The sequence below is a fragment of the Phyllobates terribilis genome, unplaced genomic scaffold (assembly GCF_046119375.1).
Source record: "Phyllobates terribilis strain yellow unplaced genomic scaffold, ASM4611937v1 Scaffold_4__5_contigs__length_816908805, whole genome shotgun sequence".
NCBI lineage: Eukaryota > Metazoa > Chordata > Amphibia > Anura > Dendrobatidae > Phyllobates > Phyllobates terribilis.
In genome coordinates, this window is record NW_027362764.1 from 492,702,297 (window position 1) to 492,990,654 (window position 288,358).

The 288,358-nt window shown below is 45.9% G+C and overlaps 1 protein-coding gene across 1 annotated transcript; it reads right to left on the reverse strand.

Annotated features, from left to right (window-relative positions):
* Nucleotides 1-25,810: 25,810 nt before the first annotated feature.
* ADTRP (androgen dependent TFPI regulating protein) lies at nucleotides 25,811-211,697 on the reverse strand. Its single transcript, XM_073676684.1, has 6 exons — nucleotides 211,545-211,697; nucleotides 101,068-101,202; nucleotides 83,391-83,492; nucleotides 71,496-71,611; nucleotides 30,559-30,710; nucleotides 25,811-26,123 (listed from the first exon to the last, which is right to left on the reverse strand). Exons 1-6 carry the CDS (start codon nucleotides 211,695-211,697, stop codon nucleotides 26,092-26,094), a joined length of 690 nt encoding a protein of 229 aa, XP_073532785.1. The 3' UTR covers nucleotides 25,811-26,091.
* Nucleotides 211,698-288,358: the final 76,661 nt, after the last annotated feature.

Genomic DNA, 288,358 nt, shown 5'->3' on the forward strand with positions numbered 1-288,358 from the left:
GGAGACTCTTTGAGCAAGGGCTGGTTTCAAGGAGGGCAGCAAAGAAGCCACTTCTCTCCAGAAAAAACATCAGGGACCGACTGATATTCTGCAAAAGGTACAGGGAGTGGACTGCTGAGGGCTGGGGCAAAGTAATTTTCTCTGATGAATCCCCTTTTCGATTGTTTGGGACATCTGGAAAACAGCTTATTCGGAGAAGAAGAGGTGAGCGCTACCACCAGTCTTGTCTCATGCCAACTGTAAAGCATCCTGAAACCATTCATGTGTGGGGTTGCTTCTCAGCCAAGGGAATCGGCTCACTCACAGTCTTGCCTAAAAACACAGCCATGAATAAAGAATGGTACCAGAATGTCCTCCAAGAGCAACTTCTCCCAACCGTCCAAGAGCAGTTTGGCGCCCAAAAATACCTTTTCCAGCATGATGGAGCACCTTGCCATAAAGCAAAGGTGATAACAAAATGGCTCATAGAACAAAACATAGAGATTTTGGGTCCATGGCCTGGAAACTCCCCAGATCGTAATCCCATTGAGAACTTGTGGTCAATCATCAAGAGACGGGTGGACAAACAAAAACCAACAAATTCTGGCAAAATGCAAGCATTGATTATGCAAGAATGGACTGCTATCAGTCAGGATTTGGTCCAAAAGTTGATTGAGAGCATGCCAGGGAGAATTACAGAGGTCTTGAAGAAGAAGGGGCAACACTGCAAATATTGACTTGCTGCATTAACTCATTCTAACTGTCAATATAACCTATTGGTACTCATAATATGATTGCAATTATATTTCTGTATGTGATATAAACATCAGACAAACACTAATAAAAACCAGAGGCCAGCAGATCATGTGAAAATATAATTTTGGTGTCATTCTCAAAACTTTTGGCCATGACTGTACACTATTAGTATTTTGTGGTCCAGGGGAATGTACAAACTGCACAGTGACATCATAAGAAATGTAACATGACAATTTTCCACCAGATTGCTACTTCTCCCAACAACAAGACCTCTTGTCGCTAGCTTATATTAAGAGAAGCCACAATTTTACAACTTTTTACTGGGACAGTTCGATAATTTATCACATTGTTTCATGTCAGGGGCAAATCACTGATATATTTTCATTTGTAACATATAACATGAACATTTTGCATCAGATTTCAGCTGATATCACTCCTAGCAACAAGACCTCTTGTAGTTAGCGTACGGGAAGAGAAGACACAATTTTACAACTTTTTACTGGTACAGTTTTGTAATTTGTCGCATTGTCTCATATCAGTTGCTGATATATTTCCATTTGGCCAATGCATCTGGTATAGTCAACACATTTCTGAAGGAAGAGTTTCTGCACCCACAAATTTTGTTTTAAAGTTTTACAAATAATCAGTAAAAAAAACAAATATTAGAAAATTACATGATTAATTGTGTCTATCACTATCCACTTAACTGTAAATGAATTGTTCTATTCTTCCATTCCATTATAGAGAATTATTTCTGGTCTCATTGACAATCCATTCAAGCTTCACTTACCCAAATGATTGCCTAGATTGTATCCATAACCTGTTTTCCTTAACACCTGCATATTATCAAACAAGATCTAATGTTGTTAATCTTCTTTTTCTATTGCATTATATACTTTTCACAAGAAGAAAAGATAATTATAAGTTACCTGCCTGCTGGGCTTTTAGTTAGAATATGTTCCTATTCCTTTTGCTACGTGCATTAATTAATCTATGCAACCAGTTTCCCATCCAGAAGCTTGCTGTCTGTGGGTGGGAAATTCATTCAGAAATTAATTCTATTTTATGCAACATGTTCGACTCATCGCTAAAAATACCCACTGTACATGCTTGTAAAAAAAATCAATGACATTAAAAGTTCAAAATAGGCACATGGTTTCTTGTTAGATACGCTGTAATGGAATTTTTATGCTTATATTATTGACGAAAAAGTATGAACTGTATGAACTAAGACATTTCAAGCCACGGTGTCTTCTTCTCTATATTAATAGTGTTAATGGAACACTCTTAAGAAATGTGTCATCAAGACAACACAGTAATTAGAGTGATGTTTGAAAAAATCACCAGGAAAGAAAAATGTCAATAGGAAATATAGGTAATAATGTGTGCAGACAGCCATTTCATTCCTGGACCAAACTTAGGCAATTACGAGATTTGTATGAAGAACAAAGTCAATGGTCATTACATTTCAGCCAGTTTCAAAGCAGTATCTCCCTTTGTAGGGGTCAGGAGATGTCAATGCTCATTAGACATAATTTGGCAAACTGAAGTCATTACATAGGTAGCTGCTTTAGAAATCAAAGCTTGATTTCTTCATTTTACTTCATCCAGTAGAAATGTTCAAATATCAAGTTATTTAGAAGTTATCATTTATTTTCATAAATATGCTAATTATAACTTTACAATATCACATAACATTATGATCATTATTGATGGTGTTTCAACCTCTAAGAAACCCATGCATCCAAAGAATGAATGGCCAGAAGTTTGTTTTCTTTCCTCCACAGTGGCGCTCCGTCCACTCGGCCCACTGAGCAGGAAACTGCAACACAGCTTTAGACTATTTAGATTGGACAGTTGATAGATTGCAACCCGCATAATAAGTCATGTGGGTAAGGGGTCTACAGAAGTATTAGAACCCCCATCACCACAAAGCCTACTCAAAACCAAATATATGCAAATAGGAGAAGAGCTGAGTAGAATGGCATAAGAAACTTTATTACATAAATAATTCATTAAAAGTAAGTACATCACATCATAGTAACATAGTAACATAGTTTTTAAAGCCGAATAAAGACTTGCGTCCATCAAGTTTGACCTATTAGTTCAGTAATTGCTAAAGTTGATCCAGAGGAGGGCAAAAACCCCAAATGATTTAGCCAATCTTCACTTGAGGAAAAATTCCCTCCCGACTCTGAAACCAGCAGTCAGAATAAATCCCTGTATGAACCTACTATTTTATTTTATTTTTAAGTATACGCTGAAATCTGCCTGGTATCTAGAAATGCATCCAGTCCCCGCTTGAACTGGTTTAGTGAATCCGACATTACCGTCTCCTCACTCAGTGAATTCCATATTCTCACTGCTCTTACCGTAAAGAACTCCTTCTTATGCTGGTGCTGAAACCTTTTCTCTTCCAGTCTTAGTGAATGCCCTCTTGTTACCGTAATATCCCTCCTTTTGAACAAATCCCGGGCAAGATCTCTATACTGTCCCCTAACATATTTGTACACATTTATTATGTCTCCCCTCAACCTTCTCTTTTCCAGGCTGAATAGTCCTAGTTTTGCCAACCTCTCTGGGTATTGCAGTCCCTCCATTCCCTTTATTAATTTTGTTGCCCTCCTTTGTACCTTTTCAAGCTCATTTATATCCTTTCTATATATTGGGGCCCATAACTGAGCACAGTAATCCAAGTGTGGTCTGACCAGTGCTTTGTACAGTGGAAGAACAATGTTCTCATCCTTTGCAGCTATACCTCTTCTGATTCATCCCATTACCCTGTTTGCCCTTACAGCAGCGGCCTGACTTTGGGCACTCCAATTTAGTTTGCTATCAATCAAGATGCCCAAGTCCTTCTCCATCTCTGAATTCCCCAATGATTTCCCATTCAGTGAGTACTGGCGACTTCCATTTTTCCTTCCCATATGTATGACCTTACATTTCTCCTCATTAAACCTCATTTGCCATTTAATGCTCCACCTACCCAGCTTATCCAAATCCCTCTGTAGGTCTGCACTGTCCTCTTTTGTATTAATTGTTTTACATAACTTTGTGTCATCTGCAAATATTGATATTTTACTATTTATCCCGTTGACTATGTCGTTAATAAAGATATTAAATAACATTGGGCCTAGTACAGACCCCTGTGGTACCCCACTAGTGACGCTTACCCAATCTGAGTATATTCCATTTATAACCACCTTCTGCCTTCTATCCTTTAGCCAGTTAGCTACCCACTTGCAGACATTTTCCCCCAGCCCCATCATTCTCATTTTGTATACCAACCTATTATGTGGCACGCTATCGAACGCTTTTGAGAAGTCGAGATACACGACATCCACTGGTTCCCCCTGATCTACTCGAGAGCTAACCTCCTCGTAGAAGTCAATCAGGTTAGTTTGGCAGGAGCGATTCCTCATGAATCCATGTTGGTTCGGGGTTAAAAGATTATTAGCATCAAGGTGCTGCGTAATCGCCTCTTTAATGAAGCTTTCAAAAATTTTGCCCACAACGGACGTCAGACTCACCGGCCGATAGTTTCCGGCGTCACTTTTTGCTCCCTTTTTGAATATTGGCACAACATTCGCCTGTCGCCAATCAACAATTTACCACATAAATACAGACTGAGACATGCGGACATGTTGTCCCCCGTATTTAGTTAGTAAGGGCCTCTACAGACAGTTTCTCCCAGGGATCATAGGAAGGGCTCATGCTGGAAACAGAGGAATGGACACATGGTCAGACCAATAAAAAATCACTAGTGTTTAGGAGATAAGGTCCATTCAATCACTAAACCACATTGCACCTCACTTACCCAATAATAGGAGGGCCCAGAACTATGGGGGACCGCACAGGGACAGGACACAGGTTAAGGAAAGCCTCAACGTGCGTTTTGCCGGTGGTAATGACTCGCCCCCTGGGCGGTGGGGTACCCGGAACCGGGCTTCTGTATGATGCTGGGGGTAGTAGTGGCGACCCGATCCCGTGGCTCAGGGTGGTCAGACCAAATTGTGGCAGTCTATTTATCAGTGTTTTGAATGTCCGACTACGCCACCTGTGGATTGCGGTCAGGGACAACTGCCGCTGCAAGGCAGACCGCTGAGGCTGGTGTTGGTGTGCAGCACAGGGGTAGGCTAACTCCCCACGGGAAGAGTGTAGCCTCAGGGCAGTGTAGGTGGACGCTGGGGGTGATAGTGCAGGCCGCAATAGTAAGAGTTCAGAGTCCGCTTCAAACTGTCCAGGGTCTTTATTGTAGGTATTATTAATGACCCAACAGTGGTACCGGTTATGAATGGGCCTGGGTGTCTGAGAGCATTCGGGCAAGCCCCACTGTTCAGGGTGAGTGTGTAGGCCTACCGTTCACTTGATGCTCTTTCTGACTATCCCCCTCTTCGTGGTGTAATAGCTCACGTCCCTGAGCTGGCCGTGTACTTCTCGCCCGTATGGCTTGCGACTCGGGCCTTGGGTACCTTTTGCTTTCTCCTCACTGTACTGATCCCTCTGTGGGGCGGAGCCTCCTGGCTTCTTAGGCCAAGGGACCTGAAATCCCTCGCGGGTTGGTTCTCTGCTGCTGGGCTTATAACCCTGACAGCCTCGGACCCCAATGTCCGGTTAGATTGGTTCTCTGCCAGGACCGGCTCTCGTCGCCTCTGTCCCTGGCTTGCAGTTTCTCCTCTGCCTCACGGACTCCTCAGCTGCTGCTGACCTGTCCCCCTTCTCTGAGAACCCTTCTGGTCACTTCAGAAGTGGGTTCTGGTCTCCCTAACCCTGCCCCAGTTCCAGCTTTTATAGGGCAGCCAGCTCCCCCTACTGGCCTGGGACAGGAGGTGCTGCATGCTAATGGTCCCTAACCAGGGAACCTCCCTCCTGCTCTCAGACACAGCCTTTAATATTTGTGGCATCCAGGCCTGGGGTGACACAGTAACACTTGGCTTTTTCAAGAGGCGTGTAGAGTGGTACTAACAAGACCTTTAAATACTCCCCAACGGATCACTTGACTTGTCATGTGATACTCCAATGTGGCCGCCGAGCGGTAGATGGCGGGCGGAGCATGCGCCACGGCTGTCACAAACCCTGTGCACGGGCCCAAGCCGTTGTGACGTCGGCGCGCGACCCGAGAGGCAGATGAATGCAATTCGCGGCCGAGGACACAGTGACAGCCGAGCGCGAACCAGCGTAGGACACACTGGGTGCATGCGCACTGCATCTGTGCGCAAACAAGTCAAAAGCAGGTGATAATATAGTGTCGTGGTCGGCAAACTTTTTTGCACCAGGGACCGGCTTTAAGCAAGACCAGTTTTCAATGGCCCGGTGGGGGTGGGGGCGGGGCTTTGGTCATATGTGGGTGGGGTTATGGAGGGGTGGAGCTTAGTGCATACTTATCATATAATTATGACATTTATAATGAGAATGTGATTCAACTTACCATAGGTTCAGAATGAGTGGGAGCACCAGGCTTGTTTCCCTGCATCAGTGGGAGCACTGGGCTTGTTTTCCTGCAACAAGACGGTCCCATCTAGGTCCCATCTGATGATGATGACCACTACTGCTGCTACTGGACACAGCCACTACTGCTATGAATTTTCACTGTTATTTGCTTTTTTCACTTTAACCAGAAAATCTGCTGCTGGGCCGCACGACACCAGAACACAGCTACAGGAGTCATAAGGGTGGGACACCTGACGTCATATCTAGCTTCCCATTAGCATCCAGAGCCCCTCCCCCTCCAACTCGCAGCTAGCAGGAGGGGAAGGAGCGCTGGACACACATGACCTGCTTGTCCCTGCTCCTGCCTGAGCACATTCTGCGAGTAGGGCCGCATGGCTAATTATCTATTCACTGCCAGTCCCTCCTCCTCTTTTCTTATAGGCTACTGATCACATGCTGGCTTTCTCCCTGCTGATCCTCTACAACTGTCAGCGGCGCCGCGGACCGGCTGAAAAACCCCAACGGCCCGGTCCTGGTCCGTGGACCGGCGGTTGGGGACCTCTGATATAGTGGACAGAGCCTATCAACGTGAGCCACTTCTCCACAAATCAAAAATGATGATATCCAATCAGCGAGACCAGCACCTTATACTAATATTCATACATCTGGACATAATATCATAAATACAATTGTAACGGGTCTGGGAGGCGGAACCTCTGAGCAACTATACAAGGGGGCGGTCCTTGTAAGGAAGCGGGTGGCTCCCAGGGAAGACTGGCAGGTAGTCACGGCAAGTGACAGGGACAGTCTCTGGGTAGAAGGGCAGGTAGTCGCGGCAAGTGACAGGGACAGTCTCTGGGTAGAAGGGCAGGTAGTCGCGGCAAGTGACAGGGACAGTCTCTGGGTAGAAGGGCAGGTAGTCGCGGAAAGTGACAGGGACAGTCTCTGGGTAGAAGGGCAGGTAGTCACGGCAAGTGACAGGGACAGTCTCTGGGTAGAAGGACAGCAGGCAGGTGGCTGGTGAGCGCTCCCAGGTGAGCGGGCGAGAGTCTTTGGACAGGCAGGTGGTAACGGCAAGTGACGGCAGAGCCTCCAGGTAGGCTAGCAGGCAGGTAGCAGGTGAGTGCTCCCAGGTGAGCAGGCAAGAGTCTCTGGACAGGCAGGTGGTCACGGCAAGTGACGGCGGAGCCTCCAGGTAGGCTAGCAGGCAGGTAGCAGGTGAGTGCTCCCAGGTGAGCAGGCAAAAGTCTCTGGACAGGCAGGTGGTCACGGCAAGTGACGGCGGAGCCTCCAGGTAGGCTAGCAGGCAGGTAGCAGGTAAGCGCTCCCAGGTGAGCGGGCAGGCTGGTCCATAGACAGACTAACAGGTGTCGGAAGGCAGGCCGTCGGACCGCAGGCTTGCAAGCAGGTAAACGGATATCAGGCAGGAATCAAGCAGGAATCTGACAGGTGACTGGCAGGTAACTGGTAACGGGACCTGAGGGCTGAAGCAGAGTGAAGGCTTTGCAACAACATTGCTCGGGCACCTCCATTTTGGAGGAGGTGCCTTATATATGGTGAAGTCCTCCGGCCATTGGCCAGGGACTCCTTAGGACGGCGTGCGCGGCCCCTTTAAGAGAGGGGGAGCGCGCGCGCGCGCGCCCTAAGCACCGTGGCCGGGAAGCAGCGCGCGCTGCCAGCAGAGCGGGAGGAAGACGCCGGGCTCAGAGCGGAGAGGTGAGAGGAACAGCGTCCCCGCCTAGCAGGAGGCAGGGACGCCGACGCTACAGTACCTCCCCTTTAGGCCCCCCCTTTTTTAGGCCAGAGAGAAATTTATCAAGGATGAGAGGGGCATGGATGTTCTCCCGGGGCTCCCACGTTCTCTCCTCAGGACCAAACCCCTTCCAATCTACCAGAAAAAAGTTTTTTCCTCTTACCCTTTTGGTGGCCAGAATGTTCTCTACCTCAAACTCGTTCTCAGTGGAAACCGGAGCAGGAGGCGTACCTGTAGACTTGGAAAAAGAGTTAAGTACCACGGGTTTGAGGAGAGATACATGGAAGGAGTTAGGGATCCGCAAGTTGGCCGGGAGTTTTAATTTATAGGCCACCGGGTTGATCTGTTTGATAACTTCCAGTGGGCCGATGAACCGAGGCCCTAACTTGTAGGAGGGAATCTTGAGCCGGACATATTTGGACGAGAGCCAGACTTTATCTCCAGGACGGAATTGTGGAGGATCCAGGCGTTTCTTGTCAGCGTGTTTTTTCATCCGTTCGGATGACTGAAGGAGTGCGGATCGGGTACTCTCCCAAATGGAGGAGAATTCGCGAACGAGAGATTCCGCAGCCGGATTGTCCACCGAGGTGGAGACGGGAAATGGGATCCGAGGATGCTGACCGAAGACTACAAAAAACGGGGATTTGGAGGAAGATTCGCTCTCGTGATTATTGTAAGAGAACTCGGCCCATGGTAGGAGATCCACCCAGTCCGAATGGTGGGCATTAACGAAGTGCCGGAGGTAACTGGTCAGGTTCTGATTGATCCGCTCCACTTGACCATTGGACTGTGGATGGTAAGCGGAGGAGAAGTCCAGAGTGACGTCAAGCAACTTACATGTGGCTCTCCAGAAGCGTGAGGTGAACTGAACCCCATGATCTGACACGATGTGGAGGGGCAGGCCATGGAGACGGAAGATGTGGCAGATAAAGTCTTTAGCCAGTTCGGGTGCAGACGGGAGACCCGGCAGTGGAATGAAGTGCGCCATCTTGGAGAAGCGATCAACGACCACCCAAATGACAGTACAACCGGCAGAGACAGGAAGATCCGTTATAAAGTCCATAGCAATATGCTGCCACGGGGCAGCAGGTACTGGAAGAGGAAGAAGGCGACCGGCTGGCAGGTGTCTCGGAACTTTGTGGCGGGCGCAGGACACACAGGCAGAAACAAAGTCTATTACATCCTTGTGCAGGGTAGGCCACCAGTAATGCCGGGTAATGAGCTGGAGGGTCTTTTTCTGACCGGCGTGGCCAGCTAGCTTAGACGAATGACCCCAGTGTAGGACCTTCTTCCGATCAGGTACAGTTACAAACGTCTTACCGGGAGGGAGACGATTTAGATTCACAGGAGCCACTTGCATTACTCTGGCGGGATCAATGATGTGCTTAGGTTCCTCCTCTAGATCAGATACCAGGAAGGATCGGGACAAGGCGTCAGCTTTGATGTTTTTGTCTGCCGGGCGAAAATGAAGAACAAAATCAAAGCGGGCAAAAAACAAGGACCACCGGGCTTGGCGCGGGTTAAGTCTCTGGGCGCTCTGAAGGTAAGCCAAGTTCTTGTGGTCCGTGTAAATTATTACCGGGTGAAGAGCCCCCTCGAGCAGGTAACGCCACTCCTCCAGTTCCAGCTTAATGGCTAACAATTCACGGTCTCCAATAGAATAGTTGCGCTCAGAAGAGGAGAAGAGTTTGGAGAAAAAAACGCAGGTTACCATTCTTCCGGAAGATGACTTTTGGGTAAGTACCGCCCCGGCTCCGGAGGAGGAAGCGTCAACTTCTAGGAAGAATTGTTTGTTGCCGTCCGGACGATGCAGCACCGGGGCGGAGGAGAAGGCCTGTTTTAAGGAAAGAAAGGCCTCCTCAGCTTCGGGCGGCCATCTTCTGGGATTAGTACCCTTACGGGTGAGCGTAGAGATAGGGGCAGTCCGGGAAGAGAAGTGCGGTATGAAGAGGCGGTAATAGTTGGCAAAGCCCAGGAACCGCTGAATAGCCTTCAACCCCTCTGGTCGGGGCCACTTCTGGATGGCAGACAGTTTCTCACGATCCATTTGTAGGCCGGTCTGAGAGATTATGTAGCCCAGAAATGGAAGAGAGGTCTGCTCAAAGATGCACTTCTCATATTTAGCGTAGAGGTGGTTCTGCCTGAGCCTGAGCAGGACCTGACGAACATCCCTCCGGTGAGTAGGAAGGTCCGGAGAGAAGACCAAGATGTCGTCCAGGTACACCACCACGCAGGAGTAGAGAAGGTCACGGAAGATGTCATTGACCAACTCTTGAAAGACGGCAGGAGCGTTACAGAGACCGAAGGGCATTACAAGGTACTCATAGTGGCCGTCCCGGGTGTTGAATGCCGTCTTCCACTCATCCCCCTGACGGATACGGACCAGGTTATACGCCCCACGGAGATCCAGTTTGGTGAAGATTCTAGCCCCCCTCAGGCGGTCAAATAATTCAGGAATGAGCGGGAGGGGATATTTATTCTTCACTGTAATCTGGTTAAGGCCTCTATAATCTATACATGGACGGAGTGAGCCGTCCTTCTTTTTGACGAAGAAGAAGCCTGCTCCCGCCGGGGAGGTAGATTTCCAGATAAATCCCCGGGCCAGATTCTCCTCAATATATTCTGACATGGACCGGGTCTCCGCTGCGGACAAAGGGTAGATACGCCCACGGGGAGGAGTAGAGCCGGGTATCAGGTCGATTGGACAATCGTATGGTCTATGAGGGGGTAATGTCTCTGCTTCTTTTTTATTGAAGACATCCGCATAAGACCAATAGGGAACCGGTAGACCGGGTAGACTGACTGGGGTAGGAGAAGGACGAGCAGGATGAACGGGAACTAGACAAGTCCTATGGCAGTCCTGTCCCCAGCGAAGGACTTCTCCGGTCTGCCAGTCAAGCACGGGTGCATGTTTCTGGAGCCAAGGTAGGCCTAACAAGAGTGCGTGAGAGAGTCCAGGCAGAACATGAAAGGAGATGCTCTCAGAATGCAGCATTCCCACCTGCAGAGTTATGGATTCTGTGATGAGTTGGATGGGATGTGGTAAGAGGCCCCCATCCACGGCGGCGACAGATAAAGGTACGGCCAGAGGTTTGGTGGGAATGCGGTATTTCTCTACCAGAGACTGAGAAATGAGATTTCCAGCAGCTCCTGAGTCAAGTTGAGCCAGTTCGAAATAGCGGTTCTCTCCGCAGGTGATAGAGACTGACAGCATCAGAGATGGAGAGGGTTTACTTTTGTCTAGGGCGACCTCTCTGAGCGATCCTAGACACAGGCGTTTCCCGACCTCTCTGGGCAGGAACGGATCCGGTGCTCCTTACTGCCACAGTAGAAGCAGCTCCCCTCGGCACGGCGTAAGTCTTGAAGGGTTTTGACCATCTTGGTCTGGTCGACCTGCATAGGCTCAGGTGAGTGTGCCTGGGGAGTAACGGAGGGAGTGACGGATTTCTGGAAGGTGGGGGCTAGACGTGGTAACCTCCTCTCACGGGTGACCTCTTTGGCGCGCTCCTGGAATCGGATGTCAATCCGGGTGGCAAGTGTTATTAAGTCGTCGAGAGTGGTAGGAATGTCCCGACCGGCGAGTTCATCTTTAATACGGCCGGACAGACCCTCCCAGAAGACAGACACCAGAGCGTCGTTATCCCAGGCCAGCTCCGAAGCAAGGGTACGGAACCGTATGGCATATTGGCCCACGGTGAGATCTCCTTGACGCAGGCGTAGCAGAGACGATGCGGATGAGGTCTTCCGTCCGGGTTCGTCGAAGACTTTCCGGAAAGCCGTGAGAAAGGCTGGCAGGTCGGACACCAGGGGATCTCCTCTCTCCCATAGAGGATTTAGCCAAGCCAGTGCCTCCCCCGTGAGATGGGACATGATGAAGGCTACTTTGGCCCGGTCGGAGATAAACTGGTGGGACAGGAGTTCAAAGTGCAGGGTGCACTGGTTTATGAAGCCCCGAGCTTGAGCGGGGTCGCCTCCGAAGCGAGGAGGTGCAGAAAGCCGGGGTCCGGGGCAGGATGCCATGGCATTGGTGGGCAGCGGCGCTGCCAGGCTGCGAGTCATGACACTAGCGGTGGTTGCTGGTGGAGCAGTCAGAGTGTCCAGGCGAGAGTTGACATTCCGTAGATGACTCAGGATGGACTCCTGTTGGGACCTCTGACGGGACAGTTCATGACATAGGTCCGAGAGCGAGGGAGCTTGGGTGCCACCGGGTTCCATGGCCCAAGCAAACTGTAACGGGTCTGGGAGGTGGAACCTCTGAGCAACTATACAAGGGGGCGGTCCTTGTAAGGAAGCGGGTGGCTCCCAGGGAAGACGGGCAGGTAGTCACGGCAAGTGACAGGGACAGTCTCTGGGTAGAAGGGCAGGTAGTCGCGGCAAGTGACAGGGACAGTCTCTGGGTAGAAGGGCAGGTAGTCACGGCAAGTGACAGGGACAGTCTCTGGGTAGAAGGACGGGTACTCACGGCAAGTGACAGGGACAGTCTCTGGGTAGAAGGACAGCAGGCAGGTGGCTGGTGAGCGCTCCCAGGTGAGCGGGCGAGAGTCTTTGGACAGGCAGGTGGTCACGGCAAGTGACGGCAGAGCCTCCAGGTAGGCTAGCAGGCAGGTAGCAGGTGAGTGCTCCCAGGTGAGCAGGCAAGAGTCTCTGGACAGGCAGGTGGTCACGGCAAGTGACGGCGGAGCCTTCAGGTTGGCTAGCAGGCAGGTAGCAGGTGAGTGCTCCCAGGTGAGCAGGCAAAAGTCTCTGGACAGGCAGGTGGTCACGGCAAGTGATGGCGGAGCCTCCAGGTAGGCTAGCAGGCAGGTAGCAGGTGAGTGCTCCCAGGTGAGCACGCAAAAGTCTCTGGACAGGCAGGTGGTCACGGCAAGTGACGGCGGAGCCTCCAGGTAGGCTAGCAGGCAGGTAGCAGGTGAGCGCTCCCAGGTGAGCAGGCAAGAGTCTCTGGACAGGCAGGTGGTCACGGCAAGTGACGGCGGAGCCTCCAGGTAGGCTAGCAGGCAGGTAGCAGGTGAGCGCTCCCAGGTGAGCGGGCAGGCTGGTCCATAGACAGACTGACAGGTGTCGGAAGGCAGACCGTCGGACCGCAGGCTTGCAAGCAGGTAAACGGATATCAGGCAGGAATCAAGCAGGAATCTGACAGGTGACTGGCAGGTAACTGGTAACGGGACCTGAGGGCTGAAGCAGAGTGAAGGCTTTGCATCAACATTGCTCGGGCACCTCCATTTTGGAGGAAGTGCCTTATATATGGTGAAGTCCTCCGGCCATTGGCCGGGGACTCCTTAGGATGGCGCGCGCGGCCCCTTTAAGAGAGGGGGAGCGCGCGCGCGCCCTGAGCACCGTGGCCGGGAAGCAGCGCGCGCTGCCAGCAGAGCGGGAGGAAGACGCCGGGCTCAGAGCGGAGAGGTGAGGGGAACAGCGTCCCTGCCTAGCAGGAGGCAGAGACGCCGACGCTACAACAATATAGGTGGTGGTATCTACTACCGATCATTGAAGTATACACAAACATCAAAAAGCAGAGAAAGGTAATACATTATACCAGAGTCTTTATATGTATATATTTTACTCGGCATATGTCCAATCTATTCCAATTCTCAAGATAGAAAAAAATCACAGATGAGATACGTCACGATGAGTAATTTAGAGTAGAGAGATCTTACAGCGTCATCATTTCAACAAAGACAAGTATGTCATATTCTTCATTACTCTAATATAGATGTCACAAGGGAGGTCATCTTAACAGATGGTGTCAAGAGGACGAATCCTGAGGTGCAGTCACTGTGTGGAAAAGGTGAATACAAAGCAATAAAAAGATTAAAAATGTGAAATACGAAGAAAATATCGGCCACATCGGAGTATCACATGACAAGTCATGTGATCCGTTGGAGCGTATTTAAAGGTCCTGTTAGTACCACTCTACACGCCTCTTGAAAAAGCCAAGTGTTACCACCGGAAAAACGCGCGTCGAGGCTTTCCTTAACCTGTGTCCTGTCCCTGTGCGGTCTCCCGTAGTTCTAGGCCCTCCTATTATTGGGTAAGTGAGGTGCAATGTGGTTTAGTGATTGAATGGACCTTATCTCCTAAACACTAGTGATTTTTTATTGGTCTGACCATGTGTCCATTCCTCTGTTTCCAGCATGAGCCCTTCCTATGATCCCTGGGAGAAACTCTTTGTAGAGGCCCTTACTAACTAAATACGAGGGACAACAAGTCCGCATGTCTCAATCTGTATTTATGTGGTAAATTGTTGATGTGATGTACTTACTTTTAATGAATTATTTATGTAATAAAGTTTCTTATGCCTTTCTACTCAGCTCTTCTCCTATTTGCATAGCTTAGATTGGACTGTGCAGCAGTTCTCTGCTCAGTGGATAGATAGATTGGATCTCTGCTACTTTGCAGGGAAAAACTAAACTAATTTTGTAGGCCCTTCATTCTGAGGATTTGGGGATCTTGCCAACTGGATTCTTACCAATTAACAAATAATGGTGTATCTTACTGTTATCTCGGTGGCATCCTAGTGATAGCTGGAATAGTGGGAAAACCAGTAGTCCACTTGTGGACACAGACAGAAAAGGACCCCTGGTTAAGAACAATATATGGATCCTTTGCAGTCCAAGAGTCATCATAATGCACAATTCTACCTGCTTCAGAAGTAGAAGAGGGGATCTTTGCACCAATTGTATGTCTGCTCCTGCAGTAGCCCAATACTGAGCCTCACACTGAGAATTCTGCCTTTTTAAGGCACTAATCTCTGCCCTCCAATTTATTCTATATAAAATTATAGTATTATTTAGTATGAGGTATAGAGTGAATTCCGGGACAGGTAGAGCAGGATATCTGTGAGTTGCCGTTTAGCCAATAAAGCAGAGCAAGAAAGTATATCAGTGATTAGGTAATTGTTTTGGCAACTTCTTTTGTATAGTCCAGGAACATGCAGCATTTAATTGTCACGGGTGTGTCAGAGGTGACAGACGCCTTGCAATTGATTGCAGGAGATCTCTACGTTTGGCATTACAGACATCTTCTTAGAGGCTGGCTGTCTCTAGGACCCAGCGGCTACCTCCCTCTGGCTAATTAGCTCTCTGGCCTGGTTGTATAAATACCTGGTGTGTCTTAGAGGGTGGTGTCAGTGATATTAATTACTACTTGTGAGGCTTTAGCAAGAGCAGTACTTTGTCCTCTCTGGAGCTTGAGGCGGTATGCGCATTTGTCTGGAGTTGTCTAAAGCTAAGCAATTCCTCCCTGTTTGTCTACCCTTCTTGTTTATAGAGTTTAATGGAGATTGACTATTGTTCATCTCCTTCCTTCCCTAACCTTAGCCATACGCCAGGGAAAGTCAGGGCGAGGCACACGTGCGGCGATTGGTGAAGAACCAATATAGGGATGGTAGTTGAGACAAGGTGACACTAGACCAGACTAGGAGGTCTCCACTTCCCCCCTTTCCCTAGTGTCTTGGCTCCCTTTCCCTTTTCCCTCTGTGTTGCACTAAGTGTTTCCCACACCTGGCGTGACATTAATTTTCCAAGAGTATGTTTGTTGCCCCACAGGTCTTGGAAAGAGGGCAGTATGGAAAACTTCTCCTTTTCCTTTGTGTTAACTACTGCATAGCTCCCAGCCACTCTAGACTCAACCGAATAGTTTCAGATCTTAGGTGTTGTTTCTGCTGCTCCAAGAGGTCTACATTATGTTCCACTACCACTGCTATGTGTAGCGTCGGCGTCCCTGCCTCCTGCTAGGCAGGGACGCTGTTCCCCTCACCTCTCCACTCCGTGCCCGACGTCCTCCTCCCGCTCTGCTGGCAGCGCGCGCTGCTTCCCGGCCACTGTGCTTAGGGCGCGCGCGCGCACGCTCCCCCTCTCTTAAAGGGGCCGCACGCGCCGTCCTAAGGAGTCCCCGGCCAATGGCCGGAGGACCTCACCATATATAAGGCACCTCCTCCAAAATGGAGGTGCACGAGCAATGTTGTTGCAAAGCCTTCACTCTGCTTCAGCCCTCAGGTCCCGTTACCAGTTACCTGCCAGTCACCTGTCAGATTCCTGCTTGATACCTGCCTGATATCCGTTTACCTGCTTGCAAGCCTGCGGTCCGATGGTCTGCCTTTCGACACCTGTCAGTCTGTCTATGGACCAGCCTGCCCGCTCACCTGGGAGCGCTCATCTGCTACCTGCCTGCTAGCCTACCTGGAGGCTCCGCCGTCACTTGCCGTGACCACCTGCCTGTCCAGAGACTCTTGCCTGCTCACCTGGGAGCGCTCACCTGCTACCTGCCTGCTAGCCTACCTGGAGGCTCCGCCGTCACTTGCCGTGACCACCTGCCTGTCCAGAGACTCTTGCCTGCTCACCAGGGAGCGCTCATCTGCTACCTGCCTGCTAGCCTACCTGGAGGCTCCGCCGTCACTTGCCGTGACCACCTGCCTGTCCAGAGACTCTTGCCTGCTCACCTGGGAGCTCTCACCTGCTACCTGCCTGCTAGCCTACCTGGAGGCTCCGCCGTCACTTGCCGTGACCACCTGCCTGTCCAGAGACTCTTGCCTGCTCACCTGGGAGCACTCACCTGCTACCTGCCTGCTAGTCTACCTGGAGGCTCTGCCGTCACTTGCCGTGACCACCTGCCCGTCCAAAGACTCTCGCCCGCTCACCTGGGAGCGCTCACCAGCCACCTGCCTGCTGTCCTTCTACCCAGAGACTGTCCCTGTCACTTGCCGTGAGTACCCGTCCTTCTACCCAGAGACTGTCCCTGTCGCTTGCCGTGACTACCTGCCCTTCTACCCAGAGACTGTCCCTGTCACTTGCCGCGACTACCTGCCCTTCTACCCAGAGACTGTCCCTGTCACTTGCCGTGACTACCTGCCAGTCTTCCCTGGGAGCCACCCGCTGCCTTACAAGGACTGCCCCCTTGTATAATTGCTCAGAGGTTCCGCCTCCCAGACCCGTTACACTATGCCTCCCTCATTGTGCATGAGTATATCCCATGACTAGCATTATTCTTGGCTGCTCCAGTAATACATCCTGCCTGCACCGGCCCTACATTTGTGTGTCCATGGTGGCAGGAAGCTATATCAAACATCTACCGTTGGTGGTAAGCAACATGAAACATCTTGAGGATGTGTTTCCAGCCTATCTGATTCCAGGCTTCTTCTTCTCTAACTATAACAAGTAATGCAGACATTTTCTTGGGAAAACCTTAGCAGGCTATGATTTGGGAGCTGGCTAATGCACAAATACCTGGACACACCTATAACTTCATACATCTGAACCATTCCTGATGGACAGTCATTCAGTAAGGACTGCTTGGCACCACTGGAGTGTAAAAGTCAGAGGGGCAGGTTTTATGCTTGGATTGGGCAGGGTTCAAAATAACAATAATAAAACGCATATCTGCTATGTACCTCTTTTCATTGAATAAAATCTCTCAGTATTTGAATTTTGTACTAATCTCGGGGTGTTGATTTGTGCACTGGGAATTGTAGTTTTTGCATCAAACACGAAACGTAAATAAAACTAACTCTCTTGCAGTATTGTCCAAGCTCTCAACCAAGCAGTTAGTAGTCATAGTTGCCAACTGTAAAAGATTTCCCGAAACTCCTTGGTCAAACATGGACAAGATTCATGTAAACCCTGCCCAAAAGTGTTATTGTTGTAGAGGGACATTCCCCTGAGTGAGGTTTGGGTGTGACTTACGCATCCCCAGAAATGTTGGCAACTATGTAGTTGTGTGTCGGATAACAAGCTGGTTGACTGTTTTCAAAGAAAGTCAAGAGATGTATGAAAACAGGTTGTAACTATGTATATATGAGCTGCATAATGGCCTCTGATTATCCTGTGCTCTAAATTCAGTGGTCAATGTCTAACTTATATGGTATACTTTACAAATGTGCTCATATGCTTGTGACATGAAATTAACTATTCTCTACTATTTTCTACTATTCTCTAAATTAATGAGAGTGCTTTTTAATTTCAGTGCTAAGAGTCAAGTCAGTTAGCTCTTGCTTCAACTGATCAATTTGGTGTCATTTTATAAAAAATGATGGCTAAAGCACCTCATAGGTTTTATATATAGTGTATACATGGTTAGTGATTTACATATGACTAGTGTTGAGTAGTGTTGAGCGATACCTTCCGATATCAGGAAATATCGTATCGGATTGGATCGGGCCGATACCCAAAAAGTATCGGATATCGCCGATTCCGATACCGGAAACCAATGCAAGTCAATGGGACACAAATATCGGAATGAAAATAAACCCTTTCTTTCCTTGTAGGTTAATTCTACATGAAGGAAAACAACTAAGAATAATGTAGAATGACATGAAAAGCCGGCAATTCAGCAGCGGCATTCACCGGTACCCGACAATTTACAACAGAAAGAATAGAGCATCACACATAGATTAGATAGATAGAAACATGTCAGTCACATATATATGAAGTACAGTGACAGTGCTGCTTACTGTACTTGTCATTTAGTGTAAAGGATTTATTAAAAAAAATATTAGTGTTTTCGTGCACCGTCTCTTTAAAAAAGCCGGCCGGCAATTCAGCAGCGGTACCCGACAATTTATAACAGACAGAATAGAGCTTCACACATAGATTAGATAGATAGAAACATGTCAGCCACATATATAAGAAGTACAGTGACAGTGTTGCTTACTGTACTTGTCATTTAGTGTAAAGGATTTATTTAAAAAAATAATAGTGTTTTCATGCACCGTCTCTTTAAGAAAGCCGGCCGGCAATTCAGCATCTGTACCCGACAATTTAGAATAGAAAGAATAGAGAATCACACATAGATTAGATAGATAGAAACATGTCAGTCACATATATATGAAGTACAGTGATAGTGTTGATTACTGTACTTGTCATTTAGTGTTAAAATAAAGGATTTATTTAAAAAAAAATTGGCGTGGGGTTCCCCTTAATTTTAGGCTCTAGCGGAGGTTAAGCAGACAGCTGGGGCAAATGTTTGAAGCCTGGGAAGGGGGTAATACCCACGGAGCTTCCCAGGCTACTAATATCAGCCCCCAGCTGAATACCTAGCCTTTACTAGCTATTAAAATGGGGGAACCCCCCAAAAAAAATAACGTGGGGTCCCCCCTAATTTAATAGCTAGCACAGGCTAGGCAGACAGCTGGGGGCTGATATTAATAGCCCAGGAAGGGTGCCATGAATATTGGCCCCCTCCCAGGCTAGAAACACCAGCCGTCAGCCGCCCCAGAAATGGCGCATCCATAGGATGCGCCAATTCTGGCACTTAGCCTCGCTCTTCCACGCTGCCCTGGTGCGGTGGCAGGGGGTAATAGGGTTGGGGTTGATGTCAGCTTATAATGCCAGCTGACATCAAGCCCAGGTTAGTAATGGAGAGGCGTCTATAAGACACCCCCATTACTAACCCCATAGTCAAAGTTAAAGAAAAACACAAACACCCAGAATAAAGTCCTTTAATTGAAATAAAGACACAATCCTTTATTGTTCTAAATTAAACCATACTTACCATCACGCCCATTCCAGCTGAAGCCAACGATCTCCTGCAATAAAAGTAAAATAATAAAGCAACCTCATCCTTACCTTTCCATGGTTCCCACGACAGCTTCAGCTCTGCTACATCGAGATGACAGGCTGGACCGCAGCAGAACGCTGCCATCCAGCCTGTCATCCCACAGACACTGAGAAGCGCAGGCATGCTTGCTCTCCTCAGTGTCTCTCTGTGACGTCATCCAGATGAGCCGAGTTCATGTCCAATGAACTCAGCTCACCTCATGCACGTCACTGACAGCGTGGGAAAATTCTCACGCTGAAGTGCTGAGTGCAGGAGAATTTTCCCACGCTGTCAGTGACGTACATGAGGTGAGCTGAGTTCATTGGACATGACCTCGGCTCATCTGGATGCCGTCACAGCCAGACACTGAGGAGTGGAAGTATGCCTGCGCTTCTCAGTGTCTGCGGGATGACAGGATGGATGGCAGCGTTCTGCTGCGGTCCAGCCTGTCATCTCGATGTAGCAGAGCTGAAGCTGTCGTGGGAGCCATGGAAAGGTAAGGATGATGTTGCTTTATTATTTTACTTTTATTGCAGGAGATCGTTGGCTTCAGCTGGAATGGGCGTGATGGTAAGTATGGTTTAATTTAGAACAATAAAGAATTGTGTGTTTATTTCAATTAAAGGACTTTTTTCTGGGTGTTGTGTTTTTTTAAATACTTTACTAGAAATTCATGGTGGTCATGTCTAATATTGGCGTGACCCCATGAATTTCGGGCTTAGGGCCAGCTGATAATGCCAAGCTGGCCTTAACCCCTTTATTACCCAGTGAGCCACCGCACCAGGGCCCTGGATGAGTTGGGTACAGCGCCAGAAGATGGCGCTTCTATGAACGCGCCATTTTCTGGGGCGGCTGCGGACTGCAATTTGCAGCGGGGGTGGCCCAGAAAGCTTGGGCCTCCCTGCGCTGCGGATTCCAGCCCCCAGCTGCCTAGTTGTATCTGGCTGGGCACAAAAATAGGGCAAAGCCCCACGCATTTTTTTTTTAAATTATTTCATGAAATTCATGGAATAATTAAGAAAAAAAGGGCTTCCCTATATTGTTGTGTCCAACCAGGTACAAATAGGCAGCTGGTGGTTGGGGGCAGCCCATTCCTGCCTGCTGTACCTGGCTGGACACAAATATAGTGCGAAGCCCCACGTCAATTTTTTTTTAATTATTTCATGAAATAATTTTTTTAAAAAAGGGCTTCCCTATATTGTTGTGTCCGGCCAGGTACAAATAGGCAGCTGGTGGTTGGGGGCAGCCTGTTCCTGCCTGCTGTACCTGGCTGGACACAAATATAGGGCGAATCCCCACGTCAATTTTTTTTAAAATAAATCCTTTATTTTAACACTAAATGACATTTGAGGAGTTAATAAAGATGCAGTCCCTAAATTATTATTTATTTTTTAATTAATTTTTCCCAAAACTTTTGACGTGGGCTTCGCCATATTTTTGTATGCCAGCCAGGTACAGCATCCAGCTTCTATGAACGCGCCATTTTCCGGGGTGGCTGCGGACTGCAATTTTCAGCAGGGGGGGGGGGGGGGCAGAAAGCTTGGGCCTCCCTGCGCTGCAGATTCCATCCCCCAGCTGCCTAGTTGTACCTGGCTGGACACAAAAATAGGGAGAAGCTTCAAGTATTTTTTTTTTTTAATTATTTCATGAAATTCATGAAATAATTAAGAAAAAAAGGGCTTCCCTATATTGTTGTGTCCAACCAGGTACAAATAGGCAGCTGGTGGTTGGGGGCAGCCCGTTCCTGCCTGCTGTACCTGGCTGGACACAAATATAGTGCGAAGCCCCACGTCAATTTTTTTTAAATCATTTCAGGAAATTCATGAAATAATTAAAAAAAATTGATGTGGGGCTTCGCCCTATATTTGTGTCCAGTCAGGTACAGCAGGCAGGAACGGGCTGCCCCCAACCACCAGCTGCCTATTTGTACCTAGCCGGACACAACAATATAGGGAAGCCCTTTTTTTCTTAATTATTCCATGAATTTCATGAATTTAAAAAAAAAAACGTGGAGCTTCGCCCTATTTTTGTGTCCAGCCAGGTACAACTAGGCAGCTGGGGGCTGGAATCTGCAGCGCAGGGAGGCCCAAGCTTTCTGGGCCCCACCCGCTGCAAATTGCAGTCCGCTGCCGCCCCGGAAAATGGCGCGTTCATAGAAGCGCCATCTTCTGGCGCTGTACCCAACTCATCCAGGGCCCTGGTGCGGTGGCTCACTGGGTAATAAAGGGGTTAAGGCCAGCTTGGCATTATCAGCTGGCCCTAAGCCCGAAATTCATGGGGTCACGCCAATATTAGACATGACCACCATGAATTTCTAGTAAAGTATTTAAAAAAAACACAAACACCCAGAAAAAAGTCCTTTAATTGAAATAAACACACAATTCTTTATTGTTCTAAATTAAACCATACTTACCATCACGCCCATTCCAGCTGAAGCCAACGATCTCCTGCAATAAAAGAAAAATAATAAACCAACCTCATCCTTACCTTTCCATGGCTCCCACGACGGCTCCAGCTCTGCTACATCGAGATGACAGGCTGGACCGCAGCAGAACGCTGCCATCCAGCCTGTCATCCCGCAGACACTGAGAAGCGCAGGCATACTTCCACTCCTCAGTGTCTGGCTGTGACGGCATCCAGATGAGCCGACAATGAACTCGGCTCACCTCATGTACGTCACTGACAGCGTGGGAGAATTCTCCTGCACTCAGCGCTTCAGCGTGAGAATTTTCCCACGCTGTCAGTGACGTGCATGAGGTGAGGTCATGTCCAATGAACTCGGCGCACCTCATGCACGTCACTGACAGCGTGGGAAAATTCTCACGCTGAAGCGCTGAGTGCAGGAGAATTTTCCCACGCTGTCAGTGACGTGCATGAGGTGAGCTGAGTTCATTGGACATGACCTCCGCTCATCTGGATGCCGTCACAGCGAGACACTGAGGAGCGCAAGCATGCCTGCGCTTCTCAGTGTCTGCGGGATGACAGGCTGGATGGCAGCGTTCTGCTGCGGTCCAGCCTATCATCTCGATGTAGCAGAGCTGAAGCTGTCCTGGGAACCATGGAAAGGTAAGGATGAGGTTGCTTTATTATTTTACTTTTATTGCAGGAGATCGTTGGCTTCAGCTGGAATGGGCGTGACTGTAAGTATGGTTTAATTTAGAACAATAAAGAATTGTGTCTTTATTTCAATTAAAGGACTTTTTTCTGGGTGTTTGTGTTTTTTTTAAATACTTTACTAGAAATTCATGGTGGTCATGTCTAATATTGGCGTGACCCCATGAATTTTGGGCTTAGGGCCAGCTGATAATGCCAAGCTGGCCTTAACCCCTTTATTACCCAGTGAGCCACCGCACCAGGGCCCTGGATGAGTTGGGTACAGCGCCAGAAGATGGCGCTTCTATGAACGCGCCATTTTCCGGGGCGGCTGCGGACTGCAATTTGCAGCGGGTGGGGCCCAGAAAGCTTGGGCCTCCCTGCGCTGCGGATTCCAGCCCCCAGCTGCCTTGTTGTACCTGGCTGGACACAAAAATAGGGCGAAGCCCCACGTATTTTTTTTTTATAATTATTTCATGAAATTCATGGAATAATTAAGAAAAAAAGGGCTTCCCTATATTGTTGTGTCCGGCTAGGTACAAATAGGCAGCTGGTGGTTGGGGGCAGCCCGTTCCTGCCTGCTGTACCTGACTGGACACAAATATAGGGCGAAGCCCCACATAATTTTTTTTGAATTATTTCATGAATTTCCTGAAATAATTAAAAAAAAATTGACGTGGGGCTTTGCACTATATTTGGGTCCAGCCAGTTACAGCAGGCAGGAACGGGCTGCCCCCAACCACCAGCTGCCTATTTGTACCTGGTTGGACACAACAATATAGGGAAGCCCTTTTTTTCTTAATTATTCCATGAATTTCATGAAATAATTTAAAAAAAAAAAACGTGGAGCTTCTCCCTATTTTTGTGTCCAGCCAGGTACAACTAGGCAGCTGGGGGATGGAATCTGCAGCGCAGGGAGGCCCAAGCTTTCTGCCCCCCGCTGAAAATTGCAGTCCGCAGCCGCCCCGGAAAATGGCGCGTTCATAGAAGCTGGATGCTGTACCTGGCTAGCATACAAAAATATGGCGAAGCCCACGTCAAAAGTTTTGGGAAAAATTAATTAAAAAATAAATAATAATTTAGGGACTGCATCTTTATTAACTCCTCAAATGTCATTTAGTGTTAAAATAATGGATTTATTTAAAAAAAAAATGGCGTGGGATCCCCCATAATTTTAGTCTCTAGCGGAGGTTAAGCAGACGGCTGGGGCAGATGTTTGAAGCCTGGGAAGGGGGTAAAACCCACGGAGCTTCCCAGGCTACTAATATCAGCCCCCAGCTGAATACCTAGCCTTTACTAGCTATTAAAATGGGGGACCCCCCCAAAAAAAATGATGTGGGGTCCCCCCTATTTTAATAGCTAGCAAAGGCTAGGCAGACAGCTGGGGGCTGATATTAATAGCCCAGGAAGGGTGCCATGAATATTGGCCCCCTCCCAGGCTAGAAACACCAGTCGTCAGCCGCCCCAGAATTGGCGCATCCATAGGATGCGCCAACTCTGGCACTTAGCCTCGCTCTTCCACGCTGCCCTGGTGCGGTGGCAGGGGGTAATAGTGGTGGGGTTCATGTCAGCGCCAGCTGCCATGAAGCCCAGGTTAGTAATGATGGGCGTCTATAAGACACCCCCATTACTAACCTACAAAGTGTTAAAAAGAAAAAACACACACTACACCCAGAAAAAAATAATTTATTTGAAATAAAACACACAATTTTATTTAATTCTTAGTTTACTAAAAATAATAGTTACCTGTCCACGTTCCTGCGCTGATCTCCCATGCACAGCTGTCACATCTGGAGATGGTGACAGCTGTGCATGGCTGCTGTAAGCTCACGCTGCCGGGAACACGTCCGCTCCCGGCAGCGGGAGCCACTGACTGAGGTCACCGGAGTGCATTCAGTCAGCGCAGCTCCGGAGACCTCCTTTACGGCACTGCTGTACCGTGGGAATTTCTCACTATACAGCAGGGCCGTAAAGCAGCTAACCGGAGCAGCGCTGCCTGAACTCCGGTGAACCCGCTTATGCTGTCATTCTAGCGGCGGCAGCGGTTCAGAGCGGTCACATTCTATGTGGCTGCTCTGAACTGGAGATCTTCGTGGGACACTCGTGGACTACTACGGAGGGGTAAGGATAAGGTTGTGGTTTATTATTTTATATTTTATTACAGGAGATCGATGGCTTCGGGGAATTAGGTGTCTTGGTGAGTATAGGTGTAGTTTTTTATTTTTTACTTTATTTTAGGTGGCGATCGGCGGGGACAGGTAATGTATGAACTAATTTCTTTTAGGTAACCACTGGCCACCAATGACATGTATTTAACATTTATTGGGGACACAGTAGGGCAATTTAAATAGCAGGATCAGTCTGATGGGAACTACTGCTCCCATCGAGCTGATCCTGCTGGCAGGAGTGGACGGGGGACAGACATAGGCCGATGGGAGTAGTAGTGTCACATCGGCCTATGTCTGCCTGCACGCACACACACCGCACACACCCGCACACATCGCACACACACCCCGCACACACACCCCGCACACATCGCACAGACACCGCGCACACCCGCACAAACATCGCGCACACACCCCGCACACACACCCCGCACACACACTAATCATGACGGGTCTGGGAGGTGAGGCTGACCTGTGCGGCCGTGGGAAAGTTCATGTGAGTTCATGCAGTCAAGCATGAACTCACATGAACCCTCTGAGGGCAACGCGGCGACTTCAAATGAACAGCTGATCGGCATCACCTGATACCTCAGCTGTTCATTTGAAATAACCGGCGGGAAAGCGCAGCACAGAACGGGAAAGCCGGCGGTGAAGTCTTTTCACTGCCGGCTTCCCCGCCCGGGTCCTTCGCTCCCCGCTCCTTGGAGCTGCGCTCCCCGCCCGGTCCTAATTAACGATCGGGATGGGAGGTGGCGAGGGGAGCGGAGGATCGGGGTGGGAGGCTGCGGGGAAGCAGTATGGGGCTGTGTGACTGTTTAAAAGCCGGCGGCTTTATACCGCCCGCCGGCTTTTAAACAATCAGGAGAATTCTCCCCCGCTGGGATGGCATTCTGATGACAGGCTGGATCGCGCTGCCATCCAACTTGTCATCCTTCACAGACACTACAGAGCGCAGGCATTATGGGAACTTCCGATTCCGGTATCCGATATTGTAAAAGTATCGGAATTAAGTATCGGAATTCCGATACCGCGAATATCGGCCGATACCCGATATTACAGTATCGGAATGCTCAACACTACATATGACTCTTTATCTTAAGGTAATAGATGCTTGGACAAGTGACTAGAGTCACATAACATTGTCTTCGCAGTTAAGAACATTTGAAAATGAGAATAATGAGTTCACGAAGCACAAATTATAGCTTTTTTCATGGATTTGAAGGACTGGGCTTATGCTTTGACTGTTTCTTTTTTCTTTAACGGGCCAATTTCACATGCTGTCAGTTATGACTGATTGCTACTGAACTGAGCATTACAGAAAAGGGATATGTTAACACGTCCTGTTTCTTCTCTCCCTTGGAGGCTTTGACTTGTATGGAAGGGTCAGATTTTCATTTTCTTGTTTTGTACTTCACCTGCTTAGATGAAAAGAGAAAAAAAAAAAGTTTTGTTAATATAAATCTGTAGTATAAATTTACTGCCCCTCCCACTCCATTCTAATTAAATGATGGAGTGTCAGGGTAAGCATAACCCGTTACTACTATTATTTGTAAGAAATGGGCACAGATGTAATATGGTTGATGCATGGCAGAAATATTATGTCTCATACTGTGATATATACTGATATTAGAGGTCTTCAAGGAACACAGTACTCTATAAAATATTAGAGGTACGGAAATCACTCATTTTTTTCTGTTCTCAAATATCCTTGTTAGGCAGTTTTCTTTGGATGACCGACCTTAAATGGGAAATGAATTAAAGGGATTTTCAACCTTCAACTTCTTTAAATCACCATGCAACCGACTCTAAAATATAAAATCATACTCACCTTCCCAAAGCCACTATTCCTCTTCCAAAAGGGCCCGGGTCCCCTGCAAGTCTCTGCGCAGGAATGAGCATATAACTGCTGCAGTCAATCACTGGCTGCAGTGATGATCAGAATAAGGCCACGACCCCACTATCAGTATTTGGTCAGTATTCGGTCAGTATTTTTTCTCAGGAGTGGGAGTCAAAACCAGGTGAGGAACAATCATAGAAACGGTATAATAGAAACAAGTCACCAATTCTACATTTATCACCCACTCCTGGTTTTGGCTCCCACTCCTGAGAAAAAATACTGACCGAATACTGACCAAATACTGATAGTGGGGCCGTGGCCTTAGAGGAAAAGAAGCACGTATTGGTAAGTATGATTTCTTTTTTTTTCTCTGTTCTTATTGCAAACATTATGAAGAAAAAGAAGTATGCAAATGCATTCGGATCACCATATAAAAAAATCTTTATTACAAATCACATAAAGGAGAAATAAAAGACACCCAAAAATATAAAAAAAACAAAAAAAACAATGGGCTATACGTGTACAAATTAGGTGTGTCCAAGAGAAGACTGCACCTATCCTCATTGCAATGCAATACATGTAGATTTCTGCAAACTTCACAAGTTTGAGCATTTAAAACTGGCTATCTTATGGAGTAGTGGCTGCAAAGATGAGAAAATGTACTTTCTATCTTTTAATTCCTTCTCTCTGTTGAGGAGATATTAGTTTATACATTTTAGGCTCTAATTTATGTAAAGTTGAACTGGGTGTTACCAGAGATTTGTCTTTGAAGGCGTGCACTTCTTTTGCATGAGGTTGACTAATCATAAGGCAGCATCATGCAGGGGAGAAAAAAATAAGCCATCCTCTCTTCACTAAACTCTGCAGCCACTGTGTAGTGATACAGCAGAGCTAAATGATGTACCATTACACATACTTAGAGATCTCATCTCAAGGCAGTCAGTGTGGGGGGAGGGTGAGAGCTGACATCAAGGGTTTGTAATGATACAGCACTCCTGTATCTTTACACAGTAGCTAATCAGTTATGAGTCATTACAAACACTTCCAGACCTCATTTCATAGTGCTGTCAGCTTTCACCCTCCCCCCCACCCACACTGACTGCCATGAGATGAGGTCTGGAAGTGTTTCCAATGACACATAACTCAGCTCTGCTGTATTTATACACAGTAACAGGAGAGATTAGTGAGGTGAGAAGTGCATGTTCTTTTCTCCTCACATGATGCTGCCTGCTTATGATTGGTCAACTTCATACAGGAGAAAAAGTACCAACTATCCAAAATTCCACAATGTTTATCAGATACTGTATATACTTCTTTTCTCCCTCTTCTCCTTTCTAAAGCTAAACAATTAAAAATATTTATTTTTTTACCATCTCACTCACCAAACCCCTCCACAAGTTCTGTCAACCATTTCCTATTTTTTCCAGTCTCATAAGTCTATTACCCCTCATAACTTTTGACTCTACCCCATGTTTCAAAGTGTAGATTAAACATGTTAACCACTTGCAATCCTCCAGCGTCATTGCACTTGTTTAGGTGAGTGCTGCAGGTGAGTGCTGATTCATGTATAATATTACACAAGATGGGCATTCCAGGATTGAGATTCTGTTTTCAGTTCTTCATTGGCATACAGTACTCTAAAAAGTCACATTAGCTTGTATACAATCTTCTAACACCTTTTGAGCATCTTGTGCTCTTACTCATAGCATGTATATGCAGATGACATTATCTTTCAAACCACATTTTCAGATATTTACTATTTCCTGTCACCTTGATTTAAAAAATATTTCTTGAATTTGCTCTTACCTCAGTTTTGAACCAAGAAGTAATTTCCTGACTAGACTATTGCAACTTCCTTCTCTGTGTCCTACTATTTAACAGTCTTGCAGCCCTCAAATCAACTCTGCTGCCTGATTAATCAGCCTCAACTTACAGTGGGGAAAAAAGTATTTGGTATTTGAAAAAAATTTCTTTGCAAATCAGACAATGTGATTTTCAGGATTTGTTTTCTCATTTTGTCTCTCATAGTTGAGGTCTACCTATGATGTCAATTACAGGCTGCTATCATCTTTTTAAGTGGGAGAACTTGCACAATTGGTGGCTGACTAAATACTTTTTTCCCCTTTGTATCTGCCAATCCCTTATCTTGCTGCTCATTGCCCAGAGAATTCAGCACAAAATTCTACCCTAGCATATATCCCTGATCTAATCTTCCATTATCTCCCCACGTCTATTTGCAGGTGCTCAGATCTTTGCTCTCCTCTTTTCTGCTCCTCACATAGTTGGTGCCACCCTGCATCCCCATGCTCTTGAACTCACTAAACTTACTGAACACACTTTTTCCCACCTCCAAAACCAACTTAAAACCCACCTCTTCATAAAATCCTACAATCCTTCACTTATTGTCTTTTCCTGCTTTCCCTGTAGACTGTAAGGCCCTCTTGGGCAGGGTCCCCTCTCACTATGAACCAGTCATATTTATTGTACTTGTTTTCTATATTATGTTATATACTACAGTATGATAGAAATCATATTCTATGTATGTTTTGTAATATAGACAATTTGGAATTTTTTCTACAGCACCATGCAGTTAAGGGAGCATTAATATAATAAGAGTAATATGGCATATAGTGCTTAAACACAGGCATTAACTTTTAGTAAGAAGACATAAACCACACTCCATATTGTCATATGGAGTTAAATATGATTATACTATTTAGCTATTTTGAATAAAACAAGACTGACTTCACCAATTACAAATAACCTACTAGTTAAAGGGGTTGTCCACTACTTTGACATTGATGCCCTGTATGATCGGCCAGGGTCCCACACACTGAACTGAATGGGAGGCAGATGTGCAGTTACAAGCAGCAGCCACTTCAACTTGATGGCCAAGCACCACAGATAAGGACTTCCGGCCGGCAGCTGCTACCTCCAGCACCGATAACAGCTGATCGGCGGGGGTGCCGCGTGCGGGACCCAGGCTGATCATACATTGATGCCCTATCCTACGGACAGGGCATCAATGTCAAAGTGTTACGGATCCGGGTGGTGAAACCTCTGTGCTGTGATACAAGCAGGGACCAGAGGGGCATAACTAAGTGCCTACCCGGACCGACCCTGGCTACATGGCGGCTTAGTCGACTCCGTGAACCAAGGAGGGACCGGGAAGGTGAACCAGGTGCCACTCTGGGACCGACCTTGTGTGAGAGCAGGTGACTCCCACGGGACTGATGGCCGAGGCACAGCAGATGAGCATGGCTGGTAGACAGGCAGGTGATGCGGGTAGACAGGCACGGCCGATAGGCAAGCAGGCGGGCACGGCTGATAGACAAGCTGGTGGGCACTGGAACCTGAGAACTGAGGAAAGTATTAGCACACAAACAACAATCTTGCACAGGCACCTCCATTTTGGAGGAGGTTCCTTATATAAGGGAAGTCCTCCGACCATTGGCCGGGGACTCTTTAGGACGGCGCGCGCAAGCGCCCTAAGCACAGTGTCCGGGGAACTGCGCGCGGTGCGCGCACCCCGGGCGGACGCAGGGGGGAAGCCAGAGGACGCCGGACCGGGACCCCGGCGGTGAGGGGATCGGCGTCTCTGCCCAGCAGGAGGTAGAGACGCCGATGCTACACAAAGTAGTGGACAACTTCTTTAAGTTTGTTAAAAGGTAATGTGTGTGATACCCCAACTGTGATAGTTTATCTCAGACCACACATGCTTTTTTTCTTTTTGGAGTAAAGCAGTTCATAAGAATTGTTAATGAATACACTTTTCTAGACTTCAAATAGCTAGACTTCCAAAAAGAAATCAAAGTTGCCATGAATAAAAGTCATGCTCGACCTAACAACTCCTTTGGGCAAACCATAAGAATGCTTGTTGCAGTTGATTTTTGCAAGTTTACAGTTTGATATAAAGCAATGGTGAATAATTTGGCACACTTGGTCAACATGTTTATTGAAATGATATTAATATTGATTATGACTCTTTTCAAAATAAAGAAAAAAAAACTTACCCCACACTACATAATTCAGTGCTTCCCCAAGAATATAGACAAAAGCAGCCAATATGTGACTGCTTAATAAAAATATCAGAAATCCAAAGGGGGAAAGTAATCCAAGAAAAGGATAAACCCAGTTTCCATCTACGAAGAAAATCCATATTATCCTAAAAGATATAAAATAAAAATAAAATTAACTATATGAAGAAATTAAAATGTAAAAGCTGTTCAAATGTAACACTAAAATAAGACATCTGCAGTGGCATGTAAAAGTTTGGGCACCCCTGAACAAAATTACTGTTATTACAGTTAAGCGAGTTGAAGATGAAATGATCTCTAAAAGACCTACATTTAAAGATGACATATTTCCTTTGTATTTTAGGCAAAAAAATATATTGTGATTTTTTACATAATAAAAATTACAAAAAGGAAAATGGGTATATGCAAAAGTTTGGGCACCCTTGGAGATTTGTGTGCTCAGATAACTTTGACCAAGGTTTCAGGCCTTAATTAGTCTCTTAGGGTTATGGCTTGCTCACTATCATCGTTAGGAAAGGCCAGGTGATACAAATTTACCAGCTTTATAAAAACCCAGCATCCTCTAACCTTGTGCCAAAAAACAGCAGCCATGGGTTCTTTTAAGCAGCTGCCTAGCACTCTGAAAATGAAAATGGTGAAGACTCACAAAACAAGAGAAGACTATAAGAAGATAGCAAAGAGTTTTCAAGTTGCCCTTTCCTCAGTTTGAAATGTAATTAAGAAATGGCAGTTAACAGGAACAGTGGAGGTCAAGATAAGGTCTGGAAGACCAAGCAAAATTCAGTGAGAGCTGCTCGTAGGATTGCTAGAGAGGCAAATCAGAACCTCCGCATGACTGCAAAATACCTTCAGAAAGATTTAGCAGACTCTTCAGTTGTCTTACATTATTTTAATGTTCAGAGACACCTGCACAAATATGGCCTTTATGGAAGAGTCATCAGAAGAAAACCTCTCCTGCATCCTCACCATAAAATTCAGTGTGAGAAGTATTCAAAAGAACATCTAAACGAGCCTGATGTATTTTGGAAACAAGTCCTGTGGACCGATGAGGTTAAAATAGAACTCTTTGGTCACAATGATCAAAGGTATGTTGGAGAAAAAGTGCACAGAATTTCAGGAAAAGAACATCTCGTAGACCATTAAGAATGAGGGTGGATCAATCATGCTTTGGGGTTGTGTTGCAGCCAATGGCACGGGGAACATTTTCACGGGTAGAGGGAGGAATGGATTCAATGAAATTTCAACAAATTCTTGATTTTGGTGCAAACATACCATCTGTAAAAAAGCTGAAGTTGAAAAGAGAATGGCTTCTTCAAATGGTTAATGATCCTAAACCCACGTCAAAATCCACAATAGACTCCTCAAAAGGCACAAGCTAAAGGTTTAACATTGGCCCTCAAAGTCAACTGATCGGAACATCATTGAAAATCTGTGGCAAGACCTCAAAATATTAGTGCATGCAAGGCAACCCGGGAATCTCACAGAACTGGAATATTTTTCCAAGGAAGAAGGGATCTGGCTACAAAAAGCGTTTACAAGCTGTGAAACTTTCAAAAGGGGGTGCTATTGGTGCTAACCATGCAGGATGCCCAACCTTTTGCATTGGTCCATTTTCCTTTTTGTAATTTTAAAAATGTAAAAGGTGAAAACATTTTTTTTTTGCTTAAAATATAATGTAAATGTATCATCTTTAACTATAGGCCTTTTATACGTAGATCACTTCATCTTCAACTTGCTTAACTATTCACAATATCAGTAATTTTCACCAGGGGTGCCCAAACGTTTACATGCCACTGTATGTATATACCCACCTCGGATCCAATGCTGCTTGAAGGGGTTGTTCAAAATAATTAAAAGCTTCACACAGGAGCAATACATTCAAAGTAAGTACATATTCTCCTCAACATTGAAACTACAATACTAAGAAGGAAAAGTGATGAAATAATGGAAATCCCAGGATGGAATGATGTTAATGATATCCAAATGATGAAAAAATGGAAACAATTTTTAAAACATCTCGATTTCTTTAGTATCGAGTGTGAGCGCCACATGAAGAAATACACTCACTTATACGCCTCGGCTGCTATCAATGAGGTTAGTAATGGTTGTCTGTAGAATGGGATATGGGAAAGAAAAAAGACCTCTCAGCCGCCAAAAAGCGTCAAATAGTGCAAAGCTTTAGGTATGAAAACATTAGATATTTCACGAAATTTAAGCATGATTATTGTACTGTAAAGAGATTTCTGGCTGACAGACGAGTTTGTGCAGATAAAGGCATAATGAGGAAGGTTTCTGCCAGACAAATTCATCAGATTAATAGAACAGTTGATAAAATACCATTACAAAGCAGCAAACAGTTATTTGAAGCTGCTGATGCCTCTGGAGTCCTGCAAACCTCAAGGTGCAGGATCCTGCAGAGACTTGCAGTTGTTCATAATATTACTATTTGGCCATCCCTAAACAGAAACTGTTACAGTGAGCCCAGACATACATGAAGACTAATATTAAAGCAGTCTTGTTCACTGATGAGTGCCATGCAATCGTGAATGGCTACCATGTTCCAACGAGGCAGCTGTAGGGGTGTGACAGGGGCTGTCATATGCCTCTCCCTCTTGAGACAGTGTTTGTATAAAGTGTGTGATTTTATTCCATTTTTGTGATTGTAATGTAAAATGTGAAACTCCATTAAATCTTATAGGCACCAATGTGCACAGTTAATGTAACGTATTGTGATTAATGTGTAATGTTTTTATGTGTGACATATAGGGAAAGTCTAGAGTTAAATATAGGACATAGGTATAGCATTGTTATGAACTGACCTGGGTTGGAGTAGTGGTATTGCAACCACTAGGGGCAACACTGTCAGGGAGCGTAGTCGGGAATCAGCCAGAGGTCGGTACACGGGAGCAGCAGTATAGTTTGAAGGATAAAAGCAGGTTGTGTAGTGTATTGAGGAATCAGTCACAGGTCAGTACAGGGGAGCAGAGTTCTAGACGAAACAGCAGGTGAAAGGAGAGGTTGACTAAAGGCTGGGAGCTCAATAATCTCGCAAAGAAGGACGTGCAATGCCAGGTTTAAGTAGGGTGTTCAATAAGGAGATTATAGGGTGGAGGCAATCAGGAACAACACATGTACTAATATCTGGTTTAGCAAGGAACTGTCTAGCGAACTGAATAGCTAAAAGGGAAGAGCTGCCACCTGGTGCACAAGAGCTGCTGGGTTTGAGTCCTGACAAGCATAGGACTTAGAGATTAAGTTAGAAAGGGAAAGATTCACTTGGGGGCATACTAGTTGTATGAAGTAAATTGCACAGGCTAGGACACAGTTATATGTTTGGGATCGGCCCCATCATGGGAGGAGGCAGAGTTAGTTAAAAAGGGGAGCACTTCCTGGTTTTAGTCAGATAGAGAGATAGAATTGGAGATTATATGGAGGAATAGCTTTAGCAAGAGTTCAAGGCCAGAGGGCTGGAGGGCACAACAAGTACAAACTGTTCGGGCAGCATGAGAACATCGGCCACTGTTTTCTGGGGACATCCCTGCAATGTTCGGGGCCTACAGTCAGAACTAGACATGGGGAAGTGTGTCTTATTCAATTCCCATAAGGGGAAGCTGGACAGAGAGATGTAGGAGCTGCGGGTCCAGATAGAGTATCCCATGGGTCACGGGTAGTGTTGAGCCACCCCCGTAGTGTTCGAGTTCGGTTCGGTTCGTCGAACACCCGTGTGTTCGCCGAACTGTTCGTCGAACACCTTCGAACACCGTTAAAACCAATGGCAGGCAAACAAAAACACATAGAAACACATAGAAAACACCTTCAAAGGTGTCCAAAAGCTGACAAACTGCTCAGAAGACACAACTAACACATGGAAAAGTGACAAGTACATATAGTCATGCGAAAATAAAAGAGGTGGAGGAGTAAAAGGAGGGGGAGACACAGATATAGGCATGTCATGCCCTTCTAGAATCCAAAAAGTGAGAAGCCGACACGGCCAGTCCGCTCCTGCCCGTGCCACCTCCGTGTCGCCGGGTTTGTGCCAGAGCCGCGGTGAACCCTGATGGCCAGCCCCCCTCTCCCAATACTGGTGCCTGTCCGCTGGTGGGTCGAGCGAGCCCCCCTGTGGTGGAGGCAGCTCTAAGCTTTTTAATTTAAATTGTCTCTCTAATTTGAATGAATACACTTTAAATCCATTTCCAAGGATCTATTGGAGGGCAAGTCTCATGCCAGCAGCCGCGTAATTCCAGCTCCAGTAGCGTCCACTAAAGCTGCTGCAGTTAAAAAGCTTTTATAAGGATCGAGCTCGGCTGTCCACCGCAAGGCATCCTACTGCCAGTCCCAGCCCCTATGCCTTGGGGTGCCTCCTGATGCTCTTCACTGAGTATCCCATGGTCCCGAAGCATTTCCTTTGAAAAAATTAAGTGTCTAAACTACAGGTGGTGTAGCTTGCTTAACAGCCGGGATAATCCGCTGACTAGCAGACACTGCTACTAGGCACAAAGTATTTCCTGGGCTAGATGCAGTTAAAAATTTGTAATTAGATACTCTCGTTGGATGCTGAGAAAGCATTCCATAGAGTCTCCTGGCACGCCATATATGATTCTCTTAAAAAGCTTGGGGTAGGGGTCTAGGGGACCCTTTTATAGCCAAAATCACGGCCCTGTATCGCAATACGTCACCTAGGCTGAAGATAAATGGAACTGTAGCACCCTGAGGGCTCGGTTGCTACAGACGTAATGCACCTCACCCAGAGGTGTGATATCTCACTCTCAGGTAAGGATGGAGTGTGGATCAGGACCCGACACCTGCATGCATTACACCACATTGCCGTGGGGCAGGGCGACCAATATGCCCCTGAGATGGGCACGACAGTCCCTGTCCCTGGCTGGAGTGGGGGGAGGGAACACTGAGGAAGGGGAACCCTGTAGTGCAGGAGCAGGGAGGAAGCAGTTCCTGGGTGCATTGAGAAGGGAGTATAAAAGGTGGGCACCATCTTAGTTCAGTGCAGAGAAGTCTGAGCAGAAGTGGCAGGGAGCAGGGGCTCTGCATGAGCTCTGCTCCGGAGGCGGGCCTAGTAACAGAGGCCCAGGCCTGGAAGAGGGAGAAGGAAGGAAGAGGAGCGGAGAAGGCTCCAGGAACGAGGAATGAAGGGATCCCAGGGGTGCGGACGGGCGAGTCGCCACCGCACGCCCGAATCCACCTGCGTGGAGGGGTCAGGCCAAAGGGGGAGACCGGTCCCCGAACTAGTGGAGGCAGGAAACGACCCTCAGCTAGAAACCGGAGGCTCTGACATTTTATGTGGCGCAGCCCCTCGCTACACCCGCTAGGAAGGCACCACATAGGGTCAGGGAAACTGGCGCCAAGTTTACCAAGAGGAGGCCCGAGGCAGCCGGACAGAAGTGTTGGTAAGAAAGGCCAGACAAAGAACACACAAAGGGGGTCCTGTGAAGTGCTCCAAAGTTATCTGGGAGTTGTCTGAGCCCCTCACCTGGTGAGCACAGTACGACGTGGGCAGCCGTTACCTGCAGACGTGGTCTGGATAATAAGAACTGTGAGTAAAGGCCCTGGACTGCATCACTGACTCCGTGTCGTTACTGCTGCTGCCCTGCACCATCACCCCCATCCTCCGCATACACTGCCCTGAGGCTATACTCCTCCCGTGGGGAGTTATGCTACGCTCTGCTGCACCCACAACACCAGCCTCAGCGGTCTGCCCTGTAGCGGCGGTTCACTCTGACCGCAATCCACGGGTGGCGTAGTCGGACATTTAAACATCAAAACCACATAAATAGTTCCGCCACTGGTTTGACCGCCCTGAGCCACGGAACCGGGTCGCCGCCACGAAGACTACAACCACCAGCATCCACCAAAAAGGGTCCGGCTCCGGGTGTCCCAAGGCCCAGGGGGTGCGTCAGAACATTTTCATCACCTTTCACAATCACCAATGGGACAAGGCAGGGATGTCCTCTGTCCCCTCTCTTATACATCCTAGTGACGGAGCACCTGCTCTCATCAATTCGCCATAACCCCAATATTAGGTGGATTGAGGTGGGAGGCACCGAGTACAAGTGCTCTCTATTTGCTGATGATGTCCTAGTATATATCACTCAATCACATATATCCATCCATGCTGTTATGGCTGAAATAGATCACTTTGTTACATGGTAAAATTTTAAAATCAATGCAGCGAAGTCTGAGGCCCTCGATGTCTCCCTCCCCAAATCCATATAGGATTCCATCCAGTCCAACTTTCCCTTTGCCTGGCCCTCACAGGGTATCAAATACTTAGGAATTCCTATTCATAGAGACCTCTCCCATCTATGTTATCTTAATTTTGGGCCCTTTATTGAACAATTCCATACAGACCACGGTTGGCAAGTTAGAACTGTAAGATTCACTACGTGAACCGCTGGTGTTTTGTGGAAAAGCACATGTACACCGCGTTCCAAATTATTATGCAAAAAGTGTTTAGGAGTGATAAGGGAAGAATTTGTTTGTTTGTCAGTTAAACTCATTGATGGTGATGTGTGTCAGGGCTCTTTATATCACTGTAAGCAATTGCAGACACCTGTGCTAATTAGTTTGGCAGGTGTGTCCAATGAAAGGCAAGACTACTTAAGAAGGCTCTCTCACATTATTAAGCAGCCTACATTTTCTGCCAAAATGGGAAAGAAAAAGGATGTGTCGGCTGCTGAGAAGCAACAAATTGTGGAGTGTTTAGGTCAAGGCATGACTACAATCAACATTGTGCGATGATCAGGATGAAGTGTCTTGGCAATCAAGAAGTATGTAGCTGATTCACAGTACACACGTGTGCGTGCTGATAAGGGCAAATTGAGGACTCTTTCCTACAGGCAATTACGTCAGGTTGAAAGAGCAGCGGCAAAAAAGCCTTGTCATAGCAGCAGACAAGTTTTTGAAGCTGCTTGTGCCTCCAACGTCCCCCGAACAACAAGATGCAGGGTCCTTCAGAGGTTTGCAGCTGTGCATACGCCATCCTGTCGACCTCCTCTATCCACTTCACACAAGCAGAAACGGCTCCAGTGGGCCAAACATTACATGAAGACTGATTTCAAAACTGTTTTGTTCACGGATGAGTGCCGTGCAGCGCTCGATGGTCCAGATGGATGGAGTGGAGGATGGCTGGTTGATGGACACCCCACGCAAACACGGCTACAGCGCCAACAAGGAGGAGGTGGAGTAATGTTTTGGGCTGGAATCATGGGGAGAGAGATTGTCGGCCCCTTTAGGATCCCTGAAGGCGCTAAAGATGAACTCCATAATGTATGTGGATTTTCTCAAACAGCACTTCCTGCCATGGTTCAAGAAGAAGAACCGTGTATTTCACAGCAAGATCATTTTTCTGCATGATAATGCACCATCTCATGCTGCACATAAAACATCTGCATCTCTGGCTGATATGGGCATAAAAGGGGACAAACTTATGGTGTGACCCCCATGCTCCCCTGACCTCTACCCCATTCAGAACCTTTGGAGCATCATTAAAAGGAGTGTCTAAGATGGCGGGAGGCAGTTCACATCTAAGCAACAGCTCTGGGAGGGTATTCTGTCCTCATGCAAAACAATTGAAGCAGAAACCATCCAAAACCTGACAAATTCAATGGACGAGAGAGTTCAGAAGCTCCTTTCGAACAAGGGGTCCTATGTGAAAATGTAACATCACCTAGAATAAAGTTTTGAGTTGAAAACTGTTTGATTTCAGTTTCTAACAACCTGCTAATGCTTATAATTTCAAAAATGACCATTTTTTTGGTCTTCATTAAAATTAAAAGGTTGATCGAAAAGTTTGGGGGATCTAAGAGTGTGGCAACCCAGTAGTCATGATTACTTCGAATTCTGACAATATGAGGGTCATGCTGCAGGTAGTGCAGCAAGAAGGCACTTATGCGTCTTGCGCATCTCGGAGCCCCAAAATTATTTTCCGGGCTAGATGCAGCTAACAATTATTTTTAATTTTAAATCTGGTGGAGCTTATTATAGATGGCCTAATAGGATCAGTGCTGCACACTGCTACAAAGCCCAAATTATTTTCCAGTCAAGATACAGATAAACATGATTAGTAATTTGAAAGCTTAAAACGTTTGGTAGGGTGATTTTAACCAATCATCAAGCTTTTACTCTCCCCAGGATGACACAGGGGTAGAAAAGTCGTTTCGGATCCATGATTTGTTCATCTTTATGAACGTGAGTCTGTCTACATTATCAGTGGAGAGCCGCGTGCGCTTATCTGTCAGCACACCACCAGCAGCGCTGAACACACGTTCAGACAGAACGCTGGCTGCGGGGCATGACAAGATCTCCAAGGCGTAAGTGGCTAGCTCCGGCCATTTATCCAGATTGGAAGCCCAAAAAGAGCAAGGGTCCAGTGACACAGTCGTGGCTTCAATGTTTACTTGGAGATACTCCTGTACCATCGTCTCTAGGCGTTGACTATGTGTCAGACTTCTTGTCTCCTGTGGCCTTGCAAAGGATGGGCTAAAAAAGTGGTGAAATGATTCCGCAAAATTGATGTTACCAGCAGATACTGTGGTTCTGTTACGGTTTGAGTGCTGAACACTTGACGGTCCCACGGTTGGCAAGTTGGAACTGTGAGATTCACTACGTGCACCACTGGTATTTTGTGGAAAAGCACATGTAAGATTCTGCAACAGTCTCTGCTGATACTCCTGCATGCGTGCATCCCTTTCTATGGCAGGAATAATTTCTGCAAATTTACTTTTGTACCGGGGATCTAACAGTGTGGCAACCCAGTAGTCAGGATTATTTCTAATTCTCACAATTCGAGGGTCATGTTGCAGGTAGTACAGCAAGAAGGCACTCATGTGTGTTGCGCATCCAGGAGCACCAAGTCCCTGTTGTGTTGGTGGCGAGGTAACAATCATGCTTCCTTCCTCTGTCCTCTCCCCCCAACCTCGCACAACAGAAATGTGATCAAGGTCTCCCTCATCTGATGAGTCTTCCATCAGTTCGTCCTCCACTTCTTCCTGGGCTCCTGCACCTTCCTCACTAGTTTGGCTGCTACCATGCGCCCTGGTAAAACCATCTCCCCCACCCTCACATGCCTGCCGCCTTGGTGCTGCCGACCTTCTGGACCTTGCAGATGTTAGCCCTTCCGCATACAACTCCTCCTCCTCTACTTCCTCCACCTCCTCTTGTGCCACCACCTGACTCCGAATTCTGTTTAACATGTGCTCCAGCATGTAAATCACCGGAATAGTCATGCTGATAATGGCATCGTCAGCACTAAACATCTTCGTCGCCATTTCAAAACTGTGCAGAAGGGTGCATAGGTCCCTGATCTGAGACCACTCCTCCAGCGTGATTTGCCCCACCTCTGAATCTCGTTGGCCCAGGCTATACGTCAGAACGTATTGCACCAGGGCTTGTCGGTGCTGCCACAGTCGCTGCAACATGTGCAGAGTTGAATTCCACCGGGTAGGCACATCGCATTTTAGCCGGTGAAGTGGCAGGCCCAACGACTTCTGTAGAAATGTAAGTCGCTGAGCTGCGGGATGCGAACGGCGGAAGTGAGCACACAGCGACCGTGCCCTCTGCAGAAGGCCATCTAGTCTGGGATAGTGGGCTAAAAATTGCTGGACAACCAGGTTCAACACGTGAGCCATACAAGGCACGTGTGTGACATTGCCCCGGCGAAGGGCCGCACCCAGGTTTGCAGCATTGTCGCACACGGCCTTCCCTGGTTTCAGGTCCAGTGGAGACAACCATTCATGAAATTGGTTCTCCAGAGCTGACCACAACTCCTCAGCTGTGTGACTCACATTTCCCAAACATTTCAATGTAAAAACCGCCTGATGACGTTGAGCCCTACTGCTAGCATAGTAAGGAGGTGTGCAGGATCCCTTCTGCGCAGTTAGAAAGCTTGTGGCATGACCAGACAGGCTTTGGGTGCAGGTGGAAGACCGAGAGGAGGTTGAGGAGGCAGAAGCAGTGGAGGAACTTTGACATAAAGAGGATTGACGCACAACTCGTGGGGACGGCAAGACTTGGACAGCAGCCCCTTGTCCTGCTGTCACCATAGTTACCTAGTGCCCAGTCAGCGACATGTAACGCCCCTGTCCATGCCTACTCGTCCAAGTGTCTGTGGTGAAATGCACCCTGTCACACACAGAGTTTCTCAAAGAAGCGGTGATGTTGTGTGCGACATGCTGGTGGAGCGCAGGCACACCTTTCTTTGAGAAGTAGTGCCGACTGGGCACCTGGTACTGGGGCACTGCGACGGACATAAGGTCTCGAAAATCCTCTGTGTCCACCAGGCGGAAAGGCAGCATTTCTGTAGCCAAGAGCTTGCAGATGGTGAAATTCAACCTCTTAGCTTTCTCATGGCTAGGAGGAAATGGTCTTTTACTTGTCCACATCTGAGGGACCGAGGGCTGGCTATTGTGCTTAGACGGGGTTGATAAGGGTGTCCCCGGCAAACTGCCGGTCTGTGAGGAAGATGCAGGCAGACATGTTAGGTTGCCTTCATCCAAAGGTGGTGCTATCGATGTCGGACAGCGCTCAACACCAGCTGGTGTTACCACCTCCAAAGAAAATGATGACCTGCCAATCACGCTGGCTGTTGCGGGTAAAGAGGTGGCAGGTCTGCGCCCCAAAACAGGTGTGACTGCTGTCCCCCCAGTCACAGAGGATGAAGAGGCCGCGGATGCACAAGATATGGCAGACGGTGGTTGGCCCGGCCGGCTAGGCCGCATTGTAGCACACTGAGCTTCCCACTGCAACTTATGCTTCATGTCCATGTGCCGGTTCATGCATGAAGTACTCAAACTATGTATTTTTTGGCCTCTACTTAGCTTTTGCTGACAAATGTTACAGATAACACGAGTTGGGTCATCTTTATCGATCTGAAAAAATGCCCAGGCTATGCAAGGCTTAGCACCCATGCGACCTGAAGAGCCACCACGACTTGTGGTGAGAGGCAGAGTTGTGTTTGAGGATGCAGTTGTTGACGTGCTTCCAGTACTACGTCTCTGTCCAGGAAGGCGCAACCTGACCTCGTCGTCACTAGCATCTTCCTCCACCTCCTCTGCTGACCTCATCTCTTGGCTGACTGTGGGTTGACAGTAAGTGGGATCTCCGACCTCATCATCATCACCCTGTGCGTTATCACACCCGTCGTCCTCAGAGCCAACCTGTTCCTGCCCTGACAAAAAACTAAAGTTGTCGCTCCAATCAGGTATTTGAGTCTTATCATCGTCTTCCTCATTGTCTCCACCAACAGGAGTTACAGTTTGGGAATGAGGGTCTACATTATGGTCAGAACCTTCTGCGTCTGGTCCTGGATCCGACTCATAAAGATTCTGGGCATCAGTGCAGATCATTTCCTCGTCTGGATTCACAGAAGCGCTGGAGTCGACCTCTGATTCCCAGGCTATAGTATGAGTAAACAGCTCTGCAGACTCAACCATCTGTTCTACCTCATACTCAGACGGGCAGCTCGAGATTTGGGAGCTGTGAGGAAGCAACTGCGATTTGGGTGACACCTTTGAGGGCTGGAGTATTTGTGATGTTGAAGTTGATGTGGAGGAGAGCCCACTTAAAGGAGCACTTGATATCCGTTGAAGCACCTGCTGTTTTTGTGCCTCATCTGGAATTTGTAGCGATTGGCGTGGCCGTAAGAAAGGGATCTTATCACATTGTCCGCTAAAAGAAGTAGACATTTTAGTTTGGCTGGAAGATGGTCTTTCTTCTGCAGATGTTACTGTTGCTTTAACACCTACCCCACGGACACAACCTTTTTTCCCCTTCCCAACACGCCTATTCCCCTTTCCACCAGCAGCAGGCCTTTTTCCACTCATTTTGGTGGTTAACTAATTCACAACTCTGGAGTTGTTTGCACAAAAAAACAATGGATGGTAACCGAGCAGAGCTGAGTGGCCAAACTGTGGTATTAGGCCAAAACTATTGGCTGGGTTAGATGTAGAAAAAAATTATTTTGAATTTGCAACCTGATGGAGGTCAGTATAGATGGACTAATAGAGAAAGTCCGACACACTACTAGAAGGCCAAATATTTTTTCAGAGCTAGATGCAGAAAAAAATTATATTCAGTTTGCAACCTGATGGAGGTCAGTATAGATGGACTAATAGAACAAGACCCACACACAGCTAGAAGCCCAATATTTTTTCAGAGGTAGATGCAGAAAAAAATATATTCAGTTTGCAACCTGATGGAGGTCAGTATAGATGGACTAATAGAACAAGTCCCACACACTGCTAGAAGCCCAAATATTTTTTCAGAGGTACTGTAGATGCAGATAAAAATTAGTTTTAATTTGCAACCTGATGGAGGTCAGTATAGATGGACTAATAGAGAAAGTCCGACACACTACTAGAAGGCCAAATATTTTTTCAGAGCTAGATGCAGAAAAAAATTATATTCAGTTTGCAACCTGATGGAGGTCAGTATAGATGGACTAATAGAGAAAGTCCGACACACTACTAGAAGGCCAAATATTTTTTCAGAGGTAGATGCAGAAAAAAATATATTCAGTTTGCAACCTGATGGAGGTCAGTATAGATGGATTAATAGAACAAGACCCACACACAGCTAGAAGCCCAATATTTTTTCAGAGGTAGATGCAGAAAAAACTATATTCAGTTTGCAACCTGATGGAGGTCAGTATAGATGGACTAATAGAACAAGTCCCACACACTGCTAGAAGCCCAAATATTTTTTCAGAGGTACTGTAGATGCAGATAAAAATTAGTTTTAATTTGCAACCTGATGGAGGTCAGTATAGATGGACTAATAGAGAAAGTCCGACACACTACTAGAAGGCCAAATATTTTTTCAGAGGTAGATGCAGAAAAAAATATATTTAGTTTGCAACCTGATGGAGGTCAGTATAGATGGATTAATAGAACAAGACCCACACACAGCTAGAAGCCCAATATTTTTTCAGAGGTAGATGCAGAAAAAAATATATTCAGTTTGCAACCTGATGGAGGTCAGTATAGATGGACTAATAGAACAAGTCCCACACACTGCTAGAAGCCCAAATATTTTTTCAGAGGTACTGTAGATGCAGATAAAAATTAGTTTTAATTTGCAACCTGATGGAGGTCAGTATAGATGGACTAATAGAATGATGCTATGCCCAAAAGATTTTACTTCACTAGGTGCAGTAAAAAAATTGGTATTCTATACACAGGTGGTATATCTTGCAACACAGATAGGCTACTCCACTGACTAACACACTCTGCAATAGGCCAAAAAGGATTAGCTTTGCTAGATTCAGCCAAATGCTGTGAAAAAAACTTGCACAGCACTGGCACAGACCTGCCTGGCAAAAACTGATAGGAACTCATGTAACCTAGTCCTGAAAAGGACTGCAATTACAATTAGTCTTTACTCCCACGACCGATCTATTTAAGAGCACAGACCTCCCTGATAAAAGTCGTAGGAAATGCTGTAACCTAGTCCTTAAAAGGACTGCAATCACAACTATTCCCTACTCCCAAGCTATCTGTATATTTGTGCGAAAATTGGCTTGAAATTAACAAGGTATAGCGCACACAGCAACAGCGGTGCCGTCTAACACGCAGCTGCAGCAGTGAGAAAATGGTGGCGACGGGGAAAATGGCTTGGTCTTATAGGGCAAGGACATGTGACATACACTGCCAATGACACATGCCCTTGCTTGTGTGAAAAAAAGCACTTCGCTCCGTGTGTGCGCTGCTGATAGGCTGACAGATTGCACCTCCCCACTGTAAATGCGGGAAAGAGAAAAAAAAATGGAGATCTTCATTGTTCCTGCAGAGATCCATCCCCTGCCCCTCCCCCCACCCCGCTGTACACTCAAACTGCGTATTAACATTAATTTTCATCATTACTGAGAAAAAATCCAGTTATGATTTTGGTGCATGAACAGTTATCGAACATAACCTCGAACAGCCAAATTTTTCTCAAATTGTTCGTGTTCGCCGAACGGCTCGAACACCGCCCAAAACAGCTCGAATTTGAGATTGGCGAACAGTTCGAGTAGAACAACGCTCATCTCTAGTCACGGGAGCCATCAAGCGAAGGAATAGCTCAGACTGGACAAAGGAGAATGTGGAAACATAGTGTGCTGTAACTGCAATTGAACTCAAGATGCTAAGAAAAAGTTGAACTGTTGGTTAAGAAGCGAGTGTCCCCTGATTTATGTGCTGATATTCCTGGATTCGGGAGCCTGGATACAACGCAGACTTGCAGCCAAAACGTGAGTGTTCTGCACCACAGCACAGCCCATGGGAAACGGGACACTGTTTATCTGTGGGGTGCCAGAGTGTGGGAATAGAGCAGCCTCTTGCCCATGACTACCGCTCTGCACCCCTTACACAATGTTAGCATGGAGATGGCAGAATCATGTTTTGGGCCCGAATCCTGGGAATAAAGCGGGTGGGCCCCTTTAGGGTCCCTGAAGGTATGAAAATGTCCTTGGCAAAGTATATAGAGTTTCTGACTGACCACTTTCTTCCATGTTACAAAATGAAAAACCATGCCAACCATACCAAAATCATCTCACAATGCACTATTTCATGCAACAAAGAATACTCTGAGTCATTGGCTGCTATTGGCAAAAAATATTTATGAGGGTGGGAGGCAGTTCACATCAAAACAGCAGCTCTGAGAGGCTATTCTGACATCCTGCAAAGAAATTCAAGCAGAAACTATCCCAAAACTCACAAGTTCAATGGATGCAAGAATTGTGAAGGTGATCTGAAAGAAGGGGTCCTATGTTAACATGTAAATTGGCCTGTTAGGATGTGTTTGATTGAAAAAACTTTTGATTTCCGTAGATGTGAACTCTTAATGCTGCAAATTCAACAAATTACCATTTTCAGTTCTTTATAACCGATAAAATGTTTGGAAACTCTGTTTTGCTTAATAATTTTGAGTTTTTTTACTTTGCAATAACATTTCATTTATACTCTCAGGCTGCGTGCCCACTATGCATTTTTCAAACGTTTTTACCACGGAATTTCCGCAGCGAAAACGCTTAAAAAACGCTTGGTAATACACGCCCCATGGTCCCCAATGATAATCTACATGTGCTGTGCACATGCTGCGGAAATTTCCACTGCGGATTATCATTGCGGAAAAATCCGCAGCATGTCCATTATTTTTGCGTAAACGTGGCGTAATTGCCGCCATTGACTTGCATTGAATTGCTTAATATCCGCATGACTACATGTGCACATGCGGATATTAAGAGATTCAATGTGCGGATGGTACCCAGGTCTGGAGAAGAGGAGACTCTCATCCAGACCCGGGTACCATAGTACCTGTTAAAAAAAAAGAATTTAAAATAAAAAATAAATATTATACTCACCTTCTGATGGCCCGCGGTCTTCTGATGGACCTCTCCGGTGCGTCCTGGCTCTCCGGTGGCTCGCGATGGTGTAAAAGGACCTTTCATGACATTATTTAGTCATGTGACAGGTCACGCGACCGCTGACGTCGGCGGCCGCGTGACCTGTCACATGACTAAATGACGTCATGGAAGGTCCTTTTACACCACTGCGAGCCACCGGGGAGCCAGGACGCATCGCTGAGGAGACCGGTGGCCATCAGAAGGTGAGTATAATGTGTTTTTTTTTTATTTTTTAGCACTTTTATTCTTTTTTTAACTATGAACTTGGTCACACTATATAAATCCATGCTGGTTTCATGGATTTATATAGTGTGACCAAGCTGTCAAGCACTTTTCCAAGTGATGCTAAATCGCTTGGAAAAGCGCTTGATAACCCGCATGCAAAAACGCTTGACCAATGCTTCTACATGGCGGGAAAAACGCATGTAAAATCCGCATGAGATTTTCCTGCCAGGGAGGTGCAGAAAATTCAGCAGCATTTCTGCATCGTGGGCACATAGCCTCAAGGTTGATGATTTTAACATTATATTGACTCATTTGCATCGAAATCTGAAAAAAATAGCATTTGCAGTGGAATGCAGTGTATATTTCAAACTTCTGGCTTGGTAAATATACACTGACGAGCAAAAGGGTAACAATTTTTTAACTTTTGACTTTCAGGCTCCATATCTCACCATCCACTACTGCTTTGAATGTCTGCATAACTAATAATATGCAAAATAGTTGCAAGTCAAATTTATGTATGAGATACCCAAGATGATTGTCTATAAAATGTCTCATGTTCTAAGTAGTAGTGGATGGTGAGATATGAAGCCTGAAAGTCAAAAGTTCAAAACATCGTTATAATTTTGCTCATCTGTTTAAAGGGAACCTGTCACATCCTAGTTACCCTCTACATTGCCCCCATAGCGTTGATAGTGATGCAATGTGCATCATTAACAAGCTTTTTTCATTAAAATTGGTGCAGCTATAATGATTTTATAACCTTTACTATACTTAGATCCTACCTGCTCGTTCAGTCATAGGAGTGTGATTCTGCTATTCAGTCATGGGCAGCACCGCATTCAGTCACTGCTGGCGCCGCACATGTATTTGAATATTGCTTCCGGCATTTCTCCATGTCAGGCCGCTGGTCCCGCACCTGTACAGTGAGGCTGTGTGATTACCAGCTTCACTGCGCATGCACTATGTTCCCGTGCGTGCGCAGTGAGGGTGTGTAGTTTGCAGCTTCACTGCGCACACACGGGGAATGTAGCGCGTGCGCAGTGAAGTTGGTAATCACACAGCCTCACTGTGCATGCGCGGAAAATAGAGCGTCATAGCGCGTGCGCAGTGAAGCTGGTAACTGTTGTAAAATAAAATTTAAAAAAAGGAGGGGAATCTAAATTAATGACAACATTTTTTTGAAAATCCCTGGTGCAGTTTTAGGATCACTGCATTACAGTACAAATGTAAAAGTGCCATAGAAGGTCTGCCTCCGGTAAAAATTAGACTTTCTTCCCCGAAGCTTTCTGGGGTACATTTCCTTTACACAAAGGACATCTCCAAACATCTGCAAAACAATGGTCCTGGTTCTGGAGACTGCGCTAAAATTTTGCAACTTTTTTTGCATTTTCACGCCCAAAGTGGGCAAAGCTTGTGTGGCAACCTCTGCTTGTTCAATTCATGACGAATGGTGGAGTTGCTTAAGACACAAATCTTACTCCAGTCCCTGACTGGAGTAAGATTTGTGGTAAGGCGCAAATCACTTTTTCCGTTGTGCCTCTTAACGAATTAGAAACATCTGACTACAGTACATCCCCTCTTGATGAAGCGGGGCCAATGGATCTAACTTTATTTATTGCCGACAGGTTCTCATGTTAAAGAAATCTGTGTTTCTTTATGCGGGATACCTCTATAATAAAATGAGTTGTCACTTATGCTTTGCAATACAACTAAAAATAAAGGTATACACCCCTTGAGACATATTTCAGCATCTTTGAAGATACTTGCTAAATCTGTCACTTTGCTTTTGTATTTCTGAAATATATAATAAAAAGAAGAAAAAGCATGAAATGTTAGTTCTGAATATGTTCATTTAACCTTTTTTAATTAAAAATGTAATTAAATTGATTTTCTTGTAGTTCTTTTTGAAAGCAAATGTTGGATGATTAGACGATAGATTATTGTAAATTGGATTACAAGAAATTTCAGCGTTTATTGTGTCCTTATAAAACCACATGTTTATTTGATCATGGATATATGGTGAACAGTTTTGACTCTGCATTGCTGTTGTCAAGTATTTAGAAGATTTCAGTAAGTTTTTAGAACTACATATAAAAAGCTGAGGAATAGCCTCAATACTAATATCAAAATAGGAAACTTCAGTCACTTTAGAACACAAAATTACTGTTATCATGTGTACTAGGAAATTGATCTGACACAGAGAACTGATAGCAAAATAATGGCTTTGTATTATCGGTTAAGGTACCATAAGTACCAAATAGCACCTGCTGTACTTCATATTGCAAGATACCCTTTAAGGCATTTCGTTTTTAGAACTATATATCTACATATATACTGTATATTAACATATATATATATATATATATATATATATATACACACATATTATAATATATATATATATATATATATACACACATATTATAATATATATATATATATATATATATATATATATATATACACACATATTATAATATGTATATATATATATATATATATACACACATACAGTACAGACCAAAAGTTTGGACACACCTTCTCATTTAAAGAAATTTCTGTATTTTCATGACTTTGAAAATTGTACATTCACACTGAAGGCATCAAAACTATGAATTAACACATGTGGAATTATATACTTAACAAAAAAGTGTGAAACAACTGAAAATATTTCTTATACTCTAGGTTCTTCAAAGTAGCCACCTTTTGCTTTGATGACTGCTTTGCACACTCTTGGCATTCTCTTGATGAGCTTCAAGAGGTAGTCACCGGAAATGGTCTTCACTTCACAGGTGTGCCCTGTCAGGTTTAATAAGTGGGATTTCTTGCCTTATAAATGGGGTTGGGACCATCAGTTGTGTTGTGCAGAAGTCAGGTGGATACACAGCTGATAGTCCTACTGAATAGACTGTTAGAATTTGTATTATGGCAAGAAAAAAGCAGCTAAGTAAAGAAAAACGAGTGGCCATCATTACTTTAAGAAATGAAGGTCAGTTGACGCGCCCCCTGGGCCATGTTGTTAGGGATACCCGGAGCCGGATCAGATGGGGGTTGTAGTCTCCGAGTGGCTGTGACCCGGTCCGTGCCCAGGGTGTCAAACTCAGTGTGCGGCAGTCCTTGCAGATGTTATTAGTTGTTCTTAGTGTCGACTACGCCACCCGTTGATTTGCGGTCAAAAGGCCGCCGCTGCAGCAGGGTCCGCTGAGGCTGGTGGTATATGTGCAGCTGTGGTAGTATAACCCCCAACGGGAGGGGTATAGCCTCAGGGGGTCAGGTGTAGAGGATGGTGGTAGTGGTGGTGCAGTGTGGATGGTAAGAAGACTCAGAGTCAGGCTGTGCAGTTCAGGGTTTTTACTTACTGCTGTTCTGGTGGTCACTCTGGCCTTGAGTGACCGCCCGAGCCGTGCTGCGTCCACCAGGTCCTGGACTCGGCCAACCCCCAAGCAATTCTGGAGCGTGGTCCTGAGCTCCCTTTCTGACTGTCCTCTCTACTGGCCGTTCCCACCAGGGGTCCACTTATGTCCGGCTCCCTCGGGTCTCCTGTTGGGTGAACCTTCTTTGGCTTCCCTGACCCTATGCTCGGTGTGCCTTCTTAGTGGACTTGGTGAGGGGCTGCTCCACATGTAATGTCGCAGCCTCCGGTTCTTAGTTGAGGGTAGTTTCTCTCCTCCACTAATTTGGGATCCGGTTCCCTTGTGTGCCAACCCTTCACCCTTCTGGTTGTATACTGGGTTCTTGGGGTTCCTTCTTCTCCCCCTCTGGGTCCTTCTCTTCTCCTCTCTGTCTTCTCTCTGCAGGCGCTCCTGGACCTCTCTCAGGACTGACTGACCCTCTACAGAAGACTGACCCTGATCTAAGATGGTGCCCACCTTATATACTCCCTCTATGTGTGAGCTCAGGTGACCAGCACCCAATGAGCTCCTAGCCTTACCCAGACTGCTCCCCCTATCTGCCCCTACACTACTGGGATGTTCCACCCCCCTCCCACTCCAGCCAGGGACAGACACTGTCGTACCTGCACATATACTGGTGGGAGTACCGTCGGTCTGTCCCCCGGAAATGGGATGTATGTAGTGTATGCAGCTTTCTGAGCTCAGTCCCACACTCCATCCTTACCCGGGAGTGGAATACCACACCTCTGGCTTGAGGTGTAATACCCCTGTAGCAGCCGAGTCCTCAGGGTGCTACACAGTCATTCCGAAAAATTGGGAAAACTTTGAAAGGTGTCCCCAAGTGCAGTTGCAAAACCCATCAAGCGCTACAAACAAAACTGGCTCACATGAGGACCGCCCCAGGAAAGGAAGACTAAGAGTCACCTCTGCTTCTGAGGATAAGTTTATCCGAGTCACCAGCCTCAGAAATCGCAGGGTAACAGCAGCTCAGATTAGAGACCAGGTCAATGCCACACAGAGTTCTAGCAGCAGACACATCTCTACAACAACTGTTAAGAGGAGACTTTGTGCAGCAGGCCTTCATGGTAAAATAGCTGCTAGGAAACCACTGCTAAGGACAAGCAACAAGCAGAAGAGACCTGTTTGGGCTAAAGAACACGAGGAATGGACATTAGACCAGTGGAAATCTGTGCTTTGGTCTGATGAGTCCAAATTTGAGATCTCTGGTTCCAACCACCGTGTCTTTGTGCGACGCAGAAAAGGTGAACGGATGGACTATACATGCCTGGTTCCCACCGTGAAGCATGGAGGAGGAGGTGTGATGGTGTGGGGGTGCTTTGCTGGTGACACTGTTGGGGATTTATTCAAAATTGAAGGCATACTGAACCAGCATGGCTACCACAGCATCTTGCAGCGGCATGCTACTCCATCCGGTTTGCGTTTAATTGGACCATCATTTATTTTTCAACAGGACAATGACCCCAAACCCACCTCCAGGCTGTGTAAGGGCTATTTGACCAAGAAGGAGAGTGATGGGGTGCTACGCCAGATGACCTGGCCTCCACAGTCACCAGACCTGAACCCAATTGAGATGGTTTGGGGTGAGCTGGACCGCAGACTGAAGGCAAAAGGGCCAACAAGTGCTAAGCATCTCTGGGAACTCCTTCAAGATTGTTGGAAGACCATTTTCGGTGACTACCTCTTGAAGCTCATCAAGAGAATGCCAAGAGTGTGCAAAGCAGTCATCAAAGCAAAAGGTGGCTACTTTGAAGAACCTAGAATATAAGACATATTTTCAGTTGTTTCACACTTTTTTGTTAAGTATATAATTCCACATGTGTTAATTCATAGTTTTGATGCCTTCAGTGTGAATGTACAATATTCATAGTCATGAAAATACAGAAAAATCTATAAATGAGAAGGTGAGTCCAAACTTTTGGTCTGTACTGTATATAAATATATATATATATATATATATGTATATATATATATATATATATATATATATAGTGGTAAAGCGGCTTGCTCGGCTGTGCATGGAGGTAGACACGGAACACTGTTTCTTTAAGTTTTCGGGTTGGTTTATTAAAACGTCATAAACCAACCTAGAGTTCATAAAGTAAATACAGCCCATTCGGTATAACAGCAAAAACAAAATACAAAGATGCAGCACAGTGCATGTATCGGCCGGGGTCCTGCCACTCTGGGTTAACCACACATGGTTCTGAACAATACATGCAAGCTCTTCTCTGGAGCAAGTCTCTCCAGATACTGCCCAACACCTGAGTCAAAAGGCTGGCTATTTATAGTCCAGACCACACCCTGACGCGGAGATATCTAGAACAACCTCCCACCCGTTCTATGGTTGTTCTCATAAAACACGCCCTTTTAAACATGGCTGATTAACCGTCTCTGCACATATCATGCAGGAGAAAACATCCATGTGGTTTCACATCACTGAAGCTAATAGCCTCAGTGAAACATATCGACCCTCAAGTATTCTGCCAGTGACTTTGTCACTATATACTGGGTGGGCCATTTGTATGGATACATCTAAATTAAATGGGAATGGTTGGTGATATCAACTTCCTGTTTGTGGCACATTAGTATATGGGAGAGGGAAAACTTTTCCCTATGGGTGGTGACCATGGCGGCCATTTTAAAGTCAGCCATTTTGGATCCAACTTTATTTTTTTCAATGGGAAGAGGGTCATGTGACACATCAAGCTTATTGAGAATTTCATAAGAAAAACAATGGTGTGCTTAGTTTTAATGTAACTTTATTCTTTCACTAGTTTTTTACAAGTTTATGATCACTTATAAAATGTGCTCAAAGTGCTGCCCATTGTGTTGGATTGTCAATGCAACCCTCTTCTCCCACTCTTGACACACTGATAGCAACACCGCAGAAGAAATGCTAGCACAGGCTTCCAGTATCCGTTGTTTCAGATGCTGCACATCTCATATCTTCACAGCATAAACAATTGCCTTCAGATGACTCCAAAGATAAAAGTCTAAGGGGGTCAGATCGGGAGACCTTGGTGGCCATTCAACTGGCCCACGACGACCAATCCACTTTCCAGGAAACTGTTCGTGTAGGAATGCTTGGACCCGACACCCATAATGTGGTGGTGCACCATCTTGTTAGAAAAACTCAGGGAACGTGCCATCTTCAGTGAATAAAGAGGGCAACACATCATCATGTAGCAATTTCAGATATCCAGTTGCATTGAGGTTTCCATTGATGAAGAATGGCCCCACTATCTTTGTACCCTATATACCACACCATACCATCAAGATACGAGATATACAGTACAAACCAAAAGTTTGGACACACCTTCTCATTTAAAGATTTTTCTGTATTTTCATGACTATGAAAATTGTACATTCACACTGAAGGCATCAAAACTATGAATTAACACATGTGGAATTATATACTTAACAAAAAAGTGTGAACCAACTGAAAATATGTCTTATATTCTAGGTTCTTCAAAGTTTGCTTTGATGACTGCTTTGCACACTCTTGGCATTCTCTTGATGAGCTTCAAGAGGTAGTCACCGGAAATGGTCTTCCAACAATCTTGAAGGAGTTCCCAGAGATGCTTAGCACTTGTTGGCCTTTTGCCTTCACTCTGCGGTCCAGCTCACCCCAAACCATCTCGATAGGGTTCAGGTCTGGTGACTGTGGAGGCCAGGTCATCTGGCGTAGCACCCCATCACTCTCCTTCTTGGTCAAATAGCCCTTACACAGCCTGAAGGTGTGTTTGGGGTCACTGTCCTGTTGAAAAATAAATGATGGTCCAACTAAACGCAAACCGGATGGAATAGCATGCCGCTGCAAGATGCTGTGGTAGCCATGCTGGTTCAGTATGCCTTCAATTTTGAATAAATCCGCAACAGTGTCACCAGCAAAGCACCCCCACACCATCACACCTCCTCCTCCATGCTTCACGGTGGGAACCAGGCATGTAGAGTCCATCCGTTCACCTTTTCTGCGTCGCACAAAGACACGGAGGTTGGAACCAAAGATCTCAAATTTGAACTCATCAGACCAAAGCACAGATTTCCACTGGTCTAATGTCCATTCCTTGTGTTCTTTAGCCCAAACAAGTCTCTTCTGCTTGTTGCCTGTCATTAGCAGTGGTTTCCTAGCAGCTATTTTACCATGAAGGCCTGCTGCACAAAGTCTCCTCTTAACAGTTGTTATAGAGATGTGTCTGCTGCTAGAACTCTGTGTGGCATTGACCTGGTCTCTAATCTGAGCTGCTGTTAACCTGCGATTTCTGAGGCTGGTGACTCGGATAAACTTATCCTCAGAAGCAGAGGTGACTCTTGGTCTTCCTTTCCTGGGGCGGTCCTCATGTGAGCCAGTTTCTTTGTACAGCTTGATGGTTTTTGCAACTGCACTTGGGGACACTTTCAAAGTTTTCCCAATTTTTCGGACTGACTGACCTTCATTTCTTAAAGTAATGATGGCCACTTGTTTTTCTTTACTTAGAATTTGTATTATGGCAAGAAAAAAGCAGCTAAGTAAAGAAAAACGAGTGGCAATGATGTAATGTCCTTAAAACAAGTCAAAATGAGGCTCAGTATTGTGTGTGGCCTCCATGTGGCTGTATGACCTCCCTACAATGCCTGGGCATGCTCCTGATGAGGTTGCGGATGGTCTCCTGTGGGATCTCCTCCCAGACCTGGAATAAAGCATCTGCCAACTCCTGGACAGTCTGTGGTGCAACGTAACGTTGGTGGATGGAGCGAGACATGAAGTCCCAGATGTGCTCAATCGGATTCAGGTCTGGGAAACGGGCGGGCCAGTCCATAGCTTCAATGCCTTCATCTTGCAGGAACTGCTGACACACTCCAGCCACATGAGGTCTGGCATTAGGAGGAACCCAGGGCCAACCGCACCAGCATATGGTCTCACAAGGGGTTTGAGGATCTCATCTGTGTGCCTAATGGCAGTCAGGCTACCTCTGGCGAGCACATGGAGGGCTGTGCGGCCCTCCAAAGAAATGCCACACCACTACTGACCCACTGCCAAACCGGTCATGCTGAAGGATGTTGCAGGCAGCAGATCGCTCTCCATGGCGTCTCCAGACTCTGTCACGTCTGTCACTTGTGCTCAATGTGAACCTGCTTTCATCTGTGAAGAGCACAGGGCGCCAGTGGCGACTTTGCCAATCCTGGTGTTCTGTGGCAAATGGCAAGCGTCCTGCACGGTGTTGGGCTGTGAGCACAAGCCCCATCTGTGGACATCGGGCCCTCATACCACCCTCATGGAGTCGGTTTCTAGCCATTTGTGCAGACACATGCACATTTGTGTCCGGCTGGAGGTCATTTTGCAGGGCTCTGGCACTGCTCCTCCTGTTCCTCCTTGAAAAAAGGCGGAGGTAGAGGTCCTGCTGCTGGGTTGTTGCCCTCCTACGGCCCCCTCCACGTCTCCTGGTGTACTGGCCTGTCTCCTGGTAGGGCCTCCAGCCTCTGGACACTACGCTGACAGACACAGCAAACCTTCTTGCCACAGCTCGCATTGATGTGCCATCCTAAATGAGCTGCACTTAATGAGCAACTTCTGTGGGTTGTAGAGTCCGTCTCATGCTACCACGAGTGTGAAAGCACAACCAACATTCAAAAGTGACCAAAACATCAGCCAGAAAGCATTGGTACTGAGATGTGGTCTGTGGTCCCCACCTGCAGAACCACTCCTTTATTGAGGGTGTCTTGATAATTGCCAATAATTTCCATCTATTGTCTATTCCATTTGCACAACAGCATGTGAAATTGATTGTCAATCAGTGTTGCTTCCTAAGTGGACAGTTTGATTTCACAGAAGTTTGATATACTTGGAGTTATATTCTGTTGTTTAAGTGTTCCCTTTATTTTTTTGATCAGTATATATATATATATATATATATATATATATATATATATATATATATTCTAAATATACTGATCTAAAGGTTTAGGCGGACTTGTGGAAAAAATTCTCCAAAAAATAAATGTTTTCAAAGATAGAAATGTTAATAGTTTATTTTTTTTGCAGCAGGACAATGATCCCAAACATACAGCTAATGTCATTATAGGGCTTGTTCAAATGTTAAATAAATTTAAATCTAAATCACTATCTATTGAGTGCTGTAATGTAAGTTAATTTCTAATGTACTTGCATTAAAAATTCCCTACTGTTCCCTAACTTCACTATCTAGAAAAAAATGCAATAGCTGATAGTGTACTTGTGGAACAGTAGGGAATTTTTGGCCACACCACAGCCCTGATCTTAACTTTATTGCTTCTGTCTGAGATGACATGAAGTACCAGATGGATCTGTATAAGTCTATATATAGAAGATCTGAGGTTAGTTCTCCCAAGATGTTTGAAAGTACTCCTCTGCTGAGTTCCTTCAAAAACTGTGCAAGTTTATCAAAAAAAATTATGCTATTTTGAGGCCAACATGTGGTCACACCAAATACTGATTTGATTTAGATTTCTCTTTTGTTCATTCAGTTTTCAGTTTGTTAATTGATAAAAATAAACTAGTAACATTTCTAGTTTTGAAAGCGTTCTTACTATACAGCATTTTTCCACACCTGCCTAAGACTTTTGCCCAGTACTGCATGTACTATTAAACTAAATAACAAAAAAAGCATAACAAGTTTTCCCACTTTAGAAAGTAGCATATTTGTGATTATTCCCTAATGGATGGGGAAACCACTACCAGGGCTCCCACACGCAACGGAAAAAAAGCTCAGTACACCAATATGGATGTTGTTGAAATGTTGCCAATTTACTGCTGATTGCGCCCCTTTGCATTCCTCTGTATTAATATAATACACACGGCATCTGACAATTTTATTAACCCCTTTACTGCCCAACGTGGTTTGCACGTTAATGACCAGGCCAATTTTTACAATTCTGACCACTGTCACTTTATGAGGTAATTACTCTGGAACGCTTCAACGGATCCCACTGGTTCTGAGATTGTGTTTTCGTGACATATTGTTCTTCATGATTGTGGTAAAATTTCTTTGATACCACTTGCGTTTATTTGTGAAAAAAAGGGAAATTTGGCAAAAATTTTGAAAATTTTGAAATTTTCAAAATTTTTATTTTTATGCCCTTAAATCAGAGAGATACAGTACAAAAAGTTTGGACACACCTTCTCATTTAAAGATTTTTCTGTATTTTCATGACTTTAAAAATTGTACATTCACACTGAAGGCATCAAAACTATGAATTAACACATGTGGAATTATATACTTAACAAAAAAAGTGTGAAACAACTGAAAATATGTCTTATGTTCTAGGTTCTTCAAAGTAGCCACCTTTTGCTGTGATGACTGCTTTGCACACTCTTGGCATTCTCTTGATGAGCTTCAAGAGGTAGTCACCGGAAATGGTTTTCACTTCACAGGTGTGCCCTGTCAGGTTTAATAAGTGGGATTTCTTGCCTTATAAATGGAGTTGGGACCATCAATTGTGTTGTGCAGAATTCTGGTGGATAACAGCTGATAGTCCTACTGAAATGACTGTTAGAATTTGTATTATGGCAAGAAAAAAGCAGCAAAGTAAAGAAAAACAAGTGGCCATCATTACTTTAAGAAATGAAGGTCAGTCAGTCTGAAAAATTGGCCAAACTTTGAATGTGTCCCCAAGTGCAGTTGCAAAAGCCATCAAGCGCTACAAAGAAACTGGCTTACATGAGGACCGCCCCAGAAATAGAAGACGAAGAGTCACTGTCACGGGTGTGTCGCCACGAAGATCGTCGCGATTACACAGCCTGACTTCTCGCAGCTGAGTTTTTGGTGCTTGGTGTTTTTCGGCAGGGAGGGAGTTAATTCTCTCTCTCTGTGCTAGACGAGGCCCAGCCTCGCCCAGCTGCAGTTAATTCTGCAGTATTGGGACTCCTTCAAATACCTGCCGTTCTGATAGGGTAGTTGTCGGTGAAAGCTTTTCATGCAGACTATCAGAGTGATACGTGGTATTGTGGAGTTAGGAGCGAAGTGTACTCGGTGTGTTTTTTTCCCTTCCTCGCTTTATTCTTTATCCCCTTACCCATTGGTGTTCCCTCCGTTGTAGTGGTGTAAGTTTTTTGTATGCGAGGTGGTTTTTGGTTCGCCCCTTGTTCTGTCTCGTTCGTCTTGTACTGTGTTTGGCTTATACGGTCCTGTCCCCAATTGTTGTGATCGGGGTCCTTCTCAGGACTAGATTACTGAGGTTCAGGGATTCTCAGGAGGTAGGTTTACGCTGGCGGCCTGGACCTCTGTACCATCAACAGTACCTCCAGGTAGAGGGATTAGGCAGGGCCCCAGTGTAGGGTCAGCATAGGCTCCTGACCTCCTGAACGCCGAGACAGCGTGACATTTTCACTGACCCACTAAAAGATTCTCTCCAGCCACCATGGATCCAGTAGCCAATATAGCTCGGCAGTTGCAGAGTTTGTCCTTGGAGCTGGCGGACGTTAAGTCCAAGGTTTTGTATCCCCTGGAGCAAGCCGGATCAGAACCCAAAGTAGCTCTCCCTGACAGGTTCACGGGGGGGCGGGACAAGTTTTTTGTTTTCCGGGAGGCAAGTAAGTTGTACTTTTGGCTGCGGCCTCGGTCATCGGGGAGTGAAGAACAAAGGGTGGGAATAGTCATCTCGCTCCTTCAAGGGGACCCCCAATCTTGGGCGTTCTCTCTTCCCCCGGGCTCTCCGGCTCTCCGGACAGTGGATGGGTTTTTCTCTGCTCTGGGTCTTGTATATGATGACCCGGATCAGATCTCCCTTGCTGAATCTAAGTTACGTAGTATCCAGCAGGGAGATTGTCCTGCGGAGGAATTCTGTTCAGAGTTCCGTAGGTGGGCCACGGACACCCAGTGGAATGACCCGGCTCTTCGGAGCCAGTTTTGTCAAGGTTTATCTGACAAATTAAAGGATATGTTGGCACAGTATGACTCTCCCGCGTCGCTGGAAGCCGCTATGGCCCTTGCTATTCGCATTGACAGACGGCTTCGGGAGAGGTGCGGGATAACTCCACCCCCTGTGATGACTCCACCTTCTACAAGGGTCCCTTATATGGAGGTTCCCCTGGTCAGTCCAGAGGAGCCTATGCAGTTGGGAGGGACATCCTTTCGGGGGAGGGGACCGGCGGTGCGCCACAAGACAGGAAGGTGTTTCTTCTGCGGGAGAAAGGGACATTTTATTGGGGGGTGTCCTTCCCGTCCTTCGCAGAGCAAAGAGTCGTCGGAAAACTATTGATCCCAGGTTGTGTGGTGGACGGCAATCTGGGAGTAGGTATTTCGTCCCTAGGTTCGACTCAGTTTCTTGTACCGGCGGAGGTGGTGGTGGGTACAAGAACTGAGAGGTTATCTGTTCTTCTGGATAGTGGGGCCGGGGCTAATCTGGTGGACGCTCGGTTTGCTCGGGTTCAAGGTATGCGATTGAGTGTGTTGGCTAAACCCATCCCCATATTCTCGATCAACGCCAGGCCTCTCGGTCAGGGAAGTTTTTCGCAAGCGGTGCATAACATAAATCTTCAGGTGGGGGCGATACATAAAGAACTGTTGTCTTGTTACGTGTTGGAGGGTCTTCCCACTCCTATTGCGTTGGGCCTTCCTTGGTTAACTAAGCATAACCCGGTTATTAATTGGCAATCTAGAGAGATAAGCCAATGGAGTGAATTCTGTAAAAAAAACTGCATGAATACGGTCATCGGTACGGTCGCTCCTAGGGTCTTACCCCCATTTCTGGCTGACTTTGAGGATGTGTTCTTGGAAAGAGGGTGTCAGGGGCTACCTCCTCATCGCGTGTATGACTGTTCGGTAAAACTGCTTCCTGGGGTCAAGTTACCTAAATCTAGGTTGTATAATTTGTCTGGTCCGGAGAGGCAGGCCATGAAGGATTAAATTTCAGAGAGTTTGGCTAAGGGGCATATTAGACCTTCATCTTCCCCGGTGGCCGCGGGGTTCTTCTTTGTGAAGAAGAAAGATGGTGGCCTACGCCCTTGCCTGGATTTCCGTGAACTTAATCGGATTACGGTCCGAGATCCGTATCCGCTCCCACTTATCCCCGATCTCTTCAATCAGATCGTGGGCGCCAAATGGTTCTCTAAATTGGATCTCAGGGGGGCGTACAATCTGATTAGGATGAAGGAGGGGGATTAGTGGAAGATGGCTTTTAACACTCCGGAGGGACATTATGAGAACCTTGTCATGCCATTTGGTCTGACTAATGCCCCGGCGGTGTTGCAACACTTTGTTAATGACATTTTTCGCTGCCTGGTGGGTCAGTTTGTTGTTATTTATCTGGATGACATCTTAATTTACTCGCCTGATCTTGTGTCTCATCAGGAGCATGTTAGGCAGGTGTTACAGATCTTGCGGGATAATAAACTGTACGCCAAGTGGGAAAAGTGTGTGTTCGCCGTTCAGGAACTCCAGTTTCTAGGCTTCCTGGTGTCAGCATCTGGTTTTCGTATGGACCCTGGGAAAGTGCGGGCAGTTCTTGAGTGGGATCTGCCAGAGAATCTTAAGGCACTACAACGTTTTCTGGGGTTTGCTAATTATTGCCGGAAATTAATTCGTAATTTCTCGTCCATGGTTAAACCTCTCACAGACATGACAAAAAAAGGGACGGATTTTTCTAGGTGGTCTGACAAGGCTTGTCAAGCTTTCTCCTCCTTGAAAAAATGTTTCGCCTCGGCACCCATACTCATTCAACCTGATGCGTCACAGCCATTCATTGTAGAGGTAGACGCTTCTGAGGTAGGGGTAGGGGCAGTATTATCACAAGGTTCGTCTCCTGGTAAATGGCGTCCATGCCCTTTTTTCTCTAAAAAATTGTCGTCCGCTGAGTGGAATTACGATGTCGGCAATAGGGAACTCTTGGCCATTAAGTTAGCTTTTGAGGAGTGGCGCCATCTTTTGGAGGGGGCTATCCATCCGGCCACCGTCATCACCGATCACAAGAACCTGCTATATCTGGAGTCCGCAAAACGTCTGAATTCCAGACAAGCTAGGTGGTCATTGTTTTTTACCAGGTTTAATTTTGTCGTCACATATCGTCCTGGATCAAAAAATGTAAAGGCGGATGCCTTATCTCGTAGTTTCCCTGGGGCTGGGAATACGGATGACCCGGTTCCTATCCTTCAGGAGGGGGTGGTGGTGTCGGCAGTATTCTCTGAGCTTGAGGAGGAAGTATTGGAGGCTCAGGTGGATGCCCCTGTTGGACCTCCTGGGAGACTGTTTGTTCCAGATCAGTTGCGACAAAAGGTGATCGAGGCACACCATAACTCAGCTTTGGCAGGACACCAAGGGAGTAAAGCAACTGTGGATCTTCTTTCGCGTCGGTTTTGGTGGCCTAATTTACATAGGGAGGTGGGAACTTTTGTTGCGTCCTGTGGGGTTTGTGCGCGCTCTAAGACCCCATGTACCCATCCGTCTGGGGCTCTCTTACCTTTGAAGATCCCGGAGCGTCCTTGGACTCATCTGTCTATGGACTTTATTACGGATTTCCCGCCATCTTCGGGTAAAACGGTCATACTCGTTGTAGTGGACAGGTTCAGCAAGATGGCACATTTTATTGCTCTTCCTGCTCTTCCTAATGCTAAAACTCTTGCGCAGGTGTTCATTGGGGAGATTGTAAGGCTTCACGGTGTACCCTCTGATGTGGTGTCTGATCGGGGGTCTCAGTTTGTGTCCAAATTCTGGAGGGCATTTTGTACTCGGCGGGGGATGCATTTATCGTTTTCTTCGGCTTTTCATCCTCAGACCAATGGTCAGACGGAACATCTGAACCAGAGTTTGGAAACATATCTCCGGTGTTTTGTGTCAGAGAACCAGGAGGACTGGGCTTCTTTCTTACCTCTGGCGGAGTTTGCTCTTAATAATAGGCGGAGTGAGTCCACTGGTAAGTCCCCGTTTTTTGGGGCATATGGTTTTCACCCCCAGTTTTGTACTTTCAGTAGGGGGGGCTCTTCGGGGGTTCCTGAGGAGGAACGATTTTCGTCATCACTCGCTTTGATATGGAAAGGGTTGCTGTATAAGCTAAGTTCTATGGGGAACCGATACAAACGTATGGCTGATAGGAAGAGAGTGTCTGGTCCGGACCTAAGTGTGAACGATCGGGTATGGTTGTCTACCAAGAATATAAAACTTAAGGTTCCCTCCTGGAAACTGGGTCCCAGGTTCATCGGGCCGTATAGGATCTGCTTTATAATTAATCCGGTGGCATTTCGTCTTGACCTCCCCTCTAATTTTAAAATTCACAACGTGTTCCACAGATCTTTGCTTAAAAGGTATGTGGCGCCGGTGATACCGTCACCTTTACCTCCTCCTCCTGTGGTGGTCAATGGTAACTTGGAGTTTCAGGTATCGAAAGTCATCGATTCACGTTTTAATCGCTGGTCCCTTCAGTACCTGGTTCATTGGAAGGGGTATGGTCCTGAGGAGAGGATGTGGGTTCCTGCGTCGGATATTAACGCAGACCGATTAATTCGGGCCTTCCACACGACTCACCCGGATAAACCTGGCCCTGAGGGTCCGGAGGCCCCTCGTAGAAGGGGGGGTACTGTCATGGGTGTGTCGCCACGAAGATTGTCGCGATTACACAGCCTGACTTCTCGCAGCTGAGTTTTTGGTGCTTGGTGTTTTTCGGCAGGGAGGGAGTTAATTCTCTCTCTCTGTGCTAGACAAGGCCCAGCCTCGCCCAGCTGCAGTTAATTCTGCAGTATTGAGACTCCTTCAAATACCTGCCGTTCTGATAGGGTAGTTGTCAGTGAAAGCTTCTCATGCAGACTATCAGAGTGATACGTGGTATTGTGGAGTTAGGAGCGAAGTGTACTCGGTGTGGTTTTTTCCCTTCCTCGCTTTATTCTTTATCCCCTTACCCGTTGGTGTTCCCTCCATTGTAGTGGTGTAAGTTTTTTGTATGCGAGGTGGTTTTTGGTTCGCCCCTTGTTCTGTCTCGTTCGTCTTGTACTGTGTTTGGCATATACAGTCCTGTCCCCAATTGTTGTGATCGGGGTCCTTCTCAGGAATAGATTACTGAGGTTCAGGGATTCTCAGGAGGTAGGTTTACGCTGGTGGCCTGGACCTCTGTACCATCAACAGTACCTCCAGGTAGAGGGATTAGGCAGGGCCCCAGTGTAGGGTCAGCATAGGCTCCTGACCTCCTGAACGCCGAGACAGCGTGACAGTCACCCCTACTTCTGGGGATAAGTTTATCCGAGTCACCAGCCTCAGAAATCGCAGGTTAACAGCAGCTCAGATTAGAGACCAGGTCAATGCCACACAGAGTTCTAGCAGCAGACACATCTCTACAACAACTGTTAAGAGGAGACTTTGTGCAGCAGGCCTTCATGGTAAAATAGCTGCTAGGAAACCACTGCTAAGGACAGGCAACAAGCAGAAGAGACTTGTTTGGGCTAAAGAACACAAGGAATAGACATTAGACCAGTGGAAATCTGTGCTTTGGTCTGATGAGTCCAAATTTGAGATCTTTGGTTCCAACCACCGTGTCTTTGTCCGACACAGAAAAGGTCAACGGATAGGCTCTACATGCCTGGTTCCCACCGTGAAGCATGGAGGAGGAGGTGTGATGGTGTGGGGGTGCTTTGCTGGTGACACTGTTGGGGATTTATTCAAAACTGAAGGCATACTGAACCAGCATGGCTACCACAGCATCTTGCAGCGGCATGCTATTCCATCCGGTTTGCATTTAGTTGGACCATCATTATTTTTCAACAGGACAATGACCACAAACACACCTCCAGGCTGTGTAAGGGCTATTTGACCAAGAAGGAGAGTGATGGGGTGCTACGCCAGATGACCTGGCCTCCACAGTCACCAGACCTGAACCCAATCAAGATGGTTTGGGGTGAGCTGGACCGCAGAGTGAAGGCAAAAGGGCCAACAAGTGCTAAGCATCTCTGGGAACTCCTTCAAGATTGTTGGAAGACCATTTCCAATGACTACCTCTTGAAGCTCATCAAGAGAATGCCAAGAGTGTGCAAAGCAGTCATCAAAGCAAAAGGTGGCTACTTTGAAGAACCTAGAATATAAGACATATTTTTAGTTGTTTCATAATTTTTTGTTAAGTATATAATTCCACATGTGTTAATTCATAGTTTTTATGCCTTCAGTGTGAATGTACAATTTTCATAGTCATGAAAATACAGAAAAATCTTTAAATGAGAAGGTGTGTCCAAACTTTTGGTCTGTACTGTATGTCACACAAAATAGTTAATAAATAACGTTTCCCACATGTCTACTTTACATCAGCACAATTTTGGAACCAAATTATTATTTTTTTTTATTAGGGAGCTATAAGGGTTAAAAGTTGACCAGCGATTTCTCATTTTTGCAACAAAATTTACAAAACCATTTTTTTAGGGACCACATCACATTTGAAGTCACTTTGAGGGGTCTTTATGACAGAAAATACCCAAAAGTGACACCATTCTAAAAACTGCACCCCTCAAGGTGCTCAAAACCACATTCAAGAAGTTTATTAACCCTTCAGGTGCTTCACAGGAATTTTTTGAATGTGGAAGAAAAAATTAACATTTAACTTTTTTCACAAAAATGTTAATTTAGACCCAATTTTTTTTATTTTTGCAGGGGTAACAGGAAAAAATGGACCCCAAAATTTGTTGTGCGATTTCCCCTGAGCACGCAGATACCCCATATGTTGGGAAAAAACACTGTTTGGGCGCACGGCAGGGTTCAAAAGGGAAGGAGCGCCATTTGACTTTTTAAATGTAAAATTTGCTTGAATAATTAGCGGACGCCATGTTACGTTTGGGGAGCCCCTACGGTGCCTAAACAGTGTAAACCCCCCACAAGCGACACCATTTTTGAAAATAGACCCCTCAGGGAACTTATCTAGATTTGTGATGAGCACCTTGAACCCCCAGGTGCTTCACAGAAGTTTATAATATTGAGCCGTAAAAATACAATTTTCACATTTTTCCCACAAAAGCATTTTTTTCAGCCCCCAATTTTGCATTTTCATAAGGGTAACAGGAGAAATTGCACCATGCAGTTTGTTGTGCAATTTCTCCTGAGTAAGCAGATACCCCATATGTGGGGGAAAACCACTGTTTGGGCACACAGCAGGGTTCGGAAGGGAAGGAGCACCATTTGACTTTTTAAATGTAAAATTTGCTTGAATAATTAGCGGACGCCATGCTGTGTTTGAGGAGCACCTGATGTGCCTAAACAGTGGAAATCCCCCAAAAGTTACACCATTTTGGAAACTAGGCCCCTCAGGGAACTTATCTAGATGTGTGGTGAGCACCCTGAACCCCCAAGTGCTTTAAAGAAGTTTATAACATGGAGCTGTGAAAATAAAAAATCTAACTTTTTCCACACAAATGATGTTTTAGCCCCATTTTTTTATTTTCACAAGGTAAGAGGAGAAAATGGACTCCAAAAACTTTTGTGAAATTTCTCCTGAGTACGCCAATAGTTCATATGTGGGGAAAATACAGTGTTTGGACGCACGGCAGAGTTCAGAAGGGAAGGAGCACTGTGTGACTTTTTGAACGCAAAATTGGCTGGTATTGAGAGCGGACGCCATGTCACGTTTGGAGAGCCCCTGATGTGCTTAAATAGTGGAAACCCCCCACCAGTGACTCCATTTTGGAAACTACACCCCTCAAGGATTTTATCAAGTGATATACACTGTGTGCAGAATTATTAGGCAAGTTGTATTTTAGAGGATTATTTTTATTATTGATCAACATCTATGTTCTCAATCAACCCAAAAGACTCATAAATATCCAAGCTTAATATTTTTGGAAGTTGGAGTGGACTTTTTTTCGATTTGGCTGTCTTAGGAGGATATCTGTTTGTGCAGGTAACTATTACTGTGCAGAATTATTAGGCAACTTAATAAAAACCAAATATAATCCCATCTCACGTGTTTATTTTCACCAGGTAAACCAATATCAGTGCACAACATTTAGAAATAAACATTTCTGACATGCAAAAACAAAAACAAAAAAAATTAGTGATCAATATAGCCACCTTTCTTTATGATGACACTCAACGGCCTTCCATCCATAGATTCTGTCAGTTGCTTGATCTGTTTTCAATCAACATTGCGTGCAGCAGCCACCACAGCCTCCCAGACACTGTTCCGAGAGGTGTACTGTTTTCTCTCCCTGTAGATCACACATTTTATGATGGACCACAGGTTCTCTATGGGGTTCAGTTCAGGTGAACAAGGGGGCCATGTCATTATTTTTTCTTCTTTTAGACATTTACTGGCCAGCCACGCTGTGGAGTAGTTGGATGCATGTGATGGAGCATTGCCCTGCATGAAAATCATGTTTTTCGTTCATTATTTTTTCTTCTTTTAGACATTTACTGGCCAGCCACGCTGTGGAGTAGTTGGATGCATGTGATGGAGCATTGCCCTGCATGAAAATCATGTTTTTCTTGAACGATACTGACTTCTTCCTGTACCATTGCTTGAAGAAATTGTTTTCCAGAAACTGGCAGTAAGTCTGGGAGTTGAGCTTCACTCCATCCTCAACCCGAAAAGGTCCCACAAGTTCATCTTTGATGATACCAGCACATACCAGTACCCCACCTCCACCTAGCTGGCGTCTGAGTCAGAGTGGAGCTCTCTGCCCTTTACTGATCCAGCCTGTGGCCCATCCATCTGGCCCATCAAGAGTCAATCTCATTTCATCAGTCCATAAAACCTTCGAAAAATCAGTCTTAAGATATTTCTTGTCCCATTCTTGACGTTTTATCTTATGTTTCTTGTTGAAAGGTGGTCCTACTCCAAGCTGCATAGGCTTGAGAGCCAACTACCAATTAAGTAAATCTGGTGATGTGCATCTCTGTAATGAGGAGGGGTGTTGACTAATGACATCAACACCCTATATAAGGTGTGCTTAATTATTAGGCAACTTCCTTTCCTTTGGCAAAATGAGTCAGAAGAGAGATTTGACGGGCTCTGAAAAGTCCAAAATTGTGAAATGTCTTGCAGAGGGATGCAGCACTCTTGAAATTTCCAAACTTTTGAAGCGTGATCACCGAACAATCAAGCATTTCATGGCAAATAGCCAACAGGGTCGCAAGAAGCGTGTTGGCCAAAAGAGGCGCAAAATAACTGCCCATGAATTGAGGAAAATCAATCGTGAAGCTGCCAAGATGCCATTCGCCACCAGTTTTGCCATATTTCAGAGCTGCAACGTTACTGGAGTATCAAAAAGCACAAGGTGTGCGATACTCAGGGACATGGCCAAGGTAAGGAAGGCTGAAAAACGACCACCTTTGAACAAGAAACATAAGATAAAACGTCAAGAATGGGACAAGAAATATCTTAAGACTGATTTTTCGAAGGTTTTATGGACTGATGAAATGAGAGTGACTCTTGATGGGCCAGATGGATGGGCCAGAGGCTGGATCAGTAAAGGGCAGGGAGCTCCACTCCGACTCAGACGCCAGCAAGGTGGAGGTGGGGTACTGGTATGGGCTGGTATCATCAAAGATGAACTTGTGGGACCTTTTCGGGTTGAGGATGGAGTGAAGCTCAACTCCCAGACCTACCGCCAGTTTCTGAAAGACAACTTCTTCAATGGTACAGGAAGAAATCGGCATCGTTCAAGAAAAACATGATTTTCATGCAGGACAATGCTCCATCACATTCATCCAACTACTCCACTGCGTGGCTGGCCAGTAAAGGTCTAAAAGAAGAAAAAATAATGACATGGCCCCCTTGGTCACTTGAACTGAACCCCATAGAGAACCTGTGGTCCATCATAAAATGTGAGATCTACAGGGAAGGAAAACAGTACACCTCTCGGAACAGTGTCTGGGATGCTGTGGTGGCTGCTGCACGCAATGCTGATCGAAAACAGATCAAGCAACTGACAGAATCTATGGATGGAAGGCTGTTGAGTGTCATCATAAAGAAAGGTGGCTATATTGATCACTAATTTTTTTTGTTTTTGTATGTCAGAAATGTTTATTTCTAAATGTTGTGCACTGATATTGGTTTACCTGGTGAAAATAAACATGTGAGATGGGATTATATTTGGTTTTTATTAAGTTGCCTAATAATTCTGCACAGTAATAGTTACCTGCACAAACAGATATCCTCCTAAGATAGCCAAATCGAAAATAAGGCCACTCCAACTTCCAAAAATATTAAACTTGGATATTTATGAGTCTTTTGAGTTGATTGAGAACATAGATGTTGATCAATAATAAAAATAATCCTCTAAAATACAACTGGCCTAATAATTCTGCACACAGTGTATAGGTCACTGTGACACACATGGATCGTGGACTCACTGTGCCATGATCCGGGCTTACCTAGGAGGGGTGTAGCTAAGCGACTACCTGTTTTTTGCTAGAGCGTCTGATGGTGGAGTTAGAATTGAGCTGAAAAAAGAAAGGAAAAAATCAGCTCACCCACCTAGAAGATCAACAGCACGAAGCCAGGAGTGCTACCAGAAGAACAATAAGGAACCAGCAAGATCCAGCTGAACAATCTTCTAAAATCCATATTTTATTGGGTCATGCAAAAAATATTTTAAAAGTCCACCTTGGAGAAGAACAGCAAGTGCGTTTCGAACTAGAAGTTCTTAATCATTGCATAGCAAAAAAACAGCAAGGAAGTGGTATTTATATGTCACGTCCTGCTATGCACCTGTTCAGAGCTAGGTTAATCAAAAATGTAAACACACATACCATATTAAAATCGTATAGCATAGAAACAATGCATATAAATGTGAATAATCCAAAAGAAAAAAAAAATAGGGGAACATAAACATAATAATAATCCATAAATAATCACTCATAATGATACATCAAATCATGTCTGATATTTAAACCTGCTGGTACACGTGTATTTAAAGTATAAATCCACCAACTTTCTCTATTAAGGAGTTTTCTCCTATGATCACCCCCTCTATGAGGTTTCAACACTTTTTCTATGCCCGTTACTAGAAATGTTGAAGTATCTCCATTATGGCATAACGAAAAATGTCTTGATGCTGCAGAACACCTGATACTTAAATTTATTATGTGCATCTGATAAATGCCGTCTGATGCGTCTTTTCAAGGGAGTACACGTACATCCCACGTATTGGAGACAGCACGCACTACATGAAATAATATATATGGCATAAGTAGTGTTACAATTAATAAAAAAATGTATGTTATATTTTATATTGGTAGAAAAAGATGTAAAAGTTGCTGCATTTTTAACATGGCTGCAGCAAGTGCAAATGGAGTGACCACATTTATAAAAACCGGTTGTGTGTAGCCAGGTACTAGAATTAGAAGGATCTTGTTTGAGAAAAAGACTAGGGGATAAAAGATCACCCAAAGTGGGTGCCTTATGAGCTGTTAACCTAACTGGTGTTAGTATTTCTCTCAATTTGGGATCTGTAGAAAGCATAGGAAGATATTTGTTGATAATATTTTTGATCATGGAAAATTGGGGGCTATACTGAGAGACAAAGGTGACCTGGTTGGATCCATTCACACCATCTGAAGGGTAATTGCTGAATTTGGGCCCGATCATATCACTCCTGTTTTTAGAGCTAACTATGTTGTATGCTCTTTTTAAAGTCCATTTGGGGTAATGTCTAGCTGATAGTCTATCTACGACTTTTTTTGCTTCAATCTCATATTGTCGTGGGTTACTAGTGTTCCTTTTTGTTCATATTAATTCTCCTACTGGTATATTAATTATAGTCTTTTTATTATGACAAGAAGAAGCCAGTAAGGTAGAATTTCTAGATAAACTTTTTCTATAGGGTGTGATAGTTACAGTGTGATCAGTCAGAGTCAAAGTAATATCTAAAAAATCAATCGAATTAGATTGTATATTATGGGTGAATTTAAGATTCATAGAATTGTCAGAAATGAATTTAAAAATTTAATTTGCCTCTGACCTTGTCCTGTCCCATATCAAGAGCAGGTCGTCTATGTAGCGACCATACCACCTGATATGGGAGGAGAAAGGACCAGAGTCAGAAAAAATGTACTGTTTTTCCCAAAAGGCCATAAAAATGTTGGCTATAGAGGGAGAGAAACTCGCCCCCATTGAAGCTCCGCATGTCTGTAGAAAAAATTGTTTGTTGAAGGAAAAATTGTTGTGGCCGAGTAAATATTCAACTGAAAGCACCAAAAACGTTGTAAATCTTCACTATAAGTGCTATAAGTATGGAGATGGTATGATAATATGGAGATCATTAATGTGTGTGGTATACACGGATAAAGACCTACAACATCACATGACAGCCAAAGGGATGAATTCCCCCATTTAGTATTATCAAGAGATGCTATAAGATGTTTAGTATCTTTAATGTAACCAGGTAATTGTTTGACTAGAGGTTGTAAAAATATATCGATCCACATGCTGAGTTTTTCATTTAAGCTACCAATACCTGCCACTATTGGGCGGAAAGGTGGGGGAAAATAATACCCAATAAAATATGGATTTTAGAAGATTTGTTCAGCTGGATCTTCCTGGTTCCTCATTGTTCGTCTGGTAGCACTCCTGGCTCCGTGCTTTTTTTTTTTTTGGCAAAAAAGTCAGTTTTTTGGAATCAGATTCATCCTGGGATAATTCAGAAGCCACCACCTCAGATGACCTTTCAGCTAGACATTACCCCAAATGGACTTTAAAAAAGAGCATACAGTATAGTTAGCTCTAAAAACAGGAGTGATATGATCGGACCCAAATTCAGCAATTACCCTTCAGATGGTGTGAATGGATCCAACCAGGTCACCTTTGTCTCTCAGTATAGCCCCCAATTTTCCATGATCAAAAATATTATCAACAAATATCTTCCTATGCTTTCTACAGATCCCAAATTGAGAGAAGTACTACTAACACCAGTCAGGTTCACAGCTCATAAGGCACCCACTTTGGGTGATCTTTTATCCCCTAGTCTTTTTCTCAAACAAGATCCTTCCAATTCTAGTACCTGGTTACACACAACTGGTTTTTATAAATGTGGTCACTCCATTTGCACTTGCTGCAGCCATGTTAAAAATGCAGCAACTTTTACATCTTTTTCTACCAATATAAAATATAACATAAAATTTTTCATTAATTGTAACACTACTTATGTTATATATATTATTTCATGCAGAGCTGGATTTGGATATTGTAACATGCTCTGACAGTATGGACTCTGGAAGGCTAACCAGAGGAGACACTGGTGCTGGTTCAAGTACCGTCGGAACGGTTTCAGGTTCGGGTACCATGGGTGCGGCTTCAGGGTTTAGGCACCACGGGTGCAGTTTAAGATTATAGTTCAGATAACTCAGGATACAGGGTCACGGTTAGACTAAACAGGTTTACAGTAACACGAACAAACTACACAGGATACTAGGACGGGAGACCTGGCAACATACAGTTGCACTCACACTCAATGTAGGGAACTACAGCTATTGGCTGGGGGCATTTTCAAAGTGCATGCTGCCTCTTCAAGAACAGGGGAGCGCATGTGCTCGCGCACTAGGCCGGGAAGCCTATGCGACATGTACAGACCAGGGAGAAGGGAGTCATGATGGGGACTACGCCACGTGGATGAAGCAGTGAGTATGTCGGGGTCCCTGCATGGAGGATAATCGGGGACCATGCAGGGGCGCTGGCATTACTCTTACAGTCACTTAGTTGGAAATTAGCTCAATGATATCAGTTAAAATATACAAAGTTAAATTTACATTATGAGTTATGGAGGCTATTATGTGGCAAATGTGTGGTTTGATTCTACAATAGATGGATGATATGGAAAACTTACACACTAGAACAAATTCATTCCTATGTCATAGCTTACTGCAAAGTGAAGATTTTGGTGTAAAACCTATATACACACAACATCATATATTTTTATTGTTATAGCCATTTATTGTTATTCCCACAAGCCGTTCCTGTTTACTTACCAGCTTATATAGGATATTGAACAAATCCCCAAGAGGAGGAGTCCCTTTCTCCTTGGAGGATAGTGATGTGGAGATGTTACAATTTCTAAGACTGCAATAGGAAACACAGCTGAGTGCTGAAAAACAAACAAGCTCATATTTATTTTCCATCAGAAGAATTGATACTTTGTTACCTTCATGTTATTGTATTGTTGTTGTTTTTTTTGTTTTTTGCTCTGTTAAAGGCCAGATGATTTTTCATAATAAGCTGTTATGTACAGTATGTACATGAGAAATAACTATTTATGGCCAGAATATGACTTCTATCTTGTATTTTTCACCAGTTTTTTATCAGCATGCTCTAAATCTAATTTTCAGTTGTCTCTGAGCTAGTGGGTGGAGACAAGCGGCTATGACATCTTCCATGCAATGCACACAAAGATATAAAGGATTCCTAGTCTCCTGTTTCTCTGTAGTACATGTTCAGAAGCAGCAGCATCGTGGAAGACATTATACAGCAGTACTGAGCAGTGTTGCTGTGAATTCAGCACTGGGTTGAGATAAACACTGACTAGAAATCAGGAGTTTGGATCTCTGTGTATCTCTATTTTTTACATCCTAGAAAAAATAGCCACATCCACTACTATGAAACATCAAAATGCATTTTATTTTGCATATTTAATAAAAACTATTAAAAAAATGGAAAGGGAACACTCTAAACAAGATAATCTTAAAGGGTAAGTGGTTCATATATACAATTTTATGTATCGGTATGCACAAATCAATCACACAATATAAGTAGTTTCATAAGTTCATTGATTCAGTTAAATCCCCATTTTAATAATATAAATTGTATAGTGCAAGATAAGTAAAAAATGGGAAATATATACTGAAAATAGATAATTTTTACAAACAATAGTTAAAGGGAACCTGTCAGCTGATACATGCTGCCCAAACCATGGGCCAGCCACTGACTGTAGTATCCCAAACACGTATGCTTTTCTCTGAAACGCTGCAACGTTTCAGAGAAAAACCTACTTTTAATGGCCGACAGAGACCAAGCTGCGAGGGTGACTAGTGATATAGATGGGTCTCCACCCACTGACAGTGGGACCCTCCTGTACAACTAGTCATTCGTGCGGCTTGGTATCCGGCGGCTATTAAAAGTTTGTGTTTCTCTGAAATGCTGCAGCAGAGACAAACATACATGGCTGGGATCATACAACCAATGGCTAACGGCTCACGGTTTGGGCCGCATGTATCAGCTGACAGATTTTAATACATACATTAGGTACCTCTGTTAAATATAAAGTGCCATCAGGCCATAAGTGCTTAACTAATTATTTTGCGAGACATTGTGGGATTAGTTCTCATAAATAATAGTACTTTAGACCATATTAACCCCTTAACGACCGTCGATATGCCTTTTCACGGCGGTCCATAAGGGTACTTATTCTTCAGCACGACTCTTTCACGGCACTGAGGAATAAGTGAATAGCACCGCCAGTCAGAGCCAGTTCCTGTGGGTGTCAGCTGTATGTGACAGCTGACACCCTGCATTATAAGCCCCTGCCGGTTTTGAAGCCGATTGGGGCCGATTAACTCCTTAAATACCAATGTCAATCGTGACAGTGGTATTTAAGTTGTTTCAAGGGGGTCGCAATACCCCCTTAGTAACCATCTAACCCCAGTGATGAGAATCCCGATAGTTACCATGGTACCCTGAGGTCATGTGATGACATCAGAGTACGGTGGCCTGTGAGATCCAGCTGTAAGATGTGTCTCACAAGCTGGGTTAGTGACTCACTGACTACTCTCATGCACTGCAGTATATGAAAACTGCAGAGTATGAGATCAGTGATCAGAACACCGTAAAAAAAAATAATAACACGCCAAAAATAACGCTTTTTCATCATACTGACTCACAAAAAAGTTAATAAAAAGTGATTAAAAAGTCATATGTAAAAAAAAATTGCATAAATGAAGACTCCAAACAGTCTCGCAAAAAACAAGCCCTAATATGGCTCATTTGGCAACAAAATAAAAAAAGTTATAGCTCTTAGAATATGACGATGCAAAAACAAATTAATTTTTTGCTAAATATTGTTTTTAGTCTGTAAAAATAGCAAAACATAAAAAAACAATATAAATTGCTGTAATTGTACTGACCCGATGAACAAATTGGTCTCATTACTTTTACCATATGGTGAATGGCGCAAAAAATAAAAATTAAAAACAATAACTGAATTCCTGGTTTTTGTTCATTCTGTGTCTGAAAACTCTGAATAAAAAGCGATCAAAAATTACTAGGTGCCCCAAAATGGTATAAAAAAATCAGCAACTCGTACGGCAAACAATAAGCCGTCATACAGCTCTGTTTGCCAAAAAATAAAAAAGTAACAGTGCTCAGAATATGGCAACAAAAAAACTTTTTTGAGCCAATGAGCAAAAACGCATTTTTACTGTGTGATAGCAGCAAAGCTTAAAAAAAAACTATGTAAATCTGATATCGCTGTAATCGCACCAACCCAAAGAATAAATCCGCCTTATCACTTATACTGCACAGTGAACCACGCAAAAATAAAAATAAGAACTATTCTTGTACTGCTGTTTATTTGTTCATTCTACCTCCCAAAAATCAAAATAAGGCTCGGCTCACATTTATCCTGCGCTCTCTGATGATTGCTCACATCGGGATTTCCATGTAAATTCCCCAAAATTGCGATTCAGACAAAACCCCAGACAGAGCCACTCACTTATGATGCAGCTGGAGTCATTTTGGACTAGTCTGTGTTCCGGCAGTGTCCCATCATTTTAGGAGTTTTTTTAGCGCACAAGTGTGGGCGACCACAGATCTGTGCATGCCTAAAAAGATGGAGACCACCGGAGCAGACATCAAACGGAGCCCAAAGTGTCTCCATCTGCCTCATTATGGTGGATGGTTCCGTAGGGGTTTTGTCTGAATCGCATTTTTGTGGGATTTAAACGGAAATCCTGACGTAAGTGCTCAGCATAGAATACAAGAATGTGATCCCAGCCTTATTCTGGAAGCGATCGAAAAATGTTATGTACCCCAAAATGTTACCAATAAATCCCTAATTTATCCCACACAAAACCAGCCCCCATTCAGGTCTGTCATCTGTCTCTGGAAATATAGGGGGTTCCACGTCACTGGTAGACCAAAGACTCTGGAAAAGTGTCACGGCTCCTACTTCCTCAAATAAAATTCAGTGAATTCTGTGCTCCCAAATACAAATCCTTCTGAGACCCACTGTGCCTAAACGACAGTAAGTTGCCATGTGTTTGGCATTATTGTAGTGTGGAGAGAGCACTTGACAATTTAAGGGGTGCGTATCGCCAGAAGCACAAACTGGGCACAATGTATGAGGGTGAAAAAAGAAAAGAATATGCAACACAAAGGGGATTCCTATGAAAGATTAAATAGGTAACTTTATTGATACATGAAAGACCAGAACAACAATTTTAAAAACATTTAAAAACCGAAAGGTGATATACACTCATTATATAGCTTATAATAAAGCTATAACACCCCAATCCACACAATAGAGCACAGTTAATAAATTAAGGCAACCTCTAATTGTAAAGCATCCTAGTAACCCGATGCATACACGCCGATAACCCAATTCCAGCACCTCTGGTTGTGCATATATGAACCTAGGTGCAGCACATACCAAAAAGGGGGCAAGTGACTCACTTGTCAAGTCATTAGCTTGTTTTTATGCAAAGAGTTGATTCCCATTTATTAGGTGGTGCCAGCCTTTAAAGCATTTCTACAATGTATGGAGGTGCTACAATATATTGGGGCACAATGTAAACTGGCATATTTGCAATTCTCCAGAAAAAAGCCTGGCGTGGGTGTTACAAAATAGTCACTGCAGCCGTAGATGAATTCAATGAGAGGTGTAATTTCTACAATGAGGTCACCTTTAGGGTTTTTCTGCTGTTCTGGCACCTTTGGGGCTCCGCAAATATCGCTTGCAAACTATTCTACCAAAATCTGTGCTCCAAAAGCCAAATAGCGCTTCTTCACAGCCCTGATGTGTGGCCTAACAGTAATTTCTGACGACATAAGGGGCATTATCGTGTTCGGGAGAAATTCCAAACTAAATTATGGTGTCCAGTTTCACCTATTAACTCTTATGTACATGACAAATTTGCAGCAAATACAAAAATTACATTTTTTACCACAAAAATGTCATATTTCCAAGTCTCAATGTTATAAAATTCTGTGAGGCACCTATGGGTTCAAAATACTTAATACACCCTTAGATGAATTCCTTAAGCAGTGAAGTTTTCAATATGGTGTCCCTTGGGGGATGGGGTTCTGCTGTTCTGAAACTCAGGGACTCAGTTAATGGAGCCCACAATCTATTAAAACAAAATCTGAGTTCTAAAAGCCAAGTAGCACTCCTTCCCATCCAACCCCTGCTGTGTGCACAAACAGTAGAAATTGCACAACATATTTTGGGGTCTATTTTCTCCTGTTACCCTTGTGAAAATAAAAATTTTGTGGATAAAAGTACATTTTTTATTCTCACGGCTCTACGTTATAAAATTCTATGAAGCACCTGGGGGTTCAAGGTGCTCACCACACATCTAGATACATTCCTTGAGGGGTCTAGTTTCCAAAATGGGGTCACTTGTGGGAGGTTTCCACTGTTTAGGCACATCATGGGGTCTCAAAACACGACATGGCGTCCGCTCTTGATTCCAGCCAGCACTGCATTCAAAAAGTCAAACGATGCTCCTTCCCTTCCGAGCACAAACAGTAGTTTTATCCCACATATGGGGTATCGGCGTACTCAGGAGAAATTGCACAACAGATTTTGGGGTCCATTTTCTCCTGTTACCCTTGTGAAAGTAATTTTTTTTAGTGAAAAAAAGTAAAATGTGCATTTTTTCCTTCCACATTGCTTTAGTGCCTGTGATGCACCTGAAGGGTTAATAAACTTCTTGAATGTGATTTTGAAGACTTTTAGGGGTGAAGTTTTTAGAATGTTGTCACTTTTGGGTATTTTCTGTCATATAGGTCCCCCAAAGTCACTTCAAATGAGATGTGGTCCCTAAAAAAATGGTTTTGTAAATTTTGTTGTAAAAATGAGAAATCGCAGGTCAACTTTTAACCCTTACAACTTCATAACAAAAAAAAATTGTTTCAAAAATTGTGCTGATGTAAGTTAGACACGTGGGAAACGTTATTTATGAACTATTTTGTGTGACATATCTCTCTGATTGAAGGGCATAAGATTTCAAAGCTTGAAAACTGCTAAATTTTCGCCAAATTTCCATTTTTTTCACAAATAAAAATGCAAGTGATATCGAAGAAATTTTACCACTATCATGAAGTACAATATGTCACAAAAAAACAATCTCAGAATTAGTGGGATCCGTTGAAGCGTTCCAGAGTTATTACCACATAAAGAGACACTGGTCAGAATTGTAAAATTTGGCTTGGTCATTAAGGACATAATTGGTTCAGTCACTAAGGAGTTAAAAATAAGGTGAATCAAGTTAAAGAATATTCTAAGATACTTTGTGTTTTAAAGAATGTGTCTGCATTACAGATGAGCGGATCAGGCACAGTTCAAATTTGACTGGTTGCGTGGTACCTCAGGACTCAGAAACCCCACTCAGTAACTTTATATGGTCTGCCTCTTCATGGCTGAGTTGCTGAGGTTCCTATATGTTTCCAAAGATGATAGTGTAAAATTTAGGAGGAAAGAAATTTCATGAACTGACTTGTTACAATGGTGGGATCCTATCACAGGACCACAATCGAATTCAATGAGCTCTTTACAAACATTTCTAAAGGCAGAATTCATAGTTAAGAGCTTTTTTGTGTCTAAGGGACTGAATGAAAAACATGATTTCATTTATTAAAACATGCTTCCCAATTCTTTTATCCAAATAGTGTATCTGATCTGATACTGATTTACAGTCTGGACTATATAGTGACATGCAAAAGTTTGTGAACCCCTGGTCAAACTTACTGTTATTGTGAACTGTTAAGCAAGTTGAAGATGAAATTTGACACACTTCCTTTGTATTTGAGGCAAACAAATAAGTATATATTTATATATATTTTTTTTTTCATCTTTTACATTTTAAAAATTACAAAAAGGAAAATAGGCTGATGCAAAAGTTTGGGCACCCTGCATGGTTAGTATCTAGTACTACTCCCTTTTGCAAGTATCACAGCTTGTAAACGCTTTTTGTAGCCAATCAAGAGTCTTTCAATTCTTGTTTGAGGGGTTTTCATCCATTCTTCCTTGGAAAATTCTTCCAGTTCTGTGAGATTCCTGGGTCGTCTTGCCTGCACTGCTATTTTGAGCCACAGATTTTCAATGATGTTCAGATCAGGGGACCGTGAGGGTCATTGTAAAACTTTCAGCTTGCGCCTTTTGAGGTAGTCTGTTGTGGACTTTGACGTGTGTTTAGGATCATTTGACATTTGTAGAAGCCATCCTCTTTTCAACTTCAGCTTTTTTACAGATGGTGTTTTGTTTGCATCAAGAGTTTTTGTAAATTTCATTGAATCCATTCTTCCCTCTGCCCGTGAAATAGTTCCCATGCCATTGACAGCAATACAACCTTAAAGCACGATTGATCCCCCCCCCTTGCTTAATGGTTGGAGAAATGTTCTTTTCCTGAAATTCTGTGCCCTTTTTATCCACACATACCTTTGGTTATTGTGGCCAAAGAGTTCTATTTTAACCTCATCAGTCCACATGGACTTGTTTCCAAAATGCATCAGACTTGTTTAGATGTTCGTTTGCATGCCTCTCAAGCTGAATTTTATGGTGAGGACGCAGGAGAGGTCTTTTTCTGATGACTCTTCCATGAAGGCCATATTTGTGCAGGTGTCTCTGAACAGTAGAACAATGTACCACAACTCCAGAGTCTGCTACATTTTTCTGAAGGTCTTTTGCAGTCAACTGGGGATTCTGATTTGCGCCTCTAGAAATCCTATGGGTAGTTCTCACTGAAGTTTTGCTTGGTCTTCCAGACTTTATCTTGACCTCCACTGTTCCTGTTAACTGCCATTTCTTAATTACATTTCGAACTGAGGAAAGGGCAACTTAAAGACGCTTTGCTATCTTCTTGTAACCTTCTCCTGCTTTGTAGGCTTCCACCATTTTCATTTTCAGAGTGCTAGGCCCATTGCTGCAGTTTTTTGGCACAAGGTTAAAGAAGGCTGGGTTTTTATAAAGCTGGGAAATTTGCATCACCTGGCGTTTCTTAATCAGGATAGTGAACAAGCCATAACCCTTTCAGACTCATTAAGGTCTGAAACCTTGGTCAAAGTTACCTGAGCACACAAATGTAAAAGTTTTGGCACCTGAGGACATCGGCCCATTTTCCTTTTTGTAATTCTTAAAAAGTAAAAAATTACAATATTTTCTTTTTTTTGCCTAAAATACAAAGGAAGTGTGTAATCTTTAACTTTAGCCCTTTTAGAGATGGTTTCATCTTCAAGTTGCTTAACTGTTCACAATAACAGTAATTTTGATCAGGGTTGCCCAAACTTTTACATGCCACTGTAGTCCAAACTTGCATTCTCAATTTTGCTGGCCTTTGGTCACTGTCGACAAATTTAACAATTATTAGCTTATCTGAGTTTGCTTTTTCTAGATTGCTGTATAGTGATGGGCGAACCAGTCACTGTTCGGGTTCAGCTAATATAGCCGAACACCCAACAGTTTTTTAAAAGCTCTGGTACCAGAACAGTACCCAAACATGGACCGAATGGGGGGACCCAAATTCACCCAAATTCACCTTTGCGTGACAGCGCAGGAAACACAGGCTCTGATCGGCGGTAATTGCATTACCGTGATCAGAGCGCTGTGGAATCATGCTGACAGGTGTCAGCACGATGCCACAGCTGTGACACTGACCCGCGGTAAAAAGCTTACCACGGGTCATAGGCGCCGGCTGATAGTACTACTACCATAATTAGCCGGCGTCTCCTGCCATTGGAAACAGCGAGCACAGGCACCGCTGGATGGGAGCAGTAGTCTCCCGTCCGCTGGCGCCTGTGCTGTGCTTAATGTTAAAAAAAAAGTTAAAATTAATAAAAAAAAATTAAATAAAACACATTATACTCACCTACAACTTGTCCCCGATGTTTGCTGCCCCTGCAAAAAATAACAAATAAAAAAACACCATATACTCACCTTATACCTAATCCCCAAAGCCCACAATCATCTGTAATAAAAGCAAAATAATAAACCAACCTCATCCATACCTTTTCGACGCAGTCCAAATAATGAGTGTCCCAGGAAGGTTCCATGAACAGAGCGGCAACATTGTATGTGACCGCTTTGTTCACTTGCCGGCAATACACTGACTCAGTTAGATCGTTGGCTTCAGCCGGAATGGGCGTGACAGTAAGTATGACTTAATTTAGAATATTAAAGGAATCCTGTCTTTATTTCAAATAAAATATTTTATTCTGGGTGTGGGTGTTTTTATTTTACATTTTACTTACACTATGGGGATAGTAATGGGGGCGTCTTATAGACGCCTCTCCATTACTAACCCGGGCATGATGTCAGCTGGCATTATAAGCTGACATCAACCCCAGCCCTATTACCCCACTGCCACCGCTACAGGGCAGTGGGTAGAGCAAGGCTAATTGCCAGAATTGGCGCATCCTTTGGATGCGCCATTTCTGGTGCGGCTTAGGGCTCCTGTTTCTAGTCTCGGAGGGGGCAAATATTCACCCGAATCACCAGAGCCCGAACAGTAACACAGACTTCCATAGGAAGTCCGTGTTCGGGGTCCAGGACCGAACAGTAGATGTTTGGTATGGATGCCGAATTTTACTGTTCAGGTTGGCCCAACACTATTGCTGCACAGTACTTAATGTAACTGCAGTGCATTAGGAAAGCAGGTTTGTGAATTAAACTCTAAAATATACTACAGGTTATGATTCAAGCGCAAAACAAACACAAAGAAAACCTCTAGGTCTCACTCATGGAACCTGTAAGGTGGCAAGGGTATCACTATATACAGTTCTGTGTGCACTGTATGTTCTGAGGTATGAATTTGCTACTTTAGAAGTAATTCTTTTATTGGAGAATATCTCTATAATACACGATCTGATAGAAAATCAGTTTGCCTCCCCAGGCACAAGAAGGTACAGAAGGTCTATCTCCGCCATATTATGGCTCTGTAAAACTAGGAGGTTGTAACGATTAGTAAATCAGTCATGTTCATTCATTCTTTCTTGTAAGAGTAGTAATTGGGTAGACCTCTAACAACCTCACTAAAAGTATTCATATCAAATTGGTTATTTTGGCGGCAGGTAGGGCTGTGATGGAGATTTATATATTGCACATTATCATCTCTTTCAGTTATTTCTCTTATATAGATGAATTTTCATATACAAAATCCCAATGATCTTGTTTATATCACTAGCTGAATATTCACAGCCTTCGAAAGCAGTCCTTCATCTGCCATTTGCGTAGTAGTAAAAAGATTTTCTCCAAATGTCACAATATGGAGATATAGCTGCAGACAATACGCACTCATTTGTCTTGGTAAAAGATATCTATTGAAAAGATAGACACAAGCAATCTCCATTAAATCTGAAAATCCTGGATTTGTGATAGCGTTTATCTAGTGCGGAGAAATTAAAAAGATTGAAGCTAAAATTGCACGTGCTTTCAGATGTAACAGTTTTAGTTCACTGCTTTTTCCATCCTTATAAAGCAGGGTTCCCCAACTCCAGTCCTCAAGGCCCACCAACAGGTCATGTTTTCAGGATTTCCTTAGTATTGCACAGGCAGTAATTCCATCACCTGCACAGGCAATAATTCCATCACCTGTGCAATACTAAGGAAATCCTGAAAACATGACCTGTTGGTGGGCCTTGAGGACTGGAGTTGGGGAACCCTGTTATAAAGAACTGACATTTTTCACAACGCACCTGACAAAATCTGCACTTTTGTCAAATTATGAGTCACAAAATCTGTACACTCTCAATGCTTCTGTCTTCCGAAGGCACTTCAGGCTGCACACCCTTTTCATGGTTTTTGGAAATAAGCCCACAAACGATTTCTGAATCTCATTCAGCAGGTTGATGGATAAACAAGACAAGTGTGAAGAGTAAAAGCTTATATGAGGGGGTGAAAACAAGATAAAGCCATAAACTTAAGAAAAATGTAGATGAGATCTGTCCTAATTCATTTAAATCATTAATAACCCATGTCTCCATAATTTTAAATGCTAATATATTTTGTTCATTCACTTTGCCCTTTGTTATTTGATAAAAATAAACTTTCATCACTTCTATTTAAAAATGCATTCTTACTTTGCAACATTTTTTTCATACCTGCCTAAAACATTATTAAATCATTATCTATAATATAATCGGCTAAGCGGTCTCTGTCTGAAGCCTTTATAGATTGCGCATGCGTGACGCGCAGTCTGGCTCCAGACAGAAGAACGCATGGTAAGAGGAGTGTATGGCGCCGGAGATCGCGGTATGCGAAGACACTGAATGCATACCGCGATCTCCGGTGCCATACTTACATACTTACCTGACCGGGAGGAGCATTGCCGTGGAGCCTCTCTCTTCGCCGGAGACCGGGTCAGGAGTGAGGCGTCGGATTGGCGCATGCGCATAGTGCTATCCAGCGCCATTTTACTGAAGACACATTTGCAGTGTGTCTTCAGCAAAATGACACCGGACAGCGCAGTGCTCCAGCGCCGCACTCCTCCCCCGGCCTACGGAAGAACAGGACACAGAAGCGCTGGAGTACAGAGAAGAAAGGTGAGTATAACTGTTTCTTTTTTTGTATGTGTGTACAGCGTGAAAGGGATGAGGGGTACCATACATACCAGGATTTTGGGGTGAGGGGACCATGCATAACAGGATTGTGGGGTGAGGGGACCACGCATACCAGGATTGGGGGGTGAGGGGACTACACATACCAGGATTGCGGGGTGAGGGGGATCATGCATACAGGATAGGGATGAGGAGTGCCATGCATACTAGGATGGGGGTGAGGGGTGCCATGCATACCAGGATGTGGGTGAGGGGCCCATGCATACCAGGATGAGTGATACCATGCATACCAGGATTGGGGGTGAGGAGTGCCATGCATACCAGGATTGGGGATGAGGGGTGTCATGCCTTCAAGAATTGGGGATGAGGGGTGCCATGCCTTCCAGGATTGGGGGTGAGGGGTGCCATGCATACCAGGATTGGGGGTGAGGGGTGCCATGCATACCAGGATAGGGTTGAAGGGTCCCATGCATACCAGGATGGGGATGAGGGGTGCCATGCATACCAGGATAGGATGGTGAGGACAGGAGGGGGGCAGCACATACCAGCATGGGAGACCATATAACAATAAAAATGCTTGCCACCCGGGCGTAGAACGGGTTCAATAGCTAGTTAAATATAAAGGGGCTATCCAGAATTTGTTCCAGAACCAACAACACCTAGACACATTCTTTGTGTGGAATTGCAGCTCAACCACACTCACTTGGTTGGGGACTAGCTGTAATACCAGGCACAATCCATGGACAAGAATGTTGCTGTTACAAGAAAAAGAAGGATTTTGTTTATAATCCTTGGCAGTCACTTCATTGGTCAGCTTTACGGCAGTCTCCCGTCTAGGGTAAGACCACTTGTATTAGTCTGTTATGGTTACAGGTGATCATATCTTCTGCTACTTTCTAATTCTTCCAGGTACAGAAGATCACTATACAGTTTTAGAAGTTAGGATAGATTTCTTGCAAAATTTTAATGTACGTTAGTAGGGTTAGGTGAGCACCAAAACCAACCGACCCCAGTCATGTTAGTCTACATATGACTCCATATGAATTACATTTTCGATTTTACTTGATGGGAATGGTAAAAAAAATGTAGAATTGTTTACTTACCACAGCATGATTAAGCCATTGTGGAATGACTTTATCCAGACCCTCAGGGTAAACCAACTGTCTGTCATAGGAATATAAAGCCCAAAAGGACAGAAACACAAACTGTAATGTAAGAGAAATAGTGAATGAGGTCTTTTTTACAGAAAAATGTATTTCTAAGTCAGTATATACTTCACTTACCATAAAGCAGTGGTCTCCAGCCTATGGCTTTCTAGCTGCTTTCCCACAGAAGTCCCCACAGAATCTAAAGGTTGTCGTTTTTCAACAACTGGAGAGGTACAATGTGGAGACCACTGCTTTGTATTATTATTTTACATCATGTCTTGGTCGGTTGTAGATGTCAAAAATAACAACTGTTCATTGTCAACTCACACCAATATAGACCCACTGACGCCTAATGTCAGAGTGTTATGTGCGATCAATCAAATTTCTGGTCAGCACTCATAGCTAGAAGACAGTGGTTCTCTATAATAAACGACGTCCCTCCAAACAATAGTGCATAATACAACAGCACTCACTTAACTCCTTAATGACCAGGCCATTTTCCGCTTTTGCGTTTTCATTTTTTGTTCCTCTTCTTCCTCAGAGCCATAACATTTTTATTTTTCAGTCAATATGGCCATGTGAGGTCTTGTTTTTTGTGGGACAAGTTGTACTTTTGAAAGACATCACTGGTTTTACTATTTTGTGTACTGGAAAAAGGGAAAAAATTCCAAGTGCTGTGAAATTGCAAAAAAGTGCAATTCCACAGTTGTTTTTTAGGTTTTGTTTTTACCATGTTCACTGAATGCTAAAACTGACCTGCCTTATTCTCCAGGTCATTCCGAGTTCGCAGATACCAAACATGTATAGGTTCTTTTTTATTTAAGTGGTGAAAAAAAATCCAGAGTTTGCTAAAAAAAAATAAAATGGTGCTCCTTCTCTTCTGAGCCCTGCCATAACCCCAACAAAAATAATATGACCAGATATAAGGTATTACTGCATTTAGAATAAATTGCTTCATAAATATTGGAGTCTATGTCCGCCTATTATTCTTTGTGAAAATTAAAAATTTGGGGCTAAAACAACATTTTTGTGTAAACAAAGTAATTTTTCATTTTCACATCCCAATGTTCCAAAATTCTGTGAAGCACCTGTGGGTTCAATATACTCACCACACCCCTAGATGAATTCATGTAGGGGTGTCGTTTTCAAAATTGGGTAATTTGTGTGGGGGATACTGCTTTTCTGGCAGTACAAGGGCTCTACAAATGAAGCATGGTGCCCGGAACCATACGAGCAAAATCTGTTTCTCAAAACGGCACTCCTTTTTTTTGGAGTTCACCTGTGTGCCCAAACTGTAGTTTTCCCCAACATACTCAAAAGAAATTGCACAACAAATTAAGTTATCCATTTTTCCTGTTACCATTGTGAAAATGAAAAATTTGGGGCTGAAGCAACATTTTTGGGGAAAAAATGTAATGTTTAATTTTCACAGATTCAAAATGCTCTAGATAAATTCCTTATAAATAGAGTCACTTGTGGGGCTTTCCACTGTTTAGGCACATCAACGGCTCTTCAAATGCAACATGGCATCCGCAGTCTATTCCTGCCAAATCTGCACCCCAAAAGTCAAATGGCTCTCCTTCCCTTCCGAACCCCATCATGCTCACAAACAGTAGTTTTTCACCACATATTGGGTATTGGCGTACTTAGGAGAAATGGTGCAACAGATTTTGGGGTCCAACTTCTCCTATTACCTTTGTAAAAATGAAAAATTTAGGGCTAAAGTAACACTTTTGTGGGAAAATTAAAATTTTAATTTTTTTCTTCCACATTGTTTTAATTACTGTGATGCACATAGGGGTTAATAAACTTCTTGAATGTGGTTTTGAGTACTTTGAGGGGTACATTTTTTTTTAAATGGTGTCACTTTTGGGTATTTTCTGTCACATAGGCCCGTCAAAGTCACTTCAAATGTGATCTGGTCCCTAAAAAAAATTGGTTTTGTAAATTTTGTTGGAAAAAATGAAAAATTTCTCATAAAATTTTAACAATTCTAACTTCCTAACAAAAAAATATGTTTAAAAAATGATGCTTATGTAAAGTAGACATGTGTCAAGTGTTATTTATTAACAATTTTGTGTGGCATAACTATTTGGTTTAACCACTTTGCGCCAGAGCCTGTTTTTGTCTTCGTGACCAGGCCAATTTTTTCAATTCTGACCACTGTCACTTTATGAAGTAATTACTCTGGAACGCTTCAACGGATTCCCCTGATTCTGAGACTGTTTTTTCGTGACATATTGTACTTCATGATAGTGGTAAAATTTATTCGATATCACTTGCGTTTATTTGTGAAAAAATCAGAAATTTGGCGAAAATTTAGAAAATTTTGCAATTTTCAAACTTTGAATCTTCATGCCCTTAAATCAGAGAGATGTGTCACACAAAATAGTTAATAAATAACATTTCCCACATGTCTACTTTACATCAGCACAATTTTGGAACCAACATTTTTTTTTGTTAGGAAGCTATAAGGGTTAAAAGTTGACCAGCGATTTCTAATTTTTCCAACAAAATTTACAAAAACATTTTTTTAGGGACCACATCTTATTTGAAGTGACTTTGAAGGGCCGTTATGACAGAAAATACCCAAAAGTGACACCATTCTAAAAACTGCACCCCTCAAGGTGCTCAAAACCACATTCAAGAAGTTTATTAACCCTTCAGGTGTTTCACGGGAATTTTTGGAATGTGGAAGAAAACAATGAACATTTAACTTTTTTTCACAAAAATGTTACTTTAGACCCAATTTTTTCATTTTCACAAGGGTAACAGGAAAAAATGGAATACACAATTTGTAGTGCAATTTCTCATTAGCGCGTTGATACCCCATATATGAGGGAAAACCACTGTTTGGGCACACTGCAGGGTTCGGAAGGGAAGGAGCGCCATTAGACTTTTTGAATGTAAAATTTGTTTGAATAATTAGCAGACGCCATGTTGCGTTTGGAGAGCTCCTGATGTGCCTAAACAGTGGAAACCCCCCACAAGTGACACCATTTTGGAATTTAGACCCCTTTATAATATTGAGCTGTAAAAATAAAATTTTCACATTTTTCCCACAACAAAAGTTTTTCATCCCTTAATTTTGCATTATCATAAGGGTAATAGGATAAATTGCACCATGAACTTTGTTGTTCAATTTCTCCTGAACATGCCGATACCCCATATGTAGAGGAAAACTACTGTTTGGGCGCACGGCAGGGTTAGGAAGGGAAGGAGCGCCATTTGACTTTTTGAATGTAAAATTTGTTTGAATAATTAGCGGACGCCATGTCGCATGTGGGGAGCCCCTAATGTGCACAAAAAGTGGAAACCCCCCACAAGTGACACCATTTTGGAATTTAGACCCCTTAGGGAACTTATATAGATGTGTGGTGAGCACCTTGCACCCCCAGGTGCTTCACAGAAGTTTATAATATTAAGCCATAAAAATAAAATTTTCACATTTTTCCCACAAAAAATGTTTTTCATCCCCTAATTTTGCATTATCATAAGGGTAACAGGATAAATTGCACCATGAAATTTGTTGTGCAATTTCTCCTGAGTACGCCGATACCCCATATGTGGGGGAAAACCACTGCTTTGGTGTACAGCAGGGTTCGGAAGAAAAAGGAGCGCTATGTTGGCTGGGATAGGTTGCAGACACCATGTCACATTTGAAGAGTCGCTGACATGCCGAAATAGCAGAAACACCCACAAGTGACCCCATATTTTAAACTACACCTCTCAAGGAATTCATCTAGGGAAGTAGTGAGTATTTTTTCATTTTTAAATTTATACCATTGGGCAGTGAAGGAAACATAATTGTATTTTTACCACAAAAAAATGTTTTACCCTCAGATTTTACATTTTCACACAGGGCAATGGGTAAAAATGGTGCCGAAATGTGTCACACAATTTCTTCTAAAAGTGGCAATACCCCATATGTGGCAGTATCGTACCGCTTAGCCATACGGCGAGATCTGGGAGGGACGGAGCGCTATTTGACAATTGGAGAACAAATTATTGTAGAATAGGCATTTGGATTTGGGAGCACAACATTTCAGAATTTCTTTTGGAGGGAAGGGCCATTTCGCTTTCCAGAGCCTTTCTGCTACCAGTAACTTGGAAGTCCCTTATATTTTTAACAGATAACGGACCTGAATGGGGACTAGCTTTTTTTGAGGACTGAGTTGAAGCTTTTATTGGGAACATTTTACGTAACATTTATCCGGCGCTCTAGGTTGAGCACTTACATTGGGGGTTTCCATCTAAATTTCCAAGTGATGTAATTCAGATGAAACCCCTGCAGGATCCATTCACTATAATGAGGCAGCAGAGTTACTCTGGACTCCGTCTGGCCTCTGTTTAGCGGTGTCCTTTTTTTCAGAAGTGCACAAAACTGTGGCCAACCGCACTTTTATGCACATCTAAAAAAACTGACAACGTGGGATCACAGGCCAGATGGCATCTACAGTGGCCTATATCTGCCTCATTACAGGGAATCTTCCGTCATGCATTCCGTCTGAATCACGTATTTCAGAGATTTACATGGAAACTCTGGTGTAAGTGCTCAGCGCAGAGCGCAGGATAAATGTGAGCAGAGCCTTACTGCGATCTTTGGACGACATAATAAACAAATCAGTAGCAGGTGAAGAATTGGTTTTATTTATTTTTTACGCCGTTCCTCGTGCGGTATAAGTGATGAGATTACTTTATTCTTCGAGTCGGTGCGATTACAGAGATACCAGATTTATATCGGGTTTTTATGACTGACAGCTGTCACACACTAAAAGACGCTTTTTTTTGCAAAATCTAGTTTTTGCATCGCCATATTTTGAGAGCTATAATTTTTCCATATTTCGGCCGACAGAGTCATGTGACAGCTTGTTTTTTGCGGGACGAGTTGACATTTTTATTGGTACCATTTTTGGGTACTTGACATTTTTTGATCGCTTTCTAATCCGTTTTTTGGGAGGTAAAATTAACAAAAACCAAACAATTCAGGAATTGTTTTTTGAGGGTTTTTTTATGCCGTTTTGCGTGTGGTAAAAGTGATAAGGCAGCGTTATTCTTCGGGTCAGTACGTTTACAGCGATACTACACTTACTGTATATTTTTTTATGTTTTGGTGCTTTTACACAATAAAACAATTTTATAGAAAAAATATTTTTTTTGCATCGCTTTATTCTGAGAGCTATAACTTTTTTATTTTTCGGCTGATGGAGCTGTATGGCGGCTTTTTTTTTGCAGAACAAGATGACGTTTTCAGCTGTACCATTTTTATTTCCATTTTGCTTTTTGATCGCATTTTCTTCCACTTTTTGTTTGGCGATATGATGAAAAAGCATAGTTTTTTGCTCCGTTTTTTATTTATTTTTATTACGGTGTGCACAGAAGGAGTTAATTAGTGTGACAGTTTTATAGATCGGGTTGTTTTGGACGCGGCGATACCAAATATGTGTACTTTTTTTGTTTTTGAATAAATATACGGATTTCTTGGTTTAATATTTTATTTATTTATTTTGTGATTTTTTTTAACAATATGGGACATTAATTTTTATTTTTCTAGTCACTGTTCTCATGCAATGTAATAGACATTGCATGAGAACTTTGCTAACAGTTTCACACTGTCTGTCTCCTGCTGGACTCAGCTGCAGGCTGAGCTCAGCAGGACACCATATATGGCAGATCTGGAGGCGGTCATGTGACCTCCAGCTGCCATAACAACGGCAGGTCCTGGAAGACATCAGGGGGCCGTCGGAGAGGTAAGTGGACGACCCCCTCTCCTCTCACTATCTTCTATATGCCGCGATCACTATAGATCGCGGCATATAGAAGATAGCAAAGGGTTAACATCATTGGGACCTGATCCAATCAGGTCCCGATGATGTCCCCTGTCAGAGCTGTCGCTCTGAACTGCAACCGCAGCACTTGCAGGACCCTGGGGGTCCTGAGGGCTGCGGGACCACCGACCGTTCATAAACGTCGGCGCTGCACAGAGCCCAGGCAGCGCCGACGTTTACGTACAGTGGGCGGTCGGGAAGCGGTTAAGGGCATAAAAATTTTAAATTTTAAAATTGCAAAATCTAATTTCTTCACAAATTTTCAATATTTTTACAAAAAAATGCAAATCAGATAGATGAAATCATTACTAACATGCAGCCCAATATGTCATGAAAAATACATATTCAGAGTCACTCAGATATGTTGAAGTAATCCAAAGTTATTACCACATAAAGTGACACTCATAATGTAATGTAATGTTTGTATCTTTTTATCGAGATACATGAACTTTCATTTGTATGTCATTGTCGGGAAACGACTCCGGACAGCGGGAAACTTCTGGAAATGGCGGGAGACTTCTTTTTAAGGTACATGTGCAGTTTTCTTCAGGCACGCAATACCCGCTTGTGGCGGGTTGGTAATGATCCTGCCGACTACGCCAAAGTTGACGCGCCCCCTGGGCCTGTGTTGTGCAGGGGAACCCGGAACCGGATCGCTGAGATGCTGGGGGTTGTAGTTCTCCGTGGCGGTGACCCGGTCCGTGCCCAGGGTGGTCAAACCAGTGGCAGTCTATTTGTATTGGAATAAGTGTCCGACTCCGCCACCCGTGGATTGCGGTCAGTGGGGACCGCCGCTGCGCTGCAGACCGCTGAGGCTGATGTTGTTTGCGCAGCCGAGTATGGGATAACTCCCCACGGGAGGAGTATGGCCTCAGGGCAGCTGATGTGGATGATGGTGGTAGTGATGGTGTGAGTGTCCCAGTACTGATGGTGCTGGTGCGGCGATGAAACACAGAGACTTGTAATTGCAGTTTCCAAAGCTTTACTCACGGTTGTTATTCAGGTCAATGCTGCAGGCGATGACTGCCCAAGCCGTGCTGCGTCCACCAGGTGAGGGACTCGGTCAACTCCCAGGCAATTCCAGAGCGTGGTTCAGAGCTCCCCTCTCTTCCTTTCTACTGGCCGTCCCCACCAGTGACCCACCTTTGTCCAGCTTCCTCGGGCCTTCTGTTGGCGAAACCTCTCCCGGTTTCCCTGACCCTATGCGGTATGCCTTTCTGGTGGATGTAGTGAGGGGTCGCACCAAGATGTGGTCACAACTTCCGGTTTTGGCTGAGGATTAGTCGCCTCCACCAATTTGGGTTCCGGTACCCTATTCTGCCAACCCTTCACCCAGTATCTCCTCTGGGCATATGGGGTTCCTTCTGCCTTCGTGTCTCTGGGCCTTTCTCTGTGTTCTTTGCTTCCTTTCTCCTCTGTTCCAGTTCCTTTCTTATCTTCCTTTCTGTTCCTCCTCCTCTCTCTCTCTGCTGCTTCTGGCCTCCACTCCAGGCCTGCCTCTGGAGCTGGGCCCAGACTGAGCCACAGCTCCCTGTCAGCCCTCTCTGGCTGAGCTCCTCTCCTCTTCTCCTCCTGCCTGAACTGAACACTGATCTAAGATGGTGCCCACCTTTTATACCTTCTTCTGACACCCGAGCCCAGGTGACTAGCAACCAATGGGCTCCTACCTATGCCCAGAGACCCACCCCTATCTGCTCCTACACCACTGGGTTTTCCACCCCCCTCCCCACTCCAGCCAGGAACAGAAGCTGTCGTGCCTGCACTCTGTCTAGTGGGAGCACCGTTGGTCTGTTCCTCGGAAATGGGGTGTGTGTGGTGCATGCAGCTTACTGAGTCCTGGTCCACACTCCATCCTTACCCGGGAGTGGAATATCACACCTCTGGTTTGAGGTGCAATACCCCTGTAGCAGCCGAGCCCTCGGGGTGCTACACATACATAATGCTTGTTCAATGCAACAGTTATCTAAAAGGATGAGGCAGTAATAAACTATCCCTGTCTTCTCTATTGGGAATTCAGCTGTGTCTGAAAATTGCATGCAGCTTCTTTACTTTGTAGTGACGTGTAAGAACTTCACTGCAGAGGAAAACACCAAGAAATTTAAAGTATAGGAATGGTCCCAAAGTAGTTTAAATAATGGGAGTTAGCTGTCAAAATAGTGGCAAAAAAACAAATAGTCTCTAGAAAGAGATCTACTGACAGCTGGAGAATAATTTTTTTTAAAATGTGTAATTAATATGTACCGTATTTTGCGGATTATAAGACACACCGGATTATAAAACGCACCCCAAATTTTGGGGTGCAAAATAGGAAAAAATGTTTCGTTTTTTTTTTTAAATAAAATGGTGCGCCTTATAATCCTTTTCACTTGGGGGGCAGCGGTGGTGGAGCGGAGGTCACACATACCAGAGATTGGCGGCGGAGGCAGGAGCCAGGCGATGCTGCGGGTCCCGTCCTCAGACGTCGGCGATGAGCCGAGGTTGGTGTTGGCTGCGGCGGTGGCGGGGAGATGCTGCAGGCCCCGATAGTGGTCGGGCGATGCTGCGGCCCCGTCCTCAGAAGCTGGCGGTGAGCGGAGGTAGTCTCCCGAGATCTCGATCTGCGCATGCTCCGACGGCCATGTTTCCGAGGCACAGCGCTATGTATGGGATAGGGAACCTTTTCTCTGCTCACGGCCGGCTTCTGAGGACGGGGCTGCAGCATCACCCCACCACCATCGGGGCCCGCAGCAAAGCCCCGCTACCGTCACAGCCGCCACCAACTTCTGGGACCCCGAACCGTTGCCGCACCCCCCAGGTAAAACCGTAAGTTCGCATTATAAGACACACGCCCTTTTTCTTCCCAAATTTTGGGGGAAAAAAGTGCATCTTATAATCCGCAAAATACGGTAATTTTCAGATTATAAGTGCTCTCTAACCCCTTGTACCCTGCACCATAAATGTACCAATGGATTGGACTTAAAGCAAAGAGCCATACATTTGGGAGCGAGGAAGTGCAGTCAAAACCAGGGGAGGAGTCCTGAGGAGATAATTTGCATATTCCCACTGCATTTTGGGGTAAGTGAAGAGTCTCCGCGAGCTCAAAGAACACTGGATTTTGGCTGTTGGAGCTGAAAAGAGGACATCGGTAAACCAGGGGAGGAGTCCTGAGGAGATAATTTGCATATTCCCACTGCATTTTGGGGTAAGTGAAGAGTCTCCGCGAGCTCAAAGAACACTGGATTTTGGCTGTTGGAGCTGAAAAGAGGACATCGGTAAACCAGGGGAGGAGTCCTGAGGAGATAATTTGCATATTCCCACTGCATTTTGGGGTAAGTGAAGAGTCTCCGCGAGCTCAAAGAACACTGGATTTTGGCTGTTGGAGCTGAAAAGAGGACATCGGTAAACCAGGGGAGGAGTCCTGAGGAGATAATTTGCATATTCCCACTGCATTTTGGGGTAAGTGAAGAGTCTCCGCGAGCTCAAAGAACACTGGATTTTGGCTGTTGGAGCTGAAAAGAGGACATCGGTAAACCGCGCGCCGGTTGAAGCTTTTTTTTTAAGCTTTTTTCACTGTTTTCAGAACATTAACAATAAGAACATGGAAGAGTCCAGGAGCCATTTGGTGAGCTGCATATCCTGCTACATGTTCACAGACTTGCCAGTGGAAAAGCCAAACTTCACATGCCAGAAATGCAAGCTTGTGTCCCTGTTGGAGGAAAAGTTGCGAAATCTAGAAGAGAGGTTAACTACCTTGAAAATCATTAAGGAAGGTGAAGAGTTCTTAGACAGAGCAGAATTATCTCTTCATGATTCAGAAAGAGAAGAAATTCGAACTGCACCTGACGAAACAGAGGAATGGAAGCATGTGACCCAGAGAAGCAGGAGGATCGAGAGGCAGTCAGCACCCATACTGCTCAGGAACCAGTACCAGGCTCTCACGCAGGAGAACCATGAAGAAATACAGCAAAATAAGACTTTGCCAGCAATGAATAACCTTGTAAGCCCTCAGAATCCTCCTGGATGGAGAAAGAAGAATGTTGTGAAGAAAAAACGGAGAGTGGTGGTCATGGGGGATTCCCTGTTAAGAGGAACAGAGGCCGCTATCTGCAGACCAGACATAACCTCAAGAGAAATGTGCTGTCTTCCAGGAGCAAAAATTAAAGATGTGTCTGACAGGATATCAAGACTCTTCAGACCTACAGATCACTACCCATTCCTGCTAATACATGTGGGGACAAATGACACCGCAAGAAAGGACCTGGAAACCATCTGCAGTGACTTTGAAGACTTAGGCAAGAAAGTGAAAGAATTGGGAGCGCAGGTGGTCTTCTCATCCATCCTCCCAGTGGATGGCCATGGAACAATGAGGTGGAATAAGATTCTACAGGTGAACAACTGGCTACGTCGATGGTGCCGTCAACAAGGATTTGGATTTCTGGATCACGGAATGAATTACCTATACGATGGACTACTTGCTAGAGATGGGGTGCACCTTACGAAGACTGGAAAACATGTATTTGGAAGTCGCCTTGCTACACTCATCAGAAGAGCTTTAAACTAGAACAATGTGGGAAGGGAAGCAAAAGGCCAGAAAAAGCCATACAGCTGACAAATACTATTGAGATCTCTGCTACTGGAAGTGGAAAAGAAGAACAAAGACAAAACAATTTAAATAATAAAAATATGGGAGGAAGAGAAACCAATCACAAACTAAAATGTTTTTATACAAATGCACAAAGCATGGGCAACAAACAAGGAGAATTGGAACTACTAATGCAGGAAAAGGAATATGATGTCATTGGAATCACTGAAACTTGGTGGGACGATACACATGATTGGAATAAAAGGCTAAAAGGATACAACTTATTTGCAAGAAACAGACTTGATAAACGAGGAGGAGGTGTTGCATTGTATGTTAGAAAAGCGTATATCTGCACAGAGATTGAAGCTTCAGAGACTGGGAGTTCTGTGGAAACTGTTTGGGTAAGAATACAAGGAGAGAACAACGGAAAGGACACCATTGTAGGCATTTACTACAGGCCACCTGGGCAAGCTGAAGATATGGATGAACTCTTTATGTATCAAATGACCAAGTTCTCCAAAAAATATGACGTAGTGGTCATGGGAGATTTCAACTATCCAGACATTTGTTGGGAATCTCTCTCAAGTAAAACTAACAGGTCAAGCAAATTCTTATCCTCTCTTGCTGACAACTTTATCTTCCAAAAGGTAGGGGAGAAAACAAGGGGATCTGCTACTTTGGATCTAATCCTTATAAACAGGGAGGAAATGGTTGAGGAGGTAAAGGTAGCTGGGACCCTAGGAGGCAGCGATCATGCTATTATAGAATTTTGGATAACTAGAGGAGAAAGACATGTGAAGACTCAAACTTCAAGGTTAGATTTTAGAAAGGCAGATTTTAAGAGACTCAGAAAGAGAATTGGAGGGATCCAATGGCTGGATGTCCTTAAGGACAAAAATGTCCAGGAAGGATGGGAAATTTTTAAAAATGAGATTCTCAAAGCACAATCGTTAACAATCCCGAAAAGTAGGAAGAATGGGAAGCATTTAAGGAAACCAGGATGGATGAACACAGAACTTAAACACATGCTAAAAAGAAAGAAAGAAATGTTTATTAAATGGAAAGAGGGAGGCATATCTAAAGAAGATTATAATGCAGTCTGCAGATCCTGTAGGGCACGTATCAGGTTAGCTAAAGCTGACAATGAATTAAGGCTTGCAAGAGATGTCAAAAGCAATAAAAAAGGATTTTGGGGGTATGTCAAAAGTAAAAGAAAAGTCAAAGATGCTATAGGATTTTTATAGGATGAAAATGGAGAAATGGTAAGAGAGGATGTTGAGAAGGCTGAACTTTTTAATTCCTATTTTGCATCAGTTTTCTCTCAGAAAGAAAATGTAACATCAACTGATCTTCACTGTCCTTTTAAAGGAATAGAGGAATCCAAGTTATCTGTAAACAGAAAGATTGTGAGGGAATATTTAGCTAACATAAATGAGTTCAAGTCTCCAGGTCCAGATGAATTACACCCCAGAGTACTGAAGGAGATCGTAGAAGAAATTTTAGAACCACTCTCCATAATCTTTAAAAATTCTTGGAGAACAGGAGAAGTCCCAGAAGACTGGAGAAGAGCAAATGTTGTTCCTATCTTCAAAAAGGGGAAGAAGGTGGACCCAGGGAACTATAGGCCGGTGAGTCTGACTTCTATACCAGGAAAGATCTTTGAACAAATTATTAAACAACATGTATGTAAGTACATGGATAAGAATGAAGTGATTAACCAGAGTCAGCATGGGTTTGTAACTAACAAGTCATGTCAGACTAACTTAATTTCCTTCTATGACAGAATCACTGACTGGGTGGATCAGGGAAATGCTGTAGATATAGTATATCTTGACTTCAGCAAAGCATTTGACAAAGTATCTCACACCATCCTTATTGAAAAAATGACCAAGTATGCAATGGACCAGGCAATGTTAGGTGGATTCATAACTGGCTTAGTGATCGGACTCAAAGGGTGGTTGTAAATGGCTTCACATCCAGCTGGATGAATGTCTCAAGTGGGGTACCACAGGGCTCCGTCCTGGGACCTGTATTGTTCAACTTCTTTATCAATGATTTAGATGAAGGAATTGAGGGTAAACTGATTAAATTTGCTGATGACACAAAGCTAGGAGGGATAGCTAATACTAGAGAAGAGAGAGAGAGGATTCAAAAAGACCTAAATAAACTGGAGCAGTGGGCAGCAACCAACAGAATGGTTTTTAACAGGGAAAAATGCAAAGTACTACATCTGGGCAATAAAAATGAAAAAAGCATATACAGAATGGGAGGAATAGAGCTAAGCAACAGTACATGTGAAAAAGACTTAGGTATACTAATAGATCATAGACTGAATATGAGTCAACAGTGTGATGCAGCAGCAAAAAAGGCAAATACAATTCTGGGATGTATTAACAGAAGCATACAGTCTAGATCACGTGAAGTCATTATCGGTCTTTACTCCTCTTTGGTCAGACCACATCTGGAATACTGTGTACAGTTTTGGGCACCACATTTTAAAAAAGACATAGACAAACTTGAGCAAGTTCAGAGAAGAGCGACCAGAATGGTGACTGGTCTGCAAACCATGTTCTATGAGGAACGGTTGCAGGATTTGGGAATGTTTAGCTTGCAAAAAAGAAGACTGAGAGGAGACTTAATAGCTGTCTACAAATATGTCAAGGGCTGTCACATTGTAGAAGGATCATCTTTATTCTCATTTGCACAAGGAAAGACTAGAAGCAATGGGATGAAACTAAATGGGAGGAGACACAGATTAGATATTAGAAAAAACTTTTTGACAGTTAGGGTGATTAATGAGTGGAACAGGCTGCCACGAGAGGTGGTGAGTTCCCCTTCAATGGACGTCTTCAAACAGAGGCTGGACAGACATCTGTCTGAGATGATAAAGTGAATCCTGCTTGGAGCAGGGGGTTGGACCAGATGACCCAGGAGGTCCCTTCCAACTCTACCATTCTATGATTCTATGATTCTCAGCAGACACCTTGCTGCAAAGGTCAGTATCAGAGCTAGCTCACGTCAACATTTATACAATGTAGTGAATGCCACAAAATAAAAATAATAATATTTTTTATTTTTATAGCACCAACATATTCAGCAACACTTTACATTTTAAAGGGGAATTGTACAGACAATAAAAGACATTACAGAATAACAAAAGTCACATAAATTGACAGATACCAGAAGGAGTGAGGGCCCTGCTCACAAGCTTACAATCTATGAGGAAATAGGGGAGACACGAAAGGTGGATGGTAAAAATTGCTTGTATAGTATGGTCAACCATCAATGTAATAAATAGGGTAATCACATAATGCTGAATGAACCAACCAGTATGTGAACAAGTACACTCATAAAGGTCTATTAAGTACATGGGAGTGTATGAACAGATGATACGAGGGTCCTGATTTGGATGGACATTTTGTATGGAAAAAACAGGTTTAGTTAGACAAGTGTGGTGAGGCGATAGGGCAATCTAAAGAAATGCGTTTTTAGGGCACGCTTAAAACTGGGAGTATTGGGCATTAAATGAAGCGACCTGGATAGTGCATTCCAAAGAATTGGCGTAGCACGCGAGAAGTCTTGGATACGGGAGTGGGAGGTTCAGACGATTGAGGATGTTAATCTTAGGTCATTAGCTGAATGGATAGGTTGGTGGAATGAGATGAAAGAGGAGATGTAGGGTGGTGCTGAAGCATGGAGCACTTTGAGGGTGATGAGTTTATATTGAACTCTGTAGCGGATGGGTAACCGGTGCAATGACTGGCACAGGGTGGAGGCATCGGTGTAGCGGTTGGCAAGGAATATGATCCCCAAAAGAAAAGCCCCAAAACAGTTACTATCCCCCTTATCACCCCACCCTCCGAAAAAAAGTTATATGTTAAAGGTATCCAATTTATAGTGTACAAAATAAGCAATCACACACATGCCTGTGCATGTGCAGATGAAAATACTTTGTTTAGTCGTGTTTAATCAGTTTTGCAATGTGAAATGTGTGATATCTTTAATCATGTATCCCTTTAAAAACCTGCAACAGAAATGTCGACATATATAAGGTCCTAAACAGCTATTTGTTTCAATGCACTATGTTTGTTGGTGCTAGGACATGTTTGTTTTACAGTTTTCTCTATCTATATTTCATGGGAGGATCCCAGATAACCAGATAATGTGAGATCAACATTGGAATATTGGACACACAGGTGAATCCCTGTTATATCTTCAGTTTTGCACGGAGATTTTCCTACCAAAAGTGTCCGGGTTTTCCACTTGGTTGTTGGGTAGTTTGTTTTAAGGTAGTGACAGCAGGTGATTGAGTCTCTGTTTGGACATTTAAAGCTTATTTTGCAGCGGGCTGCATCTGCCTTGATAACAGTAGGTCACTGAGTTAAGTAAATCACATGTAATGTACTGATACCGTATTAAAAGAGGAGTATTAGGGATAGGAGTTTATTAGCTTACCTGTCCTGAAGAACGGATCTATGTCTCCCATCCCTCCGTACTTTATAATTATTAGTTAATCTGATGGTTTGGGCCTTTGGCTCAACCTTTTGAACTTTGGAAACTACATTTTGGTGAAATATCTTATGAAGGTATTTAATCATTAAAATTGTGGTTTTGATAAAAAAAACTTTAATAAAGATTGTCATGGCCATCTTTATCTAGTATGAAGTGTTATCAGAAGGTTTGGGGTGTGATATGCTATATACCTCCATGCAGCATGCGTCCTCTTTACACAAGCATGCTGGCCACTGGCTTGTCACATTAATCATATTCCAGAATTAAACTAAATTATTTGATTTCCTTTCAGTCAATAATAATTAACTGGAGACCCTTTAAAGTTGGGTTTTCTAGAGGTTGCCTTCAAATAAAGAAGTCAGTTGTGGGCCAAATAAATTCAGATAATTTAACTTTACTAAACAAAACAGCAAACACAGTAGAGCACCATGCGTATCGATTACTGCCACTCTAGTAGGCACAATATGTGTAATGGTTTCAGTGCTCAAACGAGGGATTATCCTTGAATGTTCCAAAACAAACAAAACTGAGTATACGCAGAACAATAAATGTGCTTCTCTGGCTTTGATCTCTATTTCTTTCATGGAGGCCACACCAACATTGTGCTGTTTCATATAGTCTCACTCCATGCTTCCAGTTCCTGCCAATTTCAGGAGTCAGTCATTCACACAAACCCTTTGCTTAGTGCTCTGTCTCTTCAACCCTAACCTCTCCATGTGTCACTGTATCTACATTTCCAAGAGTTTTGTTTCAACTTCACAGTTCTCTGTGTTATGTTTCATCTCTTTGTCATCATTCTCTTTCTCAAGGATTTAATCTCCAAGATCTCGGTCTACCACACATTCCAACACAGTTACATCCAATAGACAATCACTCCACAAGATGCTCAGACAATTTTCCTTCATTTGTAGCCACATACACTCTGTACTACTAGGCTACATCTCAAGCGTACATGGCAATCAGACCTTACTGTAGTCTTTATCAACCCAAAGGGAATTTCTTAACTCCCCTACATGATGAGACTACGGTGGCTCAGTGGTTAGTACTGTTGCTTTGCACCACTGGGCTTTCTGGTTCCTATCCCAGCAAGGACAACATCTGCAAGGAGTTTTTTATGTTCTCCTCATATTTACCTGTGTCTCCTCGGAGTCCTCCTGTTTCCTCCCACACTCCAAAGCCATACTGATAGGGAATTTAAATTATGAGCCACAATGGGACAGTGATGATGGAGCTTTTATAGTGCTGTGTAATGGTGTTATATAAGTGAGTAAAATAAATAAAAAGAATAAAACCTTAATTCTGATTTGAGTACAGCCCTCTTACCCCCTTCCGGTTGCCTTACAAGCTGAGCAATTCCCACAGCCCTATGTCAGCTGATGACGCATTTCAGACCTCATCAGTCAAGGAGCAGCACACAGAACACTCACAGGCCCACCTCCTACACAACAATGCTCTATCAAGCCCAGGTCACTTGCTAGGTCACCATGTAGTACACTAACCAGGCCTTACTTGGCAAAACAACTGTATTGCTTTTTAAGGCCCACTCACTTTTTGGCAATTGACTTCTCTACACAGAATATCACAAGCCTCCCAGTCATGTTTCTAAAAAAAACAGTGAAACAACATCACAAATCATAAGCTAGCTGCTAGTTATATAGTTGCAGTAGAATATGTGCACTGATGTATGCATGTTTGTAATAGTGCAGTAATTCTTATCTTTATTAGGGAATCTATTAGTAGGATAAACCCTCCTAAGCCGTCTATATAGGTATGTAGGTCTCAGGAAGTTTAATATAATGACACTTTGATATCTGCGATCCGATATCTTATTACAGAGAAATCCACGTTTTTCTTTATGTGAAAATGAGCTGTTAAGATCCGAGACAGTCTCCCTCCAGAGATTATGTTCATTGAAAGGGGGGGATACCAGTGTGAGACATGTAATGACTGACAGTCTGCTCTCCTGATCTAGGTGTTACTGGTAATGCCACCTTTCATTTAAAATAAGCTTTGCCGGCAAGTTATCAGGGAGATTTATGTCTGGCCCATAGATCTTAACAGCTTATTTGCATATTTGAAAAAATGTGGATTTCTCTGGAATAAAATATCGGATCACAGATATCACGTATAATTTTATTCAACTTTCTATGACCTGCGTGCTCATATAGATGGATTAGGAGGACTGATCTTACTGATAGATTCCCTTTAAATGTTAACTATAATTTGATAAAAGTTTATATATACTATAAGCACTGCGTAGTGTTACTGAGCGGTGGGGATCCAGGGACCTAAGGCCCTCACTGATCGGTAAAAACACCATTCTGAAGTCCGTAGCTCCTTCATGAACTGTGTGCACAGAGAAGTGTACAGGGTAATTAGTAAGTCAATGGATGCATATACAGCTCTGTGAGAGTGAGTGTGCGGACCCATAGACTTACTATTGAGCCAATAGAACACTCTGTGCACACAGCTCATACAAATGCTGCGGACTTCACAGTGATGTTTTGACCGATCAGTGGGGGTCTTAGTACTTGGAGAAACTATGCAGCTTCTTTAATATATAAAAACTTTTATAAAACGACAGTTACCCTATAAGTTTGAGGCCTTGAACAAGAGACTCTCAACGGCACATCAATGTATCAATAAAGAAGTACTGCTGGCTACATTATGATTGACACTGATGCTAATCCCAAGAGAGGATCACTATACATTTTATATGATTGAAACTTACAGTTGCTGCCGGAAAAGCCAGGACCGAGAAGAGAAGGTCTCGGCAATAGGTAATACACTTCACTAACTTAATCCCTCTTACTGGAAAGAGCAGATCCGTCAGAAAGGTCACAGCATAGAATAAAGTCTGCAGAACCTAGAAAAAAAATGATGAACTTTTACAGAAATGTTTATAAAATTGTATCTATTTGAATTTCCTTGTAGAAATTCACATGATTTTATGTAAAAAAAAAATATTAGACAGTTATCTATTTAACAAATGAGTGGGACTGAGCTGCAGGACATTGTAAATGAGCCAGTGTGTCTGTGTTCACATTTGGTTAAGATTTGGTTGATGAGCAGAGGACCAAGAGGTTGGATCTCAAAGAATCAAATATTGATGGCCTATTCTCAGCAGCTCCTATAAGATTTCTGTTTTAAAATTTTAATACAGATTGTGATATGGAAAAATAACATTGCTGAAAATAAAAAAAAATGTGGAAAACAATGGGTCTGATGATAGATTACTTTTTAATAACTAAATGCAGCTCTTGTATGTGTGGCTGTTTCTAGTACTGCAGCACTTTCAATCCCATTTAAAAGTGAATCATGTCAAATTTTATTAGACTGAAATTATGGCCACAGTTACCTGTCATACAGACAAAAGAACTATTCCATGCATTCATCTTATGGTTTAATGATAGAAATCCCCAAAATACAATTGTAGCCACAGTGCATTAACCCTAGCGCTATACTGTGCTTTTACTCCGAGCTGCTTACTTCTATATATCATATTCTGTGGGCAACCTGATTGTCTGACGAAGGTCCCATTGGGACCCAAACATTACAAGACTTGTATTTTTCTATTGCTACAAATAAACCACAAATTGAAACATCACTGTGACATCCAGGTTCAGAAATGCACTTTATTAGGCTACTGCTATTAACATCACCACTGATTTTTCTTTTCAATTACTCTTAAAGAGTAACTAAACTTTCTTTTTTATATACTTTTGTCCAGCATGGAAAGTTATGAAACTTTGCAAATCCCTTTAGCAGGAGATTTGTCTTCATTCCTATAAAACTAAATATACGTGGCTTCCAAACCTCTACTTTTCCCCAGTCTATTTGGCTGCCTTTGGTTGCATTGACATCAGTACAAATGATGAAAGGCTCAGCACCTGCCTCCTTCTCTGAATGTTGTGCTTATCAGCATGATATCCTGCAGTAGGTTTATCCATAGAGTTAGCGAGACACAGTGCACTGCTAAGCTGACAATTTCACTTACAGCATCTGTACTCCAAATGAGTATGTTCTGATATCAATGCATTTAAAGGCAGGCAAACAGAGTGGGAAAAGCAGAGGTTTGGAAGCTGCTCATGTGTACATTTTTTTTACAGGAATTAAAACAATACCCTGAAAAAGGATATGCAAAGGTTCATAACTTTGTATGCAGGACAAAATTATAACAAAAAAAAAATTAATAAAAGTTTAGTTACTCTAAAAAATGTAAAAAAAAAAATAAAAATACATACATAAATGTATCCTGTTCTTTTAAAGTGTACACAACCAGTAGCTCATGTCTATCTGCTCAAGTGAGTGCGAATGGCTCCTGACGTCAGACACACTCACGCTGAAGAAACTGGTCATGGGGAAGCAACCTCAAGAGGCGGAGATTTGGCAAGTGCTCTGCCACACCCAGAGCACTCAATGCTTCATTTGCATATGAATTAAAAAACGATTTCTCACGAATGCAGAAATAGACACAAGATATAAAGGTGTCGATGGATTTTGCTTTTACACAACTTCATGACTATATATGAGGTTTGGCCGGTGGATCTTACTGACTCATTCCCTTTAAGCTTGCTTAAAAATCATGATTTTTGGCAAAAAATGATCCTGTGTAAATATGACGTGATACCAATAACATGATGTTGTATGGAAACAGAAAAATTGTATTAGCAATCACTCTGTGCGAATAGAAGTGCGGTCTGCTAGTCTAAACAGGCTACTAAATGACCCCTGAATGACTTAAATGTAGCCAATCAGCGGTCATATAACATTCATGATCGGGCTGTCTAAATGCAGCCTTTTGTTACAGAATAGGAATTAAAATGTGCAGGGGGTGTTGGGGGCTCCAGATGATTTGGCAATATGGGGCCCTGAAATTCCTGATGGCGGCTCTGGTCACAGTGATTGATTGTAAATCAATACTCACGTCACCTCTGAATGTATGTCTATGTAATGAACATTTATTGTACAATATGTGTGTGATGTGTACATGTATATAATGTATGAGAAAAAGGAGAAGATATGAGTATCATGGCAAAAAGTTAGATTTGCATTAAGTTATATTAAAATACATAGATCAAATAAATAACAATATATATATATATATATATATATATATATATATATATATATAAAACAAAACAGTGGATATATATATACCACTGTATATACTACACCACACAGGAGAGCCGACAGATTCTCTGTATATTGCACCACACAGGAGAGCTGACAGATCCTCTATATACTACACCACACAGGAGAGCCGACAGATCCTCTATATACTACACCACACAGGAGAGGTGACAGATCCTCTATATACTACACCACACAGGAGAGCTGACAGATCCTCTATATACTACACCACACAGGAGAGCTGACAGATCCTCTATATACTACACCACACAGGAGAGCTGACAGAGCCTCTATATACTACACCACACAGGAGAGCTGACAGATCCTCTATATACTACACCACACAGGAGAGCTGACAGATCCTCTATATACTACACCACACAGGAGAGCTGAAGAGATCCTCTATATACTACACCACACAGGAGAGGTGACAGATCCTCTATATACTACACCACACAGGAGAGCCGACAGATCCTCTATATACTACACCACACAAGAGAGCTGACAGATCCTCTATATACTACACCACACAGGAGAGCTGACAAATCCTCTATATACTACACCACACAGGAGAGCTGACAGATCCTCTATATACTACACCACACAAGAGAGCCGACAGATCCTCTATATACTACACCACACAGGAGAGCCGACAGATCCTCTATATACTACACCACACAGGAGAGCTGACAGATCCTCTATATACTACACCACACAGGAGAACTGACAGATCCTGTATATACTACACCACACAGGAGAGCTGACAGATCCTCTATATACTACACCACACAGGAGAGCTGACAGATCCTCTATATACTACACCACACAGGAGAGGTGACAGATCCTCTATATACTACACCACACAGGAGAGCTGACATATCCTCTATATACTACACCACACAGGAGAGGTGACAGATCCTCTATATACTACACCACACAGGAGAGGTGACAGATCCTCTATATACTACACCACACAGGAGAGCTGACAGATCCTCTATATACTACACCACACAGGAGAGCTGACAGATCCTCTATATACTACACCACACAGCAGAGCCGACAGATCCTCTATATACTACACTACACAGGAGAGCTGACAGATACTCTATATACTACACCACACAGGAGAGCTGACAGATCCTCTATATACTACACCACACAGGAGAGCTGACAGATCCTCTATATACTACACCACACAGGAGAGGTGACAGATCCTCTATATACTACACCACACAGGAGAGGTGACAGATCCTCTATATACTACACCACACAGGAGAGCTGACAGATCCTCTATATACTACACCACACAGGAGAGCTGACAGATCCTCTATATACTACACCACACAGGAGAGCTGACAGATCCTCTATATACTACACCACACAGGAGAGCTGACAGATCCTCTATATACTACACCACACAGGAGAGCTGACAGATCCTCTATATACTACACCACACAGGAGAGCCGACAGATCCTCTATATACTACACCACACAGGAGAGCTGACACATCCTTTATATACTACACCACACAGGAGAGCCGACCGATCCTCTATATACTACACTACACAGGAGAGGTGACAGATCCTCTATATACTACACCACACAGGAGAGGTGACAGATCCTCTATATACTACACCACACAGGAGAGCTGACAGATCCTCTATATACTACACCACACAGGAGAGGTGACAGATCCTCTATATACTACACCACACAGGAGAGGTGACAGATCCTCTATATACTACACCACACAGCAGAGCCGACACATCCTCTATATACTACACCACACAGGAGAGGTGACAGATCCTCTATATACTACACCACACAGGAGAGGTGACAGATCCTCTATATACTACACCACACAGCAGAGCCGACACATCCTCTATATACTACACCACACAGGAGAGCCGACCGATCCTCTATATACTACACCACACAGGAGAGCCGACCGATCCTCTATATACTACACCACACAAGAGAGCTGACAGATCCTCTATATACTACACCACACAGGAGAGCCGACCGATCCTCTATATACTATACCACACAGGAGAGCCGACCGATCCTCTATATACTACACCACACAAGAGAGCTGACAGATCCTCTATATACTACACCACACAGGAGAGCTGACAAATCCTCTATATACTACACCACACAGGAGAGCTGACAGATCCTCTATATACTACACCACACAAGAGAGCCGACAGATCCTCTATATACTACACCACACAGGAGAGCCGACAGATCCTCTATATACTACACTACACAGGAGAGCTGACAGATACTCTATATACTACACCACACAGGAGAGCTGACAGATCCTCTGTATACTACACCACACAGGAGAGGTGACAGATCCTCTATATACTACACCACACAGGAGAGCTGACAGATCCTCTATATACTACACCACACAGGAGAGCTGACAGATCCTCTATATACTACACCACACAAGAGAGCCGACCGATCCTCTATATACTACACCACACAGGAGAGCCGACCGATCCTCTATATACTACACCACACAAGAGAGCTGACAGATCCTCTATATACTACACCACACAGGAGAGCTGACAGATCCTCTATATACTACACCACACAGGAGAGCTGACACATCCTCTATATACTACACCACACAAGAGAGCCGACAGATCCTCTATATACTACACCACACAGGAGAGCTGACACATCCTCTATATACTACACCACACAAGAGAGCCGACAGATCCTCTATATACTACACCACACAGGAGAGCCGACAGATCCTCTATATACTACACTACACAGGAGAGCTGACAGATACTCTATATACTACACCACACAGGAGAGCTGACAGATCCTCTATATACTACACCACACAGGAGAGCCGACAGATCCTCTATATACTACACTACACAGGAGAGCTGACAGATACTCTATATACTACACCACACAAGAGAGCTGACAGATCCTCTATATACTACACCACACAGGAGAGCTGACACATCCTCTATATACTACACCACACAAGAGAGCCGACAGATCCTCTATATACTACACCACACAGGAGAGCCGACAGATCCTCTATATACTACACTACACAGGAGAGCTGACAGATACTCTATATACTACACCACACAGGAGAGCTGACAGATCCTCTATATACTACACCACACAGGAGAGGTGACAGATCCTCTATATACTACACCATACAGGAGAGCTGACAGATCCTCTATATACTACACCACACAGGAGAGCTGACAGATCCTCTATATACTACACCACACAAGAGAGCCGACCGATCCTCTATATACTACACCACACAGGAGAGCCGACCGATCCTCTATATACTACACCACACAAGAGAGCTGACAGATCCTCTATATACTACACCACACAGGAGAGCCGACCGATCCTCTATATACAACACCACACTCGAGAGCCGACCGATCCTCTATATACTACACCACACAAGAGAGCTGACAGATCCTCTATATACTACACCACACAGGAGAGCTGACAAATCCTCTATATACTACACCACACAGGAGAGCTGACAGATCCTCTATATACTACACCACACAAGAGAGCCGACAGATCCTCTATATACTACACCACACAGGAGAGCCGACAGATCCTCTATATACTACACTACACAGGAGAGCTGACAGATACTCTATATACTACACCACACAGGAGAGCTGACAGATCCTCTATATACTACACCACACAGGAGAGGTGACAGATCCTCTATATACTACACCACACAGGAGAGCTGACAGATCCTCTATATACTACACCACACAGGAGAGCTGACAGATCCTCTATATACTACACCACACAAGAGAGCAAATAGATCCTCTATATACTACACCACACAGCAGAGCCGACACATCCTCTATATACTACACCACACAAGAGAGCTGACAGATCCTCTATATACTACACCACACAAGAGAGCTGACAGATCCTGTATATATACTACACCACGCAATAGAGCTGACAGATCCTCTATATACTACACCACACAGGAGAGCCGACAAATCCTCTATATACTACACCACAGGAGAGCTGACAGATCCTCTATATACTACACCACACAGGAGAGGTGACAGATCCTCTATATACTACACCACACAGGAGAGGTGACAGATCCTCTATATACTACACCACACAGGAGAGCCGACAGATCCTCTATATACTACACCACACAGGAGAGCTGACAGATCCTCTATATACTACACCACACAGGAGAGCTGACAGATCCTCTATATACTACACTACACAGGAGAGCTGACAGATCCTCTATATACTACACCACACAGCAGAGCTGACAGATCCTCTATATACTACATCACACAGGAGAGCTGACAGATCCTCTATATACTACACCACACAGGAGAGGTGACAGATCCTCTATATACTACACCACACAGGAGAACTGACAGATCCTGTATATATACTACACCACGCAATGGAGCTGACAGATCCTCTATATACTACACCACACAGGAGAGCCGACAGATCCTCTATATACTACACCACACAGGAGAGCCGACAGATCCTCTATATACTACACCACACAGGAGAGCCGACCGATCCTCTATATACTACACCACACAGGAGAGCTGACAAATCCTCTATATACTACACCACACAGGAGAGCCGACAGATCCTCTATATACTACACCACACAGGAGAGCTGACAGATCCTCTATATACTACACCACACAAGAGAGCCGACAGATCCTCTATATACTACACTACACAGCAGAGCCGACACATCCTCTATATACTACACCACACAGGAGAGGTGACAGATCCTCTATATACTACACCACACAGGAGAGCTGACAAATCCTCTATATACTACACCACACAGGAGAGCTGACAGATCCTCTATATACTACACCACACAAGAGAGCCGACAGATCCTCTATATACTACACCACACAGGAGAGCCGACAGATCCTCTATATACTACACCACACAGGAGAGCTGACAGATCCTCTATATACTACACCACACAGGAGAACTGACAGATCCTGTATATACTACACCACACAGGAGAGCTGACAGATCCTCTATATACTACACCACACAGGAGAGCTGACAGATCCTCTATATACTACACCACACAGGAGAGGTGACAGATCCTCTATATACTACACCACACAGGAGAGCTGACATATCCTCTATATACTACACCACACAGGAGAGGTGACAGATCCTCTATATACTACACCACACAGGAGAGGTGACAGATCCTCTATATACTACACCACACAGGAGAGCTGACAGATCCTCTATATACTACACCACACAGGAGAGCTGACAGATCCTCTATATACTACACCACACAGCAGAGCCGACAGATCCTCTATATACTACACTACACAGGAGAGCTGACAGATACTCTATATACTACACCACACAGGAGAGCTGACAGATCCTCTATATACTACACCACACAGGAGAGCTGACAGATCCTCTATATACTACACCACACAGGAGAGGTGACAGATCCTCTATATACTACACCACACAGGAGAGGTGACAGATCCTCTATATACTACACCACACAGGAGAGCTGACAGATCCTCTATATACTACACCACACAGGAGAGCTGACAGATCCTCTATATACTACACCACACAGGAGAGCTGACAGATCCTCTATATACTACACCACACAGGAGAGCTGACAGATCCTCTATATACTACACCACACAGGAGAGCTGACAGATCCTCTATATACTACACCACACAGGAGAGCCGACAGATCCTCTATATACTACACCACACAGGAGAGCTGACACATCCTTTATATACTACTCCACACAGGAGAGCCGACCGATCCTCTATATACTACACTACACAGGAGAGGTGACAGATCCTCTATATACTACACCACACAGGAGAGGTGACAGATCCTCTATATACTACACCACACAGGAGAGCTGACAGATCCTCTATATACTACACCACACAGGAGAGGTGACAGATCCTCTATATACTACACCACACAGGAGAGGTGACAGATCCTCTATATACTACACCACACAGCAGAGCCGACACATCCTCTATATACTACACCACACAGGAGAGGTGACAGATCCTCTATATACTACACCACACAGGAGAGGTGACAGATCCTCTATATACTACACCACACAGCAGAGCCGACACATCCTCTATATACTACACCACACAGGAGAGCCGACCGATCCTCTATATACTACACCACACAGGAGAGCCGACCGATCCTCTATATACTACACCACACAAGAGAGCTGACAGATCCTCTATATACTACACCACACAGGAGAGCCGACCGATCCTCTATATACTATACCACACAGGAGAGCCGACCGATCCTCTATATACTACACCACACAAGAGAGCTGACAGATCCTCTATATACTACACCACACAGGAGAGCTGACAAATCCTCTATATACTACACCACACAGGAGAGCTGACAGATCCTCTATATACTACACCACACAAGAGAGCCGACAGATCCTCTATATACTACACCACACAGGAGAGCCGACAGATCCTCTATATACTACACTACACAGGAGAGCTGACAGATACTCTATATACTACACCACACAGGAGAGCTGACAGATCCTCTGTATACTACACCACACAGGAGAGGTGACAGATCCTCTATATACTACACCACACAGGAGAGCTGACAGATCCTCTATATACTACACCACACAGGAGAGCTGACAGATCCTCTATATACTACACCACACAAGAGAGCCGACCGATCCTCTATATACTACACCACACAGGAGAGCCGACCGATCCTCTATATACTACACCACACAAGAGAGCTGACAGATCCTCTATATACTACACCACACAGGAGAGCTGACAGATCCTCTATATACTACACCACACAGGAGAGCTGACACATCCTCTATATACTACACCACACAAGAGAGCCGACAGATCCTCTATATACTACACCACACAGGAGAGCTGACACATCCTCTATATACTACACCACACAAGAGAGCCGACAGATCCTCTATATACTACACCACACAGGAGAGCCGACAGATCCTCTATATACTACACTACACAGGAGAGCTGACAGATACTCTATATACTACACCACACAGGAGAGCTGACAGATCCTCTATATACTACACCACACAGGAGAGCCGACAGATCCTCTATATACTACACTACACAGGAGAGCTGACAGATACTCTATATACTACACCACACAAGAGAGCTGACAGATCCTCTATATACTACACCACACAGGAGAGCTGACACATCCTCTATATACTACACCACACAAGAGAGCCGACAGATCCTCTATATACTACACCACACAGGAGAGCCGACAGATCCTCTATATACTACACTACACAGGAGAGCTGACAGATACTCTATATACTACACCACACAGGAGAGCTGACAGATCCTCTATATACTACACCACACAGGAGAGGTGACAGATCCTCTATATACTACACCATACAGGAGAGCTGACAGATCCTCTATATACTACACCACACAGGAGAGCTGACAGATCCTCTATATACTACACCACACAAGAGAGCCGACCGATCCTCTATATACTACACCACACAGGAGAGCCGACCGATCCTCTATATACTACACCACACAAGAGAGCTGACAGATCCTCTATATACTACACCACACAGGAGAGCCGACCGATCCTCTATATACTACACCACACTCGAGAGCCGACCGATCCTCTATATACTACACCACACAAGAGAGCTGACAGATCCTCTATATACTACACCACACAGGAGAGCTGACAAATCCTCTATATACTACACCACACAGGAGAGCTGACAGATCCTCTATATACTACACCACACAAGAGAGCCGACAGATCCTCTATATACTACACCACACAGGAGAGCCGACAGATCCTCTATATACTACACTACACAGGAGAGCTGACAGATACTCTATATACTACACCACACAGGAGAGCTGACAGATCCTCTATATACTACACCACACAGGAGAGGTGACAGATCCTCTATATACTACACCACACAGGAGAGCTGACAGATCCTCTATATACTACACCACACAGGAGAGCTGACAGATCCTCTATATACTACACCACACAAGAGAGCAAATAGATCCTCTATATACTACACCACACAGCAGAGCCGACACATCCTCTATATACTACACCACACAAGAGAGCTGACAGATCCTCTATATACTACACCACACAAGAGAGCTGACAGATCCTGTATATATACTACACCACGCAATAGAGCTGACAGATCCTCTATATACTACACCACACAGGAGAGCCGACAAATCCTCTATATACTACACCACAGGAGAGCTGACAGATCCTCTATATACTACACCACACAGGAGAGGTGACAGATCCTCTATATACTACACCACACAGGAGAGGTGACAGATCCTCTATATACTACACCACACAGGAGAGCCGACAGATCCTCTATATACTACACCACACAGGAGAGCTGACAGATCCTCTATATACTACACCACACAGGAGAGCTGACAGATCCTCTATATACTACACTACACAGGAGAGCTGACAGATCCTCTATATACTACACCACACAGCAGAGCTGACAGATCCTCTATATACTACATCACACAGGAGAGCTGACAGATCCTCTATATACTACACCACACAGGAGAGGTGACAGATCCTCTATATACTACACCACACAGGAGAACTGACAGATCCTGTATATATACTACACCACGCAATGGAGCTGACAGATCCTCTATATACTACACCACACAGGAGAGCCGACAGATCCTCTATATACTACACCACACAGGAGAGCCGACAGATCCTCTATATACTACACCACACAGGAGAGCCGACCGATCCTCTATATACTACACCACACAGGAGAGCTGACAAATCCTCTATATACTACACCACACAGGAGAGCCGACAGATCCTCTATATACTACACCACACAGGAGAGCTGACAGATCCTCTATATACTACACCACACAAGAGAGCCGACAGATCCTCTATATACTACACTACACAGCAGAGCCGACACATCCTCTATATACTACACCACACAGGAGAGGTGACAGATCCTCTATATACTACACCACACAAGAGAGCCAACAGATCCTCTATATACTACACCACACAGGAGAGCCGACAGATACACTATATACTACACCACATAGGAAAGCTGACAGATCCTCAATATACTACACCACACAGGAGAGCTGACAGATCCTCAATATACTACACCACACAGGAGAGCCGACAGATCCTCTATATACTACACCACGCAATAGAGCTGACAGATCCTCTATATACTACACCACACAGGAGAGCTGACAGATCCTCTATATACTACACCACACAGGAGAGCTGACAGATCCTCTATATACTACACCACACAGGAGAGCTGACAGATCCTCTATATACTACACCACACAAGAGAGCTGATAGATCCTCTATATACTACACCACACAGCAGAGCCGACACATTCTCTATATACTACACCACACAGGAGAGGTGACAGATCCTCTATATACTACACCACACAGGAGAGGTGACAGATCCTCTATATACTACACCACATAGGAAAGCTGACAGATCCTCAATATACTACACCACACAGGAGAGCCGACAGATCCTCTATATACTACACCACACAGGAGAGGTGACAGATCCTCTATATACTACACCACACAGGAGAACTGACAGATTCTATATATATACTACACCACGCAATAGAGCTGACAGATCCTCTATATACTACACCACACAGGAGAGCCGACAGATCCTCTATATACTACACCACACAGGAGAGCTGACAGATCCTCTATATACTACACCACACAGGAGAGCCGACCGATCCTCTACATACTACACCACACAGGAGAGCTGACAAATCCTCTATATACTACACCACACAGGAGAGCTGACAGATCCTCTATATACTACACTACACAGGAGAGCTGACAGATCCTCTATATACTACACCACACAGGAGAGCTGACAGATCCTCTATATACTACACTACACAGGAGAGCTGACAGATCCTCTATATACTACACCATACAGGAGAGATGACAGATCCTCTATATACTACACCACACAGGAGACCTGACAGATCCTCTATATAATACACCACACAGGAGAGCTGACAGATCCCCTATATACTACACCACACAAGAGAGCTGACAGATCCTCTATATACTACACCACACAAGAGAGCTGACAGATCCTGTATATATACTACACCACGCAATAGAGCTGACAGATCCTCTATATACTACACCACACAGGAGAGCCGACAGATCCTCTATATACTACACCACACAGGAGAGCCGACAGATCCTCTATATACTACACCACACAGGAGAGCTGACAGATCCTCTATATACTACACCACACAGGAGAGGTGACAGATCCTCTATATACTACACCACACAGGAGAGCTGACAGATCCTCTATATACTACACCACACAAGAGAGCTGATAGATCCTCTATATACTACACCACACAGCAGAGCCGACACATCCTCTATATAATACACCACACAGGAGAGGTGACAGATCCTCTATATACTACACCACACAGGAGGGGTGACAGATCCTCTATATACTACACCACACAGGAGAGCCGACAGATCCTCTATATACTACACCACACAGGAGAGGTGACAGATCCTCTATATACTACACCACACAGGAGAGGTGACAGATCCTCTATATACTACACCACACAGGAGAGCTGACAGATCCTCTATATACTACACCACACAGGAGAGCTGACAGATCCTCTATATACTACACCACACAGCAGAGCCGACACATCCTCTATATACTACACCACACAAGAGAGCCGACAAATCCTCTATATACTACACCACACAGGAGAGCTGACAGATCCTCTATATACTACACCACACAAGAGAGCCGACAGATCCTCTATATACTACACCACACGGGAGAGCTGATAGATCCTCTATATGCTACACCACACAAGAGAGCTGATAGATCCTCTATATACTACACCACACAGGAGAGCTGACAGATCCTCTATATACTACACCACACAGGAGAGCCGACAGATCCTCTATATACTACACCACACAGGAGAGGTGACAGATCCTCTATATACTACACCACACAGGAGAGCCGACAAATCCTCTATATACTACACCACACAGGAGAGCTGACAGATCCTCTAAATACTACACCACACAGGAGAGCTGACAGATCCTCTATATACTACACCACACAGGAGAGCTGAAGAGATCCTCTATATACTGCACCACACAGGAGAGGTGACAGATCCTCTATATACTACACCACACAGGAGAGGTGACAGATCCTCTATATACTACACCACACAGGAGAGCTGACAGATCCTCTATATACTACACCACACAGGAGGGGTGACAGATCCTCTATATACTACACCACACAGGAGAGGTGACAGATCCTCTATATACTACACCACACAGCAGAGCCGACACATCCTCTATATACTACACCACACAGGAGAGCCGACCGATCCTCTATATACTACACCACACAGGAGAGCCGACCGATCCTCTATATACTACACCACACAAGAGAGCTGACAGATCCTCTATATACTACACCACACAGGAGAGCCGACCGATCCTCTATATACTATACCACACAGGAGAGCCGACCGATCCTCTATATACTACACCACACAAGAGAGCTGACAGATCCTCTATATACTACACCACACAGGAGAGCTGACAGATCCTCTATATACTACACCACACAGGAGAGCTGACAGATCCTCTATATACTACACCACACAGGAGAGGTGACAGATCCTCTATATACTACACCACACAGGAGAGGTGACAGATCCTCTATATACTACACCACACAGGAGAGCTGACAGATCCTCTATATACTACACCACACAGGAGAGCCGACAGATCCTCTATATACTACACCACACAGGAGAGGTGACAGATCCTCTATATACTACACCACACAGGAGAGGTGACAGATCCTCTATATACTACACCACACAGGAGAGCTGACAGATCCTCTATATACTACACCACACAGGAGAGCTGACAGATCCTCTATATACTACACCACACAGCAGAGCCGACACATCCTCTATATACTACACCACACAAGAGAGCCGACAAATCCTCTATATACTACACCACACAGGAGAGCTGACAGATCCTCTATATACTACACCACACAAGAGAGCCGACAGATCCTCTATATACTACACCACACGGGAGAGCTGATAGATCCTCTATATGCTACACCACACAAGAGAGCTGATAGATCCTCTATATACTACACCACACAGGAGAGCTGACAGATCCTCTATATACTACACCACACAGGAGAGCCGACAGATCCTCTATATACTACACCACACAGGAGAGGTGACAGATCCTCTATATACTACACCACACAGGAGAGCCGACAAATCCTCTATATACTACACCACACAGGAGAGCTGACAGATCCTCTAAATACTACACCACACAGGAGAGCTGACAGATCCTCTATATACTACACCACACAGGAGAGCTGAAGAGATCCTCTATATACTACACCACACAGGAGAGGTGACAGATCCTCTATATACTACACCACACAGGAGAGGTGACAGATCCTCTATATACTACACCACACAGGAGAGCTGACAGATCCTCTATATACTACACCACACAGGAGAGGTGACAGATCCTCTATATACTACACCACACAGGAGAGGTGACAGATCCTCTATATACTACACCACACAGCAGAGCCGACACATCCTCTATATACTACACCACACAGGAGAGCCGACCGATCCTCTATATACTACACCACACAGGAGAGCCGACCGATCCTCTATATACTACACCACACAAGAGAGCTGACAGATCCTCTATATACTACACCACACAGGAGAGCCGACCGATCCTCTATATACTATACCACACAGGAGAGCCGACCGATCCTCTATATACTACACCACACAAGAGAGCTGACAGATCCTCTATATACTACACCACACAGGAGAGCTGACAGATCCTCTATATACTACACCACACAGGAGAGCTGACAGATCCTCTATATACTACACCACACAGGAGAGGTGACAGATCCTCTATATACTACACCACACAGGAGAGGTGACAGATCCTCTATATACTACACCACACAGGAGAGCTGACAGATCCTCTATATACTACACCACACAGGAGAGCTGACAGATCCTCTATATACTACACCACACAGGAGAGCTGACAGATCCTCTATATACTACACCACACAGGAGAGCTGACAGATCCTCTATATACTACACCACACAGGAGAGGTGACAGATCCTCTATATACTACACCACACAGGAGAGGTGACAGATCCTCTATATACTACACCACACAGGAGAGCTGACAGATCCTCTATATACTACACCACACAGGAGAGGTGACAGATCCTCTATATACTACACCACACAGCAGAGCCGACACATCCTCTATATACTACACCACACAGGAGAGCCGACCGATCCTCTATATACTACACCACACAGGAGAGCCGACCGATCCTCTATATACTACACCACACAAGAGAGCTGACAGATCCTCTATATACTACACCACACAGGAGAGCCGACCGATCCTCTATATACTATACCACACAGGAGAGCCGACCGATCCTCTATATACTACACCACACAAGAGAGCTGACAGATCCTCTATATACTACACCACACAGGAGAGCTGACAGATCCTCTATATACTACACCACACAGGAGAGCTGACAGATCCTCTATATACTACACCACACAGGAGAGGTGACAGATCCTCTATATACTACACCACACAGCAGAGCCGACACATCCTCTATATACTACACCACACAAGAGAGCCGACAAATCCTCTATATACTACACCACACAGGAGAGCTGACAGATCCTCTATATACTACACCACACAAGAGAGCCGACAGATCCTCTATATACTACACCACACGGGAGAGCTGATAGATCCTCTATATGCTACACCACACAAGAGAGCTGATAGATCCTCTATATACTACACCACACAGGAGAGCTGACAGATCCTCTATATACTACACCACACAGGAGAGCCGACAGATCCTCTATATACTACACCACACAGGAGAGGTGACAGATCCTCTATATACTACACCACACAGGAGAGCCGACAAATCCTCTATATACTACACCACACAGGAGAGCTGACAGATCCTCTAAATACTACACCACACAGGAGAGCTGACAGATCCTCTATATACTACACCACACAGGAGAGCTGAAGAGATCCTCTATATACTACACCACACAGGAGAGGTGACAGATCCTCTATATACTACACCACACAGGAGAGGTGACAGATCCTCTATATACTACACCACACAGGAGAGCTGACAGATCCTCTATATACTACACCACACAGGAGAGGTGACAGATCCTCTATATACTACACCACACAGGAGAGCTGACAGATCCTCTATATACTACACCACACAAGAGAGCTGATAGATCCTCTATATACTACACCACACAGCAGAGCCGACCGATCCTCTATATACTACACCACACAGGAGAGCCCACCGATCCTCTATATACTACACCACACAAGAGAGCTGACAGATCCTCTATATACTACACCACACAGGAGAGCCGACCGATCCTCTATATACTATACCACACAGGAGAGCCGACCGATCCTCTATATACTACACCACACAAGAGAGCTGACAGATCCTCTATATACTACACCACACAGGAGAGCTGACAAATCCTCTATATACTACACCACACAGGAGAGCTGACAGATCCTCTATATACTACACCACACAAGAGAGCCGACAGATCCTCTATATACTACACCACACAGGAGAGCCGACAGATCCTCTATATACTACACTACACAGGAGAGCTGACAGATACTCTATATACTACACCACACAGGAGAGCTGACAGATCCTCTATATACTACACCACACAGGAGAGGTGACAGATCCTCTATATACTACACCACACAGGAGAGCTGACAGATCCTCTATATACTACACCACACAGGAGAGCTGACAGATCCTCTATATACTACACCACACAAGAGAGCCGACCGATCCTCTATATACTACACCACACAGGAGAGCCGACCGATCCTCTATATACTACACCACACAAGAGAGCTGACAGATCCTCTATATACTACACCACACAGGAGAGCTGACAGATCCTCTATATACTACACCACACAGGAGAGCTGACACATCCTCTATATACTACACCACACAAGAGAGCCGACAGATCCTCTATATACTACACCACACAGGAGAGCTGACACATCCTCTATATACTACACCACACAAGAGAGCCGACAGATCCTCTATATACTACACCACACAGGAGAGCCGACAGATCCTCTATATACTACACTACACAGGAGAGCTGACAGATACTCTATATACTACACCACACAGGAGAGCTGACAGATCCTCTATATACTACACCACACAGGAGAGCCGACAGATCCTCTATATACTACACTACACAGGAGAGCTGACAGATACTCTATATACTACACCACACAAGAGAGCTGACAGATCCTCTATATACTACACCACACAGGAGAGCTGACACATCCTCTATATACTACACCACACAAGAGAGCCGACAGATCCTCTATATACTACACCACACAGGAGAGCCGACAGATCCTCTATATACTACACTACACAGGAGAGCTGACAGATACTCTATATACTACACCACACAGGAGAGCTGACAGATCCTCTATATACTACACCACACAGGAGAGGTGACAGATCCTCTATATACTACACCACACAGGAGAGCTGACAGATCCTCTATATACTACACCACACAGGAGAGCTGACAGATCCTCTATATACTACACCACACAAGAGAGCCGACCGATCCTCTATATACTACACCACACAGGAGAGCCGACCGATCCTCTATATACTACACCACACAAGAGAGCTGACAGATCCTCTATATACTACACCACACAGGAGAGCCGACCGATCCTCTATATACTACACCACACTCGAGAGCCGACCGATCCTCTATATACTACACCACACAAGAGAGCTGACAGATCCTCTATATACTACACCACACAGGAGAGCTGACAAATCCTCTATATACTACACCACACAGGAGAGCTGACAGATCCTCTATATACTACACCACACAAGAGAGCCGACAGATCCTCTATATACTACACCACACAGGAGAGCCGACAGATCCTCTATATACTACACTACACAGGAGAGCTGACAGATACTCTATATACTACACCACACAGGAGAGCTGACAGATCCTCTATATACTACACCACACAGGAGAGCTGACAGATCCTCTATATACTACACCACACAGGAGAGGTGACAGATCCTCTATATACTACACCACACAGGAGAGGTGACAGATCCTCTATATACTACACCACACAGGAGAGCTGACAGATCCTCTATATACTACACCACACAGGAGAGCTGACAGATCCTCTATATACTACACCACACAGGAGAGCTGACAGATCCTCTATATACTACACCACACAGGAGAGCTGACAGATCCTCTATATACTACACCACACAGGAGAGGTGACAGATCCTCTATATACTACACCACACAGGAGAGGTGACAGATCCTCTATATACTACACCACACAGGAGAGCTGACAGATCCTCTATATACTACACCACACAGGAGAGGTGACAGATCCTCTATATACTACACCACACAGGAGAGGTGACAGATCCTCTATATACTACACCACACAGCAGAGCCGACACATCCTCTATATACTACACCACACAGGAGAGCCGACCGATCCTCTATATACTACACCACACAGGAGAGCCGACCGATCCTCTATATACTACACCACACAAGAGAGCTGACAGATCCTCTATATACTACACCACACAGGAGAGCCGACCGATCCTCTATATACTATACCACACAGGAGAGCCGACCGATCCTCTATATACTACACCACACAAGAGAGCTGACAGATCCTCTATATACTACACCACACAGGAGAGCTGACAAATCCTCTATATACTACACCACACAGGAGAGCTGACAGATCCTCTATATACTACACCACACAAGAGAGCCGACAGATCCTCTATATACTACACCACACAGGAGAGCCGACAGATCCTCTATATACTACACTACACAGGAGAGCTGACAGATACTCTATATACTACACCACACAGGAGAGCTGACAGATCCTCTATATACTACACCACACAGGAGAGGTGACAGATCCTCTATATACTACACCACACAGGAGAGCTGACAGATCCTCTATATACTACACCACACAGGAGAGCTGACAGATCCTCTATATACTACACCACACAAGAGAGCCGACCGATCCTCTATATACTACACCACACAGGAGAGCCGACCGATCCTCTATATACTACACCACACAAGAGAGCTGACAGATCCTCTATATACTACACCACACAGGAGAGCTGACAGATCCTCTATATACTACACCACACAGGAGAGCTGACACATCCTCTATATACTACACCACACAAGAGAGCCGACAGATCCTCTATATACTACACCACACAGGAGAGCTGACACATCCTCTATATACTACACCACACAAGAGAGCCGACAGATCCTCTATATACTACACCACACAGGAGAGCCGACAGATCCTCTATATACTACACTACACAGGAGAGCTGACAGATACTCTATATACTACACCACACAGGAGAGCTGACAGATCCTCTATATACTACACCACACAGGAGAGCCGACAGATCCTCTATATACTACACTACACAGGAGAGCTGACAGATACTCTATATACTACACCACACAAGAGAGCTGACAGATCCTCTATATACTACACCACACAGGAGAGCTGACACATCCTCTATATACTACACCACACAAGAGAGCCGACAGATCCTCTATATACTACACCACACAGGAGAGCCGACAGATCCTCTATATACTACACTACACAGGAGAGCTGACAGATACTCTATATACTACACCACACAGGAGAGCTGACAGATCCTGTATATACTACACCACACAGGAGAGGTGACAGATCCTCTATATACTACACCACACAGGAGAGCTGACAGATCCTCTATATACTACACCACACAGGAGAGCTGACAGATCCTCTATATACTACACCACACAAGAGAGCCGACCGATCCTCTATATACTACACCACACAGGAGAGCCGACCGATCCTCTATATACTACACCACACAAGAGAGCTGACAGATCCTCTATATACTACACCACACAGGAGAGCCGACCGATCCTCTATATACTACACCACACTCGAGAGCCGACCGATCCTCTATATACTACACCACACAAGAGAGCTGACAGATCCTCTATATACTACACCACACAGGAGAGCTGACAAATCCTCTATATACTACACCACACAGGAGAGCTGACAGATCCTCTATATACTACACCACACAGGAGAGCTGACAGATCCTCTATATACTACACCACACAAGAGAGCCGACAGATCCTCTATATACTACACCACACAGGAGAGCCGACAGATCCTCTATATACTACACTACACAGGAGAGCTGACAGATACTCTATATACTACACCACACAGGAGAGCTGACAGATCCTCTATATACTACACCACACAGGAGAGGTGACAGATCCTCTATATACTACACCACACAGGAGAGCTGACAGATCCTCTATATACTACACCACACAGGAGAGCTGACAGATCCTCTATATACTACACCACACAAGAGAGCTGATAGATCCTCTATATACTACACCACACAGCAGAGCCGACACATCCTCTATATACTACACCACACAGGAGAGCCGACCGATCCTCTATATACTACACCACACAGGAGAGCCGACCGATCCTCTATATACTACACCACACAAGAGAGCTGACAGATCCTCTATATACTACACCACACAGGAGAGCTGACAGATCCTCTATATACAACACCACACAGGAGAGCTGACAAATCCTCTATATACTACACCACACAGGAGAGCTGACAGATCCTCTATATACTACACCACACAGGAGAGCTGACAGATCCTCTATATACTACACCACACAAGAGAGCCGACAGATCCTCTATATACTACACCACACAGGAGAGCCGACAGATCCTCTATATACTACACTACACAGGAGAGCTGACAGATACTCTATATACTACACCACACAGGAGAGCTGACAGATCCTCTATATACTACACCACACAGGAGAGGTGACAGATCCTCTATATACTACACCACACAGGAGAGCTGACAGATCCTCTATATACTACACCACACAGGAGAGCTGACAGATCCTCTATATACTACACCACACAAGAGAGCAAATAGATCCTCTATATACTACACCACACAGCAGAGCCGACACATCCTCTATATACTACACCACACAAGAGAGCTGACAGATCCTCTATATACTACACCACACAAGAGAGCTGACAGATCCTGTATATATACTACACCACGCAATAGAGCTGACAGATCCTCTATATACTACACCACACAGGAGAGCCGACAAATCCTCTATATACTACACCACAGGAGAGCTGACAGATCCTCTATATACTACACCACACAGGAGAGGTGACAGATCCTCTATATACTACACCACACAGGAGAGGTGACAGATCCTCTATATACTACACCACACAGGAGAGCCGACAGATCCTCTATATACTACACCACACAGCAGAGCTGACAGATCCTCTATATACTACATCACACAGGAGAGCTGACAGATCCTCTATATACTACACCACACAGGAGAGGTGACAGATCCTCTATATACTACACCACACAGGAGAACTGACAGATCCTGTATATATACTACACCACGCAATGGAGCTGACAGATCCTCTATATACTACACCACACAGGAGAGCCGACAGATCCTCTATATACTACACCACACAGGAGAGCCGGCAGATCCTCTATATACTACACCACACAGGAGAGCCGACCGATCCTCTATATACTACACCACACAGGAGAGCTGACAAATCCTCTATATACTACACCACACAGGAGAGCCGACAGATCCTCTATATACTACACCACACAGGAGAGCTGACAGATCCTCTATATACTACACCACACAAGAGAGCCGACAGATCCTCTATATACTACACTACACAGCAGAGCCGACACATCCTCTATATACTACACCACACAGGAGAGGTGACAGATCCTCTATATACTACACCACACAAGAGAGCCAACAGATCCTCTATATACTACACCACACAGGAGAGCCGACAGATACACTATATACTACACCACATAGGAAAGCTGACAGATCCTCAATATACTACACCACACAGGAGAGCCGACAGATCCTCTATATACTACACCACACAGGAGAGGTGACAGATCCTCAATATACTACACCACACAGGAGAGCCGACAGATCCTCTATATACTACACCACGCAATAGAGCTGACAGATCCTCTATATACTACACCACACAGGAGAGCTGACAGATCCTCTATATACTACACCACACAGGAGAGCTGACAGATCCTCTATATACTACACCACACAGGAGAGCTGACAGATCCCCTATATACTACACCACACAAGAGAGCTGATAGATCCTCTATATACTGCACCACACAGCAGAGCCGACACATTCTCTATATACTACACCACACAGGAGAGGTGACAGATCCTCTATATACTACACCACACAGGAGAGGTGACAGATCCTCTATATACTACACCACATAGGAAAGCTGACAGATCCTCAATATACTACACCACACAGGAGAGCCGACAGATCCTCTATATACTACACCACACAGGAGAGGTGACAGATCCTCTATATACTACACCACACAGGAGAACTGACAGATTCTATATATATACTACACCACGCAATAGAGCTGACAGATCCTCTATATACTACACCACACAGGAGAGCCGACAGATCCTCTATATACTACACCACACAGGAGAGCTGACAGATCCTCTATATACTACACCACACAGGAGAGCCGACCGATCCTCTACATACTACACCACACAGGAGAGCTGACAAATCCTCTATATACTACACCACACAGGAGAGCTGACAGATCCTCTATATACTACACTACACAGGAGAGCTGACAGATCCTCTATATACTACACCACACAGGAGAGCTGACAGATCCTCTATATACTACACTACACAGGAGAGCTGACAGATCCTCTATATACTACACCATACAGGAGAGATGACAGATCCTCTATATACTACACCACACAGGAGACCTGACAGATCCTCTATATAATACACCACACAGGAGAGCTGTCAGATCCCCTATATACTACACCACACAAGAGAGCTGACAGATCCTCTATATACTACATCACACAAGAGAGCTGACAGATCCTGTATATATACTACACCACGCAATAGAGCTGACAGATCCTCTATATACTACACCACACAGGAGAGCCGACAGATCCTCTATATACTACACCACACAGGAGAGCCGACAGATCCTCTATATACTACACCACACAGGAGAGCTGACAGATCCTCTATATACTACACCACACAGGAGAGGTGACAGATCCTCTATATACTACACCACACAGGAGAGCTGACAGATCCTCTATATACTACACCACACAAGAGAGCTGATAGATCCTCTATATACTACACCACACAGCAGAGCCGACACATCCTCTATATAATACACCACACAGGAGAGGTGACAGATCCTCTATATACTACACCACACAGGAGGGGTGACAGATCCTCTATATACTACACCACACAGGAGAGCCGACAGATCCTCTATATACTACACCACACAGGAGAGGTGACAGATCCTCTATATACTACACCACACAGGAGAGGTGACAGATCCTCTATATACTACACCACACAGGAGAGCTGACAGATCCTCTATATACTACACCACACAGGAGAGCTGACAGATCCTCTATATACTACACCACACAGCAGAGCCGACACATCCTCTATATACTACACCACACAAGAGAGCCGACAAATCCTCTATATACTACACCACACAGGAGAGCTGACAGATCCTCTATATACTACACCACACAAGAGAGCCGACAGATCCTCTATATACTACACCACACGGGAGAGCTGATAGATCCTCTACATGCTACACCACACAAGAGAGCTGATAGATCCTCTATATACTACACCACACAGGAGAGCTGACAGATCCTCTATATACTGCACCACACAGGAGAGCCGACAGATCCTCTATATACTACACCACACAGGAGAGGTGACAGATCCTCTATATACTACACCACACAGGAGAGCCGACAAATCCTCTATATACTACACCACACAGGAGAGCTGACAGATCCTCTATATACTACACCACACAGGAGAGCTGACAGATCCTCTATATACTACACCACACAAGAGAGCTGATAGATCCTCTATATACTACACCACACAGCAGAGCCGACACATCCTCTATATACTACACCACACAAGAGAGCTGACAGATCCTCTATATACTACACCACACAAGAGAGCTGACAGATCCTGTATATATACTACACCACGCAATAGAGCTGACAGATCCTCTATATACTACACCACACAGGAGAGGTGACAGATCCTCTATATACTACAAAACACAGGAGAACTGACAGATCCTGTATATATACTGCACCACGCAATAGAGCTGACAGATCCTCTATATACTACACCACACAGGAGAGCCGACAGATCCTCTATATACTACACCACACAGGAGAGCTGACAGATCCTCTATATACTACACCACACAGGAGAGCCGACCGATCCTCTATATACTACACCACACAGGAGAGCTGACAAATCCTCTATATACTACACCACACAGGAGAGCTGACAGATCCTCTATATACTACACTACACAGGAGAGCTGACAGATCCTCTATATACTACACCACACAGGAGAGCTGACAGATCCTCTATATGCTACACTACACAGGAGAGCTGACAGATCCTCTATATACTACACCATACAGGAGAGATGACAGATCCTCTATATAATACACCACACAGGAGAGCTGACAGATCCCCTATATACTACACCACACAAGAGAGCTGACAGATCCTCTATATACTACACCACACAAGAGAGCTGACAGATCCTGTATATATACTACACCACGCAATAGAGCTGACAGATCCTCTATATACTACACCACACAGGAGAGCCGACAGATCCTCTATATACTACACCACACAGGAGAGCCGACAGATCCTCTATATACTACACCACACAGGAGAGGTGACAGATCCTCTATATACTACACCACACAGGAGGGGTGACAGATCTTCTATATACTACACCACACAGGAGAGCCGACAGATCCTCTATATACTACACCACACAGGAGAGGTGACAGATCCTCTATATACTACACCACACAGGAGAGGTGACAGATCCTCTATATACTACACCACACAGGAGAGCTGACAGATCCTCTATATACTACACCACACAGGAGAGCTGACAGATCCTCTATATACTACACCACACAGCAGAGCCGACACATCCTCTATATACTACACCACACAAGAGAGCCGACAAATCCTCTATATACTACACCACACAGGAGAGCTGACAGATCCTCTATATACTACACCACACAAGAGAGCCGACAGATCCTCTATATACTACACCACACGGGAGAGCTGATAGATCCTCTATATGCTACACCACACAAGAGAGCTGATAGATCCTCTATATACTACACCACACAGGAGAGCTGACAGATCCTCTATATACTATACCACACAGGAGAGCTGACAGATCCTCTATATACTACAACACACAGGAGAGGTGACAGATCCTCTATATACTACACCACACAGGAGAGCTGACAGATCCTCTATATACTACACCACACAAGAGAGCTGATAGATCCTCTATATACTACACCACACAGCAGAGCCGACACATCCTCTATATACTACACCACACAGGAGAGGTGACAGATCCTCTATATACTACACCACACAGGAGGGGTGACAGATCCTCTATATACTACACCACACAGGAGAGCTGACAGATCCTCTATATACTACACCACACAAGAGAGCTGACAGATCCTCTATATACTACACCACACAGCAGAGCCGACACATCCTCTATATACTACACCACACAAGAGAGCCGACAAATCCTCTATATACTACACCACACAGGAGAGCTGACAGATCCTCTATATACTACACCACACAAGAGAGCCGACAGATCCTCTATATACTACACCACACGGGAGAGCTGATAGATCCTCTATATGTTACACCACACAAGAGAGCTGATAGATCCTCTATATACTACACCACACAGGAGAGCTGACAGATCCTCTATATACTACACCACATAGGAGAGCCGACAGATCCTCTATATACTACACCACACAGGAGAGGTGACAGATCCTCTATATACTACACCACACAGGAGAGCCGACAAATCCTCTATATACTACACCACACAGGAGAGCTGACAGATCCTCTATATACTACACCACACAGGAGAGCTGACAGATCCTCTATATACTACACCACACAAGAGAGCTGATAGATCCTCTATATACTACACCACACAGCAGAGCCGACACATCCTCTATATACTACACCACACAGGAGAGGTGACAGATCCTCTATATACTACACCACACAGGAGGGGTGACAGATCCTCTATATACTACACCACACAGGAGAGCTGACATATCCTCTATATACTACACCACACAGGAGAGCTGACAGATCCTCTATATACTACACCACACAGCAGAGCCGACACATCCTCTATATACTACACCACACAAGAGAGCCGACAAATCCTCTATATACTACACCACACAGGAGAGCTGACAGATCCTCTATATACTACACCACACAAGAGAGCCGACAGATCCTCTATATACTACACCACACGGGAGAGCTGATAGATCCTCTATATGCTACACCACACAAGAGAGCTGATAGATCCTCTATATACTACACCACACAGGAGAGCTGACAGATCCTCTATATACTACACCACATAGGAGAGCCGACAGATCCTCTATATACTACACCACACAGGAGAGGTGACAGATCCTCTATATACTACACCACACAGGAGAGCCGACAAATCCTCTATATACTACACCACACAGGAGAGCTGACAGATCCTCTATATACTACACCACACAGGAGAGCTGACAGATCCTCTATATACTACACCACACAAGAGAGCTGATAGATCCTCTATATACTACACCACACAGCAGAGCCGACACATCCTCTATATACTACACCACACAAGAGAGCTGACAGATCCTCTATATACTACACCACACAAGAGAGCTGACAGATCCTGTATATATACTACACCACGCAATAGAGCTGACAGATCCTCTATATACTACACCACACAGTAGAGCCGACAAATCCTCTATATACTACACCACAGGAGAGCTGACAGATCCTCTATATACTACACCACACAGGAGAGGTGACAGATCCTCTATATACTACACCACACAGGAGAGGTGACAGATCCTCTATATACTACACCACACAGGAGAGATCCTCTATATACTACACCACACAGGAGAGGTGACAGATCCTCTATATACTACACCACACAGGAGAACTGACAGATCCTGTATATATACTACACCACGCAATAGAGCTGACAGATCCTCTATATACTACACCACACAGGAGAGCCGACAGATCCTCTATATACTACACCATACAGGAGAGCCGACAGATCCTCTATATACAACACCACACAGGAGAGCCGACCGATCCTCTATATACTACACCACACAGGAGAGCTGACAAATCCTCTATATACTACACCACACAGGAGAGCCGACAGATCCTCTATATACTACACCACACAGGAGAGCTGACAGATCCTCTATATACTACACCACACAAGAGAGCCGACAGATCCTCTATATACTACACCACACAGGAGAGGTGACAGATCCTCTATATACTACACCACACAGGAGAGCTGACAGATCCTCTATATACTACACCACACAACAGAGCTGATAGATCCTCTATATACTACACCACACAGTAGAGCCGACACATCCTCTATATACTACACCACACAGGAGAGGTGACAGATCCTCTATATACTACACCACACAGGAGAGGTGACAGATCCTCTATATACTACACCACATAGGAAAGCTGACAGATCCTCAATATACTACACCACACAGGAGAGCCGACAGATCCTCTATATACTACACCACACAGGAGAGGTGACAGATCCTCTATATACTACACCACACAGGAGAACTGACAGATCCTGTATATATACTACACCACGCAATAGAGCTGACAGATCCTCTATATACTACACCACACAGGAGAGCCGACAGATCCTCTATATACTACACCACACAGGAGAGCTGACAGATCCTCTATATACTACACCACACAGGAGAGCCGACCGATCCTCTATATACTACACCACACAGGAGAGCTGACAAATCCTCTATATACTACACCACACAGGAGAGCTGACAGATCCTCTATATACTACACTACACAGGAGAGCTGACAGATCCTCTATATACTACACCACACAGGAGAGGTGACAGATCCTCTATATACTACACCACACAGGAGAGCTGACAGATCCTCTATATACTACACTACACAGGAGAGCTGACAGATCCTCTATATACTACACCATACAGGAGAGATGACAGATCCTCTATATACTACACCACACAGGAGACCTGACAGATCCTCTATATAATACACCACACAGGAGAGCTGACAGATCCCCTATATACTACACCACACAAGAGAGCTGACAGATCCTCTATATACTACACCACACAAGAGAGCTGACAGATCCTGTATATATACTACACCACGCAATAGAGCTGACAGATCCTCTATATACTACACCACACAGGAGAGCCGACAGATCCTCTATATACTACACCACACAGGAGAGCCGACAGATCCTCTATATACTACACCACACAGGAGAGCTGACAGATCCTCTATATACTACACCACACAGGAGAGGTGACAGATCCTCTATATACTACACCACACAGGAGAGGTGACAGATCCTCTATATACTACACCACACAGCAGAGCCGACACATCCTCTATATACTACACCACACAGGAGAAGTGACAGATCCTCTATATACTACACCACACAGGAGGGGTGACAGATCCTCTATATACTACACCACACAGGAGAGCCGACAGATCCTCTATATACTACACCACACAGGAGAGGTGACAGATCCTCTATATACTACACCACACAGGAGAGGTGACAGATCCTCTATATATACACCACACAGGAGAGCTGACAGATCCTTTATATACTACACCACACAGGAGAGCTGACAGATCCTCTATATACTACACCACACAGGAGAGCCGACACATCCTCTATATACTACACGACACAGGAGAGCTGACAGATCCTCTATATACTACACCACACAAGAGAGCCGACAAATCCTCTATATACTACACCACACAGGAGAGCTGACAGATCCTCTATATACTACACCACACAAGAGAGCCGACAGATCCTCTATATACTACACCACACGGGAGAGCTGATAGATCCTCTATATGCTACACCACACAAGAGAGCTGATAGATCCTCTATATACTACACCACACAGGAGAGCTGACAGATCCTCTATATACTACACCACACAGGAGAGCCGACAGATCCTCTATATACTACACCACACAGGAGAGGTGACAGATCCTCTATATACTACACCACACAGGAGAGCCGACAAATCCTCTATATACTACACCACACAGGAGAGCTGACAGATCCTCTATATACTACACCACACAGGAGAGCTGACAGATCCTCTATATACTACACCACACAAGAGAGCTGATAGATCCTCTATATACTACACCACACAGCAGAGCCGACACATCCTCTATATACTGCACCACACAAGAGAGCTGACAGATCCTCTATATACTACACCACACAAGAGAGCTGACAGATCCTGTATATATACTACACCACGCAATAGAGCTGACAGATCCTCTATATACTACACCACACAGGAGAGCCGACAAATCCTCTATATACTACACCACAGGAGAGATGACAGATCCTCTATATACTACACCACACAGGAGAGGTGACAGATCCTCTATATACTACACCACACAGGAGAGGTGACAGATCCTCTATATACTACACCACACAGGAGAGCCGACAGATCCTCTATATATTACACCACACAGGAGAGGTGACAGATCCTCTATATACTACACCACACAGGAGAACTGACAGATCCTGTATATATACTACACCACGCAATAGAGCTGACAGATCCTCTATATACTACACCACACAGGAGAGCCGACAGATCCTCTATATACTACACCACACAGGAGAGCCGACAGATCCTCTATATACTACACCACACAGGAGAGCCGACCGATCCTCTATATACTACACCACACAGGAGAGCTGACAAATCCTCTATATACTACACCACACAGGAGAGCCGACAGATCCTCTATATACTACACCACACAGGAGAGCTGACAGATCCTCTATATACTACATCACACAGCAGAGCCGACACATCCTCTATATACTACACCACACAGGAGAGGTGACAGATCCTCTATATACTACACCACACAGGAGAGGTGACAGATCCTCTATATACTACACCACATAGGAAAGCTGACAGATCCTCAATATACTACACCACACAGGAGAGCCGACAGATCCTCTATATACTACACCACACAGGAGAGGTGACAGATCCTCTATATACTACACCACACAGGAGAACTGACAGATCCTGTATATATACTACACCACGCAATAGAGCTGACAGATCCTCTATATACTACACCACACAGGAGAGCCGACAGATCCTCTATATACTACACCACACAGGAGAGCTGACAGATCCTCTATATACTACACCACACAGGAGAGCCGACCGATCCTCTATATACTACACCACACAGGAGAGCTGACAAATCCTCTATATACTACACCACACAGGAGAGCTGACAGATCCTCTATATACTACACTACACAGGAGAGCTGACAGATCCTCTATATACTACACCACACAGGAGAGCTGACAGATCCTCTATATACTACACTACACAGGAGAGCTGACAGATCCTCTATATACTACACCATACAGGAGAGATGACAGATCCTCTATATACTACACCACACAGGAGACCTGACAGATCCTCTATATAATACACCACACAGGAGAGCTGACAGATCCCCTATATACTACACCACACAAGAGAGCTGACAGATCCTCTATATACTACACCACACAAGAGAGCTGACAGATCCTGTATATATACTACACCACGCAATAGAGCTGACAGATCCTCTATATACTACACCACACAGCAGAGCCGACACATCCTCTATATACTGCACCACACAAGAGAGCTGACAGATCCTCTATATACTACACCACACAAGAGAGCTGACAGATCCTGTATATATACTACACCACGCAATAGAGCTGACAGATCCTCTATATACTACACCACACAGGAGAGCCGACAAATCCTCTATATACTACACCACAGGAGAGATGACAGATCCTCTATATACTACACCACACAGGAGAGGTGACAGATCCTCTATATACTACACCACACAGGAGAGGTGACAGATCCTCTATATACTACACCACACAGGAGAGCCGACAGATCCTCTATATATTACACCACACAGGAGAGGTGACAGATCCTCTATATACTACACCACACAGGAGAACTGACAGATCCTGTATATATACTACACCACGCAATAGAGCTGACAGATCCTCTATATACTACACCACACAGGAGAGCCGACAGATCCTCTATATACTACACCACACAGGAGAGCCGACAGATCCTCTATATACTACACCACACAGGAGAGCCGACCGATCCTCTATATACTACACCACACAGGAGAGCTGACAAATCCTCTATATACTACACCACACAGGAGAGCCGACAGATCCTCTATATACTACACCACACAGGAGAGCTGACAGATCCTCTATATACTACATCACACAGCAGAGCCGACACATCCTCTATATACTACACCACACAGGAGAGGTGACAGATCCTCTATATACTACACCACACAGGAGAGGTGACAGATCCTCTATATACTACACCACATAGGAAAGCTGACAGATCCTCAATATACTACACCACACAGGAGAGCCGACAGATCCTCTATATACTACACCACACAGGAGAGGTGACAGATCCTCTATATACTACACCACACAGGAGAACTGACAGATCCTGTATATATACTACACCACGCAATAGAGCTGACAGATCCTCTATATACTACACCACACAGGAGAGCCGACAGATCCTCTATATACTACACCACACAGGAGAGCTGACAGATCCTCTATATACTACACCACACAGGAGAGCCGACCGATCCTCTATATACTACACCACACAGGAGAGCTGACAAATCCTCTATATACTACACCACACAGGAGAGCTGACAGATCCTCTATATACTACACTACACAGGAGAGCTGACAGATCCTCTATATACTACACCACACAGGAGAGCTGACAGATCCTCTATATACTACACTACACAGGAGAGCTGACAGATCCTCTATATACTACACCATACAGGAGAGATGACAGATCCTCTATATACTACACCACACAGGAGACCTGACAGATCCTCTATATAATACACCACACAGGAGAGCTGACAGATCCCCTATATACTACACCACACAAGAGAGCTGACAGATCCTCTATATACTACACCACACAAGAGAGCTGACAGATCCTGTATATATACTACACCACGCAATAGAGCTGACAGATCCTCTATATACTACACCACACAGGAGAGCCGACAGATCCTCTATATACTACACCACACAGGAGAGCCGACAGATCCTCTATATACTACACCACACAGGAGAGCTGACAGATCCTCTATATACTACACCACACAGGAGAGGTGACAGATCCTCTATATACTACACCACACAGGAGAGCTGACAGATCCTCTATATACTACACCACACAAGAGAGCCGACAGATCCTCTATATACTACACCACACAGCAGAGCCGACACATCCTCTATATACTACACCACACAGGAGAGGTGACAGATCCTCTATATACTACACCACACAGGAGGGGTGACAGATCCTCTATATACTACACCACACAGGAGAGCCGACAGATCCTCTATATACTACACCACACAGGAGAGCTGACAGATCCTCTATATACTACACTACACAGGAGAGCTGACAGATCCTCTATATACTACACCACACAGGAGAGCTGACAGATCCTCTATATACTACACTACACAGGAGAGCTGACAGATCCTCTATATACTACACCATACAGGAGAGATGACAGATCCTCTATATACTACACCACACAGGAGACCTGACAGATCCTCTATATAATACACCACACAGGAGAGGTGACAGATCCTCTATATACTACACCACACAGGAGGGGTGACAGATCCTCTATATACTACACCACACAGGAGAGCCGACAGATCCTCTATATACTACACCACACAGGAGAGGTGACAGATCCTCTATATACTACACCACACAGGAGAGGTGACAGATCCTCTATATACTACACCACACAGGAGAGCTGACAGATCCTCTATATACTACACCACACAGGAGAGCTGACAGATCCTCTATATACTACACCACACAGCAGAGCCGACACATCCTCTATATACTACACCACACAAGAGAGCTGACAAATCCTCTCTATACTACACCACACAGGAGAGCTGACAGATCCTCTATATACTACACCACACAAGAGAGCCGACAGATCCTCTATATACTACACCACACGGGAGAGCTGATAGATCCTCTATATGCTATACCACACAAGAGAGCTGATAGATCCTCTATATACTACACCACACAGGAGAGCTGACAGATCCTCTATATACTACACCACACAGGAGAGCCGACAGATCCTCTATATACTACACCACACAGGAGAGGTGACAGATCCTCTATATACTACACCACACAGGATAGCCGACAAATCCTCTATATACTACACCACACAGGAGAGCTGACAGATCTTCTATATACTACACCACACAGGAGAGCTGACAGATCCTCTATATACTACACCACACAAGAGAGCTGATAGGTCCTCTATATACTACACCACACAGCAGAGCCGACACATCCTCTATATACTACACCACACAAGAGAGCTGACAGATCCTCTATATACTACACCACACAAGAGAGCTGACAGATCCTGTATATATACTACACCACGCAATAGAGCTGACAGATCCTCTATATACTACACCACACAGGAGAGCCGACAGATCATCTATATACTACACCACACAGGAGAGCCGACAAATCCTCTATATACTACACCACAGGAGAGCTGAGAGATCTTCTATATACTACACCACACAGGAGAGGTAACAGATCCTCTATATACTACACCACACAGGAGAGGTGACAGATCCTCTATATACTACACCACACAGGAGAGCCGACAGATCCTCTATATACTACACCACACAGGAGAGGTGACAGATCCTCTATATACTACACCACACAGGAGAACTGACAGATCCTGTATATATACTACACCACGCAATAGAGCTGACAGATCCTCTATATACTACACCACACAGGAGAGCCGACTGATCCTCTATATACTACACCACACAGGAGAGCCGACAGATCCTCTATATACTACACCACACAGGAGAGCCGAACGATCCTCTATATACTACACCACACAGGAGAGCTGACAAATCCTCTATATACTACACCACACAGGAGAGCCGACTGATCCTCTATATACTACACCACACAGGAGAGCTGACAGATCCTCTATATACTACACCACACAGGAGAGCTGACAGATCCTCTATATACTACACCACACAGGAGAGCTGACAAATCCTCTATATACTACACCACACAGGAGAGCCGACTGATCCTCTATATACTACACCACACAAGAGAGCCGACAGATCCTCTATATACTACACCACACAGGAGAGCCGACCGATCCTCTATATACTACACCACACAGGAGAGGTGACAGATCCTCTATATACTACACCACACAGGAGAACTGACAGATCCTGTATATATACTACACCACGCAATAGAGCTGACAGATCCTCTATATACTACACCACACAGGAGAGCCGACAGATCCTCTATATACTACACCACATAGGAGAGCCGACAGATCCTCTATATACTACACCACACAGGAGAGCCGACCGATCCTCTATATACTACACCACACAGGAGAGCCGACAGATCCTCTATATACTACACCACACAGGAGAGGTGACAGATCCTCTATATACTACACCACACAAGAGAGCTGACAGATCCTCTATATACTACACCACACAGGAGAGCTGACAGATACTCTATATACTACACCACACAGGAGAGCTGACAGATCCTCTATATACTACACCACACAAGAGAGCCGACAGATCCTCTATATACTACACCACACAGGAGAGGTGACAGATCCTCTATATACTACACCACACAGGAGAGCTGACAGATCCTCTATATACTACACCACACAGGAGAGCTGACAGATACTCTATATACTACACCACACAGGAGAGCTGACAGATCCTCTATATACTACACCACACAAGAGAGCCGACAGATCCTCTATATACTACACCACACAGTAGAGGTGACAGATCCACTATATACTACACCACACAGGAGAGCTGACAGATCCTCTATATACTACACCACACAAGAGAGCTGATAGATCCTCTATATACTACACCACACAGCAGAGCCGACACATCCTCTATATACTACAGCACACAGGAGAGGTGACAGATCCTCTATATACTACACCACACAGGAGAGGTGACATATCCTCTATATACTACACCACACAGGAGAGCTGACAGATCCTCTATATACTACACCACACAGGAGAGCTGACAGATCCTCTATATACTACACCACACAGCAGAGCCGACACATCCTCTATATACTACACCACACAAGAGAGCCGACAAATCCTCTATATACTACACCACACAGGAGAGCTGACAGATCCTCTATATACTACACCACACAAGAGAGCCGACAGATCCTCTATATACTACACCACACGGGAGAGCTGATAGATCCTCTATATGCTACACCACACAAGAGAGCTGATAGATCCTCTATATACTACACCACACAGGAGAGCTGACAGATCCTCTATATACTACACCACACAGGAGAGCCGACAGATCCTCTATATACTACACCACACAGGAGAGGTGACAGATCCTCTATATACTACACCACACAGGAGAGCCGACAAATCCTCTATATACTACACCACACAGGAGAGCTGACAGATCCTCTATATACTACACCACACAGGAGAGCTGACAGATCCTCTATATACTACACCACACAAGAGAGCTGACAGATCCTCTATATACTACACCACACAAGAGAGCTGACAGATCCTGTATATATACTACACCACGCAATAGAGCTGACAGATCCTCTATATACTACACCACACAGGAGAGCCGACAAATCCTCTATATACTACACCACAGGAGAGCTGACAGATCCTCTATATACTACACCACACAGGAGAGGTGACAGATCCTCTATATACTACACCACACAGGAGAGGTGACAGATCCTCTATATACTACACCACACAGGAGAGCCGACAGATCCTCTATATACTACACCACACAGGAGAGGTGACAGATCCTCTATATACTACACCACACAGGAGAACTGACAGATCCTGTATATATACTACACCACGCAATAGAGCTGACAGATCCTCTATATACTACACCACACAGGAGAGCCGACAGATCCTCTATATACTACACCACACAGGAGAGCCGACAGATCCTCTATATACTACACCACACAGGAGAGCCGACCGATCCTCTATATACTACACCACACAGGAGAGCTGACAAATCCTCTATATACTACACCACACAGGAGAGCCGACAGATCCTCTATATACTACACCACACAGGAGAGCTGACAGATCCTCTATATACTACACCACACAAGAGAGCCGACAGATCCTCTATATACTACACCACACAGGAGAGGTGACAGATCCTCTATATACTACACCACACAGGAGAGCTGACAGATCCTCTATATACTACACCACACAAGAGAGCTGATAGATCCTCTATATACTACATCACACAGCAGAGCCGACACATCCTCTATATACTACACCACACAGGAGAGGTGACAGATCCTCTATATACTACACCACACAGGAGAGGTGACAGATCCTCTATATACTACACCACATAGAAAAGCTGACAGATCCTCAATATACTACACCACACAGGAGAGCCGACAGATCCTCTATATACTACACCACACAGGAGAGGTGACAGATCCTCTATATACTACACCACACAGGAGAACTGACAGATCCTGTATATATACTACACCACGCAATAGAGCTGACAGATCCTCTATATACTACACCACACAGGAGAGCCGACAGATCCTCTATATACTACACCACACAGGAGAGGTGACAGATCCTCTATATACTACACCACACAGGAGAGCTGACAGATCCTCTATATACTAAACCACACAGGAGAGCCGACCGATCCTCTATATACTACACCACACAGGAGAGCCGACAGATCCTCTATATACTACACCACACAGGAGAGCCGACCGATCCTCTATATACTACACCACACAGGAGAGCCGACAGATCCTCTATATACTACACCACACAGGAGAGGTGACAGATCCTCTATATACTACACCACACAAGAGAGCTGACAGATCCTCTATATACTACACCACACAGGAGAGCTGACAGATACTCTATATACTACACCACACAGGAGAGCTGACAGATCCTCTATATACTACACCACACAAGAGAGCCGACAGATCCTCTATATACTACACCACACAGGAGAGCTGACAGATCCTCTATATACTACACCACACAGGAGAGCTGACAGATCCTCTATATACTACACCACACAAGAGAGCTGATAGATCCTCTATATACTACACCACACAGCAGAGCCGACACATCCTCTATATACTACACCACACAGGAGAGGTGACAGATCCTCTATATACTACACCACACAGGAGAGGTGACATATCCTCTATATACTACACCACACAGGAGAGCTGACAGATCCTCTATATACTACACCACACAGGAGAGCTGACAGATCCTCTATATACTACACCACACAGCAGAGCCGACACATCCTCTATATACTACACCACACAAGAGAGCCGACAAATCCTCTATATACTACACCACACAGGAGAGCTGACAGATCCTCTATATACTACACCACACAAGAGAGCCGACAGATCCTCTATATACTACACCACACGGGAGAGCTGATAGATCCTCTATATGCTACACCACACAAGAGAGCTGATAGATCCTCTATATACTACACCACACAGGAGAGCTGACAGATCCTCTATATACTACACCACACAGGAGAGCCGACAGATCCTCTATATACTACACCACACAGGAGAGGTGACAGATCCTCTATATACTACACCACACAGGAGAGCCGACAAATCCTCTATATACTACACCACACAGGAGAGCTGACAGATCCTCTATATACTACACCACACAGGAGAGCTGACAGATCCTCTATATACTACACCACACAAGAGAGCGGATAGATCCTCTGTATACTACACCACACAGCAGAGCCGACACATCCTCTATATACTACACCACACAAGAGAGCTGACAGATCCTCTATATACTACACCACACAAGAGAGCTGACAGATCCTGTATATATACTACACCACGCAATAGAGCTGACAGATCCTCTATATACTACACCACACAGGAGAGCCGACAAATCCTCTATATACTACACCACAGGAGAGCTGACAGATCCTCTATATACTACACCACACAGGAGAGGTGACAGATCCTCTATATACTACACCACACAGGAGAGGTGACAGATCCTCTATATACTACACCACACAGGAGAGCCGACAGATCCTCTATATACTACACCACACAGGAGAGGTGACAGATCCTCTATATACTACACCACACAGGAGAACTGACAGATCCTGTATATATACTACACCACGCAATAGAGCTGACAGATCCTCTATATACTACACCACACAGGAGAGCCGACAGATCCTCTATATACTACACCACACAGGAGAGCCGACAGATCCTCTATATACTACACCACACAGGAGAGCCGACCGATCCTCTATATACTACACCACACAGGAGAGCTGACAAATCCTCTATATACTACACCACACAGGAGAGCCGACAGATCCTCTATATACTACACCACACAGGAGAGCTGACAGATCCTCTATATACTACACCACACAGGAGAGCTGACAGATCCTCTATATACTACACCACACAGCAGAGCCGACACATCCTCTATATACTACACCACACAGGAGAGGTGACAGATCCTCTATATACTACACCACACAGGAGAGGTGACAGATCCTCTATATACTACACCACATAGAAAAGCTGACAGATCCTCAATATACTACACCACACAGGAGAGCCGACAGATCCTCTATATACTACACCACACAGGAGAGGTGACAGATCCTCTATATACTACACCACACAGGAGAACTGACAGATCCTGTATATATACTACACCACGCAATAGAGCTGACAGATCCTCTATATACTACACCACACAGGAGAGCCGACAGATCCTCTATATACTACACCACACAGGAGAGCCGACAGATCCTCTATATACTACACCACACAGGAGAGCTGACAGATCCTCTATATACTACACCACACAGGAGAGCCGACCGATCCTCTATATACTACACCACACAGGAGAGCTGACAAATCCTCTATATACTACACCACACAGGAGAGCTGACAGATCCTCTATATACTACACTACACAGGAGAGCTGACGGATCCTCTATATACTACACCACACAGGAGAGCTGACAGATCCTCTATATACTACACTACACAGGAGAGCTGACAGATCCTCTATATACTACACCATACAGGAGAGATGACAGATCCTCTATATACTACACCACACAGGAGACCTGACAGATCCTCTATATAATACACCACACAGGAGAGCTGACAGATCCCCTATATACTACACCACACAAGAGAGCTGACAGATCCTCTATATACTACACCACACAAGAGAGCTGACAGATCCTGTATATATACTACACCACGCAATAGAGCTGACAGATCCTCTATATACTACACCACACAGGAGAGCCGACAGATCCTCTTTATACTACACCACACAGGAGAGCCGACAGATCCTCTATATACTACACCACACAGGAGAGCTGACAGATCCTCTATATACTACACCACACAGGAGAGGTGACAGATCCTCTATATACTACACCACACAGGAGAGCTGACAGATCCTCTATATACTACACCACACGAGAGAGCTGATAGATCCTCTATATACTACACCACACAGCAGAGCCGACACATCCTCTATATACTACACCACACAGGAGAGGTGACAGATCCTCTATATACTACACCACACAGGAGGGGTGACAGATCCTCTATATACTACACCACACAGGAGAGCCGACAGATCCTCTATATACTACACCACACAGGAGAGGTGACAGATCCTCTATATACTACACCACACAGGAGAGGTGACAGATCCTCTATATACTACACCACACAGGAGAGCTGACAGATCCTCTATATACTACACCACACAGGAGAGCTGACAGATCCTCTATATACTACACCACACAAGAGAGCCGACACATCCTCTATATACTACACCACACAGGAGAGCTGACAGATCCTCTATATACTACACCACACAGGAGAGCCGACAGATCCTCTATATACTACACCACACAGGAGAGGTGACAGATCCTCTATATACTACAGCACACAGGAGAGCTGACAGATCCTCTATATACTACACCACACAAGAGAGCCGACAGATCCTCTATATACTACACCACACAGCAGAGCCGACACATCCTCTATATACTACACCACACAAGAGAGCTGACAGATCCTCTATATACTACACCACACAGGAGAGGTGACAGATCCTCTATATACTACACCACACAGGAGGGGTGACAGATCCTCTATATACTACACCACACAGGAGGGGTGACAGATCCTCTATATACTACACCACACAGGAGAGCCGACAGATCCTCTATATACTACACCACACAGGAGAGGTGACAGATCCTCTATATACTACACCACACAGGAGAGGTGACAGATCCTCTATATACTACACCACACAGGAGAGCTGACAGATCCTCTATATACTACACCACACAGGAGAGCTGACAGATCCTCTATATACTACACCACACAGCAGAGCCGACACATCCTCTATATACTACACCACACAAGAGAGCCGACAAATCCTCTATATACTACACCACACAGGAGAGCTGACAGATCCTCTATATACTACACCACACAAGAGAGCCGACAGATCCTCTATATACTACACCACACGGGAGAGCTGATAGATCCTCTATATGCTACACCACACAAGAGAGCTGATAGATCCTCTATATACTACACCACACAGGAGAGCTGACAGATCCTCTATATACTACACCACACAGGAGAGCCGACAGATCCTCTATATACTACACCACACAGGAGAGGTGACAGATCCTCTATATACTACACCACACAGGAGAGCCGACAAATCCTCTATATACTACACCACACAGGAGAGCTGACAGATCCTCTATATACTACACCACACAGGAGAGCTGACAGATCCTCTATATACTAAACCACACAAGAGAGCTGATAGATCCTCTATATACTACACCACACAGCAGAGCCGACACATCCTCTATATACTACACCACACAAGAGAGCTGACAGATCCTCTATATACTACACCACACAAGAGAGCTGACAGATCCTGTATATATACTACACCACGCAATAGAGCTGACAGATCCTCTATATACTACACCACACAGGAGAGCCGACAAATCCTCTATATACTACACCACAGGAGAGCTGACAGATCCTCTATATACTACACCACACAGGAGAGGTGACAGATCCTCTATATACTACACCACACAGGAGAGGTGACAGATCCTCTATATACTACACCACACAGGAGAGCCGACAGATCCTCTATATACTACACCACACAGGAGAACTGACAGATCCTGTATATATACTACACCACGCAATAGAACTGACAGATCCTCTATATACTACACCACACAGGAGAGCCGACAGATCCTCTATATACTACACCACACAGGAGAGCCGACAGATCCTCTGTATACTACACCACACAGGAGAGCCGACCGATCCTCTATATACTACACCACACAGGAGAGCTGACAAATCCTCTATATACTACACCACACAGGAGAGCCGACAGATCCTCTATATACTACACCACACAGGAGAGCTGACAGATCCTCTATATACTACACCACACAAGAGAGCCGACAGATCCTCTATATACTACACCACACAGGAGAGGTGACAGATCCTCTATATACTACACCACACAGGAGAGCTGACAGATCCTCTATATACTACACCACACAAGAGAGCTGATAGATCCTCTATATACTACACCACACAGCAGAGCCGACACATCCTCTATATACTACACCACACAGGAGAGGTGACAGATCCTCTATATACTACACCACACAGGAGAGGTGACAGATCCTCTATATACTACACCACATAGGAAAGCTGACAGATCCTCAATATACTAGACCACACAGGAGAGCCGACAGATCCTCTATATACTACACCACACAGGAGAGGTGACAGATCCTCTATATACTACACCACACAGGAGAACTGACAGATCCTGTATATATACTACACCACGCAATAGAGCTGACAGATCCTCTATATACTACACCACACAGGAGAGCCGACAGATCCTCTATATACTATACCACACAGGAGAGCTGACAGATCCTCTATATACTACACCACACAGGAGAGCCGACCGATCCTCTATATACTACACCAAACAGGAGAGCTGACAAATCCTCTATATACTACACCACACAGGAGAGCTGACAGATCCTCTATATACTACACTACACAGGAGAGCTGACAGATCCTCTATATACTACACCACACAGGAGAGCTGACAGATCCTCTATATACTACACTACACAGGAGAGCTGACAGATCCTCTATATACTACACCATACAGGAGAGATGACAGATCCTCTATATACTACACCACACAGGAGACCTGACAGATCCTCTATATAATACACCACACAGGAGAGCTGACAGATCCCCTATATACTACACCACACAAGAGAGCTGACAGATCCTCTATATACTACACCACACAGGAGAGCTGACAGATCCTCTATATACTACACCACACAAGAGAGCCGACAGATCCTCTATATACTACACCACACGGGAGAGCTGATAGATCCTCTATATGCTACACCACACAAGAGAGCTGATAGATCCTCTATATACTACACCACACAGGAGAGCAGACAGATCCTCTATATACTACACCACACAGGAGAGCCGACAGATCCTCTATATACTACACCACACAGGAGAGGTGACAGATCCTCTATATACTACACCACACAGGAGAGCCGACAAATCCTCTATATACTACACCACACAGGAGAGCTGACAGATCCTCTATATACTACACCACACAGGAGAGCTGACAGATCCTCTATATACTAAACCACACAAGAGAGCTGATAGATCCTCTATATACTACACCACACAGCAGAGCCGACACATCCTCTATATACTACACCACACAAGAGAGCTGACAGATCCTCTATATACTACACCACACAAGAGAGCTGACAGATCCTGTATATATACTACACCACGCAATAGAGCTGACAGATCCTCTATATACTACACCACACAGGAGAGCCGACAAATCCTCTATATACTACACCACAGGAGAGCTGACAGATCCTCTATATACTACACCACACAGGAGAGGTGACAGATCCTCTATATACTACACCACACAGGAGAGGTGACAGATCCTCTATATACTACACCACACAGGAGAGCCGACAGATCCTCTATATACTACACCACACAGGAGAACTGACAGATCCTGTATATATACTACACCACGCAATAGAACTGACAGATCCTCTATATACTACACCACACAGGAGAGCCGACAGATCCTCTATATACTACACCACACAGGAGAGCCGACAGATCCTCTGTATACTACACCACACAGGAGAGCCGACCGATCCTCTATATACTACACCACACAGGAGAGCTGACAAATCCTCTATATACTACACCACACAGGAGAGCCGACAGATCCTCTATATACTACACCACACAGGAGAGCTGACAGATCCTCTATATACTACACCACACAAGAGAGCCGACAGATCCTCTATATACTACACCACACAGGAGAGGTGACAGATCCTCTATATACTACACCACACAGGAGAGCTGACAGATCCTCTATATACTACACCACACAAGATTGCTGATAGATCCTCTATATACTACACCACACAGCAGAGCCGACACATCCTCTATATACTACACCACACAGGAGAGGTGACAGATCCTCTATATACTACACCACACAGGAGAGGTGACAGATCCTCTATATACTACACCACATAGGAAAGCTGACAGATCCTCAATATACTAGACCACACAGGAGAGCCGACAGATCCTCTATATACTACACCACACAGGAGAGGTGACAGATCCTCTATATACTACACCACACAGGAGAACTGACAGATCCTGTATATATACTACACCACGCAATAGAGCTGACAGATCCTCTATATACTACACCACACAGGAGAGCCGACAGATCCTCTATATACTATACCACACAGGAGAGCTGACAGATCCTCTATATACTACACCACACAGGAGAGCCGACCGATCCTCTATATACTACACCACACAGGAGAGCTGACAAATCCTCTATATACTACACCACACAGGAGAGCTGACAGATCCTCTATATACTACACTACACAGGAGAGCTGACAGATCCTCTATATACTACACCACACAGGAGAGCTGACAGATCCTCTATATACTACACTACACAGGAGAGCTGACAGATCCTCTATATACTACACCATACAGGAGAGATGACAGATCCTCTATATACTACACCACACAGGAGACCTGACAGATCCTCTATATAATACACCACACAGGAGAGCTGACAGATCCCCTATATACTACACCACACAAGAGAGCTGACAGATCCTCTATATACTACACCACACAAGAGAGCTGACAGATCGTGTATATATACTACGCCACGCAATAGAGCTGACAGATCCTCTATATACTACACCACACAGGAGAGCCGACAGATCCTCTATATACTACACCACACAGGAGAGCCGACAGATCCTCTATATACTACACCACACAGGAGAGCTGACAGATCCTCTATATACTACACCACACAGGAGAGGTGACAGATCCTCTATATACTACACCACACAGGAGAGGTGACAGATCCTCTATATACTACACCACACAAGAGAGCTGATAGATCCTCTATATACTACACCACACAGCAGAGCCGACACATCCTCTATATACTACACCACACAGGAGAGGTGACAGATCCTCTATATACTACACCACACAGGAGGGGTGACAGATCCTCTATATACTACACCACACAGGAGAGCCGACAGATCCTCTATATACTACACCACACAGGAGAGGTGACAGATCCTCTATATACTACACTACACAGGAGAGCTGACAGATCCTCTATATACTACACCACACAGGAGGGGTGACAGATCCTCTATATACTACACCACACAGGAGAGCCGACAGATCCTCTATATACTACACCACACAGGAGAGGTGACAGATCCTCTATATACTACACCACACAGGAGAGCTGACAGATCCTCTATATACTACACCACACAGGAGAGCTGACAGATCCTCTATATACTACACCACACAGCAGAGCCGACACATCCTCTATATACTACACCACACAAGAGAGCCGACAAATCCTCTATATACTACACCACACAGGAGAGCTGAAGAGATCCTCTATATACTACACCACACAAGAGAGCCGACAGATCCTCTATATACTACACCACACGGGAGAGCTGATAGATCCTCTATATGCTACACCACACAAGAGAGCTGATAGATCCTCTATATACTACACCACACAGGAGAGCTGACAGATCCTCTATATACTACACCACACAGGAGAGCCGACAGATCCTCTATATACTACACCACACAGGAGAGGTGACAGATCCTCTATATACTACACCACACAGGAGAGCCGACAAATCCTCTATATACTACACCACACAGGAGAGCTGACAGATCCTCTATATACTACACCACACAGGAGAGCTGACAGATCCTCTATATACTACACCACACAGGAGAGCCGACACATCCTCTATATACTACACCACACAAGAGAGCCGACAAATCCTCTATATACTACACCACACAGGAGAGCTGACAGATCCTCTATATACTACACCACACAAGAGAGCTGACAGATCCTCTATATACTACACCACACAGGAGAGCTGATAGATCCTCTATATACTACACCACACAGGAGAGCTGACAGATCCTCTATACACTACACCACACGGGAGAGCTGATAGATCCTCTATATACTACACCACACAGGAGAGCCGACAGATCCTCTATATACTACACCACACGGGAGAGCTGATAGATCCTCTATATACTACACCACACAGGAGAGCTGACAGATCCTCTATATACTACACCACACAGGAGAGCTGACAGATCCTCTATATACTACACCACACAAGAGAGCTGACTGATCCTCTATATACTACACCACACAGGAGAGCTGACAGATACTCTATATACTACACCACACAAGAGAGCTGACAGAACCTCTATATACTACACCACACAGGAGAGCTGACAGATCCTCTATATACTACACCACACAGGAGAGCCGACAGATCCTCTATATACTACACCACACAGGAGAGCTGATAGATCCTCTATATACTACACCACACAGGAGAGCCGACAGATCCTCTATATACTACACCACACGGGAGAGCTGATAGATCCTCTATATACTACACCACACAGGAGAGCTGACAGATCCTCTATATACTACACCACACAGGAGAGCTGACAGATCCTCTATATACTACACCACACAAGAGAGCTGACAGATCCTCTATATACTACACCACACAGGAGAGCTGACAGAACCTCTATATACTACACCACACAGCAGAGCCGACACATCCTCTATATACTACACCACACAGGAGAGCCGACACATCCTCTATATACTACACCACACAGGAGAGCTGACAGATCCTCTATATACTACACCACACAGGAGAGCTGACAGATCCTCTATATACTACACCACACAGGAGAGCCGACAGATCCTCTATATACTACACCACACAGGAGAGCCGACAGATCCTCTATATACTAAACCACATAGGAGAGCTGACACATCCTCTATATACTACACCACACAAGAGAGCCAACAGATCCTCTATATACTACACCACACAGGAGAGCCGACAGATACACTATATACTACACCACACAGGAGAGGCGTAGCTAGGGTTTTGGTTCAGGGGGGGTGAAACTTCTGAGTGAGCCCCTAACCAGGTAACCCTGATTACACCTATGGTGGCACACTCAGATAGTGGATATAGGAGAACCTCAGCAGATGACCGCGCTGTTACTGAAAATAATCTCTATACAAAGACCAGCACTGATATTACCGCCATGTGGTGACATATTGATAGATACCAGTCCTGCAGAACATATAAGAGATCACAGCACAGTTATATATAGTAACTTACAGCTGACGTTCTTTGTGATTAAATTGTTCACTTTTACTGTATTTTACACCTGGCCCAGATCGACACAACAGCGTCTCCATCCAGGACTCAGAGTTTCAGGTCTGCAGAGATCACAACAAAGACACATTTGACTCCTTACATTTCAGATACCGTCCCCATCTATTCCCAACCTGCACAAACTCCTCATCCTGCTGATAATTCAATGCTGAGTCGCTGCTGACGTGTGTTCCTATTACTGCACCTGCTGTGTGCCCTCTAGATGGTAAAACAAACTTCTAGAATATAATAATGCCGTGTGCAAGTGCCCTAGAAAACATTGCCAAAATTTTGCCCCCTAGAAAATAATAGTGCCCTCTGTGTGCCCCTCTGACAGTCACAATAACCTTAGCTCCCCTATAACGATAAGTTAATAATGTCCTGAGTCTTCCCAATGTACAGCTCCCCTATACACAGTATGATGCTCTCCTATACACAGTATAATGCCCACTTACATGCAGTATACTGACCCCTCAGTAGTCTCCAACGCTGTATGATGGCCCCCACACTGTACAAAGACCCCACATTATTTCCCACACTGTATGATGGCCCCACACTATACAAAGATCCCACATTATCTTCCACACTGTATGATGGCCCCCACACTGTGGAAAGACCCCACATTATCTCCCACACTGTATGACCCTAACTGTAATCCCCACACTGTACAAATAGCCTATATATAGTATAATGCCCCCCATAGGCAAAGTCTGTAGTATAATGCTCCCCCCCATAGGCAGAGACTGTAGTATAATGCTTCCCCCCCATAGGCAGAGTATGTAGTATAAATGTTTCCCCCATAGGCAGAGTATGTAGTATAATGCTCCCCCCCTCATAGGCAGAGTATGTAGCATAATGTCATTGTCCCCCTCATAGGCAGAGTCTGTAGTACAATGTCCCCCCCATAGGCAGAGTCTATAGTATAATGCTCCCCCCCATAGGCAGAGTTTGTAGTATAATGTCCGCCCCATAGGCAGAGTATGTAGTATAATGCACCCCCTCTCATAGGCAGGGTCTGTAGTATATAGCCCTCCCATAGACAGAGTCTGTAGTATTATGCTCCCCCCATAGGCAAAGTCTGTAGTATAATGCCCCCCCCATAGGCAGAGTATGTAGTATAATGCACCCCCCTTCATAGGCAGAGTCTGTAGTATAATGTCCCCCTGACGCGCCCCTGGGCCTTCTGTGTCGTGCGGCATCGCGCGCACGGGGGCTTACCCGGAGCCGGATCAGATGGGGGTAGTAGTCTCGTGGCGGTGACCCGGTCCGTGCCCAGGGAGTCAAACTAAGTGGCGAGTCTATTAGCAGTAGATGTTGGATGACTACGCCACCCGTTGAATGCAGCTTTGGAGCTGCCGCTGCAGGGCAGACCGCTGAGGCCGGTGGAAGGATGGTGCAGCGGGGATGGTATAACCCCCAACGGGAGGGGTATGGCCTCAGGGCAGCCGACGTGGATGATGGGGGTAGCAGGAACCACTCAGAGACGATGCGTGTAGTTCAGGGTCTTTACTGGTGACAAAGATAGACCCTCCCGGAGTACTTGCTAGCGATCGGGGCCTGGTCAATCCTTGAGCAGATGGGATCTCCCCTGGCCAGGCGGAGTTGTAGGCCTTCCCAGCTAACTGTACTCTTCTGGCTACCTTGCTAGAGGCGGGTAAAAGTAGCCCACGTCCCTGAGTGTACCGTGTGGTGCTCACCCGTATGGCCGGTGACTCGGGGCCTTCTAATGGCTTCCGCTCCACGATGGCGGTGCTGGTCCCACGCGTGTGACCGTGCCTTCGGGTTTCTGGGCCAGAGGACCTGCAATCCCCTGCCGGTCGGTTTCTGCTGCTGGGTAAGGATTAGTCCCCACAGCCTCGGACTCCGGGTCCGGTGATAACTTCTCAGTCAGGGCGAGCTCTGCAGCTGCCAGCCCCTGACTCCTTGTAGCACTGCTCCCACAGAGCTCCTGTTGTTTCTTCCTATGCTGCTTCTCTTCTCTACTCTTGTTCTCTCTCCCCTAACCCTGCCTCAGCCCCAGGTTTATATAGGGGAAGTTCTTCCCCTCCCAGGACTGGGCAGGAGGTGTGGCATGCATAAGATCCCTGACCAAGAGACCTCCCACCTGCTCTCAGACATAATATTGCTATTATTGTGGAGACCAGACCCCTGGGGTGCCACATTCCCCCCTAGTGAAATTTAGTACTCCGGGACTAAACATATTTTACAAAAACATAACAGGGTATAACAACAACAATAAAATACAATAAGGAAACACATAAAGATGGTCACGGTGTGTCCGCAACCGAGTGCAGTCTTTGAAGAAAACAAAGGTGTCCATTTCACCAAAACAGGGAGACGTAACCAGGTAGGGGTCTGTCCTGCCCCGAGTCCTTAACAGTCTTTAGTCCGTCCTGGGTTACGCTCCAACTATACACAAAGGATTCCCGGTAAATCCACCAAAGACTCCTGTAAATAACTAGAAACACAAAATTATACACAAGCAACAATAACAGATAAACATTAATAAAATAACTTAAACACTTAGATCCTCCACCGTACGGGCAGCTGGCCTCTAGTGACCCTAGTGGACCTACGAAGCTGGTTGACTGGTCCTGAGCTACAGGGTATAGGAGCTGTCAAGGGTAAACTGGGCAGCCGTCTACGGACCCTTTGGCTCACTAGGGGTATGGCAGGCTCACTATAAGCAGAGGGTTGATCCTCCTGGTCTGCTTGTGTGGAGTCTTCTGCCTCCTGGACCGGCTGTTCTTCCAGCTCTACCGGTTGCTCTGTAAGTACTTGGGATGCTGGTTGGAGGAACGTGAGGACGGGTACCACAACTGCACCATTGACTTGAGTCCAGGACCGAGGAAAGTCTCCGAGCACAGTACTAACCATATCTTTCCCTTCCTCTACGGGTCGAGGGTCTTCTTGTTCCTCTTCAGGGTTCCGTAGCTGTTCGGGACACTTCTTCAGGTGATCCCGGGATACAATGGTTGTGGTTTCCCCTCCGTCTTTGCTGATGGTACAGACCTTCGGGTTGTCGTGGCTTGAGGGCAGTACGGTGTACGGGTCCTTCTCCCACTGGTCGTCCAACTTATGGAGCCGTCTTTTCCTCTTCAAGACCTGCTCTCCGGGCACCAGGGGAACAGCGGGAGCATACTGGTTGTAAGTTTTCTCTTGTCTTTCCCTAGCTTGACAGAGACTACGCTCCACGCTCTCCTGTACTTTCCGGTACTGCTGCTGCCTCTCTGTGTCCCAGTCTGCTTCTGGTGAAGTGTCCTCGGGTGTCAGGACTCCCATCTCCAGGTCAACAGGTAGCTTACCAGGTCTTGCCCTCATTAGGTAAGCCGGGGTACAGTTGGTGGAACCTACAGGGATGTGGTTGTATAGGTCCACCAGGTCGGGCAGCTTCTCAGGCCACAGACTGCGTTCTTCCAGGGGCAATGTTTTTAGAAGATCTATCACCACCTGGTTCATTTTCTCACAAAGTCCATTAGTTTGCGGATGATAGGGTGTCGTCCTTATCTTCCGGCAGCCATACAGAGTGCAGAATTCTTGGAAGACCTCCTCTTCAAAGACAGGTCCCTGATCCGTCAACACTTGGTCCGGGTACCCGTGTGGACGGCAGAAATGCTGCTGGAAGGCTCTAGCTGCTGTTCGAGCTGTTAAGTCCTTGACGGGGACGACAACCAAGAACCGGGAGTAGTGATCCACGATGGTTAGTGCGTAGACGTAGCCACTTCTGCTTGGGGTCAGTTTTACATGATCCAAGGCTACCAGTTCCAACGGCTGCCGGGTGACGATGGACTGCAGGGGAGTCTTCTGGCTGGCACGGTCCTTCCTTCTTAGGTTGCACGGGCCACAGTCTCTGCACCACCTCTCGATGGTTCCTCTCATGCCCACCCAATGGAACCGCCCGCGCAGCAGGAACTCCAGCTTCTTCCATCCGAAGTGCCCAGCTCCGTCGTGGTATGCCTCCATCACCATAGCTGCGTCTCTTCTTGGCACCACTACTTGCCAGATTAATTCATGCGTCCGGGAGTTAACCATTCTGCGGCACAACTTCCCCTTGTAAAGGAACAGTCGACTCTTCTCAGCCCACAGTTGCTTGGCCTCCTCCGGAGCGTCTGGGTCAAGGCGTGCATCTGGCCGAGTCAGCATCTCCTTTACCAGTCGGACGGCAGGGTCACTGTCTTGCGTCTCCGCCCAGTTGTAATGAGGTAAAGGGTTGAACGTAGCGGATTTACTCCTTACACGGTGGGAATACTGGATAGTCCCATGACGGTGGAATGCGGGGAGTTCAACTTCTTCCAGTCCCTCTGAGTCTTCCCCTACGTCCGGTAGATTTGGCATCCTGGACAGGGCGTCCGCGTTGGTATTGGAGCGTCCTGCCCGGTATTTGATTGTAAACTCATAGTTGGACAAACTGGCCATCCTTCTCTGCTCTAGGGCACCGAGTCTTGCTGTGTCCAGGTGTGTCAACGGGTTGTTATCCGTGTACACCAGGGTTCCCCAACTCCAGTCCTCAAGGCCCACCAACAGGTCATGTTTTCAGGATTTCCTTAGTATTACACAGGTGATAATTGCATCACCTGCACAGGCAATAATTCCATCACCTGTGCAATACTAAGGAAATCCTGAAAACATGACCTGTTGGTGGGCCTTGAGGACTGGAGTTGGGGAACCCTGGTGTACACGGTGAACCGGGAAGAAGCGAGGTAGTGCTTAAAGCGTTCGGTGACTGCCCACACCACTGCCAGGAACTCTAGCTTAAATGAGCTGTAATTTTCAGGGTTTCTTTCGGTGGGTCGCAGTTTTCGGCTGGCGTAAGCAATTACCCGTTCTTTCCCCTGCTGAATCTGGGACAGTACGGCTCCTAGCCCGATGTTACTGGCGTCGGTGTAGAGGATAAAGGGCTGGCTATAATCAGGGTATGCCAGGATTTCATCCCCCGTGAGGGCCATCTTCAGCTGGCGGAAGGACTCTTCTTCCAGCTTCTCCCATCTGAAGGGTGGCTTCTGGTTCTTGGCCTTCCTGGACTGGCCTATCAGGAGGTCCTGCATAGGAGCTGCCTTTCTGGTGAAACCGGGAATAAACCTTCGGTAGTAGCCTACCAACCCGAGGAACTGCCTCACTTCCTTTACGCTGGAGGGGCTTGGCCATTCCTTAATTGCGGTGATCTTATCAGGGTTGGGAGCCACTCCGTCAGCACTCACCACGTGTCCCAGGTACTGCACCTTTGGCTTCAGGAGGTGACACTTAGAGGGTTTCACCTTCAGGCCATAACTTGCCAGGGCTTCGAACACTTCCGCCAGGTGTTTCAGGTGGTCCTCATAAGTCTTGGAATATACGATGACATCGTCCAGGTACAGCAGGACCGTCTCGAAGTTTCTGTGTCCCAGACAGCACTCCATTAATCGTTGGAAGGTTCCTGGTGCATTGCAGAGTCCGAACGGCATACAAGTAAACTCGCTAAGTCCCATCGGGGTGGTGAATGCGGTCTTCTCCCGGTCCGCCTCTGCTACAGGAACCTGCCAGTACCCGCTAGTGAGATCCAAGGTAGAGAAGAAGTTAGCAGATTTTAAAGCAGGCAAAGACTCCTCTATCCTTGGTAAGGGGTACGCATCCTTGTATGTGATTCGGTTGATTTTCCGGTAATCTACACACATTCTCATGGTCTTGTCTTTCTTTTTGACTAAGACTAGTGGGGCTGCCCAGGGGCTACAGCTATCCTTGATTACCCCAGCCTCCTTCATGTCTCTAAGCATCCCCTTGGCGTGTTGGTAGTGTGCAGGGGGTACGTGTCGATACCTCTCTTTTATGGGAGGATGGTCTCCCTTGGGGATGTGGTGTTCCACCCCCTTGACTCGCCCGAAGTCTAACGGGTGTTTACTAAACACTCTCTCGTACTCTTGAACCACCCGATAGACTCCCTGTTTCTGATGGGAGGGAGTGAAGTCAGTACCCAAATGTAGTTGCTGACACCAATCCTCCATTATTTTCTTAGAGCCGTTACCTTCCTCCGGGTGAGATGGAGGCAAGGGTTCCACAGACTGTATAGAATTTTGGTTGATGGTGAATAATTTGGCTAGCGTGGCATACCGGGGTAGGTACACTTCCCTCTTCCCGATATTTATTATGCGAACGGGCACCCTCCCATGGCGTACATCAACCACCCCCCGGGCTGTCAAAATGGTGGGCCTACTGTCTGAATAGGCTGGTTCTACCATTGCTTGGTAATCTCTACCTCTCAGACCAATAGCTGCCCGGCACCAAATCATCATTTCACTTTTCGGGGGCATGGCAATAGGGAAAGGGTCACACATTCTTACGCTACCAATCTCACCGCCGGAGAGTTCCACCTGTTGCCGTCGCATCAGTGCCCGGATCTCTTTCTGGAGCACTCGCTGCTGGCCGGAGCTGGCGTTCTTGGCAGCCTGCTGTAAAATGAAAATCACCTCTGCAAGACAATTTTCAATCACATTAGTTCCTAGAGTTATCTTTGGGTGACTCTCACGCTTGTCAATGTCTACAATGATCAGTCCCTGTGCTGCCAGTTCGACTCTACAGATTTTAATGGTCATCTCTTTAAATCCGATCTGCGGCACGGGTTGACCATTGCTGGCGATGATACTCAAGTCGTCGTCAGGGTAGCGGGTTATATCCGAGTCATTCCAGTACTGCTTGAAGAGCACGTACGGGATGGTGGTGACCTGTGACCCGGTGTCAAGTAGGGCACTCATAGGAATGCCATCCAGTACCACAGGCAAGACTGGACGTCCTCCCACATATTTGTCGCGCCAGTTCGATGGGCCTGGTGATCTTTTTCCTGGGGGTTGGCCCTCTACCCCAGGTTGTGCCAGTTTAAATGACAGTACCTTGCCATATGTCCGGGTTGATTGCAGCGGCGGCAGATGGGTTGTCCGTCCTCGTTGTATCGGTCGCTGGGTCTTCCTCTGGCCGGTGGGGTCCTCCTTGGTCGACGCCACGGGATGTCCTCCGGTCCGGATGCCAGCTGGATCTTCCCTGGAGTGGAAACCTGTAACGACTGCACAGTTCGGGTTAGCGCAGCAACGCTTTTAGCTAGCTCTTGGACCTGATGGTGCAGGTCTGAAGCCGGGTCATTGTTCAAAGCCTGCGCATCAGCCCCCACAGGCCCTGCCGACAAGGGCGCCGCCTCCTGGTGGTAAGCGGTAGTAGGGCGCCTGTGGGTCACAACGCCACCCGGTGCCGGTTCTCGGAGCACCCGGATGGCTCTGTCCTTGAACTGTGCAAAGTCCAGATGAGGATCCTGTAAGGCCATTGCCCGCAACTGGGTTCGGTGGGCATTGCAATATAGTCCCTCTATAAATTGTTCGGTCAACAGCCTGTCCTCGTTTCCCACGCCGTCAGGGTCGGTCTGCTTAATGGCTCTCAGGGCCTCTTGTAGGTTTAGTGCATAGTCCCTTATACTCTCATGTGCTCGCTGCTTGCACCCATAGAATCTAAGCTTAATCTCGGCTGAGGTGCGGGTATCAAAGGTGTCCTTCAGCCGGGTTAGTATCCCTGCGACAGTCCTCCTCCCAGGTGGCCAGGACTTTACCTCCCTTTGGGCTGCCCCGGTTAGTTGGGCCACCAGGATGCTCACTTTTTGCTCTTCTGTGAGGGGGTACACCTGGAAGAGGCTATCCAGCTTTTCTCTAAAGTCATTCAGGGTATGTGACTCCCCTGAGTATTGGGGTAGCCAGGCTGCTCCCGGGATATAGGGCATGGTGAAAGGCATGACTGCAGCAGCGCTGGCGCTGGCGGGGGTTGAGGCAGTGAAGCTCTCCTCCGTATCCGACATCTTCCTCCCCCCTAGTGGACCGTGGCCTACCTTGCGATGATCCTCTTCCGTAGGCCGCGGCTCCGCAGTGGATCGTCAGGGTCGAGGACCTTCCGTCGCGCTCCTTTGACGTCGGCGTGTGCTGGGCTCCTTCCAGGACCTTACGCAACGTCCGGACGTGAGGCGGGGCTTCAGTTCTCGCGCGCCTTCGGAGTCCACGCCCCTCTTCTTCCCGCGCGGCGTCTTCAAGATGGCGGGAAAACTCCACGGATGGCGGGAAGAAGGCAGAAGATGGCGCCGGATGGCGGGAAAACTTCGCGGATGGCGGGAAGAAGGCAAAAGATGGCGCCGGATGGCGGGAAACTTCACCACTGGTAAGTTTGAACAGTCTTTTTCAGGCACGCAGTACCCGGTGGTTGCGGGCACGAGATCCTGCCGACTACGCCAAAAGTTGACGCGCCCCTGGGCCTTCTGTGTCGTGCGGCATCGCGCGCACGGGGGCTTACCCGGAGCCGGATCAGATGGGGGTAGTAGTCTCGTGGCGGTGACCCGGTCCATGCCCAGGGAGTCAAACTAAGTGGCGAGTCTATTAGCAGTAGATGTTGGATGACTACGCCACCCATTGAATGCAGCTTTGGAGCTGCCGCTGCAGGGCAGACCGCTGAGGCCGGTGGAAGGATGGTGCAGCGGGGATGGTATAACCCCCAACGGGAGGGGTATGGCCTCAGGGCAGCCGACGTGGATGATGGGGGTAGCAGGAACCACTCAGAGACGATGCGTGTAGTTCAGGGTCTTTACTGGTGACAAAGATAGACCCTCCCGGAGTACTTGCTAGCGATCGGGGCCTGGTCAGTCCTTGAGCAGATGGGATCTCCCCTGGCCAGGCGGAGTTGTAGGCCTTCCCAGCTAACTGTACTCTTCTGGCTACCTTGCTAGAGGCGGGTAAAAGTAGCCCACGTCCCTGAGTGTACCGTGTGGTGCTCACCCGTATGGCCGGTGACTCGGGGCCTTCTAATGGCTTCCGCTCCACGATGGCGGTGCTGGTCCCACGCGTGTGACCGTGCCTTCGGGTTTCTGGGCCAGAGGACCTGCAATCCCCTGCCGGTCGGTTTCTGCTGCTGGGTAAGGATTAGTCCCCACAGCCTCGGACTCCGGGTCCGGTGATAACTTCTCAGTCAGGGCGAGCTCTGCAGCTGCCAGCCCCTGACTCCTTGTAGCACTGCTCCCACAGAGCTCCTGTTGTTTCTTCCTATGCTGCTTCTCTTCTCTACTCTTGTTCTCTCTCCCCTAACCCTGCCTCAGCCCCAGGTTTATATAGGGGAAGTTCTTCCCCTCCCAGGACTGGGCAGGAGGTGTGGCATGCATAAGATCCCTGACCAAGAGACCTCCCACCTGCTCTCAGACATAATATTGCTATTATTGTGGAGACCAGACCCCTGGGGTGCCACACCCCCATAGTCAGAATTTGTAGTATAATGCTCCCCCCTCCTCATAGACAGGGTCTGTAGTATAATGTCCCCCCCATAGGCAGAGTCTGTAGAGTAATGTTCCCTCCCCCATAGGCAGAGTATGTAGTATAATGTCACCCCCCCCCCGGCAAAAAATGAATAAGCACAATGCTCAGTGGGCCGCATGCCAAGTGATGATGTCACTGACGTCAGACGCAGAGGGGGGACTGATGGAAGAGGGAGCGTCGCTCTCCCTCTCTTATCAGTGAACATGCGGTGACGGACGGACGGGGCCCGATGCTGGCACCGGGGGCCCCCCCTGCTGCTCAAGGGCCTCATAGTGGCCGCTGGGTAGTGCAGGGACATGGTCTCCCTGCTCTGCCCAGAATGTAACTGTATCGGTGTGCTGTGCACGCCGGATACAGTTACACTAGCGTAGCTCCGGGTGGGCCCCCTCAGAGCTCTGGGCCCGGGGCCACCGGCCCCTTTGTCCCCCCGGTAGCTGCGCTACTGACACACAGGAGAGCTGAAAGATCCTCTATATTCTACACCACACAAGACAGCTGACAGATCCTTTATATACTACACCACACAGGAGAGTTGACAGATTCTCTATATACTACACCACACGGGACACAACCTCTATATACTACACCACACAGGAGAGCCGACTGTTATGATCTGCAACATGCACTAAGGAAAGATAGGGGAAAGCTGTCCCTACTGTAAGACTAAGCTGAATCCCTACGATGTAGCGGGCTGCCTGTTCCTAGTGAACAGACCCGCCTTAGTCCTCGGCTAGTCTGAACGAAGACCTATAGAATTAAGGGAGGGGTCCCTAAAAGAACTAAGGACTGGAACAAAAATGGGACACCTCCTAAACAGAAGTTGTTGCAGAACACAAAAAGACAAACTGACACTAGAGGTCCCAGAGGACCAAGCGAACTTGACAGAGAAAGGCACAGAAGCACCAGGCTAGAGAGACAGTAAAACACTGAAGTCAAGCACAGCCAGAAGGACGGAGCTGGAATATAAAGGCAGATGGTCACGTGACCGCAAACACAAGATAGCAAAAACAAACAGGAGGGTTCTAACAGTACCCCCTCTTTATGAGGATCCTCCAGATCCTCCAGGGCCAGGCCTATCCGGAAACCTCCTGTGGAAAGCTTTAACAAGCCTAGGAGCAGAGACATCTTTCGTCCTTACCCAGGAGTTGTCTTCGGGACCGAAACCCTTCCAGGAGACAAGATACTGTAATCTCCCTCTATGCCTTCTAGAATTCAAGATACGAGAAATTTCATATTCGCCGTCTTCTACCACAGGAGGAACTGTGACAGTGGTGTCCCTATCAGATACGTCAGCCTTTTTCAACAAGGAAACATGAAACACAGGATTAATCTTCCAGGAAGTAGGGACATCCAACATAACAGCAGATGGGTTAACAACCTGAAGCACTTTAAATGGACCCACAAACTTAGGACCCAGTTTTTTAGAGGGAATCCTCAACCGCAGGTTCTTCGAGGACAACCAAACCATGTCACCCACAGTAAACAAAACCTCTTTACGTTTCCTGTCAAAATACTTCTTGGACTTCTTGTTAGCCTCTTGCAGGTCACAACGTACATTAGTCCAAACTCTCTCCAAATCACTGGAAAAATTCTCCTCCTCCGGCACCGCCGACCCCAATTTGGAGAACGAACCAAAAGACGGATGTCTCCCAGTACAACAAAAAAAGGGAGAACACCCAGCAGAGGAGGAAGTATGATTGTTAAGAGCAAATTCTGCGAGAGGCAGAAACTCAGACCACACCTCTTGATTGTCCACCACAAAACAACGCAAAAACTGTTCAACATCCTGGTTCTTTCTTTCAGTCTGTACATTCAACTCAGGATGATAACCAGATGAAAATGACAAATGGACTCCCAACCTGTCACAAAAAGCACGCCAAAAGCGAGTCACAAACTGAGGTCCTCTATCAGAAACAATATCCGTGGGAACGCCATGGAGCTTGACAATCTCCTTAACAAACGCCTTAGCGAATGTCTTGGCGCAGGGCAACTTAAAGAATGGAACCAAATGACACATCTTACTAAAACGGTCCACGACCACCCAGATGACAGTAAAACCCTCGGACACAGGAAGAACAGTAATAAAATCCATAGTGAGATGCGTCCAAGGCGCACTAGGAACCTCCAGAGGGCAAAGCAACCCAGCAGCAGGAGTATGTAAAGCCTTTGACCCAGCACACACAGTACACTGACGCACCCACTTGATGACCTCCTTCTGCCATCCAGGCCACCAAAAACGGCGACTGATAAGTCTCTTAATCTCCGAAACTCCTGGATGACCTGCCAACTAGTGTTGAGCCACCCCCATAGTGTTCGAGTTCGGTTCGGTTCGTCGAACACCTGTGTGTTCGCCGAACTGTTCGTCGAACTGTTCGTCGTACACGTTCGAACACCGTTAAAACCAATGGCAGGCAAACAAAAACACATAGAAACACATAGAAAACACCTTCAAAGGTGTCCAAAAGCTGACAAACTGCTCAGAAGACACAACTAACACATGGAAAAGTGACAAGTACATATAGTCATGCGAAAAGAAAAGAGGTGGAGGAGTAAAAGGAGGAGGAGACACAGATATAGGCATGTCATGCCCTTCTAAAATCCAAAAAGTGAGAAGCCGACACGTTCAGTCCGCTCCTGCCCGTGCCACCTCCGTGTCGCTGGGTTTGTGCCAGAGCCGCGGTGAACCCTGACGGCCAGCCCCCCTCTCCCAATACTGGTGCCTGTCCGCTGGTGGGTCGAGCGAGCCCCCCTGTGGTGGAGGCAGCTCTAAGCTTTTTAATTTAAATTGTCTCTCTAATTTGAATGAATACACTTTAAATCCATTTACAAGGATCTATTGGAGGGCAAGTCTCATGCCAGCAGCCGCGTAATTCCAGCTCCAGTAGCGTCCACTAAAGCTGCTGCAGTTAAAAAGCTTTTATAAGGATCGAGCTCGGCTGTCCACCGCAAGGCATCCTACTGCCAGTCCCAGCCCCTATGCCTTGGGGTGCCTCCTGATGCTCTTCACTGAGTATCCCGTGGTCCCGAAGCATTTCCTTTGAAAAAATTAAGTGTCCAAACTACAGGTGGTGTAGCTTGCTTAACAGCCGGGATAATCCGCTGACTAGCAGACACTGCTACTAGGCACAAAGTATTTCCTGGGCTAGATGCAGTTAAAAATTTGTAATTAGATACTCTCGTTGGATGCTGAGAAAGCATTCCATAGAGTCTCCTGGCACGCCATATATGATTCTCTTAAAAAGCTTGGGGTAGGGGTCTAGGGGACCCTTTTATAGCCAAAATCACGGCCCTGTATCGCAATACGTCACCTAGGCTGAAGATAAATGGAACTGTAGCACCCTGAGGGCTCGGTTGCTACAGAGGTATTGCACCTCACCCAGAGGTGTGATATCTCACTCTCAGGTAAGGATGTAGTGTGGATCAGGACCCGACACCTGCATGCATTACACCACATTGCCGTGGGGCAGGGCGACCAATATGCCCCTGAGATGGGCACGACAGTCCCTGTTCCTGGCTGGAGTGGGGGGAGGGAACACTGAGGAAGGGGAACCCTGTAGTGCAGGAGCAGGGAGGAAGCAGTTCCTGGGTGCATTGAGAAGGGAGTATAAAAGGTGGGCACCATCTTAGTTCAGTGCAGAGAAGTCTGAGCAGAAGTGGCAGGGAGCAGGGGCTCTGCATGAGCTCTGCTCCGGAGGCGGGCCTAGTAACAGAGGCCCAGGCCTGGAAGAGGGAGAAGGAAGGAAGAGGAGCGGAGAAGGCTCCAGGAACGAGGAACGAAGGGATCCCAGGGGTGCGGACGGGCGAGTCGCCACCGCACGCCCGAATCCACCTGCGTGGAGGGGTCAGGCCAAAGGGGGAGACCGGTCCCCGAAACTAGTGGAGGCAGGAAACGACCCTCAGCTAGAAACAGGAGGCTGTGACATTTTATGTGGCGCAGCCCCTCGCTACACCCGCTAGGAAGGCACCACATAGGGTCAGGGAAACTGGCGCCAAGTTTACCAAGAGGAGGCCCGAGGCAGCCGGACAGAAGGGTTGGTAAGAAAGGCCAGACAAAGGACACACAAAGGGGGTCCTGTGAAGCGCTCCAAAGTTATCTGGGAGTTGTCTGAGCCCCTCACCTGGTGAGCACAGTACGACGTGGGCAGCCGTTACCTGCAGACGTGGTCTGGATAATAAGAACTGTGAGTAAAGGCCCTGGACTGCATCACTGACTCCGTGTCGTTACTGCTGCTGCCCTGCACCATCACCCCCATCCTCCGCATACACTGCCCTGAGGCTATACTCCTCCCGTGGGGAGTTATGCTACGCTCTGCTGCACCCACAACACCAGCCTCAGCGGTCTGCCCTGGAGCGGCGGTTCACTCTGACCGCAATCCACGGGTGGCGTAGTCGGACATTTAAACATCAAAACCACATAAATAGTTCCGCCACTGGTTTGACCGCCCTGAGCCACGGAACCGGGTCGCCGCCACGGAGACTACAACCACCAGCATCCACCAAAAAGGGTCCGTCTCCGGGTGTCCCAAGGCCCAGGGGGCGCGTCAGAACATTTTCATCACCTTTCACAATCACCAATGGGACAAGGCAGGGATGTTCTCTGTCCCCTCTCTTATACATCCTAGTGACGGAGCACCTGCTCTCATCAATTCGCCATAACCCCAATATTAGGTGGATTGAGGTGGGAGGCACCGAGTACAAGTGCTCTCTATTTGCTGATGATGTCCTAGTATATATCACTCAATCACATATATCCATCCATGCTGTTATGGCTGAAATAGATCACTTTGTTACATGGTCAAATTTTAAAATCAATGCAGCGAAGTCTGAGGCCCTCGATGTCTCCCTCCCCAAATCCATATAGGATTCCATCCAGTCCAACTTTCCCTTTGCCTGGCCCTCACAGGGTATCAAATACTTAGGAATTCCTATTCATAGAGACCTCTCCCATCTATGTTATCTTAATTTTGGGCCCTTTATTGAACAACTCCATACAGACCACGGTTGGCAAGTTAGAACTGTAAGATTCACTACGTGAACCACTGGTTTTTTGTGGAAAAGCACATGTACACTGTGTTCCAAATTATTATGCAAAAAGTGTTTAGGAGTGATAAGGGAAGAATTTGTTTGTTTGTCAGTTAAACTCATTGATGGTGATGTGTGTCAGGGCTCTTTATATCACTGTAAGCAATTGCAGACACCTGTGCTAATTAGTTTGGCAGGTGTGTCCAATGAAAGGCAAGACTACTTAAGAAGGCTGTCTCACATTATTAAGCAGCCTACATTTTCTGCCAAAATGGGAAAGAAAAAGGAAGTGTCGGCTGCTGAGAAGCAACAAATTGTGGAGTGTTTAGGTCAAGGCATGACTACAATCAACATTGTGCGATGATCAGGATGAAGTGTCTTGGCAATCAAGAAGTATGTAGCTGATTCACAGTACACACGTGTGCGTGCTGATAAGGGCAAATTGAGGACTCTTTCCTACAGGCAATTACGTCAGATTGAAAGAGCAGCGGCAAAAAAGCCTTGTCATAGCAGCAGACAAGTTTTTGAAGCTGCTGGTGCCTCCAACGTCCCCCGAACAACAAGATGCAGGGTCCTTCAGAGGTTTGCAGCTGTGCATGCGCCATCCTGTCGACCTCCTCTATCCACTTCACACAAGCAGAAACGGCTCCAGTGGGCCAAACATTACATGAAGACTGATTTCAAAACTGTTTTGTTCACGGATGAGTGCCGTGCAGCGCTCGATGGTCCAGATGGATGGAGTGGAGGATGGCTGGTTGATGGACACCCCACGCAAACACGGCTACAGCGCCAACAAGGAGGAGGTGGAGTAATGTTTTGGGCTGGAATCATGGGGAGAGAGATTGTCGGCCCCTTTAGGATCCCTGAAGACGCTAAAGATGAACTCCATAATGTATGTGGATTTTCTCAAACAGCACTTCCTGCCATGGTTCAAGAAGAAGAACCGTGTATTTCACAGCAAGATCATTTTTTTGCATGATAATGCACCATCTCATGCTGCACATAAAACATCTGCATCTCTGGCTGATATGGGCATAAAAGGGGACAAACTTATGGTGTGACCCCCATGCTCCCCTGACCTCTACCCCATTCAGAACCTTTGGAGCATCATTAAAAGGAGTGTCTATGATGGCGGGAGGCAGTTCACATCTAAGCAACAGCTCTGGGAGGGTATTCTATCCTCATGCAAAACAATTGAAGCAGAAACCATCCAAAACCTGACAAATTCAATGGACGAGAGAGTTCAGAAGCTCCTTTCGAACAAGGGGTCCAATGTGAAAATGTAACATCACCTAGAATAAAGTTTTGAGTTGAAAACTGTTTGATTTCAGTTTCTAACAACCTGCTAATGCTTATAATTTCAAAAATGACCATTTTTTGGTCTTTATTAAAATGAAAAGGTTGATCGAAAAGTTTGGTGGATCTAAGAGTGTGGCAACCCAGTAGTCATGATTACTTCGAATTCTGACAATATGAGGGTCATGCTGCAGGTAGTGCAGCAAGAAGGCACTTATGTGTCTTGCGCATCTCGGAGCCCCAAAATTATTTTCCGGGCTAGATGCAGCTAAAAATTATTATTAATTTTAAATCTGGTGAAGCTTTAGTATAGATGGCCTAATAGGATCAGTGCTGCACACTGCTACAAAGCCCAAATTATTTTCCAGTCAAGATACAGATAAACATGATTAGTAATTTTAAATCTGGTGGAGCTTATTATAGATGGCCTAATAGAATCAGTGCTGCACACTGCTACAAAGCCCAAATTGTTTTCCAGCCAAGATACAGATAAACATGATTAGTAATTTGAAAGCTTAAAACGGTTGGTAGGGTGATTTTAACCAATCATCAAGCTTTTACTCTCCCCAGGATGACACAGGGGTAGAAAAGTCATTTCGGATCCATGATTTGTTCATCTTTATGAACCTGAGTCTGTCTACATTATCAGTGGAGAGCCGCGTGCGCTTATCTGTCAGCACACCACCAGCAGCGCTGAACACACGTTCAGACAGAACGCTGGCTGCGGGGCATTACAAGATCTCCAAGGCGTAAGTGGCTAGCTCCGGCCATTTATCCAGATTGGAAGCCCAAAAAGAGCAAGGGTCCAGTGACACAGTCATGGCTTCAATGTTTACTTGGAGATACTCCTGTACCATCGTCTCTAGGCGTTGACTATGTGTCAGACTTCTTGTCTCCTGTGGCCTTGCAAAGGATGGGCTAAAAAAGTGGTGAAATGATTCCGCAAACTTGATGTTACCAGCAGATACTGTGGTTCTGTTACGGTTTGAGTGCTGAACACTTGACGGTCCCACGGTTGGCAAGTTGGAACTGTGAGATTCACTACGTGCACCACTGGTATTTCGTGGAAAAGCACATGTAAGATTCTGCAACAGTCTCTGCTGATACTCCTGCATGCGTGCATCCCTTTCTATGGCAGGAATAATTTCTGCAAATTTACTTTTGTACCGGGGATCTAACAGTGTGGCAACCCAGTAGTCAGGATTATTTCTAATTCTCACAATTCGAGGGTCATGTTGCAGGTAGTGCAGCAAGAAGGCACTCATGTGTGTTGCGCATCCAGGAGCACCAAGTCCTTGTTGTGTTGGTGGCGAGGTAACAATCATGCTTCCTTCCTCTGTCCTCTCCCCCCAACCTCGCACAACAGAAATGTGATCAAGGTCTCCCTCATCTGATGAGTCTTCCATCAGTTCATCCTCCACTTCTTCCTGGGCTCCTGCACCTTCCTCACTAGTTTGGCTGCTACCATGCGCCCTGGTAAAACCATCTCCCCCACCCTCACATGCCTGCCGCCTTGGTGCTGCCGACCGTCTGGACCTTGCAGATGTTAGCCCTTCCGCATACAACTCCTCCTCCTCTACTTCCTCCACCTCCTCTTGTGCCACCACCTGACTCCGAATTCTGTTTAACATGTGCTCCAGCATGTAAATCACCGGAATAGTCATGCTGATAATGGCATCGTCCGCACTAAACATCTTCGTCGCCATTTCAAAACTGTGCAGAAGGGTGCATAGGTCCCTGATCTGAGACCACTCCTCCAGCGTGATTTGCCCAACCTCTGGATCTCGTTGGCCCAGGCTATACGTCAGAACGTATTGCACCAGGGCTTGTCGGTGCTGCCACAGTCGCTGCAACATGTGCAGAGTTGAATTCCACCGGGTAGGCACATCGCATTTTAGCCGGTGAAGTGGCAGGCCCAACGACTTCTGTAGAGATGTAAGTCGCTGAGCTGCGGGATGCGAACGGCGGAAGTGAGCACACAGCGACCGTGCCCTCTGCAGAAGGCCATCTAGTCTGGGATAGTGGGCTAAAAATTGCTGGACAACCAGGTTCAACACGTGAGCCATACAAGGTACGTGTGTGACATTGCCCCGGCGAAGGGCCGCACCCAGGTTTGCAGCATTGTCGCACACGGCCTTCCCTGGTTTCAGGTCCAGTGGAGACAACCATTCATGAAATTGGTTCTCCAGAGCTGACCACAACTCCTCAGCTGTGTGACTCACATTTCCCAGACATTTCAATGTAAAAACCGCCTGATGACGTTGAGCCCTACTGCCAGCATAGTAAGGAGGTGTGCAGGATCCCTTCTGCGCAGTTAGAAAGCTTGTGGCATGACCAGACAGGCTTTGGGTGCAGGTGGAAGACCGAGAGGAGGTTGAGGAGGCAGAAGCAGTGGAGGAACTTTGACATAAAGAGGATTGGCGCACAACTCGTGGGGACGGCAAGCCTTGGACAGCAGCCCCTTGTCCTGCTGTCACCATAGTTACCCAGTGCCCAGTCAGCGACATGTAACGTCCCTGTCCATGCCTACTCGTCCAAGTGTCTGTGGTGAAATGCACCCTGTCACACACAGAGTTTCTAAAAGAAGCGGTGATGCTGTGTGCGACATGCTGGTGGAGCGCAGGCACACCTTTCTTTGAGAAGTAGTGCCGACTGGGCATCTGGTACTGGGGCACTGCGACGGACATAAGGTCTCGAAAATCCTCTGTGTCCACCAGGCGGAAAGGCAGCATTTCTGTAGCCAAGAGCTTGCAGATGGTGAAATTCAACCTCTTAGCTTTCTCATGGCTAGGAGGAAATGGTCTTTTACTTGTCCACATCTGAGGGACCGAGGGCTGGCTATTGTGCTTAGACGGGGTTGATAAGGGTGTCCCCGGCAAACTGCCGGTCTGTGAGGAAGATGCAGGCGGACATGTTAGGTTGCCTTGATCCAAAGGTGGTGCTATCGATGTCGGACAGCGCTCAACACCAGCTGGTGTTACCACCTCCAAAGAAAATGATGACAAAAAACTAAAGTTGTCGCTCCAATCAGGTATTTGAGTCTTATCATCGTCTTACTCATTGTCTCCACCAACAGGAGCTACAGTTTGGGAATGAGGGTCTACATTATGGTCAGAACCTTCTGCGTCTGGTCCTGGATCCGACTCATAAAGATTCTGGGCATCAGTGCAGATCATTTCCTCGTCTGGATTCACAGAAGCGCTGGAGTCGACCTCTGATTCCCAGGCTATAGTATGAGTAAACAGCTCTGCAGACTCAACCATCTGTTCTACCTCATACTCAGACGGGCAGCTGGAGATTTGGGAGCTGTGAGGAAGCAAGTGCGATTGGGGTGACACCTTTGAGGACTGGAGTATTTGTGATGTTGAAGTTGATGTGGAGGAGAGCCCACTTAAAGGAGCACTTGATATCCGTTGAAGCACCTGCTGTTTTTGTGCCTCATCTGGAATTTGTAGCGATTGGCGTGGCCGTAAGAAAGGGATCTTATCACATTGTCCGCTAAAAGAAGTAGACATTTTAGTTTGGCTGGAAGATGGTCTTTCTTCTGCAGATGTTACTGTTGCTTTAACACCTACCCCACGGACACAACCTTTTTTCCCCTTCCCAGCACGCCTATTCCCCTTTCCACCAGCAGCAGGCCTTTTTCCACTCATTTTGGTGGTTAACTAATTCACAACTCTGGAGTTGTTTGCACAAAAAAACAATGGATGGGAACCGAGCAGAGCTGAGTGGCCAAACTGTGCTATTAGGCCAAAACTATTGGCTGGGTTAGATGCAGAAAAAAATTATATTCAATTTGCAACCTGATGGAGGTCAGTATAGATGGACTAATAGAACAAATCCCACACACAGCTAGAAGCCCAAATATTTTTTCAGAGGTAGATGCAGAAAAAATTTTTATTCAGTTTGCAACCTGATGGAGGTCTGTATAGATGGATTAATAGAACAAGTCCCACACACAGCTACAAGCCCAATATTTTTTCAGAGGTAGATGCAGAAAAAAAATATATTCAGTTTGCAACCTGATGGAGGTCAGTATAGATGGACTAATAGAGAAAGTCCCACACACTGCTAGAAGGCCAAATATTTTTTCAGAGCTAGATGCAGACAAAAAATTATTTTGAATTTGCAACCTGATGGAGGTCAGTATAGGTGGACTAATAGAACAAGTCCCACACACTGCTAGAAGGCCAAATATTTTTTCAGAGCTAGATGCAGAAAAAAATTATATTCAGTTTGCAACCTGATGGAGGTCTGTATAGATGGATTAATAGAACAAGTCCCACACACAGCTAGAAGCCCAAATATTTTTTCAGAGGTAGATGCAGATAAAAATTATTTTTAATTTGCAACCTGATGGAGGTCAGTATAGATGGACTAATAGAGAAAGTCCCACACACAGCTAGAAGCCCAATATTTTTTCAGAGGTAGATGCAGAAAAAAAATATATTCAGTTTGCAACCTGATGGAGGTCAGTATAGATGGACTAATAGAGAAAGTCCCCCACACTGCTAGAAGGCCAAATATTTTTTCAGAGCTAGATGCAGATAAAAATTACATTCAATTTGCAACCTGACGGAGGTCAGTATAGATGGACTAATAGAACAAGTCCCACACACAGCTAGAAGCCCAAATATTTTTTCAGAGGTACTGTAGATGCAGATAAAAATTATTTTTAATTTGCAACCTGATGGAGGTCAGTATAGATGGACTAATACAACAAGTCCCACACACTGCTAGAAGGCCAAATATTTTTTCAGAGCTAGATGCAGACAAAAAATTATTTTGAATTTGCAACCTGATGGAGGTCAGTATAGGTGGACTAATAGAACAAGTCCCACACACTGCTAGAAGGCCAAATATTTTTTCAGAGCTAGATGCAGAAAAAAATTATATTCAGTTTGCAACCTGATGGAGGTCTGTATAGATGGATTAACAGAACAAGTCCCACACACAGCTAGAAGCCCAAATATTTTTTCAGAGGTAGATGCAGATAAAAATTATTTTTAATTTGCAACCTGATGGAGGTCAGTATAGATGGACTAATAGAGAAAGTCCCACACACAGCTAGAAGCCCAATATTTTTTCAGAGGTAGATGCAGAAAAAAAATATATTCAGTTTGCAACCTGATGGAGGTCAGTATAGATGGACTAATAGAGAAAGTCCCCCACACTGCTAGAAGGCCAAATATTTTTTCAGAGCTAGATGCAGATAAAAATTACATTCAATTTGCAACCTGATGGAGGTCAGTATAGATGGACTAATAGAACAAGTCCCACACACAGCTAGAAGCCCAAATATTTTTTCAGAGGTACTGTAGATGCAGATAAAAATTATTTTTAATTTGCAACCTGATGGAGATCAGTATAGATGGACTAATACAACAAGTCCCACACACAGCTAGAAGCCCAATATTTTTTCAGAGGTAGATGCAGACAAAAAATTATTTTGAATTTGCAACCTGATGGAGGTCAGTATAGATGGACTAATAGAACAAGTCCCACACACAGCTAGAAGGCTAAATATTTTTTCAGAGCTAGATGCAGAAAAAAATTATATTCAGTTTGCAACCTGATGGAGGTCTGTATAGATGGATTAATAGAACAAGTCCCACACACAGCTAGAAGCCCAAATATTTTTTCAGAGGTAGATGCAGATAAAAATTATTTTTAATTTGCAACCTGATGGAGGTCAGTATAGATGGACTAATAGAGAAAGTCCCACACACTGCTAGAAGGCCAAATATTTTGTCAGAGCTAGATGCAGATAAAAATTATTTTTAATTTGCAACCTGATGGAGGTCAGTATAGATGGACTAATAGAGAAAGTCCCACACACTGCTAGAAGGCCAAATATTTTTTCAGAGCTAGATGCAGATAAAAATTATATTCAATTTGCAACCTGATGGAGGTCAGTATAGATGGACTAATAGAACAAGTCCCTCACACAGCTAGAAGCCCAAATATTTTTTCAGAGGTACTGTAGATGCAGATAAAAATTATTTTTAATTTGCAACCTGATGGAGGTCAGTATAGATGGACTAATACAACAAGTCCCACACACAGCTAGAAGCCCAATATTTTTTCAGAGGTAGATGCAGAAAAAAATATATTCAGTTTGCAACCTGATGGAGGTCTGTATAGATGGATTAATAGAACAAGTCCCACACACAGCTAGAAGCCCAATATTTTTTCAGAGGTAGATGCAGAAAAAAATATATTCAGTTTGCAACCTGATGGAGGTCAGTATAGATGGACTAATACAACAAGTCCCACACACAGCTAGAAGCCCAATATTTTTTCAGAGGTAGATGCAGAAAAAAATATATTCAGTTTGCAACCTGATGGAGGTCTGTATAGATGGATTAATAGAACAAGTCCCACACACAGCTAGAAGCCCAATATTTTTTCAGAGGTAGATGCAGAAAAAAATATATTCAGTTTGCAACCTGATGGAGGTCAGTATAGATGGACTAATACAACAAGTCCCACACACAGCTAGAAGCCCAATATTTTTTCAGAGCTAGATGCAGAAAAAAATTATATTCAATTTACAACCTGATGGAGGTCAGTATAGATGGACAAATAGAATGATGCTATGCCCAAAAGATTTTACTTCACTAGGTGCAGTAAAAAAATTGGTATTCTATACACAGGTGCTATATCTTGCAACACAGATAGGCTACTCCACTGACTAACACACTCTGCAATAGGCCAAAAAGGATTAGCTTTGTTAGATTCAGCCAAATGCTGTGAAAAAAACTTGCACAGCACTGGCACAGACCTGCCTGGCAAAAACTGATAGGAACTGATGTAACCTAGTCCTGAAAAGGACTGCAATTACAATTAGTCTTTACTCCCACAATCTATCTATTTAAGAGCACAGACCTGCCTGATAAAAGTCGTAGGAAATGCTGTAACCTAGTCCTTAAAAGGACTGCAATCACAACTATTCCCTACTCCCAAGCTATCTGTAGATTTGTGCGAAAATTGGCTTGAAATTAACAAGGTATAGCGCACACAGCAACAGCGGTGCCGTCTAACATGCAGCTGCAGCAGTGAGAAAATGGTGGCGACGGGGAAAATGGCTTGGTCTTATAGGGCAAGGACATGTGACATACACTGCCATTGACACATGCCCTTGCTTGTGTGAAAAAAAGCACTTCGCTCCGTGTGTGCGCTGCTGATAGGCTGACAGATTGCACCTCCCCACTGTAAATGCGGGAAAGAGAAAAAAAAATGGAGATCTTCATTGTTCCTGCAGAGATCCATCCCCTGCCCCTCCCCCCACCCCGCTGTACACTCAAACTGCGTATTAACATTAATTTTCATCATTACTGAGAAAAAATCCAGTTATGATTTTGGTGCACGAACAGTTATCGAACATAACCTCGAACAGCCGAATTTTTCTCAAATTGTTCGTGTTCGCCGAACGGCTCGAACACCGCCCAAAACAGCTCGAATTTGAGATTGGCGAACAGTTCGAGTAGAACAACGCTCATCTCTACTGCCAACCGAGACTCATGACATTCCACAAACAAATCTCTCCTAAAGGCTCTAGGCACAAACAACCTCCCATGGGGAGTGTTAGATGGAGCATCATCTTGAGCATTCAGAATCCCATTCTCCAAAACGGAGTCCAAAGCCGCCACCACAACTCCTTACTGTAAAATGCTCTCCTCCTCCTCGGCACTGACCGTAAAGCATCGGCTTTAACATTCTTGGTACCAGGGATATAAGTAACAGAAAAATGAAACCAAGAAAAAAAAAGTACTCACGTAGCTTGACGGGCATTCAAGTGCTTGGCAGCATCCAGATAGATCAAATTCTTATGATCTGTGAAAACCTGAATAGGAAATCTAGCGCCTTCCAAAAAATGACGCCAATGTTCAAACGCAAGTTTAATAGCCAGCAACTCCCGATTTCCAACATCATAATTCGGTTTCCGAATTTTTTTTCGAAAAGAAGGCACAAGTATGTACTCCACCCCTGTTCTCCTGAGACAAAACTGCTCCGACCCCCACCGATGAAGCATCGACCCCGACCAAAAAAGGCTTGGTCTCGTCAGGCTGCATAAGGATAGGGGCAGAACTGAACCTCTCTTTGAGATACTCAAACGCTTCAATGGCCTCAGTAGTCCACTGGGCCGTATTCGCACCTTTCCTGGTGAGATCGATTAGAGGTTTAACAATTACAGAAAAATTCTTAATGAATTTCCTGTAATAATTGACAAAACCCAAAAATCTCTGTATAGATTTCAAACCAATAGGCCTAGGCCATTCCTGCACAGCCTGAACCTTCACAGGGTCCATCTCAAAGCCCTCACTGGAGACAATGTAGCCCAAAAAACTAATTTTCTGCACAGCGAACTCACATTTCTCCAGCTTAGCAAAGAATGAATTATCACTCAATGACTGCAAAACTTCACGTACACTCTGCAAATGGGACTCTAGATCTGGTGAATAAATCAAAATGTCATCCAAATACACAACCACATTCCTACCAATCAAAGGTCTCAGGATGTCATTAATAAGGTTCTGAAAAAATGCAGGTGCATTGGTAAGACCAAAAGGCATAACCAGATTCTCAAAAGGACCTACCGGAGTGTTAAAAGCAGTTTTCCATTCATCACCCTCCTTCACACGTAACAAATTGTATGCCCCCCGGAGATCAATTTTGGAGAACCACTTGGCTCCCACTAACTGGTTAAACAAGTCAGGAATTAACGGCAATGGGTAGGAATTGCATACGGTAATCTTATTAATTTCACAAAAATCCAGACATGGACGTAAACCGCCGTCCTTTTTTTTAACAAAGAAGAATCCAACTGCCACAGGCGACTTAGAAGGTCTAATGTGACCAGCAGCCAGGTTAGTCTGTATGTACTCCTCCAAGGCCTTTCTTTCAGGGATAGTCAGATTAAACAAGCGACATTTGGGAAGAGTAGGACCCGGAACAAACTCAATGGCGCAATCATAATCCCTATGAGGAGGTAAAACTTGCGACTCCTCCTCCGAAAAAACCCTCCAAAAATCTTAAATAGGTACCGGTAATTCCCCTTTTTCCACAGCCGCAATGCGACCATTACATAATTTATCATAGCACTTCGGACTCCAAGACACATTAGTAGACCAGTCCAATAAAGGATTGTGCAGTCTTAACCAAGGCAATCCAAGAACAACTGGAGAGGGCAAATTACCCAAAACAACCAAGTCCAAAATTTCTTGGTGAACTCCATTGAAAGTGAAAGGAAATGCAGCAGTCTTGTGAGTAATACATTTCAAAGGAGTGTTATCAATTGCAACCACAGAAATAGGTAATGACAAAGGTTTGGATTTCAATTTAAGGTTTTCCAAAAACCCTTTATCAATCACATTAAGTGTTGAACCACAATCCACAAATACGTGAAATTCAATCAAATCTCCCTGCAGAGTAGTACACCCAGAAAGGAACACTCCTGCAGAGCGTAAACAAGCTATACGGGCGTAACTGACCTTTTTTTTTCTTTACTTAAGCGACGCTCACAATACTTAATCAAATGGTCAGCTTTACCACAATAAAGACACAATCCCTCAGTGAATCTCCGGTCTCTTTCTTGAGAGCGGAGTGACATCGCCCCAACCTCCATCGGTTCCCCGCCGCCAGAGGAGATTTTCTGGGGACTAGGACCTGACATTACAGGAGTCTTTACCTCATTGAGCCTGCACCTCAGTCTCCTGTCTATACGAACAGCTAACTGCATAGCTTCCTGCAGAGTCTCAGGTGCAGGGAATGCAATTAGCAAATCCTTAACCCTTTCACTCAGACCAGCAAGAAATAAACATCTCAATGCCGGATCATTCACTTAACATCTGAAGCCCATCTCCTGAAGTGTGTGCAATAATTTTTAACATCATCTGACCCCTGATTCAAACGTCTAAGTTCAGATTCAGCAGATGAGATTCGATCAGGATCATCATATACAGTGCCTACAAGTAGTATTCAACCCCCTGCAGATTTAGCTGGTTTGATAAGATGCAAATAAGTTAGAGCCTTCAAACTGCAAACGAGAGTAGGTTTTATGGACAGAAGCATAAATCTTACAAACCAAAAAGTTATGTTGCTCAGTTGAATTTTATTAAATTTTAAACATAAAAGTTTGGGTCAATTATTATACAACCCCTATGTTTAATATTTTGTGGAATAACCCTTGTTTGCAATTACAGCTAATAATCGTCTTTTATAAGACCTGATCAGGCCGGCACAGGTCTGTGGAGTTATCTTGGCCCACTCCTCCATGCAGATCTTCTCCAAGTTATCTAGGTTCTTTGGGTGTCTCATGTGGACTTTATTCTTGAGCTCCTTCCACAAGTTTTCAATTGGGTTAAGGTCAGGAGACTGACTAGACCACTCCAACACCTTGACTTTTTCCCTATTGAACCAGGCCTTGGTTTTCTTGGCTGTGTGCTTTGGGTCGTTGTCTTGTTGGAAGATGAAATTACGACCCATCTTAAGATCCTTGATGGAGGAGCGGAGGTTCTTTGCCAAAATCTCCAGGTAGGCCGTGCTATCCATCTTCCCATGGATGCGGACCAGATGGCCAGGCCCCTTGGCAGAGAAACAGCCCCACAGCATGATGCTGCCACCACCATGCTTGACTGTAGGGATGGTATTCTTGGGGTCGTATGCAGTGCCATCCAGTCTCCAAACGTCACGTGTGTGGTTGGCACCAAAGATCTCGATCTTGGTCTCATCAGACCATAGAACCTTGAACCAGTCTGTCTCAGAGTCCTCCAAGTGATCATGAGCAAACTGTAGACGAGCCTTGACATGACGCTTTGAAAGTAAAGGTACCTTACGGGCTCGTCTAGAACGGAGACCATTGCGGTGGAGTACGTTACTTATGGTATTGACTGAAACCAATGTCCCCACTGCCATGAGATCTTCCCGGAGCTCCTTCCTTGTTGTCCTTGGGTTAGCCTTGACTCTTCGGACAAGCCTGGCCTCGGCACGGGAGGACACTTTCAAAGGCTGTCCTGGCCGTGGAAGGCTAACAGTAGTTCCATAAGCCTTCCACTTACGGATGATGCTCCCAACAGTGGAGACAGGTAGGCCCAACTCCTTGGAAAGGGTTTTGTACCCCTTGCCAGCCTTGTGACCCTCCACGATCTTGTCTCTGATGGCCTTGGAATGCTCCTTTGTCTTTCCCATGTTGACCATGTCTGAGTGCTGTTCACAAGTTTGGGGAGGGTCTTAAATAGTCAGAAAAGGCTGGAAAAAGATCTTTAATCCACACATGTGAAGCTCATTATTCTTGGTGCCTGAACTACTTCTTAATACTTTAGGGGGACCAAACAGAATTCTTGTGGTTTGAGGGGTTGAATAATCAATGACACTCTGAATCAACTTTTTACGTTTTAAAAAAATAAATAAAAAATTTGCTGCAGTGCATTTCCCACTTCCAGGCTGATCTACAGTACAAATGTCACAATGCCAAGTTAATTCCGCATGTGTCAACCAGCTAAATCTGCAGGGGGTTGAATACTACTTGTAGACACTGTAATAGCCCCATAGCAGAAAAAAATTCTTCAACAGACCTTAAACACGGATCATTAGGCTGGAGAGAAAAGGCCCACCCCTGTGGTTCATTGCGCAAAAGTGACATAATAAAACCAATGCGCTGTGATTCATTCCCAGAGGATCTTGGTCTCAAATGAAAATATAACAAGCAAGCATTTTTAAAGGAAAAAAAATCTTTCTGTTTACCATAAAAAACATCAGGCAGTCCTACCTTGGGTTCGACAAAATGCGCTCTAGGAGAGCTACTCATGTGTTGCTGAAGCTCGGCCACCTCCAGAGACAATCCCTGCAGGCGTTGAGCCAAATCCTTGACGGAAACCATACTGATCCCCAAATTTCTTTCCTTTTAGTTTTTTGTGCTGGACTTACTGTTATGATCTGCAACATGTACTAAGGAAAGATAGGGGAAAGCTGTCCCTACTGTAAGACTAAGCTGAATCCCTACGATGCAGCGGGCTGCCTGTGTTATGTTCTGCTACCAGAGCTAAGGAAAGAGAGGAGATCTGTCCCTACGATAGAACTCAGCTTAATCCCTACGATGTAACAGGGGACCTGATCCTGCGATCAGACCTGCTAAAGTCCTAAGCTAGTCTGTACGGAGACCTATAGATGTGGGGAAGGAATCCCTACAAGTACTAAGGACTGGGAGGAAAATGGGACACCTCCTAACAGAAATAGTAGCAGACAGACAAACAAACAAAATATATAGAACATAGAGGTCCGTAGACCAAGCAAACTAACAGAGTTAGATACAGAGCACAGGCTAGCTAGAAAGTAGTTATACAATGAAGTCCAGCAAAGCCAGAAGGGCGGAGCAGGATTAAATAGGCCAACAAGGTCATGTGACCAGCAAAGGAAAAAACCTAAGAGCAAGGTTCTAACAGTACCCCCCCCTTCTAAGAGGATCCTCCGGATCCCCTAGGACCAGGCTTATCAGGAAATCTCCTGTGAAACGCTCTGATAAGTCTGGACGCGGAAACATCATCCGACCTCACCCAAGAGTTATCCTCGGGTCCGAAACCTTTCCAGGCCACAAGATACTGCAAACTACCTCTATACCGTCTAGAGTTAAGGATGCGAGAAATTTCATATTCCCCGTCCTCCACCACCGGAGGAACAGAGGCAGAGGCGTCACAATCCGATACAACAGCTTTTTTCAACAGAGAGACATGAAATACCGGATTAATTCTCCAGGAGGTAGGAACCTCCAACCTAACAGCAGATTGGTTGACTACCTGAAGCACCTTAAAGGGCCCTACAAACTTGGGACCCAATTTCTTAGAAGGAATCCTCAACCGCAGATTCCTAGAGGACAACCAAACCATGTCTCCAACAGCGAACAAAACCTCCTGTCGTTTCCTATCAAAGTAGTCTTTAAATTTTCTGTTGGCCTCCTGAAGATTACCACGCACATCCGTCCAAACTCTCTCCAAATCACCGGAAAAATTCTCCTCCTCAGGCACGGCAGATCCCAACTTGGAGAACGACCCAAACGACGGATGTCTCCCAGAACAACAAAAAAAAGGCGAACAACCAGCAGAAGAAGATGTATGATTGTTCAGAGCAAATTCAGCAAGTGGCAGAAACTCAAACCACCCCTCTTGATTGTCTGCCACAAAAAAACGCAAGAACTGCTCAACATCCTGGTTTTTCCTTTCTGTCTGGCCATTAGATTCAGGATGATATCCGGATGAGAACGACAACTGAACTCCCAACCTGTCACAAAAGGCGCGCCAAAAACGAGCCACGAACTGAGGTCCCCTATCAGAAACAATGTCAGTAGGAACGCCATGAAGTCTGACAATTTCCTTGACAAAGGCCTTAGCGAGAGTTTTAGCGCAGGGCAGTTTAACGAAGGGAACCAAGTGACACATCTTGCTAAAACGGTCCACGACCACCCAGATGACAGTAAAACCCTCAGAGGGGGGAAGGTCAGTTATAAAGTCCATAGCCAAATGTGTCCAAGGAGCACTGGGAACCTCCAAAGGACAAAGCAACCCCGCAGCAGGAGTATGTGAGGACTTAGATCTAGCACATATAGTACATTGACGCACCCACTTAATGACTTCCTTCTGCCATCCAGGCCACCAAAAACTGCGACCCACCAGTCTCGTGGTCTCAGAGATTCCGGGATGACCTGCCAACCGAGATTCGTGACACTCAACAAACAAATCTCTCCTAAAGGTCCCAGGCACAAACAACCTCCCATGAGGAGTGTTAGATGGGGCATTCTCCTGTGCTTTAAGAATCTCATCTTCCAAAACGGAGTCCAAAGCAGCTATCACAACACCTTCTTGTAAAATGTTCTCCTCTTTCTCAACACCGACTATGGGAGAAAAACTGCGAGACAAGGCATCCGCCTTAACATTCTTAGTACCAGGGATGTAAGTAACGGAGAAATTAAACCGCGAGAAAAACAGTGCCCACCTAGCCTGACGGGCATTCAGGCGCTTGGCAGTGACGCGCCCCTGGGCCTGTGTCGCGCTGCGTTGCGCACGCGGGAGCTTACCCGGAGCCGGATCTGTTTAGGGTTGTAGTCTCGTGGCGGTGACCCGGTCCGTGCCCAGGGAGTCAAACTGGACGGCAGTCTGTTAGCAGTAGAAAATGGTTGATGACTACGCCACCCGTTGAATGCAGCCAGGGGGCTGCTGCTGCAGGGCAGACCGCTGAGGCCGGTGGAAGGATGGTGCAGCGTGATAGTATAACCCCCAACGGGAGGGGTATGGCCTCAGGGCAGCCGACGTGGATGATGGGGGTAGCAGGAACCACTCAGAGACGGTATGGTAGCGTTCAGGGTCTTTACTGGTAACAACGATAGACCCTCCCGGAGTACTTGCTAGCGAACGGGGCCTGGTCAGTCCTTGAGCAGATGGGATCTCCCCTGGCCAGGCGTAGTTGTAGGCCTCCCAAGCTGACTGTACTCTTCTGGCTACCTTGCTAGAAGCTGATGTAAGTAGCCCACGTCCCTGAGTGTACCGTGTGGTGCTCACCCGTATGGCCGGTGACTCGGGGCCTTCTAATGGCTTCCGCTCCACGATGGCGGTGCTGGTCCCACGCGTGTGACCGGGCCTTCGGGCTTCTGGGCCAGGGGACCTGAAATCCCCTGCCTGACGGATTCTGCTGCTGGGTAGAAGTTAGTCCCCACAGCCTCGGACTCCGGGTCCGGTAAAGAATCTTCTTAGTCAGGGCGAGCTCTTTAGCTGCCAGCCCCTGACTCCTTGTGACTCTGCTGCTTCCTATGCTGCTCTTGTCTCTACTCCTCCTGGACTCACTCACCCTGCCTCAGCCCCGGGTTTATACAGGGGAAGTTCTTCCCCTCCCAAGGCTGGGCAGGAGGTGTGGCATGCACAGGATCCCTGACCAAAGGACCTCCCACCTGCTCTCAGACGTAATATCTCTATCACTGTGACAACCAGACCCCTGGGGTGTCACACTCCCCCCTAGTGAAATTTAGTACTCCGGGACTAAACACTTTTTAGAAAAATATAACAAGGTATATCAAAGAACAATAAAATACAATAAGGAAACACAATAAGATGGTCACGGATGTCCGCAACCGGGTGCAGTCTTTGAAGAAAAGCAAAGGTGTCCATTTCACCAACACAGGGAGACGTAACCAGGTAGGGGTCTGTCCTACCCCGAGTCCTTAACAGTCTCTAGTCCATCCTGGGTTACGCTCCAACTATATACAAAGGATTCCCGGCAAATCCACCGAAGACTCCTAAAAACAACTAGAAACACAAAATTACACACAAGCAACAATAAACAGGTAAACATTGTAAAACAACTTAAACATTTAGATCCTCCAACGTGCGGGTAACTGGCCTCTAGTGGCCCTAGTGGACCTACGGAGCTGACTGTCTGGCCCTGAACTACAGGGTGTAGGAGCTGTCAAGGGTAAACTGGGCAGCTGTCTACCGGCTCTTTGTCTCACTAGGGGTACGGCAGGCTCACTATAAGCAGAGGGTAGATTCTCCTGTTCCGCTTGGGTGGAGTCTTCTGCCTCCTGGACCGGCTGCTCTTCCAGCTCTACCCGTTGCTCCGTAGGTTCTTGGGATGATGGTTGGAGGAAGGTGAGTACGGGTACCACAACTGCACCATTGACTTGAGTCCAAGACCGAGGGAAGTCCCCGAGCACGGTACTAACCATATCTTCCCTTTCTTCCACGGGTCGATGGTCTTCCTGTTCCTCCTCAGGGTTCCTCAGTTGTTCGGGGCACTTCTTCAGGTGGTCCCGGGATACAATGGCTGTGGTTTCCCCTCCGTCTTTACTGATGGTACAGACCTTCGGGTTCTCGTGGCTTGAGGGCAGTACGGTGTACGGGTCCTTCTCCCACTGGTCGTCCAACTTGTGGAGCCGTCTCTTCCTCTTCAAGACCTGCTCTCCGGGTACCAGGGGAACAGCGGGAGCATACTGGTTGTAAGTCTTCTCTTGTCTTTCCCTAGCCTGACAGAGACTTCGCTCCACGCTCTCCTGTACTTTCCGGTACTGCTGCTGCCTCTCTGTGTCCCAGTCTGTTTCTGGTGAAGTGTCCTCGGGTGTCAGGACTCCCATTTCCAGGTCAACAGGTAACTTACCAGGTCTTGCCCTCATTAGGTAAGCCGGGGTACAGTTGGTGGAACCTACCGGGATGTGGTTGTATAGGTCCACCAGATCGGGCAACTTCTCAGGCCACAGACTGCGTTCTTCCAGGGGCAACGTTTTTAGAAGATCCATTACCACCTGGTTCATTTTCTCACAAAGTCCATTAGTTTGCGGATGGTAGGGTGTCGTCCTTATCTTCCGGCAGCCATACAGATTGCAGAATTCCTGGAAGACCTCCGCTTCAAAGGCAGGTCCCTGGTCCGTCAGCACTTGGTCCGGGTACCCGTGTGGACGGCAAAAGTGCTGCTGGAAGGCTCTAGCTGCTGTTCGAGCCGTTAAGTCCTTGACGGGGACGACAACCAGAAACCGGGAGTAATGATCCACGATGGTTAACGCGTAGACGTAGCCACTTCTGCTGGGGGTCAGTTTTACATGATCCAAGGCTACCAGTTCCAACGGTTGCCGGGTGACGATGGACTGCAGGGGAGTCTTCTGGCTGGCCCGGTCCTTCCTTCTCAGATTGCACGGGCCACAGTCTCTGCACCACTTCTCGATGGTTCCCCTCATGCCTACCCAGTGGAACCGCTCGCGCAGCAGGAACTCCAGCTTTTTCCACCCGAAGTGTCCAGCTCCGTCGTGGTATGCCTCCATCACCATGGCTGCGTCTCTTCGTGGCACCACTACTTGCCAGAGTAGTTCATGCGTCCTGGAGTTAACCATTCTGCGGCACAACTTCCCCTTGTAAAGGAACAGTCGACTCTTCTCTGCCCATAGTTGTTTGGCTTCCTCTGGAGCGTCTGATTCCAGGCTAGCCTCCGGGCGAGTCAGCATCTCCTTCACCAGTCGGACGGCAGGGTCGCTGTCTTGCGTTTCCGCCCAGTTGTAGTGAGGTAAGGGGTTCAACGTAGCAGCCTGCTTACTCCTTACCTGGTGGGAATACTGGATAGTCCCATGACGGTGGAACGCAGGGAGTTCAACTTCTTCCAGTCCCTCCGGATCTTCTCCTCCGTCCGGCAGGTTGGGCATCCTGGACAGGGCGTCCGCGTTGGTATTGGAGCGCCCTGCCCGGTATTTAATTGTGAACTCGTAGTTGGACAGACGGGCCATCCACCTCTGCTCCAGGGCACCGAGTCTTGCCGTGTCCAGGTGTGTCAGCGGGTTGTTATCCGTGTATACGGTGAACCGGGAAGAAGCGAGGTAATGCCTAAAGCGCTCGGTGACTGCCCATACCACGGCCAGGAACTCTAGCTTAAATGAGCTGTAATTTTCGGGGTTCCTTTCAGTGGGTCGCAGTTTTCGGCTGGCATAGGAGATTACTCGTTCTCTCCCCTGCTGAATATGGGACAGTACGGCTCCTAGCCCGATGTTACTGGCGTCGGTGTAGAGGATGAAGGGCTGGCTATAGTCCGGGTACGCCAAGATTTCATCCCCCGTGAGGGCCATCTTCAGCTGGCGGAAGGACTCTTCTTCTAGCTTTTCCCATTTGAAGGGCGGCTTCTGGTTCTTGGCCTTCCGGGACTGGCCTATCAGGAGGTCCTGCATAGGTGCTGCCTTTTTGGTGAAACCGGGAATAAACCTTCGGTAGTAGCCTACCAACCCTAGGAACTGCCGCACTTCTTTTACGCTGGAGGGGCTTGGCCATCCCTTAATTGCGGTGATCTTATCGGGGTCGGGAGCCACTCCGTCAGCGCTCACCACGTGTCCCAGGTATTGCACCTTTGGTTTCAGGAGGTGACACTTGGAGGGTTTCACCTTTAGGCCGTAACTCGCCAGAGCTTCGAACACCTCCGCCAGGTGTTTCAGGTGGTCCTCATAAGTTTTGGAGTATACGATGACATCGTCCAGGTACAACAGGACCGTCTCGAAGTTTCTGTGGCCCAGACAGCACTCCATTAATCGTTGGAAGGTTCCTGGGGCGTTGCAGAGTCCGAACGGCATGCAGGTGAACTCGCTAAGTCCCATCGGGGTGGTGAATGCGGTCTTCTCCCGGTCCGCCTCTGCTACAGGAACCTGCCAGTACCCGCTAGTGAGATCCAAGGTAGAGAAGAAGTTAGCAGACCTTAAAGCAGCCAATGACTCCTCTATCCTTGGTAAGGGGTACGCATCCTTGTGTGTGATACGGTTGATTTTCCGGTAATCTACACACATCCTCATGGTGTTGTCTTTCTTTTTGACTAAAACTAGTGGGGCTGCCCAGGGGCTACAGCTATCCCGGATTACCCCAGCCTCCTTCATGTCTCTAAGCATCCCCTTGGCGTGTTGGTAATGTGCAGGGGGTACGGGTCGATACCTCTCTTTTATGGGAGGATGATCTCCCGTGGGGATGCGGTGTTCTACCCCCTTGACTCGCCCGAAGTCTAACGGGTGTTTACTAAACACTCTCTCATACTCTTGAACCACCCGATAGACTCCTTGTTTCTGGTGTGAGGGAGTGGAGTCAGTACCCAGATGTAGTTGCTGACACCAGTCCTCCATGTCTTTCTTAGAGCCGTTACCTTCCTCCGGGTGAGATGGAGGCAAGGGTTCCACAGATTGTATAGAATTTTGATTAGTGGTATATAATTTGGCTAGCGTGGCATACCGGGGCAGGTACACTTCCCTCTCCCCGATATTTATTATGCGAACGGGCACCCTCCCATGGCGTACATTGACCACCCCCCGTGCTGTCAAAATGGTGGGCCTACTGTCTGAGTAAACTGGTTCTACCATTGCCTGGTAATCTCTACCTCTCAGACCAATAGCTGCCCGGCACCAAATCATCATTTCACTTTTTGGGGGCATGGCAATAGGAAAAGGGTCACACATTCTTACGCTACCAATCTCACCGCCAGAGAGTTCCACTTGTTGCCGTTGCATCAGTGCCCGGATCTCTTTCTGGAGCACCCGCTGCTCGCCGGAGCTGGCATTCTTGGCAACCTGCTGTAAAAGGAAAATCACCTCTGCAAGACAATTTTCAATTACATTAGTTCCTAGAGTTATTTTTGGGTGACTCTCATGTTTGTCAATATCTACAATGATCAGTCCCTGTGCGGCCAGTTCGACTCTACCAATTTTGATGGTCACCTCTTTAAATCCGATCTGTGGCACGGGCTGACCATTGCTGGCGATGATACTCAAGTCGTCGTCAGGGTAGCGGGTAATATCCGAGTCATTCCAGTACTGCTTGAAGAGCACGTACGGGATGGTGGTGACCTGTGACCCGGTGTCCAGTAGGGCACTCATGGGAATACCATCCAGTACCACAGGCAAGACTGGACGTCCTCCCACATATCTGTCGCGCCAGTTCGATGGGCCTGGTGATCTTTTTCCTGGGGGTTGGCCCTCTACCCCAGGTTGTGCCCGTTTAAAGAACAGTACCTTTCCATATGTCCGGGTTGATTGCAGCGGCGGCAGATGGGTCGTCCGTCCTCGCTGTATCGGTCACTGGGTCTTCCTCTGGCCGGTGGGGTCCTCCTTGGTCGACGCCACGGGATGTCCTCCGGTCCGGATGCCAGCTGGATCTTCCCTGGAGTGGAAACCTGTAAAGACTGCACAGTTCGGGTTAGCGCAGCAACGCTTTTAGCTAGCTCTTGGACCTGATGGTGTAGGTCTGGAGCCGGGTCATTGTCCAAAGCCTGCGCATCAGCTCCCACAGGCCCTGCTGACAAGGGCGCCGCCTCCTGGTAGTAAGTGGTAGTGGGGCGTCTGTGGGTCACAACGCCACCTGGTGCCGGTTCTCGGAGCACCCGGATGGCTCTGTCCTTGAACTGTGCAAATTCTAGATGAGGGTCCTGTAAGGCCATTGCCCGCAACTGGGTGCGGTGGGCATTGCAATATAAACCCTCTATAAATTGTTCGGTCAACAGCCTGTCCTCGTTTCCCACTCCATTAGGGTCGGTCTGCTTAATGGCCCTCAGGGCCTCTTGTAGGTTGAGTGCATAGTCCCTTATACTCTCATGCGCTCGCTGCTTGCACCCGTAGAATCTAAGTTTAATCTCGGCTGAGGTGCGGGTATCAAAGGTGTCCTTCAGCCGGGTTAGTATCCCTGCGACAGTCTTCCTCCCAGGTGGCCAGGATTTTACTTCCCTTTTGGCTGCACCAGGATGCTCACTTTTTGCTCTTCTGTGAGGGGGTACACCTGGAAGAGGCTATCCAGCTTTTCTCTAAAGTCATGCAGGGTATGTGACTCCCCTGAGTACTGGGGTAGCCAAGCTGCTCCCGGGATATAGGGCATGGTGAAGGGCATAACTGCAACAGCGGTAGCGCTGGCGGGGGTTGAGGCAATGGAGCTCTCCTCCGTATCCGACATCTTCCTCCCCCCTAGTGGACCGTGGCCTACCTTGCGATGATCCTGTTCCGTAGGCCGCGGCTCCGCAGTGGATCGTCAGGGTTGAGGACCTTCCGTCGCGCTCCTGTGACGTCGGCGTCTGCTGGGCTCCTTCCAGGACCTTACGCAACGTCCGGACGTGAGGCGGGGCTTCAGTTCTCGCGCGCTTTCGGAGTCCACGCCCCTCTTCTTCCCGCGCGGCGTCCTCAAGATGGCGTCCAATGGCGGGAAAACTCCACGGATGGCGGGAAGAAGGTCGAAGATGGCGCCGGATGGCGGGAAAACTTCGCGGATGGCGGGAAGAAGGTAGAAGATGGCGCCGGATGGCGGGAAACCTTCACCACTGGTAAGTTTGAACAGTCTTTGCTTTTCAGGCACGCAGTACCCGGTGGTTGCGGGCACGAAATCCTGCCGACTACGCCAAAGTTGACGCGCCCCTGGGCCTGTGTCGCGCTGCGTTGCGCACGCGGGAGCTTACCCGGAGCCGGATCTGTTTAGGGTTGTAGTCTCGTGGCGGTGACCCGGTCCGTGCCCAGGGAGTCAAACTGGACGGCAGTCTGTTAGCAGTAGAAAATGGTTGATGACTACGCCACCCGTTGAATGCAGCCAGGGGGCTGCTGCTGCAGGGCAGACCGCTGAGGCCGGTGGAAGGATGGTGCAGCGTGATAGTATAACCCCCAACGGGAGAGGTATGGCCTCAGGGCAGCCGACGTGGATGATGGGGGTAGCAGGAACCACTCAGAGACGGTATGGTAGCGTTCAGGGTCTTTACTGGTAACAACGATAGACCCTCCCGGAGTACTTGCTAGCGAACGGGGCCTGGTCAGTCCTTGAGCAGATGGGATCTCCCCTGGCCAGGCGTAGTTGTAGGCCTCCCAAGCTGACTGTACTCTTCTGGCTACCTTGCTAGAAGCTGATGTAAGTAGCCCACGTCCCTGAGTGTACCGTGTGGTGCTCACCCGTATGGCCGGTGACTCGGGGCCTTCTAATGGCTTCCGCTCCACGATGGCGGTGCTGGTCCCACGCGTGTGACCGGGCCTTCGGGCTTCTGGGCCAGGGGACCTGAAATCCCCTGCCTGACGGATTCTGCTGCTGGGTAGAAGTTAGTCCCCACAGCCTCGGACTCCGGGTCCGGTAAAGAATCTTCTTAGTCAGGGCGAGCTCTTTAGCTGCCAGCCCCTGACTCCTTGTGACTCTGCTGCTTCCTATGCTGCTCTTGTCTCTACTCCTCCTGGACTCACTCACCCTGCCTCAGCCCCGGGTTTATACAGGGGAAGTTCTTCCCCTCCCAAGGCTGGGCAGGAGGTGTGGCATGCACAGGATCCCTGACCAAAGGACCTCCCACCTGCTCTCAGACGTAATATCTCTATCACTGTGACAACCAGACCCCTGGGGTGTCACAGCAGCATCAAGATATATCAGATTTTTATGATCCGTAAGAACCTGAATGGGAAATTCCGCACCTTCCAAGAAGTGACGCCAGTGTTCAAATGCGAGTTTAATAGCCAATAATTCCCGATTACCAATATCGTAATTCAGTTCAGTCTCCGAAAATTTTTTTGAAAAAAAGGCACAGGGATGTAATCCATCCCCGTTATCCTGAGACAATACTGCGCCAACCCCCACAGAGGAAGCATCAACCTCAACCAAAAACGGCTTAGTCACATCAGGCTGCATAAGGATGGGAGCAGAGGTGAACCTCTCCTTGAGATACACAAAAGCTTCAATGGCCTCAGAAGACCACTGAACCGCATCAGCACCTTTCCTGGTGAGATCGGTCAGAGGTTTGACAATACTAGAAAAATTTTTTATGAATTTTCTGTAATAATTGGCGAAACCTAAAAACCTCTGTATCGATTTCAAACCAATAGGCCTAGGCCATTCCTGTACAGCTTGAACTTTAACCGGGTCCATCTCAAAACCTTCGCTGGAGATAATGTAGCCCAAAAAACTAATTCTCTGTACAGCGAACTCACATTTCTCCAGCTTAGCAAAAAGCGAATTGTCCATTAATAACTGTAATACCTCACGTACGCTCCGCCAATGAGACTCCAGATCCGGCGAATAAATCAAAATGTCATCCAAATACACAACCACATTTTTGCCGATCAAAGGTCTAAGGATGTCATTAATAAGATTCTGAAAAAATGCAGGAGCATTAGTAAGACCAAAGGGCATAACCAGATTCTCAAAATGACCCACAGGAGTGTTAAAAGCAGTCTTCCATTCGTCACCCTCCTTCATGCGCAACAGATTGTATGCCCCCTTAAGGTCAATTTTAGAGAACCACTTGGCCCCCATTAACTGGTTAAACAGATCAGGAATCAATGGCAGTGGGTAAGGATTGCGTACAGTAATTTTGTTAATCTCACGAAAATCCAGACAAGGACGTAAACCGCCGTCCTTTTTTTTTACAAAAAAAAATCCAACCACCACAGGAGTCTTAGAGGGCCTAATGTGACCGGCGGCCAAACTTGTCTGTATGTATTCCTCCAAAGCCTTCCTCTCAGGAATAGTAAGGTTAAATAAACGACTTTAAGGAAGAGTCGCTCCAGGGACAAATTCAATAGAACAATCATAGTCTCTATGGGGAGGCAAAACCTGCGATTCCTTCTCAGAAAAAACTCTCCAAAAATCCTGAATAGGAACAGGCAATTCTCCCCTATCCAAAGCTGCAATACGCCCGTTACAACACTTGTCATAACATTTATGGCTCCAGGATTTAATTTCAATGGTAGACCAATCCAGTACAGGATTGTGAAATTTTAACCAGGGCAATCCCAATATTACTGGAGAAGGCAAGTTATTCAAAACTACCAAATCCAATTTCTCATGGTGAACACCATTAATAGTGAGAGGAAATTCACAGACCTTGAGAGTAATATTCTTCAAAGGGGAACCATCCACAGAAACCACAGCAATGGGGATGATAAAGGTTCGGGTTTTAAATTGAGTCTTTCCAAGAATCCCCCATCAATTACATTCAGAGTAGACCCACAATCAACAAACACCCGAAATTCCATTAATTTTTTCTGAGCAATCGTGGAAGCAGCTAAAAATACACCCTTGGAATTTAAACAGGCAATACGGGCATGACTGACCATTTTTTTTTCTTTCTTCATACGAAGCTCACAGCCTTTAATCAAATGACCAGATTTTCCGCAATAGAAACACAAGCCTTCAGAAAATCTACGGTCTTTTTCTTGAGAGCGAGGTGCCACCGATCCAATCTCCATCGGTTCACCACTGTTAGTACACACATTCTCATAACCAGAAACTGACATAGCAGAGGATTTGCTGTCATTAACCCTTGCACGCAGTCTCCTATCCACCCGTATAGCTAATTGCATAGCCTGTTGCAAATCTTCAGGTGTAGGATAAGCAATTAGCAGGTCTTTAACCCTTTCATTGAGCCCAGAAAGAAATAGACTTTTCAGAGCAGAATCGTTCCACCCTGTTTGAGTAGACCAACGACGGAAATGAGTACAATATTTTTCCACATTACCTGATCCCTGTCTCAAACGCCTCAACTCAGTCTCAGCTGATGAGACACGGTCAGGATCATCATATAATAGTCCCAAAGCAGAAAAAAAACTATCCACTGATCTGAAGCATGTATCACTAGGTTGCAAAGAAAAGGCCCACTCCTGAGGCTCTTTGCGCAAAAGTGACATTATGAACCCTATGCGCTGGGATTCATCCCCAGAGGACTTGGATCTCAAACGAAAATACAATAAGCAAGCATTTTTAAATGAAAAAAATTCTCGGTGTTCACCAAAAAATAAATCCGGCAAACATACCTTAGGCTCCAAGAAATGTGCTCCAGGACAGTTACTCACGTGCTGACGGAGCTCGGCCACCTCCAGAGAGAGTCCCTGCAGGCGATGAGCCAAATCCTGAACCGACACCATGATGGAACAGAAAAATCTTTCCTTAGAGAATTTGCAGGCTGGACTTACTGTTATGTTCTGCTACCAGAGCTAAGGAAAGAGAGGAGATCTGTCCCTACGATAGAACTCAGCTTAATCCCTACGATGTAACAGGGGACCTGATCCTGCGATCAGACCTGCTAAAGTCCTAAGCTAGTCTGTACGGAGACCTATAGATGTGGGGAAGGAATCCCTACAAGTACTAAGGACTGGGAGGAAAATGGGACACCTCCTAACAGAAATAGTAGCAGACAGACAAACAAACAAAATATATAGAACATAGAGGTCCGTAGACCAAGCAAACTAACAGAGTTAGATACAGAGCACAGGCTAGCTAGAAAGTAGATATACAATGAAGTCCAGCAAAGCCAGAAGGGCGGAGCAGGATTAAATAGGCCAACAAGGTCATGTGACCAGCAAAGGAAAAAACCTAAGAGCAAGGTTCTAACAGCCTGTTCCTAGTGAACAGACCCGCCTTAGTCCTCGGCTAGTCTGAATGAAGACCTATAGAATTAAGGGAGGGGTCCCTAAAAGAACTGAGGACTGGAACAAAAATGGGACACCTCCTAAACAGAAGTTGTTGCAGAACACAAAATGACAGACTGAGAAAAAGTACTAGAGGTCCCAGAGGACCAAGCGAACTTGACAGAGAAAGGCACAGAAGCGCCAGGCTAGAGAGACAGTAAAACACTGAAGTCCAGCACAGCCAGAAGGGCGGAGCTGGAATATAAAGGCAGATGGTCACGTGACGACAAACACAAGATAGAAAAAACAAACAGGAGGGTTCTAACACCGACAGATCCTCTATATACTACAGTACACAGCAGAGCCGACACATCCTCTATATACAACACCACACAGGAGAGCCGACAGATCCTCTATATACAACACCACATGGTATACATTCTTTATATGCTACACCACACGGGACACATCCTCTATATATTACACCACACAGGAGAGCCGACAGATCATCTATATACAACACCACACGGTACATGTCCTCTATATACTACACCGCACGGGACACTTCCTCTATATGCCACACCGCACGGGACACTTCCTCTATATACTACACCGCACGGGACACTTCCTCTATATATTACACCGCACGGGACACTTCCTCTATATATTACACCGCACGGGACACTTCCTCTATATACTACACCGCACGGGACACTTCCTCTATATATTACACCGCACGGGACACTTCCTCTATATACTACACCGCACGGGACACTTCCTCTATATACTACACCGCACGGGACACTTCCTCTATATACTACACCGCACGGGACACTTCCTCTATATACTACACCGCACGGGACACTTCCTCTATATACTACACCGCACGGGACACTTACTCTATATACTACACCGCACGGGACACTTACTCTATATACTACACCCCACGGGACACATCCTCTATATACTACACTACATGGGACACATCCTCTATATACTACACCACCTCTATATACTACACCGCGCGGGACACATCCTCTATATACTACACCACACGGGACACATCCTCTATATACTACACCGCACGGGACACTTCCTCTATATACTGGAGCTGTGTGACGTGTTATTTTTTGCGTGGCTAGATGACGCTTTTATTAGTACAATTTTGGGTGAAATACTTGAGGGCCCCCTCCCCCACTGTGTCACCTAATTTCCTATGAGTCCCCTCCCTCACTTTGTCACCTAATTTAATGTGGACCCCCTCCCCCACTGTGTCACCTAACTTCTTGTGGGCCTGCTCAGAGGGGATAAGGGGACCCATACCCATAGTAAAATAGAGGTGATTGACACAAGGGGGAGGGGGCCCACAAGAGATTAGGTGACACAGTGAGGGAGGGAGCCCACAGGAAATTAGGTGACAGTGGGGGAGGGGCCCCACAGGAAATTAGGTGACACAGTGGGGGAGGGGGCCACAGTAAATTAGATATTTCCTGTGGGCCCCCTCCACTGTGCCACCTTTAGATTGCATGAGTGCCCCCTCCCCTAACTGCCTCACTGGCTGGAGCACTAGTCAGGCTGCAGGTATGATATATTTAGGCTAAGTGCCCACAATGCAGAAATGCTGCATATTTTTTACGCTTCTCCCTGACAGGAAAAACGCATGCGGATTTTAAATGCGTTTTTCCCGCCAGGTAGAAGCGTTTGTGAAGCGTTCTTCACTTGCATTTCTGCATGCGGGTTATCAAGCGCTTTTCCAAGCGATTTTAGCATCACTTGGAAAAGTGCTTGACAACTTGTTCACACTATATAAATCCAAGCAACCGGCATGGATTTATAGTAGTGTGACCAAGTTAGTTAAAAAAAAGAATAAGAATGGTGAAAAATAAAAAATAAAAAGTTTATACTCACCTACCTATGTCTTCCCGGTGTTTTGTCTGCTCCGTCCGGTCTCTTGCACTGCTTGCGGGGGTGTGAAGGACCTGCGGTGACGTTATTGAGCCATGTGATGGGCAACATGACTCAGTGACGTCATGGCAGGTCCTTCACATCAACGCGAACATTGCAAGACACCGGACGGAGCAGACAAAACACCGGGAAGACATCGGAAGGTGAGTATAAACTTTATTTTTTATTTTAAACTCTTTTTTTACAGTTTCTATGGTACCCGGGTCTGGATGAGAGTCTTCTCTCCTCCAGACTTGGGTACCATCCGCACATTGAACCGTGTGATATCCGCATGTGCAAATGCAGTGATGCGGATGTCACGCGGTCCAATGCAAGTCAATGGCGACGATTACGCTGCGTGTCTGCAAAATTAATGGACATGCTGCGGATTTTTGAGCGCAGCATAAACGCTGCGGAAAAATCCGCAACATGGGCATTGAAAGTGCGGCTTGTCATTGGGGACCATGGGGGGCGGATTACCAAGCGTTTCCCAAGCATTTATGCTGCGGAAATTCCGCAGCATAAACGCTTGTAAAAGGCTACGTGGGCACACAGCCTTATTTACTTACAATCAGACTCACACTGCAGCCATCAGACTCCCTCTGCTCCTCTATCAATACTGCTGTGCTGCTTGGGCAGGGTCTTGTTCTGGCAAAGAGCTATGCTGTGAGGTCACATAAAGAAAACTAACGGTGACTGGCTGCCTTGTAGCCAATCAGCGTTAGACCACTGCTGTGCAGAGTTTTTGTGGAAGAAGAGCAGCCTAGCAGGAAACAGATGACTGCTCTCTGCCATCAGCTGTTGCGATGCCTGCAGTGCCTCTTCTCAGCCTCACACAGTCAGCTGTGACTGTGCCTGCTGTAGTGAGAGTGGGCACGTACGCAACGCTCTTCAATAGAAGTCGGCAGCGGCGGCAGGTGTTGTGAAGTCACTGCTGCTGCACTTCACATCCTTTGTGCAGCCTGCCCGCCGCTACCGGTTATAGAATAAAGTGCGCATCGCCCTGTGCACACTATCAGCATGCAGGGCAGGCACAAATGAAGGAGGGAGGGCCTGGGGGCTTGCCCACCGGAGGATTCTCCGGTGTCCCGGTGCCCCAGTCTGATCCTGAATGTATGTATACACTACGTTCCAAATTATTATACAAATGTTATTTTTCTCTGATTTTCATAAATGGTTGATGCAAATGAGTCAGTATAATATTCAGATCATCAACCGTTAAGAGTATAAATCACACTTTATTGGACAAACCTCCCAATGATAACAGTATTTTCTTCAAAACTAAAGAAACCCTCAAAATGCATAACAGAGTTACCAAACATTATATAGGCTGTAGAGAACTGAAGATGGTCATTTGTTGAATTTGCAGCATTAAGAGGTCACATATACTGAAATTAAAATATTTTCCAATCAAAAACATCTTAACAAGCCAAGTTACATGATAACATAAGACCTCTTCTTTGATATCACCTTCACAATTCTTGCATCCATTGAGCTTGTGAGTTTTTGGATATATTCTGCTTGAATTTCTGTGTAGGATGTCAGAATAGCCTCTCAGAACTGCTGTTTTGATGTGAACTGCCTCCCATCTTCATAGATCTTTTGCTTGAGGATACTCCAAAGGTTCTCAATAAAGTTGTCCATGTCAACCAATGACTCAGAGGTATTCTTTGCATCATGAGATGGTGCATTGTCATGCATGAAGATAATTTTGCTACGGATGGCACAGTTCTTTTTGTGTACAATGGAAGAAATTGGTCAGTCAGAACTGTATACACTTTGCCGAGGTCATTTTCAAGGACCCTAGAGGGGCCTACAAGCTCTTGTCCATTGATGTCACAGCCTTGTTAGGACATGGTGGATTTCCACCAACCATCCACTATGCCATACTTATGGATCATCCAAGGTTGCATGGCACTCATCAGTAAACAAGACTGTTTTACAATTAGTCTTTATGCATGTCTGGGCCCACTGCAATTGTCTCTGCTTGTGAACACTGTTTAGAGGTGGCCAAATAGTAGGTTTATTCACAACTGCAAGCCTCTAGAGCAGGGGTGGGCAATTAATTTCCCAGGGGCCACATGAGAGACTGACTGTTGTGGAGGGCCAAACCATTAGGCTGAAATTAACTCTGCTAAATATTAATATTAACATATGAATTACAGTTAATATTAATATAAAGTAATTATATCACTTAATATTGAGCAGAATTAATTATGCAGACATCCCCCTATATACCGTTTGAGCACACACACAGCCTCCTATATACCGTAAGAGCCTCCACACAGCCTCCCCATGATTAGCATGAGACCCCCATAGCCTCCCCATGTGCAGCAGGAGACCCCCATAGCCTCCCCATGTGCAGCAGGAGACCACCATAGCCTCCCCATGTCTAGCAACTGACCCCCATAGCTCCCCATGTCCAACAACTGACCCCCATAGGCTCCCCATGTCCAACTGACCCCCATAACCTCCCCATGTCCAGCAACTGACCCCCATAGGCTCCCCATGTCCAACAACTGACCCCCATAACCTCACCATGTCCAGCAACTGACCCCCATAGCCTCCCCATGTTCAGCAGGAGACCCCCATAGCCTCCCCATGTTCAGCAGGAGACCTCCATAGCCTCCCCATGTTCAGCAGGAGACCCCCATAGCCTCCCCATGTCCACCAGGAGACCTCATAGCCTCCCCATGTCTAGCAACTGCCCCCCATAGCCTCCTCATGTCCTGCAAAGGACCTCCATAGCCTCTTCATGTCCTGCAACTGACCCCCATAGCCTCCCCATGTCCAGCAACTGACCCCCATAGCCTCCCCTTGTCCAGCAACTGACCCCCATAGCCTCCCCATGTCCTGGAACTGACCCCCATAACCTCCCCATGTCCAGTAGGAGACCCCCATAGCCTCCCCATGTCCAGCAACTGACCTCCATAGCCATGGAAAAAAAAAAAAACACTCACCTCGCTCCCGTTCCCGTTGCCCCGGCGCTGTGCCTCTGCTCCTGTCTCTGGTGCGCAGCTCAGCTGAGCTGATGTGACGACTTGACGTCCTCGCGTCAGCTGTCTCACTCGCTGATTGGTGGAAGAAGGGTCCGGCGGCGCCATCTTCCACCAATGCAATCACCGCTGTCTGCATCCTGAGGGTGCAGATAGTGGTGACAGTAGGCGGCAGCGGTGCAGCCAGCGGTCCACTGATTTCAGCCCATTGCTGTCTCGGTCCGCAGGCCGGACGGGGACAGCCACAGGGCTGGATGTGGCCCGCGGGCTGCACTTTGCCCAGGCCTGCTCTAAAGGATCCTACAACTTGAAGTTCGTGGGACTCCAGAGGCATTCGCAACTTCAAATATCTGTTTGCTGCTTTGTAATAGTACAAGCAGTATGTCAGCAGTTCCTGCAAGATAATGGCATTGAAGCTATGGACTGGCCCGCCCGTTCCCCAGACCTCAATCCGATTGAGGACATCTGGGACATCATGTCTCACTCCATCGACCAACATCACGTTGTACCACAGACTCTCCAGGAGTTGGCGGATGCTTTAGTCCAGGTCTGAGAGGAGATCCCACAGGAGACCATCCGCAACCTCATCAGGAGCATGCCCAGGCGTTGTAGGGAGGTCATACAGGCACGTGGAGGCCACACACAATACTGAGACTCATTTTGACTTGTTTTAAGGACATTACATCAAAGTTGGATCAGCCTATAGTGTGTTTTTCCACTTTAATTTTGGGGGTGACTCCAAATCCAGGCCTCCATTGGTTAATAAATTTGATTTCCATTGATGATTTTTGTGTGATTTTGTTGTCAGCACATTCAACTTTGTACAGAGCAAAGTATTCAATGAGAATATTTCATTCATTCAGATCTAGGATGTGTTATTTGAGTGTTCCCTTTATTTTTTTGAGCAGTGTATTTTAACAGCTGCTTTCTTAATCCGAAGAATTTGTCTGGCAGAAACATTCCTCATTATGCCTTTATCTGTGCTCTGTATAAGTCACAAATCTCTTTACAGTACGATGATCACGCTTAAGTTTTTGTGAAATATCTAATGTTTTCATACTTTGTCCAAGGCATTGCATTATTTGACACTTTTCGGGAACAGAGAAATCCTTTTTCGTTCCCATTTTGCTTGAAATCTGTGGCCTACTTAATAATGAGGAACGTTCATCTTCAGTAGTTTTCTTTTAATTGGGCTTTCCTGGCAAACTAATTATCACAAGTGATTGTGATTGATTTCAGTGATCCAAAGAGCCCTGAGACACAATATCATTCATGAGTTTATTTGAATAACAAAAAAAATTACATCTTTATAGCAACTTAATTCCAATTTGAATAATAATTTAGAATGTTGTGTAAGTGTATACATGTTATTTGCATAGCAGCATTCAATGTTCTACACTTGTATGAATTTTCAAGGGAATAATTTTTTAATGCTTATTGACTTGCACTAATTAAAATATTAAACTGAGCCGTTATTCCCTCTCCCTTTCAGCAAGGCGCCTCTCTATTTTTACTCAGGTTTTTGCTGATGTGCTACAGCAGTGACATCACCTTTACCGCAGTGATGTCACATCTACATGCATGTGACTGCTGCAGCCAGTCAGTGAACTCAGTGGTCATGTACTCATGATGTCATAGATGTAGCCTGTCCAAAATCACTGAATGGGCAACAGAGCGGAGAAGTGAGCAAAATTTAAAAATAATAAAAAATATTCCCAGCAAACCACTTTAAAATGCACTACTTAATATTTAAATTTCAACACTAAGAAGAAAAAGCCATGGAATTATGGAAATCAAAGAATTGATAGTAGAGATGAGCGGATCATTTGAAATTCAAATTTGTGGACCGTGTAGAGTTTTTATTAAAAATTGGATTAGTGGTGAATTACATTACTGAAAAGCCTTTAATTGCTTGGAAAATAGGTGTGAAACACTCTGAAGTCTCTTAGAGCTGTTTTGAACCTGTTTAGAGCTTTGAAATGCAAACACAGCCTCATTAATGTCAAAGTGACCTTAAGCTATATGGCAAGGGGAAAACGGATGGTGACTGGTGGTAACCAACAGTGGTATTCAGGTGGCATGTTAAAGGTTTAATAGTAGACAACTACAAGGAAGTGTGCAAAAAATAATTTCTACAGCTTAATACAGGAAAAATATATATCTTTGTACTATGCCTGATGAAGAGGCCTGAATAGTCTTGAAAGCTTGCAATTTGCTACAATCTTTTCAGTTATCTATTAAAACATATCAACCACTGAGGACTCGCAAATCTTCATATTTTTCTACAACTTGCACACTTTGTGAGTAGACACATCATGGACATCTTTGTTCAGGAGGTTAAAAAATGGCTTGCCTGTCTTACAATACAGGCAGCATACTTTCTGTGACATGACCTTGGACTAAGGATTCTGTTTTAGCACTGAGGACTATAATAATGCCCTCCTTTTTTTATTCTGTGATGAATAACAAAAATCCTGTTATTAAGGTGCTGTTACTGAAGTATTTCTCAGATCAATCTATTAAGTCATACTGAATTGCTATATATGTACAGAATTTTCCCATATATCACTTGAATCTTTGGATTATAATCACAAATTGAGACTATCACTGCAATTTTAAATCTGTTTCAACTATTCAGTAGTACACCACAATCAGATTAAGCCTTTTTCTATATCTAGATGAAATGAGCTGTGCGTTCTGACCTCCTATCCCTACATTGTAAAAGCATAAAATGGTGCTTCTTGACCAGCCCCCATCTTTTACACCAGCAGTGATAGCCTGCCTGATTGGTTCCACTTGACTCTCTGATCTGATTGCTGCAGGGCATTACAGTGAAACCCGTGCGACTGCACCTGATGCTATTAGTTCACTCTCTGAGTCTTTAGTAGTGTGTGAAATGAGGCCAGGAATTATTTTTTTTCTGTTGATCTTCGCAAATCAAATCAGGGTGTTGGCATGCTATCAATGGGGTTATTTCGATGTTGAGAAGTGTATACACAATTATAGAATACTGATTAATGTTATGTACATATCACATTTACACACATTAAACACATACGGTTAATTCACTCTTGGCATAGATTTATTTATGTGATATAGTGAATATATATATATATATATATATACATACATACATACACACACACACACACACACACACACACACACACACACACACACACACACACACACACACACACACAGTGGTCCAAAAGTAGGTGGACAGAAAGTGTAATAAGGTTATGAAGAGGGAGATTTATCAAACACTAAATTGCAGCCGCCTGTCTGGATCATCCTCCAATAAATCATGAATTACACGTGGACGATAAGCTTTCCACCCAATAGATTTCAGGATTCACATGATAGAAGCTCATGAAATTCCCAATTCCAAAGAGGCTCTTCTGGTCGACTTTTTTGGACTCTGAACAAATGTTTCAGCAACAAGTTATTATCTTCTGTACAGACTGTTTTGGGTCGACCAGTTTTTGGAGCATTAAGGATTGAGCCAGTGGCATTGAATTTGTCACGAATGCAGTAAATGGTTTGTCTCTTTGGGGCTTGAGTACCAAATGTTTCAACCCAATTAGCTCTAACGGTTTCAGCATTTTGAGATTTCCAATACTCTGTTAAAATCCATTTTCTTTGATCTGTATTTAAATTATTTGCCATTATGTGTTATCTGAATTATCTGACAAGAAAACAGATTTGGGGGAGATCTATCTGTGAAAACAAGATCTGTGAAACTGGCTCAGTTGCCCTTAGCAACCAATCAGATGCCACCTTTCATTTTCCAAAGAGTCTGTGAGGAATGAAAAGTGGAATCTGATTGGTTGCTAAGGGCAACTGAGCCAGTTTCACTTTAAACCATGTTTGATAAATCTCCCCCCTTCATAACCTTATTACACTTTCTGTCCACCTACTTTTGGACCACCCTGTATATATTTATTTATATTAGTATATATATATATATATATATATATATTATATATATATATATATATATACTGTCACAGGTGTGTCAGAAATGACAGACTGTCGCCCTGCAGTTGGTTGCAGGAGATCTCTTCGTTTAGCATTACGGACGCCTTCTTAGAAGCTGTCTCTCTAGGACCCAGTGGCTACCTTCCTCTTGCTAATTAACACCCTGGTCTGGGTGTATAAATACCTGCTGTTTGCTAGAGGGAGGTGTTGGCGATACTCACATGACCCCTTGTGAAGGCTTGGAGCTAATGCAGTACTTCTTCCTCTCTGGTGCTAAGAGGACGTGTGTTCATCTCTCTGAAGTCGACTAAAGCTAAGCTATCTTCCCTTGTTTGTTCTCCCTCGTTGTCTTTAGTTGTCTGTGGAGATTGACTAGTGCTCATCTAGTGCCTTCCCTAGCCAGGGCCAAACGCCAGGAAAAACAAGGCGAGGTTCCTGTCCAGCGATTGGTGCGGAAACAATATAGGGACGTTAGGGGAGACAGGGTGATATAGGTCGGCCTAGGAGGTCTCCACTACCCCCTTTCCCTAGAGTCTGGGCTCCCCCCCCCCCCTTCTCTTCGTGTTGCACTTCATCTTTCCTACACCTTGTGTGACATTATCGCTGGCCATGCACATTTTGAAAAGGAAAAGAAAAAAAAAACTGACACTTGTTTTTTTTTTTTTGTGTATGTTTTTTGGGCTTGGATTTTTTTTATTTTCTCTCTTGGTATGGTTTCAGTTGCAGAGCTCGCAGTCTGTCTCTGGAGGTGAATGACCTCCGCTGATGACCTTTGTTCAGCAACAGTATCAGCAGCTACAGGTCGCTAATATGGGGGTCTCTGCAGGTAGACCTGTCCAGCCTGATCCCATGGTTACCCTCCCAGACAGGTTTTCAGGAGGTAGGGACAAGATTTTGGATTCAAGGAGGCGTACAAACTGTATTTTAAACTTCATCCTTACTCCCCTGGAAATGAGGAGCAACGGATTAGAATTGTGATCACTCTACTGCAGGGAGATCCTCAGTCGTGGGCATTTTCTTTACGCAGGATACTGTTTGTCTCCAGTCTGTGGAGGGTTTTTTCGGTGCTCTGGCCCTCATCTATGATGACCCTAACCGAATCGCCTTGGCTGAGCCTAGGTTACGTCGCCTTCAGCCGGGGAATCGGTCAGTGGAGACGTACAGTTCGGAATTCCATAGATTAGCAACGGATTCTAAATGGAATGACTCAGCCCTTAGAAGCCAATTTTGTGAGGGTCTTACTGAAAGGTTGAAAGATGCCTTGGCAGTATATGAAACCCCTCAGTCCTTGGAGGCTGCCATGTCGTTGGCCACACGTCTTGATAGACGCCTTCGGGATAGACGGGCGAGACCACCTTCTCCGGGGCCTTCTTGTCGGGGTTGTGTGCCTCTGCCAGGGCAGCGGTCTGGGGGTGAACCAGTACTGGGGGGGGGGGGTGGAGAAAACCATGCAGTTAGGGGAGGCTTTACATCATACATTTCCCAGGAGATTCACAAGAAAAAAGGGGTATGTTTTTTTGTGGGAATAAGGGACATTTTGTTGGGACCGGTCCTTCAATTCCTAAACTAAAGGAGACTTGATTAACTCTTTGTAGTCTGGAGTTGGATAAGTAAGGGGTGCATTTTTGCCAATCTGCAGTTTCTGGTTTGTCCTGACAGTAGAGGAGGTGCTAGAGAGCAAAACTGAGAAAATTTCTGTGTATGTTGACAGTGGACCCGGAGTCAGTATGGTTGATGCTGAGTTTGTGAAAACTCACGGTCTTGCTTGCTGTACTTTAGCTAAACCTATTTCCATCTTCGCCATTAACTCGGCGCCACTTGCACAAAAAGCATTTACTCAGATTGTACATAATGTAAAACTGAGGGTGGGGTCAGTTAATTGTGAAATAATCCCTTGCTGTGTCCTGGACAGTCTTCCCACCCCAATCTATTTGGGTCTCCTCTGGCTAGTGAAACATAATCCGTTGGTGGATTGGCAAGCAATGGAGATTATTGAATGGGGAGATTACTGCCATGAGAACTGTTTAGATATTTCCCTTGCTACTGTCTCTACAGAAATATTACCAGCTTTCTGTCTGGTTTTGAATATGACTGTCCTATTAACCTGACCCCCTTAGCTAAACTACCGAAGTCCAGACTGTATAATCTGTCTGGCCCTGAGAGACAAGCCATGAAGGATTTCATTGCGGAAATTCTGGAGAAGGGACAAATTAGGCCCTCATCTTCGCCTGTGGCTGTAGGGTTCTTTGTGAAGAAAAAAAGATGGCGGTCTACATCCCTGTTTAGATTTCTGGGAATTAAATCAAATTACCATCCGAGATCCATACCCTCTTCCTCTGATTCCTGATTTGTTCAGCCAGGTTGCAGGAGCTAAGGCATTCTCCAAGTTGGATTTAAGGGGAGCCTACAATCTGGTTAAAATCAGAGAAGGGGACGAATAGGAAACAGCGTTCAATACCCCTGAAGGGCATTTCGAGAGTCTGGTTATGCCTTTTGGTTTGACCAACGGTTTGCTTCGTCGCTCTCCTCAGTATGGCGGGGTGTTCTGAGTAATTTAAAGATCATGGGAGACAGGAATAAACGTATGGCTGACATAAAATGCTTGCCAGGTCCGGACCTGAATGTGAAAGACTTTGTGGTGTTGCCTACCAAGAATATAAGATTGAAAGTTTCTTCTTGGAAGCTGGGACCTAGCTTTATTGGTCCCTATAAAATAACCGCTGTCATTAACCCAGCAGCGTTCTGTCTTGAACTTCCTCAGGCCCTTAAGGTCCACAACATGGAGGTTCCACAGGAGGAGGTGATGTACAGACACGTTTCAGACCTTTTGGTCCTTAATCCCGCCGGGGCTGTGACTTTTCTGCATTTGATTTTTAAAATACTTTTCCAATAAAAGATTATTGATTTCAAAGAAGACTTCTGGATGCGGGATCACTTCTTGTTTCTTTCCTGCTATATTCTCCCAGTATTTCACAGGCTTGTCTTAATGTTGAGCGAACTTTAAATGCACTTGAACAAGCTTTTTGTTCAGCAATGGAGTCTTGCGTGGTGAGCATGTGCGCACAGGCTGCTGGCCGCCATTTTTCTGAACCGTAAAAGACTATCAAAAGGGTATAAAAAAAAAATTTCATACTCACATTACTGCTCACCTCTCCAACCTTTCAGCATCACCTATCTGGTCCTTGTCGCCTCTTAAGATCGCCACTGCTTGAGCTGAAATGCTCTCTCATGCTGGGTGACGACTTCCAGCTTTGATTAGGCCTGGGAGGATTGTGCATCAGAACGTAAAAGGTCACAGTGTCATTACATCACAGTGTACGCCATGACCTTGTTTGCGCATGCACAGATTTCAGTGAGAGCGGCGATCAGAAGATGCGACAAAGACCGGACCGTTTACGGTGAGGAGCAGGGGGACTGGTGAGGTGAGCAGTGAGGTGAATATAAAGATTTATTTTATTTTTAACTTTTGATGTTTATTATGCTCTGGAGTCAGGAGAGACTCCGGAGCATAACAAAGGGCATTAAATCTGCGGAGAATATCTTTACCAGGAAAATCTGCATGATCAAGCAAATTCAATTTTTGTCTGATCCGCTTATCTCTAGCTACAACTATTAAAGACAGTGAATTTGAAAGACAATTATATACTAGGAACACTAGATGTAACATCACTGTACACAATCATAGTAAAAAATAAAGGCTGTGACTTATCGCATTTCTTTCTGGAAAAAATGCAAGATCTACTTATTTAAATCAGTATTTATTTAGATTCATAATTTCTAATATGGTTGCAGTGGTAGTGCTGAAAATACAAGGGAATGATTAATATCATATATGCACTAATTAACAGCCATAAGTAGCTATTTGAGGAGCCTATATGGAGCAGTGACTTATTCCTGAGGAAGAAAAATATGACATTTCGAATCAAGTTGGATGGAATCTTGATCTATACGGACTTCTATAGCTCCTGGTGACGTAATCAATCAGCACTGTCTTGAAAATTTGCGGACTTCAGAGAGACACTATTGTCAGAAACGCTCTCACAGTATTGGACTCCTACCTGAATCTGAGTACTATCTCACCACAAACAAACCCAGGACACCAATATTGGACTCACATACCCAGGGCCGGCTCCAAGTTTTCGTGGGCCCCGGGCGAAAGGGTCTCATTGGGCCCCTTTAGCACATACCATGATTCATGATGCACAGGTACTGCGGAGAAATATAGATATACAACACGGGGTCCAGGCTGTCCCCTCATCCTTCACATATGCAGGCATGCGCACACACACACACACAGTACGCAGACATGCGCGCACACACACACACAGTACGCAGACATGCGCGCACACACACACAGTGCGCAGACATGCGCGCACACACACAGTACGCAGACATGCGCGCACACACACAGTACGCAGACATGCGCGCACACACACAGTACGCAGACATGCGCGCACACACACACAGTACGCAGACATGCGCGCACACACACACAGTACGCAGACATGCGCGCACACACACAGTACGCAGACGCACATGGTACACAGATACAATATGCAGACATGCACATACATATTTGGAAACAAATTCTTAAACACATGTAAAACAGATATAAATATATGTACACAGTCATACACAATGACATACACAGATATTCACATCATACATGCACACACACACACACACACATTAGAAATATTTTTAATATGGGGATTGGGAAAGCTCACTCACCTGCCCCCCACCTGTGTCCTGTCCAGCTTCTCAGGCATGTGTCTGTGCAGGGCCGCCGGCAGGTCACAGACATGGTCCTGGACAATCAGGGGGCCCACTTGCCGTAGGGGCCTGGCCCGCTTTCCTGGCATCTGTGCACTCATCTGTACAGGACCACCGGCGCTGTGTGAGTTTTATCACTTTCCAGACATGACCGTGCGCAGTGCACTGCATCTGCTAGTAATGACGTGACAGGGGCATCACTGCGCCTTTAATTGTGCTTGTGTGTCACCCCTGCCGCGTCATTACTAGTAGACAGCCACACAGCGCACTGTGCGCAGCTATGTCTGGAAGGTGACAGCACTCACACAGTGCCAGCGGTCCTGTACAGATGCTTGCACAGATGCCAGGGAAGCGGGCCAGGCCCCGACGGCGAGTGGGCCCCCTTGATGGTCCAGGGCCCCGGCACTTGCCCGGGTGCTGACGCCGGCCCTGCACCTACCAGTACAAACTTTCAAACTACTGAGATACTAACTAAGTGTAACGGGTCTGGGAGGTGGAACTTCAGAGCAACTATACAAAGGGGCAGTCCTTGTAAGGAAGCGGGTGGCTCCCAGGGAAGGCGGGCAGGTAGTCACGGCAAGTGACAGGGACAGTCTCTTGGTAGAAGGGCAGGAGGTCACGGCAAGTGACGGGGACAGTCTCTTGACAGGCGGATGGTCACGGCAAGTGACAGCAGGGAAAGAGTCTCTAGACGGGCAGGTGGTCACGGCAAGTGACAGCAGGGAAGGAGTCTCTAGCCGGGCAGGTGGTCACGGCAAGTGACAGCAGGGCAGGAGTCTCTAGATAGGCTAGCAGGCAGGTAGCAGGTGAGCGCTCCCAGGTGAGCGAGTAAGAGTCTCTGGACAGGCAGGCAGGTATCTGGCAGGTACTTCCTGGTCCGCAGGCGGACTGATCCATAGACAGACTGGCAGGTGCTGGTAGGCAGACTGTCGGACCACAGGATAGCAAGCAGGTAAGCAGATATCAGGCAGGTATCAAGCAGGAATCTGGCAGGTAACTGGTAACGGGACCTGAGGGCTGAAGCAGAGTTGAAAGGCTTTGCAACAACATTGCTCGGGCACCTCCATTTTGGAGGAGGTGCCTTATATATGGTGAGGTCCTCCGGCCATTGGCCGGGGACTCCTTAGGACGGCGCGCGCGGCCCCTTTAAGAGAGGGGGAGCGCGCGCGCGCCCTAAGCACAGAGGCCGGGAAGCAGCGCGCGCAGCCAGCAGAGCGGGAGGAAGCCGCCGGGCACGGAGCGGAGAGGTGAGGGGGAACGGCGTCCCTGTCTGGCAGGAGTCAGGGACGCCAACGCTACAGTACCCCCCCCCTTTAGGCCCCCCCTTTTTTAGGCCAGAGAGAAACTTATCAAGGATGAGCGGGGCATGGATGTTCTCCCGGGGCTCCCATGTTCTCTCCTCAGGACCAAACCCCTTCCAATCCATTAGAAAAAAGGACTTTCCTCTTACCCTTTTGGTGGCCAGAATGTTCTCTACCTCAAACTCGTTTTTAGCGGAAACCGGAGCAGGAGGCGTACCTGTAGACTTGGAAAAAGAGTTAAGTACCACGGGTTTGAGTAGAGATACATGGAAGGAGTTAGGAATCCGCAAGTTGGCCGGGAGTTTCAATTTATAGGCCACCGGGTTGATTTGTTTGATAACTTCCAGTGGGCCGATGAACCGAGGCCCTAACTTGTAGGAAGGAATCTTGAGCCGGACATATTTGGACAAGAGCCAGACTTTATCTCCAGGACGGAATTGTGGCGGATCCAGACGTCTTTTGTCAGCCTGTTTTTTCATCCGCTCGGATGACTGAAGAAGTGCGGATCTGGTGACCTTGTGAGTGGGGGCTTCACAGCTCTGCGATGCACGGATAGGGTGCCGGGCATCCCGCCTAGTCGAATAGTAGGGGCGTGTAATAGGATGCTGGCTAGGCACAGTGCCGCGAGTGTGTGAATTGCACCCTACTGCAAGTTTCATCTGTGTGCAGTTTTAATGCTGGGTAGTCGCCCCTCCAGTGAGAGTGAGTGAGGGCGATTGTTCATTAGCATTCTGCACCTGTGTTACCTCCTTCTAACAAAAGGGGGCCGGCCGTGTCCTGGTGTGCATTTTTTCTTGAAACCTTGGCTGGTGAGTACCATTGCCTTTTGCTATTTTCTAAAAATTCTGTCTATTGTTCTGGCTATGCTGTCTGTTTTTAATATTAGAGTAGGGACTCGCAAAACCGTGAGGACCCTTGATGATGGGTTGCGAGCTTACGTATTTTGGCCAAAATATCAACTAATACCTCATATGATATTTTTTGCACTTTTTTTATCTGCCAGGGCACGGCCAGGCCCAGTAATGGTGACCTTGTGAGTGGGGGCTTCACAGCTCTGCGATGCACGGATAGGGTGCCGGGCATCCCGCCTAGTCGAATAGTAGGGGCGTGTAATAGGATGCTGGCTAGGCACAGTGCCGCGAGTGTGTGAATTGCACCCTACTGCAAGTTTCATCTGTGTGCAGTTTTAATGCTGGGTAGTCGCCCCTCCAGTGAGAGTGAGTGAGGGCGATTGTTCATTAGCATTCTGCACCTGTGTTACCTCCTTCTAACAAAAGGGGGCCGGCCGTGTCCTGGTGTGCATTTTTTCTTGAAACCTTGGCTGGTGAGTACCATTGCCTTTTGCTATTTTCTACTTTCCCAAATGGAGGAAAATTCGCTAACGAGAGATTCCGCAGCCGGATTGTCCACCGAGGTGGAGACAGGAAACGGGATCCAAGGATGCTGACCGAAGACTACAAAAAACGGGGATTTGGAGGAAGATTCGCTCTCGTGATTATTGTAAGAAAATTCGGCCCACGGTAAAAGATCCACCCAGTTGGAATGGTGAGCATTAACAAAGTGCCGGAGGTAACTGGTTAAAATTTGGTTGATCCGTTCTACTTGGCCATTGGACTGTGGGTGATATGCAAAAGAAAAGTCCAAGGTGACCCCCAGCAGTTTACACATGGCTCGCCAAAAACGAGAGGTGAACTGAACCCCTCGGTCGGATACGATGTGGAGAGGAAGACCGTGTAGACGGAAGACATGATGGATAAAGTCTTTAGCTAACTCTGATGCAGACGGGAGACCCGGCAGGGGAATAAAGTGAGCCATTTTGGAAAAGCGGTCAGCGACCACCCATATGACCGTACAACCGGCAGAGACAGGGAGGTCCGTTATAAAGTCCATAGCTATATGCCGCCACGGGGCAGCAGGTACAGGAAGAGGAAGGAGACGGCCGGCTGGCAGATGTCTCGGAACCTTGTTGCGGGCGCAGGACACACAGGCTGAAACAAAGTCTATTACGTCCTTGTGCAGGGTAGGGAAATAAGCTGGAGGGTCTTTTTCTGACTAGCGTGGTCAGCTAGCTTGGACGAGTGTCCCCAGTGTAGAACCTTCTCACGATCAGGAACAGTTACGAACGTCTTACCGGGTGGAAGACTATTTAGATTCACGGGGGCCACCTGCATTACTTTGGCGGGGTCGATGATGTGTTCAGGCTCCTCCTCAAGATCAGAGACCAAAAAGGATCGGGATAAGGCATCAGCTTTGATGTTTTTGTCAGCCGGGCGAAAATGAAGAATGAAATTAAAGCGGGCGAAGAACAAGGACCACCGGGCTTGGCGCGGGTTAAGTCTCTGGGCACTCTGGAGGTAAGCCAAGTTCTTGTGGTCCGTGTAAATTATTACCGGGTGAAGAGTCCCCTCGAGCAGGTAACGCCACTCCTCCAGTGCCAGCTTAATGGCCAACAATTCTCGGTCTCCTATAGAATAGTTGTGCTCAGATGAGGAGAAGAGTTTGGAGAAGAAGCCGCAGGTTACCATTCTTCCGGAAGACGACTTTTGGGTAAGTACTGCTCCGGCTCTGGAGGAGGAAGCGTCGACTTCTAGAAAGAATTGTTTGTTGCCGTCCGGACGATGCAGCACAGGGGCGGAGGAAAAAGCTCGTTTTAAGGAAAGGAAGGCCTCCTCTGCTTCGGGTGGCCATTCTCTGGGATTAGCGCCCTTACGGGTGAGCGACACGATAGGGGGAAGTCCGGGAAGAGAAGTGCGGAATGAAGAGGCGGTAGTAGTTGGCGAAGCCCAGGAACCGCTGAATAGCCTTCAACCCCTCTAGTCGGGGCCACGTCTGGATGGCAGACAGCTTCTCAGGGTCCATTTGTAGGCCGGTCTGAGAGATTATGTAGCCCAGAAACGGAAGCGAGGTCTGCTCAAAGAGGCACTTCTCATATTTAGCGTAGAGGTGGTTCTGCCTGAGCCTGAGCAGGACCTGACGAACATCCCTCTGGTGAGTGAGAAGATCTGGAGAGAAGACTAAGATGTCGTCCAGGTACACCACCACGCAGGAGTAGAGAAGGTCACGGAAGATGTCATTGACCAACTCTTGAAAGACGGCGGGAGCGTTACAGAGACCGAAGGGCATTACAAGGTATTCATAGTGACCGTCCCGGATGTTGAATGCCGTCTTCCATTCATCCCCCTGACGGATACGGACCAGATTATATGCCCCACGGAGGTCCAGCTTGGTGAAGATTCTAGCCCCCCTCAGACGGTCAAATAATTCAGGAATGAGCGGAAGGGGGAATTTATTCTTCACTGTGATCTGGTTAAGGCCTCTATAGTCTATACAGGGACGGAGTGAGCCGTCCTTCTTTTTGACGAAGAAGAAGCCTGCTCCCGCCGGAGAGGTAGATTTCCGGATAAATCCCCGGGCCAGATTCTCCTCAATATATTCAGACATGGACCGGGTCTCAGCAGCGGACAAAGGGTAAATACGCCCACGGGGAGGAGTAGCGCCGGGCATCAGGTCAATTTGGCAGTCGTATGGTCTATGAGGGGGTAATGTCTCTGCTTCTCTTTTATTAAAGACGTCCGCAAAAGGCCAATAGGGAACCGGTAGGCCGGGTAGATTGGCTGGGGTAGGAGAAGGATGAGCAGGATGAACAGGAACTAAACAAGTCTTATGGCAGTCCTGTCCCCAGCGAAGAACTTCTCCGGTCTGCCAATCAAGCACGGGTGCGTGTCTCTGGAGCCATGGTAGGCCTAGCAAGAGGGCGTGAGAGAGTCCAGGCAGAACATGAAAGAAGATGCTCTCAGAGTGCAGCATTCCCACCTGCAGAGTTATGGATTCGGTGATGAGTTGGATGGGATGAGGTAAGAGGCCCCCATCCACGGCGGCGACAGATAAGGGTACAGCCAGAGGTTTGGTGGGAATGCAGTATTTCTCTACCAGGGACTGAGAAATGAGATTTCCGGCAGCTCCAGAGTCAAGTTGAGCCAGTTCAAAATAACGGTTCTCCCCGCAGATGATAGAGATCGACAGCATTAGAGATGGAGAGGGTTTATTTCTGTCTAGGGCGACCTCTCTGAGCAACCCTAGACACAGGCGTTTCCCGACCTCTCCGGGCAGGAACGGATCCGGTGCTCCTTGCTGCCACAGTAGAAGCAGCTCCCCTCGGCACGGCGTAATTCTTGACGGGTCTTGACCATCTTGGTCTGGTCGACCTGCATAGGCTCGGGTGAGTGCGCCGGGGGAGTAACGGAGGAAGTGACGGGTCTCTGGAAGGTAGGGGCAAGGCGTGGAAACCTCCTCTCACGGGTGGCCTCTTTGGTGCGCTCCAGGAGCCGGATGTCAATCCGGGTGGCAAGTGTAATTAAGTCGCCGAGAGTGGTAGGAATGTCCCGACCGGCGAGTTCATCTTTAATACGGCCGGACAGACCCTCCCAGAAGACGGACACCAGGGCGTCGTTATCCCAGGCAAGCTCCGAAGCAAGGGTACGGAACCGTATGGCATATTGGCCCACAGTGAGTCTTCCTTGGCGGAGGCGTAGCAGAGATGAGGCGGAAGAGGTCTTCCGTCCTGGTTCGTCGAAGACCTTCCGGAAAGCCGTGAGAAAGGCTGGCAGGTTGGACACCAGGGGGTCTCCTCTCTCCCATAGAGGATTTAGCCAAGCCAGCGCCTCCCCCGTGAGATGGGACATGATGAAGGCTACTTTGGCTCGGTCGGTGGAAAACTGGTGTGCCAACAGTTCGAAGTGCAGAGTCCACAGGTTAATGAAGCCCCGTGCCTGACCGGGATCTCCGCCAAAACGAGGCGGGGCGGTGAGGCGGGGACCGGGAAGAGATGCCATGGAATTGATGGGCAGCGACGCTGCCGGGGTAGGAGTCGTGCGACTGGAAGCAGGTCCCGAAGAGGTAGTCAGTGTGTCCAGGCGGGAGTTAACACTACGCAGGTGGCTCAGGATGGACTCCTGTTGGGACCTCTGACGGGAAAGTTCATGACATAGGTCCGAGAGCGAGGGAGCTTGGGTGCCACCGGGTTCCATGGCCCGAGCAAACTGTAACAGGTCTGGGAGGTGGAACCTCAGAGCAACTATACAAAGGGGCAGTCCTTGTAAGGAAGCGAGTGGCTCCCAGGGAAGGCGGGCAGGTAGTCAGGGCAAGTGACAGGGACAGTCTCTGGGTAGAAGGGCAGGAGGTCACGGCAAGTGACTGGGACAGTCTCTTGACAGGCGGATGGTCACGGCAAGTGACAGCAGGGTAAGAGTCCCTAGACGGGCAGGTGGTCACAGCAAGTGACAGCAGGGAAAGAGTCTCTAGACGGGCAGGTGGTCACGGCAAGTGACAGCAGGGAAGGAGTCTCTAGACCGGCAGGTGGTCAAGGCAAGTGACAGCAGGGAAGGAGTCTCTAGATAGGCTAGCAGGCAGGTAGCAGGTGAGCGCTCTCAGGTGAGCGGGCAAGAGTCTCTGGACAGGCAGGTGGTCACAGCAAGTGACGGCAGAGCCTCCAGGTAGGCTAGCAGGCAGGTAGCAGGTGAGCGCTCCCAGGTGTCTGGCAGGTACTTCCTGGTCCGCAGGCGGACTGATCCATAGACAGACTGGCAGGTGCTGGTAGGCAGACTGTCGGAACACAGGATAGCAAGCAGGTAAGCAGATATCAGGCAGGTATCAAGCAGGAATCTGGCAGGTAGCTGGTAACGGGACCTGAGGTCTGAAGCAGAGTTGAAAGGCTTTGCAACAACATTGCTCGGGCACCTCCATTTTGGAGGAGGTGCCTTATATATGGTGAGGTCCTCCGGCCATTGGCCGGGGACTCCTTAGGACGGCGCGCGCGGCCCCTTTAAGAGAGGGGGAGCGCGCGCGCGCCCTAAGCACAGAGGCCGGGAAGCAGCGCGCGCAGCCAGCAGAGCGGGAGGAAGCCGCCGGGCACGGAGCGGAGAGGTGAGGGGAACGGCGTCCCTGTCTGGCAGGAGGCAGGGACGCCGACGCTACACTAAGGTTAGTGTATTGTGTCATTAGTCATGCTCTACATGGCAGTTAGAATCTTATCAATGTAATTACATCTAATCTTGCAGGGAAACAATTCTTCACTTCTTGATCAGTGAAACCACCCAGCTGATCGAAATGGCCCTGAGGTTTTGCTGATGTTTCTTTGCAGAATAAAGTGTTTGTGCGGTAAAACAGTGGAAATACCTCAGCGACACAGAACTTTTGCAGTTTTCAGCCACAGTGTGATGGCTGTATGTGAACACAGCCTAACAAAAGGATTTATTAAATGTTATAGCGGAGATCAGCGGCATGTATGGCTCCTGTGTTTTGGTAATAAAGATACTGTAGGATATAGTCTGGCACCATGTATGCTGACTCTATCCACTAAATATTCTTCTGTCTTTTAGTTTTTTCTAATAATGTAATTCCAAAAATTGCAATAAAATTTGATAAAAAAAAAAACTATTTATGAATCTAGCCTTTAACAGAAGCAATATTAGATTTCATCTTTGAAATTAAAGAATGTTAATGAAATACAACACTTACCACGTTAAGTACTGTTAAGTATTTCCATTGCCCACCATATAAGAAAACTCCAGCCGGCTGATCTGTTGCTCTGACCGTTAACAGAGAGTAAGTGAGGAAAAAGTACCAGATGAAAGCAGAGCAGTGGTACAGAAGGATGGCAGCAGTGGCCATGGTCCAGCAATCTAATAAGGAGGCCCAGTGACTAAACTACAGCTGTCCCTTGAGCTCCTCTATCTGTACTCGTCTCATGAAAACTGCTGAGCAGTACCGAGCTTTGTTCTGATTAAGAAATCGGCTTTGGGACAAATAGTTCTGCCTGTGTTGGTGGTGATCACAGCGTCCAAGTTTACTTCATTCTGAGGATTTTACTACAATCTTCAGTCTGAGGATTTCATGGAAGATCAGGGGAGATTAAAATTTTATAATTGTATTTGAAACAATTAGGATCTTTGTTTTTTAGCTTTTGTTACGTGAAAAGATCATCCTTACAATTTCTCAGCCTGAGATTTCTCATTTTGTTGCATAAGATGTAATTTAAAACAGTTCATTCAGTTTACAATTTCACAATCTGCCTTCGGCAAGCTTGATGTATAGTGTTAAAGGGAATCTGTCTGTAAGATCACCCCTCCTAAGCCCTTTATATGGGCATGTTGGCCATAGGAAGCTGAATAAAATGATACCTTGATATCTGCTATCCAATGTCTTATTCCTGAGAAATACATGTTTTTCTTAATACATAAATGAGCTGTTAAGATCTATGGACCGGACACAGATCTGCATGAGAATCTGCTTCCAGGGCTATCAGTTATTACATGTCTCACTTTGGCAATGCCCCTTTTCATTTAAAATAAGCTTTGAAGGCAAACCCTTTGTGAGATCTATGTCCTACCCATAGATCTTTACACCTAATTTATATATTAAGAAAAATGTGGTTTTCTCTGGATTAAAACATCGGATCGCAGATATTAAGGTATCATTTTATTGAACTTTTCATGAGCTGTATGCCCATATAGACGGCTTAGGAGGGTTCATTCTACTGAATGCAGAATTTATGTAAGAGAAAGATCACACTGCATGCTACGATTCAAAATAAAAGGCGAAAATCAACTGAATTAATATCGGTTTCATCTGTTTTCATAACAAAAGCACAGCCAAAGCAATAAACGGAATCTTTAAAAAAAAATCCAAAATGCAATTAGAAAATAGCAAAAAGGCAATGGTAGTTACCAGCCAAGATGTTCAAGGAAAATGCACAACAGGATGCAGCAAGCCTCCTTTTGTTACAAGGAAGTAACACAGGTGCAGAATGCTGATGAACAACCGCTCTCAGGGCTATTTTCATCTGTTTTCATCAATGCTTTGGATTCACTCATTTTCAGCAGTTTTAATCTACATTATATTTTCATTTTTTTGGATTCCTTATGACTAGGTTCCACATTGTCTATATTGTATGTTGCAGTAATTCATTTTTATTTAATCCTGAGTACTGAGTTAAAAAAAGACAAAAATAAATTACCAAAATGAAAAAATTATATTTTTTGGTCCATTATAAAACATATGGACCAGAAAGGAAACAAAGGTTGCAAACTAATAAGCAGATTTGTTGACAAAATTTCTGCAACTGAAAATCTGTTTTATACAACTGAAAGGCTTTGCTTCTGCACCACGCGCTTATACTTATGCAATGCTTATTTAGATGAGTATGACTGCTTTAGAAATTTCTGCTGCAAATCTTCCATACGTCAACCTTTATATTACACCTTTTCCAGGCGGGCGAACCCAACAAGATTTACTAATGGAAAATGCTTTACGAAGTTGTGGCATATTTTCCAGATGTTTTTTTTTGCACATCTTTCTGTTATTTCCTGAAGCGGTTTGTAAACACTTTTCATTTACATTTGTGTGTTTTTTTCAGGCATTTTTTGAGGGAAAACGCTTACAAAACGTTTCAAAAGATTCCCATGTGTCTTATGGTCATCTTTAGCTTTTTTGTTGACTTGTATTGTAAGAATGGAGTGACTTCCAAGTGGAGAACACCTGAAGAATGGTCAGCTAACTTCTCGTAACAACCTGCCATTTTTTAAAAATCTGAAGTGGCTAAAAGACGTTCAAAAAACCGGAACATAATGCACAGCACGTGTTATTTACATAGAAATAATATCTTCATTCCTTTGAGCGTTTTCTGAATATTTAAAAAATATAATCTGAAAATTGTGACATGCATTTGTATTAAGCCCCCTTAAGTCAATACTGAGTAGGAGCACCTTTCGTTGAAATTACTGCTATGTCTTTTGGGGTATGTCTTCTCTACCAGCTTTGCACATCTAGGGGTGACATTTTTGCCCATTCTTCTTTGCAAACTAGCTCTTGATCGGTGAGATTGGATAGAGAGGGTCTGTGACCAGCATCAATGATGAGGGTAAATATGACACTTCTCTCTCTCTGCAGCAGTGGATACAGCTTGTCTACCTTTGCGCTGTTTCTCTGGATCAAACATCCTTTCTGGGCAATCTGTGTACTGATGAAGGTCTACTGTATGACCGAAAAGTCTATAATTTTGAATTGCTGTTATTCAAAAACTGTCATCATTTCATCGCATCTGAGTGCCAAGATTTACAGTCATGGCCGAAAGTGTTGGCACCCTTGAAATTGTTCCAGAAGAGGAAGTATTTCTCCCAGAAATTTATTGCAATTACACATGTTTTGTAATACACATGTTTAATTCATTTGTGTGTATTGGAACAACACAAAAAAACAGAGAAAAAAAGTCAAATTGGACATCATTTCACAAAAAAAAAAAAATTGGCCAGATAAAATTGTTGGCACCTTTCCAAAATTGTGGGTAAACAACTTTGTTTCAAGCATGTGATGCTCGTTCAAACTCACCTGTGGCAAGTGACAGGTGTGGAAAATATGAAAATCACACCTGAAACCAGATAAAAAGGGGACAAGTTGACTTAATCTTTGCATTGTGTGTCTGTGTGTGCCACACTAAGCATGAAGAACAGAAAGAGGAGAAGAAAACTGTCTGAGAACAAAAATTGTTGAAAAATATTAACAATCTCAAGTTTACAACTCTATCTCCAGAGATCTTGATGTTCTTTTGTCCACAGTGTGTAACAATCAAGAAGTTTACAACCCCCATGGCATTTTAGCTAATCTACCTGGATGTGGACGGCAAAGAAAAATTGATAAAAGGTTGCAACGCAGAATCGTCCGGATGATGGATAAGCATCTACAATAAAGTTCCAAAGATATTCAAGTTGTCCTGCAGGCTCAGAGTGTATCAGTGTCAGTGCGAACTTTCCGTCGACATTTGAATGACATGAAACGCTATGGCACGAGACCCAAGGGGACCCCATTGCTGACACAGAGACATAAAAAAAACTAAACTGCAGTTTGACAAAATGTATGAGTAAGTCAAAATCCTTCTAGGAAAGCATCATGTGGACAGATGAGACCAAGATAGAGCTTTTTGGTAAAGCACATCTTTCTACTGTTTACCGAAAATGAAATGAAGCCTACAACGAAAAGAACACAGTACCTACAGTCAAATACAGTGGTGGCCAAAAGTATTGGCACCCCTGCAATTCTGTCAGATAATACTCAGTTTCTTCCTGAAAATGATTGCAATCACAAATTCTTTGGTATTATTATCTGACAGAATTGCAGGGGTGCCAATACTTTTGGCCCACCACTGCATGGTGAAAGTTCAAACATGTTTTAGGGATGTTTTGCTGACTCTTGCACTAGGTGCCTTGACTGTGTTCAAGGCATCATGAAATCTGAAGATTACCAAAGAATTTTGGGTCGCAATGTAGTGCCCAGTGTCAGAAAGGTGGGTTTGTGTCCAAGATCATAGGTCCTCCAGCAGGACAATGACCTCAAACATACTTCAACAAGCACCCAGAAGTGGATGGAAACAAAGTGCTGGAGAGTTCTGCAGTGGCGATCAGTGAGTCCGGCTATAAATCCCTGTAACGGGTCTGGGAGGTGGAACCTCTGTGCAACTATACAAGGGGGCAGTCCATGTAAGGAAGCGGGTGGCTCCCAGGGAAGACGGGCAGGTAGTCACAGCAAGTGACAGGGACAGTCTCTGGGTAGAGGGGCAGGTAGTCACGGCAAGTGACAGGGACAGTCTCTGGGTAAAAGGACGGGTTACTCACGGCAAGTGACAGGGACAGTCTCTGGGTAGAAGGACAGCAGGCAGGTGGCTGGTGAGCGCTCCCAGGTGAGCGGGCGAGAGTCTCTGGACGGGCAGGTGGTCACGGCAAGTGACGGCAGAGCCTCCAGGTAGGCTAGCAGACAGGTAGCAGGTGAGCGCTCCCAGGTGAGCAGGCAAGAGTCTCTGGACAGGCAGGTGGTCACGGCAAGTGACGGCAGAGCCTCCAGGTAGGCTAGCAGACAGGTAGCAGATGAGCGCTCCCAGGTGAGCAGGCGAGAGTCTCTGGACAGGCAGGTGGTCACGGCAAGTGACGGCGGAGCCTCCAGGTAGGCTAGCAGGCAGTTAGCAGATGAGCGCTCCCAGGTGAGCGAGCAGGCTGGTCCATAGACAGACTGACAGGTGTAGGAAAGCAGACCGTCGGACCGCAGGCTTGCAAGCAGGTAAACGGATATCAGGCAGGTATCAAGCAGGAATCAGGCAGGTAACTGGCAGGTAACAGGCAGGAATCCGGCAGGTGACTGGCAGGTAACAAGCAGGAATCTGGCAGGTGACTGGCTGGTAACTGGTAACGGGACCTGAGGGCTGAAGCAGAGTGAAGGCTTTGCAACAACATTGCTCGGGCACCTCCATTTTGGAGGAGGTGCCTTAAATATGGGAGGTCCTCCGGCAATTGGCCGGGGACTCCTTAGGACGGCGCGCACGGTCCCTTTAAGAGAGGGGGAGCGCGCGCGCGCCCTAAGCACACTGCCGGGGAAGGAGCGCGTGCAGGAAGCAGCGGGGAGAGAAGCGCTGGAGGACACCGCGCCAGGAGCGGGGAGGTGAGAGGGACGGCATCTCTGCCTAGTACGGGGCAGAGACGCCGATGCTACAGTACCCCCCCCTTTAGGCCCCCTCTTTTTTTGGCCAGAAAGAAATTTTTCAAGGAGAAGCGGGGCGTTGATGTTCTCCCTAGGTTCCCAAGTTCTCTCCTCAGGACCAAACCCCTTCCAATCTACCAGAAAAAAGGTCTTTCCTCTTACCCTCTTGGAGGCCAGAATACTCTCTACCTCAAAGACGTCATCAGCGGAAACCGGAGCAGGAGGGGCACCTGGATTATTGGAAAAAGAGTTAAAGACAACGGGTTTGAGGAGAGATACGTGGAAGGAGTTGGGAATCCGTAGGGTGGCCGGGAGTTTTAATTTGTAGGCCACAGGGTTAATTTGCCTGAGGACTTCGAAGGAACCGATGAATCGAGGGCCCAACTTGAAGGAGGGTACTTTGAGCCGCACATGTTTGGACGAGAGCCAAACCTTGTCTCCCGGACGGAATTGAGGCGGATCCAGACGTCTCTTATCAGCATATCTCTTCATCCGCTCAGAGGACAGAAGAAGAGCGGACCTGGTACTCTCCCAAATAGTAGAAAATTCGCTGACAAGAGACTCCGCAGCAGGGTTGTCCACAGAAACGGAGACAGGGAGTGGAATCCGGAGGTGCTGGCCATAGACAATAAAGAACGGGGACTTGGAAGAGGATTCGCTCTCGTGGTTATTTTAAGAGAACTCGGCCCAAGGAAGGAGGTTCACCCAATCAGAATGGTGGGCATTAACAAAGTGCCGGAGATAGCTGGTAAGGATCTGATTGATCCGCTCCACTTGACCATTGGACTGAGGGTGGTAAGCAGAGGAGAAGTCCAGGATGACGTCCAGCAGTTTACATGTGGCTCTCCAGAAGCGTGAGGTAAACTGAACCCCTCGATCCGACACGATGTGGAGGGGTAGGCCATGGAGACGGAAGATATGGCGAATAAAGTCCTTAGCCAGCTCAGGTGCAGACGGAAGACCAGGCAGGGGAATGAAGTGGGCCATTTTAGACAAGCGGTCCGCGACCACCCAAATGACAGTACACCCGGCAGAGACAGGAAGATCGGTAATGAAGTCCATAGCGATGTGTTGCCACGGGGCAACAGGTATGGGAAGCGCCAGGAGATGACCAGCTGGTAAGTGTCTGGGAATTTTGTTGCGGCCACAAGATGAACAGGCAGAGACGAAGTCTACCACATCCTTACGCAGGGTAGACCACCAGTAATGCCGGGAAATGAGTAGGAAGGTCTTCTTTTGGCCGGCATGGCCAGCTAGTTTAGAAGAATGACCCCAGCGAAGAACCCTCTCACGGTCTGGAGGCGCCACGAACGTCTTGCCGGGTGGAAGACGAGTCAAATCCAAGGGGGCCACATTCATCACCTTGGAGAGGTCGATAATGTGCATAGGCTCCTCCTCTTGGTCGGAGGACAGGAAGGATCGGGACAAGGCATCAGCTTTGACATTTTTGTCCGCCGGGCGGAAATGAAGGATGAAATCGAAGCGGGCAAAGAACAAAGACCACCGGGCTTGACGTGGATTAAGTCTCTGGGCATTTTGGAGATATGCCAGGTTCTTGTGATCCGTATAGATGATCACCGGGTATAGAGCCCCTTCAAGCAGGTAACGCCACTCCTCCAGCGCCAATTTAACGGCAAGCAGTTCTCGGTCTCCTATGGAGTAATTGCGCTCAGAGGAGGAGAAGATTTTAGAGAAAAAGCCGCAGGTTACCATTCTCCCGGAGGAAGACTTCTGGGTGAGCACCGCTCCGGCTCCAGAGGAGGAGGCATCAACCTCCAGGTAGAACTGTTTGTTGCAGTCCGGACGGTGCAGCACAGGGGCAGAGGAGAAGGCTTGTTTCAGGGAAAGGAAGGCCTCCTCAGCTTCGGATGACCATATCTTGGGATTTGCTCCCTTACGGGTGAGCGCAGATATGGGCGCAGTCCGTGACGAGAAGTGAGGAATGAAGAGACGATAGTAATTAGCGAAGCCCAGGAATCGCTGTATCGCCTTCAAGCCCTCCGGTCGGGGCCACTTTAGGACAGCAGAGAGCTTCTCGGGATCCATTCGCAAGCCTGTCTGGGAGATAACATAGCCCAAGAAAGGAAGAGAGGTCTGCTCAAAAAGGCACTTCTCGTATTTAGCATAGAGGTGGTTCTGCCTGAGCCTAAGCAGGACCTGACGAACATCCCTCCGGTGTGTGGGAAGATCCGGAGAGAAGACCAAGATGTCGTCCAGGTATACCACCACGCAGGAGTAAAGAAGGTCACGGAAGATGTCGTTGACCAGTTCTTGGAAGACGGCGGGAGCATTGCAGAGACCGAAGGGCATCACACGGTACTCATAGTGTCCGTCCCGGGTATTAAATGCTGTTTTCCACTCGTCTCCCTGACGGATACGGACCATGTTATAAGCTCCACGTAGATCCAGCTTGGATAAGATCCGGGCACCTTTAAGACGATCAAATAACTCAGAGATGAGCGGAAGGGGGTATTTATTTTTAACCGTGATCTGATTGAGTCCTCTATAGTCAATACAGGGGCGTAGCGAGCCGTCTTTCTTTTTGACAAAGAAGAATCCGGCTCCAGCCGGGGAGGTAGATTTCCGGATAAATCCCCTAGCCAGATTCTCTTCAATGTACTCAGACATGGCCCGGGTCTCGGCTGCAGACAACGGGTAGATACGCCCACGGGGAGGAGTGGTGCCAGGTACCAGGTCGATCGGGCAGTCATATGGCCTATGGAGTGGCAACGTCTCTGCTTCCTTCTTACCGAAGACGTCCGCATAGGGCCAGTAAGGAGCCGGGAGACCTGGTAAATTAGCTGGAGTAGGCGGAGGGCGAACTGGGCGGACCGGAACCAGGCAGGTCCTATGGCAGTCTGGACCCCATCGGAGTACTTCACCGGATCGCCAGTTCAATACGGGTTCGTGTGTCTGGAGCCAAGGTAGACCTAGCAACAGGGAGTGAGAAAGTCTGGACAACACATGGAATGAGATTTCCTCAGAGTGCAGCATTCCCACCTGCAGGGTTATGGGTTCAGTGACGAGCAGGATGGTCTCCGAGAGAAGTCTTCCATCCACGGAGGCGACTGATAATGGTTCAGCCAGGGACTTGGTGGGAATACGGTATCTCTCTACCAGAGACTGGGAGATGAGGTTTCCAGCAGCTCCAGAATCCAGGTGGGCAAGTTCAAAGTGACGGTTTTCTCCCCAAGCAATAGAGACCGGTAAAGTCAGAGACGGAGAGGGCTTACTTTTGTCTAGGACGACCTCTCCGAGCGGTCCTAGACACTGGCGTTTCCCGGCTTCTCCGGGCAGGAACGGATGAAGTGCTCCATACTGCCACAATAGAAACAGTTTCCCTCGGCTCGGCGAGATTCTTGGCGAGATTTGACCATCTTGGTCTGGTCGATCTGCATAGGTTCAGGCGAGGGCGCCCGCGGAGTAACTGATTGAGAGGCAGGTCTCAGGGAAGTAGGAGCAGAGCAAGAAAAGTCTTTCTCCCAGGTAGTCTCTTTGGCTCGTTCTTGGAACCGGATGCCAATCCGGGTAGCTAGTGACACCAGGTCATCCAGAGTGGTAGGAATGTCCCGACCAGCTAACTCGTCCTTAATCCGACCGGAAAGACCCTCCCAGAAGACGGACACCAGAGCCTCATTTTCCCAGGCAAGCTCAGAAGCGAGGGTGCGGAACCGTATGGCATATTGGCCCACGGTGAGACTCCCTTGGCGGAGACGTAGCAGTGAGGAGGCAGAAGAGGTTTTCCGTCCAGGTTCATCGAAGACTTTCCGGAAAGCAGCGAGGAAAGACGGCAGGTCGGACACCAGGGGATCCCCTCTCTCCCACAGGGGATTTAGCCATGCCAGTGCCTCCCCAGTAAGATGGGACATGATGAAGGCCACCTTGGCTCGGTCGGAGATGAACTGGTATGCCAATAGCTCAAAGTGCAGGGTGCACTGGTTTATGAAACCCCGAGCTAAAGTAGGTTCGCCGGCAAAGCGTGGAGGTGCCAGAAGCCGAGGTCCATAGTCGGGTACCATGAAGGGACTAGATTGCGGTACCGCAGGAATGGGCATGGCTGGACCAGAGGTAGACATAGACAAGTCACACAATGCGCCTAGATGAGAGTTAACGGACCGTAGATAGGACAGTACCACCTCCTGCTGAGTTTTTTTTGTGATGTAAGACTTCCTGGTGCAGATCGGAGATCTGGGGGCCACCGGGTTCCATGGCCCGAGCAAACTGTAACGGGTCTGGGAGGTGGAACCTCTGTGCAACTATACAAGGGGGCAGTCCATGTAAGGAAGCGGGTGGCTCCCAGGGAAGACGGGCAGGTAGTCACGGCAAGTGACAGGGACAGTCTCTGGGTAGAGGGGCAGGTAGTCACGGCAAGTGACAGGGACAGTCTCTGGGTAAAAGGACGGGTACTCACGGCAAGTGACAGGGACAGTCTCTGGGTAGAAGGACAGCAGGCAGGTGGCTGGTGAGCGCTCCCAGGTGAGCGGGCGAGAGCCTCTGGACGGGCAGGTGGTCACGGCAAGTGACGGCAGAGCCTCCAGGTAGGCTAGCAGACAGGTAGCAGATGAGCGCTCCCAGGTGAGCAGGCAAGAGTCTCTGGACAGGCAGGTGGTCACGGCAAGTGACGGCAGAGCCTCCAGGTAGGCTAGCAGACAGGTAGCAGATGAGCGCTCCCAGGTGAGCAGGCAAGAGTCTCTGGACAGGCAGGTGGTCACGGCAAGTGACGGCGGAGCCTCCAGGTAGGCTAGCAGGCAGGTAGCAGATGAGCGCTCCCAGGTGAGCGAGCAGGCTGGTCCATAGACAGACTGACAGGTGTAGGAAAGCAGACCGTCGGACCGCAGGCTTGCAAGCAGGTAAACGGATATCAGGCAGGTATCAAGCAGGAATCAGGCAGGTAACTGGCAGGTAACAGGCAGGAATCCGGCAGGTGACTGGCAGGTAACAAGCAGGAATCTGGCAGGTGACTGGCTGGTAACTGGTAACGGGACCTGAGGGCTGAAGCAGAGTGAAGGCTTTGCAACAACATTGCTCGGGCACCTCCATTTTGGAGGAGGTGCCTTAAATATGGGAGGTCCTCCGGCAATTGGCCGGGGACTCCTTAGGACGGCGCGCGCGGTCCCTTTAAGAGAGGGGGAGCGCGTGCCCTAAGCACACTGCCGGGGAAGGAGCGCGTGCCGGAAGCAGCTGGGAGAGAAGCGCTGGAGGACGCCGCGCCAGGAGCGGGGAGGTGAGAGGGACGGCGTCTCTGCCTAGTACGGGGCAGAGACGCCGATGCTACAATCCCATTGAACACCTGTGGAGAGATATTAAAATTACAGTTGGCAGAAGGCACCCTTCAAGTATGAGAGACCTGGAGCCATTTGCAACAGAAGAGTTGTCCAAAATTCCAGTTGAGAGGTGTAAGAAGTTTGTTGATGGTTATAGGAAGCAATTGATTGCAGTTATTAACTCCAAAGGGTGTGCAGCCAAATATTGAGTTGAGGGTGCCAACAATTTTGTCCAGACCATTTTTGGGGTTTTGTGTGAAATTATGTCCAATTTGCCTTTTTTGTTCCAATACACACAAAAAGAAAATAAACGTGTGCATAACAAAACGTGTGATTGCAATAATTTTCTGGGAGAAATACTTCGTTTTCTGGAACAATTTCAAAGGAGCCAACACTTTCGGCCATGACTGTATATCTACAGCAATGATCAAGTCTTGCCACAGATTCTCAATGAGATTTAGACTGTGACTGGGCTATTCACACACATGAATATGTTTTCATCTAAACCATTCTATTGTAGTTCTGGCAGTATGTTTAGGGTCATTGTCCTACTGGAAGGTGAACCTACATCCCAGTGTCCAGTCTTTTGCAGCCTCTAACAGGTTTTCCTTCAGGATTGTCCTGTATTTATCTGCATCCATCTTCACATCAACTCTGACCAGTTTCCCTGTCCATGCTGAATAAAAGCATCCACACAGCATGATGCTGCCACCACTATTTTTGACGATGGAGATGTTGTTTTCAAGGTGATATGCAGTGTTTGTTTTCCACCACAAATATTGTTTTGTATTTAGCCCAAGATGTTCTAGTTTGATCTAATATAACCAGAAAACTTTCTTCCACATGCTATCAGGGTCCCCTACATAGCATGTGGAGGAAGGTGCTTTGGCCAGATGATACCAAAGAAGAACTTTTTGGGCTAAATGTAAAGCACTGTGTTGCAAAAAACTAAACACTGCATATCACCTTGAGAACACATGTTGGTGACAGCATCATGCTGTGGGGATGCTTTTCTTCAGCAGGGACAGTGAAGTATAGTTGATTGGAAAATGGAAGGAGTCAAATACAGGGCAATCCAGTAGGAAAACCTATTAGAGGCTGCAAAAGACTTGAGACTAAGGCGTAGGTCCACCTTCCAGCAGGACAATGACATCAAATATACTGCCAGAGCTACAATGGAATGGTTTAGATCAAAGCATATTCATGTGTGTGAATGGCCCAATCCCAGTCCAAACCTAAATCGCATTGAGAGTATGTGGCAAGACTTGAAAATTGCTGTTCACAGATGCTCTCCATCCAAACACACAGAGCTAGAAATACAGTAGTTTACAAATAAAAAGGGGCAACATTTTCGGCATCTACAGTTAGGTCCATATATATTTGGACAGAGACAACATTTTTCTAATTTTGGTTATAGACATTACAACAATGAATTTTAAACCAAACAATTCAGATGCAGTTGAAGTTCAGACTTACAGCTTTCATTTGAGGGTATCCACATTAAAATTGGATGAAGGGTTTAGGAGTTTCAGCTCTTTAACATGTGCCACCCTGTTTTTAAAGGGACCAAAAGTAATTGGACAGATTAAATAATTGTAAATAAAATGTTCATTTCTAGTACTTGGTTGAAAACCCTTTGTTGGCAATGACTGCCTGAAGTCTTGAACTCATGGACATCACCAGACGCTGTGTTTCCTCCTTTTTGATGCTCTGCCAGGGCTTCACTGCGGTGGTTTTCAGTTGCTGTTTGTTTGTGGGCCTTTCTGTCTGAAGTTTAGTTTTTAACAAGTGAAATGCATGCTCAATTGGGTTGAGATCAGGTGACTGACTTGGCCATTCAAGAATATTCCACTTCTTTGCTTTAATAAACTCCTGGGTTGCTTTGGCTTTATGTTTTGGGTCATTGTCCATCTGTAGTATGAAACGACGACCAATCAGTTTGGCTGCATTTGGCTGGATCTGAGCACACAGTATGGCTCTGAATACATCAGAATTCATTCGGTTGCTTCTGTCCTGTGTCACATCATCAATAAACACCAGTGACCCAGTGCCACTGGCAGCCATGCATGCCCAAGCCATCACACTGCCTCCACCGTGTTTTACAGATGATGTGGTATGCTTTGGATCATGCGCTGTACCACACCTTCGCCATACTTTTCTCTTTCCATCATTCTGGTAGAGGTTGATCTTGGTTTCATCTGTCCAAAGAATGTTCTTCCAGAACTGTGCTGGCTTTTTTAGATGTTTTTTAGCAGAGTCCAGTCTAGCCTTTTCATTCTTGATGCTTATGAGTGGCTTGCACCATGCAGTGAACCCTCTGTATTTACTTTCATGCAGTCTTCTCTTTGTGGTAGATTTGGATATTGAAACGCCTACTTCCTGGAGAGTGTTGTTCACTTGGTTGGCTGTTGTGAAGGGTTTCTCTTCACCATGGAGATTATTCTGCGATCATCCACCACTGTTGTCTTCCGTGGGCGCCCAGGTCTTTTTGCATTGATGAGTTCACCAGTGCTTTCTTTCTTTCTCAGGATGTACCAAACTGTAGATTTTTCCACTCCTAATATTGTAGCGATTTCTCGGATGTTTTTTTTTCTGCTTTTGCAGCTTAAAGATGGTTGGTTTCACCTGCATGGAGAGCTCCTTTGACCGCATGTTTACTTCACAGCAAAACCTTCCAAATGCAAGCACCACACCTCAAATCAACTCCAGGCCTTTTATCTGCTTAATTGAGAATGACATAACGAAGGGATTGCCCACACCTGTCCATGAAATATCCTTGGAGTCAATTGTCCAATTACTTTTGGTCCCTTTAAAAACAGGGTGGCACATGTTAAGGAGCTGAAACTCCTAAACCCTTCATCCAATTTTAATGTGGATACCCTCAAATGAAAGCTGAAAGTCTGAACTTCAACTGCATCTGAATTGTTTTGTTTAAAATTCATTGTTGTAATGTCTAGAACCAAAATTAGAAAAATGTTGTCTGCCCAAATATATATGGACCTAATTGTAGATTTGCAAAGCTAGTAGAGACATACCCCAAAAGAATTGTATCAGTAATTGTTGTGAAAGGTGGTCCTTCAGAGTATCAGACTACAAGGGCTGAATACAAATGCACATCTCAATTTTCAAATTTATATTTTTAAAATATTTAGAAAACCATGTATCATTACTAGTGTTGAGTGAGCACTAAAATGCTTGGGTGCTCGAAGCTCGGCCCGAGTTCGCCGTGATACTCGGGTGCTCGACCCAAGCAACGAGCCCAATGTTATTGTATGGGAGACCCGAGCAATTTTGCGGCGGCACCCCCGGCAGTCTGTAGAAAGCCTAAAAAGTGCCCAAAAATGATAGCGACAGTGCTCAAAAGACATGGGGGCAGCATGGGGATCGCCCCAGGAACCATTTCTGACCCCCAGGTCACTTGCTGTCAACAACATGGTCAGAGGTATTAAGCCACTTTTACAGGCTCATAATAAATCGTTCAAAAACGAAACTGAAAGAGTTTTCCTGTGAAATATGTTAAGGAACATCCTTTCCAGGGTAAAGACTTCTGTATAAGGTAAAATAAATAACCCAAAACAAAAATACTCCTCCACACCTTGGGCTATGTTCACAAGTAGTATTTTTCATGCATTTTTGCACTTTTGTATTTCTTTCAACCGTGACAAATGCATTCACCGGGAAATGTCATTTTAACATTTTACAACCTTATCTGGCCATGTGCTGTGTGACACATGCATACAGTGCTGAAAAGACATGCATGGGGAAGACCCCTGGAAGCATCTCTGACTCCCAGGTCACTGCCTAAAAGTGTGACCATCAGAAGTGATCCTTGCCGCATCAGAAGATGCAGACTTACAACTATCCCCGTGCAAGTCCAGGTCCCAGGTCAGTGTTCAATTGTACCTCCCCCATTCCTTGCAATGCAAGCGCAAATATGCAGCAAACAACCCACCCACCCACAGGCTGCTAGCTTTCACTTGAAATGGGGCCTTTTACTTTGGAGGAAGCCGAAGCTGGCCACTACCTCATGGCTCCTTCGGCAGCGAGGAATCCATACTCAGTCCCCAGCCGACCGGCAGCTGGGTGTCCACGCTCGGTCCCCAGCCGCTAGGGGGCGGCCGGGTGTCCATACTCGGTCCCGAGCCGCCCCGCGGCCGGGTGTCCACACACAGTCCCCAGCTGCCTAGGGGCGGCCGGGTGTCCATAAACGGTCCCCAGCCGCCCCTATTTCTCCTGTGACCCTCCCCCACACTTTTCTTAGCCTGGCCTGCTTTAAGGCAGCATTGGACGAGCCCACCAGAGAACCAGACTCCTCCGGTGGGCCCTGGCTTCTCCATCAGGGGAGTTGAGAGTGCCAAGGTGAGGAGCATGATGATGATGATAGAAGTTAGCATCTGCTTTGTTTTCTTGGAATGCAAGCGCATGTAGTTAGTAGCGGCTAGGCCTGAGGTGGTCAGCTTTTTGGCGCATATCCTACCTCCTCCGAGGATTGCTGGATGTTTTCCTGCTACTATCCCAGTTCTATGACTCCTGTTAAAACAAAGCTTTAGGTGATAAATGATGGATGAGGTGGTGGCAAAGGAGAAAGAGCAGGAGGAACAGGGACCATTCACATCAATATCAGGCCAGTCAACCACACATGACTTGTAGGATATGTTTCTGTACCAAAAGGAGCGGTTCGGCTACACAGTTTTGGGCAAACAGTGAGTGCAATGCCTACCAAAAATTTAGAGGCACTCCAATGCCCCTTGGAAGTGACATGGAGGTCAGAGGGCCTTAACTAAACCATTTTTTCCATTTATAGCAACTGGGTCTCCTGTGCACTGTTGGCCAGTGAATGGAAGGCTTTCTAAAAATTATGAGGAACTGCAATGCCCCTTGAAACAGATGTGGATTACAGCATACTAAAAACCTTCTACCCATTATTGGGGAGTGGGTCTCCCTTAGTGTTCACCTATGCATTGAAAACCAAAAGCTGACTAAAATTAGGAGGAAATGCAATTGACATTGGAAGAGTTGAGGAGGTCGTAGTAGCTTAGCAAGACGGTTTTAATGCCCCTTGGAAAAGTGGTGGAGGTCACAGTAGCTTAACAAGACGGCTTTAATGCCCCTTGGAAAAGTGGTGGAGGTCACAGTAGCTTAACAAGATTGTTTTAATGCCCGTTGGAAGAGACGTGGAGGTCGCAGTAGCTTAACAAGACGGTTTTAATGCCCCTTGGAAAAGTGGTGGAGGTCACAGTAGCTTAACAAGACGGTTTTAATGCCCTTTACAAGAGCCATACAGTACAGCATCTTAAAAACATTATTCCCATTATTGGGGAGTGGGTCTCCCATAGTCTTTGCTTATGCCTTCCAAGCAAAAGCTGCCAAAAATTAGGAAGGAGAAACTTGCAATGCCCCTTACAAGAGCCATGCAGTACAGCATATTACAAACATTATTCCCATTATTGGGGAGTGGGTCTCCCATAGTCTTTGCTTATGCCTTCCAAGCAAAAGCTGCCAAAAATTAGGACGGAGGAACTTGCAATGCCCCTTACAAGAGCCATGCAGTACAGCATATTACAAACATTATTCCCATTATTGGGGAGTGGGTCTCCCATAGTCTTTGCTTATGCCTTCCAAGCAAAAGCTGCCAAAAATTAGGACGGAGGAACTTGCAATGCCCCTTACAAGAGCCATGCAGTACAGCATATTACAAACATTATTCCCATTATTGGGGAGTGGGTCTCCCATAGTTTTTGCTTATGCCTTCCAAGCAAAAGCTGCCAAAAATTAGGACGAAGGAACTTGCAATGTCCCTTACAAGGGTCATGCAGTACAGCATATTACAAACATTATTCCCATTATTGGGGAGTGGGTCTCCCATAGTCTTTGCTTATGCCTTCCAAGCAAAAGCTGCCAAAAACTAGGAGGAAATGCAATGCCCGTTCGAAGAGTCGTGGAGGTTAGAGTTAATTAAAAACAACATTTTAATGCCCCTCGGAAGAGATGTTGAGATCCCAGTAGCTTAACAAGATGGTTTTAATGCCCCTCGGAAGAGACGTGGAGGTCGCAGCAGCTTAACAAGACGGTTTTAATGGCCCTTGGAAAAGTGGTGGAGGTCACAGTAGCTTAACAAGATGGTTTTAATGCCCCTTGGAAGAGACGTGGAGGTCCAAGTAGCTTAACAGGACGCTTTTAATGCCCCTCGGAAGAGACGTGGAGGTCGCAGTAGCTTAACAAGACGGTTTTAATGCCCCTTGGAAAAGTGGTGGAGGTCGCAGTAGCTTAACAAGATGGTTTTAATGCCCCTTACAAGAGCCATACAGTACAGCATATTAAAAATATTATTCCCATTATGGGGGAGTGGGTCTCCCACAGTCTTTGCTTATGCCTTCCAAGCAAAAGCTGATAAAAATAAGGACGGAGGAACTTTCAATAATGGCAACACGGACCACGGTCACCCTGGTGGTATAGTGGTGGTGGAGGCTGAGGATAAGGAGAAGAACATAAAACAGCCGAAATGAGGAAGCTTATACCCATGTGTGGGTGTGAAGCGGTGCATGTGAATACACCTCCCGAAATAACACAGTGGATTTGACTTTATGTTACTCTGCTGTCATTTGGTGATGATGAGAAGTCTGGCCCAATCCAGCCCTTGTTCATTTTGATAAGGGTCAGCTTGTCAGCATTGTCAGTTGACAGGTGAGTGCGCTTATCAGTTATAATTCCCCCAGCGGCACTAAAAACACGCTCCGATAACACGCTAGCGGCAGGGCAGGCCAGGACCTCCAAGGCATACAGAGCGAGTTCATTCCAAGTGTCCAGCTTGGATACCCAATAATTAAAAGGCACAAAGGAATCACGGAGGACGCTGGTACGGTCGGCAAGGTACTCACTCACCATCTTTTGAAACTTTCCACTCCTTGTGAGAGTACCCCGTGCCTCAGGGTCTGTCCGAAGGGAGGGTCTGAGAAAACTGTCCCAGAACGTTGACAGTGTTCCCCTGCCTCTGATGGATTGGAGTTGTGTCTCTCTCGCATGTACGCCTTGGTTGGGCAACGAACTGTGACCTTTGCCGCTTGCGTGTTCAGATGGGAATTTTTTTAACAGTTCTGCAGCAAGGGCCTTCTGGCACTGCCCCATTTTTGTAGACCTCTCCACCTCAGGAATAAGAGAGTGAAAGTTCTCCTTGTAGCGGGGGTCTAAAAGTGTCACCAACCAGTAATGACTGTCACCCAACATTTTGACAACGCGAGGGACATGGTTAAGGCAGCGTAACATAAAGTCATCCATGCGTGCCAGACTGGTAACGGGCAAGACTTCCGTGTCCTCACCAAGATGACGACTGACCATGCTCTCCTCCTCCTCCTCCTCCTCCCCCCTGTCCTCAGGCCACCCACGCTGAACCGACGGTATGACAGTTGTACAGGTACTACCGTCTACAGTGCATGATACAAGCTCCTGTTCTTCCTCCTCCTCCTCCTCCTCCTCTCCCTCATTGTCCCCTAATGCACGTTGGGATGAGATGAGGCTGGGCTGTGTGTAATCGACCGCTACGGCTTCTTGATCCATCTCATCATACTCTGGCTGCAATGCCTCCTCTTTAATTCTCTGCAGAGAACGTTGCAAAAGACAGACAAGTGGAATGCTGACGCTAATGATGGCGTCATCGCCACTCACCATCTTGGTGGACTCCTCAAAGTTTGTCAAGATGGTACATATGTCAGACATCCAGGTCCACTCCTGAGGTCTTATGTGTGAAGTCTGACCTGAATATCGACGGCCTTGTTGCAGCTGGTACTCCACAACTGCTCTCTTCTGCTCACAAATCCTTTGCAACACGTGGAGGGTAGAGTTCCAACATGTGGGGACATCACACACCAGTCGGTGTGACGGAAGCAGCAAAAGCTCCTGCAACACAGCAAGGGCGGCGGAAGCTGTAGCCGACTTGCGAAAATGAGCTGACTGGCGGCGTACTTTGACGAGCAGATCTGGCAACTCGAGGTATGATTTAAGAAACCGCTGAACCACGAGGTTAAGCACATGAGCCAGGCATGGTACGTGTGTGATCTCGCCTCGCCTCAGAGCCGCCACCAGGTTACGGCCATTGTCACACACGACCATGCCTGGATGTAGGTTCAGCGGTCTCAGCCACAGATCTGCCTGCTGTTTCACAGCTGTCCACAACTCACAAACAGTGTGAGGTTTCTCACCTAAGCTTATGAGTTTCAGCACAGCCTGTTGCCGCTTGGCGGAGGCAGTACTGCAGTGCTTCCAGCTTGTAACTGATGTGGTGATATCTGAGATGGAGGCTGAATATGAGGAGGAGGATGATGCGCAGGAGCTGTACACTGTGGGGGCAACTCTGACTGACATAGGGCCCGCAATCCTCGGTGTGGGGAGGATGTGTTCCATCCCAAAGTCCTACTGGGTCCCGGCTTCCACTATGTTTTCCCAGTGTGCCGTCAGGGAGATGTACCGTCCCTGGCCACAAGCGCTTGTCCACGTGTCCGTTGTCATGTGGACTCTCCCAGTAACTGTGTTGTTGCGGGCACGGCAGATGTTTTGGGACACGTGCTTGTCTAGTGCGGGGATGGCACACCGGGCAAAATAGTGTTGGCTGGGGACCGAGTACCGAGGGACAGCCACCGCCATAAGGTTGCGGAAGGATTCCGTCTCCACCAGCCTAAAAGGCAGCATTTCCAACGCAAGCAGTCGTGAAATGTGCGAATTTAGGACTGTGGCCTCTGGGGTGTTGGCTGCGAATTTCCGCTTTCGTTCAAAGGTTTGGGACATGGACAATTGAACGCTGCGGTGGGACGTGGACGTGGACGTTGATGCTGTTTCTTGAGAAACTGCCATAACAAGTGAAGACTGAGAGGAGGGGGCATCTTTGCATGCAGCATGGACAGGGGATTGCCTTGCACACACAACAGGGGGTTCTATTGCACGCACAACAGCGGAAGTAGCAGTGGTGACACCCTTTGACACTGGTCGTGGACCCTTGAGTTCACCCCACAAAGTCGGGTGCTTTTCTGCCATGTGCCTGATCATGCTGGTGGTGGTCAGGCTGGTAGTTGTGTCACCCCTGCTGATGCTGGCATGGCAGGTGGTACAAATGGCCTTTTTGGGGTTATCAGCAGAGTCTTTAAAAAAATTCCAGACTCAGGAAGACCTACAGGTTGTACTGGCAACGTCCCTCATGCTGGTGTTACGGGGAACTGTTGCCTGCCTTCTGTGTGCGGCCACCACACTGCTTCTTCCTGACTGTTAGGGTACTCTGCCTCCCTCACCCTGTGTGCTGCTGGCCTCGCTCTGCATGTCCTCCTGCCACGTTGGGTCAGTTACTAGATCATCCACCACCTCCTCCTCTGCTACTTGCACACCACGATCCTCCTCCTCACTTCCTGGCAATTGTGTCTCGTCATCCTCCACCTCTTGTGACAAATTGCCAGCATCGACTTCCTGTGGCCGTGGCTGTTCAAATATTTGGGCATCGCTACATGGGATCTCCTCTTCCACCACTTCAAGCGGAGCAGACGAGGAGCACAAATCTGTAAATGGACCAGTGAACAGCTCTTCAGAGTGTCCAAGTGTGGGATCAGTTGCTGTCTGATGACAGTCGGCATGGTGGGAGGAAGGAGCATCAGGGTGAGGAGGAGCATGCGGTCGAGACTCACGGCTACTAAGATTTGACCGTGTGGAAGACAGACCGGAGGTGGTGGTGCCCAGGTAACTGGAAGTATTATCTGCTATCCAATTAATAACCTGTTCACACTGATCAGTTCACAATACTGGTGTTGTTCTGTGCTTCCCTAGTAATTCAGTCAAGAAGTGGGAGCGAGAAGATGTGGCTGTTGGTTGTGGCACATTTTCACCTTGGCCACGGTCCCCGTCCTCTGCACGCACCATCACCAGAACGTCCTGTTCCACGTCCCTTGCCACGCGCCTTGCCCATTGTAAAGGAAGTAAAATAGCTTACACTCCCACTATCAATGGAAAAAGGGTAATATAAAGTAGATTAAAACCGTGGAAGAGGAAAACCACAGTTCTATTTCTCTGGCCTACACCCGACTGTTTTAAACAATCTGAACAATCAGGGAGAAACTATTGCTGTTTTTCTTTATGGAAAAAATACCAAAAGCTGAATAATAGAGATTTTTTACTGTGCAATGGCAAAACCACAGTTATTGTTTACTGGGGTATACCAGACAATTTTAAATAGATATATTTGTGGCTGAACAGTGAGCGACACACTCAGACTGTTTTTTTTAGGTAAAAATGGCCCAAAAGTGGATAATGCAGAGGTTTGAACCGTGGAACTGCAAAACCACACTTCTATTTCTCTGGCCTACACGAGACTATTTTCAACAAATATATTTGTGTCTGAACAATCAGGGAGACACTATTAATTTTTTTTTTTTACGTCAAAAAATGCCAAAAGCAGGATAATAGAGATTTTTTACCGTGGAACGGCAAAACCACAGTTATAATTTACTGGTGTATACCAGACTCTTTTAAACAGATATATTGGTGTCTGAACTATCAGGAGACACTATTACTGTTTTTCATTACGGAAAAAATACCGAAAGCTGGATAATAGAGATTTTTTACCGTGGGACGGCAAAAGCACAGTTATAATTTACTGGTGTATACCAGACTCTTTTAAACAGATATATTTGTGTCTGAACAATCAGAAGACACTATTACTGTTTTTCTTTACAGCAAAAATGCCAAAAGCAGGATAATACAGAGATTTGACCCGTGGAACTGAAAAACCACAGTTCTATTTCTCGGGCCTACACCAGACTATTTTCAACAGATATATTTGTGTCTGAACAATCAGGAGACACTAGTACTGTTTTTCTTTACGGCAAAAAATGCCAAAAGCAGGATAATACAGAGATTTGACCTGTGGAACTGAAAAACCACAGTTCTATTTCTTGGGCCTACACCAGACTATTTTAAACAGATATATTGGTGTCTGAACAATCAGGAGACACTATTACTGTTTTTCTTTACGGCAAAAAATGCCAAAAGCAGGACAATACAGAGATTTGACCCGTGGAACTACAAAACCACAGTTCTATTTCTCGGGCCTACACCAGACTATTTTCAACAGATATATTGGTGTCTGAACAATCAGGAGACACTATTACTGTTTTTCTTTACGGCAAAAAATGCCAAAAGCAGGACAATACAGAGATTTGACCCGTGGAACTACAAAACCACAGTTCTATTTCTCGGGCCTACACCAGACTATTTTCAACAGATATATTTGTGTCTGAACAATCAGGAGACACTATTACTGTTTTTCTTTACGGAAAAAATACCAAAAGCTGGATAATAGAGATTTTTTACCGTGGAACTGCAAAACCACAGTTCTATTTCTCGGGCCTACACCAGACTATTTTAAACAGATATATTGGTGTCTGAACAATCAGGAGACCCTATTACTGTTTTTCTTTACGGAAAAAATACCAAAAGCTGGATAATAGAGATTTTTTACCGTGGAATGGCAAAACCACAGTTATAATTTACTGGTGTATACCAGACTCTTTTAAACAGATTTATTGGTGTCTGAACAATCAGGAGACACTATTACTGTTTTTCTTTACTAAAAAAATACCAAAAGCTGGATAATAGAGATTTTTTACCGTGGAACGGCAAAACCACAGTTATAATTTACTGGTGTAAACCAGACTCTTTTAAACAGATATATTGGTGTCTGAACAGTGAGCGACACACTCAAACTGTTCTTTTTTAGGTAAAAATGGCCCAAAAGTGGATAATACAGAGGTTTGAACCGTGGAACTGCAAAACCACACTTCTATTTCTCTGGCCTACACCAGACTATTTTCAACAAATATATTTGTGTCTGAACAATCAGGGAGACACTGTTACAGTATTTTTTTTTTACGGCCAAAGATGCCAAAAGCAGGATAATAGAGATTTTTTACCGTGGAACGGCAAAACCACAGTTATAATTTAGTGATGTATACCAGACTTTTTTAAATAGATATATTTGCCGCTGAGCAGTGAGCGACACACTCAAACTGTTTTTTTTTTAGGTAAAAATGGCCCAAAAGTGGATAATACAGAGGTTTGAACGGTGGAACTGCAAAACCACACTTCTATTTCTCTGGCCTACACCAGACTATTTTCAACAAATATATTTGTGTCTGAACAATCAGGGAGACACTATTACAGTTTTTTTTTTACGGCAAAAGATGCCAAAAGCAGGATAATAGAGATTTTTTACCGTGGAACGGCAAAACCACAGTTATAATTTAGTGATGTATACCAGACTTTTTTAAATAGATATATTTGTCGCTGAGCAGTGAGCGACACACTCAAACTGTTTTTTTTTTAGGTAAAAATGGCCCAAAAGTGGATAATACAGAGGTTTGAACGGTGGAACTGCAAAACCACACTTCTATTTCTCTGGCCTACACCAGACTATTTTCAACAAATATATTTGTGTCTGAACAATCAGGGAGACACTATTACAGTTTTTTTTTTACGGCAAAAGATGCCAAAAGCAGGATAATAGAGATTTTTTACTGTGGAACGGCAAAACCACAGTTATAATTTAGTGATGTATACTAGACTTTTTTAAATAGATATATTTGCCGCTGAGCAGTGAGCGACACACTCAAACTGTTTTTTTGTTAGGTAAAAATGGCCCAAAAGTGGATAATACAGAGGTTTGAACCGTGGAACTGCAAAACCACACTTCTATTTCTCTGGCCTACACCAGACTCTTTTAAAAAATATATTTGTGTCAGAACTGTCACAGACACACTTTTTTTTTTTTTTTTTTTTTTGGGGAGGGGGGGACGGGGGACACTAAAAGGTTAATAAGATGGGTATTTGTACAGTGTGAAGGAGGAAAAAAAAAAAAAAGAGGATTTTTCCTGGCCCCCGAGACCTGGAGCTAAGTCCAGCAATTTCAGCAACAGGAGCACACAGGACTGTAATGCAGCGTTCGCTGGTATAGCCACTGCGTCTGCCTGCCTACCTGATATCTGGGATGGATATTAGTCCTGAGAAGGACTGTTTGTTTGATCTGGCAGCCTTTACAGACACTACACTAGCTATTTCGCAGTATATATCTCTCCCTAAATCAACAGCGCTGTCCCTACACTGTCTGATCCCAGCCGTCTGTGTCCAAGATGGCGGCGCCCGGTTTTAAATACTCGAGGTGATGCTGTGCGGCCAGCCAATCACTGTAATGCCCACAACCAACATGGCTGCGGCATTACAGTGACTGACTGGCAATCCCTGCATGTTCATTGGCTCTGTAAAGAGCGCCAAACATGCAGGGCAGAGACCCGAAATCCCGCCCGAGTAACCTGGAAATGCTCGGTGCTCGCCGAACATCCCGAGTAGCGTGATGCTCGGGCGAGTACCAAGCAGTGTCGAGCATGTTCGCTCAACACTAATCATTACATGACACAAATGCTTGCTACTTTGTGCTTGTTTAGAAAAGCGGAGGGAACCACCTAAATGGTATCCAATAGTGTTCAACCCGTCACATACAGAATTACATTATCAAAAATACAAAGAGAAGGAAGAATGTATAGACAGGGTTCACCAAAATATAAAAGTTCAGAATAATTTTATTTTACACTTATCTAGACAAACATACCACAGTTAAAGACAATTAAAAAGCACAACACTTGGACAAAGTAACAAGCCGCAACATGGTATTGTATTGGCTAAACCTCAAAAAACGTCACCAATAGAGATATCCTAGACACCCATATTAAATATTAAATACAGCATGGTACATCCTATCAATAACAAGCATGAATTATATAATATCAGATGATGCTCACACTGCTAGACTTGTATATTATAGGCACTATCCACCATGGATGGCTGTGGAGACGCCTATCAAAAAAAACAGGATGTATCCAAAAGCAGATTATTGCACAAATGCAATCACTGGGCTAGCCATAGGTGACTGTGTATAGATAAATACACCCTAGAGGTGTGAGAAAAAAGACCCAAATCCCACGCGTATCGCCACTACCAGAGTGGCTTCATCAAGGGAGGAATTGGTAATGCTACTTTGTGCTTGTATATCACATAAATTTCCAATAAAATACATTAAAGTTTATGGGTGCAATGTAAAAAAAATGTGGAAAATTTCATAGGTGTGAATACTTTTTCAAGGCACTGTACTGTAGCAACAGAGACATAAACCTGACAAAACATTATTCAATATAAAATATTCCCAATTTACCCATAGACAAGGCTGGATCGAAGTTAGTTGAGGTGCCTGGAAACAATTTGACGATGGGAGCAGTGAAATATAATGTGTTGACAAAACTGAATCATACTTAGAAAGTCCAATAGATGTAAACAGGCTCCTAATGTACATAAAATAGCGCCATTGTCCCCAATTTGTTTGCCAGAAAAAAATCTCAGGCCCCTATATGTAACTTAATAGATAGTAAGTATGCTGATTTAAATGTATATCCACACTGAACTTATTTGCCAGAGATCTTTTGCAGTCAAGAATGAGGCAGCAAGTCTGAACCAATTCATGTGGATTCTGCTACAGATTTTGTAATAGAAATGCTAGTTGAAGGTACAAATGAAGGTAAAACTAGGTTCTCTAATCTATTACACCCTTGTGCACCCTTCTGCTTATGGAGAATGCCAAGCCGCGTAAGGAGACTTTTAGGCCCAGACAAGCATTGCATAGCCTATAAGTCTCCTTACACCGACCTTGCACTCTCAACAAGAAAATATGTTCTCCCTTAGATCGTCTATCTCAGTAATGAGATACTCAGTATTCAGTAAAGACAGATTTTGCTTGTGAATTGAGAATTTAGAGAATGAAAGACCAGAAGATCAGTCCACGAGGAGAAAGAAGTAGATTTCTCTGATAAGATGTATTACAAAGTTTCTTATTTTTATGAGTACTATTGATTTATGGTGGAAAAAAAGAAAGCAAGAAAAACGAAGGTTACTCTTTAAAAGCTGAACAATCACCTTTTCTGCCACATATTAAAGCTTTTATATGATTTAAATCCTTTGAAACTCTTGCTGCTGGATCAATGGCTGGAGGGAACTGGGTGGTAGAGACCCATTGGCATGTGCCGTTTCTGACCTCCTTATGAACTTATAGATACTGTCTTAAAAAACTATATTACCATTATACAAGAAAGAACTTTGCTTTAGGTTTTCAGATATTTATAGAATATTAGATCAAAACATTTTTTTACCTGTACACTGACTTCATCCAGCGTATAAATATTATATGCTCTGAAGGAGAATTTAACACTAACAACAATGACCATAAAAATGTAAACTACAGCAACCAAAGAAAATGAGTGTCCAGCACAATCTGTTTTATGGTTCTCCAGCTGTAGAGTAATTACTACTTCCAACTGTCAGGGAATGCTGAGAGTTGTAGTTAATTTATTAACTGACATGGCAAAACTTTTCAGTTTGTGTTGGGTTATGTGCACACAGCATCTTTTTCTGGCAGATTGCCACAAAAGATGTCACAGCGCTGGCGTTTTGTTCCAGCATCTTCTGCTTTAAAAAAAATAATACAGGTATGCGGGCATCTATCAGACACCACACAACCTTAGGTATAGGACTCGTTCACACTTCATAATTTTTAATCTGTTTTCTGAGCTAAGATCAGGAGTGAATCAAAGAAAGAGAAGTATAAATGTCTATATTCTATTTTGTCTGTATTTATGATTTACTCTTGGATTTGGCTTAGAATACACATAAAAAGTATTGATTAAATAATTTAAGTGTGACAGTATTTAGCAATAGCATTTGTCAGCCAATCCTATGAGTGGATCCAAAGTACGGAATTAGTGATGAGAGCGCGTGCTCACCACTGCTGGGTACTCGCCCGAGCATCTCACTGCTCAACATGCTTGGCGAGTGTATTCGGGATGCTTGGGCAGGAGCACGGGTCCTCGCCCCACATGTTTGGCGCTCTTTAGACAGCCAATTAACATGCAGGGATTGCTTACCATGCACTGTAATGCTGTAGCAATGTTGGTTGTGGCATTACAGTGATTGGCTGGCTGCATAGTGTCATCGGGCCTATATAAGACCTGGTGACCCTATGCTCATCACAGTCTACCCTGGAAACAAGCAGAGTAGGGAGAGGTGCTGCTGAGTTAGGGACAGAATTGGCAGTTTAATAGTTAGGTATAGGTATTCCACAGCAATATATATATCCATCTGAACTAACAGTCCTTCTGAGGACTAATCCAGCTGCATACATTACTGGTGATAGCAGGAATTAGGCAGGGTTTGTGGACAGTTTATACAGCACAATAGGGTCCATTGCACATTCTGTGCACGTTCTGTCTGCTGCTGCTGTTACAGATACTCATAGCCCTACACATTGTGGCTATTTTTTTGCTCTTAATCCTGATTATTTGCTTAAAAAGCAGTACACCATTTTACTGCTCCATTTGCTTGTTAGCAGAATACAGCCTGTTTTTTTTTTGATTATATTCACATTACTGTATTGTGGAAGCAGAGAAACTTTTCCATCATCACACATGATCCCATATTACTGCGGTAATAATACAGACATTTTGTGGAAAGTGCCAAATATTACACTCCATTTAAAGTCATTCAGCTGTGTTCTGTTGAACCTATTCACATTTGATCATTGACCAATACCATACTATTAGGCCACTGCCTGAAACTGTGGTTGTCAGACAAGATCCCATATTACTGCCATATTAATCCTGCCATTTTTTGGGAGCGTGTCAAATATTACGCTCCATTTAATGTCAGCCAGCTATGTTTTGTTGAACCTATTCACACTTGGTCGCTAACCAATACCATACCATTATGGTATGGTATGCCTAAAACCGTGGTCATCAGACCTAATAATACAGAAATTTTTGGAAGCATGTCAGATATTACACTCCAATTAAAGTCTGGCAAGCATATGTTGTTCCAAACTATTCACACTTGGTCGCTGACCAATACTATACTTTTAGGCGACTGCATAAAACCGTGGTCATCAGACATGATCCCATATTATTGCAGTAATAATCCTAAAATTTTTGGGAGCATGTCAGATATTGCACTCCATTTAAAGTCTGACAGGTGTATGTTGTTCCAAACTATTCACACTTAGTTGCTGACCAATACCATACTATTATGCAACTGCCTAAAACCGTGGTCATCAGACGTCATCCCATATTACTGCAGTAATAATCCTGAAATTTTTGGGAGAGTGTCAAATATTATGCTCCATTTAAAATATGGCAACTGTGTTTTGTTCAACCTATTCACACTTGGTCGCTTACCAATACCATACTACAAGTCCAGTGCCTAAAACCGTGGTCATCAGACGTGATCCCATATTACTGGGGTAATAATCCTGAAATTTTTGGGAGTGTGTCAAATATTATACTCCATTTAAAATATGGCAGTTGTGTGTTCAAACCTATTCACAGTTGGTTGCTAACCAATAACATATCTGTGAACAATGTTGTCAGAGTATTACACCACTTTTACAGACTGACAATAAAACATACAAAATTAAGCTAAAATGTATTTTCCTGGAAGAAATGTTAAGAAACATTTTTTGCAGGGTCATGACTTGCATATAAGGCCAAAGAAATAAAATAAAAAGTTATGAACTGTGGAAGAGATTTATGTGACCAGAATGAACACTCATCTCGAGCTGATGATACCACCTGTCCCTATTGTAAATGCATCTAACAGTGGTATCAATAGGGAATAGAATAGTTTTTTGATCTTTTTTCGGCAGTATCAGCAGCACGCAGAATAAGGAAATAATACCTGGCTGGATCTGTGTAATACGCTATCCATACTGCGATACCTCACCTATAAAATTAATTTTAGATAAGACAGGTAATATTCTAGAATATAGAATCTATTTGAATTGTCCTTCCGATTATTAAAGAGTGGGTCTCCTATGCTGTTATTGCATATATACACCAATTTCAAGGGCTGCCAAAAATTAGGACGCACTCGAATATACATTTGAAGAGGCGTAAAAAAAATTAAATTTAAAAACACAGCAGGAACTTCAGTATAAAAACCAGACTTGTCAATGTAACTTCAATGTAATCACATTGTACAGCTCCTGCACCTCCTCTTCGGCCTCCATCTCCGAAATGACAACATCAGTCACAAGCTGGAAGCACTGCCTCGGCCAAGCGGCAACAGGCTGTGCTGAAGATAATATGCTTATGCTTAGGTGACAAACCGCACCCGCTGCAGAGTTGTTGAAAGCTGTAACAGCAGACAGATCTGTGGCTCTCACCGTTGAACATACAGCCAGGCATGATCGTGTGTGAAAATGGCCGGACCCTGGTGGTGGAGAAATGACAGCTGTAGTAGATATGGTTTCCCTTTATGCCAGTCCTTTCATCCACCCTAAAAAATATGGCTGTGGTGAAATACAACTCTCACTGAGAAGCATCCCTGGCTAAGAAAAATCTGTGTGAAGGTTCCTGGACACTCTATGGCTGCTCTTTTACTGCGCACTGGCTCCAGCAATCTATAAGACTAAAGAAGATGCAATCTAGCACCTTGGCAAAGCCAAATTCTGTTCTCCCTCTGATATCTAACAAAAAAGTCATGCTGGAGAAACTTACACTTGCTGTCACTCAGTGTCTTCAGCTCTCTTGTGAGAAAGTAATGTTTGGACAGCCACTCAAAATACCAAATAAAATTCCTGAGAAGGAAAATGTGGATGGCTTTGCTTCTGGTACTGGGTGCTAATACCAAACCACTGGAAATATTCCTGACTGGTTGGAGACAAGCTCATTCCCACAGAAAAGTACCAGCAAGCTAAGGAGATGGTGGCCCCTATCATCATCACAACCTGCAAGGTTTGCATTATGAACTCTCCAGAAGGAGAAGCCGGGGCCCACCGGAAGATTCTCCAGTTCTCTGGTGGACCCATGAACCCTGCCGAGAAGCAGCCCTGGCTAAGAAAATCTGTGTGAAGGTTCCCGGACACTCTACGGTTGCTTTTTTACTGTAGACTGGCTCCAGCAATTGTTAAGAGTTAAGATCTGCAATCTGGCACCTTAGCAAAGCCCAATTCTGTTCTCCCTCAGATATTTAAAAAACAGGTCATACTGGAGAAACTTGCACCTACTGACACTCAGTGTCTTCAGCTCCTTTGTGAGAAACTAATGTTTGGGCAGCCAGTCTACCAAATAAAATTCCTGAGATGGAAATTGTGGATAGCTTCGCTTCTGGTACTGGGTGCTAATACCAAACCATGGCGTGCCATAATTCACTGGAAATATTCCTGGCTGGTTGGAGAAAAGCTCATCTGGCTCAAAGTACCAGTGTCAAGGAACAACAAAGGGATGTCCGGCGGACAGCACAACACACGAATGCAAAGTGAGATAGAGGGGGAAGGAGGGCCATAGCGGTAGAGAACTAGGGAAAAGACACCTTCTGACACCAACCTGTGTCTGTCCCTAAGCTCCCCTATTGTACATAGATGGGTCCTTCCCCCCCCGTGCGCGATCACATGCCTAAGCCCTCACTGGCCCTTGACTTAACGTGGCTAATGTGCAGGCCAGCAAAACACTAGTCTCACCACTACAATAGGACAACACAAGGAAGGGAAGACAAACAATGGGAAGATTACAACATAAAATACACATCTCTCCAAAAGAAAACTTCACTACTGCAATAGCAATGAACACCACAGCTTCTCCAGAGACTGGCTCCTTCAAAGATGTCAGCATAGAATGAACTATAACCAGCGGTCAGCTGATGTATCATGTGGTTATTTAAAGGGAGGTGGGAGTGGCACCAACCAACATCAGCTGACCGCTAGCAAAAGTCTGCCAGCAAGAGACTAACATTAACCTTTGCTGGACCAAAAAGAAAAAGCTACATTTACATTACAGCATAACAAGAGCTGCCACGAATCTCCAAATTATTGATGACAACAAGCAAGCTAAGGAGATGGTGACCTCTATCATCATGAAAGGGTTTGCTCATTGTTTAGGCGATAGCCACCGGTGCTGTCTACCTTGTGAACATTGAGTTGAAGCTTGATTGACCCAGGGCCCGCAATCCTCTGCGTCGGGAGGACGTGTTCCTTCCCAGGGTTCGACTGGGTCCTGGCTTCCACAATATTAACCCAGTGTGCTGTCAGCGAGCTGTACCATCCCTGGCCAGGGAGAATTAGAGAGGTCTTGAAGAAGAAGGGGCAACACTGCAAATATTGACTTGCAGCATTAACTCATTTTAACTGTCAATATAACCTATTGGTACTCATAATATGATTGCAATTATATTTCTGTATGTGATATAAACATCAGACAAACACTAATAAAAACCAGAGGCCAGCAGATCATGTGAAAATATAATTTTGGTGTCATTCTCAAAACTTTTGGCCATGACTGTACTATATCCTCACCCATCCCTTGTAGTCTGTGAGCCCTCACGGGAAGGGTCCTCTCTCCTCCTGTACCAGTCCCCGTCACGTTTTTGTTCAAGATTATTGTAATTGTTTTTGCTATGTATACCCCTTTTTCATATTTAAGGAACTCTAATAATAAATAATAAGATTGGACCATGTGGAAGACAGTGTGGTGGTGGTTGCAAACTAACTGGAAGCATTATTTATTTATCTGCTATTCAACCAATAGCCTTTTCACATTGGTCTGGCTTCAAGAGTGGTATTCTGCAGCCCCCTAGAAAGTGGGACAGGAAGCTAGGTCGACATGGGTGCTTGTTGTGCTCCCTCAGCAGGCAGAGTTTCATCTTGCCCACGGACTCTGCCTCTGCATGAACCATCACCATCACATCCACTTCCCCGTATCTTGCCACGCACCTTGTCCATTTTAAATGGAGTTTAATATTTGTCACATAGCCAAAAATGTCTGTATTATTACCACAATAGAGATGCTTCCAGGGGTCTTCACCGTGCTGTTCCCATGTCGTTTCAGCACTGTATGGATGTGATTGATCATGTCTCACACACCACATGGCCTGATAAGGTAGTAAAATGTTAAAATGACATTTACTGGTGAGTGTATTTTTCACCGCTGAAAGCAATGCAAAAGTGCAAAAACGCATCAAAAACACTACGTGTGAACATAGCCCAAGGTGTGGAGGAGCATTTTGTTTTTGGTTAATTATTTTGCCTTATATACAAGTCATTACCCTGGAAAGAATGTACCTTATCATTTTTTCCAGGAAAATCCATTTTGGTTTCATTTTTGTATGTTTTAATGTGAGCCCATAAAAGTGGCATAATACTCTGACAACATTGTTGACAGCAGTGACCTGGGAGTCAGAGATGCTTCCAGTCTTCCCCATGCTGTTCCCATGTCATTTGAGCACTGTTCCCTTCGATTCCGGCAATTTTCAGGCTCACTGCACACCTCCAGGGAGGGGCCGCTGGAAAAATGCTTGCGTTTCCCATAGACTTACATTGGGCTGGTTGCTCGTGCCAAGCACCTGAGCATTACGATTTGCTCGACCCGAGCAACGAGCACCCGAGCATTTTAGTGCTCGCTCATCACTATACAGAATATATGTAAATCTTTCCATTGTTGTTTTTCTTTATCTAAGTTCCAGATTTTGGCTTACAAGTACTGGAGCTAAAGACTGACCAAAATACTGTGAAAGTGGCCTCACACATACTAAGGGTACATTCAGACTAACATTTTTTGTCTATGTGCTGTCTGTGTGCACAATGGACCAAACATAGACAGTGCACACACCAATGGGTGGCAAAAAAATCATAGTAGGTGCTTGACTGGTTTGATTTATAGACCAGACTGGTGCATTTACAGTAAATAGTAGGCAGCACCTGCATCTATTTTTTAAGCAGACCAACACATGGAGCTGCAAACAGAGACAGCCATGTCTAGCAGATGTGACTGAACTCAGAAATTCAACGTCCATATGAAATGAACCTAATTAGCAGAATAATGTCACCATGTAATTTCTGAGGAGTAAAAGGAGATGTACGTTTCTAGTTGACAACGCTGCTGCTGGAAAAGTAGTCGATCCACACTGTGGTAGTATCTAATAGTAGCTTTATTATGCGTTTCAAGTTTGTACTGAACTCTTTTTAAATAAATAGACTACATACCATACCATAAAAAAACCTAAAGAAATGAACTGAGATATAAGTTGGTGTGCATGTTCACACTGGCCACTAAACAGAAAAAAACAAAGACAGAAACATAATAAGCAAATACCCTGCAGTAAATAAATAAATAAACAGCAATAGTGCATGGAAATAATATAGGGTACGTAAGTAACATAATTTTGATTAAAAAAAATGCAAAAGCCATCCCACCACTTCACGGTGACCCTGATCGGGACGGTCCTAACTCTAATATTAAAACCTTACCGTTTGTCAAGCTTCTTACACCTTTCAACTGGAATTTTGGACCATTCTTCTTTTGCAAACTGCTCCAAGTCTCTCATATTTGAAGGGTCTCCCAGCTGAAATTTTATGATCTCTCCTCAGGTGTTCAATGGAGTTTAGATCCGGATTCATTGTTGGCCACTTCAGAACTTTCCAGTGCTTTGTTTGTATCCATTTATTATTTCTTCTTGAAGTATGTTTGGGGTCACTATCCTGCTCTAAGGCCCATGACCTAGGACGTGACCCAGGTTTCTGACACTGGGCACTACATTGCAACCCAAAATCCTTTCGTAATCTTCAGATTTCATGATGCCATTCACACAGTCAAGGCACCCAAAGCTCGAAGCAGCAAAACAACCCCAAGGCATCTTTAAATCTCCACCATATTTGACTGTAGATACTGTGTTCTATCTCTGTAGGCCTCATATCATTTTCGGTAAACAGAATGATGTGCTTTATCAAAAAGCTTTATCTTGGTCTCATCTGTCCATAAGACACTTTCCCAGAAGGATTTTGGCTTATTCACATACATTTTGACAAACTGCAATATAACTTTTTTATGCCTCTGTGTCAGCAGTGGGCTCCTCCTGGGTCTCCTGCCATAGTGTTTCATTTCATTCAAATGTCAAATGTTCGCGCTGACACTGATGCATCCTGAGCCTGCAGGACATCTTGAATTTCTTTGGAACTTGATTAGTGCTGCTTATCCACCATCTAGAATATCCTGCGTTGCAAACTTTCATCAATTTTTCTCTGCCATCCATGTTCAGGGAGATTAGCTAGTGTCATATGTTGTCAACTTCTTGATTATGTTGTGCACTGTGAACAAAGGAACATCAAGATCTCTGGAGATGGACTTGTAACCTTGAACTTGTTGATATTTTTCAACAGTGTGTTTTCAAGTCCTCAGACAGTTCTCTTCTCCTCTTTCTGCTCTCCTTGCTTAGGGTGGCATACACAGACAGACAGTACAAAGATTGAATCAACTTCTCCACTTTTAATTTTTTTTTAGGTATTGTTTTCTTATTGCCCACACCTGTTAATTTCCACAGGTGAGTTTGAACAAGCATCATATGCTTGAAACAAAGTTGTTTACCCACAAGGTGGCAACAATTCTGGGGGGATTTCTGTGAAATTATCTCCAATTTGCCTTTTTTCTCTGTTTTTTTGTGTTGCTCCAATACACACAAAAGAAATAAGCATGTGTATAAGAAAAGATGTGTAATTGCAATCATTTTCTGGGAGAAATATTTCATTTTCTGGAATGATTTCAAGGGTGCCAACACTTTTGGCCATGACTGTACTTGTTGTGTGCATTTAGCCTTAGGGTCAGGTTCCAGCACGGTTAGTATGCTGGAACGTCAAATGTCTATCCAGCATAGTCCTTAAATATTCTGTTCATGTACAAGTATTGTATGCAATCCCAACTATTTTCTATAGTACAAATGATGCATTGTACACAATTCATATCATTATTTAGAAAAGCAATATTCAGCTCTTTCATATGCATATTCTTTATTCTTATAATATCTTCCAAATCTTTGAAAATATAAAGAAGCACATTCTCTACAATATTTGATATGTCTGAACAATTTCAAGTTACCCACTGATTCAGAACTCATGATTGTTAGGCCAAGTGCATATACAGTGGATCAGATGTGAAGAAGTGGTGGATTTGCCAGGCAGATTACGTATTGAAAATCTACAAAAAATATAAAGCATAATGTATTTGTATATTTTAGGATTACGAATTTCACAAAAAAAGGCTAAATCTGCTGCAAAATCTACATCGATATCTGCATTCGATATTTGGATTTTTCAGTGGATTTCAGGCAACCTTATGTGCACGTGACTTTAAGAAATATTACATTTTCCAGCAACAAACTGCAGCCAACTCATTCCCTATTAACTAATCAGACAAATAATGTCTGCTTGTAAATCCAATACATTTATTCACCTTTCATGAATCTAATAATCTGTAAAGTGCTCCACAATTTATATTGTTTAAAACAAAATCCCTATAATTTATTCACTAATGCAAAATGTGAGCTGTATGGGAACAAACTGTTTATGTATGATATACTTGCTTTAATAATTCATTCCACCCACTACCACCCACATGGAATGCACAGGTTATTTTATCATTCGAAAACAGCTGCTCATGAGGAACCAGTGGAAAGACAATTTCTTATAAAGGAAAATAATAATTTGTGAGTTATTGTACCTAACGATCTCTGCAGGTGAAACATGCGCTGCCCTTTATCATCAGAAGATCTGCCTTTAAGCTTAGATATTCAATATATGAATTCCATGAACTCTGTATTACCTCAACATTGTAAAGAAAGAGGTCGAAATAGGGATGTTCGGGTCTGTCGGGTTTGGCAAACTTTATAAAAAAGTTTGGTTCGGGTAACAGAACGTTACCCGAACTTGATCACGTACCCGAGCTCCATTTAAGTGAATGGGGGCCTGAACAAACGGCGGTTCCCATGCTGTTATCTTTGTGTCAGCATGGGAAACACTGTCTCTAGCCGGTAGTAACCTTACTGAAGTCACCACTGGTCACAGCCGCTGGGTATCGCGGACCGCTGTGGGTTCCCACGTTGTCACAGAGGACAGCGTGTGAGCCAGCGGCTATGGCCGGTGGCGAAAAGGTTACCGTCAGTCAGGCGTTGGCTGATGACTACTACTCTCATCATCATGCGTCTGGTCTCACTGATAGCAGGAAGATAGCAGCTGATAAGAGTATTCACCAGTCGGCGCCTGTGCATAGTAAGAAATGTCAGTGAGATATACAATTAGTGCAGTGCGTGTGAAGATTACTGTGCAGGTATTTAGCTAATAAAAAAAATGAATAAAAGAAAAAAATGACTTGGGGTCCCCCTTATTTTTAATAACCAGCTGAAGGAAAGCAGACAGCTGGGGGCTGGGGAAGTGGGCTATTAATATCAGTTCCCAGCTGTCTGCATAGCCTTTATTAGTTATTAAAAAGGGGAGACCCCCCAAAAAATGACGTGGGTTCCACCCTATTTGTAATAACCAGCATAGGCTAAACAGACAGCTGTGGGTGTTAGAACCGTCCTGTTAGTTTTTTTTCTATTTTGTGGTCAAGTGACCTGCTGCCTATTTATTCCAGCTCTGCCCTTCTGGCTTTGCTGGACGTCAGTGTTACTTTGACTCTTAATCTAGCCAGGTGCTTGGTACCTATCTCTATAGTTTGCTTGGTTCTTGGACCTCTAAGTATTTTTGTCTGTTTGTCTTTTTGCTCTGCTACAACTTCTGCTAGGAGGTGTCCAATTTTGTCCCAGTCCTTAGTACTTTTAGGGACCCCTCCCTTATATCTATAGGTCTGCGTTCAGACTAGCTGAGGACGAAGGCGGGTCTGTTCACAAGGAACAGGTTGCCCGCTGCATCGTAGGGAATCAGCTTAGTTCTATTGTAGGGACAGTTTTCCTATCTTTCCTTAGTTCTTGTAGCAGATCATAACAGTGGGCTGATATTAATAGGCTCGGAAGGGGCCATGGATATTGTCCCCCTCACACACTAATGATACCAGCCCTCAGCCATTAGATGCGCCAATTCTGGCATTTAGCCTTGGCTCTTCCCGCTTGCCCAGGTGCATTGGCAAGCAGGGTAATGGTTTAGGGGTTGATGTCAGCTGTGCAATGTCCGCAGACATCAAGTCCAGGGGTTAGTAATGGAGAAGCGTCTGTAAGACACCCTCATTACAAACCTAGTAGTCAAAAGTAATAAACACATACACAGAGAAAAGTCTTTTAATTGTACAAAACACTCCCAGACCCCTTTTTACCCATTTATTACCTTTAAAAAATAAAATAATCCAAAGGGGTCCTCTGTAAATCAATGACACGTCCCACAAGGATCCTCAACTCTGCTACATCTGGAAGCAGTGCTGAGCGGTGACATCAATAATTTGACCACTGAGCATGGCTGCCAAAACACACTGACAGTAGAGTGTGAATCTGGCTGCTGTGACAAGCGCTGATGTCACTAAAGTTGTCGCAGTTCACCACCGATGAACTGCAGTAACCTTACTGAAGTCACTACTCACAGTGTGAGAACGACAGTGAGTCTGGCACTCCGGCACTCATCAATCTGGCATTTGAGCTGCCGTTAGACGTGATGGCTGTGAACTCAGGTAACCTTTAAGGGTCTCTCGGCAGCTGTGAGGCCCGTAAACCTTAAGGTAGCCTTTAAGGTATACTTTAAGGTTACTGGAGTTTCCAGCTGCTGGAACACCTGGAGGCTGTGAGCTAAGGTTACCTTGGTGTGTATTCTACTGTACTTGTTAATAAATAAACTAAAAAAATGATGTGGGGTCCCCCCTAATTTTAATAACCAGCCAAGGAAAAACAGACAGCTGTGAACTGGTGTTATTATTCTGGGAAGGGTCAAATATCCATAAAGGTTCCCAGCCTATTAATAACAGCTCACAGCTGCCTGCGTAGCCTTTACTGGTTATTAAAAAGGCGGGAACCCAAAAAAAGTGATGTGGGGTTCCCAACTATTTTTAATAACCGGAAAAGGCTAATCAGATATCTGCAGGCTGATCTTAATAGGCTGGAAAGGGGCCATTGATATTGGTCCCCTCCCAGACTAATAACACCAGCCCTCAGAAATTCTGAATCTATTACATGCGCCAATTCTGCCACTAAGGCTGTGTGCCCACGATGCGTTTTTCAAGCGTTTATGCTGCGGAATTTCCGCAGCATAAACGCTTCAAAAACGCATGGTAATCCGCCCCCCATGGTCCCCAATGACAAGCCGCACTATCAATGCCCATGCTGCGGATTTTTCCGCAGCGTTTATGCTGCGCTCATAAATCCGCAGCATGTCCATTAATTTTGCGGAAATGCGGCGTAATCGCCGCCATTGAATTGCATTGAGACGCATATAATCCGTGTCAGTACATTTGTACTCACGAATTATATGCGTTTCAATGTGCGGATGGTACCCAAGTCTGGAGGAGAGGAGACTCTCCTCCAGACCTGGGTACCATTGTACCTGTAAAAAAAAGAATAAAATAAAAAAAAAGAGATTATATTCACCTTCCGACGGCCCCCGGTCTCCTTCCCTGTTTCTTGCGGGCAGGACTGAAGGACCTGTAGTGACGTCACAGTCATGTGACCGCAGGCCCTTCAGTGCAGTGTCCCGCGATCAGCTGGCAGCCAGGAACGAGCGCAGCTACACACCCCGGGCCATCGGAAGGTAAGTTTAGGTTTATTTTTTTATTTTTAAACATTCTTACGGTCACACTATATAAATCCATGTTGTTTGCATGGATTTATATAGTGTGACCTAGTTGTCAAGCACTTTCCAAGTGATGCTAAAATCGCCTGGAAAGTGCTTGTCAATCCGCATGCAGAAACTCATGTGAATAAGCTTCAAATCCGCATGTATTTGGCAGGAAAAACGCATGCACAATCTGCTTTTTCTGCCAGGGAGATGCAGAAATGCTGCAGAAATTTTCTGCTTCATTTCTGCATCGTGGGCACATAGCCTTAGCCTCGGCTCTTCCCGATTACCCTGGTGCAGTAGCAATCAGGGAAATTGTTTTCGGTTTTGATGTCAGCTTTGTAATGTCATCTGACATCAATCTCAGGGCTTAGTAATGGAGAGGCGTCTATCAAACGCCCCCAATACTAACCCAGTAAGTTAAAAGAAAAAAATACACACACACAGGAAAAAAACATTTTATTTGAATAAAGACTTCCCCAAACATTCCTTGGTTTGTCCATTTATTAATAAAAAGAAAATTTCTGCAGATTTGACAACATCCAGGTCCCACGTTGTCCATCGATATCCTCACGGATGATCCCAGGCAATCACGTCAGTAACGTTATCACTCATGAGCCATGACTGCGAGAATGAGACTGCAGAGGTTATTTGAGGTAATTTCTCATGGGCGATGACGTTACGCTCATGAGAAATGACCGAGAGTAACCTCTGAAGTCTAGCTCTCGCGGTCCTGGCTCACAGCGATGATGTGACAGCGAGAACAAGACTGCAGACGTTACTCGTGGTCATTTCTCATGGGCGTTACGTCATCGCCCATGAGAAAGGAACTCAAATAACCTCTCCAGTCTCGTTCTCGCAGTCATGGCTCAGTGGCGATTACGGTACTGACGTGATCACCCGTGAGAAAATTGGTAGACGTGGGACCTAGTTGGATGTTGTTGGATCTGCAGAGAATTTTTTCTTATTAATAAATGGGTAAACCAGGGAATGTGTGCGGGAGTCTTTATTAGTGTTGAGCCACCCCCGTAATGTTCGAGTTCGGTTCGGTTCGTCGAACACCCGTGTGTTCGCCGAACTGTTCGTCAAACTGTTCGTCGAACACCTTCGAACACCGTTAAAACCAATGGCAGGCAAACAAAAACACATAGAAACACATAGAAAACACCTTCAATGGTGTCCAAAAGCTGACAAACTGCTCAGAAGACACAACTAACACATGGAAAAGTGACAAGTACATATAGTCATGCGAAAAGAAAAGAGGTGGAAGAGTAAAAGGAGGGGGAGACACAGATATAGGCATGTCATGCCCTTCTAAAATCCAAAAAGTGAGAAGCCGACACGTTCAGTCCGCTCCTGCCCGTGCCACCTCCGTGTCGCCGGGTTTGTGCCAGAGCCGCGGTGAACCCTGATGGCCAGCCCCCCTCTCCCAATACTGGTGCCTGTCCGCTGGTGGGTCGAGCGAGCCCCCCTGTGGTGGAGGCAGCTCTAAGCTTTTTAATTTAAATTGTCTCTCTAATTTGAATGAATACACTTTAAATCCATTTACAAGGATCTTTTGGAGGGCAAGTCTCATGCCAGCAGCCGCGTAATTCCAGCTCCAGTAGCGTCCACTAAAGCTGCTGCAGTTAAAAAGCTTTTATAAGGATCGAGCTCGGCTGTCCACCGCAAGGCATCCTACTGCCAGTCCCAGCCCCTATGCCTTGGGGTGCCTCCTGATGCTCTTCACTGAGTATCCCGTGGTCCCGAAGCATTTCCTTTGAAAAAATTAAGTGTCCAAACTACAGGTGGTGTAGCTTGCTTAACAGCCGGGATAATCCGCTGACTAGCAGACACTGCTACTAGGCACAAAGTATTTCCTCGGCTAGATGAAGTTAAAAATTTGTAATTAGATACTCTCGTTGGATGTTGAGAAAGCATTCCATAGAGTCTCCTGGCACGCCATATATGATTCTCTTAAAAAGCTTGGGGTAGGGGTCTAGGGGACCCTTTTATAGCCAAAATCACAGCCCTGTATCACAATACGTCACCTAGGCTGAAGATAAATGGAACTGTAGCACCCTGAGGGCTCGGTTGCTACAGAGGTATTGCACCTCACCCAGAGGTGTGATATCTCACTCTCAGGTAAGGATGGGGTGTGGATCAGGACCCGACACCTGCATGCATTACACCACATTGCCGTGGGGCAGGGCGACCAATATGCCTCTGAGATGGGCACGACAGTCCCTGTCCCTGGCTGGAGTGGGGGGAGGGAACACTGAGGAAGGGGAACCCTGTAGTGCAGGAGCAGGGAGGAAGCAGTTCCTGGGTGCATTGAGAAGGGAGTATAAAAGGTGGGCACCATCTTAGTTCAGTGCAGAGAAGTCTGAGCAGAAGTGGCAGGGAGCAGGGGCTCTGCATGAGCTCTGCTCCGGAGGCGGGCCTAGTAACAGAGGCCCAGGCCTGGAAGAGGGAGAAGGAAGGAAGAGGAGCGGAGAAGGCTCCAGGAATGAGGAATGAAGGGATCCCAGGGGTGCGGACGGGCGAGTCGCCACCGCACGCCCGAATCCACCTGCGTGGAGGGGTCAGGCCAAAGGGGGAGACCGGTCCCCGAAACTAGTGGAGGCAGGAAATGACCCTCAGCTAGAAACCGGAGGCTGTGACATTTTATGTGGCGCAGCCCCTCGCTACACCCGCTAGGAAGGCACCACATAGGGTCAGGGAAACTGGCGCCAAGTTTACCAAGAGGAGGCCCGAGGCAGCCGGACAGAAGGGTTGGTAAGAAAGGCCAGACAAAGGACACACAAAGGGGGTCCTGTGAAGCGCTACAAAGTTATCTGGGAGTTGTCTGAGCCCCTCACCTGGTGAGCACAGTACGACGTGGGCAGCCGTTACCTGCAGACGTGGTCTTGATAATAAGAACTGTGAGTAAAGGCCCTGGACTGCATCACTGACTCCGTGTCGTTACTGCTGCTGCCCTGCACCATCACCCCCATCCTCCGCATACACTGCCCTGAGGCTATACTCCTCCCGTGGGGAGTTATGCTACGCTCTGCTGCACCCACAACACCAGCCTCAGCGGTCTGCCCTGCAGCGGCGGTTCACTCTGACCGCAATCCACGGGTGGCGTAGTCGGACATTTAAACATCAAAACCACATAAATAGTTCCGCAACTGGTTTGACCACCCTGAGCCATGGAACCGGGTTGCCGCCACGAAGACTACAACCACCAGCATCCACCAAAAAGGGTCCGGCTTCGGTTGTCCCAAGGCCCAGGGGGTGCATCAGAACATTTTCATCACCTTTCACAATCACCAATGGGACAAGGCAGGGATGTTCTCTGTCCCCTCTCTTATACATCCTAGTGACGGAGCACCTGCTCTCATCAATTCACCATAACCCCAATATTAGGTGGATTGAGGTGGGAGGCACCGAGTACAAGTGCTCTCTATTTGCTGATGATGTCCTAGTATATATCACTCAATCACATATATCCATCCATGCTGTTATGGCTGAAATAGATCACTTTGTTACATGGTCAAATTTTAAAATCAATGCAGTGAAGTCTGAGGCCCTCGATGTCTCCCTCCCCAAATCCATATAGGATTCCATCCAGTCCAACTTTCCCTTTGCCTGGCCCTCACAGGGTATCAAATACTTAGGAATTCCTATTCATAGAGACCTCTCCCATCTATGTTATCTTAATTTTGGGCCCTTTATTGAACAACTCCATACAGACCACGGTTGGCAAGTTAGAACTGTAAGATTCACTACGTGAACCACTGGTGTTTTGTGGAAAAGCACATGTACACTGTGTTCCAAATTATTATGCAAAAAGTGTTTAGGAGTGATAAGGTAAGAATTTGTTTGTTTGTCAGTTAAACTCATTGATGGTGATGTGTGTCAGGGCTCTTTATATCACTGTAAGCAATTGCAGACACCTGTGCTAATTAGTTTGGCAGGTGTGTCCTATGAAAGGCAAGACTACTTAAGAAGGCTGTCTCACATTATTAAGCAGCCTACATTTTCTGCCAAAATGGGAAAGAAAAAGGATGTGTCGGCTGCTGAGAAGCAACAAATTGTGGAGTGTTTAGGTCAAGGCATGACTACAATCAACATTGTGCGATGATCAGGATGAAGTGTCTTGGCAATCAAGAAGTATGTAGCTGATTCACAGTACACACGTGTGCGTGCTGATAAGGGCAAATTGAGGACTCTTTCCTACAGGCAATTACGTCAGGTTAAAAGAGCAGAGGCAAAAAAGCCTTGTCATAGCAGCAGACAAGTTTTTGAAGCTGCTGGTACCTCCAACGTCCCCCGAACAACAAGATGCAGGGTCCTTCAGAGGTTTGCAGCTGTGCATACGCCATCCTGTCGACCTCCTCTATCCACTTCACACAAGCAGAAACGGCTCCAGTGGGCCAAACATTACATGAAGACTGATTTCAAAACTGTTTTGTTCACGGATGAGTGCCGTGCAGCACTCGATGGTCCAGATGGATGGAGTGGAGGATGGCTGGTTGATGGACACCCCACGCAAACACGGCTACAGCGCCAACAAGGAGGAGGTGGAGTAATGTTTTGGGCTGGAATCATGGGGAGAGAGATTGTCGGCCCCTTTAGGATCCCTGAAGGCGCTAAAGATGAACTCCATAATGTATGTGGATTTTCTCAAACAGTACTTCCTGCCATGGTTCAAGAAGAAGAACCGAGTATTTCACAGCAAGATCATTTTTTTGCATGATAATTCACCATCTCATGCTGCACATAAAACATCTGCATCTCTGGCTGATATGGGCATGAAAGGGGACAAACTTATGGTGTGACCCCCATGCTCCCCTGACCTCTACCCCATTCAGAACCTCTGGAGCATCATCAAAAGGAGTGTCTATGATGGCGGGAGGCAGTTCACATCTAAGCAACAGCTCTGGGAGGGTATTCTGTCCTCATGCAAAACAATTGAAGCAGAAACCATCCAAAACCTGACAAATTCAATGGACGAGAGAGTTCAGAAGCTCCTTTCGAACAAGGGGTCCTATGTGAAAATGTAACATCACCTAGAATAAAGTTTGGAGTTGAAAACTGTTTGATTTCAGTTTCTAATAACCTGCTAATGCTTATAATTTCAAAAATGACCATTTTTTTGGTCTTTATTAAAATGAAAAGGTTGATCGAAAAGTTTGGGGGATCTAAGAGTGTGGCAACCCAGTAGTCATGATTACTTCGAATTCTGACAATATGAGGGTCATGTTGCAGGTAGTGCAGCAAGAAGGCACTTATGTGTCTTGCGCATCTCGGAGCCCCAAAATTATTTTCCGGGCTAGATGCAGCTAAAAATTATTATTCATTTTAAATCTGGTGGAGCTTAGTATAGATGGCCTAATAGGATCAGTGCTGCACACTGCTACAAAGCCCAAATTATTTTCCAGTCAAGATACAGATAAACATGATTAGTAATTTTAAATCTGGTGGAGCTTATTATAGATGGCCTAATAGAATCAGTGCTGCAAACTGCTACAAAGCCCAAATTATTTTCCAGCCAAGATACAGATAAACATGATTAGTAATTTGAAAGCTTAAAACGGTTGGTAGGGTGATTTTAACCAATCATCAAGCTTTTACTCTACCCAGGATGACACAGGGGTAGAAAAGTCGTTTCGGATCCATGATTTGTTCATCTTTATGAACGTGAGTCTGTCTACATTATCAGTGGAGAGCCGCGTGCGCTTATCTGTCAGCACACCACCAGCAGCGCTGAACACACGTTCAGACAGAACGCTGGCTGCGGGGCATGACAAGATCTCCAAGGCGTAAGTGGCTAGCTCCGGCCATTTATCCAGATTGGAAGCCCAAAAAGAGCAAGGGTCCAGTGACACAGTCATGGCTTCAATGTTTACTTGGAGATACTCCTGTACCATCGTCTCTAGGCGTTGACTATGTGTCAGACTTCTTGTCTCCTGTGGCCTTGCAAAGGATGGGCTAAAAAAGTGGTGAAATGATTCCGCAAAATTGATGTTACCAGCAAATACTATGGTTCTGTTACGGTTTGAGTGCTGAACACTTGACGGTCCCACGGTTGGCAAGTTGGAACTGTGAGATTCACTACGTGCACCACTGGTGTTTTGTGGAAAAGCACATGTAAGATTCTGCAACAGTCTCTGCTGATACTCCTGCACGCGTGCATCTCTTTCTATGGCAGGAATAATTTCTGCAAATTTACTTTTGTACCGGGGATCTAACAGTGTGGCAACCCAGTAGTCAGGATTATTTCTAATTCTCACAATTCGAGGGTCATGTTGCAGGTAGTGCAGCAAGAAGGCACTCATGTGTGTTGCGCATCCAGGAGCACCAAGTCCTTGTTGTGTTGGTGGCGAGGTAACAATCATGCTTCCTTCCTCTGTCCTCTCCCCCCAACCTCGCACAACAGAAATGTGATCAAGGTCTCCCTCATCTGATGAGTCTTCCATCAGTTCGTCCTCCACTTCTTCCTGGGCTCCTGCACCTTCCTCACTAGTTTGGCTGCTACCATGCGCCCTGGTAAAACCTTCTCCCCCACCCTCACATCCCTCCTGCCTTGGTGCTGCCGACTGTCTGGACCTTGCAGATGTTAGCCCTTCCGCATACAACTCCTCCTCCTCTACTTCCTCCACCTCCTCTTGTGCCACCACCTGACTCCGAATTCTGTTTAACATGTGCTCCAGCATGTAAATCACCGGAATAGTCATGCTGATAATGGCATCGTCAGCACTAAACATCTTCATCGCCATTTCAAAACTGTGCAGAAGGGTGCATAGGTCCCTGATCTGAGACCACTCCTCCAGCGTGATTTGCCCCACCTCTGGATCTCGTTGGCCCAGGCTATACGTCAGAACGTATTGCACCAGAGCTTGTCGGTACTGCCACAGTCGCTGCAACATGTGCAGAGTTGAATTCCACCGGGTAGGCACATCGCATTTTAGCCGGTGAAGTGGCAGGCCCAACGACTTCTGTAGAGATGTAAGTCGCTGAGCTGCGGGATGTGAACGGCGGAAGTGAGCACACAGCGACCGTGCCCTCTGCAGAAGGCCATCTAGTCTGGGATAGTGGGCTAAAAATTGCTGGACAACCAGGTTCAACACGTGAGCCATACAAGGCACGTGTGTGACATTGCCCCGGCGAAGGGCCGCACCCAGGTTTGCAGCATTGTCGCACACGGCCTTCCCTGGTTTCAGGTCCAGTGGAGACAACCATTCATGAAATTGGTTCTCCAGAGCTGACCACAACTCCTCAGCTGTGTGACTCACATTTCCCAGACATTTCAAAGTAAAAATCGCCTGATGACGTTGAGCCCTACTGCCAGCATAGTAAGGAGGTGTGCAGGATCCCTTCTGCGCAGTTAGAAAGCTTGTGGCATGACCAGACAGGCTTTGGGTGCAGGTGGAAGACCGACAGGAGGTTGAGGAGGCAGAAGCAGTGGAGGAACTTTGACATAAAGAGGATTGACGCACAACTCGTGGGGACGGCAAGACTTGGACAGCAGCCCCTTGTCCTGCTGTCACCATAGTTACCCAGTGCCCAGTCAGCGACATGTAACGCCCCTGTCCATGCCTACTCGTCCAAGTGTCTGTGGTGAAATGCACCCTGTCACACACAGAGTTTCTCAAAGAAGCGGTGATGTTGTGTGCGACATGCTGGTGGAGCGCAGGCACACTTTTCTTTGAGAAGTAGTGCCGACTGGGCATCTGGTACTGGGGCACTGCGACGGACATAAGGTCTCGAAAATCCTCTGTGTCCACCAGGCGGAAAGGCAGCATTTCTGTAGCCAAGAGCTTGCAGATGGTGAAATTCAACCTCTTAGCTTTCTCATGGCTAGGAGGAAATGGTCTTTTACTTGTCCACATCTGAGGGACCGAGGGCTGGCTATTGTGCTTAGACGGGGTTGATAAGGGTGTCCCCGGCAAACTGCCGGTCTGTGAGGAAGATGCAGGCGGACATGTTAGGTTGCCTTGATCCAAAGGTGGTGCTATCGATGTCGGACAGTGCTCAACACCAGCTGGTGTTACCACCTCCAAAGAAAATGATGACCTGCCAATCACGCTGGCTGTTGCGGGTAAAGAGGTGGCAGGTCTGCGCCCCAAAACAGGTGTGACTGCTGTCCCCCCAGTCACAGAGGATGAAGAGGCCGCGGATGCACAAGATATGGCAGACGGTGGTTGGCCCGGCCGGCTAGGCCGCATTGTAGCACACTGAGCTTCCCACTGCAACTTATGCTTCATGTCCATGTGCCGGTTCATGCATGAAGTACTCAAACTATGTATTTTTTGGCCTCTACTTAGCTTTTGCTGACAAATGTTACAGATAACACGAGTTGGGTCATCTTTATCGATCTGAAAAAATGCCCAGGCTATGCAAGGCTTAGCACCCATGCGACCTGAAGAGCCACCACGACTTGTGGTGAGAGGCAGAGTTGTGTTTGAGGATGCAGTTGTTGACGTGCTTCCAGTACTACGTCTCTGTCCAGGAAGGCGCAACCTGACCTCGTCGTCACTAGCATCTTCCTCCACCTCCTCTGCTGACCTCATCTCTTGGCTGACTGTGGGTTGACAGTAAGTGGGATCTCCAACCTCATCATCATCACCCTGTGCGTTATCACACCCGTCGTCCTCAGAGCCAACCTGTTCCTGCCCTGACAAAAAACTAAAGTTGTCGCTCCAATCAGGTATTTGAGTCTCATCATCGTCTTCCTCATTGTCTCCACCAACAGGAGTTACAGTTTGGGAATGAGGGTCTACATTATGGTCAGAACCTTCTGCGTCTGGTCCTGGATCCGACTCATAAAGATTCTGGGCATCAGTGCAGATCATTTCCTCGTCTGCATTCACAGAAGCGCTGGAGTCGACCTCTGATTCCCAGGCTATAGTATGAGTAAACAGCTCTGCAGACTCAACCATCTGTTCTACCTCATACTCAGACGGGCAGCTGGAGATTTGGGAGCTGTGAGGAAGCAAGTGCGATTGGGGTCACACCTTTGAGGACTGGAGTATTTGTGATGTTGAAGTTGATGTGGAGGAGAGCCCACTTAAAGGAGCACTTGATATCCGTTGAAGCACCTGCTGTTTTTGTGCCTCATCTGGAATTTGTAGCGATTGGCGTGGCCGTAAGAAAGGGATCTTATCACATTGTCCGCTAAAAGAAGTAGACATTTTAGTTTGGCTGGAAGATGGTCTTTCTTCTGCAGATGTTACTGTTGCTTTAACACCTACCCCACGGACACAACCTTTTTTCCCCTTCCCAACACGCCTATTCCCCTTTCCACCAGCAGCAGGCCTTTTTCCACTCATTTTGGTGGTTAACTAATTCACAACTCTGGAGTTGTTTGCACAAAAAAACAATGGATGGGAACCGAGCAGAGCTGAGTAGCCAAACTGTGGTATTAGGCCAAAACTATTGGCTGGGTTAGATGCAGAAAAAAATTATATTGAATTTGCAACCTGATGGAGGTCAGTATAGATGGACTAATAGAACAAGTCCCACACACAGCTAGAAGCCCAAATATTTTTTCAGAGGTAGATGCAGAAAAAAATATATTCAGTTTGCAACCTGATGGAGGTCAGTATAGATGGACTAATAGAGAAAGTCCCACACACTGCTAGAAGACCAAATATTTTTTCAGAGCTAGATGCAGACAAAAAATTATTTTGAATTTGCAACCTGATGGAGGTCAGTATAGGTGGACTAATAGAACAAGTCCCACACACAGCTAGAAGCCCAATATTTTTTCAGAGGTAGATGCAGAAAAAATATATATTCAGTTTGCAACCTGATGGAGGTCAGTATAGATGGACTAATAGAGAAAGTCCCACACACTGCTAGAAGGCCAAATATTTTTTCAGAGCTAGATGCAGACAAAAAATTATTTTGAATTTGCAACCTGATGGAGGTCAGTATAGATGGACTAATAGAGAAAGTCCCACACACTGCTAGAAGGCCAAATATTTTTTCAGAGCTAGATGCAGATATAAATTATTTTTAATTTGCAACCTGATGGAGGTCAGTATAGATGGACTAATAGAGAAAGTCCCACACACTGCTAGAAGGCCAAATATTTTTTCAGAGCTAGATGCAGAAAAAAATTATATTTAGTTTGCAACCTGATGGAGGTCAGTATAGATGGACTAATAGAACAAGTCCCACACACAGCTAGAAGGCCAAATATTTTTTCAGAGGTAGATGCAGATAAAAATTATTTTTAATTTGCAGCCTGATGGAGGTCAGTATAGATGGACTAATAGAGAAAGTCCCACACACTGCTAGAAGGCTAAATATTTTTTCAGAGCTAGATGCAGACAAAAAATTATTTTTAATTTGCAACCTGATGGAGGTCAGTATAGATGGACTAATAGAGAAAGTCCCACACACTGCTAGAAGGCCAAATATTTTTTCAGAGCTAGATGCAGATAAAAATTATTTTTAATTTGCAACCTGATGGAGGTCAGTATAGATGGGCTAATAGAGAAAGTCCCACACACTGCTAGAAGGCCAAATATTTTTTCAGAGCTAGATGCAGAAAAAAATTATATTCAGTTTGCAACCTGATGGAGGTCAGTATAGATGGACTAATAGAACAAGTCCCACACACAGCTAGAAGCCCAAATATTTTTTCAGAGGTAGATGCAGATAAAAATTATTTTTAATTTGCAACCTGATGGAGGTCAGTATAGATGGACTAATAGAGAAAGTCCCACACACTGCTAGAAGGCCAAATATTTTTTCAGAGCTAGATGCAGACAAAAAATTATTTTGAATTTGCAGCGTGATGGAGGTCAGTATAGATGGACTAATAGAACAAGTCCCACACACTGCTAGAAGGCCAAATATTTTTTCAGAGCTAGATGCAGAAAAAAATTATATTCAGTTTGCAACCTGATGGAGGTCAGTATAGATGGACTAATAGAACAAGTCCCACACACTGCTAGAAGCCCAAATATTTTTTCAGAGCTAGATGCAGAAAAAAAATATATTCAATTTGCAACCTGATGGAGGTCAGTATAGATGGACTAATAGAATGATGCTATGCCCAAAAGATTTTACTTCACTAGATGCAGTAAAAAAATTGGTATTCTATACACAGGTGGTATATCTTGCAACACAGATAGGCTACTCCACTGACTAACACACTCTGCAATAGGCCAAAAAGGATTAGCTTTGCTAGATTCAGCCAAATGCTGTGAAAAAAACTTGCACAGCACTGGCACAGACCTGCCTGGCAAAAACTGATAGGAACTGATGTAACCTAGTCCTGAAAAGGACTGCAATTACAATTAGTCTTTACTCCCACAATCTATCTATTTAAGAGCACAGACCTGCCTGATAAAAGTCGTAGGAAATGCTGTAACCTAGTCCTTAAAAGGACTGCAATCACAACTATTCCCTACTCCCAAGCTATCTGTAGATTTGTGCGAAAATTGGCTTGAAATTAACAAGGTATAGCGCACACAGCAACAGCGGTGCCATCTAACACGCAGCTGCAGCAGTGAGAAAATGGTGGCGACGGGGAAAATGGCTTGGTCTTATAGGGCAAGGACATGTGACATACACTGCCAATGACACATGCCCTTGCTTGTGTGAAAAAAAGCACTTCGCTCCGTGTGTGCGCTGCTGATAGGCTGACAGATTGCACCTCCCCACTGTAAATTCGGGAAAGAGAAAAAAAAATGGAGATCTTCATTATTCCTGCAGAGATCCATCCCCTGCCCCTCCCCCCACCCCGCTGTACACTCAAACTGCGTATTAACATTAATTTTCATCATTACTGAGAAAAAATCCAGTTATGATTTTGGTGCACGAACAGTTATCGAACATAACCTCGAACAGCCGAATTTTTCTCAAATCGTTCGTGTTCGCCGAACGTCTCGAACACCGCCCAAAACAGCTCGAATTTGAGATTGGCGAACAGTTCGAGTCGAACAACGCTCATCTCTAGTCTTTATTCAAAGAAAGGCGATTCCGGCAGCTAAACAGGAAAGGGTTCTTTTCAGTTAGAGCAGTCAGACTGTGGAATGCCTTACCACAAGAGGTAGTAATGGCAGATACTATAAGGCTATGTGGCCACATTGCAGAAACGAAGCAGAAAATTTCTGCTTCATTTCTGCAATTAAAAACGCATGCGGAATTCCGCACACGTTTATCGCGCGTTTATCGCGCGATTTCCACATGCGGAATTGCCTTGCGTTTTTTAATGCATTGCAAAAGGCAATTCCGCTTGCGGAAACGCAAAATTAATGAACATGCTGCGGATTTTTGAACGCAGCATAAACGCTGCGGAAAAATCCGCAGCATGTGCATAGAACTTGCGGAATCCCCTTGGGGACCATGGGGTGCGGATTACCTAGCGTTTAACAAGCGTTTACGCTGCGGAAATTCCGCAGCATAAACGCTTGAAAAACGCTACGTGGGCACGCAGCCTAACAGCTTTTAAAAAAGGGCTGGATGATATCCTTGATACACATAACATTGTGGGTTATAGTTAAATTAATGACAAAATGTACAATTGGTGGAGGAAAGTTGAACTTGATGGACCTAGGTATTTATTCAATCTATGCAACTATACATATACTAACCTATCGGTTTGATGTCAAATGACATTACAAAGCTCACATCAACCCCATAAACTATTACCCCGATTGCCACCGCAACAGCGCAATCGGGAAGAGACGAGGCTAAGTACCAGAATTGGTGCATCTAATGGATGCGCCAATTCTGGGGTGGCTGAGGGATTCTATTTTTAGGCTGGGAGGGAGCCAGTATCCATGGCCCTTCCCAGCCTATTAATATCAGCCCACAGCTGTCTGCTTTGCCTTAGCTAGTTACTAAAAATAGGGGGCACCACACGTAATTTTTTTAGAGTCCCCCTATTTTTAATAACCAGCTAAGGCAAAGCAGACAGCTGCGGGCTGATATTAATAGGCTGGGAAGCTGCATGGATATTGACCCTTCACAGTCTAAAAATACCAGCTCACAGCTCTCTGTTTTCCCTCGGCTGGTTTTAAAAATGAAGGGGACCGCAATTATTTATTTTTACTGTCAGGCCGTGATACCAATAAAAGTGTTCCCCAAACACAGTATGATACCCCCATGGTGAATTCCTTCACATGTGCAGTATAATGACCCTACTGTACCCCACCTCAACTCCCAGTGCAAAGTATGCTGACCCCAACACAGTATGATTCCCCAAATGTGACCCCCACACAGTCCTCCATGCAGTAAAATGGGCCTATATATTATAATGGCCCACACAAAAATTTTCACACTCCACAGAGTATAATGCACTCCCCATGGTGCTCCATACAGTAAAATGCACTCCCCATGGTCCTTAACACAGTATAAGACACTCGCCATGGTCCTACACACAGTACTAGACACTCGCCATGGTCCTCCACACAGTATAATGCACTCCCCATGGTCCTCCACACAGTATAAGACACTCACCATGATCCTCCACACAGTGTAATGCACTCCCCATGGTCCTCCACACAGTATAATGCACTCCCCATGGTCCTCCACACAGTATAATATGCTCCCTATGGTCCTGCACACAGTATAATGCACTCCCCATGGTTCTCCATACAGTATAATGTACTCACCATGATCCTCCACACAGTATAATGCACTCCCCATGGTCCTCCACACAGAATAATGCACTCCCCATGGTCCTTAACACAGTATAAGACACTCGTCATGGTCCTCCACACAGTACTAGACACTCGCCATGGTCCTCCACACAGTATAATGCACTCCCCATGGTCCTCCACACAGTATTAGACACTCGACGTGGTCCTCCACACTGTGTAATGCACTCCCCATGGTCCTCCACACAGTTTAATGCACTCCCCATGGTCCTCCACACAGTATAATACGCTCCCTATGGTCCTGCACACAGTATAATGCACTCCATGGTCATCCATACAGTATAATGTACTCACCATGGTCCTCCACACAGTATAATCCACTCCCCATGGTCCTCCACACAGCATAAGACACTGCCCATGGTTCTCCACACAGTATAATGCACTACCCATGGTTCTCCACATAGCATAAGACACTCCCTATGGTCCTCCACACAGTATAATGCACTCCCTATGGTGCTGCACACAGTATAATGTACTCCCCATGGTCCTCCACACAGCACAATACACTCCCCATGGTCCTCCACACAGTATAATGCACTCCCCATGGTTCCCCACACAGTATAATGCATTCCCCATGGTCCTCCACACAGTACAATGCACTCCCCATGATCCTCCACACAGTACAATGCACTCCCCATGGTCCTCCACACAGTATAATGCACTACCCGTGCTCCTCCACACAGTATAATCCACTCCCCATGGTCCTCAACACAGTATAATGCACTCCCCATAGCCCTCCATACAGTATAGTGTATTCCCCATGGTCTTGTACACAGTATAATGCACTCCCCATAGGGTAAAATGCCGCCTCCACCATAGAGTAAAATGCAGCTCCACCCCACCATAGGGTAAACTGCAGGCCCAATCCTCCAGTATAATCAGTACTCACTGATTTAAAAAAAATGCATTCCCCATGGTCCTCAACACAGTATAATGCACTCCCCATGGTCCTCCACACAGCATAAAACACTCCCAATGGTGCTGCACACAGTACAATGCACTTCCATGGTCCTCCACACAGTTCAATGCACTCCCCATGGTTCTGCACACAGTATAATGCACTCCCCGTGGTCCTCCACACAGTATAATGCACTCCACACAGTATAATGCACTCCCGAGTGGGTAAAATGCAGCCTCCACCATAGGGTAAAATGCAGCTCCACCCCACCATAGGGTAAAATGCAGGCCCAGTCCTCCAGTATAATCAGTACTCACTGATTTAAAAAATGCGCTCCCCATTGTCCTCAACACAGTATAATGCACTCCCCATGGTCCTCCACACAGCATAAGACACTCCCCATGGTCCTGCACACAGAATAATGCACTCCCCATGGTCCTCAACAAAGTATAATGCACTCCCCATGGGTCTCCACACAGTATAATGCATTCCCCACGTTCCTCCACACAGTACGATGCACTCCCCAATGTCCTCAGCACAATATAATTGTAACATCCTTGGCAGCGTGCTTGCATGGTGCACCACCTCCCACCATGCAAGACCACAATCTTACCTGTCAGTCCATGCTGCACTCTTTGCTCCATTACCTGCTGTGTCCATGTCTCTTGTCTGATTGCTTAGGGCGTCAGCGCGGCTTTCTGCTTGTTTCTTATAGCTACTGTGTGCACAGTCCTAATGTGTCCCCAGCCTATTGCTGTGAGTCACTGGATACTTAAACCCCCTCCACCCAGTAGGAGGTGCCTGAGCAACCCTTTCACTCAGTTTGTCCTTTGCAACTGAGTTGCCAGGTCCTGTCCTGCATCTTGTCTGTATCCACCACCCTGGGGGCTGAGTACCCTGGCCTGTTACCTGTATCTGTGACTGTAGTCTGTTCCGCCACCCTGGGGGCTGTATACCCAGGGCCGCTACCTGTACCTCTGACTTTTAGTCCGTTCCCGCCACCCTGGGGGCTGAGTACCCAGGGCTGCTACCTGTATCTCTATCTTCTAGTCTGTTTCCGCCACCCTGGGGGCTGAGTTCCCAGGCTCGTTCCTGTATCTTGTTCCCGGTTCAGTTCCTGTCTGAACAGTGTCCTAGCCCATTACTTGTTTCTCTCTATGTCCTTACCTTCCCTTTTCCTTCAGTGTCTGAACCTGCACCTAACTCCAACTTGTTGTCTCTGTACTTCTGTTTGTGAGTTTTGTGTCCACTCGCTACTTCATTGCAAGTACCTTGTGTGTATCTGATTCTGCTTGTCCCTTTTCCCTGCCTCCGTATCTACCTCCTGTGTTCTAACCATCTTCCTGTATTTTCCAGTCTGTTCCATGTGAACAGAGCACAGTCCTGTTTGCCTTCACCTTCTGCTCTGTTCTGCTCTGCTTGTTAACCGCTCTGGTGGTTCCGCTCTTCCCGCTTGTTTACTGCACCTACGGTTCTGTTCTGCTCTGCTTGTTCACCGCTCCGGCGGTTCCGCTCTGTTCCGCTTGTTTACCGCACCTGCGGTTCTGTTCTGCTCTGCTTGTTCTCCGCTCTGGTGGTTCCGCTCTGCTCCCCTTGTTTACCGCACCTGCGGTTCTGTTCTGCTCTGCATGTTCACCGCTCCGGCGGTTCCGCTCTGTTCCGCTTGTTTACTGCACCTGCGGTTCTGTTCTGCTCTGCTTGTTCACCGCTCTGCTCCGCTTGTTTACCGCATCTACAGTTCTGTTCTGCTCTGCTTGTTCACCTCTCCGGCGATTCCACTCTGCTCCGCTTGTTTACCGCACCTGCAGTTTTGCTCCGCTCTGCTGGTTCACCGCACCTGCTGTTTTGCTCCGCTCTGCTTGCACACCGTGTTGAGGGAGGGCACCAACGTCCCTTCACGGTTGACCAAGTGAGTGTCAAATTATGTTAATTGTGCAATCCAACCGAAAACCAAATGAAGGCAGTGCTCTGTATGGGAGGATTCAGAGATTCTCTAATCCCGTTTATTTCTACTTAGCATTTTATATTGTTTTGAGTATATCAATGGCCAATCACCTACAGCCATGCTACAGTCTTGAACCAATGTTAGTACAATTATTACGGAAATAAACTTATGGTCATATTATCGTTAGTTCGGTGCATGGTGGAAATTTACAAGGTTACCCATCCCGGCTCAGACTAGTCAGATAACAGGAACAGGGTGTCTCACAGAATGTTCTTGTGAGAAAAGGTTAGTGTGAGAAAGTTGCATAAGAAAAGAAGGAAAGAATGTATGTTATGCAAGGAGTGATAATAACATGATATTAACCCCTTTACCCCCGAGGGTGGTTTGCACGTTAATGACCAGGCCAATTTTTTCAATTCTGACCACTGTCATTTTATGAGGTAATTACTCTGGAACGCTTCAACGGTTCCCCCTGATTCTGAGATTTTTTTTTCGTGACATATTGTACTTCATGACTGTGTTAAAATTTCTTTGATATCACTTGCGTTTATTTGTGAAAAAAACGGAAATTTGGTGAAAATTTTGAAAATTTTGCAATTTTCAAAATTTGAATTTTTATGCGCTTAAATCAGAGAGATATGTCACACAAAATAGTTAATAAATAACATTTCCCACATGTCTACTTTACATCAGCACAATTTTGGAACCAAAATTTTTTTTTGTTAGGGAGCTATAAGGGTTAAAAGTTGACCAGCGATTTCTCATTTTTCCAACAAAATTTATAAAACCATTTTTTTAGGGACCACATCACATTTGAAGTCACTTTGAGAGGTCTTTATGACAGAAAATACCCAAAAGTGACACCATTCTAAAAACTGCACCCCTCAAGGTGCTCAAAACCACATTCAAGAACTTTATTAACCCTTCAGGTGCTTCACAGGAATTTTTGGAATGTGGAAGAAAAAAATGAACATTTAACTTTTTTCACAAAAATGTTACTTTAGACCCAATTTTTTTTATTTTTGCAGGGGTAAAAAGAAAAAATGGACCCCAAAATTTGTTGTGCAAATTCCCCTGGGCACGTAGATACCCCATATGTGGGGGAAAAACACTGTTTGGACGCACAGCAGGATTTGGAAGGGAAGGAGCGCCATTTGACTTTTTGATTGTAAAATTTGCTTGAATAATTAGCGGATGCCATGTTGCGTTTGGAGAGCCCCTGATGTGCCTAAACAGTGGAAACCCCCCACAAGTGACCCCATTTTGGAAACTAGACCCCCCAAGGCACCTATCTAGATGCATAGTGAGAACTTGGAACCCCTAGGTGCTTCACAAATTGATTCGTAAAAATTAAAAAGTATTTTTTTTTCCAATTTTTCATTTTTACGAATCAATTTGTGAAGCACCTGAGGGTTCCAAGTGCTCATGAGGATCTAGATAGGTGCCTTGGGGGGTCTAGTTTCCAAAATGTGGTCACTTGTGGGGGAGCTCCAATGTTTAGGCACACAGGGGCTCTCAAAACGCAACATGGTGTCCGCTAACAAATTGAATGGAAAATTAGCTCAAATTGTTAGCGGACACCATGTTGCGTTTGGAGAGCCCCTGTGTGCCTAAATATTGGAGCTCCTCCACAAGTGACCCCATTTTGGAAACTAGACCCCCCAAGGCACCTATCTAGATGCATAGTGAGCACTTGGAACCCCCAGGTGCTTCACAAATTGATTTGTAAAAATGAAAAAGTGAAAAAAAAAACACTTTTTCATTTTTACGAATCAATTTGTGAAGCACCTGGGGGTTCCAAGTGCTCACTAGGCATCTAGATAGGTGCCTTGGGTGGTCTAGTTTCCAAAATGGGGTCACTTGTGGGGGAGCTCCAATGTTTAGGCCCACAGGGGCTCTCCAAACGCAACATGGTGTCCGCTAACAATTTGAGCCGATTTTCCATTCAATTTGTTAGCGGACACCATGTCGCATTTGGAGAGCCCCTGATGTGCCTAAACAGTGGAGCTCCCCCACAAGTGACCCCATTTTGAAAACTATACCCCTCAAGAATTTTATTAAGGGGTATAGTGAACATTTTGAACCCAGAGGTACAACACAGAATTTGATAACATTAGGTCATCATATTGAATATGTTGCCATTACTCTTGAGCGCAAGTGCTCGCTACTTGAGTTTGCATCGGGTACTCAGGTATGCACCATGTATCACGGGTGCTCGAGTGACATGCTCGAGTCCCTGCCCACATGTTTCACGGTTATTAGACACCCCAAAAAACATGCGGGGATCGCTCGTGCATGGCTGGCAATCCCCGCAAGGATTTTTGGCCGTGAAGCATATGGGGCGGAGACTCGAGCACCCGCGATACTCAGTGCATACCCGAGCACCCGATGCAAACTCAAGCAGTGAGCACTTGCGTTCAACACTAGCTGCCATATCATCATCTTTTTTTTTACTTTTGAAAAAAAAAACAACCCCAACCCTAACTTTAGCACAACCCCAGCCCTAGCGTTTATTTTTTACGCCATTCCTCGTGCGGTATAAGTGATGAGATTACTTTATTCTTTGGGTCGGTGCGATTACAGCGATACCAAAATCATATCGGGTTTTTATGATTGACAGCTGTCACACACTAAAAGACACATATTTTGTAAAATCTAGTTTTTGCATCGCTTTATTCTGAGAGCTATAACTTTTTGATTTTTCAGATGATGGAGCTGTATGGCAGCTTGTTTTTTGCGGGACGAGATGGCGTTTTCAGCGGTACCATTTTTATTTATATTCATCTTTTTGATCGCGTGTTATTCCATTTTTTGTTTGGCGATATGATGATAAAGCATTTTTTTTTGCTTCGTTTTTTTTTTTTTTTTTTTACCGTGTTCACTGAAGGGGTTAACTAGTGGAACAGTTTTCTAGGTCAGGTAGTTACGGACGCGGCGATACCAAATATGTGTACTTTTATTGTTTGTTTGCTTTTTTTCATAATAATATTTATTATGGGTACATTATATTTTTATTTTTAGTGGATTATTTTTTTTATTTTTTAAAAAAATATTTTTACAATTTTTTTTTATTTATTTTTTTCACTTTCTGGGAGTTTTTGCACTTTTTTACTTTGTCCCACTGTGGGACTTTCACTTTTTTTATTCTGATCGCCTGCATAGCATAGGGATGGAGCACGATCCCTGTGCCATGCAGGCAGTCAGCGCTGCACAGTGATAAGATTGTTTTGTCATGCACTGCGCATGTCCAAACAATCTTACTGCTGTCTGGTGACCTGGATGTTGTCATGACGACATCGGGTCGTCATGGCAACACCCAGGAAGCCGCGGCAGACAGCGCTGGAGGCCGGAAGAGGAGGTGAGTATACCGATCACCTCCCCTTGCCACCGCAATGCTGCGATCGACTTCGATCGCAGCATTGCGGGGGTTAATGTGCCGGGAGCAGTGCGGGACCGCTCCCTGCACATAGTACCGGGTGTCAGCTGTGACAATCAGCTGACACCCGGCGGCGATTGCGCCCACACAGCCTGTGTGCGCGCGCGATCGCGATGACGTACTAATACGGGTCTGGCTCTTAAGTCCCAGAGCACAGACGCATATTAGTACATCTAATGTTGTTAAGGGGTTAAAGCAAGCAAACAAAATGGAGTTGCTCTAGCATGAGTATCAACATGTCCTTTACACTTGGATAGCATGAATATTAATATGTCCTTTACATTCCCCCCTAAAAATTATGTTATTATCAACAATAGAGGTGCTTTCCCAGGTTCATGGTTTGAGCCTGAGGGACATTGGTCTTCACTCAATTAGTGCCCTTGTTACCAATCGAGGCTGTCGCGGCATATCCATCCCCCCTTGTTTGTTGACATGATCATAAAGCTCTGATCTTCAGACGTGAGGTTGGTTGGGGCATGTGGGTAAAGGTCATCATTCCCTTGTCTTCCAGGTCCTCAATGCTGGTTAGATTTTGGAGGTCTGTGTATAATAGCACTGGATGTTGGTTGACAGCGTCCTCCTTGCTCTCTGATGATTGGCAGGTTTTCCTCATGCAAAATGGGATACAATAAAAGACTAGTTTTAGTAAAACATATATTAACAAGATGCCAGCAGCAATATGCAACACTCCTTGTAATATTCCAGCAATCCATCCACCAATCCCTTTAAACCAATTAGCAGGATTTAAAAAAGTAGAACGTATCAGACCACCAATTGTCTTTGGTCAATTTGTTATGTTTTTTATATTCTTCCCTGAGTTTCCTAATGTCTTCCATTTTAGTCTTTAACCGTATGGTAGAGTCGGGGTCAATATAGTGACAGCATATCCAGTATGAAACCTGCCAGAGGTGTCAACATATCTGGATCCATCCGTATGTAACGTAAGTTCTGGATCATCCAAGGGTACTTCCCCCACTAAAACAAGTGGAGTTGACTCCGCAGTAATTTGTTCCAGACAATCATGCGGTGGAGCCTCTTTCCCCTCTCCTCCAGGTGCTGGTAGCAGGGTGGCCGGGTTGATGGTGGTGCACCGATGTAATTTCACATTTTCTGGCAAAATCAACGAACACTGCAGCCGCAGGTGTCTCTGTGTGGACAGATGTTTAGTTTACTGTAAAGCCAAAACAGCCGCAATATCGTGTGGAGCATAAATGTGAGTCTCATGTCCAAGGATGATGTCTACCGTCTTCTCAAGTAACTGTTGGGTGGCGTGACCCACTCGTAGACAGCTGGGGGAGGCCCTGGCTACCGGGTCCAGATGCGCTGAGTAATACCCAACTGGGTGCTGCTTTGTACAGTGTCTCTGTGTGAGTACCCCGGCTGCATGCCCTCCCGTCTCAGAGACATACAAATGGAAAGGTTGAGCATAGTCTGGGTTTCCAAGGGCAGGGGCTATCATTATCCTTGACTTTAGTTGCTCAAAGGCTTGTTGCAGCTGTTCTTGGTGGTCCTTGTTGTTTGCATCAGTCAGAGTGTCTTCTTTTAATGCATCATATAGGGGCTGCTTCAGATGTGAGGCGTCTGGGATCTATTGTCTTGAATATGTACATAGTCCAAGGAACCGTTGCAGCTCTATGGGATCTTTTGGGAATGGAAGCAGGTAGATGGCCGTCTTTCTTTCTTCTGTGAGATGTCTGGCACCCTGAGTAAGGCCGTGGCCTAAGAAGACCACTTGACCGAGGCAAAACTGAAGTTTCGAGGCTGAGACTCGACAATTCAGTTTTGCTAGATGCTTGAGGAGGCTAACACTGGCCCTGATGGACACATTGCTCCGTGGGGACACACAAGAGAAGATCATCCACGTATTGTAATAGTACTACCTCAGAGTTGTCCAGCTGCCACGACAGCAGACAGCTAGACATGTTCTTTGCAAACTGATTAGGCAGAGATACCAATGGAAATAAATGGCAGGGCTAGGGTTGGGACCACATGAAGCTGTGATGCGTATGCTATGGTGTTTTCAATTGTTTCTCTAAGCAGGTGTTGTGACCTGGGTACATCCAGGGGATCATATTTTGGTCTCACCGTTTGTATAACATACTGACATGATGATCTTAATCATACACATTCCGGGTGTAGTGTGTATTGTTGCCTGTATTCCGGGTGTGCCAAGATGGCCACCACCTGGCTGGCTCGCCAATGGACATGCAGCGACAGCCTCGATTGGTAACAAGGGCACTAATTGAGTGAAGACCAATGTCCCTCAGGCTCAAACCATGACCCTGGGAAAGCACCTCTATTGTTGATAACAACATAATTTTTAGGGGGGAATGTAAAGGACATATTAATATTCATGCTATCCAAGTGTAAAGGACATATTGATACTCATGCTAGAGCAACTCCATTTTGTCTGTATTTTCTTCCTCCATCCACCATTCTTTGACAAATTCTCTGCTGTTCTATACCAAGCCAAAGCTATTTGTAACAATCCTTTATCTTATAACTTACCCTTTTTCTTCTTCATAATTAACTGGCCCTTATCTGGTAGCTCGCATATTTTAGTTAACTGTTTAAGTTTCTGCACATACTTTTTCCCTTGTTTCAATAAACTCAGCGCAGCCTTTTTTCCACATCAGCTTCATTTTGTAGCACAAAACAGCCAATCTTTGTTACAGGGCTACATAATTTTCCCTTCTTTACATAAAAATAATTGAAATAACCAGGCTTCATCTCCTCCTCTATTTCAGCATATTCTTCATCACAAATCTCATGTGCAACTTTCCTGAACTTTTCAGCCTCTTCCAACAATCCACAGTCAACTAATCTTCCCCTGTTCTGACTGATTCCTTCCCCCCACAATGCAGGCTGAAGCCTGCCCTGCACGGGAAAATTTAACACCTTAAACACTTTTGGTGCATTCTTAAATGATCTTTTCCCTTCTCGACCGATCATGATATTCATCACATACTCTCCCTCCTGCAGGGGAGACAATTTCTTTCTGCTCCACGGAAACATTGATTAATCACTACAACTGAAAAAAGATCCTTAATTTGTGCACAGCACGAGTCCGGCCGGACCTCCCAGCTGTTCCACTGACTTTACTTCACCCCCTCCTGTCGGGTGAGTCTCGAACGGCCAGATGAAAGGAGGAGAACTCTCGTCCGCAGCTCTCCGGACACTAGATATATGTATATCTGTGTGCGTGTCCTACCCAATCTTCGATCACCTGCCGCGACTGAAACTAACAATGTTCAGTCTTCTAAGGATCTTTGTCAGAAGTTAAGGAAGATTCACACAATATTCACTTGTCAATCTGAGGTGACACTGCTTTGAAAGTTATCAATATCAGTCTCTCTTTGTGGACGTCCAGGGGTGGTGGGGCGTCCCTGTTTAGGGATCCAAGTCACGGCACCAAGCTGTTGAGGGAGGGCACCAACGTCCCTTCACGGTTCACCAAGTGAGTGTCAAATTATTATGTTGATTGTGCAATCCAACAGAAAACCAAACGGAGGCAGTGCTCTGTATGAGAGGATTCAGAGAATCTCTAATCCCATTTATTTCTACTTAGCATTTTATATTGTTTTGAGTTTATCAATGGCCAATCTCCTACAGCCATGCTACAGGCTTGAACCAATGTTAGTACAATTATTACGGAAATACACATATGGTCATATTATCGTTAGTTCGGTGCATGGTGTAAATTTACAAGGTTACCCATCCCGGCTCAGACTAGTTACATAACGGAACAGGGTGTCTCACAGAATGTTCTTGCGAGAAAAGGTTAGTGTGAGAAAGTTGCATGAGAAAAGAAGGAAAGAATGTATGTTATGCAAGGAGTGATAATAACATGATTTTAAAGCAAGCAGACAAAATGGAGTTGCTCTAGCATGAGTATCAATATGTCCTTTACACTTGGATAGCATGAATATTAATATGTCCTTTACAACCACACCTGCGGTTTTGCTCCGCTCTGCTTGCTCACCGCACCTGAGGTTTTGCTCCGCTCTGCTTGCTCACCGCATCTGCGGTTTTGCTCCGCTCTGCTTGTTCACCGCTCCTGCGGTTTTTGCTCTGCTAGTCCACCGCATCTGCGGCTCTGTTCCTGTATCCCAGTCTGTACTGGTCCCTATCCAGCCTGCGTTCATACCTGCCAGTATCTGCCTGCTGTCATACCAGCCGTGCCTGTCAGTACCCACCTGTCTGCATACCAGCTAACCTGCCTGTTCCTGCATTCCCCGGTGTGGGTCAACAGCTGTGACTGGGGTCTGACCTGGAGTAGCACCTGGTCCATCTGCCCGGTTCCTCCCTGGTTCACGGAGTCGACTGAGCCGCCGTGCGACCTTGGTCGGACCGGGTTGATACTTAGTTACGCCCTCCAGGCACTCCTCGATTCATGGTACAGTGGGATCACTAATCACGCTCACGCCAGTCAGTCCGGGCGCAAGCGTAACAATAAAGCACTCCCCATAGACCTCCATACAGCATAATGCACTCCCCATGGTCTTGTACTGTTATGATCTGCTACAAGCACTAAGGAAAGACAGGAGATCTGTCCCTACAATAGAACTAAGCTTGATCCCTACGATGTAACGGGGAACCTGATCCTGCGATCAGACCCGCTAAAGTCCTCAGCTAGTCTGTACGAAGACCTAAAGATGTGAGGGAGGGGTCCCTACAAGAACTAGGGACTGGAAGTAAGATGGACACCTCCTAGCAGAAATTGTAGCAGAAAAGGACAAACAAACAACATAGAAAATAGAGGTAAAGAGACCTAGCTAAACTGACTGAGTAAGGTAACAAACAACTGGCTAGATAAAGAGTTGAAATTACAATGAAGTCCAGCAAGGCCAGAAGGGCGGAGCAGGATTAAATAGGCAAAAAAGGTCATGTGACCAGCAAACTAGAAAAAACCTAAAAGGAGAGTTCTAACAGTACCCCCTGTTCTATGAGGATCCTCCAGATCCCCTAGGCCCAGGCTTATCAGGAAACCTCCTGTGAAACGCTCTGACAAGTCTGGAAGCAGAAACATCATCCGCCCTCACCCATGAGTTATCCTCGGGACCGAAACCCTTCCAAGCGACGAGATACTGCAAACTCCCTCTATACCGTCTAGAATTAAGCATGCGGGAAATTTCATTTTCCCGTCCTCCACCACCGGAGGAACAGTGGCAGTGGCGTCTCAATCAGATACATCAGCTTTTTTCAATAGAGAAACATGGAACACCGGATTAATCTTCCAGGAGGTGGGAATCTCCAACCTAACAGCAGATTGGTTAACTACCTGAAGCACCTTAAAGGGCCCTACAAACTTGGGGCCCAATTTTTTAGAAGGAATCCTCAACCGCAGATTCTTAGAGGACAACCAAACCATGTCACCAGCCGTAAACAAAACCTCTTGACGTTTCCTGTCAAAGTACCTCTTAGATTTTTTGTTAGCCTCCTGCAGATTACTACGCACATCCATCCGAACTCTTTCCAAATCACCGGAAAAATTCTCCTCCTCAGGCACAGCCGATACCAATTTGGAGAATGACCCAAAAGATGGATGTCTCCCAGAACAACAAAAAAAAGGCGAACACCCAGCAGAAGAGGATGTATGGTTGTTAAGAGCAAATTCAGCAAGCGGCAGAAACTCAGACCACCCTTCTTGATTGTCTGCCACAAAACAACGCAAGAACTGCTCAACATCCTGGTTCTTCCTTTCTGTCTGGCCATTAGACTCAGGATGATATCCAGATGAAAATGACAAATGAACTCCCAACCTGTCACAAAAGGCACGCCAAAAACGAGCCACGAACTGAGGTACCCTATCAGAAACAATGTCAGTAGGAAGACCATGGAGTCTGACAATCTCCTTGACAAAGGCCTTAGCGAGTGTCTTAGCGCAGGGCAATTTGATGAAGGGAACCAAGTGACACATCTTGCTAAAACGGTCCACGACCACCCAGATGACCGTGAAACCCTCAGAGGAGGGAAGGTCAGTAATAAAGTCCATAGCTAGATGTGTCCAAGGTGCACTAAGAACCTCCAGAGGGCAAAGCAACCCCGCAGCAGGAGCATGCGAAGACTTAGATCTAGCACACACAGTACATTGACGCACCTACTTAATGACTTCCTTCTGCCATCCAGGCCACCAAAAACTGCGACCCACAAGTCTCTTGGTCTCAGAAATTCCTGGATGACCTGCCAACCGAGATTCATGACACTCAACGAACGAATCTCTCCTAAAGGTCCTAGGCACAAACAACCTCCCATGGGGAGTGTTAGATGGGGCATTCTCCTGTCCTTTAAGAATCTCATCTTCCAAAACGGAGTCCAATGCAGCAATCACAACACCTTCTTGTAAAATGCTCTCCTCCTCCTCAGCACCGACTATGGGAGAAAAGCTGCGAGACAAAGCATCAGCTTTAACATTCTTGGTACCCGGGATGTAAGTAACGGAAAAATTAAACCGCAAAAAAAAAAGTGCCCACCTAGCCTGATGGGCACTCAATCGCTTGGCAGCATCAAGATAGATCAGATTTTTATGATCAGTGAAAACCTGAATGGGAAATTCAGCACCTTCCAAGAGATGACGCCAGTGTTCAAATGCGAGTTTAATAGCCAGCAATTCCCGATTACCAATATCGTAATTAAGTTCAGTCTCAGAAAATTTTTTTGAAAAAAAGGCACAGGGATGTACTCCATCCTTGTTTTCCTGAGACAACACCGCACCGACCCCCACAGAAGAAGCATCAACCTCAACCAAAAACGGCTTAGTCACATCAGGCTGCATAAGGATGGGGGCAGAGCTGAACCTCTCCTTTAGAAACACAAAAGCTTCAATGGCCTCAGTAGTCCACTGAACCGTATTAGCACCTTTCCTGGTGAGATCAGTCAGTGGTTTAACAATAATAGAAAAATTTTTAATGAATTTTCTGTAGTAATTGGCGAAACCCAAAAACCTCTGTATCGATTTCAAACCAATAGGCCTAGGCCATTCCTGCACAGCTTGAACTTTCCCCGGGTCCATCTCAAAACCCTCGCTGGAGATAATGTAGCCCAAAAAACTAATTCTCTGTACAGCGAACTCACATTTCTCCAGCTTAGCAAAAAGTGAATTGTCAATCAATAACTGCAATACCTCACGTACGCTCCGCCAATGAGACTCCAGATCAGGCGAATAAATCAAAATGTCATCCAAATACACAACCACATTTTTGCCGATCAAAGGTCTAAGGATGTCATTAATAAGATTCTGAAAAAATGCTGGTGCATTGGTAAGACCAAAAGGCATCACCAGATTCTCAAAATGACCCACAGGAGTGTTAAAAGCAGTTTTCCATTCATCACCCTCCTTCATGCGCAACAAATTGTATGCCCCCCGGAGATAAATTTTAGAGAACCATTTGGCCCCCACTAACTGGTTAAACAAATCAGGAATCAATGGCAGTGGGTAGGGATTGCGTACAGTAATTTTATTAATCTCGCGAAAGTCCAGACAAGGACGTAAACCGCCGTCCTTTTTTTTAACAAAAAAAAATCCAACAGCCACAGGTAACTTAGAGGGTCTGATATGACCGGTGGCCAAGCTCGTCTGTATGTATTCCTCCAAAGCCTTTCTCTCAGGAATAGTAAGATTAAATAAACGACTTTTAGGGAGAGTCGCTCCAGGGACAAATTCAATGGTACAATCATAGTCTCTATGAGGAGGCAAAATTTGCGACTCCTCCTCAGAAAAAACTTTCCAAAAATCCTGAATAGGTACAGGTAATTCCCCTTTATCCACAGCAGCAATGCGCCCGTTACAACACTTGTCATAACACTTAGGGCTCCAGGACTTAATTTCATTGGTAGACCAATCCAGTACAGGATTGTGCAATTTTAACCAGGGCAAACCCAAAACTACTGGAGAAGGCAAATTATTTAATACCACCAAATCCAAATTTTCTTGGTGAATACCATTAATAGTGAGGGGAAATTCATAAACCTTGTGAGTAACACATTTCAAGGGAGAACCATTGACAGAAACCACGGCAATAGGGGATGACAAAGGTTTGGGCTTTAATTTAAGTTTTTCCAAGAATCCCCCATCAATCACATTCAGAGTAGAACCACAATCCACAAATACCCGAAATTCAATTGATTCTTCCTGAGCAACGGTAGTAGCAGAAAGAAATACCCCCTTAGTATTTAAACAGGCTATACGGGCGTAACTGACCTTTTTTTTCTTTCTTCATACGAAGCACACAGTTCTTAATGAAATGGTCAGATTTTCCGCAATAAAAGCACAAACTATCAGAGAATCTGCGGTCTTTTTCCTGAGAGCGGGGTGACATCGCCCCAATCTCCGTCGGCTCTCCAATGTCAGTACAGACCCTCTCAGAACTCGGAGCTGACATGGCAGAGGATTTACTCTCATTAACCCTTGCACGCAGTCTCCTGTCCACCCGTATAGCTAATTGCATTGCCTTCTGCAAGTTTCCAGGTGTAGGATAAGCAATCAGCAGATCCTTAACCCTTTCACCTAGCCCTGCAAGAAACAAACTTTTCAGAGCAGAATGGTTCCACCCCACCTGAGCAGACCACCGACGGAAGTGAGTACAATAATTTTTCACATTACCTGATCCCTGCCTCAAATGTCTCAATTCCGTCTCAGCTGATGAGACACGATCAGGATCATCATACAACAAGCCCAAAGCAGAAAAAAAACTATCCACTGATCTAAAGCACGGATCACTAGGTTCGAGAGAAAAGGCCCATCCCTGAGGGTCCTTGCGCAAAAGTGACATTATGAACCCTATGCGCTGTGATTCATCACAAGAGGATCTGGGTCTCAAACGAAAATACAATAAACAAGCATTTTTAAAGGAAAAAAAATCTTGTTGTTCACCAAAAAATAAATCAGGCAAACGTACCTTTGGCTCTACAAAATGCGCTCCAGAACAGTTACTCACGTGTTGTTGGAGCTCGGCCACCTCCAGAGAGAGTCCCTGCAAGCGTTGAGCCAAATCCTGAACCGACACCATGATGGAAACTGGAGGTCTTTCCTTAGAGAAATTTTTGGGTGGACTTACTGTTATGATCTGCTACAAGCACTAAGGAAAGACAGGAGATCTGTCCCTACAATAGAACTAAGCTTGATCCCTACAATGTAACGGGGAACCTGATCCTGCGATCAGACCCGCTAAAGTCCTCAGCTAGTCTGTACGAAGACCTAAAGATGTGAGGGAGGGATCCCTACAAGAACTAGGGACTGGAAGTAAGATGGACACCTCCTAGCAGAAATTGTAGCAGAAAAGGACAAACAAACAACATAGAAAATAGAGGTAAAGAGACCTAGCTAAACTGACGGAGTAAGGTAACAAAGCAACTGGCTAGATAAAGAGTTGAAATTACAATGAAGTCCAGCAAGGCCAGAAGGGCGGAGCAGGATTAAATAGGCAAAAAAGGTCATGTGACCAGCAAACTAGAAAAAAACTTAACAGGAGAGTTCTAACATGTACATAGTATAATGCACTCCCCATTGAGTAAAATGCAGCCTCCACCATAGGGTAAAATGCAGCCCCAGTCCTCCAGTATTGTTAGTACTCACTGATTTAAAAAAATAAATAAATAAATGCATACTTACCACTCCTTGTTCCCCGCAGCTTCAGTCTCTGCAGCGCGTCTCTCTCATCATCTCAGCAGCTGCCAGCTCCACTGTCTGACACTGAGTGGCGCATCATCATGCCCCTGCGTCAGACGCAGAGGAGGAATGATGGGAGAGAGAGTGTCACATGACGCTCCAGGTTTTCATGGGCCCTGGGCGAAAGAGTCTCAGTGGGCCCCTTTAACACATACCACGATTCGTGATGCACAGATACCGTGAAGAAATATAGGTATACAACACAGGGCTCAGTCTGCCCCCTCATCCTTCACATATGCAAACATGCACACACACACACAGTACGCAGACATACACACAGTACGCAGACATGCACATACACACAGTACGCAGACATGCACATGTGACACCCCAGGAGTCCGGTTGCCATAGTGGCATTGTCTCCCTCACAAGGGGTGATGCCATGCCTGGAAGCAAGGAGGGGTCCCCTAATCAGGTTTTGCTAGCATGCAACACTTTCCTGGCTCCAGACCAGCAAGGGGAGCTCCTCCCCTTAGCAACTAGGATCTGGAGGCGGGGTTAGTTAGAGTTAGTGAGGAGTTGAAGTCAGGACATCGACGAGGAATGACCTAGGGAGTGGAGCTGTCAGCCAGCTCACCCCAGAGAGAAGAGCAGAAGAACAGGACACCGGAGTCCGAGGTTGTAGGCACTGAAGGCCCAGTAGCAGGAACTGGAGGGCAGGAGACTCAGCAGCACGATAGGGCCCAGCACCGCCACATGGGAGCGACATTCCAGGAAGGCCCGAGTTGCCTGCTATATGGGTGAGCACAAGGACGAGAACCACAGCATAGCTACAAGCAGCAGGGCCAAAGAGATTAGCGCAAAGGGAAGGCCTACAACTTCACCTGGCGAGGTGGATTCCCAACTTGCTTCCAGGCCGCCCGGACCTCTACTACCAGCTAGTACCCACACCCCGGTTTGCCTAACCATCGCAAGTAAAGATAAGAGGAAACTGCCGTTAAGTTGTGGGCTGATTATTAACTGCGCCATCCTCTGCACTACACCGCACGGCAACATCTATAAAATCACCACTTCGTGCCCTGGAGCTAAGCTCTGCCTGTGGAGAGCTGAACCAACTCTGCTGCGTCATCATCGGCTCCAGAGGTTCTGCACTGAAACGGCGGCTCCATTTAGCCGCATACCACAAGTGGCGTCATGAACATTATATAAAAACTATAATCCCCTTTCTCAAATTCCCCTTTTATTGACCGCCCTGGGTCATGGACCAAGTCACCGCCACTGTGACATCTCCCCTAGCAACGACCGTCCCGGCTACCGAGTACCCCACGGCCCAGGGGGCACGTCAACTTGGCGTCACAAACAGGATTCACGAAGCCAGGTAAAACCGGGTCCTGTCTGCCATAGACTGTACTGAACGGTGTTATCACGTCATTTGCCGTCAGCCAAGGGGAAGCTGGAGGCCCTGATCCGGAACCGCCAGGTAAGGGATCCTTCCGCCTGCAGAGCAGCATACTGGTACGTCAGCAGACGCCCAGGACCTGGCTGAGGTTCACTAGGTTGAGGAGTATGCCCAACTTAGGAGAGGATTCATCCGCGGCTGCCACCACTGTAATGCCGTATATACCAGGGGCGGCGTGGTTGCCCCAGTACTCAGGGGAGTCGCACACCCTGAACGACTTTGAGGAGAGACTGCACAGTTTGTTTAAAGTGTACCCCCTGTCTGAGGAGCAAAAAGTCAGCATCCTCATAGGCCAGCTAATCAGTGCAGCCCAGAGAGAGGTGAAGTCCTGGCCAGGCAGGGACAAAGGCACTGTCAAGGAAATACTGGCACGGTAGAAGGATACCTTTGGCACACGCACCACAGCAGAAATTAAGATGAAGTTCTACGGGTGCAAACAAAGGGTGTAGTACAGTGTACGAGACTATGCTCTAAACCTGCAGGAGGCAGCTATCAATCAGGTAGACCCCGACAGTGTGCGAGATGAGGACAGATTGCTAACTGAGCAGTTTATTGAGGGGCTCCTGTCTAATGCTCACCGGACACAGCTGCGCATTATGGCTCTGCAAAACCCTGATCTGGACTTTGCGCAATTTAAGGACCGAGCCATCCGGGTGCTGCGAGAACTGACCCCAGATGGCACTGCACCCCTCCGGCGCCCAGCTATCACATACCACCAGGAGGTGGCGTCCTTTCCCCCAGCACCTGTGGAGGCTGATGCGCAAACTCTAGACAATGACCCGTCTGCAGACCTACGCCTTCAGGTCCAGGAGCTGACCAAAAGTGTGGCTGGGTCTCAAACGAAAATACAATAAACAAGCATTTTTAAAGGAAAAAAAATCTTGTTGTTCACCAAAAAATAAATCAGGCAAACGTACCTTTGGCTCTACAAAATGCGCTCCAGAACAGTTACTCACGTGTTGTTGGAGCTCGGCCACCCCCAGAGAGAGTCCCTGCAATCGTTGAGCCAAATCCTGAACCGACACCATGATGGAAACTGGAGGTCTTTCCTTAGAGAAATTTTTGGGTGGACTTACTGTTATGATCTGCTACAAGCACTAAGGAAAGACAGGAGATCTGTCCCTACAATAGAACTAAGCTTGATCCCTACAATGTAACGGGGAACCTGATCCTGCGATCAGACCCGCTAAAGTCCTCAGCTAGTCTGTACGAAGACCTAAAGATGTGAGGGAGGGATCCCTACAAGAACTAGGGACTGGAAGTAAGATGGACACCTCCTAGCAGAAATTGTAGCAGAAAAGGACAAACAAACAACATAGAAAATAGAGGTAAAGAGACCTAGCTAAACTGACGGAGTAAGGTAACAAAGCAACTGGCTAGATAAAGAGTTGAAATTACAATGAAGTCCAGCAAGGCCAGAAGGGCGGAGCAGGATTAAATAGGCAAAAAAGGTCATGTGACCAGCAAACTAGAATTTAAGGACCGAGCCATCCGGGTGCTGCGAGAACTAACCCCAGATGGCACTGCACCCCTCCGGCGCCCAGCTATCACATACCACCAGGAGGTGGCGTCCTTTCCCCCAGCACCTGTGGAGGCTGATGCGCAAACTCTAGACAATGACCCGTCTGCAGACCTACGCCTTCAGGTCCAGGAGCTGACCAAAAGTGTGGCTGCGTTAACCAAAAATGTGCAGGCCACGCAAGTGTCTCCAAAGGAAAGAATCCAGCTGGCTTCCAGTCCAGATGACATCCCGTGGCGATGGCAGAGAAGAATTCCACTGACCAGAGGGAGGAACAGCGATCGATACGACCAGGACTGACAACCCATCTGCCGCCGCTGTCAAAAGGCGGGGCACTTCGCACGATTCTGTAATTTAAATGAGCAACCCCTGGGGCAGAGGGCCAAACCCCAGGAGTAAGACGACCAGGCCCACAAAGCTGGCGAGACAAGTACGTGGGAGGACGGTCGGTCCTACCTGTCATGCTTGATGGCATCCCGATGAACGCATTGATAGACACTGGGTCCCAGGTGACAACGATGCTGTAACGGGTCTGGGAGGTGGAACCTCTGAGCAACTATACAAGGGGGCGGCCCTTGTAAGGAAGCGGGTGGCGCTCAGGGAAGACGGGCAGGTAGTCACAGCAAGTGACAGGGACAGTCTCTGGGTAAACGGGCAGGTGGTCGCGGCAAGTGACCGGGACAGTCTCTGGGTAAACGGGTAGGTGGTCACGGCAAGTGACCGGGACAGTCTCTGGGTAAACGGGCAGGTGGTCACGGCAAATAACCGGGACAGTCTCTTGACAGGCGGGTGATCACGGCAAGTGACGGCAGAGCCTCCAGGTAGGCAAGCAGGCTGGTAGCAGGTGGACGCTCCCAGGTGAGCGGGCAAGAGTCTCTGGACAGGCAGGTGGTCACAGCACGTGACGGCAGGGCCTCCAGGTAGGCTAACAGGCAGGTAGCAGATGAGCGCTCCCAGGTGAGCGGGCAAGAGTCACTGGACAGGCAAGTGGTCACAGCACGTGACGGCGGAGCCTCCAGGTAGGCTAGCAGACAGGTAGCAGGTGAGCGCTCCCAGGTGAGCGGGCAAGAGTCACTGGACAGGCAGGTGGTCACAGCACGTGACGGCGGAGCCTCCAGGTAGGCTAGCAGACAGGTAGCAGGTGAGCGCTCCCAGGTGAGCGGGCAGGAGTCTCTGGACAGGCTGGTGGTCACAGCACGTGACGGCGGAGCCTCCAGGTAGGCTAACAGACAGGTAGCAGGTGAGCACTCCCAGGTGAGCGGGCAAGAGTCTCTGGACAGGCTGGTGGTCACAGCACGTGACGGCGGAGCCTCCAGGTAGGCTAGCAGGCAGGCAGCAGATGTGCGCTCCCAGGTGAGCGGGCAGACGGATCCATAGACAGACTGGCAGGGCTGGTAGGCAGACTGTCAGACCGCAGGAATAGAAGCAGGTTGACATGAGACAGGCAGGTATCAGACAGGAAACTGGCAGGAAACTGGTAGGTAACTGGCAGGTAACTGGAAACGGGACCTGAGGGCTGAAGCAGAGTGATGAACTGTGCTACAACATTGGAGGAGGTGCCTTATATATGGTGAAGTCCTCCGGCCATTGGCCGGGGACTCCTTAGGACGGCGCGCGTGGCCCCTTTAAGAGAGGGGGAGCGCGCGCGCGCCCTAAGCACTGTGGCCGGGAAGGAGCGCGCGCTGCTAGCAGAGCGGGAGGAAGACGCCGGGCACGGAGCAGAGAGGTGAGGGGAACAGCGTCCCTGCCTAGCAGGAGGCAGGGACGCCGACGCTACAGTACCCCCCCCTTTAGGCCCCCCCTTTTTTAGGCCAGACAGGAATTTAGCAAGGATGAGAGGGGCATGGATGTTCTCCCGGGGCTCCCACGTTCTCTCCTCAGGACCAAACCCCTTCCAATCTACCAGAAAAAAAGTCTTTCCTCTTACCCTTTTGGTGGCCAGAATGTTCTCTACCTCAAACTCGTCTTCAGCAGAAACCGGAGCAGGAGGCGTACCTGTAGACTTGGAAAAAGAGTTAAGTACCACGGGTTTGAGGAGAGATACATGGAAGGAGTTAGGGATCCGCAGGTTGGCCGGGAGTTTCAATTTATAGGCCACCGGGTTGATCTGTTTGATAACCTCCAGTGGGCCGATGAACCGAGGCCCTAACTTGTAGGAGGGAATCTTGAGCCGGACATACTTGGACGAGAGCCAGACTTTATCTCCAGGACGGAATTGTGGAGGATCCAGGCGTTTTTTGTCAGCGTGTTTTTTCATCCGCTCGGACGACTGAAGGAGTGCGGATCGGGTACTCTCCCAAATGGAGGAAAATTCGCTAACGAGAGATTCCGCAGCCGGATTATCCACCGAGGCGGAGACGGGAAATGGGATCCGAGGATGCTGACCGAAGACTACAAAAAACGGGGATTTGGAGGAAGATTCGCTCTCGTGATTGTTGTAAGAGAATTCGGCCCATGGCAGGAGATCCACCCAGTCTGAATGGTGGGCATTAACGAAGTGCCAAAGGTAACTAGTCAGGTTCTGATTGATCCTCTCCACTTGACCATTGGACTGTGGATGGTAAGCGGAGGAGAAGTCCAGGGTGACGTCTAGCAATTTACATGTGGCTCTCCAGAAGCGAGAGGTGAACTGAACCCCACGATCCGACACGATGTGGAGAGGCAGGCCATGAAGACGGAAGATGTGACGGATAAAGTCTTTAGCCAGCTCGGGTGCAGACGGGAGGCCTGGCAGGGGAATGAAATGGGCCATTTTGGAAAAGCGGTCAGCGACCACCCAAATGACTGTACAGCCGGCAGAGACAGGGAGATCTGTTATGAAGTCCATAGCTATATGCTGCCAGGGGGCAGCAGGTACTGGAAGAGGGAGGAGGCGACCGGCTGGCAGGTGTCTCGGAACCTTGTTGCGGGCGCAGGGCACACAGGCAGAAACAAAGTCTATTACGTCCTTGTGCAGGGTAGGCCACCAGTAGTGCCGGGTAATAAGCTGGAGGGTCTTTTTCTGACCGGCGTGGCCAGCTAGTTTAGACGAGTGACCCCAGTGTAGGATCCTCTCCCGATCAGGTACAGTGACGAACGTCTTACCGGGAGGGAGACAATTTAGACTCACGGGAGCCACCTGCATTACTCTGGCGGGATCGATGATATGTTTAGGTTCCTCCTCTAGATCAGACACCAGGAAGGATCGGGACAAGGCGTCCGCTTTGATGTTTTTGTCAGCCGGGCGAAAATGAAGAACAAAATCAAAGCGAGCAAAAAACAAGGACCACCGGGCTTGGCGCGGGTTAAGTCTCTGGGCACTCTGGAGGTAAGCCAAGTTCTTGTGGTCAGTGTAAATTATTACCGGGTGAAGAGCCCCCTCGAGCAGGTAACGCCACTCCTCCAAAGCCAGCTTAATGGCCAATAACTCTCGGTCTCCAATAGAATAGTTGCGCTCAGAAGAGGAGAAGAGTTTGGAGAAGAAGCCGCAAGTTACCATTCTCCCGGAAGACGATTTTTGGGTAAGTACCGCTCCGGCTCCAGAGGAGGAGGCGTCAACTTCCAGGAAGAACTGCTTGTTGCTGTCCGGGCGATGCAGCACCGGGGCGGAAGAGAAAGCCTGTTTTAAGGAAAGAAAGGCTTCCTCTGCTGCGGGCGGCCATTCTCTGGGATTAGTGCCCTTACGGGTGAGCGCGGAGATAGGGGCAGTCCGGGAAGAGAAGTGCGGTATAAAGAGGCGGTAATAGTTGGCGAAGCCCAGGAACCGCTGAATAGCCTTCAACCCCTCTGGTCGAGGCCACTTCTCGATGGCAGACAGTTTCTCAGGATCCATTCGTAGGCCGGTCTGAGAAATTATGTAGCCCAAAAATGGAAGCGAGGTCTGCTCAAAGAGGCACTTCTCATATTTAGCGTAGAGGTGGTTCTGCCTGAGCCTGAGCAGGACCTGGCGAACATCCCTCCGGTGAGTCTGGAGATCCGGAGAGAAGACCAAGATGTCGTCCAGGTACACCACTACACAGGAGTAGAGAAGGTCCCGGAAGATGTCATTGACCAACTCTTGAAAGACGGCGGGAGCATTACAGAGACCAAAGGGCATTACCAGATATTCATAGTGGCCGTCCCGGGTGTTGAATGCCGTCTTCCATTCATCCCCCTGACGGATACGAACCAGGTTATACGCCCCACGGAGGTCCAGTTTGGTGAAGATTCTAGCCCCCCTCAGGCGGTCAAATAATTCAGGAATGAGCGGGAGGGGATATTTATTCTTCACTGTAATCTGGTTAAGGCCTCTATAATCTATACATGGACGGAGTGAGCCGTCCTTCTTTTTGACGAAGAAGAAGCCTGCTCCCGCCGGGGAGGTAGATTTCCGGATAAATCCCCGGGCCAGATTCTCCTCAATATATTCAGACATGGACCGGGTCTCTGCTGCGGACAAAGGGTAGATACGCCCACGGGGAGGAGTAGAGCCGGGTATCAGGTCGATTGGATAGTCATATGGTCTATGAGGTGGTAATGTCTCTGCTTCTTTTTTATTGAAGACATCCGCATAAGACCAATAGGGAACCGGTAGACCGGGTAGATTGACTGGGGTAGGAGAAGGACGAGCAGGATGAACGGGAACTAGACAAGTCTTATGGCAGTCCTGTCCCCAGCGAAGGACTTCTCCGGTCTGCCAGTCTAGCACGGGTGCATGTTTCTGGAGCCAAGGTAGACCCAGCAAGAGTGCGTGAGAGAGTCCAGGTAGAACATGAAAGGAGATGCTCTCAGAATGCAGCATTCCCACCTGCAGAGTTATGGATTCTGTGATGAGTTGGATGGGATGTGGTAAGAGGCCCCCATCCACGGCGGCGACAGATAAAGGTACGGCCAGAGGTTTGGTACGAATGCGGTACCTCTCTACCAGGGATTGAGAGATGAGATTACCAGCAGCTCCTGAGTCAAGTTGAGCCAGTTCGAAATAGCGGTTCTCTCCGCAGGTGATAGAGACTGACAGCATTAGGGATGGAGAGGGTTTACTTTTGTCTAGGGCGACCTCTCTGAGCGACCCTAGACACAGGCGTTTCCCGATCTCTCAGAGAAGGAACGGATCCGGTGCTCCTTACTGCCACAGTAGAAGCAGCTCCCCTCGGCACGGCGTGAGTCTTGACGGGTTTTGACCATCTTGGTCTGGTCGACCTGCATAGGCTCAGGTGAGTGTGCCTGGGGAGTAACAGAGGGAGTGACGGGTTTCTGGAAAGTAGGGGCTAGACGTGGAAACCTCCTCTCACGGGTGACCTCTTTGGCGCGCTCCTGGAACCGGATGTCAATCCGGGTGGCAAGTGTTATCAAGTCGTCGAGAGTGGTAGGAATGTCCCGACCGGCGAGTTCATCTTTAATACGGCCGGACAGACCCTCCCAGAAGACAGACACCAGAGCGTCGTTATCCCAGGCCAGCTCCGAAGCAAGGGTACGGAACCGTATGGCATATTGGCCCACGGTGAGATCTCCTTGACGGAGGCGTAGCAGAGACGATGCGGATGAGGTCTTCCGTCCGGGTTCGTCGAAGACTTTCCGGAAAGCCGTGAGAAAGGCTGGCAGGTCGGACACCAGGAGGTCTCCTCTCTCCCATAGAGGATTTAGCCAAACCAGTGCCTCCCCCGTGAGATGAGACATGATGAAGGCAACTTTGGCCCGGTCGGAGATAAACTGGTGGGACAGGAGTTCAAAGTGCAGGGTGCACTGGTTTATGAAGCCCCGAGCTTGAGCGGGGTCGCCTCCGAAGCGAGGAGGTGCAGAAAGCCGGGGTCCGGGGCAGGATACCATGGTATTGGTGGGCAGCGGCGCTGCCGGGTTGTGAGTCATGACGCTAGCGGTGGTTGCTGGTGGAGCAGTCAGAGTGTCCAGGCGAGAGTTGACATTCCGCACGTGACCCAGGATGGACTCCTGTTGGGACCTCTGACGGGACAGTTCATGACATAGGTCCGAGAGCGAGGGAGCTTGGGTGCCACCGGGTTCCATGGCCCGAGCAAACTGTAACGGGTCTGGGAGGCGGAACCTCTGAGCAACTATACAAGGGGGCGGCCCTTGTAAGGAAGCGGGTGGCGCCCAGGGAAGACGGGCAGGTAGTCACAGCAAGTGACAGGGACAGTCTCTGGGTAAACGGGCAGGTGGTCACGGCAAGTGACCGGGACAGTCTCTGGGTAAACGGGTAGGTGGTCACGGCAAGTGACCGGGACAGTCTCTGGGTAAACGGGCAGGTGGTCACGGCAAATGACCGGGACAGTCTCTTGACAGGCGGGTGATCACGGCAAGTGACGGCAGAGCCTCCAGGTAGGCAAGCAGGCTGGTAGCAGGTGGACGCTGCCAGGTGAGCGGGCAAGAGTCTCTGGACAGGCAGGTGGTCACAGCACGTGACGGCAGGGCCTCCAGGTAGGCTAACAGGCA

Excerpts from the sequence above, each read along its gene's own strand:
- ADTRP (XM_073676684.1), bottom strand. The coding sequence starts at position 211,697 with ATGGCCACTGCTGCCATCCTTCTGTACCACTGCTCTGCTTTCATCTGG. Across the intron at positions 71,612-83,390 it reads AATGGCTTAATCATGCTGTG|CACTCAGCTGTGTTTCCTAT; the intron begins GTAAGTAAACAA and ends TTTGTTTTTCAG. Across the intron at positions 30,711-71,495 it reads TCAATATCCTATATAAGCTG|GATAATATGGATTTTCTTCG; the intron begins GTAAGTAAACAG and ends TATATCTTTTAG.